Genomic DNA, 288,358 nt, shown 5'->3' with positions numbered 1-288,358 from the left:
ATCACACCCTGACGCTAGATGTCAGCAGATCCGCGGGTGTGCAGAATCGTGCGTGGGCTGTAGGGCTGGCATACCGAGGAGAAGCGCCTCTAATTTAGCCATTCTTTTTCATGATTTCTTGGGCCATATTTTCTTGCAGAAAGGTTATATGAGTGGCTAAATAGACAAATATTCAGAAGGTCGTCTGGTTTCCCTCAAGTGATTGTCCCGTGCTACATTTACTACCCTAATTTATGTGTTGTCCTTTCAATAGAGGAGGTGGTGCGGTGAACCGCCGATCATCCACGAAGGGAAGGCATGGATTATACCTGAGCTTCTTAATTAGCCGGCAGTATGTCGTCAAGTAAAAGGTCAAACATTAAAGAATATATAAGGCGGATACGAGATCAAAGGTAGTGGTTTCCTCTTCCAGTTGTTCATCAGACGTCAATCAGGTGTCAATCAATCGCAGAACTCGCAAGCGATGTACGAATTAAGCACCACTTTGTACACTTATGTGCAATACTGGTAGAACAACGTGGCTTTTTAATGCTCACGTTTAATTTTCATATACATGAAGGTCTCCTCAAAGCTTTTGTACCTTGGCGTTGCTTAACAATATCTTTTGCATTGTCTTTAACTAAGGAAATGACTCTGCCCTCACACCTACACCTGCGATAGGTACACAACCCACTCCATGTAGCTTGGGGCACATAGCCTGTTTCAGATTGAGATATCCCACTCGGTGGAATCTCGATCGACTGGCCATGAAATACAAAAAAACTACTTCTTAAATCGTTTCCGCTTCAACTTTCTTCGTTTCTCTATGTTTCCAGCCCCGGAGACACGAGCATGTTTTCTAACGTTGGCTACACATTGTGCTGATTCCACTGATATGTGTTGTACTCACTGTCCAACTCACTGTGCGTGCCATTGTGGTAAATGCTATTTTGCCCAGAAAAGTTATACTTGTTCAGGAAAAAATTGCGTGAATGCGGGACGCTCTCATAAAAGCGCCTTTTTCTGAATATAGTTAAACCTAGTTATAACAAAACGGGCTGACTTTGAAAAAAATACACTCATACATTTTGTGCCGCTTTTAAAACGCCTATAATGGTTCAGAGCGCTTGAATGCGAAATTTGTTGCAAGGCCGTAATTAATGTGCACTCTCTAACTTTCCCTACGCATTTCTATCGCTATTGAAGTCCACGAATTCCCGCATTCGCTCGAAACAAATTATAGGTGTGGAGGGGGTTGCGTTTACACACAATGTCATTTTTTTTGTCAGAATAACAATACAGACAGTGATAAAGAAAGCAAACAAGGCTTTAAAAACATATATTAAAACACGGAAAAGAGATTACTCAAAGAAAGGGAAGCAATAAATGCTGGCTTTCCTGTCATCGAGAGTAGATGCAAGCGTGAAATGGCTGCCTGCAAAGCAGATTGGTTGGAGTAATTGCGACCCTTACTCCCAACCATCTCAAAACCATCCACGGTGCGCCGGACATTGCCGGCCTGGTCACGCAACGTGGCGCCATCTATCGAAAGAGGCGGCGCAAAATCCACGCCGCAGAACTCACGGACCGCTCGCGCTGAGAAGAGCACAGAAAATCTCGTCCCAGCGACAAAAGATGACAATCAAGTATATGAGGCATATGAGGCCTTTTCAACGTCACTGTTAGAAATTCCCAATGGAACTTCAGCGTACTAGAAGTTAAAGCTTGAGTGATATTGTGAACAAACATAAGGAAGAAATCCGAAGCAATATTTTTTTTAACTTGTTTGGGCTGCAACTAGCGTATGTAGTGCGGTCTTGTACAAGTGGTTTGGGGCCAGAGGCCGCACTTTCCTAAATTTTGACCGGTTGCCCTTACGATCTGGTTTTGCCCTCGCAACGACAACCACCCATTCTTTATCGTTGGCGATTTTAACTGTGTGCTCGACCCCATGCGCGACACACGAGGGCGAAGACAAAACGCTTTAAATACGTACGCAACTGAATTATCTCGTATAGTGAAAGAATACAATTTATCGGATGCCTGGGTCCATATGCATGGCGGAAGTTTTGGCGCCACATGGCAGCAAAGGCAATCGCAATGTCGTCTAGATCGAATGTATTTCCTTCCTGAGTTAACAACGCAAATTCTCCAGTGCAGCATCCTCGATCTCCCCGCGGACGACGGGTACATTTCAGATCATCGCCCTTTCGCTGTCATATTGAACCTGGAAGGAAGGCCAGGTGAACGCACTGATGTGTGGAGACTAGACATTGCTTCTTTGCGTGACCAGGCGACTCTAACCGAACTAAAAGCATCAGTAGCTACAACAGTTTGCGGTTATGAATGCAATATCGAAGCGTGGGATACATTAAAGGAAAGGTGGAGGTCAGTATGCATAGCAGCTAGCACGAAACGAAAAAGAAAAGAGACCGAACAGCTTTGTGAGTGCCTGAGAAGGATAAGAATAGTACGAGACGGTGACTCCAAAACACAGTTAATGCGCGAATACCTAGATCATCAGCGTGAACGCTACCATAGACTTATGAGCTGGTACTCCCGCACCTCTGCAAAGGCGTGGATGACGAACAGGCCAATTTCTGACCCTGAGATACTGCGGCTGGCTCGTGCGTCCAGCAAGAGGCAAAATGGCAGCTCTTTCATTGAAAGGGTTATAATAGAAGATGGCACAGAGAGCGGTGCGAGGCGAGATAACGAAAAAATTTTTTGGAACTTGTTTTCAGATGCATTTTCATCGGAGAACATTTACAATGCAGAGCTTTTGAGTGAAGAAATTTCGGACTTTTGCGCTAACCTACTTCAAGTGGAAGATACAGAAGGCCAGAACTTATTGTCTCCAACAAATTTTCAAGAAGTTTTTGATGTTATACGATCTATGAACAGCGGATCAACACCCGGTCCAGATGGCTTACCAGTCGAATTTTACCAATCTTGCTGGGAGGAAGTAGGCACTGTCTTAGTGTCACTCCTTAACGGCATTCTTGCACGGGAAGGTATTCCTAAATCGTTTAATCGGGGCCGCGTAATGCTCTTGCCAAAGCCAGACTCAAACCTTGCAGAACCCTCATCCTCCATGGAGGCCTATAACGCTGCTCAACACAGACTATAAAATATTGACAACCCTTCTTGTAAATCGCATGAAAATATTATTGCCGAAAATAGTCAGTGTACATCAAACATGTTCCGTGCCGGGTCGGTGTATATTTTCGTCTCTCAACTTAACACGCGATATCATACAATACAAAACAGCGCGTCAAGCTTCACGAGTATTAGTTAGCTTGGACCAAGCCAAAGCGTTGGACCGCTTAGAACACCAGTACTTATTTGAGGTTTTACGATGCTATAACTTCCCTGAAGAGTTTGTAGACATCCTGCGGATGCTGTATTCGCGAACAACAGCTTAGCTACTGCTTAACAGCATTTTAACACCTAGATTTGATGTGACAAGGGGAGCGCGGCGGGGTTGTTCTTTGTCACCCATAATGTTTGTGCTTGCGATTGACCCGTTGTTAAGGCGGCTTAGCAAGAGCCCGCTCGTAAGAGGCCTTCCTATGCCGGGAACCGGGTGCATAAAGGTATCAGCGTATGCGGATGACATCACTTTGTTTTTACGGGATGGGGACAGTCTTGTAGAAGTATTTCGTATTTATAATCAATATGCTTCAATGTCAGGGGGCAAAAGAAATACGAGAAGATGTGAAGCATTAAATTTAGGCCCCGCCGAAATAACGCTACCAGGGGACAATAAACAGACCGAGCATATGCAAATACTAGGTATCAAATTTTGTGCAAGTGGTTTTCACCTCACACGTGGCGAGACATTGTCAGCTGCATTAAAGAACAGTCAGAAGCAGTGACTGCGTCGCCACTGCCGCTGGCAGAACTTCATTAAGAACGTATTGTGCAGTAAACTGTGGTTTGCTGCAAGGGTAGCTCTCCCGCCGTCACCAACAGTACGAGTAGTAAACTCGCTTATTTTCTCATGGTTCTGGCTAAACAAGTCGCAATACGTAGCGCAGCAATTTTTGTGTCTGCCGAAATCCAGCGGAGGATGGAGCTTGCCGTGCATAGTTACATTGGGTAGGCTTTTGTGCACTAAGAGTACATGTGATCTACTTGATGATGATGAGTACCCTGGTAGGCCATTGCTCCTTTATTGGCTGGGCCATTACCGTCGAACGCTAATGCCGCAGTGTACAGGCAACTTGCTTCCGATGGCGGTCACGCCAGCACCGCAGTATGCGGCTGTTGCGCGCTTGCAAAGCCAGCTTGTACAACTAAGAATTACAAAGTGGCGTGCGACACCAGTTTCCAGGCTTTGGGAAATGTTCTGTGAGACAGCTGTACCTCCACGGACAGCTACTACACAAACATGGACAGCCGTGCTTTCACCTGATTTGCCCTCTCAAGTGAAGGATTTTCATTGGCAATATCAGTGCGGCATTCTACCTACAATAGACAGGCTTGAACGCTGGCATATGGTAGCGAATGATAAATGCATATATTGCGCACAAACAGAGACCAACGCGCATGTAGTAAAGGACTGCGTTGTAGCACGCGCCTTCTGGAAGCGAGTTGCAAGAATGTCCGGAATATCCATCGTGCGGCCACCACAGCGCCGAAATCGGTGTGCGAGTTTCGTCTACTCCAGCGCTAGATAAGCTTTGTGGTGCTTCCGCAACATTGCAGAGGATCTCGGCAGTCAAATAGAGCAATGTACCCCAGAATGCGAAAACTACGAGTGATAATATGGGGTCATCTTGAAGAACAATTGTTCAAACTCGGTGTAGCCGAGTTTTTTCGCCGCTGGTCTACGCCGTACATAACCGTCTCCCGAGGCAAAGTCTTTCTACAGCCAGAATAATGCTCAATTCTGTTGCCCGAGTTCAGACTGTATCTGTTGTGCCCGGGTACCTTTCAAAAATTCGAGGCTGACAATAATGCTTTTGCGTGGACGCTGTAATGAGTTTTGTTGTTGTTGTTGTTGTTGTGTGTGGCAAAACCAGTGTCAAGCAGACACCATTTATTATTTAGTTTGCTAATCTGTTTTGTTTACATCAAGTATGATGTATTACATGTGCTGTACCTTATATTGTAGTTTTCGTTCATACTACAGTTGTAAAGCGTGCCTACGGGTGAATAAATTTTCTTGTCAGCAACGATGCATGGATTTTCTTGTCCCATTCTCGTCTTGAGTGCCCGGATAACGGCTCTGTATTTTGGCTCAAGGTATCTTGAAGGTCGTCGACAGCGGCAGCTAAAAGCACTTCATGCTCATTTTAACTTTCTTATACGAATTGCATTGTTTGTTCTTGTTACTGTATGTTTGTGTATATGCTCTGCATTGTCGTGCATTTAAATGTTCCGCTACCAGCCATCGACTGCTGACTATAGTGGGAATTTTACCAGATCACATTTCATTAGAAATGTGATCATTAGAAGCTCTCAAGCTTCAGATTGCACAGTTTAGCTATAAAAAATTGTTTGTACATTACGGAATACTGAATTCAACAATACCCACAAACTTCCATATAATTCAACCAAACATGAAAGGTGCGGCATTTTTCGTTCGTCAAACACATCCGGAAGACATACTACCTCGTATTACGCATGAAAGGAATGAAAAGAGAGAAACACACACACAGGGCGAAAGCACTGCGTGTGTGTTTTCTCTCTAGTCCGTCATCGTCTTCGCGCCTTTCGCATCAAATCGTGCTCAACCAACACGCCCGGCTATCCACCCTAACGCTGAATAGTCTAGGTGTTCTTTGGAAGTTTCTATAGTCTCAGTGCATATTCGATAAAAATTAGCGGTGCATCCATCCTTGGGAGAATATTGGCGATGTTCATCTTATCAGCAATTGATCCTATAATGCGTACGTATTAGGTGTAAATGGCGCGCTGCTTATGTACCACTATCAGTGGCACACACCTACTAATATATACCGAGTGGTAGCAAGAGTGTTAGGAAGCCACCTCTTTGGTAAAGGGCAAGGAGAACTCATAGGTACATTAGTTCGTAGTGACCCAAGTTGGCGTGAAAGAGGTTCATTTATCAGCATCGCATACCGAGTGGCACATACCCAATGACCCAATTGGTCCCGCGGTTAGTTTCTAACCGGGTTCCCTCAAAACAACAAGCCTGATGCTCTACCCATTAGACCATCGACGACTCAGTGACAATAATTGACGCGAGAAAAGTTAGCCGAGGACAAATATACAAGCACATATACCGAAAACTGGGTTAGGTTCCCAATATATGCTTACTGCACAAGCAAAAGTGACTAACGCTGCTGCCGAATCACTTCCGCTCTGCCACTTCAAATGACAGCAGCTCGTTCCCTCTTAGTTTTTAGAACGGCTACCTTTTATGGCGGCTTCCTGTATTATTCTTGGCTTGGCTAAGTTTTCACTGCGGTAACCATAAGCGCAATTTCAATCACGGTAAAAGAAGAATTTGCGCCATTAGCTGTGGCTGCGTTGGTTTGGTTCTGGTCACTATCATGGCTTTTTTTCGAAGTAACTATAAACAAACGTATGTGATGCAGAGCCTTTCCCAACAGTGCAGTGGAGACGAACAAATGTCAGTTAGGTGTTGCGCCAGTGAATGTCGGTGCCTCAAGCCCTCAGTTTCACTGTTCAACTCTACCTGTAAGCAGAGTCGCGGGCATGGCGCATGTCGCAGGTTTCTGCTCAGTACAAAGTTGAACTGCATTTCAGGATTACTGCAATGCAGTCACGCTTAAAGAATTGGCGCGTACGTCGCTTCCATTAAAATTGTTTTGAGGGGCTGTCTCCTTGAAGTCACCGGCTGGCACCCCTTGGAATCACCGTTACTCTAATTGCACTGCTATAATATTGTTATGAGCCATTTACCTAAAGTAAATGAAAGAGAGAGAAAAAACAATAATTAAAAGAAAGCGAAACCGCTGAGCCCTTCGACAAATCTTATTTTGTTATAGCGCAAGCTTGACATGGACAACAGAAGGCACATCTGACACACACACCTTCGACAAGCCCTGGGCATGGGTGACACTCGCCACCGATGACATGTGCAGCCCACGTTGGCCGAAGCAAAGGCCTGGGCTCGAACTTCACGCAGGTTCGCCAAAGCCAGGGTCAGAAGGTGAGCTTTACTAATGGGTCATGTGGCTGAAGTGAATGATGAATACATCGCCCGGTCGGACGTTGTGCTGCCTCAATTTTCTTTACCTGATTATGCAAATATTCTGTACATAAATCTTGCTTGACCATTCAAACAAATATAAAACGTAGAGCAGAGCCTTGCTATATATTTTCTTGCCGGTATGCTGCTGCGTCCAATTTAACTGTTGATAGTAACGCCAAAAGACGCTTAAAAAATATTTCGCATTGCTGCTTGAAGCAACGACGTAGGTTGCGCTAGATTTTTCTTTTTTTTTTCAGGAACAAGCACCATAGCACTGCTGCAATCCGCATCATAATTTTGTAGTCCATATGGTGTTCCTGCTACAGCCAGCGGGTTTAAGGAAATAGCTTAAACCTTTGTAGCCTATCCTAAGGAAGCAAGAGCGTAATAATATTCATGCAGGAAAAACTCAGGCGCACAGGCACACACGGTTATCTGTATACTGCAGCTCATACAAATGAGGCTCAAGCAACAGCCACAGTCTTCATCATCATCTTCTCGAGATGAAGAAGACTTCTCCGCTCTCTAGCAACAAAGAAATCTAGCAACGTGAACAGTATGACTGCTTATATCGGGAGGCATTGAAGACTCGCATTCTGTTGTAACCTTTCACGTCACATCAGAGTTGGCGCAAGTTTTGGTATGGACCAGAGTAACGCGATAGGAGTTTTTCGGACAATCCGATACAACGCGAAGTGCGCCCAGAGGAGCACTATAGCACCAGGGGAAAGATGGGCTTCTCGGTGGCGACCATCGTAACGGCACTTTTGAGAACATCACTAGAGAATAAGGCGTTCACGAGCGACTCGTCGGCACTGGGCGCCCAGGGAAATAGCATCATGAGCTTATATGCCGTTGGGAATTGTAATTCGTAGTGAATTAACGTGCCTATGGGCAATGCAGGGTCACGGCCAAACAAATGTAGAACGGCGAATATCCGGCAGTGTCGTACGATAGGTATTATAAGCGAAGGTGGTGTATATGGCATAGCGGCATCCCTTTCACGGTGATAGTCGGAAACGTACATGGCAAGCATTTGAGTTAGCGTGCAGTTGAGGCAGTCTGTGAGGCTAGTCGTTCGAGGATGGTACGCGGTAGCGACTTTGTGCTGGGCAGCACAGGAGTGGAGCCCATCATCGACGACCTTCGATGTAAAGTGACGGACGCGATCCATAAGTAACTGGCGTGGAGCGCCATGGCGCAGCATTACATCGTGAAGTAGAAAGTCAGCGTTATTTGCAGCGCCTCTGGTTGTAATTGCTCACGTGATGGCATATCTTGTTGCATAATCTGTTGCCACTGCAATCCAGTTGTTTCCTCTTGTCGAAATAGAAAGGGGCCAGGCCGGTCGATAAAACCACGTGAAGAAATGACCCCTTGTGGACGTCAATAGGTTCAAGGAAACCAGCAGGAAGTACTGCAGGCGCCTTCCGGCGCTGACGCAGACTGCAAGTCGCGACAAAACTGCACACCAAAGTGACAAATTCCAATCCAGAAGAAGAGGCGTTCTGACGCGGTTGTATGCATGAGTTACACTCTGGTGTCCAGCAGTAGTAGCGCCGCGTAGCTTCTCAAGCATGGCGAGGTGGAGGGGCCTTGTAACGACTAGCAGGAGCTCGGAACGTTCAAGGTGGACGCCTCGAGAATATAAAGCCCCATCATGCCGGCTATAAATCCGCTTGATTCACAGGATGACGGGACAGGCAGTCAGCGTCGTAATGCAGTCGTCTTGATTAATATAATATGGGGAAGTATATTCTTGCAGACGTAATGCCCAACGAGCGAGGGGTCTTGTGTCCTTGAAAAGGGGAAGCCGACAAAGGGTGTGGTGATCAGTTACAACGCAGAAACTGTGACCGAACAGGCATCGTCTAAATTTCATGACCGTCCATACGAGCAGTGGGCATTCACATTCAAAGATTGAGTAATTTCATTCGGGTGCAAAAAGAAGGCGGCTGACATAAGCGATGACGCATTCTTCACCCTGTTGACGCTGGCCGAGGATGGCGCCGATACTATCTCGCGTCTGCGCACACTTCTGTGGAAGCCGAGGGTTCAAAATGAGAAAGAATCGGTGAAGTTCTTAGTCGCTCAATAAGAGTAGAAAAAGCTTGGGCTTGCTGTGGTCCCCAAGAAAAAGGCGCATCTTTCTTGAGAAGGTTGGTGAGCGGACGAGCGATATCGGCAAGCCTTTAGCAAAGCGACAGAAATACGAGCATAATCCTATAAAATGTGGCCACGTTTTGCTTAACATGAAACAGGATAAATGCACCGAGCGCGAGCATTCTCCAGTCCAGTTTGTACTCCCTGTGCGTTTACGAGATGTCCGAGCCCAGTAACTTCGCAGTAGCAAAAATGACACTTGGAATGGTTAAGGTGAAGGCAAGCACCACGTAAGACAGTGACTCTTAAAGGTCGGGCAAAATTCAATCCCATCAAGATAACAAATACATTCTCGCCACCCCTTTAAGCCGCTAAGAAAATAGTTCATCATGCGCTAGAATGTGGCTGGAGCATCGCATAAATCAAAGAGCACAACTATGAATTGGTAAAGACCGTCTCTAGTGGTGAAGACGGTCTTCTCACGGTCAATATCATCTACACCAGTCTCCCTATAGCCCGAATGAAGCTCAATTGACGCAAAATGTTCTAATTCATGTAGACACTCGAGGACATCATCCATGTGAGGCTGTGGGCACACTGTTCTTTTTTTATCATGTTAAGGTGACAGTAGCCCATGCAGATTTCCAGTAGCCCACAGTTCTCCTTGTTTCTTTACCAACACAACTTTGGAGCAAGCTTTTCTGCAAGTTTATTGTTCATGTGAATTTTCCTGTATTCGGTTTGCTCTGTATGCTACTTATAAGTTCTCAAACTAGTCCATTTTCATTAACGTCCATTTCCATTAAACTAGTTCATTTTCATCAGACTTTTTGCACTTGTGACACAATTACAAAGCATTATCACTTCGTTTTGCAGAGGTCAGGCACAGAGGGCCGCTTCGAACTCCGTCGCAGCAACGTCAGCACAAGAGGCGGGCGCCAGGAAGATCCTAAACTTTTGAACTGCTCTTCAGCAAGGCCCACATCACATCGTGTATTGCTGTTCAGGAATACATTACTGTATGTTGCAACAGGAATAAAGGGCGTTCCTACTAGCGTCCTGATAATTTTAATTCTTGTAGGTCTTTCAACAAATGGCAATAGGCACCTCCTCACTACGTGTATTGTAATGCGAAGGAGGCTCCTGTTTCTAGATGCACAAGATCGATGTTTCTCGTTGCATCTATAATACCACGCCGCCCAGTGAAGCTTACACATAGGCGCCGGAACACTTCTAATCACAGTCTGAGGCTACCTGATTTTGTTTTGGGATTATGTAGGGAAATGCGCTGCTCAAGCCAAAACAAGCGAAGTATGCATCAAGACGTTTTTTCGCTATACAGACACTATTCGCGACTAAACTAGACATCTGGGATGGCGGATCCAAGGAAGTCCTGGCTTCAGCTGTCTTTGACCATTTCCTTGCAGTGTGACGTCAATTCGCGTTGCTTTTGCATGCAGTTGAACAGCATGTAGTTGCTGTTCATTTGTCTTCTTCGTGAACAATGCCAAGGCCAGTGCTCATATTCGTTGAAGTATGAAGCGTGTCGTGCCCAACGAAGGATAAATGTTTCATCGTTGTATCCTAATTAGCGTATGTGTAGAAAGTTACTTATGCATGCGTTCCAGAGTGTCCTATTTCTGTTATTCGCTCTTTCTCTCGAAGTACTAAAATGCACAAGACACCAACAACAACTTCGGTGAAATTCAAATGTTATGTGTGTTGTGTGCCAAAAGCTTGATTTTTCCAGCATAAATTAAAGCCTTGGAAAGAATTACTGAACCCTTAGTTTTTCTTTACTTTCATAAGTTACACCACGGCTGCAGCTGGCTACTCCGGAGTTCTCAGTAAACAAACAAAGTTTGTATTTCGCAAAGAGGCACAATATGGCTAATGAGTACGCACGCTTCGAAATGATTGGATTATTTACAGCGTTTGCAATACATTCCGTATGCAAGTGCTGCGAAGCATTATTAGTGTGTTATAGGAGCGGCGCGAAATTCAGCCTGCTGTTGCTTCATGCCTACATGTGCCACCAAAAAAAAAGCTTGTCAGAAAAATGCGGAACACTGTGGGAACAGCATGCGCGAAGATCAATGCGTGTTGATCAAGCACAGCTTACGTGGGAAAATGTTTTAAGAAATGCTCTGAGATTTCACGCTGGCAAGCTGCGTTTTCCAGTCTGCGGAAAGAACTCTGCGATAGAGAATCTCTATACTTGACAGAAATGGGGATATCGCAAATGCAATGGGTGCCGAAATTTTGAAATTACTGGCCTTATCAGGAGCGTTGCAAAAAAATCATAAACCATTGTTCTTACGGTATGTTCATGATATCATATGATGTTCGCTTGGTGTCCTGAGTGAACTGAAGCAGGTACCTTGTTTCTGTTTGGAGAAGATAAGGGCCATGTAATGGGGAATGTGTGGGCAAAATTCAATGTGAGTGGGTTCAATGAGGCGTTTGCAATGAATTACTTATGCAAGCACTCTGGAGCGTTATGAATGTACTTTGCGCGCGAAGCAAAATTTAGCTTGCTGCCCTGACATGGCTAAAATGCCACCAAAATCAAATTTAGCAATGATGTAACATAAACTACTCTACTGTGGGAAGCGAAATGCCCGCAGAATAAGCAGCCTATTATAAAAACATTCTTAAGCATGTGTAAAATCGCTATTCCAACTTTTTGCGCTATACTTCCCCAGTGTTTCCATAGTTTGCAAACAGTTTTATTTGCTGAAAGTATGGGGCACGTTATAGGTCAGGTCTATGCACAACTGATAGTGTTTCGCTTGAGAGCATCCTTGAAATAAATTGCCTAATCAAGTGCTCCATAGCACGTCAACATTTACGAGCGGCGCGAAAATATTTGACGGAGCCGTAGCCTACCTCCAAATGCCCACCAAAATTAAACCTACACCCACACCCTAAATTGGAAAATTTCCGCCAGGTTCCAATGCTGGGCGAGCCATCATGGCTGGTCGCTGCATGTGCGCTGTCTTCGCACGCAGTTAGTGCTTTAGGCCACGTAATTTCAAGTTCTTGGAGACGCGTCGAAAAAAAATTATGGGGTTTTACGTGCCAAAACCACTTTCTGATTAAGGCACGGCGTAGTGGGGCACTACGGAAATTTGGACCACCTGGGGGTTCTTTACCGTGCACCTAAGTCTAAGTACACGAAGGTTTTTGCATTTCGCCCCCCATAGAAATGCGGCCACCGTGGCCTGGACTCGATCCCGCGACCTCGTGCTTAACCGCGCAACGCCGTAGCCACTAAGCAACCACGGTGGGTGGGGAGGCGTTGAAGGAAGAAGCGTTCGCTTACGTCTGTTTGCGCTTTTCATCACGCCGGCATTGTGACAGCGAGTGTTCGTGGTACTCTGTTCTTGTTCTGTTCTTGTTTGCTTGTGCGGCCGTAACACATGCTTGATAATTTAAGTATTTAGCAGGAGAATGTTCACTGCAATTACTTCGGGCGATGACATTACAAACTTGATTTTGCGTAGCTATGTAATCTTTTTCTCTCGCAATCATTGCTTCATATTTTCAATGAAACTGCCTTTTTTTATACTGTGAACAGCAGTTCCCCATTCACGAACGTTTATTCTGCCTTGCTGAATGTACTGTGTGCGCTGTTTGTTCTTGCAGTGAGACCACATGTGATAGTCTATAGTGTGATAGTCCCCATTTAAGGAACAAAAAATCGCGTTCTTGCTATTAGCATGATTGTATGACAAGTTTTCATTGCTGATCATAATCATCATCAGCCTAAAATGCACACTGCAAGGTAAAGGCCTCCCCCAGCGATCTTCAATTCACCCTGTCGTGAGCTAGTTCTCCCCATGATATGCCTGCAAATTTTCTCTTGGCACCCATATCACTGACAACCGACCACCCAGACCACGTCCTACGCATTACGTGGCCTGCTCAGTAGATTATGTTTATATTCAGTCGTTATTAAACGCCTTTTATTGAGAGGCTCATTCTTCAGCACGAGCTGTTAACGTCTCCACGGCTACTTGTGTGCGGAGTGTTTGTGTCAACTTCAATCTCGCCATATTCTGTGTTTCCTTACAGTTAAAGAAATAAATGAGGGGTTTACGCGCAAATACCACGACCTGATTATGAGGCACGCAGTAGTGGAGGACTCCGGAAATTTGGACCACCTATAATTCTTTAAGGTGCACCTAAATCTAACTACACGGTGTTTTTTAATAATTACAATATGATTCTTAAGATCGAGATATTAGCGCCTTTAATTGTAGCCGGAAATATTTTTTTCACATTAAGACGCGCAATTAACAGGGTACACAGCTGAGAAAAAAGCAATCGCTTAAAAACACTAAAACTGAAATTCGACTCAGAAATATGAAGTTCAGCTACATAAGTAGACTAATGTTAAAGAAAGTCGATTGCCATAACTACACTAAAGTCACGGCACATAAGAAAACACGTAATAGGTTCACACTAAGGCACATGAATCCTAGCAGTTCATAGAAATTACACTAAACTAAGTAGCAGGATGTTTGAGAAAAGCGTGTCTAGTTTCTTGGAGAAGCGGAGTAATACAAGCGGAAGCTATGCCTCGTGAGCTCTCATATCAATACAGCGGAATCGAGAAATGGCTTTGTTCAGCATTCATTGCTCCTTCTTTTAAAACGTTCGTTCCGTTAAGAAAAAAAGTTGCGATCTATTGACATTGTCAGGTAGGATGGCTCCTTACGTTGTCCATTTCTTTACAAAAAAGAAATGGTCTTCATTCGACGCTGCGAAGGTGCTTTGACAGGGAAGCTGAAAACGACAACTAGAACGAGTACCCATTGCGACGTAGACTGAAATTATTGACATGGCTACATTCACACGTACTTGACCTAATAATTAGCCCTGCTTTATGCCCCTACGTACAAAGAGCGGACCAGAGAGAAGAGAAATTCATTGCGCCTCGTATGCACGCTGCTCTTCAGGAGTACTCACTACACGTGGCCTTCCCATAATATTGTTACAACATATATAAGTTGCTAGGCGGGTTCTTCCTTTACGTACGAAAGTGTAGTTACGTCACTCCCTGCTTCACATGCTATAGTGAAGCTTCTGTCGCTGTGGCAGCTTGCGCAACAGTAACCTTCACCAGGAAACGTATGCGGGGGCTGCTACGTGCTTCGCATTGCATGTAGGCGCAGGAATGCCTTGCAATCAATTATCTTGTTCGGATGCTTCTTTTGAGCTTGTTCCTTATTGAAAGGCATGCGGTTCTGTATGTTGTTTGCGCGATTCTAAAAAAATGTATGCATTGTTCGCTTCACTTTACCGAGTGCGTGTAGCCTCTGCCTTGCGGGGGTATGATTCATAGATGATGATGATAGCTTTCTCTCGACGTTACGCCACGAAGAAATTCAGAGATCGCAGCCATGGATAGGTTCTCTGTAAAAGTTCAAAATTTGGTAGTTTCTAAAATTCAAGCAGTCGTGTATGTTCTGTAGCTCAGCAATGCTAATTGCCATATCGCAATTCTGGAAACTGCTACTATCAGGATATTTCACGCGGACAAAATTGGTGTATCATTGACCCTCCCCAGACATGTCATATATTTGCGAGTAGGAATTTTAACTCCATACCGTTAAGGGCCCCGTGTTGCAGAAGATCCGGTGTCGGTGTCGGCGTCGGCGAAGTGTTCAGTGAGCGAAAATTTCCGTTTGTATCCAGGTTTACGTGTATCCAACGCTTTGCTATATGACATGCGGTATATGCGGCGTATATTGCCACACCATTCTACCATTAAAGTTGCTCATACGTTGTCTTAAATTCTCGAGTAAGACATTCCTCAGAATTTCGCGAATGACAGCCCAAAAACATACGTCATGAAGCGAAGCACCCACAGTACATGGCTTTTACCTGAAATCCTCTCAGAAATAAGATTAAAAGTGCGAAAGAATAACAGTAACCAGAAAATGATGTAAACTTGGGGCGCAGCTCTGCACAACCTCCGCAGTCGACCCGCGCAAGAGACCGTGCTTCTACCAGAAAGCTTGCCGCAGCGTTCCCGTAAACATTACGGTTACACAAGCTGCAGTGGCCGGGAAGCATGAGAAGCAATCAAGCATATTTCCATGGTATCGCCTTCCACTCTTAAAGAAGCAGGTATAGCGTCCAACAAGACCTCGAAAACATTGAAATTATTTCACGTGAGCTACAAAATGATATAGTAAGCTTCTTTACTTTAGATGCTTAGAAAACAGCCATTTTTGAAAACTGCCTGGTCTGGGGAAATTTTTCTAGAAAGTCAGATGCGCTAAGTGATAACTGCTTCTCTCTTTAACTAGAATATACCATTTTCACTCAGAGGCAACAAATTTATTTTAAATCAGAAAGCGATTGACGCATGAGGGAATCACTACGTTTTATATGTAGTATTCGAATAGGGAATAAGTTAACAGTTAATATAGTTAATATAACAGTTAATAAGTTAATAAGTTCGCAACGTGCGCTATAAGTTAACTGCGCACGTTGGGAACTTATTTTGTAGTGGTGAGGCCGTAACCCACAACAGTGTTCACATAACGGAGGAGCCAGCAGAAATGCAGGGAACACTTGGATGACTTCCATAGCGCACTGTGTAATCTGGATGGTTGGTTTAGGTATGTATGAAGTATACGCGTTCCAAAAAGTAGGACCTCGGCATGATTCGTGGATACGTTTATCAGCATATACCTCAATACAGCTTACTAAATAGGCTAAATATTGTTACGCGAAGGACGAGTCTGTAAGGCGAGCAACTACTTACAGGTTATATTTACAACGGTGGTTGCAGCGCTGACCGGTTAGATTCACAGCGCGAGCCCCAGTTCGTTCTTCCTCATCTTTTCTCGAGTGATCGCGCCCATGCGCCTCGTGCAATCAAATCTCACACGCGTGTGGCATAATCCCCCGGCGGCAGAAGCGACTTCCCGGAGCGTCTAAATGTCATCACTGCGAGGGTGATACTGCTTCAGTCGTGTAACGTGCACGATTAACTGGTCTGGGAAGCAGATGGGGCGTCAGGGGCGATCTCGTAGGTGACGAGAGCCATGGCACGAAGCATTCTGTACGGGTCCGTGTAACGCGACAGCTGTTTTTCTGACAGGCCGACCTGACGCGACGGAGACCATAGAGCGAGCGAGCGAGAGAGAGAGAGAGAGAGAAAGAGAGAGGAAGAAGGAAAGGCAGGGTGGTTAATCAGACTGAGTCTAGTTTGCTACCCTACACGTGGGGTGGGGAATGGGGAGTGAAAGAGAAAGAGAAACAGAACACGCGTCTATAGCGCACTTGTACATGCACTAAGTTAGGTGTAGTATGTCTATAGTCGAGCACTATAGTCTGTTGCCTTCACGTAGTGAAGAAGCGCTCGAACTTCTTTCTGGGCTAATCAACTGTCTGGCCAGGCTCCCAAGATCTTTGCTTCTGTAAATGGCGTGTCATACAGCCTATTCAAGGCATACTGCAGAGTCCGACGTCGCTTATCAAAGCGAGAACAGTGGTACAGAAGATGATTGATGGTCTCTTGACACTTGCACTTAGCGCACATTGGTGAGTCCGCCATTCCGATACGATAGCTGTAGGAGTTGGTGAATGCTACTCCTACCCACGGCCGACACAGCAGTGTTGCGTCACGTCGTCAAAGGTTTGCAGGTAATTTAAGTTTGAGTGATGGCTCGAGGCTGCATAAACGACACTTAGAATTGTGTGGTGTATGCCAGTAAGTTAACGTGATGGTACGAGCGAGATTGTGAAGCTCGCTTGCAGCGTTTACTCTCTATAAAGGTATAAGGAGTGTCGTTACGCCATCCTGGGCACGTCGGGCCGCGTCATCGGTGAAGTGATTACCAACGACGCCACAATGTCCCGGCAGCCACTGAAAGATGATGTCATGTCCTCGTTCAGAAGCGCAATGGCAAGTTTCGTTTATTTTAGGCACCAGCTGTTCATTATTGCCACGTCGTAAACCTCGGAAGCTCTGGAGGGCTGTTTTCAAATTACAAAATATTTGCCATTTGTTCGGCGGTTCTTTTTTAATGTATTCGACAGCTGTGTGAAGAGCGGCCAGTTCGGAACCTGTAGATGTCATTACGTCTGAAGTCTTAAAATTGATCACGACCGATTGAGATGGTATAACAATGGCGCCCGTCGAATTTTCCGAGACAGAAGCGTCCCTGTAAACATGGATTCGGCTAGCGTGTGAACAATGCAAAAGTGATCTGCTTGAATGCCGCGGTGGTCAGACTAGCTTTCTTCGCTATTCCTGGAACAGCAGTACACACGAGGAATTTTCAAGCACCCTAGAGGGGACGAAGTTTTTGTTGCGGGTGAGTGCCTCAATGACAGAGAGTGCCGGTTAGTCGCAACTGATCTGGAGGACGCTGCCTTGGGTCTTTTCTCAGGCAAGCGAGCGAGATGGTTGTCAGGGACTCTGGATATGTAGTGAACATGCGCCTGGAGTGCGTCGATAGCTATATAAGTCTGAATTTGGTGGTCTCTCGCAGTGGCAGTTCTTGCTACGGTTGAAGCACTTGGGAGGTAGCCCCAGACATGTTCGAAGGGCTTGGCCTTGAATGCTCGGTAGGACATGGATGTTAGTTTACTTAGCATTGGACAGCACTGGTGCGCTATATCACAAGTATTCTAGGAAGAGCGTCCTGTATAGTTCAAGCATTGATGCCCAACGTTTTACCGGCAAGAAACCTTAGTACTGTACATAGGCGATAGAAGTAAGCCTCTTCTCAAGTACGAGAAGGGGGACCCATGAAAGGTCTCTGTCGATAATAACGCCTAGGAATCGGTCAGAGTTTGCGTATGACATTGTTTGGTGGCCAATAGCAACGGGGTACCAGGTCATGGGCTTGTGGGTAGAAGCCACCAAGGCGCTCTTCTTGGTCGTAATGGTGAGGCTTTGAGCCTGCAGGTACGATGATGTTAAGGTTACTTCTTTTTGGAGCCGTTCACGCAGCTGGAGAAGTGTAACTGCCTAGGCTCATATGCATATGTCGTCAGCATATATAACAAGGTTTGCTGTATAGGGTAGAACGTCGGCAGGTCCAAGGATTGCAAGGTTGAACAAAGTGGGGCTAAGATGCCTACCCTGCGGCACGCCACGGCAAGTGTACTGGTCAGCGGTTCAGCCACCTGCACTGTGCACATAAAAGGATCTTTTGAATAGATAGCTCCGAATCTCCCGAAACATTCGTCCACCAGTTCCATTATCTTCCAGGGCATTTCCAGACCATAAAAGCACAAAAGAACCAGGCGGGAAGTGGACGTCTCGGTGTCGCCGGTTGTGCAAACGCCTTTGACTTTCTTGGACTTTCAGAAGGCGGTCACGGGCAATTTCCCTTCTGTGGGCACAGCGGGCGATGGCGTCAAGTGCCTATTCACTGGTCGGTGCCGCGTGAACAGGGAGGGTTGTGTCGCGGAGCAGTGCTGGTTCTCGGCTGAACACAAGGAAAAATGGGGAATAACTGGCAGTGTCGTTGCGCGAGGAATTATTAGCAAATGTGACAAACGGTAGGACGAGGCCCCATTCAGTGTGGTCTGAAGAGACATATGTCATGAGCATGTCTATAAGAGTGCGATTGAGACGCTCCGTGAGGTCATTTGTTTGCTGATTGTATGACGTGGACAGTTTGTGCCTCACGGCACAGGACTGCAGGATGTTCACGATAACTTTTGATAGGAATGTCCGGCCACGGTCGGTAAGAAGCTGTCGCGGAGCTCAATGTAATAAAATCACCTCGGGTAGAACAAAATCGTCGACATCTGTGGTGCTGCTTGTGGGAAGCGCTCGGGTGATGGTATAGCGCGTGGCGAAATCCGTGTCCACGGCGATCCACCTGTTCCCAGAGGAAGAAAGAGGAAAAGGGCTAAGCAAGTCCAAACCAAACCGAAAGAATAGTTCCGGGGGAATGTCGAGTAGTTGTAGGTACCCAGCAGGGAGCGCCGATGGTATCTTGCGTCGCTGGAATTTCTCATGCGCAGCTACGTATCTTCGAACGGAGCGAGCAAGCCCTGGCGAAAGGAAGCGTCGGCGGATCCAGGTGACCGGCGGTGGGCAGGTCGTGAAGTTCGTGGAGAACAACCGAGCGAAGGTGTTTAGGGATCACAAGGAGTAATGCAGGGCCGTCGGGGTGAACGTTATGGCGGTAGAGCACGCCATCTTGAAGTGTGAAAAAGCGAAGGGAACTGTCGGTAAGTGACGATTCCAGGCAGTCAATGATGATACGCAAGGACGGGTCACGGCACTGCTCGTCGCCGACACAGAGCAGTGTAAAAACAGAGAGAACACAGGCGTCGGTGTATGTATCAGACGTAGAAGTCACGTCTTCGAATGGGTAGCGAGGGAGGCAATCAGCGTCCTTGTGTCGGCGTCGCGACTGGTAAGTTACTGTGTAGGGATATTCTTGTAGTCGGAGGACCCAACGACCGAGCCGGCCAGTAGGATCCTTGAGCGACGAAAGCCAACAGAGCGCATGGTGGTCTCTAATTACTGAGAAGGGCTTGCCATATAAATATGGGCGGAACTTTGAAACAGCCCAGACGAGAGGAAGACTTTGCGCTCGGTAATCAAATAGTTACGCTCTGCAGTTGTCAGGAGCCGGCTAGCGTAGGCTATAACGCGGTCGGGTCCGTGTTGGCGCTGCGATAAGATGGCGCCAATCCCATAACCACTGGCATCGGTTTGGACCTCTGTAGGTGCGGACGGTTCAAAGTGGGCCAAGACCGGTGGATTGGTGAGAATCGCGGTAAGATGTGAAAGTGCGACAGCCTGAGGGGAACCCCACTTGAAAGGCACGTTTTTCTTCAGAAGTTATGTCAGTGGTCAAGCGATTTCTGCGAAATACTTCACGAACCGTCGGAAATAAGAACAGAGCCCCACAACACTCCGGACGTATTTGACAGACTGAGGTACAGGAAAAGCCATTACTGCTCGAACCTTCTCTGGGTCGGGTTCTACTCCTGAAGCATCGACGAGATGGCCTAGCACTGTAATCTGTCGGTGCCCCAAGTGGCACTTCGATGAGTTTAAGTTGAAGCCCAGCCTTGCGGAAGATGTCAAGGATAGCTGTGACGCGCTCTAGGCGTGTCTGAAATGTAGGAGAAAACACAAGGACGTCGTCGAGGTAACAAAGGCAAGTTGACCATATGAAACCTTGAGCGGAAAGTCGATCATCCGTTCGAACGTGGCGGCGGCATTGCATAAACCGAAAGGCATAATCTTCAATTGGTCGAGGCCATCTGGAGTAACGAAAGCGGTCTTTTCTTGGTCTTGCTCATCGACGGAAATCCGCCATTAACCAGATCGAAGGTCGATGGACGAAAACTATTTGGAACCGTGGAGACAATCAAGAGCGTCGTCGATTCGTGGTAAAGGGTAAACGACCTTTTTAGTAATTCGGTTGAAGTGGCGGTAATCAACGCGTAAACGCCACGAGTCATCTTTATTTTTGACGAGCACGATTGGCGACGCCCAAGAACTCGACTAGGGCTCATCAATACCTTTGGCGAGCATCTTGTTTACTTCCCTGCTGAATATTGTACCGCTCTGCCGTGGACACGCGATATGGTCGGCGGTGAAGGGGAACTGCATCAACAGTGTTTATACGATGCTTAACAAGGGACGTCTGACCAAGTGGTAGATTGTCAGTGTCCAATATGTCACGGTAGGAAAGCAAAAGGTGATATAGGGCTGCTGCTTGGTGAGGTGCGAGATCCGGAGCGTCCTTGGAACGAAATGGGCCGTCGATGTTCAAGGCATCCTGAGGGTAATCAGGAGGATAGGGAGAAGCGACCGCTGCAAAAGCAGTCACGTGGTCGTCTGTCAAAGACGGGAACGTGGCCACCGCTATGTCTTAGGTAACACTTGCTTCAGCAAACCAAAAATTGATAACGTGGAGGCACATGCGATTAGCGGCAATGGTTACGACTGAGTGTGGCACAGAGATGTCGCGCCAGGAGTACATCACGAAAAGGTGCGACGACATAGTCGCCATGAGGCACGGTTACCGTTGAGGCCAATTGGACGAAGGTTGGGGTTTTTGGAGGTAGGCGAACGAACGCTGTAGTGCAGAGGGTGTTCGGGGCAAACTTTTGAAAGAAGAGGAAGCTCGAGGTGCAACGTGCGGGTGGAACAGTCGATCAGGGTCGACTGCATCGTCAGAAAGTCGAGCCCGAAGATTAGGCCATGAGGGCAACTGGTTAATGGTTGGTTGGTGAGGGTTGGTTAATGGTGGGTTCAAGTGGGCGTTAATGGAACGGCGCAGGACTTCTAGCCTCGAGTTCGCGGTGAACAATACGTGTGACGTGCTCATTAAAACGTGGTGAAGCGGTAAGGTCAACGCAAGACGACGTCGCAGCCGTGTTAGGGAGCCGGGAGAAATGTGGAATGACGCGGCGGCTTTTGACGAGCTCAAAGCGGCGGCATTCCTTGACAATGACGTCGTTGGTGCACACATTGTTGAAGACCAACAAGTTGAAGGCGTCGTCCGCGATCCCTTTAAGTACGTGGCCGACTTTGTCAACCTCGGCCATTTTCTCGTCGACTTTCCAGCAAGGAGCGAGCACGTCTTGTATTTACCAGACATGCGATTTAGTAGAAGACTGAACTCCGGTAGCAAGGTCTTTTCTAGGAGCCAGCTGCCAACCGGTGGCATTTCCAAAGAGGTCAACGAGCATCTTGAAAGCATCCCAGCTAGAGATCTCGACACAGAACCAGACACGACGAATTCCGTCCAAGTAGAATAGGACATTGGCTAGCATAAGGGTAGGGTCCCAGTGGTTGTTTTCGCTAACACGCTCATACAGTTTGAGCCAGTCCTCACCGTCGACATTATCTTGGCCGGAGAATATGCCAGGATCGCGGGGATTGGTAACCGTAACATACGTCGTTGTGGGGGTAGCAGAAGTAGAAGGAGGCGCGGTGTCGTCACCGGGAGGCATGGCGGAAAGCAGGACGGTGCGGCCGCTGCAGAGCTCCATGGCGAGGACGGGGAACGGTACCCTTCACCACAATGTTACGCGAAGGACGAGTCAGTAAGACGAGCAACTGTTTACAGGTTGTATTTACAATGGCGGTTGCAGCGCTGGCCGGTTAGATTCACAGCGCGAGCCTCAGTTCGTTCTTTTTCCTCTTTTCTCGAGTGATGGCGCCCATGCGCCTCGTTCAAACAATCTAATACCACACGCATATAGCAGTATGCATGCAATTTGCTGCTTATTTGTGTTCATAGCTGTTATGCGCACATCGTTTTCTATATAAAGCTACACCTAACATGTGCTGATGTTAATCATCTTTTCTTAGATCTATCGCTTGGCTGCAATTTAAATTTTCTTTTCCTTAATACACACTGTATTTATCACTTTATTTTGGTTTTATTGCGTTGAAACTGCTTCCAATGCCTGTAGCTTTTATTTCTATCTTTTTCTCTTTATTCTACGTGCATGTGCAATTTCTGCGCCTTTAAGAATTCAACCTTTAGTGGGCCAAATATGTTGCTGGTCTAAGCACACGGAGTGTTTACAATTGTTTAACATTCTTATTCACAAGTATTTCTCTCTTGTTCCCAGAATACCTGCCACTGGCAAATGCACATTTGGTGAGTTTGAACTTTTTGAAATGATACAAGGCGAGTATTCACTGTGCTGCAGTTACTGCTGTACTGAGGTGTTTTGTAGTATGCTTGAGTTTCTCTCTCCCACTTTTAAAAATATTTTTGGCAAGCTACCCCCCTTCATGCATGTAGGCATTGTAGCAGCTGACAGTCTGTTTCCAGTTACATTATTTTTCACTTGCAGTCAATACAGCATAGACCAAATAATTAGCTGGTAGGTAGTTCAGTGATTGACGCTCAATCTTTAAAGAACACTATTTCGCACATAGCGTAAATTGTCTGCTTGCTCTTGCTATGGTGTTTGCTCTTTGTTGCCATGTTGCTCATCAAATGAATTTGAGCTCAACCGCACCACATTGTTCATTCTTATTGACACTAGTGTAATTTTAATAGTGGCAATCAACCAACAAGCCCTAATTCAACAGCTATCAAGAATTACTTTGGGTCTCTTTCCAAGTGTTGTTTCATACTATATATTTGGTCAGCACAGTGGGCACTCTTCTACTCACTCTGCTTGGTGCTGTTCAAGTCAAAATATCTTCAACCAGCAAGTCTAAATTATAAAGCTATCAGTAAGACTTCGATTACTGGGCAGATGAAAACATTTTATCTAATTTTAAATGTATTTTTGACGAAACTATTAGTGTCTATAACACGCATCATATGAAATGCAACTCTTATAATAAGTTTTTAAGTTGCTATTTAAATCTACAGCTAAGTATACCTGTGCATATACTTTCTACATATTAGCTAGGGCTTTACCCACACGAAACAGCCTATGTTGTGATTGCTGAAGTCAAATGTATGGTTCATGTACCTGCTTGTTTTTGTTGTCCACTTACTTCTATGGTCTCTTAAGCACTGTAGTCGTATGAAAGCTGAAGTATTGCAGCAATGTAGAAGCTAGTTTGCACCTACTATTTCTACACGATGCCAATAGATACCTATCACCGTATTTCCGCATTTTCTGATAACGAGCCGTTTTCACTAGGTGAAGCTTGTTGTGTCCTTATGAGTTTGCCGGTCTTTTCATATAACTTTTCAAGACAGAATTTACACAGGGAGGGAAGGGAGGCCATACAACATCACTGCTGCTAATAATTGTCTCTTTATTTTCACGGAAGGATTAAAAATAACAATTTCATTGGATGTGTGCTTATATTGTGCACAAGTTCTTTCAGAGGGATGGTATAAGTTGTGATATACAGGCGTAAGACCACGATAAACGGCACTCGCATAAAAGGAAAGTAAATATGTGCAGACAAATTTCTACTCCTTGTCATCTAGAGAGAATGCATTTCTTGCATTGATAATGAGGGCTGGCTCACACATGTCTTATTTTGTGGTACGCCTCAATGATTTATCTCGTCAATTTTTCTCCGTGGGTGACAACAGATGAACAATCTTAATTTAGGCTGAAGCCCTATCGCGGCAATGCACGGCCAAGTTCGACGAGCATACCGGTCTTTTGAGTGAAATATGGTGATTTCTTTGGCACATATTTGGCCCGTTTAGCTATGGTCAGTCTGCCCTGGGTACATCTGACCACATGCGAAAGAGATACAGTACACTGCCTCTCAGACACACTAGACAAATTTAGTGGTATCTTTGACCAAGCAAACCTTGCTTCCCTGCTCGCCTTTCTCAATTCACTTGTGGGCTGTTGTGCATGTGTATACATTTGTACATGTGCCCAAATGTGTATCCATAGCAGTCCACAAGCGAATTGAGAAAGGCAAGCAGGCAAGGAAGGCTTGCTTAGTTAGAGATACTGCCAAATTTTTCTTGTGTCCATTAGGGGTAGTGTAGTCCATTTCTTTGGCCATCTGTATATTTGGTCACATGTACATAGGGCCGACTGCCTGGTGCCTCAACATACACCCAGGAGAGCAACATAATTCACTCCAGGTACAACTATAACTCACTTGACAATGCATTGGCACGACTGATGCTGTGTGTCGCATTTAGATTGTTCATATGTTTTATTCACCTATGAAAACAGATTGACCAACAAGAACAGTGAGGAATACCCCATAAAAGAATGGAGGTGTCAGTCTGCTCTCATTATGATTACATGACAAAAAGAAACACTCTCTAAATGACATGGAATCGCAATCACTCTGTGCTTTTTTTATTCTATTTCTTACGCAAGTACCGTGTATCATGCTTTTGTACATTTGTATTGCCACTTTCGCCCTCATTCTGTAAGAATGTTTGTGCAGTACAAGTGCACATGCACTGTAAATATTTTCATTATTCCTTCCAATAAAGTTAACATGGAATTGTAAGCTTTTGTGCCCTGTGGTCTCGCTTCTGTCCCTTGTTGTGTCTCACTCAAGAGACGTCACTGCACCATATTATCACACATACATTCTTCTGCATTTTGACGATGAACATTTTTCACCATTAATGATGTGTCAATAAGAGCTTGACTAGCCTGTTGTGCTGTCCCGTTCCTTTTTTACGCGTTTTCGTGACGTGCAAGTACCCCAGAATGGCAATCACGATGCTGCCAATGCAAGCCGTCTGTGCTGAGTGAACAATGAATGCCTGAGCAAGGAGCTAACGTTTCCACCAGAAGACTTTTGTTCGCGGCAGCGGCTGGTTGCTTGAATTAAACTTGGCGAAGACTACAGCCCCCTCGATGAAACGTGCCCCACTGTGAGGCCTCTGGCCTTCCCCCACTGTTACCGAATTCAGCGCTGCATTTTCCTTGGACGACTAATTCATTTTGATACCTTCGAGGCAGCCACAAAAATCACTTCAAAATGAGTGGAGCTCTGTGATTCGCTTCTGTGACAAGTAGCAGGCTAGTAGTAATGCAACTGTGTGTACAAAAATGCGGAAATAGCTAACTCCCGTCAAGTAAGCACACTAGCGTCACGTTGTCTTGACTGTGAAGGATCACACCATGGCGACACTGTGAATCACACAACTAACTTTTGGGGGGGGGGGGCGAACCTGTGCCTACAATAACTAGTTACAGAACAGGAGAGAAGGAGAGTGACGAACACATGCGTCGATTGTCAAAAATTTGATCAGCGCGTCAAGTGCATCGACTATGTATACACGACGCGTCGAAGATTTCGGCGTAATCGCGGGCGCTCGAGTGCCTTCCAGGAAGTACAACACTATTCACATGGCGCGTACAATCTCATTGAAGAAGTTTGGGTGACAACACAGATAAAAGAAATAATCATAGATAAGATTGGAGAAAGTTCTCGTGGCTGCAAGGCGCGACTTGCACTGAGCGATAACATTAGGTTGTTAGCTGGTTAAAAGCCATCCGCGGAAAAAGTATGAAAATCTGTAAGCAATTCATGGGCGTAAAGAAGCGTACTGAATTCGAGGTCGAGAGATTCGAGGTTCCCAGCGGTCGGGTCATCGTACAGGGCATGCATAACTTCTCGCCGCCGTACTGAGTGCTGTTTTGGATTGCGCTCGCTGATATAGGTCATATATGTGGCCCCTATCACGAATGCTACTTGTAAGGTTCACTTGGCAACGTGTTAGCTTGGCAGGGCCAGCTAAATAGCACTTTCATTTTCAGAGATTAGCGCAACACAAAATATGTTTAATCGCTTTGAAGGCGTTCAAGCGTTTCCATAGACGTGAATAATTGAAAAAAAAAATACTATTGGTTACAGAGAAGAGATGCACGAGAAAAACGTAAAGTTCTTTTTTTCAATGCTTTCGTTGCGTGTACTGTCAGATTCAGAGTTGTAACGATACACCATCTTATTATAGTGCAAGTGGACATTGTTCCAGCACGCACTAATTGCAGAAAACACACCTTTGCGACGGCAGGCTAATACAACACCGTCATCAATTGGTTTCCCGAAAAGCAACATTGGTAAACTTGGCGGAAATCTTAGCAATGGGCAGCACTGCGTCAAGGGAATATAAATAGTAAGTGGAGTGCAAAAGAATACCTGCCCTGAACAGATTGTTATGGTACTGCAAAGCTACCCCACATGGTGAGGAAAGTTGGAAGTAGCGCTTTTTAGGAACAGTTCATGGTGAAATTAATGGGAAGATTTACGAGCGTTGCACCACAAAAGATGCAAGAGTTACGGCTTCGTGTTATTGGTGTTGTTAACGTTTTTAATTACCAGGAACAAACTAGCCCAACTCGCAGGTATAGTAAAAGCATGTTATATATTGAAAATTTAAATCATTGACTTGCACAACCAAAACTTACAGTTTGCCGCCATGTACATGGCTGGTTGTTATCACTCATTACTCACAATGTATATTTCTGCTGGTTGTATATCCGATTACTACGTCATTATAGAAGTGCTTGCCGTTAATTTCACTTTTAGCCGCCGCATGCACGACAAACTCCCTTAACACATAAGCAAGATTCAGAAGGGTATTGCATATTATCACAAGCTTACTTTTCTACGAATAAGCGTTTCGCAACGTAGCAGTTCCTTGAAAAGCGCTTCGCATTTCTTGTCTAGCCTTATAAGTGAAAAAAAAATTATTTCGGCCCCTTGGAGCAGTGAACCAATTCGATAAAGTAGCAGACCTATTGTCGTCCCACCATATGTCTTAAGTATTTCTGCCCACTATCTCTTGATGCTACCAACATCTCTTTGCGAATAGTATTCTTTTCTATTGTGGTTTTACGCTACCTTTGCTGCCGACCGCTTTTGATCACTGATAGTGACTCCCTTTCGGCCAGCTGTGCTTTCTGAACGCATTGTGGCCCATTTATGCTCTTCGTGCGCAGCTGTTAGTCTAGCCGAGACCACTCCATGTTCAAAGTGCAGACAAAAAATCCGCATGGTAAACACCATTTTCAAGGTCTTGGCAAAAAATACATATTTTTGTTGTTTGGACACCACTTCTTGTGGTTTAAAGCCTTATAGCCTCAGTTATTATTGTTATAGGTAAGTGTGCTTGCATATTTTCACAAAACCTGATATTTTCGGTTGCTTTTCGTTTCATCAGCATGCTGGGAATGTAGCGGGGTAATCGATGCCACGCTTTAAGTAAAGGTGCACCCCCAACTTCCAGAAAGATTCAAGTTCGCGTTCATGCTCCATTGTTCTTCTGTGAGCGGGAAGCACTAAGGTTTTCGTTATTGGGAAGTATTCGCGTTATATAGCCTTTGTATCCTCTTGTATGAAGGTGTAGCAGAAAGCGCCACAATATCTTCTAGTTTTATTTGCTACCAGAAGGTCGTCCATGTTTCTTGTCCTGAAGTTTACCGTAACGAGATCATCTGCGCATAGTCATTTGGAGAGCTCCTCCTTTAATGCTATGTAAATAGAACAATTGGTTATTTAATGCCGCAATTCTGTGCCTTTATTCTTACCGCTGCTACGAAAACAAGGGGGCTAGCGCTACACGACAGTTGTTTTCAAAGAGCCTCGTGAAATAATTTCATATCCTTCGTAGTTCATCTAACCAAACCGCTGCCTTTTTATCATTGAACGCTTGTCCTCTCTTGATTGTCATGCTTTTGCAGCCATGCTGGGGAAGTGTCTCCTTGTGTCTTTCCTGGCATTTGTGAATGCAATTCCGAGAAACAGAAGTGAGTACAACATATGTGAACATTAAAAGTCAAGCCAGTGTAAAAAACGGTCTGCGACAGGAAGCTTAACCTTTTGTTGTACGACAGATGCTTATGTGCCCCTTAGCAGACTCGTTGTCTGAGGTCCTAAGAAATGCCCATTGCAAGTCTTTGCTTTATGACAGATTGCGCTTTTTTTTCGTTCTTCGTTCTGTATAACGGGAAGCAGAAAACGTTGGTTTAGTTCTTCTTAGCACAACGGAATAAATTGTAGCTGTCAGAGGGTTGTTGGTGCCCCCTCTTCAGCGCCTGATTTTTTTTCGCTGCAAGTGCAAGAACTTATTGCCTTGTATCTTATACGTCCGCCCACCTCCCCTCCCCAGTTTATATAGCCAATTTCAATTTGTCGTAGGATAGTATGGCAGCTCGAGTGCCATTAGAGTAGGGTTACTCGAGGGTAAATGGGCAGTACGACACCGCACTGTTCTGTCTTCTGTTTTGAATGCCAGCTAACTTGATCCGTTTCCCTTAATGTCTGCCAGCTCATCGTCTCTGTATACCTTGACGTGGCCGTCCATTATACGATTGTCTATCTCGTTAGGTGGAAGTAGAAGCTCTAGCCGCAGATTCCGAAAACAGTCTTTCTGGCAATTTTTTTAAAGGATCGGTAGCCGATCACCTCTATGCCTCCCAGCGATGGATGTTGGCAGTAAGACAAGAAGAAACGAATGCAGCTCTTTGATTCGGCCTGCTTCCTGCGATCACATGAGATTTGTTTATGTTATCATTTATATTCAATGATGCCAGCCCCTTTCCGAGACAATAGCAGGTGGGCGTACAGATGAAATATGCAGGTGTAGTAATACATCAGCACCACACAGCAAAACAGAAAGAGGAATCCAATGCAGTGACACCCATTACAAACGTATAAAAGTTAAAGTTATACACAATTAATTTCCCTAATTATAGTTAGGGACGAATGCCGAGCTGAAATTTTATGAACAACACACTTCTAGCGCTTATAACCTATACAGACTGATAATATAAATAATATACAAAGCACATACTGTTACCTTTAGATAACACAAAGTAACCGACAGCAAAAGATAACAGAAATTATACGTGAAAAGGGGAGGTGCACAGGCAGATAACAGCAAACCTGAAAACACTCTGTAGCGAGCATTCGGCCACTAATACGCTTCCAGTGATGGCGAAATGTCTGTGGGGTTGAGAGCGTTATTGAATTAACAGATGATATCTTCTATTTTTGAGGCACAGTCGGATAATGAATTCGCATTAGTAATCGAGAGATCTAAACAATTCAATTCCCTGATAGCAATGCAAAAAAGAGTGCTTGAAAGTGCCATTGTGGTAAGAGTGTGTGTGAATGCTTTCAGTGTGCGTGAATGCTTTGAGTATGTGTGAATGCTTGTGCCGGATTACGCGTGATTCTGATGAACGGATGTATAATGATGCGTCAATTTTATAATAGTTGTGAAGCAGCTGAAAAAGAAATTTCAAGCGTGCTGGTTTTGCTCTGATCGCCAGTGTTGAGAGGCCAGAACCTGTTAACATATTTCTCGGAGAGTCAGTGCGCTTATATTTGTTACAGATGAATCTTGCAGCCTTTCTCTGTACATTTGCTACTGTTTTAATGTTAGTGACTGTATAAGCAAACCATGCTGTGTTAGCGTATTCCAATACCGATCTAACGTAGATAGTATAGGCTAAAAACTTGGTAGCTTCAGGCGCCAGCAGGAGACATCTGCGAAGCTAAAACAGCTTCCGCAGAACAATTGAAGTAATATTAAAAATGTGCGCATCCCATCTGAGGTTTGAAGCAATCGCGACGCCTAGAGATGTTTTTCATTCACTTTTTGAAGCCTAGTGACTTTAATGCTGTAATCATATTTGGTAGCTTCTTTCTTTCACGTTATCGTCATACATAGTTTCTTTTTTTTTGGGGGGGGGCGGGGTTATTCGACATTTACCACGGGTCGCACCAGTTCGAGAGATGGTTTAGCAATCAATTAGTGCAAGGTGATCTGAATGACTGTTAAGTTTTTTTAAATAATGCAGCCGTCGGCGAATAGCCTAATGATTGCAGAGTATTGTCTGTGATATCATTATTATTATAAGAAATAACAAAGGCCCCAGAACGGCGCTTTCTGGTACTCCTGACGTGACAGGCAGGGTTTTTGATGGTACTTGCTCAAACAGGACCTATCTTGAACGGTCAGTTAAAAAGTCTTCAACCCAACGTGTTAATAATCTATTTGCAATTATTTTTCCGAGCTTTGCAATTAACTTGTTTTGACATACTGAATCAAAGACCTCAGAAAAGTCTAGTAATATAATATCAGCTCGCGCGAAGTTGTTGTTAGACAGTGCTAAATCATGAACAACCTTTGTTAATTGCGTTGTAGTTGTTAATGCGCTACGGAATCCTTGCTGGCTAGATAATACCGTTCCGCTCCAAGGATGCGATTAAGTGTTTTAAGACTAAATGTTCGAATATTTTGCACGACGTGCTGGTTAACGATATCGGTCGGGAGTTTGAAGGGTCATCGCTATTTCCTGCTTTGGGGATTGGTCTTGTTTTAGCTTTTTTCCAATTGTCTGGAAGTTTTCATGCGGGGAGTGATTTGCGGAAAATGAAAGCAAGGTATTTGCTGCACTATTCTGCGTGTCGTTTAAGAAAAGGATTTGGTACGTCGTCTGGTCCTGAACATACTCTTGGGTCTAGTCTAATATTCCTTCATTACTTACATCCATTGGGTTGATTTCCGTAATATCGGGGGGTGTAAGCTTCGTGATTTTCCCGTTATATTTTGTGAAGACAGAGTGCAAAAAGTTGTAGATGTTGGACTTCACCCATATCAGTTCTAATGTTAGTTGAGGACTGCCTTATTTCGTAGGGCGGAAATGCTCCCAGAACCTCTGCCGGTTACCAGTAACGAATGATAGCAGCATGACCTTGAAGTAATGTTCTTTTGCTTACTCTGCTTTAGTCTTGAAGTTTGAAATGACTGTTTTTAGTTTTGATACATTCGCACTGCCGCACTTTTTTCTTTACCGATTTGCGTGCAGAATTTCTCATATTATCCAGGGGTTATTTCTTTGGGACTGTGTAATCCGTAGTGGAATAAAGTTATTCATACAATAATAAACAAGTTGCTTGAATCGAAGCCAGATGTCATTTGCAGTTGTGGTAGAATCATAGTTAAATTCCATGAACTCGCCATATTCATGAACTAAATAAGTTAGTACGCTGGCGTCGTCTGCTTTATTGAAGTTTGGAACATGAGTTACTATTCATTTAAAGTGTAAGCTGTGATGGAGTGTTAACCGGCAGATGGGCATGGTCCGAAATACCCTCAACAACATCAACTTCAGCGTTGCTAACGCTCACGTGACCACAAATGGGTATTAGATCTAATGTACTTGTAGCTGTTCCTTGAACGCGCGATGAGCGTGACACAATTCGTTGGAGGTTGATATTTACCATTAAATCGGATAAAGTCTCTTAACCCTGCGAGGTGTGCTCCATGCTACTTAAATTTATATTAACAAGGTTAAAATCACCCATTAGTATGACACCAGAACTACGAACATGTTGCTGAAGAAACTCGTGGGTGGAAACTGTGCATTCGGGACCAGAGGATGGGCTACGATAAAAACAATCTGCCACAATGCTTGTACCACGGCACGTTGTTTTGCAAAAAACCGTCTCTGTGTCCGGGACGTGAGGCAGCAGTATATATGAAAGAGAACGTCAAATTAACAATGCCACGCCTCCACCCCGAGATGGTCTGCCTTTTCAGATGACAGCGTAGTTAGGAGGAGGAAACTCCTTGTCGAGTACAGCTGATGAGAGTCAGGTTTCCATGCTTGCCACAATGCCTGCTTCATAAAATAGCAACAAGTCTTCAAGTGGGTGCACTTTATTGACGACACTTCTGGCTTTCACACTTAGTAATGTTATTCTTGTTCTGTGTGGTGCTCTGAGTGCTTGGACGACTTGGTATTTTGCAGTTTGTTTGTTTAGTGACATGCTTTCTTCTTTCTCGCCATCCCAAACAAGCACGCAGTCATTTATGAGCAGCTTATCGAAAGCCAACGCAACTTTCTTTTTTGTGTCGGTTTGGTTTCGCACCATCCGAAAACTTCGTTTTGATTTCGCGTGTTTTGTGACAAAAATTTGCACCGATAACGTAATTCGTACCCTTTAATTCGTGCCGCTTAAGATGCTTGCCATATGTTGTAAGAATTACTGTTCCTCAAGGCTGTTGGGTTGGGCTGTTGTAATATTTTTATGGTCGTGATCAAATGGCATCGGTGACGTCAGTGAGCGTGGCGACAAATTGTTAACGTGTCTTGCCCAGTCGCCATGTAGGCTTTGATTATGCTGTGATGTTGATTGGTGAGTTCTTTGTTATGATACAGCCACTTCCTCAGATCCTTGAGTCTTTTTACCGCAGTGTACCAATTATGAAACAGCTCTCTGAACAAGTGCTTACATAGGAGCACCATCTCATTGCAAAGGCTCCTCATTGTTATTTTCGAAATGTTTAGTTTTTCAGGCCCTTACCTTTGTGGTATGTCTGGGATGCCAAATTCATGTCGTTGCAAAACTTCTGCAGTGTAGCTTGTACGTTCTTCGCAGTCTCAGAGGCGATCTTAAGAATTCTTAAAAAATTTAATTATGGGATTTTACAGGCCAAAGCCAGGATATGATTGGGAGGCACCCTTCAGGGGGGGACTTCGGATTAACTTCGACCACCTGGGGTTCTTTAAGGTCCACTTAAATCTAAGTACACGGGTGCTTTTGCATTTCACCGCCATCGAAATGCGGCTGCCGAAGCCGGGATTTGATCCCTCGGCCTCCTACTTAGCAAGGCAACACCAAAACCACTACGCAACCATGGTGGGTTTAAGAATTGCGGCTACTGCGAAAGAGTAACTGATGTTCAGCAGAGCTCGGAATGAGGCTGCTTTGATAAGTGCAAATTTATGGTAGCCCTGAAAGCGTTGGATTTCCCCTGGCAGAAATTTCCTAACATGAATAACTGAAGTTAATAGGCCTGTTCTAGGAAGAGCTGGGATGTCTGGACGTAAGCATCAGTCACCAAAAAATGCCAAATCATTCAATGCGGAGGTTGAAAATTGCATATGAAGGGCGCCTTGATGGCGTCCATCACTTTCTCTTTTAGAGTACATTCATTACACAGCTGAAGTTCCAGTACTCAGAAGCGTTATATCTTCTTGGCTGCTAGCCAAGATTTGTTGTGAGAAATCCTTTTTGAAGCTTTTAACTGCGCTCTACGTAAAATACCTTCTATAATAAAGTTCTTCTGACTTTTTACGTCTATCAATACAGCAATGTAACCCCTTCTGTCGTCATCAAACACTCAAGTTCGGGAGAATAACAAAGTTACTTCTTTTTGTTTCTTTTCATCTGGCAACGTTTACGTTAGTCGCAGTCTGTGTCTTTGTTTTATTTCGTTTCCTCGAGCTCTCTGATCGGGGTTTTAGACGGTAGAGTCGCATAATCCGTGACCATCAAAACAGTTCATTTTCCTTTTACACTTCTTTGAGTGGGGTCCTGCAATGCGTAGATGAGACAGCGTCCCGCACGACCCATCTTCGCCGCGTTTTCTTTTAAAGGTAGCGAAGTGGCGCATGCCTCTGTGTCATGTTACGATGACTCGCAGAAGCACCTCCTCATCATTTTTGTATGTCGATAAAGCGCTGGTGTGCTCACGGTACCGGCCTGTTGGTGCTTTTCTAGGTTTTCTTAGGTTGTGTTTCGATGTTTTGTTTGTAATAGTTTTGTTTCGATGCAGTATTTTCCATGCGGATAGCAAGTTGCTTGAGTCTGCAATCCATCTTATCCAGTACTACTTACGACAGCTACAAGCAAAACATTGGAGATTTGCTGACTACCAGCTGAATTCTTTTGGGGTAACAGGCATTGTTACAGAAGAGTTCTAGTATCGTAAAAGGAGGTCCACTCTGCACTTGCCGCACTTTACAGCGACTACGATTCTCTCGCCTGCTGAATTGCACCCGAGTAAACGTTGTTACCTCAGATTGCCAGCATTTTAAACTCGCTGACCATTTTTTGTGATAGAGCTCTATGAATAATTTCACGCAGTATTGCAAAATAGGTTGGAACACCAATGGCTAGACCCCTCAGTCCAAGGATGGTAGCTCCAGTTGTTGGAGCAGTCTTCATGCGTCGGTGTACGAAAGTATTTTGGGCAGTTGGGCAGGGAGTTCAGCTTTTTGATGTTTTTAGTTTCCCAAGAATTCAATTTTCTTTAACTATATAATTTGCTGAGCCATTGCTATGGCATCTCCGTTCTATGGTTCACTCACTCGCAATCCTTTAATTGCAGCTGTAGTTTATCCATTCAGCATTGGCCTCAACAAGCAATATTTTTCTAACGAGAACAGTTCTTCCTTTTGAAGCAATACCTGTCTATAAATTTGTTAAATGCTTGATATGTTGTCAGCTATGGAAAGAAGAATGATGGGTGTAACGTTAAGGGATAACAAAAGAGCAGATTAGGGTGAGGGAACAAACGCGAGTTAAGGACATCTTAGTTGAAATCAAGAAAAAGAAATGGGGGGCATGGGCTGGGCATGTAATGAGGAGGGAAGAGAACAGATGGTCTTTAAGGGTTACGGACTGGATTCCAAGGGAAGGGAAGCGTAGCAGGGGACGGCAGAAAGTTAGGTGGGCGGATGAGATTAAGAAGTTTGCAGAAACGACATGGCCACAATTAGTACATGACCGGGGTTGTTGGAGAAGTATGGGAGAGGCCTTTGCTCTGCAGTGGATGTAACCAGGCTGATGATGATGATGATGTTGTCAGCTCATCATTCAAGGTCTTCAGCCACAGCTTCGGTGCCTTCTTGCCGTGATATCGGACTTAATCAGATGAAGGGTGCGTTTCTGTGAGCCACTCGTCGTTGTGGTTCCCGTCATGGCGATGATTATTATTTACTGAAGGAGAAACACGGTGTCACTTGCTTTATCGCCATACAGTACAGCTTCGGCGTAATCCTCTTCGTAGGCATCCTCCTGCACATGTTCTTCTAATTTACCGTTGATAGTTTTTGCTGACAGAGTATTTGCATTTGATTTCTTGCAAAAGGTGTCAGACGGCCTTATCGGTGCAACAATTTTCTTGTTAAACGTAATGTTCCCCTACACCTACAAACCCGCGGGCCTAGGCGCAAGCGAAACCTATTCCATGTCCACAGTAGCCGAAATGTTTGCCCAGTGTTGCCGCCGTTCTTGAAGTCGCCGTAGCAGCGGTTACCATCGTAGATGCCAATGTTCTCCATTTTAATGATTGCACAGAAAGAGGAAAAGAAAGCACTGGAAGCTGCTGCCGGCTAAGCATGTCTTTTCAAGCTGCTCGCTGGTGCTTCTTTAGCGATCGACTTTGATGAACAGATTGTGGAGCCTCTCTGCGAGAACATTTGCTTTGCATTTTTAGAAGGACACGAGCTCATTGCAACATTTCCGCACAGTCACTCGGCCGCGTGTTGTGAGAGTCAGATGACATCCCACATTTGGAAAATATGTCATTACAGTCGGAAAGCTTATAATTTTCACCGCCACCTGGCTGGTAACGTAGTTTCTACACGTGGCTTTATGTGGCGTGTTCTTGAGATACTACCAGGCATTTCAAAGGCTTCAACACAAAAAAATACTCCTTTAAAGTTATAACACCTACTTTCAAGACCCACATCTGAAACCGAAAGAGCCTTCGAGTCATATAAACAAGTAAAAAAATTGGGACCGAACCATTCATATGGTGGCGGATTAGCCAGCGTGGCTGTCAATGGCGGACCGATCAACGATGGCCAAACTCGGAGTCTAGAAACATTCCCATTAATTTGGAATTCGCCCCGGTGAAACTCGAAGGATGTAGCGACTCACGCTTCTGCCATTTGGACGTTGACTCGAACGACCTAGCTTGACGCTTCGAGCGGCCTCCAGTGCATGATCTTCATCAGTAGCTTGCGATCGACGCCGACGATTAGATTATCGCATCTCTCCTCGCCGACGTTCTTCCGAGGCAAAGTCACTAATCACAGCCTCCGCTTTCGCACGGGCTCTTTGTAGTTTCTTATAGTCGCGTCTGTGCTGTCAATGCCTCTCCTCATACTCGGCTTGTTCTTCAGCCGCGCGCACAATGCATGATCTTACAATTTTTCCCGTTTTTGTTGGAGTTGCAACTGTGGCAATGGTCTACCTCTGCAATGCACAGTCCGCTTGTTACACAGCGTAGCGGTTACCACGGCACACATCCCTCGTGTTTTCCCGCCACGACTGCCGCACCCTTGTATTGACGGCAGACGACAGCAAACGCAGCCGGTAGCGAAGGCGGCCTCCCCACTCCGTAGGTGCGGCGCGCCGTGAAATCACGTGTCCTTTCTTCTCCACCGTACTATCGTTCGTACTCCGCTATTGGGTGAACGCGCTTTCTTTTTTTTTGTTCACTTTATGGACGTTAGCCAGCCCACATAGCCACCCTACGAGACCATACGTACGGCTCATTCACACAAGTCCTCCAGGTAGGGAGCTTCGCTGTACAAAAATCCAAAAGACTGGGAATGTTTTTCCTGTTGAAATAGCCTTCAACAGTGGCCCTACATATTTTTCTATCTTTTGCATCTAGCGGATCCTCTTTGATGTATGCATGCTCATTTATCCAAGCTATTATACTGGAAAGGCCTAGAAGTAAGGATAAGTGGCAAATATTTCAATAACATTTGATTTGCAGATGACATTGTCCTGTACAGCCACAGTCAGGACGAGTTACAACAAATGATTAATGAGCAAAACGTGAACAAGGTGAATGCAGGAGCCGGCTCCTGCATTCAGGCTCCTGCATGCAGGCCTGAATGCAGGCTCCTGCCTTCACCTTGTTCACGTTTTGCTCATCGTCTTGAATTTCCATCTGCCGCATTCCCCGTCTTTTCAACAAATGATTGAGGAACTTAACAGTGGGGTTGAAGATTAATATGCAGAATACAAATATAATGATCAATAGCCGGTCAAGAAAACAACAGTTCAGGATCGCCAGTCAGCCTCTAGAGTCTGTGAAGGAATACGTTTATCTAGGTCAATTATTCAGAGGGGACCCTACTTATGAGAAGGAAAGTTACGGAAGAATAAAAATGAGTTGGAACGCATTCGGCAGACAGGGGTTATTGGAGATCCCAGGGAGAGGCCTTCGTCCTGCAGTGGACATAAAATAGGCTGATGCTGATGATAATTTCATTGCCATGCTCCGGGCCAACGCTTTCCAAGTATTCTTTGGGGGATTATGAGTTTAGAGATTTGATGTTGTATAGCCCAAAAACGAAAATTTCAGAAATTATGAAGGACGACTGCTCACTCACATTCGAATATTTAAACTCACTCGATGTTTGACTTATCTTTCCTTTTTCTCATAACGTGCCCACAGTCATGGTGTACTCGTTGTTAGAGTCCATGACATCTAGGGTTGAGGTCTCCAAGAAATCGATCTGTTCCGAGGTTTCATACACGAGTCGCCCTGAAAGGAGCGCTGAAGTAGAGAAACAACCAAGCTAGGTCAGGCGTTCTTGGTAGCACCCGCTTCCTCATTCTTGACTGAAGCGTCATCACACAGTGGGTAAAAACACAATTTATGCACAACAAAAAAATGACAACCCCAATGTATGGCTGAACATCGTATACTTCTATTTCTCCCCTGCTAATTCATTGAGTATTAGGAGTATAGCAGTATCAGAATCAACTTAAGTATTTCAGACAGCTCTATTTACGTGCGATGTTTAGCATAACTTTTGTAATGCAATGTGTGCGACCACATGATCCTTATGAGCGCATTTATGACTCTATGACTGCGTCGGCAACTTTCTGCTGGTAGTCGCGAGGTCTCGACCACGCGTGCTCGATTTCACTCCCCAAAAACCATATAAGTCAAGAGATATGGAGAGGAGCACATACAAAAGCACCCGTGTACTTAGATATATCTAGGAGCGCGATTGAGATTCGCAGGTGATAGGAATAGTTAGATTACTGCCTCAGCTTCCTTCAAGGCACCGTGCTTCGCGTTAGAGTGATAAACTCGTAAATTATTGAAACATAAACATACCTTCGTGAACGACACACGTTAGGCGCATACATATGCACAATGATTCTTCCGCTACGTTTTGTATACCAGTACACTAGTATTGTTGACCTGCCTGTGCATCAGCGCCACTATGCTCTTCGTTGATTTGGTGGAGCTCGTTCATTCGACTGAAACAGCTCGAAAGCTTGGACGTCTATAGCAATAGTGCTGTATCTTGGAATGTCGACACCTAAGAAAAAAAGAGAACTTCGTATCGTGCCTACTCTGCGACTGGACGTGGAGTGATATAAGAGCCACCCCTGACAAGTGTGCGGTTAAATTAGAGGTGCGGCGGAAAATATCAGAATTTGAATTCCCTTTCTTCACGGCCACTTGAATGTTTCGAAGAACTTTTACGAGAGAAATACGTGGCCTATTAGGTTCAAACATTGGAAGAACAGGGTTTCTACTTTAAACAGCATGCTTCCGAAATTTTATAGCTTTAGGGTTGATGAAGCAGCCACGATGAACGATTTCTATGGTTTTCTTAAAATTTCACAGTGCTGAAAACTGTTAAAAGAGAATTGAACGGATAGCGTGACCATGAATAAGCGTAATAATTTGGCACATAGTTACACTGTTAATTTCTAAGGTTGCATATGAATGTCAATATTTATTTATTTACTTCATTTTTTTCTTTTCTATAGATTTCCCACCATGCGAACAACGGATAAATGAGTGTCATAATGGTACAATACCCAACTGTCTGGTTCAAAACAGGGTGGAGCATCATTTCGTATGTTGTAAGCATCTGCAACCCATTTACAGCTCCCTACGCGCATCGCAGTTGTATGGAATCTGCAGGATTTAGTGTGCAGGGAAAATAATCAATTTTATGATATAAGTTCGCCGTTGTTGCTTTATTAGGGGGTGTTAAGGAATTGAATATGCCTAAATACAACAGTTTAATTGCACTGTGTTTGCGAAGAAATTGCGGGGTAATAATTTTTACGATTTTCCGAATGAAGAAAGGTTCTGATAGCGTAATTCTAGTAATTCTGGAATATTCAAAGAGGCGGGTATTAGTTGCATTTACGAATTCTATTAGGTGAGTTTGCAAGCCGAATCAACTTTGTAAAAATTTTGAGTATGAGGTTTCTAGTATGCGCCATCAAACTCGCGGTAAAAATGCACTGTTGTTCCACATCTTAATTCAAACGCGCTTCAAAAGGTTGAAGCACGAAAGCGTAGAATGCCCACGTATTGCGTTGCACATTTAAGAATGAATATCAACTGATGTCCTCCAAAAAACTGATTATATTGGACACGCATTGCAGGCTCTTTTCGTAAATTGCAGTATGTTCCGCAAAGCCAATAATGATGAAGATGATTAGTGAATTTCTGGTAAATTTCTTATGTGTTTCAGTTTCTGGTGCAAGTTTCTATCCACTTGAATATTACAGATCAAAGACTGAAAAGCATGCTATCGGGCATAGGCCATTTTTTTAAATTCTGTAACGCCTAAACATGGTTATCCTTTGTACCATTCTGTTTTTCCATTGGCCTTAGAGTTAACTTTTAACCTTCCGTGATGGATTTGATATCTTTATTACCTGAGCATGCCGCGGAGGGGCCAGAAACGAATCTTCATGCTATATCGCTCAACCAACCCGGCAAGATATGGCTTTACAAACATAAGCCGAATAACCTGCTGTCATTGCCGCCGATTTTCTATCGTAACGTATTTAATAATGTACATTTAGAACAAACAGCGTGTCCTGTTTCAAAGAAGCTATTGTCCTAATTTGTTTACAGTAGATTAACTCATGAGTGTGGTAATACCTAGCGTGTGGCTCGTTTTGGGCAAAGCTGCGCAGTGGTAACACCAAAATTCGAATGATTCCGGAATTATTCCACAGCCTTTAAACACCAAGAGCACAATGGGAAGGCAATGACGGCACCAGCCTGGCAGACGGAATGAAAATGAAATGGGAGCTCCACATTCTGGAAGGGGCTTGGAACAGAGTGGGCCCATAGTTCCGCATCACGAAATATTGATTTAAGACGAGACTACAAAACCAGTAAATTTTACGTTAGACTAAACTAGACCTGGATAATTTATTACATTCAGGGATTTTATACGACACTTTCTGTATTTACCTATATGTGACTTCCTCGGCCGTGGTAGCTTTAAAGAATACGGTAGTCAACATTTAACACATCGATAATTGGGCTATTTGGTGTAGGTTCATTGTTATTCCTTTATGTACAGCATACACTAGCGGGGACAAGATGAAGGCTGGCTGGGAACGAAGACACAAATTTACCTAAAGCAATTGGCATCGTCAGCCATGCGAAGACGTAAATACACCTCGGTAAATCTAAACAATAACAAGAGCATAGCAATGGGAGTGAAAGCCACAAGGCTGAGTGCTGCGCAACTTGGCATATGATCCACTGAGACGAAAATCAGCATAGGACACGTTGGAGTGCACAGGAGAAATGTTGGGCTAACTGTTTCGACAAAGTTCTTAGTTCGGAACCCGACCTCGGTACAGCGCCCTTGCGTATGCCTTTCTTTCGCTGGTTCTCGTCGTTGTAGAAAAAGTTGCAGTTTCGCCCGAAAGGAGAAGCCTCCATCGCAATAGCAAATTATTAGTAGATATACAATGTACGGATAGTAGCTTTATCGGCCGTATAAGCTTGTAAACGTTCGTCCGCCATCTAAATTAACGATCATGGTGTCACGAAACTTGATAGTTTCGTCTTCTGAAAATTTTCGATTTTTGCCAATTTTTAATAAAAATTTGACGACCTAACTCGAGAATTCGAAACCAACAGTCACTAGATTTTAAGTTTTTCTTTTAAATGCAACAAACTTCGTCAAATTTGGTGCAGTGGTGGCCGAGAAAAACTAATTATGCTTTTACATGGAATTTAGATATGAGCACCCGAGCTAAAGCTTCCTCTTAAGCTTCGCCTTTAAGAGTGGAACGCGACAACATCAAAAGATCCTCGACTGCTTCCCACGCATACCGGCAACTGGAGCGTATGTAAACGTAACGTTTGTTGAGAAACGCTGGCCGCAAACGTTATGCGCGAAGGCGGGCTTTCTGGTAGAAACGCGGCCTCTTGCGTGGGCTGCGATGCGAAGGATGCGAGCGCCAGTTGGAGGTATTACAAGAAGCCAAAGGCGCCGCTCCGTGGCCGAGACACCCGCGCTCCGGCACGCGCAAATGGCGGACACCGCGGCTGGTATGTGAATGTTAGAAACGCTGGACTAGGGGTTTCTTTGAGTTCTGGCGTAACAGAATTATGATTTCTCGGATATTCAAATTACAATACGAGAGCTATCATGTCTGTTGGTTGTATGTACGTCATAGTTTGGGATTTTAAAGCGAAAGCTATACTGGCCGCGTACTTACGATTTCGCCGTGGTGGTGCTCCGAGGAGGCACATGACGTCACAACGCTCGCCTCGCCTCGTTATTTCTTTCTTTCTCTCGCTCCCTAGTCAGTACTGCGCATACGACCCTAGTAGCCCCGAGCCACAGGTGTTCCGCCGCTGCGCAGCGCCACGCCTTCCGCCGCCGCCGTTTGGTATGACGTCACACCGCATTCCTCGTCGTTGCGCTCGCCTCCGCTCGCTTCGCCAGCTGCGTCGCATGCCTGATAACATGTCGGAGGATTGAAAAGGAGAGCTGGTGTGCGCCACAACCACAGTCGAGGTGGCAGTATGGACGGCGACAATTCTGATAAGCAGGAGGAGGCCTGGAATCGACATCGGAACGAGATGAAGAGGAAACGAATCGCCCAGGAAACAGGTGAACAGCGCGCCGAACGACTGGCTAAACGCTGCAACATAGCTGAACAACCAGACTAACCTGGACTCGCAATCAAGATTAACCAAGGCTAACCATGCTATGCCTTTGCTTTCGCTACGTATATCCTGGCATAGCCGAGTTAAGCCACTGCCAATTTTTTCCACGCATTTTAGCTCGAGAGATTCAATTAGTTCAGAGAACTCCTTGCGTCACATGGAGGGCCCGGGTATGGGTGGTTCAAAAATCTGTTCACTGAAACGACGTCCGACGCCGACGCCGGATTTTCTGCGACACGAGCTCCTAACGCTGTCGCATTAAAAGGCAGCACCATGCCGTGAACGACATAACACTGAAACACACTACTGGAACACACTATTTATGGAACACACTACCTCCTGCTATTAGGCAATGTAAATCATTTCAATTGAAACGAGAACTAAAAGGCCACATTTTATCATCTGCAAGAACTTAAGTCTATCTTTATCCTTTTCTCTCTTCGAAATGTACGTTTTGTTACGCTACACAAATGAAAGTTCCGTTGGTTATGTCTCATTATTCATTTACTTTCATAATGGCGCTATAGTTCTGTAATTATTCTAATGTAATAATCATTATTATACTTTTTACTAGCATGTCTATAGCTACAGCAACAGCAACCTACAGCAATACTACGTTTCCTATTTTTTAGCATTTTACCTTATTTGCTGCAACTGTTTATGTATTTACTTATACGCTGTACAGGAGGTCCCATTACAGTCTTTGACCTCGGGACCTCCTCCTGTATAAATATTCCCTTGTACTTTATCTTGTCTATTAATAATAAAGACTCATTCATTCATTTACAAAGCTCTGGCATGTGTACAAACATCGTGTACATTACCTATACATTATCGACGAGAGAAAGATTGCCGATTTTTGTGCTAGTACTCGACACTAAAAGGAATTCGTCCACCGAACTAGCCTCAGAAGCCTTCTCACTGGATGCAGGCAGCCAACCCGAACACACAAAACAAGTGCGCAGTTACGCGCCGAAAAAGTACAAAAAACATCTGCTTTTGCAAGTTTTATAGGATACCATCATCTCTGCTAGCACAGCACACAACAATCACGGTAAAATATTCATGCGCAAACGCGCAACAATTTTTATGTCTCGCTTCGTGTAACTGACTGAGCGGCTTTCGAGCGAAAGACCAAACTGCCAGCGCGCTATGACAGAAAGAGCGAGCTGCGAGAAAGCCATGAGTAGGAGAAGCCGGGCGAGCAGGAATGTCGCTACCATTTAGTTTTATCCAGGGACCTTACAGTTGCTGGAGTAGAACACCGCCCCCCCCCCTCCATCTCCTCCCCCGGTGGCTTGCGCGCGACGGAAGAAGGAGTGCTTCCTCCCCGATTTTCCTTCCTATAGCGCGCGCGACGAAGGAAAATAGTGTTCAACCTCGCACGATTTCACTCGCGCAAGCAGCACATGGCGCGCGGGGACGACGTTATCGCCTTGGGCGTTCCATTGTCACAGGCATAAAACTATTTACACAGTGTATTTACAAGGTGTATATAAACAGCAGCCGAGGATCCCGAGAGGCTGTTGCCACTTCGTCGTTTTCACCGTCGACGACCTTGTTCTCTTTTCCCACCGTGACACGACCCCCGGAAAAAAAGCACCGTCCCGATGCTTCAGATGGGGCCGTCGGTAAGGGCACAGTAGGGCTTAAGCCGGGAGACATGTACGACGTCAGGTGATGTGGAACCAGGTGGCATGACGGAGGTCTCGGGGATTATCTCGTAAGTGACATTGGTCACTTGACGTAGAACACGGTAAGGGCCTTTGTAGCACGGAAGGAATTTCTCGGAGAGCCCCACTCGGCGGCAAGGGGACAAAGGTAGCACAAGAGAGCCTGGTGAAAAATATGTGTCCTAATGGCGACGATTGTAAGCGCACTGTTGAGATTCCTGCGATGCCAACAGTACGGGCAAGCTGACGCGCATGTTCAGCGTGGGCGATGGCGACGCGGGCATACTCGGTCCTCGAATCCTGTATCAAGGGGAGCTAAGGGTCCAATTTTGTACAGAGTCACGACCGAAGAATAAGTAGAAAGGGGAATACCCAGCAGTATCGTGGCGTGATGTTATATAGGCGAACGAGACATAAGGGAGCGCCACATCCCAGTCCTTGTGGTCGGGTGAAACGTATTTCGATAACATGTCAGTAATGGTCCGATTAAGTCGCTCAGTAAGGCCGCTAACTGGGGATGATAGGTGGTAACCAGATTGTGCTTGGTAGAACATGAGCGTAGGATATCGGCGATGTCCTGGGAGAGGAAAGTGCGGGCGCGGTCAGTAAGGAGCTGTCGCGCGTCGCCAGGAACTAAAATCATATCCCGGAGCAGGAAATCTGTGACGTTGGTTGCGCAGCTCGTGGGTAGTGCCCGAGTGATTGCATAGCGCGTCGCGTAATCAGTAGCGAAAGCGATCCCCATGTTGCCTGAGCTGGACTCGGGGAAAGGGCCATGGACATCCAAACCTACGCGAAAGAATGGCTCAGGTGGAATGTCCATCGACTGTAAGTACCCGCAGGAAGCGTCGCTGGCTTTTTACGATGTTGACAGGGCTTGCAAGCAGCTACATAGCGCCGTAAGGAGCGCGCGAGGCCGGGCCAGTAGAAACAGCGGCGCACGCGGTCGTAAGTGCCAGCAAACCTAAGGTGTCCGGCAGTTGGGATGTCGTGAAGCTCCTGAAGCACGGTAGAGCGGTGGTGTTGAGAGACGACAAGGAGAAGGGCAGGACCGTCCGGATGAAAACTGCGTCGGTACAATATACCGTCGTTGAGACCGAACCACCGTAGCGACGGATCCGTAGGAGCAGATTCCATTCGGTCAATGAGGGCCCTCAAAGTAGCGTCATGGCGTTGCTCGTTGGCCATGTCCAAAAGCTGAGAAATGGAAAGAACACTTGCGGAAGCGTCCATGTCGGCGTTAGCTGGCGTGTGTACAGGGTGACGAGACAAGCAGTTGGCGTCCTTGTGTAGAAGACCAGACATATACACCACCGAATAGGAATACTCTTGTAGCCGCAAAGCCCATCGTCCAAGCCTCCAACAGCGGGCGTGGTGGTCCGTTAAAATAGAAAAGGGCCTGCCGTGTAAATAGGGGCGAAATTTCGCCCCTGCCCAGACAACTGCCAAACATTCGCGCTCGGTAATAGAGTAATTTCTCACCGCAAGTGAAAAGAGACGGCTAGCGTACGCGATGACACGTTCATGGCCGTGTTGTACTTGTGCCAAGATGGCACCGATTCAGTAGCCACTGGCATTGGTGCGCACCTCTGCAGGGGCTAAAGTAGCGAAGTGTCCTAGAATCTGTGGGGTGTTGAGCATGGCGGTAAGGCGAGAAAAGGCGGTGGCCTGAGAGAATCCCCATGAAAACGGCCCACTTTTCTTCCGCAGATCTGTGAGAGGGCGTGCGATGGTGGCAAAATTTTTAACAAAGCGGTGGAAGTAAGAGCAAAGGCCCACGAATCTCCGGACATCTCTTGCGGACCATGGAACAGGGAACTCTTTCACGGCGCGAATTTTCTCTGGGTCCGGTCGGATGCCAGTCGCATTGACGACATGTCCAAGTACAGTAATCTCAAAATAGTCGAAGTTACATTTTTTCGAGTTGAGCTGTAGACCGGTCTTGCGAAAGACGGCCAGTACGGCTGACAGGTGCTCAATGTGTGTGAACTTGTGGAAATGAAATGGGAGTACGATATTTCAGAATTGAGTTGGAATGAAATAGGTAGTAGTCCGGGAGCTGATATTGCTGATGCTAATTTCTATATTGCACATTGCTGAATTGCTCATGCAGGCCACAAGCACTCATGTTGCATACGGATGCACCCTGCCTGAGTTCACCGTGACTTTAAAGCGCGCCATATTTTTTTCTGGCAGACTGCCGAACATTCAGAAGGCGCGATAGCAGGCAGTCTGAGAGGAGCGCTGGAAGATTCCCTCTTCCACAATGCCAGTAAATATGAAACAACAACAAAAGGCAGCACACTTCTGTGATTCCTTCATCTCTGAGCTCATTTGCTGCGAGAGCAGCAATGTTTATAAAGACTACCATCTTAACCTTGCTTGCACATTTTTAACCGCGGGGCTATTATAAGTCGAGCCTTCGCCGTCCGGCGTCCAGTGTCACGCAGGAGGGCAAGTTAATGGCACAAAACCACTATGAGAGATAGGCCATAGAAGGGGGAAGGAGAGGGGTATAGGAGCCGATGTTTCGCTGCCGCGCGCCCTTTCACCTGTTGAATTGTGTTCGGCGCGAGCGGCAGTGGCAGCTCGCACGAAAGCGGAAGCCGACGTCGCGCAAACCACGAGCTTCGAAAGCGAGAAGTGCAAGCAAAGCGCCAGTGGAGTGGTGCCGCTACCGCTGAGGATCGAGAACGGGAAGCGCCAGCGAAGCGCAGGTGGAGGCAAGCCAATCCCCACTTTCAAGAGAAGGCAATCCAATCGAAGCGCCAGCAGAGACAAGCTAACCCCCTATGTCGAGAGTGGGAGGCCGAGCAGAGACGACGATGCAGGAAGATTCCTTCCGCGGAGGGTGCCGATTGACGGTTCAAGAGAGAATTCCTCGACCGGGAGTGCGGCACAGCTTCAAGCTGTGAGACGGACTGTTGTTTGATCATAACCTCACGCAGCTGAAGAGTGTGCACGATTCGGAACCGAAGGTCAAATCTACCAAAACGATGACAACGAGACAGAAGACTTTCATGAAAATCGCGCTTAACAGGAGTTCAAACTTCAGAAACCAGCACCAGCTTCGCTGTTTTGACCGCTTTTACTCCCTGAAACTGGCTTTACTATTTTCCTCTAATAATCGCGCTCATCTACTACGCGGGGCAAGGGAAGAGGATTTTATGCTTTTCTTTCATCGAATGATTATTCATTAGAGAGATTGCAGGCAAGGACGCTATCCTAAATAATAAGAGGCCACAAAGCACAAAAAAATAGTACGGAATATTTTTCTTACGTTACTAAGACTTCAAAATATGTTGTTTGTTGTTACTCAATATTCTAGCGTAAGTAGTAAATTATTACAGAGTAAGCATTTCACCTACTGCAATTGGAGGAATGGAAAGTACCAGCTCAGCCACTGCAGGAGTTGGAATGGTCCAACTGTCACCATTCTGAGGAGCTAAAAGAAGGGAAATTACGTGTACCTTCACTCTCTGGATTGGAGTGAGATTGGTATTTAGGGCGCTGCTCTGCAAATCTGGTTCTTCGACCATGCAACTATACGCAAGAACGTCAATAATTCTCGTTAGACACTTTTTGTACGATAACACTACGCAAATTAGGGGGCAGAAATAAAAAACTTAAGGCGCAGTCTGCTCATAAGTGTCAGTAGGAAGTCTTAAGTTCCTAAGTCTCCAACATTCACCGGTAAATTAAGCGTTTTTCTCAATCACGAGTGTTACTATTGTGCGCTAAATCTCAACACCCTTCGCGAGACACGTACACGGAAGTAACAGGGAATTCAAAGGCGTCTTAGAAAAAATTTTAAAGCTGTCTAGGAGCTGATCATGGAGTCAACTTCATTTAACTCCGGCATGTAGTGTGCTCATTCTGCAGTCCGCTAATACCATAGAGCGATATTAACATCATAGAAATGTCATGATTCATCAGGCATGGTCCTAAACCCAAGCTTACCTAATTGCTATACAGTTAAATTGCTCACAATAAACAAATTGTGACGGCATCGAATTCTCAGCCATTCGAAGACGTAAATTGAACTCGGTGACTCCAAACTGCAACAGGCACATATGAATGCGAGTGCAAGCTGCAAGCTTGCTAAGTGCTAGGCGCGTTGGTACATAATCAAGGTGAGACAAAAACCAACAAACGAAACGCCGGATTGCACAAAAATATAGTAGACTAACAACTGTTCTGAAAAGGTTGTTCAGCATTCGTCCTGCGTACTCCTTGTTTGTTGTATATGCCTTTATTTCACTTGTTTTCGTCCTGATTAAAAGTGCGAAATGCTAAATGCAAACAAAAGAGCAGTATATGTGTTGCTAGCTTCAGTTAGACTTACTTTTCTCGTGTAACGTAACGTGCAATTTTATGAAGAGCTACCGACGTCCCGTGATGCACTGTGCAACTTCATGTAGCCTCCTCCCCGGTGCTAATGCCGAGCTGATGCCTATTAATCCTGACAAATAAATGTGTTTGTTCACCTACCGATAACATCTCTTCTTCTGTAATGAAACGGGGTCACCGCAGAAAACACTGGCGACTAAAGCTTCACCCACAGCAGCTGAGGCTATGCACGGCTCCAGCTTTGACGTAACAAGTAGAAGGGGAAGCTACCACATTCGAGTTGACTCAGGATACGCGTGCACAATGATTAGCAACAAGACATTAAGCACTGTATGGTCGAACAATCCTCCTAAACTGCACCAGAATGACACGCACCTATACACCTGATAGGGTTGAGTGTTCCAAGTATTTCGGATAGGGAAGATGAATGGCACACACAAGCACAGAACCTTCCCTTTCCTAATTTTAGTATACCACGGTTCTTGCTGCAGTGTGCTTGACCGCAGTAATATCAACTGTCTGAAAACTCATACATATGGCATCAATCAGGCCACTGAGATCTGGACACTTCAGAGAGCCTACAAAAGTACCAGTGTATGTTTGTTCAGTACTCCAGTGAATCTTCTGTAGACCAATGAAGTCATGCCAAAGTTTATGAAGGCAACGCCTGTTGCTCTCGCACTTCATTTTGTTTTTCAAGCAGAAAATTGATTGTTTCCGAAAACAAAGCAGGCTGGAAAAAGCACCACCTCCCTCAATAGTTTCTTCGTTATTTTGGTACTCAAACCTGTCTTTCTTTTGGTACTCGAGAAAGACGGTGATCTACGCCTATACAGTGACTATCAGATAAATTTTAATTAAGCTACGAAGAAAGCTACTTACTGTCTTCCAACAACACAGGAAGCTTTAGTTTACCTGTGAGGTGGCGTGAAGCTCAGTACCTTACAACTAGCGCAAGCATATCAATAGCTTTGGATGAGGGAGCAGCTACGTCAGAAGTGCTTATAGTCAATACAGTAAACGCACTATAAATAATTAAAACGCTTCTCTTTGGTATGGCTGCAACTCCAACCACGTGCCAAGGTTCACAGAGACAAGGCTCAGTTGTCTACGTGGTGTGTGTGCTTATCTAGAGGAAAGTCTCATCAGTGGAGTCACACAAGGGCAGCATTCATACCGACTGTTTGCGGCCTGCAGTCGTGCAGTGACTTCACAGCGCCAATTTTCAACTAAGGAAATCCAAGTGTCACTTCGTCATCTCCGATGGTCAAATTCTGGGACGAAACATTCATGCCAAAGAAATACATACAACAGATGAGTACATCCGCGCTATTTTCAACGCTCCTCCACCGACAAGTAAGCATACTCCGCAGTTGGCCTTTCATGACCATTTTACAGACGAAAGATCCTTGGTCATATACACGCTCTAGGAGTTGCTTTAAAACGGTGCTTCATGGAACTGCAATGAGCCACACCAAAAGGCCTCTGAGTATCTCAAGGCGCTCGTCTTTAAACTATGAGGAGCAGCTTTTACTATGAAGGTCAACCCACTCGCCCTGCTTTACACTATGTTGCTGCCGTTACAAGAACTGTCTAGGCACGCTACGATCAGTACATGGAACTTCTGATTTCGTGCGATGTGTCACCTTACGGCGTTCGCACTGTTCTGGCACTTAGAGACAGTTTAGGATGGGAAGCACCAACAGAGTGGCCTTCACGCATGCTGGGCCCAGCAGAGCAAAACTATGCTTAACAAAACCGGGAAAGACTTGCCGTGGTGCTTGCGGCCATCTACTTCCACAATTGCATCACCTGCTATAAGGTGCCCTTTGTGACTTATCGTCCATCCTTGTTAGATATTATGGGACTGAGCAAGCTTGTGTCAAAGGTTCCCTCTCCCCACATGACTTGGCGGTGTTTGAAACTAGCAGCTTATCACAATGATCCGCAGAACAAAACCGAAAAGTTGCACCATAATCAGCAGATTGCTAGTTGTCACATTCATTGACAAACCTTATACATTCGGAGACTTTCTCATTTTCGAGGCTCTACCATGCCCTCTTCTTACAGCAGTAGTTGCGTCTTTAACAAACGAAGACGCTATTCTCATGAAATATTACAGGGCTGTATAAGAGGGCATTGTACAGTAGCAAAAGATTAATACTTGAACACTGAAGAGCCATAGAGTTCACAATGCACAGCGCATACGTGTATTATATATATATATATATATATATATATATATATATATATATATATATATATATATATATATATATATATATACTTTGCACATTGCACATTGTCACTGCCGCGTTTCAATGGGGCTGTCAATGAAGCAGCAGCATTATCAGCACCGCAATATATCGTGTGTAGCGCTTATACGTGCGCCCTTTGCATTGCAGGTGCATATTATTACACCATGTGGCACGCAATGTAGCGGCTGCACCAGTACCGGTGCCACCTCGATAGAGGAGCCTTGAGGAAGAAAAAGATTATGGAAGTGTATAAATATTGATGTGATGAAAAATATGTACGACATACCTGATTAATTCAAGCAAGCTAGTTGACTGTTTTTCACACTCCGTTTCAAAGGCAACGCCAATAAAACACCAGCATTATCATAACCGTGTTATTGTGTCATTTGACTTGCGCGCCACGTAGCGTCGATAAGTACAAACTTCTCATTGCAGTTCCGTTATATTCCACATGGTGTCCCGACATGTAGCAGTTGCATGTACCAGTTGCATGCTGCATGCAGCTGACCCTGGATGTAGCAAGCTAGGTGACTATTTGTCACCATCCCGTTTCGAAGGGAATACCTTCATTATTATCGCCATCATCAACAGCAACGCACCGTGCCACGTCTCAGGGGAGGTGACATGTGCGCCCCGTAGTCTGCATACCTGCGTTTATTCTTCGGTACACGTTATGACGCCTCCTCCCGAGAGACGAGCCTGAATAAGCGATTCGTAGAGCTACTCGCGTGACCGCCACCAGGCAGCATTGGGTCCAGCAGACCGCTGGCCGTCACTTCATGAAAATCGTGCTACACCTTCAGAACGCCGTCACAGCTTGACGCCAGATATCAGCAGATCCGTGGGTGTGCAGAATCGTAAGTGGGCTGTAGGGGCGGCAACCGAGGAGAAGCGCCTTTAATTTAGCCATTCTTTTTCGTTATTTCTTCAGCCGTAGCTTCTTGAAGAAAGGTTAAACGGGGGGCTAAATAGACAAATGTCCAGAAGGTCGTCTCATTTCCCTCAAGTTATTGTCCCATCTTCCGTTTACTACCATAATTGTTGTGTCGTCCCTTCAGTAGACGAGATGGTGTGGTGAACCGCCGATCATCCAGGAAGGGAAGGCGTGGATTATATCTGAGCTTGTACCTGAAATTATACCTGAGAAGTAAAAGGTGAGGCATCGAAGATTACATAAGGCCGATACGAGATCAAAGCTTGTTGTTTCCAGGGAATATCGCCGAACTCGTAAGCGCTGTACAAACTAAGCGCTATTTTGTGCCCTTATGTGCCATACTCGTCAAACAACGTGGCTTTTTAATGCTCACATTCAATTTTCATACACACGAAGGTCTTCTGCAAACTTTTGTGCATTGGCATTGCTTAACCATATCTTTTGCATTGTCTTTTACTACGAAAATGCCCTCGGTCTCGCACCTACACCTGCGTTAGGAACGCAACCTACTCCATATAGCCTTTGACACAGTGTCTTTCATATTGAGATATCCCACTCTGTGCAATATCGATCACCTGGCCATGAAATCCAAAAAAACTACTTCTTAACTCATTTACCTTCCAACTTTCATCGTTTTTCTGTTTTTAGCCCCGGCGAGACAACCATGTTTCGTACCATGGTCTAGACATTGTGAAAATTCCACTGATATGTGTTGCACTCACCATCCAACTCACTGTGAGTGCCATTGTGGTAAGTCCTACTTTGCCCACAAAAGTTACACTTATTCAGGAAAAATGGGGGGAATGCGGGACACTGTCATAAAAGCGAATTTTTCGTAATGTGGTTCAACCTAGTTATTTCCAGACGGGCTCAATTTGAAAAAAAAATGACCCCTTGTGGACGTCAATAGATTCACAGAAACCAGTGGGAGGTACTGCAGGCGTCTTCAGGCGCTGACAAAGACCGCAAGCAGCGACAAAACGGCCCACAGAGTGATAAATTCCACACCAGAAGAAGCGATGTCTGACGCAGTTGTATGCACGACTCAGGACACTCAGGTGTCTAGCGATCGTAGCGTCATGCAGCTTCTGAACCATGGCGAGTCCGAAGGACCTTGGAACGACTAGCAGGGTCTCGGGACCATCAGGGTGAACGCTACGACAATATAAAGCCCCATCATGTAGTTTCAACATCCGGTTGATTCACAGGATGGCGGGGCAGGCAGTCAGCGTCGTAATGCAGACGTCTCGATTTATACACTATGGGGAATGTATATTCTTGCAGGCGTAATGCCCAACGAGCGAGGCGTCCTGTTGTGTCCTTGAAAAGGGGGAGCCGACAAATTGCGCGGTGAACAGTTACAACGCAGAAACTGCAACCGAACAGGCATGGTCGAAATATCGCGACTCCCCAAACGAGCGTTAGGCATTCACACTCAATGATTGAGCAATTTCGTTCGTCTGCCAAAAGAAGGCGGCTGGCATAAGCGATGACGCAGTCTACACCCCGTTGATGCTGGCCGAGGATGGCGCCGATGCTATCTCGCGTTGGTGCGGACTTCAGTGGGAGCCGAGGGTTCAAAATGAGACAGAATCGGCGAAGTTGTTAGCCGCTCAATAAGGGTAGAAAAGGCTTGAGCTTGCTGTGGTCCCCAAGAAAAAGGCTCCTCTTTCTTGAGAAGGTCGGTGACCAGACGAGCGATATCGGCAAACCTTTTAACAGAGCGACAGAAATACGAGCACGATCCCATTAGACTTGGCCATCTTTTGCTGAACGCGGAAATGAAAAAATGCGCACAGCGCGAGCTTTCTCCAGGTCAGTATGTACTCCCGGTGCGTTTACGAGATGTCCGAGCACAGTTCGCAGTAGCCAAAACGGCAGTTGGATTAGTTCAGCTGAAGGCTTAACTAATCCATTTTGGCTAATATCCGCGAAAGGCAGAGAGGACGGTAGCGAGGCGCTGAAAGGGACTCTTAAATGTCGTGGAAAATGCAATCAGATCATCAAGCTAACAAAGGCGTTTTGACTCCCCCCCCCCCTTTAAGCCGCTCAGAACATAGTCCATCATGCGCTAAAATGTGGCTTGGGCATTGCTACACTCAAAGAGCATAACTATGAATTGGTAAAAACCGTATGTGGTGATGAAGACGGTATTCTTTTGGTCAATATCATCTACGTCAGTCTCCCAATAGCCCGAATGAAGGTAAATTGACGCAACATTTTCTGATTCGTGAAGACATTCTAGTACATCATCCATGCGAGTCTGTGGGCACATATTTTTTATCTTCTTAAGGCGACGGTAGCCAACGCAGAAGATCAAGAGGGGTTCTTTTTCTTTATCAACATAACCTTGGAGCTAACTTAAACAAGTTAATTGTTTATGTGAGTTTTTCTGTATTCATTTTGTACTGTATGCGACTTGTAAGTCCTCAAACTCGTTCATTTTTGTTAACGTTTCACAAATACTTTTTGCACTTGTGACACTATCACAGAGCATTATCACTTCGTTTTGCAGAGTTCAGGCACAGAGTGCCACTTCGAAGTCCGCCGCCACAACGTCTGCGCAAGAAGCGGATGCCAGGAAGATCCTAAACTTCTGAACTGCTCTTTAGCAATGCCCAGATCACATCGTGTACTGGTGTTCAAGAATACATTACCGTATGTTGCAACAGGAATAAAGGGCGCTCATACTAGCGTCCTAATAATTTTAAATCTTGTAGGTCTTCCGAAAAATGGCAATAGGGACCTCCTAACTACGTGCATTGTAATGCAAAGGAGGCTCCTGTCTCCAAGGGTACAAGATCGATGTGTCTCGTTGCGTCTATAACGTCATGCCGCCCAGTGAAGCTTTATACAGAGGCGCCGGAAAATTGCAATCGCAGTCTGAGGCTACATGATTTTGTTTTGGATGCGGGGAAACGCGCTGCTGAAGCAAAAACAAGCAAAGTATGCATCCAGATGTTTTGTCGCTATACAGACACTATTCGCAACTAAAACAGACTTCAGGGGCTGCGGTGAAGTCCAATGGGCAGCATGACGAATCCAATGAGGTCCCTGTTTCAGCTAGCTTTGATCATTTCCTTGCCGTGTGACGTCGATCTGCGTTGTTTTCTGGAAGGATAGCGTGTACTGGACGCCGAGCACATAATTTTTGACAATACAAAAGGTGCACTTGGCAATGATGCTGATGTGGTTGCGCTGCTGTACAAACCTCCTGCGCAACAGTATACTAGCACGAGACTCTTGTGCAAACAACCGATGTATTCTGGGCCCATTAGTCGTGGAGGCGAAGTGCCCCAGCACTTCGCCTCCGACGAGCACGAGAGTGGATGTGGGAAGACGGCTGTGCTTTACAGCTTTAAAACCGCACCTCGGGATAATGCAACTGTTTCTGTTCCTTTTCCAAAACTGTTTTATCGAATTCTATTTCTATAGAAATAGAATCGCAGAAAAGAATCGGTTACGATACGCCGACCCAGCTCACATCTTTTCGAACATAAAAGCCGGTAATAAACAAGATATAACTCCAAACCATGCTCGCAATAAGGAATATAAAAGCGAGTTTTACTCGTTGTCACGAGATCTAGCTTAGGCTGCGTGACGAGGCTGTGACGAGGCTGTGACGAAGCTTCTGCACTACTTTTGCTTTCGGAAAGTTTGTTATCAATTTTAGATTCCTGATACGCACATGGTGACTGCTACTTCGCTTAGCAATGACTAATTGTGGTAGGTTACTCACCGTTTCTCCCGAATAGAGCAGAAATTAAAAAAGTGAAAAGCGATGGAACTGCTTGCAGTAAAAACACACCATTACACAGCAGATGCAGGTTTGACTCATAGTGCATGGCTTGATCTCAAGTAATTTCTGGCCGGCCATCCTGCGCCACCTCTTCCGGCTGCTTTGTAAACCAGAGAAAGGGAAAATTTGCTTCTGTGCAAACTAATCATCGAATGATTATTCATTAGAGAGATTGCAGGCAAGGACGGTATCCTAAATAATAAGAGGCCACAAAGCACAAAAAATAGTACGGAATATTTTTCTTACGTTACTAAGACTTCAAAATATGTTGTTTGTTGTTACTCAATATTCTAGCGTAAGTAGTAAATTATTACAGAGTAAGCATTTCACCTACTGCAATTGGAGGAATGGAAAATACCAGCTCAGCCACTGCAGGAGTTGGAATGGTCCAACTGTCACCATTCTGAGGAGCTAAAAGAAGGGAAATTACGCGTACCTTCACTCTCTGGATTGAAGTGAGATTGGGATTTAGGGCCCTGCTCTGCAAATCTGGTTCTTTGACCATGCAACTATACGCAAGAACGTCAATAATTCTCGTTAGACACTTTTTGTACGATAACACTACGCAAATTAGGGGGCAGAAATAAAAAAATTAAGGCACAGTCTGCTCATAAGTGCCAGTAGGAAGCCTTAAGTTCCTAAGTCTCCAACATTCACCGGTAAATTAAGCGCTTTTCTCAATCACGAGTGTTACTATTGTGCGCTGAATCTCAACACCCTTCACGAGACACATACACGGAAATAACAGGGAATTCAAAGGCATCTTAGAAAAAATTTTAAACCTCTCTATGAGCTGATCATAGAGTCAACTTCATTTAACTCCGGCATGTAGTGTGCTCATTCTGCAGTCCGTTAATACCATAGAGCGATATTAACATCATAGAAATGTCATGTTTCATCAGGCATGGTCCTAAACCCAGGCTTACTTAATTGCTATACAGTTGAATTGCTCACAATAAACACATTGTGACGGCATCGAATTCTCAGCCATTTGAAGACGTAAATTGAACTCGGTGACTCCAAACCGCAACAGGCACATATGAATGCGAGTGCAAGCTGCAAGCTTGCTAAGTGCTAGGCGAGTTAGGCGAGTAAGTGCTAGGCGAGTACTTACCTCTTGCATGAATCTTAGTCAATTTTTTATGCCATGCATACTTGAAGCGTACTGCATCTTAACTGGCCAAAACTACTTTTGCCACTGAACTGCTGCCTTCCGTCAGACGCTAATATTATATGACATTGCTGCGATATTTACTCACTTTCAAATGAATGACTGTATTCAAATGAGCGCGCACTAGATTTCGCTAATTGTCGGGTAGCGTATTTAAGCCGTAAGGGAGGCGTACTGTTATGCCACCCAAGAGGTACTTTTTATGCCGGCAATTTGTACCAGTGCCTAAACAGAAATTTCCAGAAGTTACTCAAAAGCATGAGAACTCCTATGTTCCATTTTTTTATACATAACATATGCGGTGGCCCCAAGTTGGGCATCACATGTATCCCGCTATATCTCCCTTGTTCAAAGAAAGATTGAGTGCAGTGTAGACATTTTTGTGAAAGGTTAGAGACTTGTATTTCCGTCTGGCTAATAAGCAATGCAGAACCCTGCTAAATTGCTTGGCCGTGGGCAGTATCTTAGGTGGCGGCTCCATCGTTTTCTAAGCGCTCCCGAATGCAGTACTATGGTCACGGAGGCGCATCTGCTCCAACCTACCTACGACATTTTCCGCGCAGCCGCTAGGCGTCGCATGAATAACGCATTACCAGGGAGAAACTGAAGAACACGCGATTACAGGACCGTGATTCTCAACCATTTTTATTTGTAAAGTTGCGCATATACTGTGATTTTACATCTCAAGAACGTTGTATGCCAGCGACAACAACTTATATTAAAAAAATACATAATCCAAGAAATATATATTTGACAAAATGTGGGCATCATTAAGGGCAATAAGCACGCAAATTTCGTATGTTTGTGTAGAATAAAAGTTCTGGTTAAATTGGTATACACTTCATTTTGACCCATGTAAAAGTATTATATGAAACGCTTAAAAAACCCGCCGTGGTTGCTCACTGGCTATGGTGTTGGGCTGCTGAGCACGAGGTCGCGGGATCGAATCCCGGCCATGGCGGCCGCATTTCGATGGGGGCGAAATGCGAAAACACCCTTGTACTTAGATTTAGGTGCACGTTAAAGATCCCCAGGTGGTCGAAATTTCCGGAGTCCTCCATTACGGCGTGCCTCATAATCAGAAGGGGGTTTTGGCACGTAAAACCCCATAATTATTAAACGCTTAAAAAGCTTTCACTATTCTGCGGGTGGACCACAAACTGCACATATTTAAATCGCAGAGCTTTGAGGAAATGTGTGCCACTTTATGCATGGCGAGCACTGAAAGCTTCCAGTGTCTAGGGCAATTATGTGCTTTAATAATAAATACTAAATAGTCGTCTTCTACTGAAGTTTTACACCTTATACCCAGAATGTAGTTGCTGTTCCTTTGTCTTCTTGGTGAACAATGCCAAGGCCAGTGCTTATATTGGTTGAAGTATGAAGCGTGTCGTGCGCGACGAAGCATAAATGTTTCATCGTTGTATCCTAATGAGCGTATTTGTAGAAAGTTACTTATTCACGCGTTCCAGAGTGTCCTATTTCCGTTATTCGCTCTTTATCTCGAAGTACTAAAATGCACAAAACCCCAACCACAACTTGGGCGAAATTCAAATGTTAATTGTGTTGTGTGGCGAAACCTTGATTTTTCCAGCTTAAATTCAAAGCTTAGAAAGAGTTACTGAGCCCTTAGTTTTTCTTTATTTTGATACGTTACACAGGGGCTCCATTTAGCAATGGTGTTACAAAAACATCCCCTAGTGTGGGAAGTGAAATGCCTGTAGACTAAATAGAGCCTTTTATAAAACCATTCTTAAGCATGTGCTTAAAATCGCTGTTCCAACTTCTTGCGCTATAGTTCACAGTGTTTCCCTAGTTTGCAAGCAGTTTATATTTTGCCATAGTATGGGGCACGTTATAGGTCAGGTCTACGCACAACTGATATTATTTCGCGTGATTACGTTCTTGCAATCAATTGCGTAATAAGGTTCTCCATAGCACGTCAACTTTTACGAGCGGCGCGAAAATTTTTGAAGTTGAAGGAGCTGCAGCCTAGCTCCACATGCCCAACAAAATTAAACTTACATCCGCACCCTATCTTGGAAAATCACCGGCAGGTTCCAAGGCCTGACGAGCCGTGATGGCTGGTCGCTGCATGTGCGCTGTCTTCGCGGGCGGTTAGTGTTTTAGGCCACGTAATTTCAAGTTTTCGTGATGCGTTGAAGAAAGAAGCGTTCGCATACGGCTGCTTGCGCTTTTCATGACACCAGCATGTGACAGCAAGTGTTCGTAGTCATCTGTTCTTGTTCTGTTCTTGTTTGCCTGTGCTGGCGTGACACCTGCTTGATAATTTAAGTATTTAGAAGGGGAATGTTAACGGCTATCATTTGGGCGGATAAAATTACAAACTTGATTTTGTGCAGCTGTGCAATACTTTTCCTCTCGCAATCATTGCTTCGCGTTTTCGATGAAACTGACTTTCTCTTATATGGTGGACAGCAGTTCCTCATTCACGAAAGTTTAGTCTGCCTTGCTCAATGTGCTCTGTGCGCTCTTTGTTGCTGCGAGGAGACCACCGGTATTCTATAGTGGATAGTCCACATTTAAGGAACAAGAAAATCGCGTTCTTGCTATTAGCACGATTCTATGAAAAGTATTCATTGCTTATCATAATCATCATCAGCCTAATGTACACACTGCAAGATTAAGGCCTCTCCCAGCGATCTCCAATTAGCCCTGTTGGGAGCTAGCTCTCCCCTTGATTTGCCTGCAAATTTTCTCTCGGCACCCATTCTCTAACTCTAACAGATCACTGACAACCGACCACCGAGACCAAGTCCTACTCATTACATAGCCTGCCCAGTAGATCGTGTTTATATTCAGTCGTTATTAAACGCCTTGTATTGTGCATTGAGAGGCTCATTCTTCAGCACGAGCTATTAAGGTCTCCACGGCTACTTGTTGTGCGGACTGTTTTGCGTCAACTTAAACTTGCCATCTTCTCTGTTTCCTTATAATGAAAAAAAAATTATTGGTTTACGTGTCAAAACCACGACATGATTATGAAGCACGCCGTAGTGGAGGACTCCAGAAATTTGGGCCACCTGAGGTTCTTTAACATGGATCTAAATCTAAGTACACGGGGGTGTTTTTTTATAATTACTATATGATTCTTAGGAACGAGATGTTAGCGCCTTTTTTTCACATTAAGACACGCAAATAACGAAGTACACAGCTGTCAAAAAAGAATTCGCTTAAAAATACTAAAACTGAAAGTCAACTCCGAAATATAAACTTCTGTTACACGAGTGCACTAATGTAAAAATAAAGTCCATTCACATAACTACCCTAAAGTCCGGGCAAATAAGAAAACACGGAATAGGTTTACGCCATGGCACATGAATCCTAGCAGTTACTGCAAATTACACTAGACGAAGTAGCAGGGTGTTTGAGAAAAGCGTGTATAGTTTCTCGGAGAAGCGAAGTAATACAAGCGGAAACTTTACTTCGTGAGCTCTCATATAAGTACACAGGAATGGAGAAATGGCTTCGCTCAGCATTCATTGCCCCTTCTTTTAAAACGTTTGTTCCGTTAAGAAAGAAAGTTGCAATCTAGTGACAGTGTCAGATGGAATGTCTGTTTACGTTGTTGCTTTCTTTACAAAAATAATGGTCTCCATTCGACGCTGTGAAGGTGCTTCGACAGCGAAGCTGAAAACGACAACTATAACGAGTACCCATTGCGACGTAGACTGAAATTATTGACGTGGCCACATTCACATATACATGACCTAATTATTAGCCTCAGACATTTCGACGGCCTCCGACTTGGCTTGCGCCACTGCTTTGTGCACCTACGTACAAAGAGGGGACCAGAGCGAAGAGAAATTCAGCGCGCCTCGTATGCACGCTGCTCTTCAGGAGTGCTCACTACACGTGGCCTTCCCATAGCACTGTTACAACACATATTAGTTGCTAGGCGGGTTCTACTTTTACATAAGAAAGTGTAGTTACGTCACTCCCTGCTTCGCATGCTATAGTCAAGCTTCCGTCGCCGCGGCAGCAGGCCCAACAGTAAGCTTGACCAGAAAACGTATGCGTGGGCTGCTACGTGCTTCGCATTGCATGTAGGCGCAGGAGCGCCTTGCAATCAATTATCTTGTACGCATGGTTGTTTTGAGCTTGTTCCCTATTGAAACGTATGCGGTTCTCTATGTTGTATGCGCGATTCTAAAGAATATATGCATTGTTCGCTTGACTTTGCCGAGTGCGTGGAGCCGCTGCCTTGCGGGGGTATGATTCACAGATGATGACGATAGCTTTCCCTCTATGTTACGCCACGAAGAAATTCAGAGATCCTATTTGTAGAAGTCTAAAATTTGGCAATTTTCAAAATTCAAGCACTCATGTGTGTTCTGTAGCTTCATGACTAATACTAATTGCCATGTCGCAATTCTGAAAACTACTATCAGGATGTTTCAAGTGGACAAAATTGGTTTATTATTGACCCTTCTCAATGATGTCATGTATTTGCGAGTGGTAATTTTAACGCAATGGCCTTAAAGACCCCGTGTTGCAGAAAATCCGGCGTCGGTGTCGGCGAAGTGTTCAGTGAGTGAAAATTTGAGTTTGTATCTAGGTATAGGTATATGCAACGCTTTGCTATATGACATGCTGTATATACGGTTTATATCGCCACACCCTAGTACCACTTAAGTTGCTCATACCTTGTCTTACATTCTCGACTAAGGCATTCCTCGGAATCTTGAAAATGACAGCCCACAAACAAATTTTATGAAACGAAACACCGACACCACGTAGCTTTCACCTCAAATCTTCTCAGAAATAAGTATTAAAAGGGCGAAAAAATAACAGAAACTAGAAAATGATGCAAATTTCTTGCGTGGCTGTGCACGACCTCGGGAGTCGGCCCTCGCAAGAGACTGCGTTTCTACCAGAAAGCTTGCCTTGGTGCATAGCGTTCGCCGCCAGCCTTTCCGTAAACATTACGATTACACAAGCTGCAGTTGCCGGGAAGCGTGAGAAGCAATCAAGTACCTTTTAATGCTATCGCCTTCCACTCTTAAATACGAAGCTTTAGCGTCCTCCAAGATCTCGCAAACATTGAAATGCCTTCACGTGGGCTACAAAATTATATAGCAAGCTTCTCTACATGAGAGGCTTAGAAAACAGGCATTCTTAAAAACTGCCTAATCTGAGAAAATTTTTCTAGAAAGTACGTTGTGCTAAATCATAACTTTTTCTCGCTTTTACTCGAATATACCATTTTTCCTTCAGATGCGACAAGCTTGTTTCAAATAAATAAGCAGTTGACTCATGAGAGCATCACTACGTTGTTGAAATAGCATTCGAATTGGGAAAGCATAGTTGGCCTCGAGCTAAAAGTTATTTACACGGTTTAAACCCTGGGTTCTCGATGCTTGCAAAGTGCAGTGTGGCGATCCCTAAAATGCAATCAATAATGTTGAAAAACATAGGACGAGAAAATCAAACCTATTATAGTTGTGTTTCAGAATAGCATGTGCCTGTACTGATAGAAGACATAGATTCTCAAGGTAAAATGATTAAGTTGTGCAGAGCGCATAAGAAATATGGTCTGCTCGCTCTTGTGTACTTTTCGAGCTGCTAAGCGATCACTGTGAGTAAACGCTGGAGCTAAAGACTGCCATTTTTAGATGAAAGCAACGCGCTCCAACACGCCGCGGGGCAGGAGCACATGTTGGAATAAACAGTTGGAGAAATGGAAAAAAAATGGTGACTCCAGGCTCTCAGGCAGGGACGTTTTGGTTGTGGCGTGACCACTGGACACCTGTGTGATATAAGGTGCGCTCTTGAACGTCGGGTCTCATTTCTGGCCACTACTTGGACGGACAAACATGATCAAAACATCAAAAGGCCAGCGCCCGATATGTGCCGTACTTAAGTCAGAAAGAGGAGAGGAAATAGAAGGGAGAATTGCCGGCCGTAAAGATGACCTCACAACGAGATGCAACACTTGCGAGAGGACGTGAAGCGAAATATTAAGCAATGAAAGACGCCCGCACCTAAAATAATGTGGAGAAACATAGCTCGGACGCTATGTTGCACACAACTCTAAAAGACAGCTGATGCTCTTACACAGCACTCTTGCGAAGTGTTCGAGTGTCACTGCGAGGTCTTCGAGACGCTATACCCCAGATCCTCTTAACAGGGCATGGGGTCGTTGGTCACAAATAGGTGCGCTAGATTTTTTCTGTATTTGTTGACGCGTGCGGAACTCCTACGGAAAAGCTGTGTTATCGTGGACGGTATAATGCTGCCTCATAAGCTGCATCGTGCGCCTTGGAACTACCGCACGACGGCCAGCCAGTCACGTTTATGTGTTGGACAAAATATTTAAATTTGCTTCCCTTTCTTCCCGATCTGTTTCGGCAACCGCATGCCAAATGTGGCTGTTTTCCAGCCAGCGGTTATGCGTCAAACCGCTTTGTTTAAATTCTATTGTCAATGGGAACTTGAATGTCCGAATGTCACTTACAGCTACAGGAAGCCGTGCGCTCCGCAAGTACTTGGGTTTTCGAGACCACGCAAGCGAAAAGTAAGTCTAAACGTAAGTGGAAAAAACCTAGCTATGCCATACAAACAATGATTGTCGCTTTGCGTAAGATGTCTAGCTTATGCAACAATGTAGCAGCAGTTCGTAGTGGAGCACGCTAACAGTGCAACAAAAAGAGCAAACAAAATTTATGACGTGCCTTTTTTGTGTCGATAACATAATTCAAAACGCCGGCAACACAATCGCTTAATTTTCATAAACACAAATGTAACGACCAGAAAAGGAGCACGACTGATATTGTGAACGAGTGGAAAGAAGAGCGATAAGGGCAGAGAAGACGAACATCAATCGCTACGACTGTTAGAGGTGGCAGAATAAACGAAACCTTATTTTTTGGCGCACTCAAGGCATGTTGGGACAAGGCTACCATTTTTCCAAACATCGGGAAAGAGCAGCTGTCAACTACTACAAAAGAAAACGAGACTCTAGCAACTTGCCAACCCGAACCTACCTGAACCCCGGTGTCAACTAAGTCTTCAGTTGGCTTTCCGTCCATGGTCATTCGGGCATAGGGCAAACCTTGTGGTGACTAGTGAAACCCTACGACGTTACGGCGCAGATAAAAGGAAAACGGGCCTGGCTCGAAGAATTCAAAGCCGTTAAACTATTCCACGTGCCCGCCCATGGGAGCGTATTTGGAAATGGCGGATCTCGCCGCATACGCCGCAGTGACATCGGTTGCCGAGGGAATATCACGCCGGTCGTTCGGATGGTGCGCTCTGCGTTCTCAGCGGTGTTGCTCATGCGCTGGACAGCCGCATGCGCTGAAGAAACCACAGACACTTAACTGTACAAGCGGGTCAATCAATCAATCAAGTTTTATTTTCGCCGCAGACAGTATATTGTTACTGCGAAAATAGGGGGCCAGAGAAAAAAGCTGCATCTGTGCAGCTTGACTAAGCTCTAGCCACCCGTACAACAGCAGTGACACGACGATTTATTATCTTGATTCAGTTATATAAACATATCAGTAAATAAACGATCAGGCAGTCCGATCAGAAATGACAATTACGAGAACAATTAGAAGCATAAGCACTTTCAATAAAGTCAAACAAACAGGTGAAATAAGATTTTGTTAGTAAGGGCCAGAACGTTCACACCTTTCCGGTCTAGCTCATTTAGTGTAGTTGCCAGGGCGTAGTCAAGTTTTTCTTTCCCATAATGGGTGAGCGAGGAGGGAACGTAGTATGGCGGTTGATATCGGAATGGGTAGGAAATTGTACTTTTCCTGAGATTTGATAATTCTTGGAATAGTTCCGCCCTACCTAATGTGGCGTTTTTATAGGTTCTTAATAATTTGTATTTGTATATATCGTGGATTTTTAGAATTTTATGTTTGTGAAAGAGTGGTTCTGTGTGTTCTAAGAACGAGGAATTTTCTACTGATCTAAGTGCTTTTTTCTGAATAAGGAAGAGTTTTTGCAAGTTGAATGCTGTCGTGTTTCCCCATATTAGCATGCAGTAATGTAAGTGAGAGTTAAAGAGGGCAAAATATAACACCTTTTTAATGCTGCCTGGAAAAGTGCGACGGTTCTGGCTTAATACACCGGCGGCTCTACTTAATTTTGGTAATAAAGTTTTCACATGTTCATTCCAAGACATGTTTTCTGAAAAAATGACGCCTAGAATTTTAACAAACTTTTCTATTTTAATTTTGAATGGCCCGAGAGCAATATGGTCGTCTATATTTTCTAAGGTACCCGGGGTGCGAAATAACACACACTTAGTTTTTGACTCATTAAGAATGAGCCTATTGTTCAGGCACCAAATCAGCAAGCTGTGACAGAACGCACTTCCCTTTTGTCTTACAGTATCAATGTTTTTTCCCTTAACGAGCACCGAGCAATCATCGGCATAAATAACATATCTACAATCCTCATATATTTTTACAATGTCATTAATATAGAAAAGAAAGAGAATTGGTCCCAGTATACTACCCTGTGGAACTCCAAATTTAATAGACCGTAGGTGAGATTTATGCTTATTTAGTTCGACGTATTGATGGCGCGCACTCAAGTAAGATTTAATAAGTTGTAGTGTTGTGCCACGAAACCCATAATGCTCTAATTTATCTAACAATATCGGATGGTTGACTCGATCGAAGGCTTTGCTAAAGTCTAAGAGTATACCCAATGTCATTAACTTATTTTCAAAATTGTTTAATATTTCTTCCTTCTGAGCTAGAAGTGCTGTCTCGGTGCAGCGTCCCTTTCTAAAACCAAATTGGTAGTCCGTTAAGAGGTTATATTTTCTAGTAAATTTCTCAATGCGAGAATTAATCACTTTCTCGAGTCCCTTAGAGAATACAGGCAAGATTGACACAGGGCGATAATTACCTATACAATTTTTGTCACCATTCTTGTAGATTACTGAAACTCTTGCTACCTGCATGTTGTTTGGACTTTACCCGCACTCGCGCAATTTTCAGCCGCCGCGGCCATTGGCGTCTCTCATCACGGTGCATGGCCGTATTCTATATTATTTCTATCGCTTCCGCCTTGCGCCGGACTTGCGGTGTCCCTGCGGGGAAATGTGTGAGGATGCTGCGCATTTTTTCTACTAATGTGCACTCATAGCACACATCGTAAATAGGTTGAAATCGTCGGTAAGCAAGCGACTCATGCCAGAGAAGTACCCGCGCTTTTTAAGCCGTTGCTATGTGCGCTGCTCTTTGGAATAGTGGACACAATCACCGAGCGAACAGCGGATCAGTGTCGCATTGACCCGAGGCCAGACGCCTTTTGAGGCGCATGCAGTGATAAAGGGGAAGTGAGGAGAAGGGAGAAGAAAGCGCGGTAGTTCATCTTGCCGTTTGGGCCATGGTCCCTGGCTGAGCGGGGAGGTTGTACCGCTGTGACCTGCGTATCGATTGTGTCAGCAGCGCTGCGACGGATGACTCTGACCTGTTCTGAAAAGCGGTTCCAACTGCAGGTAGGCCAGGATCGCGGCACGTTTCCTCAGGGCCAGCCGCCACGATGATGGTACTGTTGCAAATGGGTCGCAAGCCCCAAGGGTAGCGTTGGCCTGGCGGCCTGGGGCACAGCTGGAAGCATCCGAAGGTCCTGGCAAAGGATGAGTCGATTGCTAACAGAACAACTTGTTTATTATAGCATCGCAAAAGAGCGGCCGGTCAGGTCGACCGAAGTGGAGAAACGGGAGAGCACGTTACTCGACGGAAGAATTCGAAGCCTCCCTCTTGGCGTCCGGGGGCAGTTGCTTTTATACTCTCGGAGTCCCTCGATAGAGGCGCACGTGACGGCGGCGCCCGGACACGTTGTGACTAGAAGTGGCGCATCCGCCGGGCCGGCGCCGGTCAGACCTCCTCGCTTCACAGTTGGGGAGCTCCTCTCCCCGTCTGCCGCGCTTTGACAAGCGTGGGCACCAACATGCACACACACACTCACACACACACACGAAGACACGTGGCATTGAAACATGCCTGGACGCGCTTGGCGGGAGGCGTTGCGGCAGCGCTGAACTGGCCAAAATGTCCGCCGCTTTGAACGAAGCCCCGGCGTCCGTTGCATCCGCGCCGGCTATACCGCACGTCGGAGGCGAAACGTAACAGTACCGTCAAGCCTGCCCTCCACAAAAATGGCACTCCTCCGCAGCGCCCCAGTCTCGCGGCGGGCCTCGATCAGCTGTCCCCGCTAGCGTTTTCTTGTAAGGCGGCAATGCACTGCCTCCTCCCGAAGCTAGTGAGCGTCTTGACTTTAGAGGTCGCTCCGACATTGATAGCGATTTATATCCTTCGGCATTCCAACATCATCTCATCCTCGAAAACTCACCATTCGCACCCACGCCTCACGAGCGAAGGCGACGCAAGGGCGACGTCAATCTAGCTGTCGGCGTACTTGTATGTGGGAGGCGGGGCCGCATTGCTGAGGATTACTAGGCAAGTTGCCACCGCGAACTCAATTAGACGCGTACCTCTCGTGTTTCCCGCGTGCTGACCCCACAGAGTGTGTTTTGCACTGAAATGACCCATAATTAACACTTTCTCTGACATACTCTTCTCAGTGCACTGAACAACAGATCGTCCATCACGTCGCTCGTTGGTGTTGACTGACGTCTAAGCGCATATCTACTCTGACCTATTCTGAAAAACAGCCATTGTTATCTTGGTCACGCCGGTATGATTGACGCCCTGCCTTATTTGACTATGAACCGGCATGTCCAGAAAACAATTCGCGACGAACAGTGCTGTGCCATAACCTAATGTGTAAAACGCCACGCAGAAGACCAAAAAAGGAAACTATTACTCAATAATAAGACACGAGAATAAGGAATGCTTTAGAAATGACATTTATGGAGCCTCCCATTATTTAGTCCCTCATGGTACCAGCGTTCCGCACACACCCTTTTCATCGGATCAAGCTCCCTGTGAGTTCTTTATTTATGTTTTAAAAAGTTGAAATTTGATATTGGAAGCAGATATATAATAGCCTGTACAAGGTGACACGAGTTCGCAAAGGCCTCCCGAAAGGATTAAGCTCGTAGAGCTGTAGAGTTCCTTTTATTGATTTCTGAGATACGAGGAACAGACAGGTTGGCATGGATATGCCATAAATTATGAAAAATGATAAAATGGAAAAAAACGGAAGAAATAAAGGTCAGGAAAATTGTTAATCGAAATCACAAGTTCAAATCTTTACGCCCCAAACTTCGTCTATGTGCACCTCATATCTTGCTGATAAACGTATCCATAGGTCTTTATCCCTTCTTCCTCTCGATGTATTTCACAGTGCTTGCGGCTCTAATTTACTTCATAAAAATGCAAACAGATGATTTTGCAGAATCGCTTTAAATGACCGCATGAGGGCATCAGGAAATGCGTCGCTCTACCTGATTCGATTAATAAACTTGCTTAAGCAATTTCACCACTTTACTGTGAATAAACATTTCTATTCGGTGCAGTTTATGAAAATGCGTTTGGCAAGTCGTGTCTAGTTTTCGAAACAAAATACATGCGAAAAGGGGAGTGGGCTCCAAGGAAAACTAAAGTGGCTTCATGGAGCTCTTAACATTTGTGTTAATGTTAGATGAGTTTTTCCTTCACGACAGAGCCACATTTCACATTGCTTTAGAAATGACATGGTATTTAGTGTCTCACTAAGAGGCCCGCATTCCGTACGTAGACTTTTCATCGAATCTACGTGCCTGCGATTTGTTACTTTATGTTTTTTAGCCTAAATTTGAGAACTGAAGGATGTATATAACATTGTCTACGAGGTTAGACAAGTTAGCGCATGGTCAAGTGTATTGTCTTTGTTAGACATTATATTGAAAGGAACTAGGTGTACGTATTTTTGGTTTTGTTTTTTCTTACACAAACTTTTTGAAGACAAGGCCTTGTTAGTCAACATCAGGTGAATTTGACGTATCTGCGTATCTTGTAACGACTTCTAGAAACTGCTGATTAGGTAACTTGTAAATGTATTATAAACATGACAAAATAATAAATTATACCTTGTCATGCCGAGAACACTTAGCAATAGTGATCAACTAAGGCTATAATCAAAAATGAATGTCAATAGCCACAAACGACCGGATGGGAGTGAGTCTCTGAGTCGCTGTCTCCTTCTGCAGTGCCGCTGCCAAGTGACACCTATCGTAACTTTCGATGGTGTGGAGTGCCCGAGTTCGATAGGGTGTCTCGCTGCGCGCTGGCCGCCACGCGCGGTGTTAGGGTGGGCTCGCGCATCTAGGCGCCCTAAAGTTCAGAGGGAGGAGAGCCGGGTCGGCGAAGCGAGTCTGAGTGCGCATGCGTGCTGTCATAGTTAAGCGTACGTGGAGGTGAAAGCGGCGTGGCGGCGCCGCTGATCTCTATACTCGCTGACCAGCCTTGTGGACGCCCCAGCGCGGCGCGATAACTGAGTGCGTGTCAGCGTAGCGCTTCCGTGCGGTGCAGTTCCACTACGCCGGCGAAAAGTGGACGCTCATATCTCCGATAGCCGAGCATCTGGGATTCATCCTGTTCGACGTATCCGACGATACTCCACCTCAGAAGCTGGTTGCAGCATTGTTACAGTGTACTAGAATGGTACACTGTAGCACTGTGGAAGCTGCACGAATTCTTAGCCAATAAGAAGGCCGAATGCCTCTCGAGATGGGCTCGTCCGCGCCGCGTCGTCTGCTCAGCGTCTGCTTTCCATCCTGTTACAAGCTTCATGGTTGGTCGATTGGCGCAAAAAAAATATTTTGACACCGCAAGCATCAGCTTCGTTTACACGCATGCGGCAGCAGGGCTTTGCTTTATCTGTGCGCTTTCCCTGCCGTTACCTTGCAGCCTCCTTAAGGCTCAACCACACGTACGCGTTCCGATGCGTCCGCACACGCCGCGCTGACTCGACGTCGCGTCGCGCCCGACGGAGGAAGAGGGCGCGCACCCAAACGATGCACGAGTTGCCGCGCGCATAGAGTTTCCTACTTGTAGGAAACTCTATGACCGCGCGTAGGCGCGCGTCTCGTCGCGGCGGCGCAGTGTTGCTAGCTTGCCATGTTCAAGGCAGTCTAGCCTTCGCTTAACGGCCACGTTAAGCAATGTGTTACATATTGCAATAAAACACAATAATTTTAGCTTAAAATTTGTTTTTATATTTCAGAAACATATTTTACGACTCCTTGTGGGTCATTCAGCTCAACTGCGACCTAATATGAGTATTGTGAGCCCGGCGAAACCTGCAGCAGCATCGGCATAGCATCACCAGGTACTGAAGCAGCTTGCCCGGACTTGCCTGAACTTCGCGCGAAGAGTCGTTCCGGAAGTGACGTTGGCTTGCCGTGGTCATGTGAGGTGCGTCATGCTACTGACGCGAGCGGCAGCTTCCGGCGCGGGCGCAAAAATCCTAGCTGTTGTAGGTCTCCACGCCGCCACGCGCCGACATGCGAAACAGCCCCCGCGCCTGACGCTGTACGCGCCCAGGCGTGGTGCGGCGCGTGCGGGCGCATTGGAACGCGTACGTCTGGTTGAGCCTTTAGAAAGTAGTACGGGCGAATGCCCTTACAATGCTCACCTGCACCACAGCCGCTGCTTAGCGCTTGCCCGCTACCGTCCCCATGTACCATGCTGCAGCGGGGTAGTAAATTAGGGATACAGTGATCAATCACTCTTTTATAGCGCTCCGCATGGTTAACGCATCACCATTGCTAATACTGTGGCGTCATCTGCTAACTAGTAATCAAACTAGTTTTACGGGTCGGTGCCGTGCCTGTATTCCAATTAGCGTGAAAAAAACAGTCGATCACAGTAATTACGGCAAAACATACATAATGATTTGACCTCAGCTTGACATAAGACTGAGCGATGACGTATTTTGCCGCTTGTTTCTTGCTGACAGGACGGAGAGCCAGCAACAACCGCGAATTCGGATCTAAGCGGGTGGCCGGCGCCCTATGGGTGCTGCCACGCTGCCACGGTTAGGGTGACTATTACGGTTACCGGCGGCAACTGCCACAGTAATTCTTAGTATACGACGTGCAGTGGCAAAAGTCCTAACACATGACATATCGCTTCACCGTATCATGTAGCAAGCAAAAATAAGACTCTCCAGTGTAGCCAATAATCAGCCAGTTACGCCCGGATCTATACACCGCTACGCAAGGACGTTTGGTCATAGAGAAAGAAATTCAACAAGAGGGGATTCTCGACGAAAACTGGCAACAGGAAACACGTCACGGCTAGTGTTAATCCCATCGGTTAGCTGACGCGAGCATCGAAAAAACAAAGAATGTGAAAGGAACTTACAGACAACGTTTTATTTTTTTTTATTCTTTCCCGCTAAACCTAAAACGTTTTGCGTATAAACGAACTTATACTTTTGCGACTTCATTTTCTTACGTGACCAAGCAAAAAGCTAACGGCACGCCAGGCGCGACAGATGCATGCGTCATGCGCCAGACAGGCCACCGAAGCCACCGAGGCCGGTTGCGCATGTGAAGTTCGCCTGTTCAACGACCCGTCTCTTTTGGATGCAGCGTGTTTGTTCGACTTCCGGCCTATTCTTGCGTTTCTTTTGCACTTCGACACGGTAGCACTACACTATTGGATAAAGGAAAGGTGGGGAATTCGGTTTACCACTCTGCGACGCATTTGGAGCAATTTTGGCTTTCACGACAAGGAACGGAGACTAGTGCCGTCGTTAGCGAAAAGCAGCTCGGCCGTCCTGGCGTAGTCAATTTGACTTAATGACTCGTACTGGGAGATGCTTGCGACATCTTTCTATGAGCCCTAAAATTATTATAACTTATTTCGGTGGTTTTGTGCACGCTCGCCGCACCGGGCTTTGCGACACAGCGAAAAGCACCTCGGCCATGTGACGCAGTTTCGCGCGCGCTGAATCTTACTGCTACAAGTTGTGGCGCTTTTTCCGACCCCAAACATTATTCTGACTAATTTAGTTACTTGTTGGGTTACTTTTTAAGCACAGTAAGCAGTTGCCGAAAAGCAACTCTGCTGTGTGCCACAGTTAGTTTCGCGTGTGCGGAATCTTACTGGGACACGTTCGTGACGCATTCTCTGAACCCAAAAATTATCGTCATTATTTTGTAACTTTTTGGGATACTTTTGAGCCACGCTCACCAGGCCTGGGTTTATGAAGCAGTCAGCAAAGAAGCAAGCCCGCCGTGGTGAGTTAGTTTGGCGTGTACTGAACATTCATGAGACAAGTTCGTGCCGCTTTCTACGGCCCCGCAACATACAGCTTCTTTCGGTACTCAAGCTTGTTGAAGACGCGATGACCGATTGCCAAGAGTGATAACACTGTAGTGTGTTGCTTGCGCCGGCATAACATGCAAAAGATAACGCCGAGGAGCTCAAAAACCAAGAACTCGAAAATTCTGACTTCTCAGCGATTGAAAACAGGCTTTGCACCCAAGCATTTGTCTTGAGTGCGAGTAGGCCTTGTGTGAGCGTCTACCATGGTCTGGCTGAGAGCCTGTGTTGTGGTCACATCAGTGTATGTACCGTACTTTCGCGTCGGCTGAGGCCAAATCGTTTTGTAAACGGGCAGTCGCCCGTGTATTTATGCCCTTAAAGTGCAGAAAATAATGCCCGGGAACGTGGCAATGCTTGGAAATCAGATCTTTCCTTCATAAATTATAGTATAGGTTGGAATGGGGAGTAGGGTATTTTTGAAGCCATGTATATAAAAGCGTACTGCATTTGTTTGTGATGTCGCCCATTGACCACTTTCGCACGTTTCCCCTCTATACGCAGTATTCGTATAAGGTCTAAACACAAAAATGACACATACTTTAATTTCTTCAGCTGATGCCGCCCGGTTCAGCTTCGTACGGGGATTACCGCAGCTTACTTGGTGCCACAACGGTGGATGAATGCACAGAAAGCCCGGAAGGAGGATTTATATAGAGCGAAATAAACATTTCCTCATTTACGAGGCTTTTTGCGTCTAGTTTATGAAATTGCAAGTGACACATATTCAATAGAGGCTTATAAAGATCGTTGGCAGTCAGTTTAATTAAATAAGCGATTCCGCACCAAGGCCGCGCCCGATTCAGCAGCACCAGAACAAAAAAAAAAAACGCGCCGAGTAGGACAGCCGCCGCAGCGCGTGCCAGCTGGCGTTCAAAACCCGCGCGCCCGGAACCGAAAGGGGTTAATCCCATCCGCTTGGTGCGCTACATTCAATTTGGCCGCTGGGCTCTATGGGACTGTCCGCTCTTGTTGAGTGTCTTTCTCTATGGTTTGGTTGACACGGTCCTTTCTACGGCGAAGCGTCATATGGCTAGCCGATTCGTCCGTCCGTCCGTCTGTCGGTCGCCTGCGCACCGAAAACACCTCTGGCGCAACCCCATGCGCATACGCGTAAAAAAGGGAAAGAGAGGCGCACGATTAGCCAACATCATCTACACTCTTAAGCAAAATTACACTCTTTCGGTCGTATCTTGCCACACAACGATAATCGTCATCTGTCTTGTCCGCATTTCCTTCCTTTAGCGCTGCGAGCCCGGTACTTCCAAGCCATGAGCGGCATGCATGCGTGTTATCAGCATGACAGAACATTCTCGACAGGAAAGTAGCGAGCGCAGCGTTTTCAAGAAGGGAAACTCAAGCAAGAAAGATGGCTATTATTGTTCTGTGACAAGATATGGCCCAAAGGGTGTCATTTGTTTAAGAGTGTAGATAGCATGAGGCCTGTTCACTGCAGCGATTCATAATGTCACGCTACCTGGCCCGAAATTTTCATTGACAAGGCTGGCGTAATGAACGCGATGACATCAAAATCACTGTAGCCTACTCGGGAGCATCCCCATTAAATTCTATGGCAGTCGGGCCAGGTAACACGACGTCACGGATCAGAGTGAAAAGGCCTTATGCTATCTAGGTGGTGTTTGATTAGCTGCGCCAGTAGTGACGGCGCTGCTCTGCGTCGCACCCGAGCGCGTGCGCAGCAGTTTCCCTCCGGCTCCGAAATAGGTAGGCCACGCGTCATCGTACTCCTTAGGAGCAGGCATCTTTCGATGAGCAACGCCGCGAGCAGAACTGGGAACGAGCTCGTTTACGCCGTGCCGATGCTGCAGCCCGGGCACAAGAACAGGCTCGTGCAGCCGAAGGCAAGTAGCAAATGCGCACCGAGGATCTGGTAGACTACCATGCCGTGGTTTAATGAACCATCGGGATTAACCCAGTGATAAACACCGGGGCCGCATGTTTCAGCTTTGGTGGTCAACCATCCGTAGGGGGTCCTTGGGCGGCGATTTCTTTTTTCTCTTTATTTTTTTTCTTGGTGGAGGGGGAGGGGGCGAGTGTCCCCTATCCACGTACTGAGTCTCTTGGCACAATGGGCTCACTACATATGTGAATGTTATCGTACTTTCATTGCGCCTTCTACCTTGCACACCGCTTCCAAAGTTAAATCCAAGAGTGATTTAACTTTCTTTGATATAAGACGCTACCATTATAAGTGATACCGTATGCTCAGTGCGCATACCCTTCTGAAACTGCGGAAGACAAATGTCGATATCAACGTTTTAGCATACCCTCAGGCGCACAATACTAAAGCATACAATTAAATAATGGCGCAGTAAATAATTACGCATTCAGAGCGCTGCCTCACCTATGCATCACTATTTCTTATAGTGCGGGCCCATCTCGTCGGCGAAAATTAAACCGCTTTCAGGACTCGGCCATGTCTCTAGGCCAATCAGCGTCATAACTGATAGTTGGTCTTAACAATAACTATAAAACATCACTAATGCTATGTTCTCAGCATGCGATCATACTAAGTTATGACTGATTTTACCATTTATCTGTTAGCATCACGGCAGATGAGTAGCAAAAGTGAATTGACGTCAATGTCGAAGCTGGCGGTATGGCCACTGCTGCGTGGTTGCACAATAAAGATAACCTGATGGGGTAATCGGATGTATCACACCCGCATGCTCAGTGGGCTCAACGTATCACGTGTCATGGTAACATATGGCGTATCACGCAAACCTCTAACATTGTATACTTTGAGAGTGAATCGCCCGACGCCTCCATTTAAAGCTATCGTTTTCGATCTCGACTTCACGCTATTTTTGCGCCTGTGATAGCCTTGTAGCTGTCACTGAGCCTCTTTCCGCCACCTGTGCTTTTTAGAGATATTGTAATAGCCCTGTTGTTGATTGCTCTGCACCTGCTATTCTCTCTCAAATGCCCTCCGCGTTTCTTACACGCACTTGTGACCACACTGCGGTAAGCCGCATGTTAAGCGAGGTTTTCTGGGTTTCGACACGCAAAAAAAAAAAAGAGAATAGCGTGTATTTATGTCGGGCGCACATCAAGAAACCAATCGTAGTTATAGTACCAAACAGCGTAGAGGTTATACCCACGAAACGAAAGGACAGAGAATATTCGGCTTGCGTTGAACGTGGTTTATATTTCTCAGGTGAGTGAAATATGCTACGGAAAAAATTGACTCGCCATCACGGCCCTGCAAAAATGGATGACTAGCGAAGCTGTTGGAAATCAGCACACCTGCTCAGGCGGGTATGCAATGCGTTATTGCTTTAGAGCGATGGCAGTTAAAGTAACTTGTAGTAAAGCGAGTAATGGTAATTTTGGCAGTACCCCACCGCTGGTCGTCTTGCCGTATATTTTTCCCTTTGCCATTCCTTGCGTTCACACTGCTCCTCGGTAGTTCTATGTGTTGCCTACTCAAAGCGGTGCTGCTGCTTGCTAGGCTGGGTTTTTTCTTTTTTATACACGAAGGGCTAGTGACGTCACCCCCCCCCCCCCCCCGGTCGCAAGCTGCCGTCAGCGCGGCAGCTTGCGCAAGAGTAATCTTTACCGGGAAACGTATGCTGGAAGCGCTACGTGCTTCGCGTTGTTATCAGGAGCGCCTTATCATCAATTATGCGGTTCAGATGTTCGCTTTGTGCTTGTTCTTTATTGAATAGAATGCTGTTCTGTGTGTTGTATGCGCTCTTCCAAAGAATGTATACAGTTTCTGGCTTCCTTTTGCTGAGTGCTTGAAGCCTGCTTAACTTTGCTGAGTTGGCGGACATTTTGAAAATGAATAACTCGGAACTGGTGCTGTGCAGAGAATTCGTTCCAAGAGGGTACGCCGTGCGAACTCAGCGGCTATAATTCGTAGATTAAAATGTGTGGCGTACTGTAATTAACTAAAACGTTAATTACCGTGATTAGGTTAATTATTCAACTGAACATTCTGATTTCTCGTAGAAGTAATGGCCGCCTCATCGAGTAATCTCGTTCAAGGTTTAGAATTGTGATATCTGCATACGCAATCTTTTAAAAAAATTGAGGTAGCTAAAGAAAAACAATGTGTATATATAAAACCGACAAAATAGGACGTAGAACTTACTTTTAAGCTCCAAGGCATCCCGTGATACGTAAACTTGGGAGAAGGCGATCGGCCAATAAACTACCGTATGCTACCTGAAGGCATCAAAGCTGCCGTGTTCGAGACCCTCGCTATGCAGTGAATCAGGATAAGGGGAACAGAGGGGCCCGATTTTTTAAAGTCATAGCCATATGAAGCCGACAAACAATGCAACCACGGGAAGCAGAGCGTTAATTACTTGTTTTAATTGAAATATAGAAATGATAACTAAAGGCAAATGAAAGTGGACGGGAAAAGAAAGCAACTGGCCGTATGTGGGCACGAACCTGTGTGTTCGTATCCCACCTGTCGATATAATTGTCGATATGTCGATGACAGATCGATATGAAGCCATGTCGACATACGAGTACCTGCTATCGCAATGCTATTCGGTCAAATTTTTGCAAACGCTAATTTTATGCAGTTAACACAATGTCAAAAAAACCGCATCGTTCTCGTAAAAATTTTTCCGCAAGATCGGCTGTGAACCATTACAAGCAAAGATATGCAAAATAATTTTTTTTTACTTTTTCTCACAACTTCAAGATCATGATGATTAGAGAAATACCGTCGACCACGCAACCAACTATTGTACCATTGTTTCTCAGCAGACGTGGGCCCATATTTCCCATTCGGATTTTTATCTCCACGGAACTGTTCACATAGAGCTATTTTTAACTTCATAGCTATGTGACGAAAACAGCCTGCCGCATAATGCTATCGCGTTAAATATTTCTTGCCCCACAGTTCTTGCCCGTCGAAGAAGCATGGCAAGGCTATCACTTTACGCCGACAGCTTCTTCTGTGGGGTTTCAATAACTTTTGTTCTTCTTAACGCCGGTGATGAAACTGTCGCCATAATATTCACCAGCACTAATGCTTTGCTTATTATATGTATTTGCAGCGATGCGAGGCATTTACCTGTTGATGTGTGTCATGCTAGTTGTGAACGCCACCCCTACAAATATACGTGAGTATAGAGCATACTTTTGTAATGCAATTTCAGCGCCGTTTGAAAGCTTGGGTAATGTGAAGTTTAGGCTTTTCTTGTACAAAAAAAAAGATAATAAGAACCGCTTCTTAAGCTCAACGCTAAGAAGACTCACCTAATCGACGAAGACAACAGAATTCAATTCAAAGTTTCTAACGTAGCTGCAATGTGTGATCTTTCTGTCCGCAATAACCGTCGTTCCCCGTATGCCTCACAGGTGCCAAGGGATGACCGCCTCTCGCATCTGATTTCCGGGAACTCACACTTTGCTCTCTCCTCGCTTCTATGCACTCGGCTAACAGGAAGCCTTTGTTTTGTTCCTCACTCGCACCCAGGCATGCGCTCTTGTTAGCGGCGTAACTTTTCACCGTTCGGCTCCGCGGTCCGTTTGTCGCACGAACGGAAATTAATGACCGGTTTTGTCCACTGTGTAAAAAACACTACTGGTCATCGAATTGTGCTACTGAAAGGGTAACTTGGCCACTGAAAACCGGATAGCTACATCTCGTTCGTAGAACACCGCCGCAATGCGCGCTGTTTTCCACATGTCTGCGACCGTGTAGTAATTGCGCACGATGACTAGCTCGTAGTCGATATTAAAACAGTGTTTTTTGGAGGAGTTGCAAATGAAACAGGTGTCTATAAGTGACCGCCTGTATTTCCAGTAACAATCGGTCTCGGAGGCATTGAAACCCAAATATTCCGATACCAATGGCAGCATAACTGTACCCGATTTCGCAAGCGGCGAGCTTTTGTAGCGGTAAGCCAGCCTGTAGATAAATGGGAAGTTTGCGCAAATTCACAGTCTCCTCTTGAGCTGCTTTCAATGGTCTGGCAAAATGTGCACACTAAAATGTTTGTGAAAATGACTGAGCTTATGCAAGTTACGGCAACTCGTGCTCATGAAATTTCATTTCAGTGGGTTACCGGTCATACCGGCATATCTGTGAAAGACCGAGCGGACGGATTGGAAAAACGTGCACGCGGACATGGCCAAGCATACACCACTCCGGTCATCCATTGTTGCATCTTGCATCAGAGAAATACCTTGATCATGGCCAATTATAGGTCTTGAAACAACGGCTTCAAATCAGTCAAAGACTTTGTTGAACTACAGACATGTGCTCGAAATACTACGGATAACTTCGTGCCTCGCCTTCATTGTTGATTTTCGTAAATTGTTTCTTTCACTATCGTGTGTGGATCGTTTGGTCGTCATAAAGTGCCTTTTTAAAGTCATTTTAGTTTATCTGGTTCTTTTAATCTTATTTATGTTTATTTTTTGCATAGGAGTAGAACACCGTAGCCTGAGGTCGCATTTCTAGCAACCTCTTAAGTTACATCTAATTTAGCCTTCCCTAACCCGAGCACGTGGGATCCGCATAATTTTTGATCGTTTTTTCAAGATTAGTGTTAGTTCATGAATAATGGCTTCATACCAGGCAAACGCTTAGAGAACAATACGTTTGTACTAACTCAGTTCACAGATACTTCAATAGCTAATAATAGATATCTTATGGAAAGCATATCTAGGTAGAATAGGAGCCTACGACCCCGCAGAGAGGGGATTGTTATGGGGATATTCACAAGCCCGAAGGCATACATGACGCTTTCGTGGATCCGCAAAGGGAAATATATAGAGACAACCAAATGCAAATTGTATGTGAAGGCCCGAAATGCACTGTAGTAGTGGAAATTCGGCAAGGAATGAAGCAAGGATGTCCCCTGTCTGCGTTGTTGTTCAAGCTTCGTTTGGAAAGAGTGAATTGGACATCTTACGTTCGTAATGGGCAGAGGTGTCAACAGAAGGTCCTTGGACTGATGTATACGAGTGACATTGTGCTAGTAGCGAACAAATCTAGGCCTTAGGTTTTTCACAAATAAATGAAGACAACTTCCATGAAGAGACGAGTAATTACGTGGTATCAATTCAGCAGCAAGCCATCTGTACCCGTAGTCAAGCAAAATAAATACATCGGAGTATGCAAAAACGAAGGAAAACAAGCACCCACCAAGGAATTCAGAAAATGAAGGACATGCGGGAATGCAGCAATATTGAAACCGAGTGTTTTCACCTGCAAGGAATATCAGGTGGTGCGTGGAAGCTGAAAAGGAGTAATGGTGCATGCGCTAACATTCGCAAATGCCATTCAGCGCTTCAAATTGGATATACTGAGAAGCGCAGATCCAGATTAGTTTGGAAGAAAGACTCAGGAAGCGGGATAAAAGTAAATGGGCGTCTAAAGTGCACAAGTATTTGTACCTGAACAAAGTATACACAGAATGGTGGAAGAGGCGAAGAAAGTTGGCAACCAAATACCGCATAACTGAAAGCGTAAGTATACAAAGGGGGTCATCAGATACAAAGTGAATGAAAGAGAGACAGTGAGTTGGATGCTAGTCATGGAAACAAAATGTTACAGTAGCGTTTCACTTCGTGAGCGCGGATGACGCGCAAGCGTATGTGTACTATCGTATGAAGCTGTCGGCCCTCGGTGCGCCTAGACGCCTACACTGTCCGTATCGCAGCCGCCGCGGTCGCTTAATGGCCGTGATGTTGGGCTGCTAAGCACGAGGTCGCGTGATGTAATCCTGGCGGCGGCGGCCGCATCTCAATGGGGGCGAAAGGCGAAAATACCCATGTACTTAGATTAGATGCACGTTAAAGAACCCCATGCAGAACAAAAATTTGGAGGACGTTAAAACTTCGCCTTTAAGAGTGGAACACGATAGCATTCAAAGATCCCCGACTGCTTCTCACACTTGCCGGCAACTGGAGCGTATGTAACCGCAATGTTTACCTGGAAACGCTTGCGGCGAACGCTATGCACGAACGCGAGTTTTGTGGTGGAACCACGGCCTCTTGCGTGGGCTGTGATGCGGCGGAGGCGAGCGCCAGCTGGAGTTAATTCAAGGTACCGGGCGCGCCGCTACGTGACCCCCAAGACACCCATCCCGCCGGCGCGCGCAAAATTGGGGACGCCGTGGCCGTTCTGTGAGTCCGCGGCCGGTTTCTGTGCGTGAAGGAGTTTCCTTGAATTTTCGCGTAACAGAATTATGTTTCCTCGTGTAGTCATATTACAAACCGAGAGCTATCATTTCAGTGGGTTGTGTGCAAGGCGTATTTTACGATTTTTCTGTGTGTTTTAGCTTGAGAAATTCAATTAGTTCAGGCAATTTCTTGCATAATATTGAAGGCCTGGGTATATGTTGTTCGAAGATGTGTTTGATGTCGACGTCCTACGCCAGACGCAGAACGCCATCGCCAAGTTTTCTGCGACATGGGCTCCCTAACGCTCTCGCGTTAAAAGCTACGAACAACATTGTGGAAGTCACTTCGCGAATGCGACTATAACTGCGTGAGAGTCTTTCGGGCGGCGTAGCGGCCGCGTACGCAGGAGCCTCGAAGGAACGATGTTTAATTGTCGGGGTTTGGTTCATGGCTGAATGTTTATTGTAGAAAAAACAGATCGCAGTGAAGAGAAAAGGAAACACAAAATCGAAGTTCTCCGTTGGTCGCACGGACGATTTCGTCCCTTTCGGAAGCGCCGGCGATTCGCACTCAGCAGGTGGTCCACCGAAAACACGGGGCACTGATGAGGTTGCGGGTCAAGGCCACGGCCGGCACGGTAGCCCAGCGGGCTCCCCTTGTCCGTTTGCCGGCTCCTTCTCGCTTGCGTCGTCGGGCCCCCAACGACGGCTGCAACAAACGTTCGGCGGTCGCATGCAATTCTCAGCAACCTACCCCGCAATGAGCGTCGGCTCATTGCATCCCTTGTTCAAGCGGGTAGAGTGTCTGCACCGGTCGCCTCAGCAGCTTTCGTTCTGGCAGAGAAATCCTGCATGCTCGCATTCGGCCGTTCCTTCCAGAATACGTTTCGACAACCCGGCACAGCTCGCACATCTGTCATGGAACATTCTCCTCCCCGAGTGGGACAATGTCCTCTTCCTTTATGCTTCTCTCTTTGCACTGAGCCGTAGCATGGGCAGAACGAAGTTCTAGTAGGTACTCCTGCCTCCATCTTCTCCCAAATGAATCCACTTGTGCTATACGGTGCTGCCTGCGTCTTGCGAGCGCAGCCCTCATAGATTAGGTGGAAGCAGTTTCTGCAATGTTAGGCAAACTTGATATTCGCCGCCCTTAAAGAAATCCAATGGCATTAGGGGCAAAAGCTCCACTGCGTCCAAGTGAAGGAACGTCAGTGGACGGCAATTCACAACGGCCTCGATCTGAGTGATGAGGATGGCCAAGCTGCCATAATGTAAGGCACTTCTTCCGAGGACGTTTCGCAGCACTGTCTTGACATTTGGCACCATGCGTTCCCAAAAAAACGCCCTACCACTGTGCTCTTTCGACGATGAACTTCCAGGCGATACAGTTGCCACCCAAGTAATAATGCATCTAACCTGCCTTTATAGCATAGAATAGCTTTTTTAAGTCCCTCGACGCCCGGTTGAACGTTAGAGTGTTGTCTGAATAAATTTTCCTGGGCATTCCTCGCCGCGTCACGAACCTCTTGAAAGACATAAGGAAAGATTGTGTTGTCAAGTCCTTGACGAGTTACAGATGCATAGTTCGCGTGGTGGGACATGTGAACGGAGCTATATTGGCTTTGTAGGAATTTCGAAACTCGGTATCAGATATGGGGCCTGCGAAGTCCACTCCAGTAATTTCGAATGGCTCTGATTCGCGGATACGGTGGGATGGTAGGGGTGCAAGCGGCTCAAAGGCGGGGTCGCTACTTTGTCTTTCACACGGAACACAACCGAAATTGATTTTCTTCATGGCTTGTCTTGGTCGCGGGATCCACAGTCTTTCGAAGTTGAGTCAGAGCGTCCCTTTCTCCAGCTTGTAAAAGCCGCCTATGCTGCCAGGCCACCAACAAGCGTCTGAACAGATGCACAGCTGACAAAATGACTGGGTGCCTTGTCACTTCTTTATGTGCGCTATTGTGCAGCCTGTCTAGAACTTTCAATAGGCCGTCGCTGTCAATGAATGGGTGCACACCCGCCATGGCGGACTTACGATTATGTGGCCCCAAGGCAATCGGAGAATGGATGCCATTCCCAAAGGTTTCTGTGTGTGGCACTTTCAGCCAGCAATTCTCGGCCTATGAGAGTTCTTCCGCTCACAGGCTTCCCCTTCACTTCTCTGCCGCGTTCTGGGCGTTATGAAGAAAGCACATACCCCAGGCGGTGACACGGAGTACCCCTGTCATTGAGCCCTTGTGCTCAATATGGACACCGTGAACACCAGCATCTCGATGTTCAGCACCTGAACTTTCCAGAGTTCTGCGGTGCAGCATTCAGCTTCACGGAAGTGTGAAGGCATCGCGTAATACGTTTGAGTGCATTTAGCCATTTAAATCCCGTCCAACGATTCTCGCTGACCACCAAAGCGGAGAGCAGTGATCTGCAGGATTTTCTATCCCCGGGCAACGCTTCGAAACAGCAAGATTGGTTACTGCTTGTATCTCCTGTACTGTGTTGCTCACAAATGGTTACCACATCAGTGCGGAGCTCTTAAGAGGAAGCTTTAGCTCGGGCCCCAACTCCAACGCGACCTATTCAAATAAATGTAAAACGCAAGAACGCTTTCGGGCAAATTTTGATGAAATTTGTTGCATTTGAAAGAGAAAGTTAAATTCTAGTGACTGTGGGTAGCGGAATTTCGATTTGGGGCCTGAATATTGTGAAAAAAATTTTCAAAAATTTTAAAGCCTCAAGAAAATAGAAGCACGAAGATTACAACAGCTTTGCATCAAAAACTGATACTGCGGTACCGTAAACGACATCTGTTTCATCATTGAAATTGGACAAATTCGACATGTCAACTTGCATATTACGTGAATTGGTTACGTTGTATACAAGGGTTCTGCAAAAGCTGTGTTTCCATATTAATAAATTTTTGAGATTCATTTGTGACGTATCAATATTGTCCACTTTAGATCTACTATTACATGCAATTCACAGAATTGTGATATCGCTTTTGATTGCTGAGTTAGAGTTGTGAACTTGATAGTATCGTTTTTTGAAAATTTGCCATGTTTGCCAATTTTTACTAAAATATTGAGGATCTAAATCAAAAATTCGAAAGAAACAGTCACTAGATTTTAAGTTTTTCTTTTAAATGCAAGAAATCTTGTCAAATTCCGTGCAGTGGTTGTCGAGAAAAACGAATACTCCTTTTACATGTATTTACATAGGAGCACCCGAGCTAAAGCTTCCTCTTAAGAGGAAGCTTTAGCTTAGGCCCAACTCCAACGCGGCCTATTCAAATACACGTACAACGCAAAAACGCTTTTCTCAGACAACCCCTGGACCGATTTGAATAAAATGTCTCGCACTTCAGAGAGAAAGTCAAATTCTAGGGAATGTTGGAAGCGGAAGTTCGATTTAGGGCCTGAATTTTATTTTAAAAAATCAAAAAGTCAAATGTTTGAAAAACACAGACTCACCAAGTTTATAAATTAATAGCTCCGCATACAATCAGATATCGCGGTTCTGTAAGCGGCATCCATAAGATCACTGAAAGCGAAACATTCGATATATCAATTTATATATTACGTCAATTTGTCACGTTATATACAAGCGTTCTGCAAAAAGCGTATTTACACCTTAGTAATTTTTTTTCAGATTCATGTGTAAGACATCACGCTTGTCCGCTTTATATGTACTACCAAATGCAATTCACAGAATTGTGACATCATTTGGCTTTGCTTAGTTAGAGAGCTGTACACTTGATAGTTGCGTTTTCAGAAAATTTTCCATTTTGACCAATTTTTAATAAAAATTTGACAATTTAAATAAAAATTGGAAAACAATAGTCACTAGATTTTAAGTTATTTTTAATGCAACAAACCTCGTCAAATTTGTAGAAGTGATTACCGAGAAAAACAAGTTCTCCTTTTACATGTATTTAGATAAGAGCACCCGAGCTAAAGCTTCCTCCTATTAAAGCTCAACGGGAGGCTAGAGTCGGACCAGCAGAGCACATGAATCGTTGGTATGCCTAGCCGTTCAATCCCGCAGCGGGCGAGGCATGCGCCGATCAAAGCAACCATGAGGTCCAGCCGTGGAAATAACAAACGTTTCTGTGGATCCGCTATTGATTTAGGCATCAGCAACACAATACGCATTCCCTAATTTGTCCTCGACTTAGTATAGGCAATGGCACCGTATGCTTTTGGACTCGCGTCGCGGAACAGATGTAATTCCAGCTCTGCGCTTTCGTTCTTTATGTCCTGACCCATTTTCGAGGAACGGAAGCTTTCCTTCAGTCAGGAAGCTCTTGACACCACGTGTTCCACGTTTCGAGGACGTCCGACGTACGTGGGTCATTTCATTGAGTAGCACGTTTCCATAGCCTTTGTTACATTATCTTAGTTGTGATAGAGATGGGCGCGAGGAATCCAGATGGTCCAAATATACAACTCGTCCCTTGTAGAAGGAATTTTTCTGTGTCCTGACGCTGTTTTAAAGAGTCAATCAGGGAACACATTTCGAACTTGAATTCATCTGTAGTTATCCCCACTCAACGCCAAGGATCCTAGTTACGACCTGTGCTGAAAGTCCGAGTTCATTCCCTAGCTCTTCTGGCCAATCTGCTGCAAGATTTGGGTCGCTGGACTTGCATTTTCTCATATTCATGCCTGCCATCTGAAGAATACATTCGGCCTCTTTGCATATGCACATTGCCTCCTCTAGAGTATCGGCACCTGTGACCAAGTCATCTAGATAAGTGTCGTTGCTTACCATGCTTGCTGTCTCCAGGAAAGAGCCCTTTGTTTGCTCTAAATGGTGCTTCAGCACCTCGACGAGAAGGAATGGACTGGATGTTGCGCCGAACGGGACCCTCGTCATCCAGTACTCTCCTAATGGAGGGAGTGATTGTCCCTCTTTCGGTGTACTTTCGTACCAGAGAAAACAAAGGGCGTCCCAGTCATCCATTTTAAGCTCTATGTGCAAGAATATCCTATCAAAGTCGGACGTGTTCCCCACGTTGCGTGTTAGAAATCAATTTAATATATGCGGCAGATTTGGGTTCAGATTCGGTCCTGCGAAAAGGACGTCATTTAGAGACAGTTTTCCCGGCGCTTTGGATGATGCATCAAAGACGACTGTTAATGTTGTGTTCTCACTGCAAACACGGACTACGTCGTGGTGAGGCATGTAATAAACGGGGACTCATGCATTCCGATGACCCCTTCTGTGTGTCCAGCAAGCGTGTAATTTCAAACCGCCTGGTCATAATCGCTCATAAGGTCATTGTTGACCATCAACTTTGTCGTTAACGACCTGAGCCTACTGAAAGCCGTGGCTTTAATTGTTGGCTGCCAAATCGGCCGGATTCTCTTTCCAGGGAAGGTTAACTTGATATCGACAGTTGTTCCTCGATACATTCTCCAGACATTCCCGCAAAACTCCATTGTCTTCCATGTCGGCCTCTTCGTTCACAATGCCACTGTGCTCGTTTTTCCAAAACGATTTAAGTTAAGCAACAGTGTCATCTTGGTTTTGCTCGCGGATGACAGCCACACGCAACACTCCCACCGTGGACACGTAATCGCATCCCAGCAGCAGTCCTATCTCTGCTCCATCTTGCGTACTGCGGCGAATTCGAGGCCTTGCTCTTCGAGGCAGTTGGTGGTTCAAGCTTCAGGTGCTGGCGCAATGTCGCAGCAGATTTGTGGAATCTCGAGCACTTAGACGCGGATCTTTCTTTTGCTGTGTTGACTGCACAGCCATAGCTCCACTCGGCGGCACTTCATTCCTGAAGACGGCTTATCGTGTCCCAATGTCATTATATTCAGAATCTCCTCTCCCAACACACGCAGTTTAATCTTCTGTGAAACCTCATCCTTGAAGAAGGTACGCTGACTTCCTCCGTCAATCATCAGCCTAATCATCGCTCGCGTCTCCGTGCCCTTCACCCACTGTTGAGCCGTCTGCAGAAGGATACGGGTGCTACTCTTGGTACTTTCGACTTCCATCGAAGAGTGCATGATCGTCTCAGTCAGTACAGTGTTGTTGTTCGACTTTTCGGCTGGTGGTAGTCAATTCAGCTTACACAGGACTGCATTAGGCAGGCCGGAACATCTCTTACACTTAAGCCATATTACTGTGCGCCATTCGTATGCTCGATGACCCGCCTTAGCGCGCCTAAAGCAGTCTTTTCCGCTGCACAACTGTCCTCTTTTCATCAGAAGTGAAATCAACTTCAAAATCCTAGGTTGGATGACTGCTCGCTTCGCAAGATTTGCACTGTATTTCAGCTTTCATGACGGCATGACGGCAGTTAAAACCGTCGAGGACACTTTTCAGAAATATGCTTGCGACTTGGCCGACTCAGCCTGTCCGTGCTCTACTACTCACGGTACCCACATTCGGCCCTCTCTCGACTTCCTACTTCGGTCTCGAGGAAATTGAGGAAATATTGAAAGAGATCTCCTGGCGCGACTGTAGATATTGTCTTTCGCCTGCAGTAACCGAGGCAAAGCTCATTCGGGATCTTCTTTCGGGAGACTATCAAAAAAAGCACTCCGTAAGCGTTCGACGTCACGCCCAATGCCTCTAGGCTCCAATACCCCGTCGGGACTTCATCATAAGGATCCGCAGCATTGCGGTGTCAGAATGTTATGGACAAGTCGGATCTTGAGCAACCTCGACATGTGCTATTCAATGATACCGTCGTCCTTTCCGAATCTTTCCACCAATGTCTTCACGGCAATTTCATAATTTCGGTCACTGGATGGTAGCCCGTCGATATCGGTTGCCTCTTTGCCCATGAAGTAGCTCGTCAAGTACTCAACCTTGTCAATTGGATGTGGAGCTGAATTCTTGTGGATGGTCGACTCGAATTGATTCCATAATCTCTGCCATGAGCGCAGGTTTTCGTCGAATTTGGCGATCTCCGCGCGGCCGCACAGACGCTTTCACCCCACTCGGAGGCACCGGCAATTCGCACTCGGCAGGAGGTCCGCCCAAAACGCGGGGCACGGATGAGGTTGCTGGTCGAGGCGCCAGCCGGAACGCTAGACCGGGGGGGGGGGGGGGGGCGCCCCTCTTCCGTTAGCCGACTCCCTCTTTATTGCGTCGTTGGGCCCACAACCATGGGTGCAACAAACGTGCGGCGGTCGCTTGCAATTCTCAACACCCCAAGTGGTCCAAATTATTCCGGAGCCCCCCACTACGGGGTGCCCCAGGATAAAATGATAGTTTGGCACATAAAACCCCATAATTTAACTGTGCGCCTCGCATGTTGTATTCAAGAAACGGCTCGCGCGGCGGCACCATACACAGCAGCTGCCAAAGTATAACCCCCTCCCCTCAATTAGGAAGACACCGTGCTTCCCCCGGCTTTCCTTCCTTACGCACGGGAGACTGAGCCACTATCGTCGACTTACTATCACAAGCTTTCACTCCACCCACAGCGTATGGGGCGCGAGGACGATGTTGCCACGAAATGAATCCCGGTACGTCTGTATCGCAAAAAAACCTGTAGCAACTGCCAGAGGAGGTCAACCCAGAGCGCCTCCGCCTACCTTCCTCCTCCTCGACACTTTGCCTCGTATCTCCTTCAACCCTGCACTCAAAGTCACCTAAACTTTCCTGTAGGTGGCGCTGATTTGGTGCGTATTCATCGCGATCCTTCGTACTTTCTCCGGCGCGCGATTCTCTGCATCTCCAAGGGCCTTCCTCCTTCGCAGATTTGAACGTACATTCGCTGATTGTGCTAGCTGGCCAGTTACGCTTGCGCGTAAAAACACCATGGACATTTACATTAATTTGTAGAAAAACATTAGAAACAACAATATGCACGATAATACAAAGAGCAGTGCCTTGAAGCTTGAGCTGGTTGTCTAAGGACAAAAACATGCCAGAGCAGATATGCGGAGCGAAAATTGGCATGTGTCTGGTCCAGTAAAATTCCCGAGACCACTAAGCACGTTCTAATGAAATGCCAAGGTATTCAGCTTTACATAACCTACTCCTTCCAGAAGCGCCTGGTTTTAAAGCGGACGGAAGCATCAGCCAGTCAGTAGTCGAGATAAGCAAGAGATGTTTAGCGTATTGGCGGGGAAAAATTTTTTAAAAAATTGATACGACCGGACCCGTTACAGGCATAGGTAGCAGTAAAAATTAGTGGAGTTTTGAGGGAGTTAAGGAAGGTTGAGGAGTTGTAAACTAAATTGCTACAATGAAAAGCACGTAATGCATACTTGATTAACTCAAGCAAGCTAGGTGACTACTTGTTACCACCCTATTTCAAAAGAGATTCTAATAAAGCATCATCGTCATCATCAATGTTATGTTCCTCTGCTGCTTTGCACGAGAATTTGGTCATAATTTCCGGCCACTGTTTCTGATTTTCATGGATGAAAAATGCAAAAGCGTATCCGCACTTGACTTTAGATCCAAGCAGGTTAGAGACCTTAGGTTCTCAAATTTAAACCATAGTCTGCCACTACAACATTTCGGAAAACCCGTTTTCACTTAGGGACATTTAAGCCACTCATCAATATAACTTGTCAATATACGCGTGCGAGTCATTTAGCTATGTGCCAGACATATTGCATTGCAGCTGCTGTAACACTGTCTACATGCGTGTACAGTGCGTATGAAGCATTTGTTAACACGACGAACCCGTTATTGGCCTAGATAATCTCTAAAACATTTACTTAAGCACCAAAAGTGGTACATTAAAGTATCTGCCGCTGTCCCAATCGCCAATACCCGTAGCATGCTGTGAATCGGAGGACGTGCAGACTGACATAAACTTTAGGTGTGTGAAAAGTTACGAGTGTAAGGTTTAGTTAGACGTCCTGCGGGAAATTATCAAGTTTGTTGCGAATTAAGTGTAGGAAAAGTTTATATGGTGTATCGGTTTGAAAGGTTTTAAGAATAAACTACCTAGGTTGAGAAATATGTCGTCAAAACTTGTATGTGAGACAGGTCATAGTTTCTGAAAGTCAAGTTTAAGGATGACAGAATGAGCCATGCTTGGCAGCTCTAGCAGTTCTCTGACGATTGCCTCATGTTGAATGTAGTTAGAAATATATGGAGGTTACGTGCTGAGAGAGAAACCTATTCGCTACAGCAGCATGACAGAAAATTGACCCGCTAGTTTACGAGGTCTCACAAGAATGCTTATCTTTACTTATTCTTTAGGTTACGTATCGTGTCAAACAAGGAGACGGGAGTGCGGAAAAGACCAGAGACCCAACTGCCTCATAAAAAACGGGCATCCTATTCCCTTCTTCAAATGCTGTAAGTATTTAGAATGCATTCAACGCGCATAATACGTGAATAAAATATGAGGCATTTCAACGCGCAGAAAATGCGATTACTTTCAGGATGAAATATTTTGTCCTTGTTACACCTCTTCAGTGAGTTTTGGAAACTGACGATGCTAAATAATATTCACAGCATAGTGATCGCGAAACCATTTTAAAAATGTTTCTCTTGAGCAAAATCACAAGTAACTTAATAGTTTAATTGATCCTATTCATGTGTTCATGCATGTGAACATGGCACTATGGCGCACAAGTATAAGTTTACGTACGGCCTTAACCACCCCAAAGAAATATGGCTGTTATCTATGGCTCAAGTTATACATCAATAGGTTGCGGCAATATTGCGGCAACTAGGAAAATATATTTCGAATAAAAGGCCTGTTTTATTGCCTGTTCCAAAGGTATTCAACTTATTGGTTTTACAGTACAGGCATTCGTTAGTATATCACGCTTTAGCCCGGTGCTAATTCTGGATCTAAGCAATTATTTACAACAAATAAAGCGATTTACGCACAACATATTTACGACAATATAAGCGGAAATTTAAGGGCCACAAGAGATAAAGCATATACTCGCAGTTAGCCACAAAAATCTAATTGGTGAGTCCGAAGTTCCTGATTTTGCACAACTTAACGTTCAACTCTCCGCTTTTCTCAAAGAACATATTTGCTTAGATGCACGCAATTTTAACGTCTTCGCATATCAAGCACAGGCAACGAATAATCCAATGATGAAGTCTTTGAAGAAACGTTTTGCCGACCGTTTTACCTCAGCTTATTAGCTGGCGCATCAGGTGTCGCATCGCATTCCACTGTTACGCGTAACATCAATTGGGAAGATAATGACGAAGGGAAGGTATGAGCTCAAGCTACGGCATGAAGTAGCAGTTCCCACGTAGTGGTTCCGCGCCATGCTGTTCGGAGCAAACAAGCAAGCAAGCAAGTAGCAGTGCAAAATATAGTGTTGTACTTGGATCTCGCCGTATAATTTTGGTGGCAGTGCTGAAGTACCTCGGTGAGTGACATAGGAAGAGAGACACTGTAACGGGGACAAAATCGCACCGAGGCGCTCCCCGTCCAGAGGCCTCTGCCTTGGTTGGAGTCCTGAGTTCCGAACCCCATGAGTTGTAACCACCCTGCGTGCTCTCTTAATCAGATCGGCTCGGGTTTGGGAGTTGACACTTCATAGCAAAGCTTCCCACTTTGGTACATTTCAGTGTCGGTTGCACTCTACTAAGTTTGCTGGCATGCCCGTGTGAAGTCGTAAGAAGTACAGACTGTTGGGCGTGTTGTTAATCCATACTCAAGGTAGAATGGCACAAACGAACAGAGGCATGATAGAAAACACGGATTGCGCTCGTCCTTCTTACCGTTACCCTTACAACCAGGTACAATTACTACCTGTCGTGAGGCTGTTGACTTCCGCGTCGCATGGCACTTTCCAACCCCGTCTGTCTGTTTTCATTTCATTTATCTTGAGGTTATATAAGCATTTGAAAGCATTGGTCACCGCAGTTTTTATCATATTACCATCGCCTATCGCTGTTTACTCCAGCCGGTGCCTGCAGTGCGTCTTCTATCTTTCAACAGAACTGAAGCCCACTAACTGGTATGAATATATCTTGACATACACGTTCCTGCAAAACAGCATCCCGTGAACTTAGTTGGTGCTGATGGTCCCATCTGGGCAGGTGTTTTAGGCGGAACCTGTTGCAAAAAAATCCGATTCCACTTGATTTTTTTATTGCCACTGAACATTAGCTTTACGGAGTTCTTCGGGTAGCTGCTATTGCTAACAGCGTTCAGCAAGTTCTTTTTCAGACTTCCTGAAGCGTGAATCAAACTTAGTTCACAGGTTAGCTTTAACGGCTTAGTCCACCACAAGCTACAAAGTTACAAGGTGACTGCTGCCTGTTTGGCAGCCCTGCAGCCTCTCTCCGGTGTGTGGGTTTGAGTGAAGTTTGAAAGGGTTGTCATGCGGAGTACTTTGTTTAAGGTACTTTTCCGGCCTTAGTTGCGTGACGAGAGTGCGCTACCACGAAGCATTCACACTTGCTTCAAATGCAGCATGCGCGTGTTGATCGCAAAGATATGTAGCCTGCCAGACGCGCTAAGCCACCATGATGCAGCCGGGGAAGCCTCTTTGATTAGAATTCGAGTAGCTGCCTCTCGTGCATCAACACCAAATACTGCGCCTGCTCCTTAATAAACCGAACTTCTACCTTGTAATAAGTTTACCTCCTGGTGTAATCCTAACAGTATCATATATCACACACGCATTGCGCACTATATGCGGGTGAGCGCGCTTGCTCACCCTAGGTTGAGCACCATAGTCTCAGGAAAACACAGGGACCCATTTATCACCACCCCCGCCGCGCTGCACCATCAGAGCGGTGGGTAAGTGAAGCTCATTCCTATGTATGGTTCATACAGGAGTTCTTAACGATAACAGAAGCATGTGAATAGGAGCTAATCATAAGAAATATAGAAAATAAAAGTATGTTAGAGCACGAGTATTGATGCTTACATAAAAACATCACCTGCGTGCCATTTCCACACTAAGGTTCTTCCTTCGTCCCCTGTTTTCAGCCGCGAAAAATAGGCCTTGCACTTACTCATGGTCTAAAGATTGCGAAGATTTCACTTACATGTATTGTACTCAGCGGGAAAACTACTGTGATTGCCGATGTGGTAAGTGGAATCTTTCCTTGAAAAGATACACTTATTCGAAAGAAGTTAGTATGCATGCTTGAAGCTCTTATGAGAGCGTGTTTTTCAGCATACAGTAAAATCTAGTTATAACAATGCAAGCTAAAACAAACTGATAGGTATAACGACGTATTCGTAATTCTCCTTGAAGTCCCACTGCAAGGTATAGGTTTAAAATCTACTTTTAAAGAAAGAAAACATCTTTTATGCGAATATATCCAACCTTGTTAAGTTAAAAACAAAGTTTCGTTTATCGCATTGCGACTATCAACCCAACAGTTGCGGTATGCGACGCTGGTCCATCGCTAGGATCAGTAGGTCAAAAGTCGCGCTAGTTAGTGGTTAGTAGGCAACACGTAAGACCGCCACCAGTGGTGCAGAGTCGCTGTCCACGCATGCACTATACCGCTGCCGCATGACACCGTACTCTGCCAATGCCACCGATTCCCCCACTCTTCTGTGTACTTACGCTAAGGACGGTGTGGATTGGGAAAAAAGTGATATGCAGCGAAAACAGGGGAGCACGTCACAAGGAAGAATGCTTCAGTGTACAGCGTCAGTACAGGGTTCCAGCAAATTTTAGTGAGAGCTTAAAAATATGTGAATGCCACGCAGCTGGGCAGATCCAAGGTTATGTTGTTTTCCGTCACTTGGAAATACTCAGATTACATTTTTCATCCCGTCTAATTAGATAATTAGTCTTAATTAAAATATTAGGACTAAATAATTCATTACCAGGTGCATGTTTCTATGGATGTTGTAGTTCTTTTGCAAGCAGAGAAAGGTGGGCGTCCGGCTTTCGTAAATCAAATCGGTCTCTCTCTATCTCTCTCTCCCTCTCTCTCCCTCTATATGCATAGCCATCCCACCACCCCCCACTCGTGAAATAGTTGGTACGCCACTAAGGACAAATTATTTCTGGGCTTACCTGTTGACAGGCAATCTGACCAACTGTGCCGGTGCATAAAACGTGTAGCTGATGTAACACTATGCCAAGCTTGCGTGTACGAGGATGTAGAAAAGCGGTGATTATCGCGCGCAACCATGACTCTCGATAATGTTCACACCGAAACGCCGAACATTGACGCTGGTCGGCGAAACATTGCGTCCATTCCTTCAACATGCTTACCCGGGTAGTCGGAGCATGTCGCTCGTTTAACGTGCGGCTTTTGCGGACGTCAGTCTCTCCCGCGAAGACATTGTCCAGCGTGGAAATCGGTTTACCCCCATTGTTGCAAGAAAAGGTGCGTCGCCGTAGTTTGCGTGGTGAAGATGCAAAAGCTGCTGGGTTCCATCAAGCTCCACATCACCGATTCACGAACGGGCAACTGTGAACGGGCTCGCGAATGGGCAACTGTCGGAGTTTAAGATAATCAGAGCTAAACTCGGCTTAAGAGTTCTATAGAGATTTATAACAGTACCAGTGGCACGCACGACGATAATGGAGGGAGAATAGTCTAGAGGAATTTCAATATCCCACAAGTAACGCCGGAAGAAGTAAAGAAAGCCTTGAGAGCAGTGCAAAGGGGGAAGGCAGTTGGGGAGGATCAGGTAACAGCAGATTTGTTGAAGGATGGTGGGGAGATTGTTCTAGCAAAACTCGCCACCCTGTATACGCAATGCCTCATGACTTCGAGCGTACCGGAATCTTGGAAGAACGCTAACATAATCCTAATCCATAAGAAAGGGGACGCCAAGACTTGAAAAATTATAGACCGATCAGCTTACTGTCCGTTACCTACAAAGTATTTACTAAGCTAATCGCAAATAGAATCAGGAACACCTTAGACTTCTGTCAACCAAAGCACCAGGCAGGATTCCGTAAAGGCTTCTCAACAATAGACCATATTCACACTATCAATCAGGTGAACGAGAAATGTGTGGAATATAACCAGCCCTCATATATAGCTTTCATTGATTACGAAAAAGCGTTTGATTCAGTCGAAACCTCAGCAGTCATGGAGGCATTACGGAATCAGGGCGTATGCGAGCCGTATGTAAAAATACTGAAAGATATCTATAGCGTCTCTACAGCCACCGTAGTCCTACATAAAGAAAGCAACAAAATCCCAATAAAGAAAGGCGCCAGGCAGGAAAATACGATCTCTCCAAAGCTATTCACAGCGTGTGTTTACAGGAGGTATTAAGAGACCTGGATTGGGAAGAATTCCGTATAAGAGTTAAGGGAGAATACCTCAGTAACTTGCGATTCGCTGATGATATTGCCTTGCTTAGTAACTCAGGATGGATGGATGGATGGAGTAATTTTATAGAGAGGTCCTGCGAGCTACGGGGCGCAAGGTCCCATAGAGCGGGCTACTCCCACGTTGGGACCGGGAGTTGTAACTTCCTGGCCGCATCGTGGGCTCGCTGGACGGCCCAGAGCTGCTCCGACAGGTCCGTGCTGCGTAATGCGTCTTGTAGCCTGGCGGAGTCTTGATCCTTGTTTGCGTGGGTCCGACCACAGGGCCAGAGCAAGTGATGTACGTCTAGTGTGCTATGGCAATTTTCACAATATGATGTTTTGTATAGGTCAGGCATGTAGTGGTGTAGTATGTTCTGCGTGGGGTACGTGTTTGTTTGAAGCATTCTGAACGTCAGGGCTTGAGGCCTAGTGAGCTTATTGTGAGGTGTGCTGTATATTCTGCGGTCTAGATAAAAGTGCTTTATGATCTCGTTATATGTGGAGGGAGGGTCCCGATTCTCGCTGGGATGGTCACAACCAGAATAGGGGGCGTCGCGGAAGGTTAGGTCTCGCGCGCTCCTGTGAGCCATCTCATTGAGATTGCGAGGGGCGTCCTCGATCTCTCCGAGGTGTGCCGGGAACCAGCAGATGGTGTGATGCTGCAGCGGTGCGGATCTATTGATTATTTGGAGTGCTTGTCTTGCAACTGCTCCTTTCTGAAAGGCTTTGACGGCCGAGCGTGAATCGCTGTAGACGTGGGTGGTGGTCGGGTCTGTGAGCGCGAGTGCGATGGCAACCTGTTCTGCTATCTCGGACTTGTGGGTCTTGACTGTGAGAGCGTTTCTCACTTGACCTTGCTTATTGATCGTGGTGGCAACGAAGGCTTTCCTGGTTGGGTACTGTGCCGCGTCAACGAAACAGGCGAGGATCTTCTTATCACGTATTTCGCGCAGGATGAACGATCCGCGTGCCAGCCTTCTGGGTTGATGGTGCGCGGGGTTAATGTTCCGCGGCAGTGGGCGAACCGTGTAAAAGTTGCGTGTGTCCGTCGGAACGCTTTGATATAGATTCTCGATTACTGTGGTGTCATGACCTAGTTTGGCTAGGATGTCTCTACCCGGTTTGGTTCCAGAGAGTCTTGTCCATTGAGCCCATTCTTGAGCTTCGGCGATTTCTTCAAGTGTGTTGTGTACCCCCAGTTGCAGCAGGAGCTCTGTCTCGGTGTTCTTGGGGATTCCCAGCGCTAGTTTGACTAGCTTCCTCAGTTGTACATTGAGTTTGTCCTTCTCCGCTACCTTCCATCTGTGCATGGCCGCCTCGTAGGTGAAGTGGCATAGCGCAAAGGCGTGTGTTAGCTTTAGAAGATTTTCTTCCTTAAGGTCGTGTTGTCTGTTGGCTACGCGTCGTATGAGGTTCAATGCATTATTCGACTTTGTCACGATCTTCTCCACTGTAGCGGCGTTAGAGCCGTTGCTCTCAATGAACATCCCAAGGACTCTGATTTTGCTGACGTGTGGAATGGTTCCTCCGTCTTTTGTTCTGAGAGTAATGACGTGTGTGTCTCTGATTTCGTTCTTTGGTTTGGGACCGCTCCTCGATGGTTTGTAGACGAGGAGCTCCGACTTCACAGGCGAACATCGCAGGCCGGTGGGAGCGAGGTATTCCTCGATCACGTCGATCGCTTCCTGCAGAGCGCTTTCAGTTGAACCCAGGCTACCTCCGGGGACCCAGAGCGTTACGTCATCGGCGTATATCGTGTATTTGACGTTCTCGATTTGATCCAGTTTCTTGCCAGGCCGGCTAGCGCAAGGTTAAAAAGCGTCGGAGAGATGACAGAACCTTGCGGGGTGCCCCTGCCTCCGAGTTTGTATTTCTGGGACTTGATTTCCCCTAGACGGAGGGTGGCCGTTCTGTCGCTCAGGAACGACTTTGTATAAGCGTAGAGTCTCGTGCCGAGGTCGAGGTTGGAGATCGTGTCGAGTATGTAGTCGTGTGATAAATTATCGAATGCCCTTTCGAGGTATAGCCCTAGGATTACTCTCGCGTCTCTCGTGTCTGCGTCAATGATCTGATGGTTGAGGAGCTTCATGGCGTCTTGGGTGGATAGCCCGGGTCTAAAGCCGATCATTGCTGCGGGGCAGAGATCTTTATCTTCGAGATGTTTCGAGAGCCTGTTTAGGACCGCGTGCTCGACTACCTTGCCGACGCAAGACGTCAGCCAGATAGGTCTGAGGTTATTGAAGTTGGGCGCCTTGCCAGGCTTTGGGATGAGCACGATAAGGGCCGTTTTCCAGTCTTCTGGTAGTGCTCCATTCCTCCAGATTTTGTTGATTTCCTCTGTGAGGGTTTCGATTGAGGTTTCGCCGAGGTTTCTAAGTGCCTTGTTAGTTACGCCATCCGGCCCCGGCGCTGACTTGCTGTTTAGGTTCTGAAGCGCTGTGCGTATCTATTCGGTTGAGAAGTCCCGATCAAGCGCTGGGTTGGCTTTGCCGCGATATGCATCGGCGGTCGTGCCTCTAGCATTTTTGGCCAGCGGGAGGTACTTGTCGGCAAGACGGTCAATGAGCTCATTTTCCGTAGTAATTTTGAGTTCCTCGTGCATGATCTTGTTCAGCGTACGACCCTGGTCCGCTTTGGTTTTGGTTCTATCTAAAAGATGTTTGAGCAGGTGCCACGTCGTCCCGCTGTTGATGCGGCCGTCCGCGGCGTCGCAAACCTCGTTCCATTGCTGGTTAGATAGTTGCGTGCAATATTCTGCAATCAGCCGGTTGAGGGAAGAAATTCTTTTCCTGAGCCGTCGATTGTGTCTTTGTTCTTTCCATCTCCTGGTGAGCGATTGTTTGGCTTCGAGCATGTGGGCCAGTCGGCTGTCCATGCTTTGAACGGGAAGATCTGTCTCTATTTCCTTCGTGGCCGCCTTAATGTCGGCCTTTATTTGCGACGTCCATTGTTCCATTGATTCTTTGCCTGTTCGGCGTTCGTGTCTGAACTCGCGGAACTTGTCCCAGTCGACGTACGTCATTTTTCTGGGTCCTCTGGATGGGGTGTCAATTGTTGCCTCAACAATGTGATGATCGCTGCCCAGATCCTCGAAGAGGTTGTTCCACTGATAGTTTGGAACGTTGCGGACGAAAGTGAGATCTGGCGTTGTGTCGCGGTTGACCGAGTTACCCGTTCTTGTGGGGTACTCGGCGTTCGTGATAAGCGTTAGGTCAAGTTCATCGGCGTCGTTTAGCACTCAGGGGACCTAATGCAATGCATGCTCACTGACCTGGAGAGGCAAAGCAGAAGGGTGGGTCTAAAAATTAGTCTGCAGAAAACTAAAGTAATGTTTAACAGTCTCGGAAGAGAACAGCAGTTTACGATAGGTAGCGAGGCACTGGAAGTGGTAAGGGAATACATCTACTTAGCGCAGGTAGGGTCTGCGGATCCGGGTCATGAGACTGAAATAATCTGAAGAATAAGAATGGGCAGGGGTGCGTTTGGCAGGCATTCTCAGGTCATGAACAGCAGGTTGCTATTATCCCTTAAGGGAAAAGTGTATAACAGCTGTGTCTTACCAGTACTCGCGTACGGGGCAGAAACCTGGAGGCTTACGAAAAGGGTTCTACTTAAATTGAGGACGACGCAACGAGCTATGGAAAGAAGAATGATAGGTGTAACGTTAAGGGATAAAAAAGAGCAGATTGGGTGAGGTAACAAGCGCGAGTGAATGACATCTTAGTTGAAATCAAGAAAAAGAAACGGGGGGGGGGTGGCATGGGCAAGACATGTAATGAGGAGGGATGATAACCGATGGTGATTAAAGGTTACGGACTGGATTCCAAGGGAAGGAAAGCGTAGCAGGGGGCGGCAGAAAGATAGGTGGGCGGATGAGACTAAGTTTGCAGGGACAACATGGCCACAATTAGTACATGACCGGGGTAGTTGCAGAAGTATGGGCGAGGCCTTTGCCCTGCAGTAGACGTAACCAGGATGATGATGATGATGATGATGATGATGATGATGATGATGATGATGATGATGATGATGATGATGAAGCTCGGGACCTTAATTTCTCCACCTGGCCATGTTTAAGTATTTCCCGGGCCGGCCGCGGCGGTTGGGCAAAGACGAGGTCTTGGGCTCTGGCAAGCAGCATTAGCATGTTCCTGGGACCCTCAAAGCAACTTTACAGTGGTGTGAGACGTGCACTGTCCAGATCTTGTGCACGTGGGGAGCATCAGCACACTCATCTTTTTGAGCGTATTACTGGCTCATCACACTTGCCGCCACATCTCACTGAAATCTGTAGCCTCAGGTCCATCACTCACGTTCACCTACGTTCTACATCTTGGCAACGACACTTAATTGCCGTGCATTCTAATAATATACTAAATCCTGCTTAATGCCCTTCGCGACCATTTGCAGTCGCAACATGCGTTTATATATGAATCTGTGTCATTATTAGAAGTATGCTCGTATTATAATTTCAATATTCCTCCTCGACATCCTTCTTGAACCTATTCGGTTAGAATTATGCTCCACGTACATTTCTTGTTGGGATTATCACCTGTGACATTGTTACGGGTATGTTGGAGTATAGAAAGACTGTATTCGCAATATTTATACAAAATGAGTCAGAGTAGTCAAGATGGCTGACCACCAACAGCATGCAGCAGTCAGCATCCCGCCAACCTCATTCTTCCTCTCTCCTCTTTTATCCTTCCGTAACAGACCCCCGGGTGGTGGAACACTGTCTCGGCGCAAGGTAGGCGAAGAATCGGGAGCGAAGTATGGCTTCAAACGCGAAACATGGACGTCAACAGGCGTCGGACTTAAGGATGCATCAAACTGTAGCGGCGAAATCTCGTAATTTACGTCGTTAACTTGACGTAGGACTTCTTAAGGCCTTGTGTGGACATAGCGAAGCTTCTGGGAGAGGCCAACCCGATGACATGGTGACCAAGGGAGCACCCACGCACCTGGCGCGAACTTAACATTGCAATGGCACCGGTCATAACGCTCTTTTTGTATATGCTGTGAAGCTAATAAACGAGATCGGGTGGCTTGACGCGCCATGTGAGCGCGATCAAAAATGACTTCACGAGCGTACAGCCGTCAGCACGCTTTACACAAACGCTCCGCAGCCTGGCCGGACCGGCTTGGACTGACGCCAGCGCCGTGAAGTGTTGTGCTCTGTTATCTCGGTATGTTTCCGGCGGCTTACGATAGCTGGAGCGCAGCTCGATTTGACTGTTCGTCTTGCTTTCGCTTGTGCCTGACCGGCGGCGAGAGTGCGCTCACTTGACATGTCCGTTTCACTCGTGGCTGCGGTCTCACGCTCATCCAGAAAACACGTTGCGGTTTGCTTATATCGGCAAAGCGAAATGGCGGGCGACAGCTCGCGCGTATTTTGGGTTTGGCCGCAAAGCCGGCGCTTTAAGGAAATGATAAATAGGAAAAGGAGAGCAAATGCAGGTTTGTGGCGTTTGTAAAGATTGGTCAATAAATAAATCTGCGAATCCGGTGGCATAGTTGTTCATGTTCTTCATTTTTTATATTCTCGCGCGCATCGGAGTGCTTTCTCGGAGTGCTCTGGCAGGTGCCATTCGCACCAAAATTGTGACGCAACCTTTCGTCCTACAACGTTCCGGGAGATGACATACACGTGTGTCTGTGTGCGTGCGTAGTGCTTAAAATTCGAGAAAGACTAACCACCTGAAAAAGAAGGCAGATCCCATGCCCTGTTGGAATCGATGTTATGCGAAGCAGTGCGCGGGGAGCCTACCAAGTTAACCAAACGACCATGAGAGCACCAAGACGCAGGCGGCTAGCTAGCTATAGCTAGATAGACGGAAACATGGATAAATAGATAGATAGATAGATAGATAGATAGATAGATAGATAGATAGATAGATAGATAGATAGATAGATAGATAGATAGATAGATAGATAGATAGATAGATAGATAGATAGATAGATAGATAGATAGATAGGTAGATAGATAGATAGATAGATAGATAGATAGATAGATAGATAGATAGATAGATAGATAGATAGATAGATAGATAGATATACATAGATAGATGTAGATATAATATATATACATAGATAGATGTAGATATAGATAGATATTATCGAAGTGGCAAATGTTCGCCAAGAAATGCATCGCATTTAGTAAACTAAATTCGCAAACCGCAACCAAACCTCTGTCTTCCCTAAATGAGATGTTTTCGCATACCCAGACGTAAGCAGTTTTGACTGCCTGTGCCGAATCTTTTTCCACAAGAACATACAGCCATTTCAAATATTGACTGCAGTTTGCAGTTTTGAAAACTAGAGAAAAAACCATAGAGGATACGCGCATTGCAAAGTGTCAAGCATGATACTGTGAATAAGATCGGGAAACCGCTGTTTGAGTAACCAAGTTGCGATGGGGGCGTCCAGTTATCTTATCTGCAGTTATAAGCTATAAGATGCTACCTTTTGGTACACTGCTTCTATGGCCAGAGTCTTTCTGGTTACCTAAAAAGCAGTTTCTTATCCGACGAGATGCCACTTAGCGCTTTTCGCCAATAACTAGACATTAAAAGTTTAGTGTGAATCGCATCTAGTCGTCTTTCTTCCTCAGGACACGCGCAGCTCTTACGCCCTGACACCGGATCTTCAGTGCATCGTCGACTAAACAGGAAGCAAGACACTAACCTGCGAGAGCACTCCAATGCACGCAAGAATATAAGGAATGAAGAACGGGAATAACTATACCACCGGATTCGCATATTTATTTATTGACCAACCTTTACAAACGCCACAAACCTGCGTTTCCTCTCCTTTTCCTATTTATCATTTCCTTAAGGCGCCACATTTGCGGCCAAACCCAAAATACGCGCGAGCGGTCGCCCACGATTTCGTTTTGCATATAAGCAAACCGCAACGTGTTTTCTGGACGCGCGTGAGACCGCAGCCACGAGCGAAACGGACATGTCAAGTGAGCGCGCACTCATCGCCGGTCAGGCACAAGCGAAAGACAAGACGAGCAGTCAAATCGAGCTGCGCTCCAGCTATCGTAAGCGCCCACAAACACACCGAGATAACAGAGCACAACACTTCGCGGCGATGGCGTCAGTCCAAGCCGGTCTGACCACGCTGCGGAGCGTTCGTGTTAAGGGTGCTGACGGCTGTACTCATTGCCACAAGTGGCACAGAAGGGAGGATGGTGTCAAATGGCAGTGTGGTGTCGCGACCATGCAAAAGATAAAGGTGTGAATATCCTGCGGTGTCATGTCGGGATACGTTATTCGCGAACGTCACGTAGGCCAGCGTAGCGTCCCTGTCACGGCGATCATTGGAGACAGCATCTGTGTGATTGTTCGGTTAAGACGTTCAGTAAGACCGTTCGTTTTTGGGTGGTAGGCGGTGGACAGCTTGCTCAGACGCAAAAGAGCGGAGGAGGTCGTCGACAAATCGAGACAAGAACGAGCGGCCGCGGTCTGTAAGTAACTGCCGAGGTGCGCCGTGGTGGGGAACGACGTCGTGGAGGAGAAAATCGGCAACGTCTTTTGCGCAACTAATGGCCAACTCCTTTGTCATTGCGTAGCGTGTCGCGTAATCAGTAGCAACGGCAATCCACTTATTCCCTCGAATCGTGGTCGGAAAATGACCACGCAGGTCAAGGCCTACGCGAAAGAGCAGTTCAGACGGAACTTCAATTGGAGGAGTCGTCCGACAGGTGCCAGGGGAGGTTTCTTCCGGCGCTGACACAATTCGCAAATTGCGACATAACGTCGCATGGAGTGGTAGAGACACGGCCAGAAGCACCGGCGTCGTACGCGATCGTATGAACGCAAGATTCCAAGGTGTCCCGCCGTTGGTGCATCGTGAAATTGTTCGAGAGCGACGGATCGCAGATCATGAGGAAGGACAAGGAGCGACTCAGGTCCGTCAGGGCTGATATTGCGGCGGTAGAGGACGCCGTTGGGCAGCACAAACATGAGGCACGTGGCGTCAGTGCTGCGAGATTGCACTCCAGCGATGATGCACTGCAAGGATTTGTAGCGTTGTTGTTCAGCGCGCATGTCAGTCATGTCAGTGAAAGCCATCACGCAGGTCACCGGATCATGCGCAGCAGGATCAGGGAGATCCACGGGTTGACGAGAGAGGCAGTCAGCGTCCTTGTGGAGGTGTCCAGTTTTGTAATTTAAAAAAATGAAAATTTCCTTAGCCGCAACGCCCAGCGACCAAGCCATCCCGTCGGGTCCCGGAGGGAGGACAGCCAGCAGAGTCCGTGGTGGTCTGTAAGGACCGGAAACGTGCGGCCGTACAAATATGGCCGGAACTTGGCAACAGCGAAAACTAAAGCCAAGCACTGCCACTCGGGGATGAATTTCTCTCGGCAGGTGACAGCAGGCCACTCGCGTAAGCTATTACGCACTCTGTACCATTCTGTTGTTGGGTGAGAACAGCGCCGATGCCATGGCTGCTGGCGTCAGTGTGGACTTCGGTCGGTGCAGATGGATCAAAGTGGGCAAGTATGGGAGGCTTGGTGAGAACTCCGATGAGAGCGGCGAACGTGTGAGCCTGCTCCGGGCCCATGAGAATGGCGTGTGCTTCTTTAGAAGAACTGTCAAAGGCCGAGCAACGTCGGCGAAGTTCTTGCCGAAACGGCTAAAGTAAAACACAGGACGACAGAGCAGCGCACGTGAGAAGCAGAACGTGGGACAGGGAAACTGCGTACGGCGCGCAATTTTAAGGATCTGGTTGTACGTCGGATGCGTCAATGAGCTGTCCCAAAACGGTAATCTGAAGGCGTCCGAGTTGACAGTTTCTGGAGTTCAGTTGGAGACCGGCTTTTAGGAAGACCGCAAGAATTGCAGCGAGTCGGGTAACGTGGCTGCAGAACGTGGGAGAAAAAACAATAACGTCGTCAAGGTATCAGAGACAGGTGGTCCATTTGTAGCCTCGGAGAAGAGAGTCCATCATACGTTCAAATGTCGGAGGAGCATTGCATACACCAAGGGGCATGACTTCGAACTGATATAAGCCATCCGGCGTGATGAAGGCCGTCTTCTCGCGGTCCATTTCATAAACGGAAATCTGCCAGTATCCGGATCGAAGATTGATGGACGAGACGTATTTAGCTCCATACGAGCAGGCCAAGGCGTCATCGATGTGTGGTAGTGGGTAGACGTCTTTTCGCGTAATCTTGTTTAAGTGGCGATAACCGCCGCAAAAACGCCAGGTACCATATTTTTTTTCACAAGGACGACGGGCGAAGCCCAAAGACTGGCTGATGGTTCGATGACCCCTTTGCGGAGCATTTTTACCGCTTCTTGTTGGATGAGTCGACGTTTACCATGTGGTACACGATAGGGACGCCAACGAATAGGATTTGTATCTCCAGTGTTTATACGGTGGTGAACTACAGATGATTGGCCTAAAGGCCTGTCGCCGAAATCAAAGATTGTTACTGTACTATTCAAGCAGAAGACGTATGTCCGTGGCCTGTGCAGAGGTGAGGTCAGGTGCAATAACTTTCGCGAAGTCATCTGTTAAGGAACCAGAGCTGTGAGCGGCAATTGGCCCTAATAAACCACTCTCGGCATTCAGACTCTCAATGTCAAATTCGGAACCGCTAGGAACACTGGCCAAGAACGTGCCGGCCGAAATCACTTGAGGCCACACAGGCTGAAATTCAGAAGCGGTAGAACGACGTTGTTATTAATAGCCGTGATCAGCGTATGCGGAACAGCAACGTTGCGGTTCAAAATCACGTTGGTGATGGGGCGAAGCACATATTGACCGTCAGGAACCTGTGGCTGGGCGGTCAAAGTGACGCAAGTAACTGCCTCGAGCGACAGACGCCCATCGTGAAGCAAGCACCAGTGCGGTGGGGTGGCGCTCGGAGCATCGGCGACTTGAGGTAGTTCCAACTGAAGAACGCCGGTCGCGCAGTCGATGAGAGCACAATGAGTGGATAAAAAGTCCAATCCAAGAATAACGTAGTGAGGGCAGTTGTCGATCACAGCAAAGCGAAGAGAAGTAGGGCGGCCGGCTATACTTCAAGACGCAATACACATTTCAAGAACAACCAACACGCCATGGTCGGCCACACGAAGCACTCGGGCAGCTGCTGGGATGAGGACCTTTTTTATACGTCTACGTAGGCTTGCACTCATCACAGAGACGTGGGCTCCACAGTCGATGAGAGCTTGGACAGGCACGCCGTCTATTTTAATGTCAATTACACTTCTGCTTTTGGGCACAGACAGCATTTGCTGCAGTAGTAGGCAATGCAGCACTACCTCCAAGGGCTACATTTCGTAGTTTTCCGAAAGGGTACGGCCGAAAGCCACAGCGGACGAAAGGCGCCGTGGCTGCGGTGAAGGGGATGATGGGCGACGTGTTGGCGGTGAACGAGACTAGTGTCCGCGCGGCCATGTTGAGCGGCTGTACCAGGTGTCCCTAGCAGAGTTGTTGGCGCTGTTAGACTCGGCGGTGGGCGAAACATTGCGGGCATTTCCATCAAAACGACTCACGTTGGTCAGCGTGCGAGATACTGAGGGCCACGAGTTGGGACAGTATCGGGCTACGTGACCAATGCGGCGACCGGTAAAACATATCGGCTGGCCATCCGCAGTTTTCCACTCAGATTACGATAACGCGGAGAGAAGCGTCGGGGTGGAGCGAAAATAGAAGGGCGTTCGTTAGCTCGGAGATTGGCGACAGCACACATAATGTAAACCAATGTATTTAAGTTCCTGGCGAACGATGGGTTGTACGAGGGGAACTGAAAATGTGGTAGCATCAGGACTACGCGATCAGAAAGCTGCGGGCGCCAAAGCATCCAGTTCACGTCGAACGATTCGCAGCACGTCCTCTGATGGCGATTCATGCTGCTGCGCGGTTTGACCTTCACACGTCGACGTTGTGGCAGTATTGGGAAGTCTGGCGAATAGTTGCAAGACGCATCGGCTTTTGGCCTGCTGGAATTCTCGGCACTCTTTAATGATAGCATCAATTGTAGAGCAACCTTTCCACATGAGCAGATTAAACGCGCCGTCAGCAATGCCCTTAAGCACGTACCTTACCTTCTCAGCTTCTGTCATGTCGTGATCGGCTTTAAGACAAAGTGCCAGCACGTTCTGGATGTACGAGACATAGGGCGCCGTGGGGCGTTGGGCACGGGAGGCCAATTCATGCTTTGCGGATATTTTAAGGCTGGCTGGTTTGCGAAACAACTCTGTCAATTTCTATTTTCATTGGTCCCAGCTGGTTATCTCCTCTTCGTGGTTTTCGTACCACACCTTTGCCGTGCCTCTTAGGTCGAACAACATGTTAGCTAGCATAAGTCTAGGGTCCAATCACTCACACGTTCGTACATGGCCACGCACTCTTCAACGTTGGCGCCATCGGTGCCGCAAGAAGTTGCAGGATCCTTGAATTGCGCAAGGACAACCGAAGGTGACAGCGACGTAGCTGGCGACGGTGACGTAGGAGGCGGCAACGACGTTGATCCCGCGTGCTCACCGTCATTCATGGTGCGGACGGTGATGCGACGTCCATTGCGGAGCTCCGTTTCGAGCCATGGTACCCCGCACCTCTCACCAATATGTTACGGGGATGTTGGGAGTATAGAAAGACTGTATTTACAATATATATACAAAATGAGTCAGAGTAGTTAAGATGGCTGACCACCAACAACATGCAGCAGCCAGCGTCCCGCAATCTTCTTCTTCCTCTCTATTCTTTCATCCTTCCGTAACAATGTATTGTTATTCAGCTGCTTCTGCTTTATTATGCAGCACTTTGTATGTCTTCTGATGGACAGTACGCTGATATCACAGTGTCTTATAGCGTTTTGCACGTTTTAGTCAGCGGCCACCATCGTTTTTAGCTGAAGATTAACAGCCATCGTAATTATGATAAATTTATTTCTTGATTTTATTCATACTAGGCTTATGCCTATATAGATTACGCGCTAAGCAAACAATTATAAAAATAAAATAGGTATTTCGCTCCTCTGTGAACAGTATCGCAAAAGGAGAACGCAACTGATGAAAATAAGAAAATTATGTGAAGAAATCTCCATTATGGAATAAATCTTTTACTCTACACAGACCCCGTACTTAAGATTATGCATTTATTTTGCCTGTCATTTATTTACTTATTTATTTATTTATTTATTTATTTATTTATTTATTTATTTATTTATTTATTTATTTATTTATTTATTTATTGAAATGCTCACCTCTCCAGACACTGGGGTAAGCTCAGCACAGGCTCCTGCTAACACCTCTAAACAGGAACAAGAAGCCGTATTTGGCAAGCATTTAGCTTAACTCTTTGCTAGTCACATTCGCGCAATGTAGCAACCGATAAAGACGAAGAAAGCGTCATCAGCAGGATCAGGAGCGAAATTTTGTTTACCCCTGCAGGAAAAAGGCCTCCCTCAGATTGCTCAATATATCCCTGTCTTACGCCACCTAATTCCATCATGTGACTGGAAATTTCTTAACTTCGTCATACCTCCTGATTACCTGCCGTTCTTGGATGCACTTACCTTCCCTTTCTACTCATTCTGTAACTCAAGTATACTCAATGGGAGTACGGTAGCGCGATTAAAAGACGGGACAAAGAAGACATAGTGACACACACATAGCGCTGTGTGTGTCCCTATGTGTCTTCTTTTGTCCCGTCTTTTAATCGCGCTACCATACTCCCCTTGAAGATGCATTACCAACAAGCCCACATTGCAACCCTCGTGAACTTTATTTCAAGTATACTACCGCTAATCTGCTTTACGCATTACATGGCGGGCCCAGTTCCATTACTGCATCGCAATGTAGTGTAGAAGATCAGCTGCTCCTTTTGCTCTCTAATCCACATCACTGTGTTCTACTCTCTTAACGTTACGATATTCTATTGCTATACGTATGTTCTTGTCATACTTGAGCACTCTATACTTTCTCGTTTGCTTATTGTAGCCATTGTCATCTAGCTGTCATATTTAATGTTTCGTTTGTCTTTACTGGCCTTATTCCTATCTTCAACTTTTTTTCTATTATCTCCTTCTGAAACAGTAGGTAGGCCTTGACCCTTCGCAAAGAAAGTCATCAGCTTGACCTCCCCCTACTTCTCTCTGTGTCCATTGTATGTGCGTTTTATATCGAATAATAATACGGTCAACATTCTTCCTCCCTAAAGTCGTCGCGCCACTTATATACCTTTCAAGTTTCAAGACTAGCCTCTAAATTTCTCCCTCGTAAGCTAGCGTCGGTATAATGCAATGTTTGTAGGCTTTTTTTTCAATGATAGCGGTAAGCTGACGGTGAAGGTTTGGTAGCGCCTGCCGTGTGCGCTTTAATCCCTTCTTATTCTTCTGTAAGTACCTTAATAGGATTCATGTGCTGGTGAGTGTGTTGACCTAAATAAACATACTCTTGCAGAGTTAAGCTAGCACTAGAGTCTTTATATACATTAGTTAATATATTCACATATGCTATTTGTACTGCTTGGCAACGCGATGACTCTATGACTGCTCGTGTCTCTACTGAATCAAATGCCTTTTCAAAATATAATAAGGCAACATAAAGAGATTCGTTGTACTCTGCAGATTTCTCAACTACCTAAATATGACGTGGTTGTGATTCATTATAAAATGCTACTTCCTGAATCTAGGTTATTCTAGCGCTCAATTGAAGTGTTTCTCCAAGTATATTTGAAAAGCCATGGCAAATATTTTGAACTATGCTGAAAGTAAGCCCCCTTAAGCATTATTCCATTTTTCAGGTCTATTTTCTTGTAAACTGTATAATGTTGACATTTTTTCAACTCTTTGGTATGTTTTTTTTTAATAGAGCTCGTATTTCATCTTCTCCTGCCGCTTTTTCGAAGAACATGCCTTTCAGATCATTGTCTACCAAATATTCAGTTACTCATGAAGCTTCTGTATCCTTTATTTATCCTTCTAATAAGATTCGCAAGAAAGCATACGTAATGTCAATTATGGTTCTGAATTTTTTACGCAACGCTAAGGCGCAGGATCCGTCACAGCTTTTTATTGACGAAAGCGCCATTGAACTGCTACAATACATATTATCAATATTCTGAATTTTACGGTGTCACTGCGACATCGAGCGTAATTAGGGAAAGAACTTACACCTTTACAACTCCATGTAAGGGAGCTAGAAGAAAGAAATTTCCATACTGCTAAGCTCCCTAGAAAAGCATAGTTTGTACAAATTTTCCTGTGTTTGATACAATTTTCCTATTGTAAGAATGGGGCTTTGAAACAATATTTATAAAGTCTTTTCCGCCCTATAAAAGCTCTACTAAAGGGCATTTTCCTTGTGTTTTGCAGACGTCTCGGCCAAATCGTCGCCTTCATACGAGCATCGACAACAACATAAGCAGCGTATAAAGCGTTTGCCATCGCAGAAAAGGCCTTAAGCGTCTGGGCAGCTTTCCTGTTGCGCAATGTGCGTGGTGGGCTGGAGTTCCGAAATAGCCCGCTCTACCAGCAAGCAATAAAGCGTGATTCTCACGCATTCCACATGAAGCATTGAAGTCCCTGTTATAACGACCACTACCCACAGCAACACATGCTTATACAAACGAACACGGATATCCCATGTCATAGCTTAAACGCTCTAAGTATATCAATACCGCTATTATACCGCATAAATGTGTGTGTTGTGTGTCTGTTGTGCATGTGCATGTGCGTTATAAAAATGTAGACGCACTTTTCTGTTGTACATATTCTAATTTTATTTCAAACGTTGCTACATCTTTACGCTAACATTTATTTCAAAAAGGCGAATCAGCAGCGGTTGACATTGTAGAGAGCCAAGACCTTCTTGAGCGCAATAGTGCAACTTGTGGTTTGTTTAGAGTTCACTACCTTCGCGATTAGCCCTAATCAAAGATTTCAATATCCCCGGGATCGGCCCATATTTGTCGTTAAGCAATGCCAGACGTCCGGTTCCATTTTTAGTCGTGTGTTGTTTAAACCAGCGCACTTTCGTTTCATTCCAGCCTGTTTTGCCTAATTATGCATTATTTCTGCTCCTCACGCAGCTCTACCAGGGTTTGTTTCGGATAGCCGTGTTGCACATCAACAGCAGAAAGAATGGCAATGGCAATAGCCCAAAATTACCGAGTCACAACTCTTATGACAGTGGAAGCGCTCAGAGCACACAGCAGGGACATTGCCCGAGCCCCTTACCAGCACCTCGCCGCCATGCCAGCAGACCGGGTCCCGCGCTTCCTTTGCCAGGAAATATTCGCGTACCGTCACTGCCTCCATAGAGATTATACACATGCCTAGAGGCTGCTGGCACCGCCTTGGTAATTGGCTCACCCACCAGGAATTCGAACAAAAGCAGAATTCCCAACGCCAGGGATCAGGCAGCTATCTGTACTCATGCTGCACGAGACCTACAAGGACTTTAGACTGATGATTCGACAACTCTGTATGGATCTGCAGCAGTTGCTCTGGCTCCCTATAAAGTCATGACCATTTAGTTTTAAATAACTCACCTGACAACGTCGACTACTGCATAGCTTGCGGCACTTCATGAAGATCTACCAAGAAAATGGAGCCTATTTACCGATTCCAAGGCAGCTGCGCAATGCCTGTTATCCGTTCTGTGTCGTGAACCGCAAGGCCAACTAGGGCTCGAAATAAGACAGCTATGTCTCCAACTAGCACAGAAAGGACATTACATCACTTTTCAGTGACTTTCAGGCCACTGTGGCATCATAGGCAACTAACAGGCCAATGAAGCTGCTAGGAAGGCTCACGAAGATGCTGTGAAGGAAATCATCCCGCTATCAAGAACCGATGCAGCAGCAAAGCTTCGCATACATGCAAATCTTGCCACACAATCCATGTGGATCCCAGGTCGCCGGCATACTCGTCTGCACCACCTGGACCTATCCTTCCGACCGGGGATTCCACCTGGTCTATCCCGAATCGACACAACTGTTCTCTGCCGGCTGTGGCTTGGAATATCGTTTACGAATGCATTGCTTGCCGCATCGGAATGGCTGACAGTGTTTCCTGCGACAAGTGCGACAGCGAGAAAACATTCGAACATGTCCTCTGTTATTGTATACGCTACAGTTTCAAGAGACAGTCGCTCGTGACGGAGTTGGCACGCCTCAACGACCGGCCGTTCTCTGAACAGATGATCTTGAAGTGCCTTCTGATGCGGTCATTCCACCAGAAAATGAAGAAGGCGCTACGCAAGTTTCTCCAGTCAAGCGACCTGTTTGAAGGACTGTCCCACTTCCGCCTTTTTCGTCTATTGTTTCACAGCGAAGCTGTTTATAGCTAGGGTTACGCGCATTTTTCATGTCCGTCAACATAATTATCTCTGTGAGCGAGAACTATCAACATCACCAATAGCTCGCGCCGCTGCTCGCGTGTTCGTCGTCGTGTTCTACCACAGCTCGCTCATGGGCACCCCTCGGCGTAACCGCGCGAACGTGCTCTTGCCACTGCTCGCGCGTTCATCGTCGTCGTCGTCTTCCACAGCTGCCCCCATTGCCGCTCATCATCGTTCCCATACTACCCCTCCTTCTGTGAAGGCGCTGACGGCACTGGCCCCCTGCCAGTCGGTGTGGTCATTCCGGTCTCGAATTTTTTGCCTCAATATATCGCGAAATGAAGACACGAATGTATATATAAAATGTATCACACGAATGAACACGGATATATAGAAATAAATGTTTGTGCCTACCTTTCGTGATGATTACCACCCATCAAGAGAATAAATTTGTTCATACCTTTGTTCAAAAATCTGTGTCCCTTCTGTCTCGTGCGATATAAAGCTTTGCTAGTCATGCACCTTCACAGAGTTGCATGGTTCATAATTTTTTTTAATTTTCCTTTTTTGTGCATGTGTTTTCTTTATCTTTCTTTCTTGGGTAACCTCTTCTCCAGTGCAGCATGACCAACTGGATATCTATCCTCCGGTTAACATTCCTGCCTTTCGCATCTCATCTCATCTCTGTCTCTCTCTCACTCTCTCTGTAACTCTATGCTAAGTTGATGCTGCTTTTTTTTGTTCCGATCTGCCCTTTGACCTCTCTTTCTTTGTGCTAAAATACCTCGATAGTATAATTTTACTACACAAAATTGTGCAGATACCAAAATCCGACGAATCTCAAAGTTATCTGAAGTCTCCAGAGAAGACCCGGTGTTAAAAAAGCCGTGCCTTAGATGACATTAGAGTGCTTCACAAAATGTGTCACGTCACTGCTCATTGCCAGTACACTGGTCGCCCATTGTGAAAGTTTGCATTGCTTTTAACTTAAACTCAATTTGTGCCGTTGTTATTGTAGCTACTCTAATCATATACAAAATGATACGTTTGGCTTCTTTACTTAGACGGCTCAGCCAGTGCTGTGCTTTTCCCATTATCATCAATGAAAATTGTAGTAAAAATTTCACATCTCGAGATGTCGGCAAGTTCTTCGCTGTTAGCGCTTTAGCGGTCTTGAGTCCAATGACCGAGGCCAGGCAAAGTAATCCACCAAATTTTCTGACTCAAAACCAGCCTTACCATATTATAGTTAACTTTTCGACAGGGCTGTAAATACCAAACGCAGCAGGCTGATCATTAAAATCCTGGCCGCCGCGTAAAAAACTGAGGCCACGAAATTATCTTTCAGGGGTAGCCTGCCCATTGTTTCGTAACTGAAAAATTATTAGGCGTATCGAAGGAGGTTTTAAAATAAAATTTCTTGAGTGTAGATGACGTCTTCAAAGTGAACCCGGGCCGCCGCCATCCTACCATAGACACGAGGCAACGTTAGCGAATAGCGAAGAAGATACGAAGCACTTTGTTCCCACCCCGTGCCATCTGAGAAAGTTAGTTTTGCCGTACCGCGGATACTGTTCCATGGCTTTATTTCTGCTACGAGTATAAGAAGGATGCCTCAACTCTCTTCTAAGATTTTACGGCATATCATCACTTAGTACGCAGCCAAAGGTAATACTTTGGCCAGAAACTGCGAGATTTTATTTTCCATTTAGCCTATCATTGATAAGTTACCAAAAGTAAGTGAGCTGCCAGCGGATTTCAACTGTCGCGTCCCTCTTTCAGATAACAAGTAATGGCAAACTCTGGCTTCACCTGTGCTGGTAAAAAACAACGGCGGCTGTCATTCCAGCAATCTTATTTAACCTCCTTGGGGGTATCGAACCCCTGAAACAAAACATTAGGAGGGTTGCTGTGTTCCTATCCTTTCTTTAATAATTGACGTTGCCAAACAACCCGAACTATACATACCTATATATATATATATATATATATATATATATATATATATATATATATATATACACCCCGTGTGCCCCAGCTGATGTGGGCCAAGCTGTTCACAAAACAAATAAATTTTGATTATGTAAGAAAAAATTATAAAACCAAAAGTTGCTCGTTCGTCAGAGGTTTGACGACGGAACACTACAGGTGTTAAATATTATGGAATTTTACGAGCCAAAAGCACGATTTCATTATGATGCACGCCGTAGTGGGGGATCCCGAATAATTTGGACCACATTCAGTTCTTTAGCGTGCATCCAAACTTAAATACACAGTGTTTTCACATTTCGCCCATCGAAGTGCAGCCGCCGTGGCCGGGATTCGTTGCCGCGACTTCTTGCTTACCAGCGCAACACCGTATGTCAAGGATAGGTAGCGCAACACCATATGTAAAGGTTGTGCTGTCGGCTTTTACTCCTTTTTAAACATTCAGCAATGACTTTTATGTATAATTACAGCACACGCGTCATGGTGTGCTGTAAACAGGCTAGCCCTAAGGTTAAATTTCGCATCACAAATTCTATCTAACGTTCAGCAATCACACATAGGTCATATGCGGCTTCCTTCAGGGGCAGACGTGGGCGTCAGGGTTGGTGCTTGCTCCTGCGTTTGATGCAAAAATATGGCTAGCAGCAAGCACCGTCTCTGCTCAATTATGAGCAATATACACACATCATTCCGTCAGAAGCTGACGCTGAGCACAGGGAGCGCGAGTGTTTCCCTGTACGGACACGACGATTTAGCTGCAGCCGAATTCTGAGCACTGCATGTGCGATGCGCCTAGTTATACGGGCTTGTTGATAGCCCAACTTATAATTTGTTGTAGCGCAAGCACAACGGTACCGACATAGAACGCACATGAGGCAACACACAGTGCTGAAAGAGTGGATGTGAACAGCGGCAGATGACTGCCATGTCTCCTTGAAGTAAACTTCAAGAACCCCCGTAGGGCACTGCAAAGCAAACTTAAGCTTCCAAGCGTTCTTCAATTACAAAGAGCGCGTACGATTCGCCACTATTATAGACCGGTCAATAAAAAAATTTCAACAGAGACAGTTATGACTGCTGACGTGTGGGAATGTAAACGCATTATAGTCACTTTAGTGAAATGTGTTTTTTTTTTCGCGTTCCTTGTCCGTGCAAGCTCACGCCTGCGTTTTAAGCGCGCCTCGGGAAGGCCAAACACAAACGCGCGAAGCGTGTCAGCGTGCTCGCTTGCCCACGAGGAGTTCATAACTCGAAGTACAGCTCAGCGTTATCCAATTGGATATTTACGCATTTTATTTTATGCAGCCGTTTTATACACTCATGACCTGCCGCTACCTTCTGTGCACGCACTAGGCCACACATTTAGTCACTTATACCCGTGGAGCTTCGTGACGTGGGGGAAGCTTGCTCGTCTCGCTCCCCGGAGATCCGCGTTCGATTCCGAATTTTCCGAAAATTACCGAATTTTCTTTTCAAAGGCATTAATTTACTTTGTTTGAGGGACTTCCTGAGAACTTCGACTTCAATTCGAATACCTTTTGACGTAGCTTTACCCTTTGCCATCGGCCATTAATGTTACCATCATTAGTTTACGCCACCGACTACAACGTTGGATTTTCGCGTGACGGGGCATATAATGCTTTCGCATTTACATCATAACCCTCAGACTTTTAAATGCGGATCTGTTTAAGCATTTAGTTCCACCTTGGAACGTTACCAGAAAACTGATCCAATCTGTGCGCTGCCTCACGTTGCCTAGCAACCACCTGCGAGAGCGCCGAGCGACGTAACCTCCTCGCACATCACGCGCGTAGGGCGGTGTCGTAACGTCACAGGCGAGTAAAAGCTCGAATCAGCCGGCGCGGCGACACGCCTCTCGCCTCCTCTACTCTGTTCGTACGTGCTGCTGCCATGGGAAGACTGAAGAAAGACCGAAGAAAGTCCGGGCACCCGAAGAAGAAGCGGCTTACCAGGAAGAACGCCGTACTGAAAGCGGGAAGCGATGCGTCGTCGCCGAGCTGATCCGGAACCCCGCGCCGATGCTGCGGCTGAGAAAAGGCGGCGAAGGAGGATCCCGAGTATCTGTCCAGTGAACGCGAGAGTCGGCGACTGAACGCTCGACAAGAAAGCGATCCCGACCTGCGACTGCTCGAAAACTTATTTTCTTCTCCTTACTTGCGTCACAAAATTCACCCGGAAATATACCCTAACTAAGCCTGCAAGTTTTGTCTTGCTAGCAGAGTGGACCTTAACCACATTATGTGGCAATGCAAGAACCACTCCCTTCCCCCTAATCTTGGTAGTGTTCTAAGTGATAGGGAGCTGTGGGAGGCTGCCTTGCGCAGCTACAACCCCGAACTTCAGGAAGCTATCCTGAGATGGGTTGAGGTGGTAGAGGTGGCCTACCCCGAGTAGGATAACCTCCCTCGCCTTCTTCTCGCAGCCACTTTCACTATAAGATGGGATAAATAAAGTTGTATCTATCTATCTATCTATCTATCTATCTATCTATCTATCTATCTATCTATCTATCTATCTATCTATCTATCTATCTATCTATCTATCTATCTATCTATCTATCTATCTATCTATCTATCTATCTATCTATCTATCTATCTATCTATCTATCTATCTATCTATCTATCTATCTATCTATCTATCTATCTATCTATCTATCTATCTATCTATCTATCTATATTCAGCCTCAAGCCGACTGGGATATGGGGGGAGTGCGAACGCCCGATTCCAGCACAAATTTCTGGGCATAGAGTTTGGGCACAGCTGTCGCGTCTGTGAACGGCCTTGATTCTACGTGAACTTGTTTAACATGAACTCTGTGCGTGACTTTAAACAGCAAAGTTTGGACTTACAAGTGCTTCTCGAAACCTTCCCCGACGCTACCGACCACGACGAGATGAAGGTGTGTAAGACTTGCCATCACTCGATTCTCAAAGGCAACTTACCACAATTTAGCACTACTAATGGCTTTTTATACCCGGATAATTAAGCCATAATCCACGCCTCCCCTTAAATAGCATGGAAGATCTTGACGAGGATCTCCCATTTGCTCCTCCCCGATCGCACGGCGAGGAAGATCGCCCATATAACAATCATGGCTGCTACTGAAGGAGGTTCTACATAAAGCATTATAAATACTTCAGCTTCCCCTCACTTAGCTTCACTAGGTATGGGAAAGCACCCGGTGGGAAGCGCCCGGCGCCCCCATACCGTGACAGCTGTGATGTGGGGGAGACCAACTGGAACGGAAATGAGACTTAGCCCAGCCACGCATAACTTAGCCAAGCCTAAATACAACATGCAAAACCTAGCATAACCTCGCAATACCTAGAAACGACTTAGCCAAGCTTACCAACATCTTAGAAAAACCTTGCACAACATCGCAATACTTAAAAGAAAACTTACACAAGCTACACAAAAGCTAGGTGATCACAAGCTCCGCTGTTGAAAATTAAATTACGGGGTTTTACGTACCAAACCACTTTCTGATTCATGCCGTAGTGGAGGACTCCGTAAATTTCGACCACCCGGGGTTCTTCAACGTGCACCTAAGTACACGGGTGCTTTCGCCCCCACCGGAATGCGACGGCTCTATGGCGGGTAAGCTCCGCTGTTGACTTCAGCCTCGCACCACTAATGCAAGCTGCGTACGTTTTTTTTTCATAACATTTAAAAAATTATGTCGCGTATGCCACAAAACCTGGCAGCTCAAGCAGCCCTGGACTAGCACCAGCCTAAAAGTTCAAATCGCGGTCATGTGAAATGAGCCTTCTAAAAATCGCACTCCTACGCGTGTGATTGCGCCAACATTTTTTTCGCTCCCATCGACGCATGTGAAACAGCCGTTATAAAATGAACGCTTGGCAATCTTTCCGTGTATCAGTAAGAAAGCTTCGGCTTTAGACTGGAACGCGATAGCATTGATTGTTTCTGAGTGTTTCTCACGCTTACCAGCAACTGCAGCTTATGTAACCGTAATGTTCACCGGGAAACGCTGGCGGCGAACGCTATACACGAAGGCGAGCTTTGTGGTTCTTTTTTTGATGGTGTGCAAGGAGGGTGCCGTGCCGCTGCTACTAAGGCAGACCTCAAACGGCAATTGGAATATTGCGTTAAAAGGGGTTTGTGTTTGAGTTTCCGCGTAACTCCTTTGTTGTAAATCGTTATGTTTCTCGTGTATTCAAATTACAATCTGACGCAATCGTTCTTTGCAATTGTATTACGTATGTTAACTTGAGAAATTCAATTAAGGAACTTCCTTGCGCCGCATGGAGGGCCTGCGTGGTTGGGTATGTGTGGTTCGAACTTCTTTTTGTCGAAGCGATGGCGGACGCTGACGCCGGATTTTCTGCGACACGGAGCCCTTAACGCTGTGGCGTTAAAAAAAACTCACACGGTGGTTACGAAGGTGTATGCGAATATTTCAGCTGTAGCTGCGGCGCGTGCTAGGCCCTTCTGCTCTCGATATCAACCTAGTTCACTCACTTGTAGGTCGAGGAGGTCTTGCTTCTTTAATGACATTTCAGTGTGAAAGATGTTTTCTAGCGTTCTCGTTTAACTAAATTACTGCGCTCCTCTCCGTAGCTCGAGCGCTCGACCACTTTTCGAGTATAAATTGTCGCAGCCGACCGCGATATTACGACGATAATGTGACGACAGTGGGAGGACGATGATAATATGCTGACGAAAGTACGACGACGACAGTGTGTTGGCTATAGCATGAAAACAACAAGGTGACGACGGCTTTGTATCGATGATGGCGTAACGGCGTCAGCATGACGAGAATTGTATGACGACGATGCAACAACCACGCCGGCTGCACGACGGCAGCATCCTAACGACGGTAAGCCGAGTGCATGACAACGACCCAACGGCGTCAATGGCATTATAATGGCGTCATTATTACGATGATATCTGAAGGCGGACTGAGGCAAACGGCACGACGGAAATGGAATGACGATTTTGAAAAGATGACGACGGTTAAACGACGACAGCCTGACGATGGTGGCATGAGAACGATGGGATGACCAAGGATCTATGGGGACCATAGTGTGACGAAGATAGTGCGACAATGATAGCGTGACGACGAAGGCGTAACGAGCATCGGATGACAAAGATGGAATGACGACGATTGAACGGCCACAACAACATCACGACTATTGTATGCCAAAGAATACATGACAACTGTGTGACGACGGTGTAATGACGATTCTGAAGTAATGATTATGGTTTAACGACGACGTCATGACGACGGCATATAGGGACAATAGGATGGCGACCATTGTGTGACGACGATTATGTTAGGGCGACAGCGTGAGGAAAATTACAAAATGATGAAAAGGTCATTATGGTGTTGCAGCGACGGCATCACCATGGCGTATGACAACGAATGCATGCCAATGAGTATACGACGACTATGACAATGACGTAATGAGGACGATGGCATGACAACGGCGTCTTAATCGCGATTTAACAAATAGAGTATGAATGCGATGTAATAGCGAAGGAGGGAATCGGTCGATAAAGCGACTAAGGTGGCACGACGACCACGGTATAATGACAACAGGATGACGATGAGCGCATGATAGCAACAATGGACACAATTAGGTGATTATGGTCGCCCACGATGCTTTGCACGTGTTCCATTATCGAATGGTGTTCCAGGAAACTGAACTTTAACTGTAATCAAGGTTTTATCTCTCATTGATGGCAATGTACGCGTGATTGTGGGCGTATCTACCAAAACATGCACGAAAGAGAGAGAGAGAGTGAGCGTGTGACCATAGAGAGGAAGAGTAGCCCTTCCCACAGTGCGAGAGGACAGTACGGTCACGGTGACTCAAAGCTCGCTTACCTAAAGCACCACCTTCTGGCGCGCTGCCAAGGTCTGTGCCAGCAAACAGCACCAATGGCGTGAAACAAACGGACCAAACTGTGCGAAATTGAGCAATGAGCTAAGTTCCGTACAATTAACAACCTAACGCTTAAGAAATCGTCGTTAAATTTCGCCTGGAGACGATGCATTGAAGATGATGGCCAGCGGCGCTGAAGGTGGCGCCTCTTGGTGGTAGATGTAATGACGCCGCAGGGAAACCATCGGATTACATAAATTTAACTTGGTGCTCGCACAGTAGGGTATGCAAACGGCCGTTCAACAGAAACAGCATTGCCGTTTAGCAATGAGCATGCGCACAGCGGCCTTGCCTGCAATTGAAGCCAGTATGTAACATTCGCTCCGGCAGAGACGATTCAGCGGAGCGTTACTCTGCGTCTATTTCGCGTCGTCACTTTCGTAGCCAAGGGTGCATCACGTTTATGGAGGCCTTCTAGTCCTCCACGCGCAAGCCGCGCATGGGTTGGCGATAGCAACACGGAGCACGAAAACGGTGATGCCAACGCCGACGGCGCAATTGCACCTCGAGCGCCCGTATCGTGAAATACATTACATTAAAAACACGAACGTTCTGCATAAACGCGGAGTGACGGGCGAGTCTACATCGGAGACGGCGGAAGGCGTTAAAGAGTGCCCTTGTAAACCTGTTAAATCGCATTTCAGTTTGTTAAAAGCAGACTATAGACATGATAGATCGCTGTGAGTGCGAACAAGCGCTGCTTAACCGGCGCTGCTGTCGCTGGTAAAAAACTGGGCGCAAGTGTTGTTGCGTAAATGTATTTAGTTACTTCTTTTTTGTTTGTCCTATTTGGCTGCTCGACAATAGGTATATTCTGCTTACGTCGACAAGTGCTCGCCTTCTACAGCAGCGCTGTGCTTGCCATTCTTGTTCAATGCTATTTCAAAAGATGCATCATCTGCCCCATAGCTAGCCATTCTTAAGTTTTCAGCAGAGAGCATGAAACGTTGCCCACTGTCTTTGAGCAACGTGCGCTGCCTACATCGGCAAACGCACGCCACATTTCGTTTCATTTTATTCTATTGTTTCCGGCACATTACACGTCCGAGGAGGGTACTGCTAAAGCCATAAATGACTGCCTGACAATATGCCCTACAGCCCTGGCACTGTTAAGTGGAAGCGTGAATATTCTATATGAAATGGTACAGTAGATAGCGAATGCACTGTAAGCATTTAGTCCTTCTCAGCCACAGTTAAAACTAGCAGTACGGGAGCCACCCTTACATTGACCAATACACCAACGTATGTGTTCTTTGGTTGTAGAAACGGACCCCTGAGCAGATGTCTAAAAGTAAGTGAAAAGACATGTCCTTACCCTGTCTGTACATTATGTGAAATGCCTTGGTGACGTTGCCATGTAAAAGAAGGGAATTTTGAAACTTCTCAAAAGCGCTAAGGAGTACAAAAGACGCACCTTGTGCATTGTCTGTAGCGCTTTCAACATTACTCACAAGGACCAACTCGCCCCATTTCCACAATATTAAACGCAGTGAAACATGGGGAACATTTGAAGTTGAACCGATCCCAACAGAAGCTCATAGTTACCTGTCAATGTTAACTCTGGTTTGTTAGCTTTCGTTTCTCGCTTTCTCGCAATATGTGTTTCTGGCGGTTGTGGTCACAAAAATAGGTGATAAGGTACGTAGCTGCATGCTTTCACGTCTTCGATCTCAAACGTGGTCGCCTAAGCGCATCAGAAAGTGTGTCACTAATAAAATTTGACTTCTCGGAAACGAGCTTACACAATATCGCCATGTTAGATTACTAGTCGTTAGACCCTCCCCTTAGTACAATTTATCGGAATGTGCTTGGCGTTTCGGCATCCGTTTTTGAGGAATTCGACTTCTTCACGCAGCAGACCCAGTTGGTATAGTGTCATGTCTCGTGTTCTCAATCAAGTGCTGATGAATCTCGCTACACCTCTCCATTGATGGTAAATTTTCCCGAGGCATTTTTCAACGCAATCTGACGGTCTGACTAGTAGGCTTCCATGTCGTGAGATATGTTTTTCGAAAGATATGCTTTCTTATCGATATCTTCACCCGCTTGTTGTGCCTTTGCCATGCGTCTCTCTGTATCGCTCAAGTTTCCTCCCCATTTTTCGCATCAGTAACAAGATGCCTAAGTTGCCCAAGTGACAGCGTAAGTTACGGTCTGAAATTAATTCCAGGTATTTAACCGCAAGTGTTCATTAAAACTACACAAAGGTTCATTTGCACGTTTCCATACACATTGATCAGTCCGATTCTCGCTTTTAGCGTTCCGCTCACACTACCTGCACTCACTATCCTACCATATCTATAACCTTGCGTGATGCTAGAGCAAAAAAATATATACAATTGTTACTGTGCAGGAGCTTTGCAGTCATTCCAAAGAATTCTTGTAGTAGAGTTGTCACTCAAATACAGTGAATGACTGACTGCTTGGTGAAGTTATGATGCTTGTTTGAAGTATAAAAATCTTGCCCCTTCTTGTGATAAAAACATCCCTCACACATACGTTGCTTATTCTAATATTTCGCCACCACACCGGCTATGAACCGATCCTTAAATATCACAGACAGCCATATTAATATTTTACAATTCTGCAAAAGCATGCTGTACAGAATTTTATTGAAGTTTTACCGCAGTTTATTAAAGCGTGGTAGTAATAAGATTAAACGTTTCTAAAATTGATAAAATTTTGTTAGTGTCAAAAATCAAATTTTAGGGGGCCTGTTTTCTTACTTGATGTTTTTCGGAACGATTATTATCGCTGGTCAAGTCCCTGTAAACACTTTCAGTTTTATTTTCTTTCTTTTTTGGCTCGTATTTTGATGACTAAAGGTAAAATGCTAAAACCGATAAGAGGATAAATCTATTTTATCACACTCTAAAAAGCCCGTACCGTCCATTCATTTCCCTACCGCAACACTCTACATGCAAATAAATTTTTTTTTTGAAAGCGCAGCTCTTAACGCGGGCGTTCCTGGATTGGGCGTCGGCGTATCCGCGCGTGTGCGCGAGTGCCACTACTCACGCCTTCGTCTTAGTCTTTTTCCGCAGCTGGCTCCGATGCCGCTCATCATGCTAGCGTTGCTATACTAGCTGCCCGTCCCCCTGTGAAGCCGCTGACCGCACTGACCCACTGCCAGTAGGTGCGGTGATTCTGGTCTGAAATTCTTTGCTTCAATATATCAGGAAATGAAAGCACGTGCAAAGCTCCGCTCAAATTTCGCGTCAGAGAGTATCGTAATCGTCGGACTTTTCTTGCCGTACCCGCCTTCATTTTTTATACAGTGCCTGTAAAGTCTTGACACCTTGAAAAAATAAAAACTGATTTCCTGCTGTAGGTTTATGAGATTAGCTCGCATAACTTATGCTTACAAACGCGCTAATTACTTTACAACTTGTGGTTGAGTTCATGCTAAAAAAAATTAATACAATCTTTGTCGTAAAAGTTCCAGGATAAACGTAGTAAAAATAAAATAGAAAATTGCACTTACCAACTAATGATCCCAGCTCCTATGAAAGTAGTTCCCATGCGCTCTGTATACACAATTGCCACGATTCTCAAGGACTTGGAAGAAAGCAGGCAATTCTGTAACTGCGAAGCTTGCAAGCTCAATTGTCACAACCCATTGGAAGTCTGCGATAACTTGATGAAGCTTTACTTTCAGTCGCCTTTTCACTCGCGGAAGCAAGACAAAATCACACGGTGAGAAGTCGAGCGAATATGGTTGATCTGGGATGTCAATAACAGAATGTTTGGTCAAATGCTCGTTAACAGATAAAGCTCTATAGGGTCTTGCATTGCCATGCAATAAGAAGCAGCCCTGAGAATGCCACAAATGGTGGTGGTGACGCCGAATTGCTTCTCACAAACATTTCAAGGCTTTGATGTAAAGAGTTTAGTTCACTGTTTCATCTGGGGGAACATACTTATAGTGAAGCAATCCTTTACTATCAAAGAATGCGATCAACATTGTCTTGGTTCTCGAAGGTTATGGTTCGACTTTTTCCGAGACTGGCGATCGATGACTCCGCCATTCAGCACTTTGATGCTTCATGTAAGGATCATACTGGTCGCACTAACTTTCATACCCTGCAAGAATCTTTGACACAAATCTGGGATCACGTCTGGCTCTATCAAATAGTTCAGCGCAAATTCGTCGTCTGTCCTCTTTCTTTTCGTCTGTTAGTGAGTGAGGGATGATTTTTGAATTAAGTTTCCGTTCCCCTAAATATTCGTGAAAAATCTTATGACACACGCCACGATTCAAATTCATTTCTTCTGATACCATGAACACAGTTACACGACGGTCTTCTTGTAATACCTGCCTTAGATGCTTCTCGTTTGCATCAGCATGGGCTGCAGACGGGCAACCAGCTCTGGGATTGTCTTGCACTAAATCTCTGCCTTCATGAAACCTCCTGTGCCACTCACCAACACGACTTCTTGGAAGTGCCTCCCCCGCATATGCTTGCCTAATCATGCTCTACGTTTCAATAGCGCTTTTCCCGAGCTTCTTTTTTTTAATTATGGGGTTTTACGTGCCAAAACCACTTTCTGATTTTGAGGCACGCCGTAGTGGAGGACTCCGGAAATTTCGACCACCTGGGGTTCTTTAACGTGCGCCTAAATCTAAGTACACGGGTGTTTTCGCATTTCGCCTCCATCGAAATGCGGCCGCCGTGGCCGGGATTCGATCCCGCGACTTTGTGCTCAGCAGCTTAACACCATAGCCACTGAGCAACCACGGCGCCTTTCCCGAGCTTAACGCAGAAGATAAAGAGACCCTGAAACGATTTCGACGATATTTTGCAAACGTACTGGGTCGTTAGAGTAGGTCCTTCCTATCATTAATTGACCCACCTAAGTGGTCCGCGTAAAGCGCGTAATTTATTATAAGGTTTTAAAAATGTACTTCACTACCGATCGCAGCACACTGCTTGGTTGAATTTTCTATTGCCCCTACCCATTTGACGTAAATTGTCCTAATGACGTCAGTAGGGCGAGTTATCCGATTGGCTATTCAGGGCGTGTCATCGATAATTTTTCCAACTTTATGGTAGAAAAATATTGTTCGTAATAGTTGAAATGTTAGTTAATTTGTTGCTATGAAAAGAAAGCAACAGAAAGAGAATGCACAAGAACATTTTCTCAGTACACTTAAAGGGACACTAAAGTGAAAAATGATTTTTTCTGCATCAGTAAATTACAGTTCTACAACACCAAAAACACCACACTTACAACGATAAGACGTTCTGTAAGCCAGAAAAAGCGTAAGAACGAAATACGGGTGGCGACGCCTACTTAGGCTCCCGCACCTGGGGGCTGTGACGTCTTGGATTTTGATGGCATCTTCTAGGGCCTACTAATTATATATAGCGGTACAGATTGACTATATTGTGTTCTAAAGGAACCAAATATTAAGCATGGCAAGTTTCGGGAACTTTTATTCAGCCAACGCGGCCCAAATTCGAAAACACAATTTGGAATTCCTGACATCACGCTGACGTACCGGCGCTGGGGCTTCGGCGCGAAATTCAAATACTGATACTTAGACCTTCATTTACTCATCTAATAATCAAACTATTTTTTTTAAATGACTGCCTGCAGGGTTTTCAAACAATGCTTCATTAGTCTAAACTGATTTATTGTTTCGCTTTAGTGTCCCATTAAGCACTTCCGGCACACAGCAGGTGTCGTCTGCTTGTGTTACAACGTGCTCCGTCTTGACGAAAGGTCCGTGGCCAGTGTCATCTGTCTTTTCGTCAGCACCATGAATCACCTTTGTTGCGTCGTGGGCTGCAAACACAGCGACGGCCAATATGTCAATCTACCACATCGTGTCCCTTTGCAAGGCAGCAGACAAGCGGAGTGGCTGCAGCGCATCGGGCTATCCGATCGGCGCCAAGATTTGCGCGTTTGCGGCCGTCGCTTTACGCCGGAGGATTACTACCACAATAGCGTTTCGGGAGTCCGGTATGAGGGTAAACGCAAGCGCAAGAAGACAGGGCCTGGCGGTTTCACCGTTTCGTTTCATGGGATGAGCAGAAGCGCAAATGTGAATAGTATGCACGGTGCAGCCACCTGGTGGCATAGAGCTCAAACAAGCATAGTAGCGGTAATGGCGTGTATTCTTTTTTTCTGCTGGTGTAAAGTTTTCGCAGGAGCGTAATCGTTAACATCCTGTTTTTGCAAATGTTTAAAATGCTTTACGCTTCGTTAGAGCAATATTAGCTCTTTGTTTGGCTGGTTAAGCTCTGCGCCAACAGGTGGCTGGATAGTGCAGACCAATCACGCCGCTCACGTACGTCTACGCTAATGTTGCTTCATCAGCTTGAGTTTATGCCTCCACCCATCCGTCGAAACGCCCAGCTCGCCTGTGGTTACCAGAATACCAGACACGTTCGGCGCTGCAACAGAATGTTCGCAATGCAAGCTACTTCGATAGCTCTCGCTTGGGGTCGACTGCCAAGCAGCTGCAGGAGAGGTTGGAGAGGCTTCGCCCGCTCGCTCCTAGACAACCGGAAGTAGAGGACACGACTTGCCATAATGACGCAGAGCCAGTGAAGTCGGAGCTTAGTCCCGATGACTAGGCGAACTTGTTGAAGAGAGATGGCTTTCGAGGAGGGTAACTTGTAATCGTCCGTAGCTCTCTTAATATGAGACGCTTCACACAAATTGTGGTGCGAATGATTAACTTTAGCTTTGCCCTACGCGTCTACAAAATTTGTCCGAACCGTTTCAGGCGCCCTTTAATGTTCACTCTTTGCTCACAATCAGCATCCACTGTGTCACCTTAACTAATACGACAACAACCCGAACAATGTGTTGCTAAGCACAGCTTTGCCACCTAGTGAGTTGGCCAAGCTCATGTCAAGTAAGAACACATACTAGGTAACATAAAAACAACATTTGTTGCTGTTTGGTATTGCAAACTCAGAAATAAAAGTAATTGTCCTTGAACTTTTTGACAAAGGTTTTAATTTGCTCAACCGAAAACTACCGCTTTAAAACATTGTCGTTAAAAAGACATAACAGAATACACCACATAAACTGATGGAGCTATTTGTCGGCAGACAATGGCCTAGGTTTAAAGACTCCGATTTTTTCCTCTAAGCGTCATCTCAAATAAGTCTTTCAAAAACACGCAACCATTTATCTACAAAGCTACAACTTTTATTGCGATTGCATTTCAAATTAATGAGCCAACCATCTTTTACCGTTAGACAATCACGGCGGGAAGGGCCTGTACATTAGTTGCTTCTTGAACCTGTTGTTAAAGAATACTGTTTATTGTACTTGGCAAAATTATTCTGTACATGCGCTTTTTTATATTATTTTCAGCCATTCTATGGGAGTGCTTTTTTATGTTCTTCTTATTACTTGTGGATGCCGCCACGAGAAATGCAGGTGAGTAGGTAAATCTCGAGAACGGCTGACAAAGTTATGCAGATATATAATAATTACTATTGCCGCCGACTTTATCGTTCTGACAGCTGTCTTAAAGAAAGCAGCGATATTATATGTCATATGTGACTTTTTGTGGTCGCTGCGACAATAATTTTATTAATGTTATGTACTAAAACTGTGCGTGCTTCCAGCGTAACTTATTCAGAAAAGGGAAGCAGACGGCCATAAAATGTTTGTCCAGCTGCTACAAACAGTATAAAGTGGATCCGTATGCTATTTAGTAATTACATTTTCTATATGTTTATTGTACTGTTCCGTAGGAATGTAATGAAACTCATCTAAAATATAAATGCACCGGCTGATTTCCTCTAATGGCAACAATCTCTTTTACGTAGGAATAAACCGATGCCCGAGGGCACTTTTGCCACAACACGTCCATTCAGCACCACATTCAAACACTAGGTATACAACTAGTCAGCGGTTTTAGGTCACCAATTGATAAACATCTGCTAAAAATATATTTCAATATTATATTAAGACCCTTGAGGCAACAACCCTATTTCGCCTGACAGCCGCAAGACGTTAATCTTCGTTATCTTGAAAGTGCCCTTTGTTGCTGAAAAATTCGCCGACAATAATTTACATTGTTTAGTTTCGATTCCGCAAAAGAGTGCATACACCACGCCGGAAGCATTGTCCATGCTATTCTACGACGCGCGGTCACCGGAAAATGAGCTTCGCAGACAAGAGGCCAGTGTGGCGGTGAAGACAAGAGGCGTTGAATACGGAACGGCTTTGATATTTCATAATAGTCTTTTGTGGACAGCAGTTCAAGTTTTTAAGGAAGCCTTGAATAGAATACAAATAGTAAGTACTGATTATCGAATCGTCAAACTCCAGTGTATATATTTGCAGTAGGAATATTCATTTCGGTAGAATTAAGTACTACACCAGTACTGGCTAGTACAAAAACACAGCTAATTACCAGGCACAAAAGAACATTTCAAAACAAAACCTCACCAAATGTCACTAAAATTAGGGCACAAATATCCTCACAACATCTGTATAGACAAGCTGCAAACAAATTTTTCATGAATTAGTGGCTACTATATGGCAAGCTTTCCATAAACGCCTAGTAAGTGATTACATAAAGAAGTTCGGAAGGAGGGTAGGGGGGTACGGGGGTGGGAAGCAAGATGCTGAAGGACTTTCATGCCGTAAATACAAGTAAAAGGGTATATTGCGCGGTAAACATCACTGATTGTAAGACAAAAGATGAAACTAGTTCTGGACTAGAAAGAGAGAGAGAGAGAAAACAAGGGTAGGAAAGGCAGGGAGGTCAACCAGAACAGCATCCGGTTTGCTACCCTACACAGAAGGTGGGGGAAAGGGGAATAGAAAGAGGAAGAAAAGGGAGAGAGTAAGCACTGAGTACGTGTGGGAGGGACACCATACACAAGGACACTATAAACGGTCTGTTAAGCCCGCGCACTTCAAGTACCGCACTAGTGCACGAATCGCTTTTCGAGCCAGTGACGTCCGAGTATCTTTGACTCGGTGAACGGTCTCGAGTCCAGTCTGCGTAAAGTTGCCCGCAGAGAGAGGCGTTGGACATCGTAGCGAGGGCAGGTACACAATAGGTGCTCGATGGTCTCCTCGCACCCACAGGAGTCCCACATCGGGCTCTCGGCCATTCCCATACGGTAGGAGTATGCGTTCGTGAACGCCACTCCCAGCCACAAGCGACACAAGGTTGCTTCGCCGCGGGAAAGGCTAGATGGCAGTTGTAGCCGTAGCGTGGGGTCCAGTTTACGTAATCTGCCATTGAAGCCACTTGAAATCCAGAGATCTTGGATTTCAAGATCTCTGGATTGCGCATTAAAGAACCCCAGGTGGTTGAAATTAGGCCGGAGTCCCCGAATAGTCACATAGCCTCATAGTGAAATGCTACTTATGGCATGTGAAACCCAGAATATAATTTTATTACTTAGTTTTAATACTGGACTAGAGTGCCAAAAACACTCTATGACATGACAACGAGAGAAAATCACAGGTGGTCATGTTGGCTTTCTCCGCCAAACCGAATAGAACGATTGCATAACGATTTTGTTTATGCAATGCTTAGCAAACTGTTGTAACTCTCCCTCCTAATAATCCGTGGTACTTTGTTTTGGAGACGGAGAACAGTAACAAGACTAAGAGTCGCTTGTGGCGCAATATATCGTGTTTCGATATCCGCCCGCCGTGGTTGTTTAGTGGCTATGGTGTTGAGCTGTTAAGCACAAAATCGAGGGATGAATTCCCTATCACGACGGCCTCATTTCGATGGGTCGGAATGAAGAAATCCCCGTACCGCACTTTGGTTGCACATTAAAGAACCCCAGGGGGTTGAAATTAGGCCGGAGTCTCCGAATAGTCACATAGCCTCATAGTCAAATGATACTTATGGCATGTGAAACCCAGAATAAAATTTTAATACTTAGTTTTGATATTCAAAAGTACCAAATAGTTTATTTTCGATTACGAATGCAAATAGTTGGTACGAAATATTGGATTTGTATTCGAAACTTCGAATATTCGCCCACCGTTACTGGTTAGCTGAAACAAGTTAGGCGCGCATTTCCTTCCGCCCTGTTTCGGAGGTGATGCCACATAAAAATCATCCTCATCGCCTCCTTACTCAAAGAAACTAAACTAGACGTGAATCGTTGTGTGGGCAGTACGTGATACACCTCCTGCGCCCAGGCGAATTCTTGTAGATGAAGATAGTAACAATGTACATGCCTTTCAATGCCTTCCGCGGCAATTTATTTTTATAGGAACCGACCGTACTTTCGTAATTCTTTTGCATACAATGTATCTAACGAGTTCTTGAAAATGTGTGGTCCGTGGAATGTGGGTATGTGGCGACTTTGGTCTCGAAAATTAAACTATTTCACTTCTTCCGGCGCATGTCATACAATGAAAAAAGCGTTAAAATGAACCTTAGAATGAAAAGGACACATCAGGTTCGCGTAGATCTATAGACCGAGCAGTAATAATGTGTAATTTGCCTACAAAAGACGTACTAAAGCCGATATGCACTCGTTCAAACGGCGCGCATCAAAAACCAGAACCGGAAGTGTGCTTTACTCAACAACAACAAAAAAATGTCGGTCGATCCCGCAGATTGTGCACTCAAAGCATGATGGTCGATCCCAAAGTTAGTCCAGGCTGAAAAGAAAGAGTGAAACAGAGTAAAGGGCGAAAGTAGTTAACCAGAAAGGAAAATTCGGTTGCTACTCTAAGCCGGGTTCTAGTGGAGGGGAAGTAAAGGGGTAAGAAAGAGAGAAAAAGGGACCACAGACACACAATTACTGCCCTCCTGGCATCACTGCCCCCCTCCTGCATGGGGCCCTCTTGGAAAAATACCATTGCAACATAGTATGTAAAAGCAAGTTAATTAAGCATAATGCACTATCGTTAAGTGACGGGTGCTCTACTAAACTTCCTATAAGGGGGTCTCCCAACTATCATGCACAAGATGTCAATATATGCAAATGCCACGTAGCTGAACAGAACCAAGGCAATGTTGTTTGCCGTCGCTTGGAGATACATTATAATTTGCATTCCGCCTCACAACATATTTAGTGCGAATTAATTATTTAACTTCTGAAATGTTATAATTACTTCAAAAGTGTCAATGATAACATTGTAGAGCAACATGATAAACTCCCGATACAGATTTCCATGGCTCAATACATGCTACGTACAAGTGTTTTTTTTTTTTTTTCGAGTGTGATATAAGCCCGCGAATACACGCAAACTGCCTCGAGTGTCCAGTCGCGTAGCGATTTTTTGTGTATTCACGAGGCTTCTTTCACGCTCGGAAAAAAACCCTTTATATAGCACGTATTGATCAACGGAAAACTGTATCGGCAGTTTTTCATGTTGCTCTACAATTTTCTCTTTGACACTTTTCATCTAATTATAACATTTGATAAGTTAATTAATCAAGACTATGTAATTATGCAAGACATGATCTGAATATCTCCAAACGACGGCAAAAATTACTTTGGTTCTTACTTTGGTACGCAGTGGGCTACATTACTTCAGTACTAATCGCACTAACGACGACAGCCATACTAGCTGAGATACTTTCTGTCGGATGTTCTTTTTTTTCCTAGCGCGTTCGAACCTGAATATCAATCAAATCAATCAAAGTTTATTTCACCAGGAAATTCTGTTTGGTGTTCAGGGCTAAAAGCTGCTTTAGGCAGCTTGACTGAGTCCCTGAAGACCCTTACATCGGTTACATCGGCAGCATACGACGTTCACAGCACATATATGCATATCGGATCATAATTATAACATATGTGAGTAATACGGTAACAAAGTTTACGTAAGGATAACGCGAAGTTAACATACATAGTTAGAGTAGGATTCGCATCAAATATTTAATACAGCATAAACATAATCGTATCAAGGCTTTCAAGTGCATAAAATAAATAAAAACAAATAAATATAAAATTCTGCTATTTTAACAGGTTTCACAGACAATAAAGAGTAAAAATAGCACTGATAAAAGACATCGCGCAACGATGACAAGATCAAAACAGAATGTAATAAGTACAGGATAGGCAAAAGCCACGCAAAGAAGACACATGCACGCCATTCAAACGATAATTATGCGACAGCTATTTACAACATTGATGTGAAGAACTGACATAAGTGCCGTTGTCTAGCAGTAGTTAGTTCAGGAAATTCATTCGGAATGGATGCTAAATTGAAGAGGAGTACCTGTGAGTTTTAGGTGGTCCGGTAACGATGAACAGACCATGTTAAAGTATGTCGCGTACGCCTATTAGGGTAATTAGGTGTTCGGGTAATTAGGTAATTAGGGTACAGCACTTATACAAATTTGTATAAGTGCTGTACCCGTATGATACCGTGTTCCTGAACCATCGTTTCAGTTGAAGCCCGGTAGGAAATGCTCGCAACATGGCAAAGAACCTTTTTTTTTTTTAAGTTCTGTTTAGTTGTGGTAGCCCAGACTAGACTACTGTAGTTAATTTAGGATGCGAATAGTGCATAATACACTTGAAGTTTTACCTTCGAGGGAATTAAGCGTTAACATCGTGATAATGCTCCAGTAGTTGATGACAGTTTCCTACATATCTCTTCCACATGCGAGTTCCAACTAAGGCGAGCAGAAAACGTGACGCCAAGTATCTTGTGTTTCTTTACTACAGTGATGTTTCGACCTTCATATAAAATAGCGCTTAATCATAGAAATACTTTACTCCTTGCACGAAATATATTAATTTTAGTTTTTCGAGGATTAATATTTATTTCGTTAAGGCTTCACCACGTAGATAGCGTTCAAAATTTGTTATTACATTGAAATACTAGATCATTTATGTTTGGCTCCGAACATAGTATGCTACTGTCAACGGCATATGCGTCAAATTTTGCTGATTTTTCGATATTGACGAGGTCCAATCTGCAAGTTAGTGAGCTTTCTCTTTTTCGCCTTTCTCAGCGTTATATCACGTTTCGCGCGTGATTTAAACTCAACAACAATGTTTGTCTTATCAGTATTTCTTGTCGGCACACGATAGCAGGATTAGATATCGGAAAGTACTATTGGTTCACCAATAGCAGTGCCATTCTTTGAAACAATGTCGATGACCTGTTCGTTCTGTCGTCTTTCGACACCTTGAATTTCAACATTGCAATTTCTCGAGTACTGTTCTTCATTCGTGACACGTCTTCTAAGCTGACAAGCACGCTTTTCAAGGGTTGTACACCTGGTTTGCAAAGCATGATTCCCGCCTTTTAACTTAGCATTTTTGACAATTTCTGCCTCCAGGCTCTTCCTCAATTCCATCACAATACCGTATGGCAATTCAAGGCTTTCGGTCATGTTTCTTTGTTCATTGTGGAGCTCACGAATTTCAATTCGCAAGTCTCTCTCCAATGATTCTCTCGACGTCTTAAGTTCATTTTTGCGTTCATTGTTTCTGCCTTAAAATCTTCTTACAACATGGCCATTTCCTTGGCCATTTCACTCATACAACGCTATAGCAGCAAACCGAAGAGTATAAACGAAGTCTGTTTACAAAAACACACAAACAACAAACTATGGCAGTGGCAACAATGGGTACGTCTAAGAAGAACCGGAAGATACTGCAAGTTTACCGCGCACTAACCTGCAGTGCGCACTAACCTAAGATGCAGTGCCGTCGTCACCACTGCCAAGTGTGGCCGGTAGCAGCTCTTGCAAGTCCTTAAATGCGCTTTCTTCAGGTTTATAAACGCCGCCGCTAGTTTCGCAGATTCCAAGCACTGCTGACTGTTCAACTTCCGTGCAGATGCTAGTTCAGACGTCGCTGGAAGGCAGCAAATAGTGATGCGCAGATGGTGATGCGCAGAAACGGAAGGACGTAGTGCAGCTGAACGATCGGAGACGTGCACTAAGAACCGACAGCAATTAGGCGAGATGCAGTGCCGTCATCACCACTGCCAAGTGATCGGTTCAGAAAGCTCCAGAACGGTTCGAACCATTGTAACGTTAGCCTGGTTGCTCATATGAACCTAAAAGAGTGACCCGAACCCGAAGCGCAGATGAAAAAAAATGCTGGTAACACACCTAGTTGGCAGAAGTTTGAAGGACCTTGGTGGTGATGCCTGTTGCTCAAGGCTGTTTGAAGCGGTTTAAGTATGAGCCCGCTTCTCGAAAAGCTTGGAGCGAAACTGCCTTGACATTTTCCAGGTTTGCAGAAGACTCTTGTTCTTTCTCTTTAGGTTACAGGTCATGTCGAGGCCGCCAACGCGAATGCCCTAATGACAGGAGACCCAACTGCCTCGAAAAAAACCACCAGCCTTATTTTCAATGCTGTAAGTACTTTTAATATATTTTACTGCTACAGTTTCTCAGTGCTCGAAACTGAGTTTGCATTGTTCGTCTGTTTTCACCCATTTGTCGAATCTGTGACCATTTGTGGCCCTCCATACTGTCGTTAGGATGGATCTTTGGGCTTGTTGGTTAAGCATGATCTGAATTGAGGCGCGACAGCGACGGCAATACGAAACAAGCAATACTGTAGAGGACGAGGATTATGTTATGAAGTATCACATAGAAATTGTCCTCAACAAGGTTGCGGTGTTGTCGCATGCAGTTCTTTGTTGTCATGCTCGTGAAACAACGTGGGGGCCACTAAAGTGGTAATGATATGCTTCAAACGTGACATATACCCGCCATAGAAAATGTTCCGACAGTAAAGTTGTTGGTGGAGAACAGTGACAAAAGTATCGACAATGCCAATGCCAGCAACGACATCGCAGCGACAGCGCCATATAGTTTAGATAAAAGCTCACAGTATTTACAAGCGGCGATGTGATAGTACTGCAAATCTATACAAAACATGAAGTCGATTAAATATAATAAACGGATATGTGTCGTTTCGTTCATTGCATCCCTTTCAGCAGATTTTGCATCAGTGTATCTGAAGGTCCTAGGCGGACCTTCAAAGCTAGTCGTCGAACTGCAAAAGCACGAAGACTTTTACATAGCAACTGCCTCCTCCTCGGCGGCCTAAATATTGGTTTACACAAAAATTGAATTTAAATAAATTGTGCAAATCCCTCGCACTGTGGGAATCCATGTTATGGGAAGGATCTTTAGGGTACTTGGTTAGGCAGCATTGTTGGTTAACCTCCCTGTCCTTCTCTCTCTCTCTGTCTCTCTTTCTATGGGGGTGAGCAAACAGTTACAAAGCGTACCAACGTTTTTGTGTAAATTGAGTAGTTGTGTATCCGAGTCGCGAGCGTACTTGTGTGTGACGACAGCAGCACGACGAAAGCCATGTCGAAGACGATCCTATGGCAGCAAACACATGATATCTACGCTGGCCGTTCGGCGCGAACTTACAGTATGACAATTGTTCGGTTTTACATGGATAGTGGACCAGCCTATGAGAGAATACGAATCAGAATTATCTGTACTATGCATACGTACATGGTTACAAGTACATGGTATGTACGGGAGGAGGTCCCAAAGTCAGAAACTGAAGGGGGGATTGCCTATAGCATGTCATTTAATTGCTTATTTAGTGCAGCGTCTGTGGTCAAAGTAACAAGAAAAAAGAAGGCGTCAATGCTGCTTAACATATACAAAATTGCGCAAGTTGAAGAAAATCGCGAAAGTAGTGTTTAAACACGCTAATATTGCAGAGTTGCTTAGGGGTCGGTGGTAATAAATTCCAAATGTAAGTAGCAGAAAACTGTGAGCATCAGAAGTAGAGAAATGCGGATTGTGACGTCATCAACTGCGTGTTTGACAATCGTACGAGCCTATGGCTACGTTGTGTGTTGTAGGTTAAAACGACGATGACACTTTTACACCAGCGAAGGAATTCTAAAACATTAACATGAGTGATCATTAATTTCGTACAATGTTGCACCGTTTCTACGTAGCGTAAACTGCTACGAGGAATGTCCTGGGGAAAGTCAGCTGGTCCCGTAGATAGTGCAGTCTAGCATGGCTTCTCAAAGCGCGAGCGTTCATGAGGAAAGAAGACGTCATAGAGAGAGAAACATTTATTAGTACCAGAGGAACTAAAGCTGCAATACGGGCCTCCTGGTAGGCTCATGCCTCTTAGCCCCTGACTTTCTTGACGTTGTGCACTAGAAGCGGCCACCATAGTTTCTCAAACACTGGTGAGGGAGTGGTCTGTTCCTCCCAGATGTCGGGACGGTGGTCATGTGGTAGCTGAGAAAGTGTAGTCTTTCTGAAGGTAGTGTTCGCAGGGAACTCCCACAAAGTGTTGATTTGATGGATAGGCCCCGCACTGTTTGCCAGTGGGGAGACCTAGGTCCCTGGTAATATAATGCGTATAGTGCGGAGGGAGTAATGTGTGAGTTTGTGCATTTTCTATGATCGGAGGTGTCCTCTCTAGAATGTGCACAAAAATGGTGTCTTGAGAAGTGTTGATGCTTATCGGCGAGACTTCAAAATATGTATCCTTCCATTCCGCTTTATCTTCCGTTTATTTCTGGTTTTGTAAGTGTCCTCCATACGCCAAAGGATTGGAGGTCCTGGATTTTCTGCGTGGGAGAGCTGGTGTGCTCTTAAATTTCCTCGCATTCCTTGATGGATTGGAACCCATTGTATACGTACGAGTAGAAGGGGATGAGAATATATGTACATGTGGAACTTTTTGCGTATGTATAAATGCAGGTCATCATTTCGAATATCTCTGCAAGCGCCTTGACTGTCTGTTCGGATTGTAATCGTGTCAGATGTATGTGTCATTTCCGTTATGACAAGCATTATGGACAGAAATTCCGCGTCTTCAGTCGTTGGAACTCTCAAGCAGCTTCTCACAATCGCTGAGTCAAGGCCCACTACTGCTGTTTTGCTGCTTTTGGGGTTATGACTGGTATCTGTATGGGGAACCAGCGCTGTCCAGGAGGTGCTACGACAGTTTCAGTGTGCTACAAACATATGCTGACACCATCCGGTAGAGAGCTTAGGCAGATGGCACAACATATTTAACGAAAACAAACGCGCGCCTATATCAACGTTTGTTTAGCCCGATGCGCCCAGCCAAGCTATACGCGTTGCGCTGAGCGCATGCGCTGGTACGTCCTAGCTCCTGGGTTTCCTTTCATGGGAGGAGCCGTCAAAAGTGTGACTCAAGATGATTGGCGAATTGCTGACACGAATTTACAGTATGTGCTACTGAAAACTGTGTTCACCGTTTGCTAGGCTGTGTGTTACGGTAGTGCAGTTCTCCTAGGCCCGGGATCTAGAAATTCGTCAACCGAGCCTTGTCACCCGTACACTACATGTTCCATCAGCGTTCCTCATGGTCAGTGAATTGAGTTCACCGGCCATTCCGAACTTCGACGGCGAGGAGGAGATGTTGGATACGGACCCTTTTCCTGGAATCACTCAAGTTCCCCCACCACATCCAATTGCCATCGCATTAGTATTATGGTGCACAGGCGCGCGTCTACCACGTTGCTGGACCCGTCACACAGGTTGGCGACTCCCACCTCGTGCGCCGCATGTCGACACCCCCCCCCCCCTGCTTGACTCTTCTCGAAAGTGCAACGCGAGGCTGGCACGGTTCCAGGTAGTTGATTTTAGTCTCGATAAAAGCTGTTTGGTGGCTCTGAAAGGTCGTTCGAGAAGAACCCGTCTCCTCCAGCTGAGCGCTCGCATGCAAGCAGGCAACGCCGGTGGCAAGTCACCCATCGGACCATGGAGCCCTTGGAGCGACCCCATGGGCCAAATGTGACGACTTTTGCACGGACGCCTACCGTTGGATGAAAATGACGACACCTGAGCTGACTCGACGATTGACCGAAAATGACGTGACCCAGAGAGACCGAAGGGGTTAAAAGCGAGAGACAGGGAGAAGATTCCTTCGTTCATTTTTCGTTCTTCTCCCCGCGGGTCTCAGCATCCGATTTGCTGCCGGCCGTCGATGACTTTATGACAATTCATTACTTTGTGGTATTACTGTAAAAAATGTAAATAAATCTTCCGTTCTGAAAATCATCCTCAATGTCGGCCAACTCCCACAGTCAACCACAAAATCTAATACCGTACTCCGCCGTAATCTAATAGGGGACGATCGTCGCATTTGATTGCGAAAAAGGCATGTGGAAATGCTGCAGCTAGCTCCTCTGCATTTTTATGCTGGAGCATTTAAAATTTAATTAACGCCTGTCTTGGTTCTGCTGGCTTAGAAGGGTCCTCCTTATTTGCCATGCCTTCGGGGTATGCCGCTATCTGTTCAGCTGATCACAGATTTGAAGCCAGTTCTCGGTTGCTAATTCCTGGGGATAATTTCGCGCGTTTATTGTGATTCTTTGAATTCTTTCGTATAATCCTGTACTTGAGTCATGATTTTTGTATTTATTGAATAACCTGTACCGCTGCTGCCAGAGATTTAAGAGATGGGAGTCAGCCATAGGGGTGATATTCACCTATTTCAATTTCCTCAGTGTTCTTCTTGTACACAGGCTTGATATATTCTACCCAAGTATCTATGTCGTCCCCTGGGTCTCTCTATAATAATTCAGTCGCATCTCATCCCGCTTAGTAATCTTTCTCATCCTAATATTTCGGTCACTGGTTCGTCCTTTTTTCAATATAAGCTGCATTGTAAGGACATAATGGTCGCTACCCAAGTTTTCTAGGTTGTTCTCCCATGTAGCAATCATGGGTTGTCTGAACTATGTTCATTCCGGGTTTGTATCTTTCTGGACGCTGTTGCCAGTTCTAGTAGCAATCGTGGTATCGTTGAATAGAGTAACCACTGCGTTTTTAATAACGCATTCTAACTTTCTGCTATTCGGTGCTGCCCATGCCATACCCGAAGCTTTACTTGGAATGTTCGTCTCCTGCTCAGAAAATAGGGTACTTTTTCAGGCCCTTTGTGTGTATTTCGAGCCACTAAATGCTATTATTTGACTTGTTTGGAAGCCAGAAAGCATTTATGACAATTATTTCGTGCGTGCTTTCCCGGATTCTGCACTTTATCGCAACGTGCTCTTGCTCTTTTGTATTGCCTCCAGCCGTGTCGACCTGTACCACAGCTAAGTAAGTCTTAACGTAAGTTACAGTCATGCATGGTGCGTTATTGTTAATTGTCTCCTTCCTACATTTCCTTTTCATAATAGGTTGCTGAAATATGTAGTATCCTAAAATGGCTGTTCGCCCATTCGATTCCTACGTCATGATTATATCAGGGAGAGTAGATTCCGGCCTGATTCGCTGCTACAGTAGCGACTTTTCTTTCTGAAACCTCCACAGTTTCATTGGCAGAATATTATTTTATTTGAAGTCGGAGAACTTCTTCTATATCTGATCCTGCTATTCATGTTCGGTGTCATGTTGGCTCGGGATATTCTTGTTCTCTGAGTCTAGATTATTACCTTGTTAGGTGTTTCACTTCCGGAGTAACGCGAGAGCATTTGAGTGTGAATTCTCGACATGTTAAGAATTGTCTCGAAGTGGTTAATTGTCCATTATGTTTGGTCTTGGCTTCCTGTAATTAGGGCAGCACGTTCTGCTAATTTTTCTATGAGATCATCCCTTTTCAGCGTTTCTGCTTGCATGCTCAAAATGTAGTCCTGCAATTTAGTTATTACAACAACGACTTGATCTAGTCTCGTTAAGACCTCTGCTATTTCTGTCGCATTGAAATGTTGCGTGCTTTGTCCCCCTCTTTCTCTTTAATGCTCGCTGGTAGTTGTCTAATTACGTTCCTCTAAAATTTCGATGTCTTAGCTGCTTTCATTGCCTGACTGTAGGAAGGGTGGGAATTAGCGGTTTGCTGTGAGGGCGAACAATTGGCAGCTTGTGAAAGGTGCGAACGGCTCACCCTCGAACGTCGCTCTTCTCGGGTACGTCTTTTGCATTTCAGTGGTCCTGGAGTGCTCCTTTTCATCTTCGTCGCCTCTTCATTTCCGGTAAAGCCATGGTATCCTTCTGCCATATTCCTTGTTAGCTACGGTGGCCTTGCACTGGTCGTTGTCTCTTCTGCGGTTGGCGCTCCAGCAAGGTTGCTTTTCTGGGCTACTATGTTTTTCGAAGCGGTTTATAGTTGGCAGCTCAGGCCAGCTGAGTCCACTGCGGCTCCTGCTGCGGATGCCGGGCTTGTCCTTTGCGTTCACTGATTGTTTGGCGATCTCGTACTGCTGCTCCTCTTCCATAGCCTTTAAGTAGTGTTGCTTCCGGTTTCTTGCAGCTTCTCTTCTTGCTTCGTCAGCTTCTTGGCCTGCTGAACAATCGGGGTAATTTGCTCCATGCTCTTCAATGCGATTTCGGTTGCGTAGCTCACAACCTTCAGGAATTTCTTCATTCGGTCCAAGAGGTAACTTATTTCTACATTTTATGCAGGCCACAAATTTGTTATTATGGAGACGGACGTCAGCGAGGTGTCCAATTTGAAGGCATGAATTGCATAGCATATGCGGAGACTATACTGGTACATTCGGACGAGAAGTCGGCAGTAGAGAGCATATCATTGTAAATATGTTTCCTTGAAAGTTATAAGGGTTGTTTTCGATGAACCTATGCATCTTCTTTGAAGGATTTTAGCTCCTTGCACTTCTACCTCTCTTTTATGTGCTTCGTGTGTCACAGAACGCTCTATACCTTGAATTACACCTTTGACTGTGTCCGTGCCATTCACCTGGTATGTAAGGACTGGGTGCTGCGTTCCCATTATCGAAACTTGACGTATGCGAAGAAGCTTCTCTGCTGCTGTTGGGCCGTAGCTGTCAACTGCTATTATGTTTTAGACAGTCCTAACTTTCACGTAGGTATTTCGTTTCGTATTTTTCAAGCCGGCTGCATAGACAACAGTGGGTCCAACGCAGTCTTGTATGAGTTCTCCTAGTGCGGTAACGTCAGTGACGTTCATGATTACGGTGATGTGCTCTTGAAGACGCCGACTAGCGTCTCTAACCGTTAGCTGTTAGACAGTCTTGGTCGGGGCGTCCTTCGGTATCTTGCGTTTTCATCATCCTGGGCACGTGCCAGTGGCTCTGGCCGCTGCGAAGCGGGCAGCGCACGGGCGCAAGCGTTTGGACCAGTGCAGCTAGGGTTAGCGTGGTGAGACCAACGGCTAAGGCACAAAACAGTTCACGGTTCGATGGGAGTACAGTGTTAAAGTTGCTTTTCATGTTCCAGAAGAACTGAAGATGGCGACGTACCTCTGGTACTAGGATGACGAGGTTCCGGTGCACGAAACTGTGAAATTGTTGGAGATTCTCGGGCGCTCGAAGCGAGCACGTCCGGATTACCGAGAGTGAGTTGTGCCCCTATGGCGCCCCCAAAAGAAGGCGAGAAAGTGGCACGTGGGGCACGGTCCAAGTGTTTCAAAGTGCTGGCTGTCTTTGGAACGAGAGAATTATGCATGCGATAAGAGACCTCTCCTGTTTATGGTGCGCTCGCATGGATGGGTTTCAGTGAAACCCTGATATGCACCCAAGTGCACTTGCTTTTTCGCGAAACCTTGCTAATCTTGCGGACGTGATAAAGGCGAAAATATGTTCCTGATCAGCTGCAAAGGATAGAATCCCTGAAAGCCCTAATAGAGTTCTAAAATGACAAAGTCAACCAAGATTTGGCTAATCGCATGTATTCAGTGTCCTTCATGTGTGTGCGGATGACAAAAGTGTGGTAGTGCTTGTGGTAACGTCGGGATTCGGAAAATGAAAAAAATGCGATCGTGGCCGAGTGGTTAGAGAACCAAGCTGCTGTCCTCCACGGCAGAGGCCCGATTCCACCATCGGTGAAGCAATATGTTTCTTTCTTAAAGCGAGGTGACACGATGGTATGACGAGGAGCGGTTTACGAATCTGGAGTGACGACGATGGAAGGTTCACGACGACAGTATGACAAGGAATGCATAAAGACTGTACGATGGCGATGGTGCGACGATGACATTGCGAAAGTCGGACGACGAAACCGGAATGACGACAATGCAATAACCACGCTGCCATCAAAACCACGACCACATGCCTAGTGGCCCAAAGTATTCGACAGCTCGGTCCACTGAGTCAGCGTAGAAGGCTTGGCAGCGACGGCGTGAAGAGAATGAGATGGCGTTGCTGGAATGAGAACAATAAAACGAGCACGATGACATCACGAGCACATATTTCGTGGCCCAAGCTTGTAGACAGCTTGGGCCACTGGGTCGGGTGGGGTAAGAGGCTATATATTTGCTAGGTAGATAGAGGGACTCAAAACATTTGAAGTAGGCAAATAAGGATAATCGCACTAAGTAGTTTACACTCTATTTCAAATGACGCCTAAGCGTGGGGGTGTTACGTTGGTGCATGACGCGCAAGAGAAACCAGCTGCTCATCTTCTACATTCATATCGTGAAGCCGCAGACTGTGTTGACACTGTTACGTTCTCTAAAGGAGGGCTAGAAACCCAGTGTCCACATAATTACAATAAAGTTCCGTGTCAGACTTGCCACTTTATAGTTGTCCAAATTTCTTTTGCATGTAGCGCGAAGTATGAACGTTCTGGCGTGTTCTGTGAATGTGTCTTCATGTAGAAGGCTGAGTTTTGTAACTTGTACTGCGTGTCATGTAAGAGTAAAGGCCACGATTTATTATTTTTAACATTTGGAAAAGAAGTTTAGATATCAATTTAGACTGTCAATTTGCAGCTTATTTGCATAACACCAAACAAGTGTTTAAATCTAATAAAACGCCGACAAATTAAATGAACGAATCTTGCGACTGTCTAGAAAAATTTAGGGAATTTGTGCCTCCGTAGTAAACAAAAACTGGCTTTGAGTTTGGCAGTTCTGCTAATAGCGAACAACCCAATCGTGACTAATGGTTGTCATGGTCGGTGTTATCGTGCCGTCGTAGTGCCCTCATTTTTGTCGAGCAGCCGCAGTCGCGCTGTACAATCGTTAGTGTAAATGTGGCCATCGTCACTGCTATGGTACTGTGAGACTGCTGTCGCCGTTAGCGTTGGAACGGCTACGAGAGATTGCAGAAGGATGCAGCTACCTTGTACCAAGTTTGGAGTATTTGGAAGAGGAGGGGAGTATTTTCACGTGGTCACGGTCACTAAGTTCACAGCCAGAGGAACTGCTGCAGACTGCTGATTCTTTATTAACTCATAGAGCCTCTCGAATTCAGTTTCAAGTATAACCACTTCCCACAAGTATATGCACAGATTTCCCTGCACTGTTCCCTACACAGTAATCGAATTATGGGGTTTTGCATGCCAAAAACATGATTTAATTATGAGGCACGCAGTAGTGCGGGAATGCGGGTTAATTTGGACTACCAGAGCATTTTTAAAGTGCCCCCAAGGCACTGGACACGGGTATTCTTGCATTTCTCCCCCATCGAAATCCGGGACCCCGCGACCTCGTGTTTACCCACGCCACGCCATAGCCGCTAAGCCACTGCGGTGAGTTTTGTTGCACAGTCAGTTTTTTCGCTTAGGTGGGCGCACTTTTCATGAACAAGACGAGTGAGCGAATCGATAATAAGCAAACATATCGAAATAACTATTTTAGTTTTAGGAATTAATGAATACGGTTATATTAGGCATTTCTAAACAATCGTATTCTAAGCCAACTTTTTTTGTTTGTTTCAACTAAAGCGTTTGTGTTCCTTAAATTCATCATCACATTTAATACTCAGTACGCTAATTTCGCATTCACAAGCAGGAATCTCGGCAGAAAAGTTAGCCACCCCCCCCCCCCTTCCTTATGCAGCGGACGGCGAGAAAGGCTCAAGCCAGTCTTGTTTTTCCCAGCCGAGATCATTGGCGCCGCTGTTATCAGTTGCGCCTGGCGTTCTAGACACGCGTGCGATACGAAATGAGTAAATTCGCATAAGACTCTTTGCTTTATGTTGGGAATGCAGTCCATGAATGCGAAAGTCGCCTACTTTGTGTCGAATTTGGGTGTTACCGTTTAGAGCGCTCGGGTCCCAAGTGTTATAGAATAATCAAAAATGCACTTGGCCTCGAATTCAATTATCATTAACAGTTCATTAACAAACTGTTTACGAAGCTTCCTTCCACCCAACCGCATAAAACGCAAGTGCGAATGACATTTCCGTAGCTCACAAAGTGTTTGTATTTAAATTGCAGATACTTTAGCTTTCAAGGCGCCGTAAGTACGGCATTCAGACAAGAATGCGTACGAGATGTTCATTGGAAGACATTGGCGCGTAAGATTATAAGTGGGTGCCATTTTATTGTCGTATCACTCTGAAGATCGCGTTTCAAGGAATTGGAGAAACCATAAAGGGTTCCAGTACTTCTTGGTGCATCCTGCTCTTCTTGGCAGTAATAAGGTTTGGTTAAGCAACGTCATATATGAACTCGTTTACCGAAGAATGAACAGGTCAAAGTTTTAGCTACTGCTTCTGGACACGCCCCCCGTATGTTCTCAATTACAACATAATATGCATCCAAGCACCCCAAGACAAATGTGATTGCCAAACAACCCTTGTTTCCGCATAGCCGAGGCACCGCTCACCGCGCAAATGCAGCGCCTCTCTACCACCAAGAAGGGCCGCAGTATACTGACGTCCCTGGGTTAAAACCCCCAAGCTCCCAGCCGGCAACTGTGCGAGATCACAGATGAGGCGCGGACCCACATTTACGTGAACCCCATCCCGAAGAACATGCACCCAGAGTAGAACCAAGAACGGCGGCAGGCGCGGGCCAAAGCCCTCACCGAACAACACGCCCAAGACCCGCACACCCGGTACATGGACGCAGCGGGATACAAGCGGGAAGGCTTCGCGGCAGTGGTCGTTGCGGCGGCTACCGGCACCAAGACAACGGCAGCGAGCGTGTGGTGCACGAACGCCACAGACGCTGAGGAGGTTGCCATCGCTCTGGCGATCACCGAGGCTGAGTGTCGCACCGTGCTCAGCGACTCGAGGAATGCCGTGCGCAACTTTGCCAAGGGGCGAATATGCACGCCTGCGGCCGCCATCATCAGCAAGCTCCAACTTCAAGATCACGGCAGCACCATCCGTGTCAAGCGGTTCCCGGCGCACGCCGGCGAGTGTGCATCCTCACCGAACCACAACGAGACGACCCATTCGCCGGCGCGAGCGCTTACCTTCCATGCCCCCGAGAGTGACCGTTCCATGTGGTTGTTGGAAACCAAGGACAGATTGACCAGTTATGCCGAAGTAACCAAGTGTTATCGCTTAGCTCGACGGACAATGCCGCCTCCCCACCCGGCTCTCATTCGGGAGGAGGCCGTAATCCTAAGGCAAATACAAACCGCGTCATTGCTCGCCCCCGCAATGCGGCACGTGCTTCACCCAGAGCTCTATCCGAGTGGGCTGTGCGGTGTTTCTGCAGCGGGTCTGGCGGACCAATGGCACATCATGTGGGACTGTGCCAGGTTCCCGACGGCAGCTACCTACAGGACCTACCCGCCCCAACTTCAAGGTGCACTGCAGTCTGCAGACAAGGACTCACAACTACGGGCCGTCCAGCAGGCCCGGGGTGCGCTCGCAAAGCACAAGCCTCCTGACCCACTACAAACGGGCCCAACTGGGGTACTGCGGAGTAGGGTATAATCCCGGGTCGACGCTTGGTCAGCGTCACAACGCGTTAAACCGTCGGTTGCCGGCACTTTCTTATAGTTATTCCTATCCTATCCGCATTCCTGTCGTTGTTCAGAGCAAAATCAGTGACATGTGAAAAGTTAATCAGCTTAGCTCAAAAGATGCTGTATATTAAGCCGCTAATTGTAATCTCCATTGCTTCTTAATACTCGAGTTTATTTTAGCAATCAATGTTAAGACGCTCAACCGGCAATCTTGTACACGTCTCGTGAACGCTTTTCTATGCGGTTCATCAACGTACTTTATGGTGATTTCAACCAAGAAAATGTTTATCGCCTTGCTTCTTTAGCCCCAATAAGTATAGAAACAAGTTCAAACTTTTCCGACAGACCAAGGAAATAGCAATGCCCCCCATATTCTACATAACGTTTCTAATCGACGTAATAGACATAACTCTAGTCGACGTATTCATTACAAATATAAATCCAGATTCAGTTAAAGCTGGCGTATTTGTGTCGGATTTGAACGACCATATGCCAATATTTCTATGTTACAAGGGTCATCTAGAGAATAAGGAATCACAGTCGACACACCTTATTCAACCAACAACTGAACAAAATCTTTTTACGTTTCGTACCAATATCCTGAAAACAGCCTGGCATACTGTATTTGAATCTAAAGATGCAAATGACGCTTATGAATCTTTTTTTAGCCTCCTAAAACCAATATACGACGCTTGTTTTCCGTTGAAGTGCGTAAAACACAAAAATAAAATACATAAGCCATGGATCACCCCTGAGTTATCTGTTCGAACACGCAAAAAGAATGCTTCATATGCTGACTTCATAAAAACCAAAGATCTAGAACTTTTCCGCCGTTTTAAGAAAATTCGGAATCGTCTAGATAAAGTCGTAAAAAAGGCGAGGCGCAAGCATTGTTTCAATACCTTTCGTTCTTCGAATTCATCTTCGGATGTTACGTGGAAAAACCTGCAATATCTGCTAAATTACAATGTTCATGCTGAACAGATGCATAGTTTGAAAATAAATGGTACTGAGGTAAAAGACAAAGCACTTACAGATGCTTTTAACAAATATTTTGTAAACATTGGAGCACACTGCGCACCGATCAATGATCTTGACTACATTTCTCAAAATTCCAGTTCTATATTCCTTTATCCAGTACACGAGGGGGAAATAACTACTACAATTCTCAGACTAAAGAACAGTAGTGCCAGGGATATTGACAGCCTTCAAATTAAACCTATAAGATACGTTGCTGATCTTATATCTCAGTACATTACTTATGTCGTTAACCCCTGTTTAAACGAAGGTACCTTTCCTCATAGGATGCAGATAGCGCGCGTCATTGCACTCTTAAGAAAGGTGATGAGAAAGATCTGGGAAATTACCGGCCATTATCAACACTTCCTGTGTTTTCAAAGGTTTTCGAAAAAGTTATATGAAGGCGACTAACTGAATTTGAGCAAAAATATAATCTGCCAACTGACAGTCAGTATGGTTTCCGTAAGGGGATGGACACTCAACTCGCTTTGCTAGCAGAAAAAGAACCCCTACTACAGCATTTGGAGGAAGGCAAACTTGTTCTGGGCATCTTCATTGGCCTATCAAAGGCATTTAATTGCATTATTCACAATCTTATAATTCAAAAACTTGAACGCTATGACTTTCGTGGCAATGTCGCTTCTCTTATACGTTGTTGTCTAGAATACCGCCAACAAATAGTTGTCATAAATGGCTATCACTCAGATCCACTACCTATCTCCTCAGGCATCCCACAGGGTAGTATCCTAGGGCCTTTTTATTTAATATGTATGTGAATGACATTGTTAAAATTAATGAAAGTGTGAAATTTATCATGTACGCTAACGACACCAGCATATTGATAGGTGGTAAAGATATTGATGACCTTGTCAACGACGCTAATTTCACGTTAGCAAAATTGGATGAATGGACACGCAGGAATAGCCTCCTGATAAATGAGAATAAAACAAAAGTTGTAATATTTCGAGCTAAAACAAACATATATCAATCAACAAACTTATCTCAATAAATGCAACACCTATTCAGATTACTTCCAGTATTAAAACATTAGGTGTCACTTTTCATGAACATATGTCATGGCATGCTCATGTGGATAGCGTGGCAAGTAAACTTGCGCAAGTAATAGGTTTAACATACAGAATTCGCCATATACTTCCACCGCAAGCTATGATGTTAATCTATGAATTATTGTTTTCCAGCAGAATAAACTACTGCTATCTAATATGGTCTGACACAACACAGGGAAACTTAAACAGGCTTCATAGGTTGCAGAAAAAGCTCTTTAGAATTGTTGAGGGATTGCCCTATCACTCGCACACACATCATCTTTTTGACAAGTACAACGTAATCCCAGTTGCCAAATTGTTCGACTACATCTTAGGCAAAACATTTAAAAACAAAAAAAAATAATAGCTCCTTTTTACAAGGTTTAGCTAACCTACAGGAGAACACTTCTGCCCGCCTGACACGTAATACTATGCCCTGGAAAGTGAGAACTTATAAAACAACGTATGGGCTAAAGACACTACAGAACAAATTACCCAGGTTACTTATTAGATTAAATAATGAACACGTTAAACTTGAAGATATAACATTCAAAGAACTTCGACAGCATTTTAACAAATTCTAGGCTGTTACTTTCGTAAATTTTTGTTTCTGCAAACCAAGTTTTTCTTTGCCCCGTTATCCCTAACAGTGTGCAGGGTGAGGGAATGGTTCCGTTTTCCCTCTTTCAATTTACAATGTGTGATTTATCTGTTTTGTTTCTCTTTACCATCATTGTGTATGTATTACTGTTATTTCTTGCGGATAATTGAAACTGCATTTGTCATTTCTTTTGTGACTACTCCATCGTTGACTGTGATGTTACATGAGTGAACTTGCAATTTGTATTTCCATCTTGCCTTATTTTTTGTGTACGTTACATTGTACGCTCGAATTGTGTAATTTCAAATGTGACCATGTATTATGTGCCTTTTTTGTTGTTATATAACTGCCCCGTGTATGGGTGGCCTACGGCTCTGTCAAGCTGTCATTCATGACAGCTTTTACTGCAGGTCTCCCGTGTCGTGTACATTTATTTGACACAAATGAAGATATTATTATTATTATTATTATTATTATTATTATTATTATTATTATTATTATTATTATTATTATTATTATTATTATTATTATTATTATTATTATTATTATTATTATTATTATTATTATTACTCTGCTAGAAAATATAATTCAAGAACTTTTTGTGTTAGGTCCAAACTAAAGGATCTTTTTTTTGCCTATCTGCCCCCAGCACCTCGTAATCAGTCTTGTGAATATGCATGGCTAGGAACGTGTGGAGCCCCAATTCTCTTTATGTGCGTGAATGGTGGCAGTTACTGCGATTGCCGTTGTGGTGAGTGTACAATTTTCTTCTAGGAAAATACATCTAAAGGACTGCCCAAAATTTTCTGCATGCACTGTATTCAAGTACGCCGAAGATTTTTTGCGCTATCTAAATATTATCACTAAAACTAACGAGGGTCCTAACCTCTAACCCTATTCCCTAGCCTAATCTTTATTTAGCGCTTCTTCGTGGGCATTCCCAGTAAGTATTTGATAGATTGGCATAGAAATTTTGCACTAGTGAATAAAACGGTTCCAAAAGATCGTTACAGTGAAAAAGTGCTCCTTTTTTCGCACAGATGATACATAGGCCAGTGCGTTGCGAAGGCACAAAGTATCTGCAAAGAACTTGTCAGGAGTAGTCTCTAGTAACTACATTTTTGCATTTCCGACGCAGCTACAAACATCTGCTTTATTTAGCCATATTCGATCCGGCTTATGCTGAGTGATTTAGCCTGTAAATGCGTTGATGCTTATAACTTAGGCTATTATCAGCTTCTTTAACGTCTCACTCACTGATGATCCCCTGATGACCAGGAACCAAACGTAGCTTCTTTTAAACCACATATGTCCTTTATTGTCCCCATTTTGATAGTCGTACACTGTATTTCTTTTAATTTTCCCTTAGTACTGCCAACTGAGCTCCATACAGCACGATAAATGAAGCCATCATATTAAAGCTTTATAGCCACGATACTACCTAAAAATTTCCATCACCACAACACCGCTTTTCTCCTAAAGTGGACCCTCAAAGAAGTGCGAGCCAAATGTGCTCACTCATTGCCGTGATGCTTCCAAGGAGACGAACCTCTTTTAACATCAATATCTATCGGAAGCTGCATTTAGGGGCGCTTTAGACGTATTGTATTCTTAGGTTCTTACCGAGCATAACTGAATCTGCGACTTATAGCACATACCAAGTTCAGTAACTCACATTACGGTTCACAACAGTGAGCGATAGACGGAGAGAAAGTGATAAATTCTTGTTTTTGCTAAGTTTATCTTTTTCAGTTTTCTTTTCTTAGTGACTCCACAAGAGGCTGTTACTCAACGGTTGGTAGCATAGAGAAGAAGCAAACATATTGCTACGTAGTTTCAGTTTGTACAGCTTAAAAGTTGCCCTAATATATTTTGAGCAAACACTAATGGACAGGTAATGGCGAAGATATTGTCAGTAGCGTCGTTACATTTTTTGGCAGCACGTGGAAAGAAGAATGTTGAAAGGGAATAGGAATCCTGCAGTCGGAGATCGATGAGACCATGTACGTAGGCCAGGGGCATAATATTAGGGACGTTTTTAATCAAGGAACAGTAAAACTTTAAAAGAGACAGTATGGCTTATGCGGCAAAAGTGTTTGAAAGCATAGAGTTTCATACAATTACTAGAGGAAACTATGGCGCCAGTGTCTACGGGCGCTGCAAGCAGGGCAGTTCAGGCGGCATAGCAATGATGGGTAGTTCATAGATTTGCCTAAATTTTGCCCTTCTGGCTTTAAATGGTTTCGTGACATTGCAACGTGATCATTATTAAGAAAGTGCTTCGTTTACGCAAATAAAGAAACATTAATAAAATTCACCAATGGCAGAATTTGATCACAGGACCGCTAGCGCAATACCCCATGATAAATCCATTACGCAACGGACGCATGGACAAGCAATTGATTAGCAGCGATTGTGCCTGTTTGTAGAGTCTTAGCACCTTCTGCATTAAAAAAAACAAGTTGCTTTGAAATTTAGGCCAACATAAACCGTATTAAACAAAGACACAAGAACGTCTGAATACACAAGCACGAATATCAGACAAATCCACGTACTACCCATCATTGCCTTGGTGGTTGAACAATCGCAGTGCCAGAATTCCTTCTAATAAGTATATGAACCTGTTTAGTTGGAAGGTGTACATTGTCCTGAACCCTACTGTACTACGAAGCTTTAAAAAAACATCCCATACTGGTTTCTCAGAAAGAACAATTCGTAGTGGAAGAAAGTTGTCTTGGCTTTCGATTCCAACCTGAGAATAGCGCCTTACTTAGGTGGCCTTCTACCCACTGGGCTAATTTTTAGGTTCGGAATTTTGTAACTTCGCACTACAGTCGAGTGGATGACAATATTTTCTTTGCATTACTTTCTCTCCGCCTTGAGCCTTACTGCAGAACTGATTTACCATATTGAATGCCTCAGTAGTTCAGATTGGTGAATAATTCGTTCTCGCTCTTTAATCTGCTGATTCCTGCTTTACTTAGATAACGGAGCAGCCACCCCAGTTTTGCATTGGCCCCTGGTTTGAATCGCGGACCAAAACGAATCTTTCTTCAGCTACTAAATTTTCTTTGTGAGAAACCCGTACGGGTTTCATTTATGGCTTTTCACTACAGTTGGGTGGATAAATATTTCCCTTTCGTGCACTTTCGTCCACTATAGAGGTATCCACTTAACTGATTTGCCAGCGGTTGTAAGCCAGATTCTGTTTTTGAAGCTGAAATGCTGGTGTCACATAAAGTACAGTTCCGCGCGTTGAACAGAACATCATAAAACCGGGCGGATAATGTTCCGAATAACTAGAGTTTCGTTAAATGAGAGATGTGTGCAGAGGTGCAGCCCTATATGTCATACGGGCCTGAAGCCACCTTCCTTCTCGGTTCATCCTCTCACGCTTTCCCTCTTATCTACAGCACATGGCGCCACGGGGTAGGACAGGATCTTATTGAACTTGGAAACTGTGCGGAACACCATTGTGGCGGCGACAGCTACGCGGTGGAAATCCGCCGGGAGTGTACCTATAACTGAAGAAACGGAGAACACAGCCCCAGGGCACATCGGATGTTACATGGACGAGATTTGAAGAGTGCTTGTTGAGAACTACTGATTAAGGACAATTTGTCAAGATTTATTTAATACAGCTAATACATTTAGGTCTAGCTTTAATTGGGATAAATTTAGCATTTGTCCCTGACGGAGTGCTTTGTCAAACCCTTTAGCATATCGAAGGAAAACAGATCAGTCCGTAGGTTAGCGCCGAGTTTACAGGCAAGTCATGAAAAAATATGGCTAGTTGTCTATCGCATGAAAAGTTTTAACGCATCCCATGCTGAGACGTGTGAGCCAAGGTATTTTAATAGAGAAAATTCATGATTTCTTAGTTGATGACATTGTGCTTCAGTTTGCGCGAAAAACTTGTTACTGATAGGAATCGGTATACTAATGACAAATATTTGTAACGGTATTTGGAGACAAGAATGACTTTCCCCAACTCCTGCTGCTTGGCATTTGACCTGCAGACAGGAACTGTGGAAACAAAAGGTATAAATAAGCAGTAATGGTATGTCAAGCATTCTTTAACAACTTGGAATTAAGTTCACCGATACCATGTTCACCGATAATGAAAGAAACTACCATAAGGATAGTTTCTTTCATTTTTTTTTCTTGTCAAGGATGAAGTTCCATTCAGAGAACTTTTGACTGCAGTCATCTTTAAAACAATCATACTAGTAAGTATAAGCGCGAACAGAGAAGATTTATCTGCACAAACTAAACAGAACGCGTGGGTAAATATGTCAGCCCATTCAGTGTGTGGGACTGTCTCACGCAGGTCGGTAGTCAGGGAAACAGTGCGCAGTAAAGCTGGGTTAATGACTTGTTAGAAATATATTCTGTTGTTTAACTTCTTTGGCAAAACGGAGATAAGAACGCGTATTTTGCGTATTTCGGAGCAGTCAGATTAGCGCCGTCAGACCGAGTCGAATATTGCTTTGAGTAATGGCGCATTTTTTAATGCGATAGCAATTATAACGACACTCCTGGTGAATCACTGCCGACATCGTCTGCGTAGCACTAACCGCGCAGTCCCTTATGAAGTCTCACTGCGATATGATCCTATCGCGCCCAGCAGCGCCAGATGGTGTAGATTTAACGGACAGCGTGAGGGTCGCAACCAATACTTCGCCTTGCGAGCGAAACTACGTCTTTTCCTTATCTAATCTTCTTTACGTCTTCGTGCACCATGGCTTTGTCGATTTTCACAGAATGTAGTTTTGGGGAATAATTTAACAATTCAGTGCAGAATTTTGTGCTCCAGTTTTATGATCAGGCCTGCAAGGAAAATTGACTTTGAATATCGGGGAAACGTGGCTGAGTTCATTGTTGATCTCATCATTTACTTTATCGTAATGAGAAATTGTCTTCCCGTGTTGTTTGCGACCTTATGGGCTAGAGGAAACTGAACATAATTTTTGTAGCTAATCTCTTGGAGGCACGTAAGAGATTATAGGCGGCTGGAATGCTAAGCTTATCTTAAGTATAAAGTATTAGCGGTGCCTCTTGAAACGCCAGTAGATTGTTTAATGAGTTAAGGAAGGCAAAGGGCGAAACAAACATTTGTAAGATCTCTCGATTCTGCGTGATGAACAAGTAAAGTAGGGTGGTTCTGCCAGTCAAGTCACGAAAAATTGAAATGACTCATGCGAAGAATATGAGCATTTGGGTGCGCAGCAACGCCTCATTGAAGATATCATTCAGATTAGAACAAGAAGTACCTATAGCATGCGATGGCCTTTACCATACGTCCAAGAGAACAATTTGGAGTGAAGCACAAAAGAAGCATAAACATTATCTCAAGGTCAGAGGCTACGTCCCTAGCTGAGCATGATAAGCCGGGGCTACAGCAATCAGGACGGCATCTCCACGAGTGGTTTCTGGCTGTTCTTGTACCAGCGAGCACTTCTGCGTCGGTGACGTTACCTCTAAGCCACGCTTCGGTTAGTATCAATATAGTGCTTTTTGATGAAGCTATAAGGTTACAGATGCGTTCCCACTTTAGTAGAAAAATTATGAGGATCCACCCATATGGTGCAATCTGATAAGCTTTCTTGAAGCGCGTAAAGACATGCGATGCAACTACAGTAGACTCCCTTTAAGTCGAACTCGAAGGGACCATGATAATTTGATCGTCTTATCACAAGTTCGTCTTATCAGAAGAATTGGCACCGTTACCACGTGCATCGAAATATCCTACTTAAAAACGGTAAATGAAGTAGACTTAAAAAGGGGGTAAAATGACATTACAAGCATTTATTTAGCTGAACTCAATAGAACACTGCTTTCAAGCGGTACTCGTGATTGGTGCAAACCGGCGAGCAGTCACAAACAATGTCATCTCACCTAATAACCTTAAAAATCCTTCTGTGCCTTCGTGCTGCAGGAAAAACTTCACTTAGGACTTAAAGCAGGCATCTGCCATCTCAGAGGTCATCGGTGCTGGCTCCCAGCCAGCCAAAGTATGAAGCAACGCGCGGAGCGCCCAGCAAGGCAACGCAACCTAGAGGAAAGTCTAGGTGACGTTGAGCGAAGTGGGATAGGCTAAACGAGACGAAGCGTCGCGGAGGAGGAAGGTTCGCGACGGCGCGCAGGCTCGACCTCCTCTGGCAGTTGCTACATGTTTCGTTTACTATACGGACGTGCCGGGTTCGTCTCGTGATAACATAGTCCTCGTGAGCTCTGTGTGCGAGTGAAAGCGTGCGATGGTGAGCCGACGATGGTGACTCAATCTCGCGCGTTCAAAGGGGGGAGGGGGGAGCGCGCCATCTTCCATCACGCGCATGGCACTGGGAAGCGAAGGGCGGGGTTGTTGTACTTCGGCCGTGTGCGGTCGCGCGGTCTTTTATTTAAAACGCGATCTGCTTTGTGGGCACAGTCTAGGTGCGCCGATGGCTCGTAGTTTTGCTCCCGCTGTGTCCTCGCCGCTCAGTTTCCACTGAAGCGATAGACAACGCGAAGGCCACTTCGCTCACTGCTGCTGCTGCGATTCCTCACGCCGGCGTTTCGGCAGCGAGCATCCGCGGTCATCGAGTATGCTGTGTTCATGTTGGCCTGTGCGCCCTGACGTCATGCTGGGCAGTTTAGTTAGTATGCGAATGTTTAGAAGAGGGCGTTCTAATCAGGAGGCTGCTGCGTATGGCGCGACCACACGAGCTCTCTTGAATACTATCTTCGATGTGCCCAGTCTAGGCGCACAGAGGGTCGATAGCTTCTTATGCGCAATAGCACCCATTCGCTGGCAAGTCACCCGTGTTCACGAAGTGAAACGTCACTGTCGCTTTTTGCTTCCTCCTCCTGCTTTCGACTCTGACCACGGGCGATGTGCGCCGTAGGCCTCCAGTAGGTTGCCTTGATGCGTGCGCCCCCACGCGTGGCTCATCGAGGCACCCTAGCCTCCAGGATAGGTATCGGTGGCGGTCACTTCCAATGTTTGTATTAACCGAAAGCTCGTCTGAGGAGGTTCGTCTTAAGGGGATTTTTTTGCATTGAGTCTATGGAGAACCAAACAAACGTTCACATGCTCCACATAAAAATTTTTGCCACATCGATTACGTGTCTGCTAGTGAAAACGGCACGACGCGGAAACCACCACGACGTGACCCAGGCGACCATGCTTTGCACTCTCTTCGCGACTGGTCCACTTTGCTGTTACAGTGTATCGAGGATCAGTATGCCGACTAGAGCGGACCAATCAGGGAGAGGGTCCAAGTGTGCACCCTTTCCCTGATGTGCCAAATCCGCCAAATGCGCCAAATCCAAAGCCCTGGACAGTAGGCATAGCAAGGTTTGCTTTAATAATGCAATTGTCCCCTTGATGGGCGTAATTCTTGCAGTAAGGATATTTAGGTAACATTCGTTTTATGATGCGCAATTTCCTAGAAACAAAGGTGAGCAGCCAGGACACCTGTATGTGTAGTAAATATGGTATGCCGTTCTGCGCATAATTTATTCAGCGAAAGAGAAGCAGCCATGGCCCAGAAAGTCAGGGAGGGTTCATGAATTCACTTTTAAAGCTTGTTGTCTTGGTGAAGATAATGAAATGATAAATATTTTTTTTGTATGGTCGGAAAATAGTTAATCGCTTTCTTTTAGTGGGTCGATTGATAAGCAAACATTTTTACGGGTTGTGATAGATTATCGAATACCTAGGGTTTTAGTCGCACTTTCTAGATTTTCATGGGCTCTACCCCTTTCTTCTTCTTTTTCGGGGGGAAGGCGGGGGAGGGGGACACCCTGGTTGCGGCGAGCAAGCCGAATTGCGCGAGTGAAATCTTTAGTAATATTGTAATTTCTACCTTTTAGCTTCCGCGTACTTTACAGTACGACCACTTCAGTATAATAAAATTAACCCAATGTTATTATTACTCGAGGGTGGTCAGTCAAGGGACGTCCAACTCGATAGACGCGTTATATCTCTTCCGGGTCAAAATTTATGTTTAATCTATTGTGGCAGTGCAGCATGATAAGCTGTTTGGTTTGAGCATACGCTTCGGATGCTGTAAGATCAGGCAAAATGTAGAACAGAAAATTTTTCCTTCGTGAGCGGTTGTCGCGCTCCTACCGAGCACGCTTGTAATTTTGAGCACAGTCGGGCTGCTTGGGTGATATCGGTTCGTATGGCTCGTAAATCTGTTTTGTGGAATAACAGGCTTTGATGTGGGTTATTTAGTGCGTTCATGCGTTTATCAAGTCAAATATTGCACTGGCGGTGCTTAGTAGCTGCCATTTTACATATTTGGCCTCGTCAATAAGCTTCGCCTAAGCAGTGAAAAGATTTTGTAGTTTAATGTGAATCTCTTCCATACCACGGCGGCATCAAACCAGCACTGTATCATGTGTCCAGCAAGCAAGAGCAGTATGGAGAACAAATCATTAATCAGCATACGTGTACACTCGAGAACATAGTTGGCTGTAGTTTAGACAGGATTATATGTACGCAGTCAAGTATTCTTGATGCTGAATGGTGGACGATGTAAGCCATCCAGAGTCTGTAGGTAAGAGCCGCCAGGACATATCTCGTAGTGTGGAGCTGTTGAATTACATGTTAAGTCACAGTCGATTCCCGGGCAGTCGCCGTTGTGACGCCAGATGTTGCTTAAATGAGCAGCATTGTCAGTGACTCCTTACCAAGGGCGAAGTAATTTATTCGGTCACGAAAAAAGAGTCTCTTAATTGCAAGGTCATTAGGCAAATTTTATCATTTTTTTTGTGGCTAGTCCTTCGACGGCATGACCACGTACTTTGTTGGCCCGTGTTTCCGTGGTGGCTGGCTGGTCGCGTCCGTCAATGGGCTCTTTTTCTACAGGAATTCGAGATTCGAAAAAAGCAGCGATCGCGGCGCACATATTTTCAAGCATATACCCTCTCCTGAGCAGCCAATAAATTCAGTCTAGTGTCACGATCCACGGCCCACTTTCTCATGGTTACTATCACGATGTCAGACATTTCTTCTGCACAAAATAAGCCTTCCTGGATCGCATCTCTTCCAGCTAATGCCTCCTCCGCCCCTTAATTGCTGCATAACCTGTACTCTACTGCCCTACGTCGCGCTAAAAGGGCTACACTAGGCGCAGTTACGTGCAGCTGCACTTATTTATTGGACAGTCGTAAATCGCTACTTCTCATACGCAACCATATACGCGGGAATATGTGTGCTTATTGTCACGTTTACGCACTGAACACATTGAAGCTGTTTCACCTGCGCCACTACTAGAGTGGCATGTCAGCCTTGTCAGTAAGCGTATTCGGTCTTGTCCTGCGCGACAACGACGGAAGACGTTTCATCACACACCAGGTCTGCTGCAGCTTTTACAATGTCGCGCGTGCCCTCCTCACATGTTCAAATCGACCTGTACAGACAATGGCTGGATAACTCTCTCATTCCTTTGAGTCGCAGGTTTGACTCCTCTTTGGCGCAGGGATTCCTTCATTTGAGTAAACAAGTCGACGAGGAAGCAGCACTGGAGCCCTGCTATCGACACAGGGCGCGAGCGTTGATCTCGAGTAATAAGTAAAATTTACGTACTGAATAACGCCGTTCTTAGGCAGTCTTCCCCTATTGAGGGATTACCTCGCTGCTCGCGCTCGTTATGGCTAATCAGTGAGAATTCTCCATAATGGGTATTACACCGGCTTCTGTGACAGTGCCGTATATTGTAAGCCACGTCTCACCCACTTTAACGAAGATTACTGAAATTCAGTAATGAGCGCGAGAAGGATATTGCGTCAGAAGGCCGATAAAGCGGGGCTTGCATCAACACTGGCTGCTAGACGACTATCCCTGCGCTAGAAGACAGTCTTTAACGGGTACAATTACCTAAAAGTGAGCAAAAGCCACGTGTTTTACAAGATTTTTTCACCTTCGTTGTTGAAATTCTTTAGCAGAAGTTGAGCACATCCGGTGCTAAAATTGATGACAGCGTTGGCACCGTAAATGCGGTGGTGCTGTGCACGCGTTCACTGCTGTATTCGGCGGGTCATGTCACACTACTTAAGAGTAAGCTTTCTCTTGGTATCTCTTATGTAAATACAGGGGAAAAAAGAAGTTGTTTTTCTCGGCAACCATTGCATCAAAGTTGAATAGATTTCCTGCAATTAAAACAAAAACTTAATATGTGTTGACTAGTGGTAGCGAATTTTTATTTAGGTCGTCAATATCTTCATAAAAATTGTTGAAAATTGCAAATTTACAGAAAACTAAGCTATAACGTTTACAACTATGTGACTCAGCAATGAATAAGAATATCACAATTCTGTAAATTGTATGTAATTGTATGTCCAAAGCTGACAATATTGATCCATTATATAGGGTCTCAAATAGACTACTAATATGTGAGTAAGACGTTTGCGAAACCTTTGCAAACAATGTAAACGATTCATGCAAGATGCAAATTGATAAATCAGCTTTGTCTGCATTGAGTGGTATTGCAGTTAACAGCATTGTGATATCTGTTCTTAGCGCCCACCTACGAATTTCTAAACTTTCGGCTTTCATTTTTTCACGCTTACCAATTTTTGAAAGCTCCTTTTGAAAAATTCGGGTTTGAAATGAATATTCTGGTTCCAGCAGTAACTAGAATGTAGGCGTTTCTCTCAAATGCGACAAATTTCATTAAAATTGGCCAAGTGGTTATCTCAGAAAAGCGTTTCTGTGTTTTACTTGTATTTTAACAGGCGGCACCAGAGTTGGCCTGAGCTAAAGCTTCCTCTAAGGTGCCGCAGGCTACCTGTACAAGGAAACAGATTCCCGAAAGAACTGTCATGTCATCACTAACCATACATGAGCGCGGGCGCTTGGGGGGGAAATCGTAGCATAGTAGGGCCTGCAGCCACTCGCTAGAGGGATAATTAGTAGATAATTAAGCGGCTTGCTACTGGTGGCGCTTCGCTTTGAAGTGCAATGGTTAGCCCAGGAGCCATAGTGAGATTTCTGCAGATTTCTTTACGGCAACTGCAACCTGTCAAGTAAACACAACAAAACGGATTAGCTGGTGTGACTGTCTAAGGCTACGCAATGTTTACTCTTTCCTTGAGTTTTTTGTGCACTAAAAGGGTTTCCGGTGACAGTTTTCTTCTGGTACCTGCTGCATATCTCCATGCCACACATAAACACCTTATGGTCACATAAGCGGATACACGAAGTGTCAATCTTTCTGCGAGCCACATCCAATGCCAAGCAATAGCAGGACACAATATGTTTTGTTGTAATCCCATCAACCCTCCTATCCCTTGCGCCCTGGCTGCAGCTTCCTTGAGATCCATCAAGCGGTGGTGCTCGACGCGCATATACTTGTTGCATATCAGCGGCTATAAACATATTATTTCTATGGCTTCATGCCACTTGCGTCGTTTTGCTGCACCCATTACGGAAGATTCGCCTAGAAACAACTAGCCTATACTATGTGCTGAAGTTCTCTATTCGGTCACACACCCCGTGTGTGCCCGAAATCCTCACGTGGCTGGTGAACTGTACGCGTTGTAAATAACTACTGAACCCTAGTTCGTTTATATTTGGAGAAAATAAACGATGCGCTATAGGCAATGTTCAATAAATGTGTGTTCAAAGTATGCACGAAGGCGAATGTGTGTGCATCAAGTACAGCTGTCAGAAAAAAAAACTTTCTGAAGTTAAGAAGTGTCATACGGCCGTTATCAGCTATGGTTCCCAATGTACCGAGGTGACGCTCGGTTGCATCAATGTTATAATTGATGAAACTGGGGCGGTATGTGGCGGTAAATACAGTATGTGGCGAAACTTTCACGTTCCTGGCATAATTATAGTTGTGTCCAGTAATTACGGAAGTATAGTCTTTTTCTATATTTTATGTATTTTACGTAATTCGTATAATATGTTTCGCCGGCGTCCTCACTACTACATTGACGACACCGGCAAAAAAAAAAGTTGTGGTTCTTTCGTTGCAAATTAAAAGTAGTATCCCAACCCGTTAAGTTACGCGCGTGTTTAACTTGCACTAGACCAATGTTAGAATACGTGGCCACATGAACCGCTCCTGTCAGGATTAATAAGCAAAATGGAGAAAATACCAAGGAAAGCCGCAAGGCTTGTTCTTCAACGCTATTCTCTGACTTTATTTCTGAAATGCAACGATTGCTTGAGTGACTTGCACTAGCACAATGACCGAAACTAAGTAGATTTAAATTCATTTTTTTTTTTGCTGTCAGAAGGCTACTTTAATATTAAAGCAACACCCTAACTCGTTTCCATGTAAGCTAGAAATACCAGGTCAAGGAATCACTGTATGTTTGTGATTCCGCGCGCTTTTCATTATGTGTACGTGTGTTCATTTTTTTAATGGAATGAAACTATTTACCATTATCTGTTGTACATTCTAGTAGTATTAAAACCAGTGATAACGCTTTTATGAAATTTGTAAGTACATCTTCAAGGGGTCTACGGTAGTGCGATTAAAAGACGGGACAAAAGACGACACACAGGGACACACGAAGCGCTACATTTCTAAACTGCAAAAAAAGACATTCGCATAATTTTAGAATGTATCCTGCAGTGCTTTTATCACAAATGTTTAGCACATTATCATTCTAAAAGTGTGGCACGTATTTATGTTATGTGAAATGGTGTCAAACTATTTATATTCCTTTGTCCACGTCCTCATCACTCTTACTTTATTTTCAATGTTGCGTTGAAAGTTGCTGTGCCCACCCTGCTACGGCCAAGACAGGCAAGCGTATCTGGAAATAAAAACAAAAATTCAGAAAGAAGCAAGGCACCTTGACTATATTTGTCTAAAATTAGGGGCAGACCAGAAGTAATGTGTACAGGAAGGTCCAAGCACGTGGACTAATTACGGCCTTAGCAGTAAATTACGCATGCAAACGATCTGCAGCATTATACATGCGTTTCGAACCTGCGCAGAACTTATGTCGTGGCCCTTGGCGAACTGTGACTGTAACGAAAATCAAATTCACTGCAAACTAAGCAGGGGGTGGGGGCGGTGAAGGAGGGAACTATGGTCACATCTTGCCACAAAGGAAAATTGTGTGCCGATTATTTGTTTTGTCAAAAAAATCCTTCACAGGTGTTCGAAAACGCTATGTGGGGTGAAGGTTTCCAACGGTCCAACCATATATGGCAACAACGTTTAGAGTATGTGACTCAATTAGCGAGAACTGAACTTCTTATTTCAGCTGCTAGAATGTGACGCATTCGCTGCAGATTGGATTGCGATTCTGCAAAGTAGCAAAACTATACTGGCGATCTCATTCTTTTCTTCTTTTTTTTCCTTGAATGCGGAAAAAAGGGCCCTGAGAGAAGGAGTACACCGCAAGTAAATAAAGCTTATGTGTCCTCGAATGTGCTCTAATCATAATGTTGGCATACGTGGGATAACAATACTAAATTAAATGTCCATTAGTCAGCAGGATGTTATGGCGAGCAACACAAAAATACTGGGTATATCTTTAGGTTACGTCTAATAACACGGAATTGGTTTGATGCGCACAGAAGGCCCGAGTTTTTAAAACTTAGTTTATGATAGGAGTTACACTTTCTGTAATGTACCAATTTAGCGCGTTTGTGCTTTATTTTACAGACGTTCCGCCAAATGGACAATCAAGATATAGAGAGCCAAAAAGACGCGGGTGACATCGGAGGGAGCTCCTCGCATCTCTCTCTGCGCCCACTGCGCGCATTGTGACCATAGTGACATTTGAGAAGAGCAATAAAAAGCCTGCCTACTGTAGTATTTTCGTACTTCGAATTTACTTTATCTTCGAATGAAGGTAAGAGAGGCTCTATCATTGTAACCCATAGTCAATAATGGAGAGAGTGTTTCTATAAAATGACCTAATGGTCATTTGATTGTACTTGTATAAAATACGCTACCGTTAGCCAAAGAGTCAGCCCCCAAGCACTGCGTACAGATGATCAACCAGCGAAGCTGAAACGTGTGGCCTCAGTTTTTATCACTGGGTTAATCCCGATGGTTCATTGAATGGCCGGTTGGTAGACTGCCGGATCCTGGGTATGCAGTTGCTGCTTGCGCTCAGCTGCACGAGCTCTTTCTTGTGCCCGGGCTGCAGCATCGGCACGGTGTAGACGAGCTCGTTCCCAATTCTGCACGTGGCGGTGCTGATTGAAAGCTGCCTGCTCCTCAGGAGTACGTATGACGCGTGGCCTAACTATATCGGAGCCGGGGAGAAACGATGTCACTAGTGGCGCAGCCAAACACGCGTCTCTTTTTCTCCTTTATTATTTTTTTTTCGCATGTGCATGGGGATGCGCCGGAGGAGTTTTCGGCGTACAGACAACAGGCGGACAAATGAATTGGCTAGTCATATACAGCTTCGATGAAAAATTTCCAATTCCCCTGTAGAAGTTCGCTTCTTGTAGCACAAAAAGGCGAAAGCCTACTTCACATTTGACAATGCATTAAGTTATCTATCGGAGTTATACTTCTTTTTAGACATACTGGCAACGGATTAGGTTACACAGTCTGGGGTAGACTTTTTGTAAGACGCATTGGTAATGCATTAAGTTATGAAATTGGAGTTAGACTTCTTTGTAAGACATATTCGTAATGTATTAAGTTATACAATAGGCGTTAGACTTCTGGCGAAACATAACGAGTCGCAATGCGAAGTACACGGGTGGCACTAAGGCACAACCCGCAGTGGCTATGGTGTTGGGCTGCTGAGCACGAGGTCGCGGGATCGAATCCCGGCCATGGCGGCCGCATTTCGATGCGGGCGAAATGCGAAAACACCCGTGTACTTAGATTTAGGTGCACGTTAAAGAACCCGAGGTGGTCGAAATTTTCGGAGTCCTCCACTGCGGCGTGCCTCATAATTACAAAGTGGTTTTGGCACGTAAAACCCCATAATTTAATTAACTAAGGCACAGCGTCCCGCGCTTCTTCCGTAATGGCCTACACGCGTAGTCCTTCTAGCGAGCCGCAAGAGCGTGCGCACTCCTCCATCACTCGCCGCCGACAACGTACACCGCCGCCGCCGCTCTGACTGTGACGTGAGTGCGCAGAGCACGCGCGCTCGCTTTTCTGCGCAAGAACACCAGGTGCTAGAGCAATTACTAAACTTAAAATTCGGCAGACACTTAAGACAGCTCACATGTGAGAATGCGAAAACATTATACCGTTTTTAGACCTCGGACCGTCCTTACCGCACTCATTGTATACGCTCATAACGTGGCGACGCCCACTCCGCAACGTTACGTGCGCCTCCCAATGACGCACGCACTAGTCAACGAGACGGCAGCTACGTGGTGTGTGCAATCAGGCACGCACTAGGCACACCTTTAGTAAGCCAGAACGGTGGAACAGCCAAGGCTTCAGGGAGGCGCGCTAGTCTCGCACTCCGGAGGCCCAGGTTTTATTCCCACCCAGACCCACCCAGACAATCAAGACGTGTAAAGCCAAACCTTCGCACGCCTCCGGTTCCATTGAGTTAGCTACAGTCATTCTTGAATTATCATCACTGGGGCGGTAACTCATGGACGTTCAATAGAGTACGAGCCACATCACCTCATTCTTGGTGAGTAGAGTTTAAGCGCGAAAATTACAGAAGGTACAGAGAAGCAAACATAGACAAGCACATGTCTGTTTATGGTTCCCTGCCCCCTGTGTCAATTTCGCGCTTGAACTTTGCTCCCATACTGCCAACTTGACTCCACCCAAGCCTTGCCTTCTTTGATTTGTTTATCCTTCCCCCTAGTACATAACCAACGCACGGTAACAGTATTGTGGCAGTGAAACAGCCTTCATTCAGTGTTCAAGTCACGTGCCGAAGCTACGTGAAGGCCTAACACAAAATGCGTTATTGCAAGCGCTTGCCGTGGCGAAATACAAATAAGTGTGGTCGAAGAGGTGTAGTAAGCGGTTCAATTATTTTCTTGAGTTTGGTTGTGCCGGCCGTCACTACAATAAATTTTGGTCACTCTTCCTTGGACTCTCTAACTATGATCACTATGGTACAAATACAACTGCTCACTTGAAATATTTGCGACGAAATCTTGTCGCCATACGATTTCCAATTGGGTTTCAAAATTCAATGGAACAAAACCAAGCGATATGACCGGGCTGCTGATATTGACGCCACCTAATAATTAATCAAAGTCAGTGCAGTGAATTCTTCACGGCATTAAGTGCTCGTGATTGGTAGACAATTTTCTTAAAACTTGTTCAAGGAAATTAGGCCGGTCACAGTATTCCATCTCGCCAAAATGGTTTTTATTGCAAAATTGAAGAACGCAGTTCGGCCGATAAGTACATTCCTCCAGGTACGTACAAGTGCGGTTGTAATGGATACGAAATATTACTTGTGCTAACCTTGTGCGCAGTTCAATGTGTACGTACAGCAAACAGCCTACATGAAAGCTCCCACTCTATAGTAACAGAGTGAAAAAACAAGAACGAATAAACCAATAGTATTTATCCGTGCTGTAAAGTCAAGCAATACCAGTGACTGAAAAAAATTGGGTTGCGAAAAAAGGAAATCATAGTGCAAACAAGCAACAAAATGAATGTAAAATAGCCGTTCGCGTTAGTGAACAATGAACACAACAATGTTTTTATCTGATGAATAAAGATGGACGTCCAGCGATCTCACACGCAGTCTTACACAAAGCCAGCCACCGCTTCTGCAGAGCCATCTCGATCAGTTCATCGGAGACGTCCTTTATACAGTGGCTTATAGTGGTCTAGTACCATCCAATGTACCGTTCTAAGCCGATTACTTCCTGGAAACGCCGGCTCCCGTAGGATTGGGAGGCGATCCTACGGCTGTCAATCTTGCTCTTCGAGTCTGAGTGAATGATGCCCACGACGCAGTTCCCGCTGTCGTGGGTCGTCCCCTAGCTCGTCGCACAGCCAGCGCACCGACATTTTCGACAGGTGCGCCAGGTAAAAATGACGCTGAAACTTTTTCGTGGCTACTACTGATTCTCGCCGCTGCTCGGAGTGATGGCACAAGCTGCTGGTGCAGCGGCATTGGCAGTGACGAGTTCAATTCGGGGGCTTTCACCATTCACGAGGCAACGCCCCGCGCGTAGCATGTACTTGTCTGCATACACGCTACGGTTGGACCAGGCCTAACGTGCTTGCTAGCTACAGCAAAGCAGTGCATAGATGCACCAACATTCTTGATCCTCGAAACATAAGAGCTACGACACACACATTGTCATTGCTAGTTAATGTGAGCGCCACTGTCGAAAACAGATAAAGCGTCGACTGTAGTTGGCTTCTGTATCTCTCGGATTACAATGACATCGCGACACTGGAACCAGTATCGTTACCACGTAGCACAAACAAAAGAAAAGCTGTCAGCACTTCACTGCCGCTGCATGCGAAGCTTTAGCCATGGTCGACGACAATATCCAACAGCAACTCGTCACAGCTGTCAGCTGGGATGGTTGTCTTCTCATCGGTGATCAATCTGAGCAGCAATAACGCAGACAGATTAAACGTAGGCAAACACTCGCTTCTTTAGACCCAACGCGACGGCAGTTTTCATTTTTCGTCAAACAAACACTCCACTCTAAACAGCAGCGGCACCTTCCTTTGTTCGAAGACTCATAATACTGCTGTAGGCAAGGGCCCTTATTTACAAAAATGCCATAGCTGTAGTACACGTCGGCAATCGTTGTTTGCCGCAGCTGAAGATTCAGCAAGTGCCTTGGACAATGCCTACAAATACTGCGTATGTGCGCACAGAAGCACCTACACTTCTTTCGACCTAGAAGATGCAAACAGACGCAAAATTTCATAATGCACCACTATTTTATAGCGAAAAAAGAAGCAGAAAAGTCTATTGGACTAAGAACGTCACAGACATTAGCGCAATGCTTTTGTGCGGCGTCACGAAACACGAGCGCAGGATGAACCTATCTGGGAGTATCTATCCGCCATCGAGTCGGGAGTACAGTAGCTCAGAAATATACGGAGATACATGCAGATAGAAACAAATGGAGCAAAGTGCATCCTCCTCCATAATTAATAATCGTTGGCAGATTTCTAGGAACAAAAGCCTCAAGATTTCTCTCTCGTGATTCACGCATGCGCACAAGACTCGACCAGGAGCAAGAAAGAAGGTCTCGTAGAGTTCCATACAATAGTTGGCTAGGCGGCAGTAGCGGCGGCCTCCGGCTTAGGCGCCTATGGTCAGCAGCCATGATGCGAAGCGGTTTTGCATTCACGTCAGGAGCTAGTTGGCGTTGGCACAATATGTTCCGCACCACTTCTTGGCCAATTTCTTACGATAATCTGAATGGAGATCATCCTCAGCGATCATGTGGGTATGGCGCGATCATTTCAGCGAGCTAGCTGCCCTTGGCACTGTAGAATACACCTGCGATTTTGGCCTCCGTAGGGGCAGGGCGGATGAGAACCTGCTAATAGGCTCCGTATGGAACATACATATGCAGAAGCTCCGTTTAAACCTATATTGGGATGGTCAAGCCACCACGCAAGACTATCGGTGGTTGCCTTCCTTCAGAGTCCTTAGATCAAATCCCTCGCAAGCCCAATGCAGCAGAAGGCGTCACTCGGATGTACACAGAGCTACTTTGTGTCGGACGCTACCTAAGAGAGAAGTCATAGTTTCAAGTCCCATTCGAGCTACGAGATGCAACAGCGAAGCGGAAGGCCTACAACATGCCGAGGTACAAGAAGCTTTGGCTGAAGAAGGAGCTGTACAAAACGCTTGACGCTAGTGTCCTACGCCCCACTACACCTTCTTTTATTTATTTATTTATTTTATTTATTTGGCTTCTCCGATCCTGATTGCGCCTTAAGAGGATGGAACATTTCGTCTGTGTACCGACTACAGGCCGATAAACAAACAGACCAACCTATTCCGGCTTCCTATGCCACATATAGATGAAATAATGAATGAGACGAAAGGTGCGACCGTATTTTCTTCACTCGAACATTGCAAGGGCTTCTGACAAATGCCTCTGTGAGAAGAAACGAAAAAGTACTTAACATTCATACCCAAATCTGATGTTTGTGAATACAATAGACTATCATTTGGCTGGAAAAATTCTCCAGCCTGGTTTCAGAAGATGATGAACGCTGTTTTGAAGCCACACCTATAATTCCTCTGCAACGTTTACATTGGCGATATTCTAGTGTACTCACGAGAGGAACGCTCCGAACACCTGGGGAAAGTTTTGCAAGCGCTCAGTGATGCAGATCTCAAGGTAAATGAGAATAAAAGCGAGTTCTTTAAGTCAAATGCAGGTTTCCTTGGAAGAGTGTTCGACGCAGCTACCAAGAGCACTAAACAGGAGTCCGTACAATTGATCCCGAAACTTGCAAATTTCCATGACATTCACTCCATCAGGGTCTTTCTGGGATTCGCAGGTCACTTCAGGAGCTTCATTAAAGATTTCGCCAGCGTAACCAAATGCTTGACGGAGCTCACAAAGAAAGATGTACGGTTTGTGTTGACCAAAGAGTGCGAACGAGACTTATGTGGTACAACGTATATCCTCTGACCCTATTCTCACCCTACCGGACCATAATCTATATTTGGATATGAACACGGATGCATCAAATTATGGTACAGGGGCGGTTCTTTACTCAAGAGATTTCAGATGTTATCGCATTCAGCACCTGTGAGTTAAAGAAACTACTCCTAAACATTCAACCCTACCCAGCTGAATTATTCGACAAGTTAGAAAGAGGCACTAACCGTTTTAATGAATCTGCGTTACTTCCATTCATGCATCGATGGAAGAAAGCTAATATCGTACACTGATCCCCAAGCACTAACCCATCTTTTAACTATGTCCGAGCCAAGAGGGAAGCTGGCCCATTCAATCAATGAACTCCAGTAATACGACTTCGAAGTCTTTCACCGTGCAGGCAGTTATCTCAAGGATCCAGATGCCCTATCTTGATTACCAAGGGAGGTGCCATGTGGAATGGCCAACTTGACAAAATTATGGGAAGGGTACAAGTTCCTGCACTTCGATAATGGAAGATTCGCTGTACCAGAGATGGTGGTACTTCAAAAAAAAAGTACTTCACTTATATTATGACAGCCCTGAATCTGACATGACAGCCCTGGCGCGTGTATAGTAACCTTCTTCAGAGGTTCACATGAAAAAAATGTGAAAAAGGTCATCGAACACTGCGTCAACGCGTGCCATTAGTGCCAGGTTAACTAGGCCAAGTACTGGCCGCGACCCGACGAACTAGTCATGCTATATCTTGCCAAGAAACCTTTTGAAGTTGTGCACGTAGACATTGCTGAAATGAAAATGAAAATGAAGAGTACTGCTGTTCGCAAAACACAAATTTCTCTGGTCGCAATGGCAGCAGCGTGCCCTGGAGGAGAAGGCGCTAAGAGAGTTATGTCCCTTCTGGATCGAGCAATGGTTTCACAATTAAATGTTGCGATATAAGACAATGGACCTATATTCGTAAGCAAGACGCTGTGGTAGTGGGCGGAGAGCCGTGGTGTTACGCTACGACGTTGTACGAAATATCACCCGCAGGCAAATGGAATGGTCGGTAGAGTAATTTCTCACCTTAAGCAGTTCATCTCCGTGTACCCAACTTTACAAGAGGGTGGAAATGCTGTTTAGAAGCGGCTGTGGCTCACCACAACAGGACACACACAATTTTCACTATTTCCAGCATGCTTCAAATGAACAACTACATCCTCACTGCAGATCGAAAAATTCTGATGAAAAATGGTCCACGGTGTTTTCCGCATTAGCACTTCATGATTAGGCACTCTGACCGGCTAGCTTTCCAATGCACTAAAAAACTGGGTCCCAGGAAAATTGATTATCAGTCCCGTTAAACGGAAGGTTTAGCTCGGGGCCTCCTAGCTAAATACAAGAGAAAGAAAAACACGTATTCTTTTTTCGGCAACGACTGCACCAAATTTAATGAGGTCTGTTGAATTTAAAAGGAAAATTGTCGTGATTGTAGTCCTCATTTTGCTGCTTATGGAAAAGTACCGATGCTGCCAGCTGACAAAGAACTTGGAATTGAAGACAACATGCGCCTGTTCAAGTGCCGTAAGAGTGAACAGGAGCAAACCAGATACCTGGACTGATATTCCATTGAACAATCTTGTTCTTGTACGGAAGGGGCTATGCGGCCGTAATACACTAAACCTTGGCCCTCTGAAGGTTGTGCAGACATCGGTACAACAAGGTGTGCTTAAGAGGTGGCTTTAGCTTGGGCCCAACTCCGACGCCGCCTATTCAAGTACATGTAAAACGCAGAAACGCTTTTCTGAGGTAACGCTTGGACCGATTTTAATGAAACTTCTTACATTTGACTGACTGAATAAACTTTATTGAAACCTGCAAGAGATGGTGGCTGGGCCTAGGCCTCCCACGTGGGGACGTCGAGGTGTTGCCTCTTCGCCGCCTCGCAGGCCTGCTGGGTTTCTTGCATTTGAGAGAGAAAGTTAAATCGTAGTGACTTCTGGCAGCGGAATTGTGATTTAGGTCATCAATTTTGTTTAAACATTTTCAGGAATCCGGAAGTTCGAAAAAATATAGAAGCACAAAGTTTACAAATTAATAGCTCTGCACAAAAAAGTCATATATCGCCTTCTGTAAATTGCGTCCCTCATATCATCCAAAGCAGACAAATATGATAAGTCAATTTATATGTTACGTGAAATTGTTGCATTGTTTACAAGGTTTTTGCAAAAAAAGTTGCTCACAAATGAGTGCTCTATATGCTAGCCTTGTATATTACATCAATTTTGTCCGCTTTAGCTGTACTAATAGGCGCCATTTCTAGAATTGTGACATTCTTTTTAATTTAGGAGTTAAAGAGCTGTAAACTTCGTAGTTCCGTTTTCAGAAAACTTGCGATTTTCGACAGTTTTTATTTAAAATTGACGACCTAAATTTAGCTAGGAGGCCCCGAGCTAAAGCTTCCTTTTAAAGGGACTGATCAAGAATTTTCTTGGGACCCATTTTTTTTTTAGTGCGTTGGAAAGCTAACCGGTCAGAGTGTCTAATCATGAAGTGCTAATGCGGAAAACACTGTGGACCATCTTTCATCAGAATTTTTCAATCTGCAGTTAGGATGTAGTTGTTCAGTTGAAGATTGCTGGAAATTGTGATAGGTGAGCGGGATAGCGATTATACGCCGGCATTAGTAGGAGGCAAACGACAAGTGTGGCCATGTTGTAACCAAGCGTGGTTTTGTTTACAAAGTTGATGTTCCTGCGAATAATGGTTTCCGAATTGTTAAATGATTTTTGCGATAATATCTGTGTGTTCTCATGGGTTGCCTCCGGTGGCGTATCACGACCAGGAAACAACTGGTCCCTCCAAACTCGCGGGGTACCAGTCTATAACAGGCAAGGCGGAGAAACCAAACGTCACCACACTGGTCAAGCGAGCGCACACAGCTATCGAGCACGACACCAAAATCAGAGACATCGAAAACGCTCTCGTAGAATTAATTCCACCACGCAAGACTCGCAACAGCATCTTCGTACTCAACGTCTACAGCAGTCCCAGATGCCGCCAGCACCGCTTCCATGTCCTCTTCAAACGGGCAATCGACATCGCCAAGGGGCAACAACTGTTCATTGGGGGGGACTTTAACGCGGCGCACACGGCGTGGGGTTACAAGCACGATCACCCTAAAGGCACCCATCTATGGGCAACGGCGCAATACGCCGGACTCGAGCTGGTCACCGACGCCGCGGCACCAACAAGGCCGGGCAACAGCGTAATCACTGACACGACGCCGGACCTTACTTTCACGTGCAACACACGCAAAGTCACTTGGACAAACACCATGCAAGACTTGGGGAGCGATCACTACATTATTTCCATAGAAGCAGAAGGCGGTCCGCAGGAACACAATGCAGGTCGTCAAATGAAGATCACCAACTGGAATCGGCTACGCAAACATCGTGATGAGCAACAGATGGAAGACATCGAAGATATAGAACAATGGACCGACCAACTGCGGTGGGATATCGAGCGCATGACGCAAACGATCCCGTCGACAGCTGGGCTCGAGACAATAGACTCCCGGTTGCTGCACATGTGGGAAGCCAAAACTCACCTGCAGCACCGACGGAAAAAACAGACACAACAGGAGACTGCGTAAACGGATAGCACAGCCCAACAAAGAAATAGAAAAGCACGCGCTTAACCTGCACCATCAACAATGGGAAGAGAAATGCGCAGAGATGGATGGTCAACTCACCACGCGTTGCACGTGGCAGATACTGCGGTACCTGATCGATCCCGCCAACACCAAGACCACACACATGCAAGGCATATACAAAATCATACACGCTTACGGGGGAACGGAAGAACAATTCCTACGGGATGCGGAACGCCTTTACATATCCCAACCGCCGCCGTAAATATATCCAGACTACTCAGGAGAAAGCAACGCCACCCTAGACGAGGAATTCTCCGTTGCCGAAATCCAGGCGGCCCTCGTAAAGCTGAACACCAAGTCGGCCCCCGGCCCCGATCGAATACCCAATAGGGCACTACGCAATCTCGATTACGGGTCCATCGAGAAACTAACAAAATACATTAACGAGTGTTGGGCGCACGGCAAGCTACCCCGGCAATGGAAAGAAGCAAATATCACACTAATACCAAAACCCGGCAAGAAATTACAGCTGGAGAACCTGCGCCCCATCTCCCTGACGTCCTGCGTGGGCAAGTTAATGGAGCACGCGTTTCTCAATAGACTCACGGATTACCTCGAGGACAACGACTTATTTCTACACGCCATGACTGGGTTCAGAAGACATCTCTCCACGCAAGACGCCCTTCTGCAACTAAAACACCAAATCATAGACAATCCGGGGCGTTCGACGAGAGCCATCCTCGGGCTGGACCTGAAGAGGGCCTTCGATAACGTTCGCCACGATGCCATATTGCGACAAATAGACAAGCTAAATCTCAGCCTGCGCACGTACAACTACGTCCGAGACTTCCTCACGGGAAGAACCGCTCGCATGCGAGTGGGGCAACTACAGTCAGAGCAAATCAACATCGGCAGCTCGGGCACCCCGCAGGGCTCGGTGATCTCGCCAATGCTCTTCAACCTCGTCCAGCTGCGGTTGCCCGACCGATTGTTTCAAATCGAAGGACTGCATCACACGCTGTACGCGGATGATATTATGATCTGGACGACAACGGGCAACGACGGAGCGATCGAGCAACGTTTACAACAGGCCATCCAATGCGTAGAAAACTACCTCTTGGGCACGGGACTCGCCTGCTCAGCCGAAAAATCCGAAATGCTGCTATATAGACCAATCAGAAAGGGGCGCCCACCTATATGCTACAACCCCCTGGGAAAGCAAAAGATCCAATTAACGGCATCAAATGGCCTACCCATCCCGATAGTAGAGAAAATCCGGGTACTAGGAATGATGATAGAGCATAAGGGTGGCAATGGCGAAGCACTTCGCAAGATAACGGCAAAGGCCACCAGCACGATGCAGCTCATTCGACGCATCACCAACAAACACGCGGGCATACGCGAAGGCAGCGTCATCCGACTCATACAAGCCTTCGTCATTTCTCCGATAAGGTACACGGCAGCGTTTCACAACTGGACGGTTGCGGAAAAAACAAGCTCAACGCGCTCATACGCAAGGCGTACAAATGTGCGTTGGGACTTGCGCCTGGAGTTAGCACCACCAAGCTCTTAGAACTAGGCCTACACAATACGCTCGAAGAACTCGTGGAGGCGCAACAAGTGTCCCAACTTGAACGCCTATCCAAGACCCGCCCGGGCAGACACGTACTTGAATATCTCGGCATCACATACCACTCGCAACACGGCGTCAAAGTAGACATTCCAAGACCCATACGCGAGCAACTATACGTACCCCTATTGCCTCGCAACATGCACCCCCAACACCACACGGGGAGGCGTAAAGCCAGGGCACAACAAATGAACAAAAGTTACTCTAACGACAAGGAGGCGGTCTTCACCGACGCAGCCCGCTATCGAGACAGGAAGAGTTTCGTGGCGGCAGTTACTAGCCACTGAGGCAACCACCTCACGAGCGTCACCGTGAACACGGCACATGCCGAAGCGGCAGAGGAAGCGGCCATAGCACTGGCCCTCACACAAACCAAAGCTACATACGTGATCTGCGACTCGCAAACGGCAATTCGCAATTTTGCAAATGGGCGCATCTCGCAAGAGGCGTATCAGATACTCCAGCGACATCCCATACACAAGGGAGAGGCCGACGTTGATGACCGGAGGCATTTGCTATGGATCCCGGCACACACTGGAATGAGCACCCCCAACGAAGCGGCTCACGGCGTTGCTCGAGGCCTGACTCACCGAGCAGCAACGGAGGAAGAGCCTCCGCGGGGTACTGCAAACGTCTGGGCATGAGAGGATCGTATGACCAGTTTTCACGACATCACGGCACACTACCAATTACAAAGACGCATATACCCATTCCCTCACGCTAGGTTAGACAGGACGCAAGCAGTACACATCAGACAATTACAAACAAACTCTTACAGAAACCCTAGACTCGTTCACGCCATGTATCCAGACATGTACACTGCAAACAGATGCACATCGTGTGGCGAGGTTGCCACACTAAATCACATGTTATGGGAGTGTCGGGACCTAACAAACAAGTCGGGCAGTGCTGACCCCTCCGTCTCTTCCACCGCCAGCCTCCAGTCACGCTGGATGACCGCACTGCTCAGCTCTGACCTGACAGCACAACTCTGGGCCGTCCAGCGAGCCGAGGAAGCCGCGCTTCGTGACAAGGTCTCGGAACCGCATCCGCGGCGGGTGCCCAGACCCACTAAAAGGGCGCCGGACTCAAATCTTGTTGATTTGAAATAAAAGTTTCCGCTCTCTCTCATGGGTTCCTGTCCAACTGCTTAAGTATTTAACCAGTCAAAATAAGACTAATTGTATCGAAAACGCAACGACGCCTTTACACGTGAAACGCAATTCAGCGTGTTACCGTAGCCACAGGTGCATTTTAGATTTCCGAAGCATAAACTAATGCGCGAATGTCTAATAATATACCATCTGCAATTCTAAGCCACAATTATGATGTACTTATTCACAGCCAACTTACGTTCAGTAATACTGCTACATGCATGTGGCATTTGATTGTTTGAACGAGACGTGTAGGCGCCATCACTCGAGAAAAGAGAAGGAAGGTCGAACTGGGCTCGCGCGGTGAATCTAACCGGTCAGCGCTGCGACCGCTTTTGTATATATAACCTGTAAGTAGTTACTCGCCTTACTGACTCGTCCTTCGCGTAAATTTTGGTGGAGGTGGAACGTTCCACGTCCTAGCCACGGAGCTCCGAAGCAGCCGCACCTTCATCTTAGCCATAGCTTCCGATGAAACCATCCCGCCGCCATCTACACCTGAGGCGCCAACCACAACGTACGTTACGGTTCCTAGTCTCCGGGATCCTGGGACATTCTCCGTCCAAAATGGCACTGGCGTCGACCACTGGCTCAGCATGTATGAGCGTGTTAGCCAAAGCGACCATTGGCACGCTACCATCATGCTGAAAAGAGAAGGAAGAACGAACTGGGCCCGCGCTGTGAATCTAACCGGTCAGCGCAGCAACCCCTTTTGTAAATATAGCCTGTAAATAGTTGATCGCCTTACTGACTCGTCCTTCGGGTAACAATATCATAGAATACATCCGAAGTACCAAGGTTTCACTGCCAGGTCTCGCCACTTACTGGTTTTTGAAACTTTCTTTGCCAATTTAAGAGTATATTTCCTTCTTAAATCGTGAACAGTGTGCTGGATTCTATCGCTGTAAATCATGGTCATTTGATTTCAATCAACGTCTCACAACACGTTCTGGGCAGCTGTCAGTCCCTTCAAGACGATCGGTACCTCAATAACAGACAGCTAGTGTGGGCTGCCGTAAGCAATGTTCTCGGCTATCACCCCAGGACCGGTGTACAAGAAAAACGGGGGGAGTGTAAGGTGGACGAGAAAGAATATGACGCAGGATGACGACATTAGAAAAGTGAGGAGGAAGAAGTAAGAATAGACAGTAATGGCGACCGCATGGCTAACTATTCTTGTTGTCATTACATTAAAGAATAATAAATATGGGTTATAGCGCATAGGGCAGGCATTACCAGATCCTGATTAAGAGCTTACCACTGTCAGTGGAAAAAGTTCAGAATAATTGCATTCTACCAGTGCTAACATAGAGCGCAGGAGCTGTCAGAGACTGTCTGCGGTCTCACTTGAAAGCACCATGACCTTCTCCTATTCTCCTGGCTCCTTTCGTCTGCTCGTAGCAATCGTAGATTGCACCATTACTCAGCGAATTCATTATCGTGGCCTTTGATATGGTGCAGCCTCGGTGGCCACGTTCTGACACAACCATAACGCTTGCATAGTGCAGTAACAGCCCGAGCGCATAGAACGCGCTCGCAAAGTGCACTTTACGTCGCATTCTGACTCTTCATGTCACTTCACCGCTGCAATTAAGCTCTCTCATCGCCTGCGAAATTGAAGCAGAGTTCTCAAATGAGCGTAAGCAAAATGGCAGTATTACCTCGTCACTGTTCACAGAGAAAGCGCCCGCCAGTATCTTTAAAGCTAGTGATACCGTCTACGAAAGGCCGGATGCGAGTCTCGAGCAGAGCGCACATACAGTGTCTTCTCATTGTGCACGTCAAAGAGCAACCGCTCGAACTCCACAGCAAGAAGTACGAACATATATCAGCAGCCATCGGCGAAGCTCCAATTTTATACCAGCCCAGCGGCAAGGAACATCCACATGCAACAAGTCATGCTTCCTCGCACACCCCTTTTACTCACATGAAAGGTGAAATACACCTCTTTACTACACATATATCAATAAGCATGGCAGAAACGCATATCAAGAAAAGCAAGCATGTGCGCCTGATTGCTTTGCTTGTGTATTAAAAAAGCGAAGTATAAAGCTGCAGTATTACGCGGCTGATAAAAAGCTCGCATGATGAGTGTACGATATTTATCGTCTGTAATGCGCCAAGTACGCAGAAGCACGCGGAATCTTTCTTAACATGGCAGCAGGCGCCGGGCGCATCTTTTTCGGACAGCCGTCGTCGGCTTGCTGCTTCCAATTATTCAGCAAAAAATCTGAAGATAGCTCAGACAGTCCGCGAGAGTCCGCGAGCAGTCCGGAACATCCGGCAACCGGAAGAAACGAAAGCGCTTCTGATAACTCTCGCACTAGTGAACGGCGCAGCTTCTGAAGCTTTTCAGGCAAGGTTGAATGCTCCACAGCAGTCTGAAGCAGTCCAGAAACGCCAGAAACTGATAATCATAGAGGCCCGTTGTCTCTTGGCTTTATATCATTGTGATTACCATAAACCAATCCCTTCAGTTTCTCTTCTCTCGTTCTTTCATAACGAGGCTCTCGAATCTGGCATCCTTGACGTCAATAGGTAGCATACGAGGGCTTATTAGCGACGCGTCCACTCTCCAAAATTCATGTGTTACGTGACGCCATCAGACAAAACAGAACGTTCCACATTCGTCCGCCATCGCTCTAGGTTGCACTGGCTAACACTTCCAGAGCTATACCAGTGCAGATAAATACTCAAAACAGAGAGTGGATTGATAGCCGCACCGCAGCCCAATTAAGCAGTGCAACTCAAGCGTAATACGAAGGTTGATGGCTCAGCTCCTACTAGTGGCAAGTTTCCTTTTCATCCACATTCCCAATCATCTTTACTTTCTACATTTTAATTTCAACCACAGTTCCCTTCACCTTATGCTTTCACGGACTTCATTCTCTGATGACTTTATATGATCGTGAGTAACAAAAATCGGCCCCTCTATTTCCTTTCTTTCGTTCAAAGGAAGAATAGTTCTTTTTCAATTGGTCTCATCAATCTTCTCCTGAACCAAAAGGCAAAATCGCAGTCATTGTAGCATTGATTTATCGTTCTTATAACCTTGAACGGACATTGAATTATATCTAAGATAATCGGTCTCTGGAGCAATATTATTCAAGGACACGTTCTCGGCACCTCCAGCGGCATTCGCCTTCAGTTCTAACTTAAGGCCGGCTTTCAAGTAACATTGCTCGCACTAGACGCGAAACTGGCCCTACGTAAGCAAAGTGTACCCAGCAGCAAAACTGCCATCTGTCTTACCGAGATTTCGTAGTATGTGCGTGAGCAAACGCATAACACCTGCGTCGTTTTTCTTTGTATAAACTAGTATGACAAAATCAGCGAAACGAGCGCGCCTATTCTTTCATGGCTGTCAGAAAGAACTCTCTTACACTTGGAAAGGATTATTACAGGACAAGGCTTTTTTTTATTGACGATATTATTTTTTTGGAGTAGTAAGTCGCTCCAAGCACTTTCATGCATATACTGAAGCACTGAACGCGTGAGTTCTTTTTGAAGGAGGCTGTCGAAACAGGCAAAGCCGAGGGCAAGCTGTGAAGTAAGTGGAAACAACGTGTGCCCTTTAAGCGACACGCGTAATGGTTACACTCCAGAAAATATCTCATTTATATAGCGATGTAAATGTGGTTAATATTAGGGATTGCATGTGTTCACGTGAATCTATCAACAGCTAACACTTTACCAACGATACTATATTGCTTATTTTTGCATAGATCGTATGTGACACTTGTGTTTCAGTTATGTGATGATACAGCAATTACAAGTCCTTCCTTTTTCTTTAGTTTTGCTTAAATATGGTGCAACTTCTGCAATGATTAACTTTTTGGTAACGACTTATTTCACCAGATTATCACTATTTTTAAAGTATTGCTATTGCAATAGGCGCGTTTGCTGCATCGGTATCTTCGTAAACGTTGTCGCCAAATCAATAACGATATCAGCCAATCGTCACTAAACCCTACGCAAAGATAGAAAGCTTCTAGTCCTTTATGAAATGGAATGCAATAAAGCGGATGGCTCAAGAATGCGCAATGAGAAGCGCATATATAACTACCGCACTCAAGTAGCGTAATTCTTTTGGATGATGCCCCTCGCATTTGCCATTGCTGTTATCACCCAAGTGGTGCTCTCCTTTCAAGGGCGCCCAATAAACTTCAAATTGAAAAAAATTCGCTGCCGTTCCACTCGGTCAAGGTGGATGACCAGCGAAGCTGTGCATGTGGGCCCCTTAATGGCGAACAGTTCATTGCCGTGCGTCGAACGCCATATGCACATAAATGGAAGGCGAGGCGCGACTAGTTCTTCCTCCACGATGTTGTGCCTCAAAAGATTATGACGCACTGGGGATTATACATACGCATGTATTCTAGGGAAACGTGGCACGACACCTTTTACTAACGAATGCCCGGCAGGTTGAACAGACGCACCTTACCGCACTCTGAGCGTACGAGGTGTGACACAAAAGAAAGGAGGCTGGTCCAATAACTTATTGTACTTACTGAATCAGTTCTCTGTGACATTATCACCTACAAAGCAGTCCCCTTCAGCATTCACACACTTCTGCATTCGGTGCTGCCATTGCCGGTAACAGTTCTGGAACGAGGTTTTTGGAAGGCCCTTCAGGAGATGCTCCGTTTTTGCCTGAACCTCTTCAATCGAGATAAAATGGGTTACCTTTAAGCTAAATTTACCTTTAGGAAGTAAAACAAAGTCGCATGGAGCCAAATCAGGTGAATAAGGAGGATGCACCATCACAGTAATGTTTTTGCTGGTCAAAAACTGCTTGACAGATAAGGCCGTGTGAGCGGGTGCATTGTCCTGGTGCAACTGCCATCCATCACTCCACAACTGTGACCTTTTTTTCCTCATTTTTTCACGTAGTCCTTTTAGTACTTCAATGTAGTAGTGTTGATTAACAGTCTGACCACTGGGAACCCACTCAATCATTACAATTCCATTAATGTCGAAGAAGACGATTAACATTGCCTTGAATTTTGATTTTGACATGCGTGCTTTTTTGGGTCTTGGGGATCCTGGAGACTTCCACTGCATTGACTTGCGCTTACTTTCTGGGTCATAGGTAAAAATACATGTCTCATCATCACATGTTACAACAGATTCCAACAAATTTGGCTCGTTTGCAATGCGTTCTAACATGTCCGCACACACGTCGTTACGGCGCTGGTTTTGGTCAACGGACACAACTTTCGGAACAACCTTCGCTCAAATCTTCGTCATGTGCAATTCATCCATTAAAATGCGTCGAACAGCTTCCCAATCCAAGTGAACCAACTCCACCACTGCAGGAACACTTAATTTTCGGTTACCACTGCTCACATCACGAACTTTGGCAAAGTCTTGGTCTGTAATCACTGACTTCGGGCACCCAGCACGTTCATCATCTTTAACACTGTCCCTTCCCCCTGAAAACCGCGTATGCCATTCAAACACACGTGCACGAGACAAGGTTACATCTTCATAAGCCTCGGTTATTATTTCAAATGTTTTCGTGGCTGATTTCTTAAGTTTCACGCGAAACTTGATGTTATTCGCTGTTCCGTTTTTACATCAGACATTCTTCCGGCAGAATGCAGTTGCACATGTTCACTCAATGACGCACCACTCCCAACTGGCGTGATCGGTTCCGTCGAAACTGGAGGCCTGAATAGAGCAGGCGTGTGGGATTACGTCAGCAAAACAGTTGTTGCCCACTCCTCTCTTTTTTCAAGCTACACAGTTAGTCTCGTTTCTTTTGTGTCACGTTTCGTACAGTAATTGCTCCGCACGAAATTTTTTCCGGAACCGTAGCCGAGGCGATCATGCGTTCGTCAGCGTCCTGCAGTGCAGTAATAGTTGTGAGGTCACTTGAAAACCATAAGTGGTCACACACAACACAGACAACACAAGATTGGTTCCCCCCAAACTCCCACTGAAATCTGGTCGTTGCTCCGGTGAAACGTTTTAGGTTTGCGGGATTGGGGCCACATGAACGGGTTGCATTTTTTTCCGCCTCGCGGTACTGGCCGGCAGCACGCCACGCGTACGGGACCACCACCACGGGAGAGCGGAAGGAAAACATAAACGAAGAGCTTGGAACGCCGACAAAGAGAGGGCGCTGCGAACGTAGTCATGGCCCACGCGGTTCAAAGTATATTGTATGTTCTTATTAGCATGAAATCTGATACGGTTTGTATTTGGACCCAGATATTAAACTTTTTTTTGCAAGTTGGCGGAGTGGTTAAAGCCTGTTTTGCCTCCACCGAGGGTCAGCCCGGCATTGCACAATCTTGGTGGTCGCCCACATATGGGAAGAAATTCCCGATTATAGGGCTCGATAGACGCACAAAGTTCTTTTCCAAAACCTTGCTATATACAGCTTCACTGTAAAAAAAAATATGTGCAAATCCCACGCACTATTGGAAACGGTTTATGGGTAGCTTCCATTAGCCAGCAAGGCGCATTACGACAATATACGCGCTTTAGATTTCAGTGACTCACGCGTTCCTCAGGCACTTTGGTGGTCTTTGCAGAGCACGGGGTAGTTTCATTAAGAATTAAAACGCGTTTAATCACAAGAAACTACCCGCTCAGCCTTGTATAAACATGGCAAAGCACGATGAGATATGCGCCGTGAAATTTCGTGAAGGACACGCGCCGTAACGTCTATCTTCATCGTCAGCTAGAATACGAGTGCCCTCACTTTACTTGCGAAGGTTTCTTTGCCTTTTCCTTCGACTTTCCCGCCGCTCCCGCCGCCGCCGCCGTCGTGGCCGTCGTCGTCGTCTCACCGAATAACTTTAGCCAAATACGTGGGTCATACTGAAAGTAATGTCGTCACAACGCCTTTGTCGACATTCAGTTGTCAACCTTGCTGGCTCCTGGCTCCTGTCTTGGATGATTGGCCGGTACCGGACATAGTACACACACCGTATGTAGTGTAAAACGAAGTATCTCTTGCCGAACGCGTGCTTCATGCTGAAAGTGATTTCGCCATCACACCGTCATCGTCACACCATTGTGATCCCTACAGGCTCATAGCTAGCCTTAGACAATTGTCCATTACCGGACATAGTGCGACCAAATACCGGATATAGCACGAGTGTATGCAGCCCGCAGCGTCTTGTGATGCACGTCAGCGCGTACGTGGGCCATCACACCGAAACGCCGTCGTCGTCGTAGCGTCGATAGAAGTGACGAACTTGAACACTGCCGCGCAAGAGTTCAATCCTTTAATTTGCGTCATTGTGATTGTGAATTGCCAAGCTCCTACAACTATGAGACTTCATCACGCCGCTCAAGCGAAAGTCAGCATGCAAGACAAAAAAAAAGAGCCTACACTCCTCGCTGAACTGTAGCTGATATCGCATGCTCTCCTTTTAGAATTGTGACACTGGTTTGGACTTCATGATGTGGATAAAGAAGCGCTGCGCTATTTTAGCCCACATCTCTCGGGCACAGGGGTCATTGTCTGAATAGAGACGTTTTACTGCTACTCTAGCCGGTTTCTTTCGGGGAAGTGTCTCAACACCGCGACATTTCAAACTAGCCGATATTTAAGAAATCAGTTTTACTATAGCACAATCTGCTCTTGACGAAATTTCACTTCCTTACACATATGTTTATTAAGCTCCACGATTGTTGTTGTCTTTAATCATGTAAACATTTGCAAACATATTGAGAATACAAACAAACATGCAGTCCAGCCCCTTGGGGCAGCAGAGCTGTTCCGTATTGCCCCAGCACCTTTGCTTCTAGCGTCTGCAGTCTCCACCTGCATGTGAAACTTGTATCGCCTCTCTATTGTAGGCAGCCTTGTTTGTTGACGCTTTCTATGCTCTGCGTTCCCTCCTTATCTGTTAGTGTTACTACCAGCCAGTCTCTTTTTGGACGGCTGTATTCTGTGTGACGCTGTTGCTGCGCCCCAGTGTGTGTCATCCAAATTTCTTCCCCATCCCACTCGCGTCCTTCAGACAATACCCAACCGCTGCCGAAAGTAACTTAAGGCAATCTTTGCCACGTTGCTCCATGTGTTGCTCCACATGGTGAGCTACTATCAACCTCTTCCCACCCCCACCTTTCTTTTAGGATTCAGCATCTTTAACTTCAGATACTTTAGGGGCCACGCCGTCTTCCAGTGTCAGCTGTTAAGCACTCATCAACGCCCGACTGCGTCTTTTGTTCGCATAATTCTGTTGGATGCGCATAGCATGTCTTTGATGTTCCACTTCCGGGCGCTACGGCAGGTTATGTTCTTGAATGTATTTACAAAGAGCCATCGTAGACAGCACTGTGGTTTTCAGCGTACTATACGGCACCTTCTTTGCAATGTAGTACCTACAATTGCTCTCCTAATTATTGCGAGCGTTGTTTTTTCTTCTACACTCTATTATACGTGTAAGGTTCCTGACTCCTGCGGACAGCTACACTAAAAGTTTAGCAGTTCGCTTCCTAATACTTCGCGCTATAACTTTATCTACGATGAAGTGTTCTATTTTGATTCGTAAGCATCCTCTAGTGAAGGGCCAACACACAGGCCCCAAGGCGTTTCGCCAACACCGGTTCAACTTCGCGAGGCTCCTTATTGCAACATCCTACTTTTAAAGATAGCCTGAAAACCACCAAACAAAGTAGCGAGGGCGAATAAGAGAAGCATCGTCAGCGTTTAGGTAGCATAATTTCTCGTCGTTAGTTGAGTTTTAACTCAAGCTGGGAAAAATCTTCCTGTGGAAATTCGGACATTCACTCATTCAATCAAAGCTAGTACTCCCTTATATGCCCACTGATTTTCACATTCACAGAATTCACAGTCACAAATTCACAGTCCATCATTCACAGAATGATGGACGTAATGTCCATCATTCTGTGAATTTCTTCAACCTGTTGGATTTCTAAACAGAGGAGTGTTTTGATGACTTGTTGCCCATTCATCCTTGATCTTAGGCCTGTATTTCCAAATATTTCCGTTACCTACTGTACTAAGTTTTTCTATCTATACTTATTTATTTCATGTAATTAAAATCTGTCTTCATTATTCTTTCTTTCTTAGCAGCCATGGCTACCCAGAAACATCTGTTATTGAGTGTCATGCTGGTTATGATCGTCACCGCCAGAATTTCAGGCAAGCACACCACCTCTGAATGGCAAGGAGAGAGTGACGATAAAGAATTTCTGAACTAGATAATTCCAAGTGTTGCCATTGCCAGCTTCGTGCAGGCATTTCCTGTGAACACCGTGAAAAGTATAATACGTATAAAGAACTTCAAAAGAAAAGCAGAAAATTAATTATAATGAAACAAGTCAGACAAGAAAGGACGACGTCTTCAATACTGCTCACTACATGCTGAGAAGTATTTATATAAGACTTTGAAGGCTTTGGAATGAAAATCAATAGCTAATATCTTAACAACCTTCGCTTTGCAGATCATATGGTGCTGTTCAGCAACACTGGGAATTCAGTAATTGAGGGCTCCAAACGAGAAAGTGCAAGAGTATATTTGAAGGTGAATATGCAGAAAACAAACGTAACGTCAGGTAGCCTAATAAGAAAACAGGTATTCATGATCGTCAGTTAGCCTCTAGAGTCTGTGCAAGAGTACGTTTATATGTATATATCAATTACTGCACGAGACTTTGATTATGGGAAGGAAATTTACAAAAGAATGAAAGTGGGTTAGAGTGTATACGGCAGGCATTACCAAACCCTGACTGGGAGCTTAACAATATCGTTGAAAAAGAAAAGTACAATCATTGCATTTTACAGGTGCTAACATAAGAAGCAGAAAGTTAAATCTCAACACAAAAGCTCAAGAACAAGTAAAGGAGCTAGCAAAGAGCAGTGGGACGAAAAATGTTAGGCGTATCCTTAAGAAATAGGAAGAGAGCGGTATGGGTGAGAGATGAAACAGGGATAGCCGATATTCTAGTTGACATTAAGAGAAAAAAATGGAGCTGCCCACGCCATGTAATGCGTAGGGTAGATAAGTGGCGGACCATTAAAGTTACAGAATTGGTGCTAAGGGAAGGGAAGCGCAGTCGACGACGCCAAAAAAAAAAAACAAGGCGAACTACTGAAATTTGGGAACATCGAAGGCGCAAGTTCAAATCAGCCAGCGCAAGACAGGTATAATTGAGATTCCTGGAAGAGGGCTTCGTCCTGTAGTGTACATAAAAATAAGCTGATGATGATAATGATCATCATCATCCTATAGTTTTCAGTGACAATATGGGGCAGTAGCACAGCATTCCATATGAAGCTTTTATGCTTAAAATATTAAAGCCAGCTTGCAAATTAGGCTTCTACTCGATTGCTGAAGCAGAGCGAGACACTAAGTTCATGCACCCGCTCGGAACATGGCGCCTGTCGTGAATGCATTCACTGCCGACTTGGGCCGGACGTTATTTTGCAAGAAATGTGACAGCCAGAAGGGCATCTCTAGCGTAAGAAATCATCGTATGTGATTATGGAAAGCATTATTATACCAGGTGTTTTATGCAATTGTTTTAAGTGAGTTTTTAAAGATCACTCAGTATGGTTTGGGTGCGAGCTAGTTGGAGCATATTTTGGTGTATATAGTTGGTGTATATATTTGCGCAGGCTTCAATAAAGTTGTTGTTGGAAGTCAGCGCTCGCCCTGTGTCCTCCCTTGTTCGTGTTTCTTGGCGCTGTTTTAAATGTGAATTAAAAGATCACTTCTAGCAGACAGCGCTATTGTAATCCTTTCGCTAGATTGCTCAAACAGTCGTACATTACTAGCACGAGAAGTCGATATGTAAAATTGACTAATTACCTTTATTCGGTAATTACGTACATTGTTAATTATCTTACGCCACATGTTGCAGTCTACAAATTGTTGCCGGAGAGTTACGATCCAATTGGAAGAAATTCTCAGGATGACAGCAGTTTGGAAATATGACTTCCCGAATATTGTGAAGAAATATGGTGGTGGTTCAGTTATCAATCAATCAATGAAACTTTATTTTCAAGGAAACAAAAATGTATACAAAAATATTTGAACCGATAGCCCAGTGTCGCTAGTGGCAGCTCCAATACAATATACATAATACTGTGCGCATGTCATCAAAAGGGGGGGGGGGAACAAAACAAAAGATATATACGTACACATATTACATCCGCAAATACATACACACATCATGCATCAACACCAAATATATGTAACATAAAATGAACATCAACCATATCTCCCAACATGCGCACAAGTTCACCGGTCTTGGATGGACAAAAGGAACAACTTGCATGCTAGTCCGAATTTATGGGCCCTTTTTATCTCAAGTAGGATCATGTCCAAACTTTTGTGCCACTAAATTCCATTAGTGTTTCAACATATACATTACCACATTTTTGTAAGTTAAGGTTCCCGTTTGACGCCATATGGCGTATATGAAAGGAAGGAAGGTATATGAAAGGAAGGAAACGGAAGATGGCAGTCTCTAATATAAATTTATGCCGTTGACTGAAACAGCAATCGTCGCCCAACATTGGAAATGAAAGAACACGTCGTGATTTTAAAAAATGCAATCTATCGGTTCCCCCACCGCGGCTTATAACTCGCAATACTGGCTTTCGGCGTAGTTCTAGAGGTTGTAGAAACCAATATGCGTTACACCCCACGAATCCAGGTAGTAACTTATGTGACAGTGACGTAATGAAAAGTACAGTGTACGAAGTATCGCTTTTGGAAAATAACGGTGAGCCTTTATTAGCAATGGCACCTCTGATGCGTTTCCTTCGTTGTCAGGATTTATAACCTGAATTTAGTGAAAAGAAAGACAGGCTGGCTCATCACTCATAACTTTCGATTTTATAAACAGTGCACTTCTATACTGAAACGCGCGAGGCGCACAGTTAAGCTCAGTGCATGAGGCGGAACACTTGCCCAGTGATAATCTATCCTCCTTACCATTTTTTTTCCTATACAAGGTCGCTTTACATGTTGCGGACGGGAACGTCAGTGCGGTAGAGGTATGAGGCCCAACTGCTTGGAGAAAAACAAGCAGCCCTACATGCAGTGCAGTAAGCATTTTCTACACTCTTAGCTTTGTTGTGCTTTGTAGGTGCATGCATGTTGCAAGATCTTATATTGTGCAGAGTTTCTCGTATTTAGTACAAAATATGTTTTGCACTCTACCTAGCCGGTATGTTTGTTGCTACATAACGTTTATCCCTTTGTATATCTAAGAAAAAACATTTAACTATTTGCAGTTTTAGAAAACCATGCTATAATTTATATGTAAAATACAGTGAAGTGTTATGAGATACGCAATGGGAGCCCCTAAAATTATTGTGCCAGCAAAATGATTGTACCAGGCCGCAACAATCACTTTTTGTCCATTGCTTGCAAGCGTCACCTTGCGAGCGGTCACCGCATGTTAGTTCATATTGTAAAGAAAAATACGAAGTATTAATTTTTTTAGTGTGGTAACTGTTTTGTAGCTTTGTGTCAGTTATGAAGCCTTATTGCTCACTTGTGGCGGCGAATAAAAATTACGCCAATCCAACGTACATGTTGGAATCCGTGCAAAGCGAAGCATTAATGAAGCCCATAATTTAACAATATCCAACTAACGTCTATGAATCCAACTGATCTTGTGCAACATGTAATCTCATAAAACGCTTATGTTCATCCACAAGAAACGTTACAACTTAAATGTAACTTGCGGAATTATTGTACTCAGCAAATTTCTAAATTATCAAATTGATGACATGGATTACATGGAGTAAATCAACATGTAGCGGATTGTAGGCAATATCCTTTAATAATATGTTTTTTTTCTATTTTGATGCCAAAAAACGTGCGCAGGTTCCATTAGTGGTGCAAGAGTGGAGTCAACAGCGGCGCTTGCGATCACCTAGCTTTTACATGGCTTGCCTAAGTTGTTTGTAGGTTTTGCGAGGTTATACTAGCTTTAGCTAAGTTGATGGTAAGCTTGGCTAAGTCCTTTCTAGGTTTTGCGAGGTTATGGTAGGCTTGGCTAAGTTGTTTCTAGGTTTTGTGAAGTTACGCTTGGTTTGGGGGGGGGGAAGGGCTAAGTTGTCACGTCGGGCTTGGCGCTGGATGTTTTCGAGCAGTCGCAGGCCGGGATCGCTTTCTCGGCGACGTCGAGTGTTGAGACGCCGACTCTTGTTTTCCTTGAAATGAAACTCGGCATCGTCGATTCAGCGTCGCCTCTTCTCAGCCGCAGCTTCGGCGCGGTGTTCCGGATCAGCTCGGCGGCGACGCATCGCTTCTCGTTTGCAGTACGGCGCTCTTCTTGGTAAGCCGCTTCTTCTTCGGGCGTCCGGACTTTCTTCCGTCTTCCAACGGCATCAGCACGTGCGCAGGGAGTAGAGGAGGCGAGACGCGTGTCACCGCGCTGACTGTTCCGAGCTTTTACTCGCCTGTGACGTCACGACTCCGCCCGACCAACACCCCCTAGAGAACTTAAAGGGACCCTGAAACGATCTTGGCGATTTTCTGCAAAAGTACTGAGTCGTTAGATTAGGTCCTTCTGGTAATTAATTGACACATCCAAGTGCTCCGCGTAAAGCGTGTAACTTATTATAAGGTTTTAAAAATGCACATCGCTGCCGATCGCAGCACACTGCTTGGCGGAATTTTAAGCCGCCCCTACCCATATGACGGAAATCACCCATATGACGTCAGTGGGGCGAGCTACCCGATTGGCTGACCAGGGCGCGTGATCGATAATTTTTCCAACTTTATTGTAAACAAATTATGCTCGTAATAGTTGGAATGTTAGTTTGTTTTCATAAAAAGAAAGCAGCATGAAGGGAATGCACAAGAAAAATGTTTCAGTACACTTAAGCCCTTCGGGCACACAGCAAGTGTCGTCTGCTTATGTCACAACGTGCTCCGTCTTTGACGAGGGCTCCGCCGTCAGTGTCGGTCTGTCATTTCGCGAGCGCTATGTTTCGATTTTGTTGCATTATGGACTGCAAACGTAGCGACTGGCAATATGTCAAGCTGCGACATCGTGTCCCTCTGCAAGCCGGTAGACGAGCGGACTGGCTGCAGCGCATTGGACAGCCGCTATCCGATGGACGCCAGGATTTGCGCGATTGCGGCCGTCACTTTACACCGGAAGATGACTAACGCAATAGCGTTTCGAGAGCCCAGTATTAGGGTAAACGCAAGCGCAAGGGGACAGGGCCTGGCCGTGTCCCCTTGCGTGTCGTTTCAGAGGATGAACAGAAGGGCAAAGCTGAATGGTCTACACGGTGCAGCCATCTGGTGCCATAGAGCTCAACCACACACAGTACCAGTAACAATATGTATTCTTTGCTGCTGGTGTAAATTTTTCGCAGGAGTGTAATCGTTAACACGTTGTTTTTGTAAATGTTTAAAATGTTTTACACTTGGTTAGAACAATATTAGCTCTTTCTTTGGCTGGTTAAGCTCTGCGCCAACGGGTGGCTGGACCATGGAGACCGATCAGGCAGCTCACGTCCGTCTACGCTAAAGTTCCTTCATCAGCTTGAGTTTATGCCTTCACCGTTCCGTCGAAACGTTCTGCTAGTGTGTGATTACCGGAATACCAGACACGTTCGGCGCTACGACAGAATGCTCGCAACGCACGCTGCTTCAATAGCTCTAGCTTGGGGTTGACGGCCAAGCCGCTAGCGGAGACGTTTCGCATGGGCGGGGGCGGGCTCCAAAATAAACGGAAGTGGACGATGTGACGTCGCATCGTGACGTAGAACCAGTGAAGGCGGAGCTTAGCCAACACCCGCTAGAGAACTCTAGGAGGTGTTGGCCCTACACGCGCGGGGTGCGAGGAGGTTACGTGGCTCTTTACTCTCGCAGGTGCGCTAGGCAACGCGAGGCGGCGCGCATCTAGGCAGAGTCTTCTGGTATCGCTCCACGGCGGAACTAAAAGTTTAAACAGCTCCGCTGTTAAAATACTTCTGAAAAGACCTTACCGAAAGAAGAATTAGAAGAGCTTGGCATGTGGTGTCCCTCAATACTACCTCCCACTCAAAAGAAATTCGCTTGGTTTGACATATATCTTCATATCTACTTCAAAAAAGCTTTGAAGTTTCTAAAGGATACTTTTTTTACAGTGTCGATTGTTGCTTTATATCTTATTTTTGTTCTTCAATATTTTGAATATTTGCGGAAATAGAATTTTTATCTTTTTTCTGGCCGTGCATTTCATTACACATAAGTTTTCTTGTTCATCGTATTCCATATTTGCAATCTTTTTGAATACTAACATAGTTGCCGAATACGCATGCTAAACTCACAATACGGGGATGAAATCCGTCCTAATGAAACCCGAATGAAAGAACAGATTTTAAGAAAATTGTTATGCGGCCCGGCATGAACAACAACAACCTCAGCTAGCGTACACGAGGGCAAGCGCTATGAAGATATACTGTTATCTCGTTCAGTTACTCAAAAGCAAACGAAAATATTTGCAGAGTAAATGCCAGGAAGGATGATGCAAACCAATTACGAGTTAATAATGTTGGTAATTCAGTTTCTTTGCAATGTACGATTGGTTATGCAAAACCGAGCACATAAACGTGATTTATCGAAACAAATTGTTTTTGCTTAAAGTACAAATACTATTTCTGCAAATAATATTTTTTTCTATGAGATATTACTGAATCACTGTAATGAACTTAGTTAACTTACAGAACTAAAACATCATTTTAATAGAGGATTTCCTTGTCAAATTGCTCTTGTGCTGGAGTGACAATACTGAACATTTTATTTTAAAACCAATTACGATGTCAGTGGCATTGTTTCAATACAGACAAAAGTTCACATCGCCTACAATGTTTTTCATTAGTATCAACGCTTTACATTCAGCAATTTTTTGTTCCTTTATCGAAGTGCAAAATGCAGATAACTTTTTAGGTTCAACCTACCAAAACATGTTTTTAAATAAATTTTGGTATGGATAGAACAGTGGATATCTTAACCACACACGAATTATTTGAGTTTTCCAATTAGACATAGCTGCAAAAAGCACAAAAATCTCTAACGTCCCATATGGGCCTACCATCCCCCCGGTGTAGTGAACTTCTTACCAAGGTACTGTTCACAAACGCTTTGGTCAAATTTCCTTAAACAATCAGGGTGCTTGCGGAGGTTCTGAAAATAGGGAATCGGCAGCAATGAGAAGACAAAACTCTGCTTCATTGCAGGCAAGCCTTCGCATCATCGTCTGTTAAGTGCAGTACAGTTGTGCATATGAGCCAATAGCGGAGCCTGTTGGCTCGTGCTGTCGCGCGAGAGCTTCGGGAGGATCTGAACGGTTCTACTCTATTGTGGACGGCTCGGAAAAAACAGCCCACCTCTTCTCCCATCCCCCCATCCCCATGTGGGTACCGAAGTTGGATCCTCATCCACTACAGATCCACTGCTTAACGGTTTCGTTCTCGTTGGAATTAGGCAATAAATAATAGATTACCTGAATAACCTCGCTGCCACAATTGTACGCCTTCAATTGCATCGTTCCTTTATAAAGTGAATAGCTTTCTAGAATTTTTCACCTATTCGCTTACATTCAAAATATTCGGCGATGGTCTTCTGAGCTTTCTCCATCCGTAAAGTGTGTTACTTCTGCTACTCTCCGACACGTCGTCTCGTTGGTCACCCACTGTTTGAGCCTATCAGACAAGCTGGCACAGCCAGTCTTGCTCACATAAGCGAAATGAATGCAAAATGTCCGTTCTCCCGCCTCCACACGTCATTGGCTTCCAAAAGAACACCCAATTATTACGTCCTAGAAAATTTTCAGATTTGACTGTCGCGCTACACGACGCCTGCTGCGTAACTATGCGATGGTGGTCTTGTTCTCGTTTACCTGCGCCACTCGCTACTCCGGGGGTTACCGCTAGCGCAATAGGTAAAGTGGCCATATTTATCCGCCCACAATTTACAAAAATTTTCCGATGATAGGTGCGTTGTAGTACAAAGAAAGTGGAGGTATTCTGAGGCGACACGCCCTATGGGAATCCTGCAGCTCTTCGACGATGAGTCTTAAACGTGCCAGTACACTGCAACTCATTCTTGGTGAGATACTTTTATAGATCTGGATGTATAGAGGTATATCTCATTGCTTGGTTGTAAAGCTTTTACACCAGTATTCCTCACAAAACAGGTAGGATACACGTAGAAAAAACATTTATTGCATACGAAAACGTCTAATGTTACTTGAAATCTGTAAAAAAACCAACACTTCCATACACCGCAATCATGGAAATCTTCAAAACAGAATATAGACAAACTTAATAATACATAAATTTAAAAAGACCTGAATGTTTAAAGCGAGTGAGCAACAGTGCACACAGGTTACATAATTCTGTTCTATTACTGATGGAAAATGACACCTCATTCTTGAAACACTCAGCATAACGAACAACTCAACAAATATTAGTAGCATGTATGTGAAAACAATTTATAGCAAGAGCGCGATCCCTACTTTCCTTTTATTAAGTGTGCTAGAGGTCATTACGCTACTTCGACAAATTATTCGATCGGATATTTTCAGTACACTTCGCAGTATAGCATACTAATAAGTTACTCGTGCGTTCCTTTACACACGCCGTCACCTCTTCGAACTTTTAGCGCATTTTACCTACTTTCGCTCGTGTACGGCATTGTTTCATCCATGCAGAAGAAGAGAAAAGTATCCGCACACCCCTGTGCTCACATGGAATGTGGGCCTCAGTGACACGTCAACTTCACACGCGACAGGTTCACAACCAACACGTGGTGCGAGGAGCTTTTTCTTCAACTGATGCTTCTAGTATACGAAAACAAAGGTCACATGCACTGTGAGAAATTAATAGGAATAGCCGTACCAAGTGTCATGCATTCATTAACGCTGCCATCGAGAAATCCTTTGGAACCACGTGAGCTTATTTCGCTGATCTCCTTCATCAAGTGGGGACGTTAGATTCTTGCACGCAAACCTGGCAAGCTGTCTAGGAGCTATTTTCTTAGTAAGCCCTTGAAATTACCCGTCGATTTTTTTAATATACTAAATGTGCAGCGCATCTTACATGAAGCATTTGACTAAATATTCATTATGCACATTGTACTTGACGTATTGCCAATTTTTGCTTGGATTATTGCATTCAGTGCTTATCACCAACAAAAGCACCTTCATCCCCCCTCCCTTCTAAGTGCTGGTTTTTGCTGTTGTTTTTCTTTCTTTTCTGGCGTAAGTGGCAATCCTATCTCTCGATCGGCCCCCAACTGTCGCTCATTTCCTCGTAGTGCCTAGTTGTATGTAAATGATGTCCGACATTGCACCGAATTCGAGATTGGTCCAGTTAATGAAACAGCTTGTAACGTCTCTTCGTCTGCCTGAGTACAAAAACTGTCAGCTTTCATGCCATCGCTATCATTCCCATCTAGCTGCGGTTGCCACAAATAAAATTATTCAGTTTGCATAAGCACAGGGGCCATCTTGTGACGTTTTGCAGAACTCTGTAAGGCGCTGGATGACCAGCCACCTGGGAAATGCTTAGCATAGGGTCAATTCCCACATGGCTTGAAATCTGCATAACTTTTTCTGTATAAACATTATGTCATTATCACTTATATAGGCCACTTATCTTTCTCCAAACGCAAAATGTACATACTACAGAGCAGTAAAGCTAAATTTATCATTACCAGTCAAGAACGCGTTGCGAATTAGGAGCGCATACCAGATTTGGTGGGTCGCATGTGTTCCAAGGAGCGCGGCGAATTTTGAAACATGTTTGATATATTGGGGCGCCGCTCTTAGGCGCCATTTCCTGCGGCGAGCGTCGGTGTCCCTAGTAGCCGAGCGAACGAGCACAGCGAAGGATGAAAGAGCGAATGTGGAGAGCAGCGGGGGGTGAAGCTGGACGATAGCGGAAAGAGCGCGAGGAGAAAAGCTGACCAGAAGTGTGCAGCGGAACCATGAGGCGGAAAGCGGAGGAGGAGGATATGCCGAAAGCGCGAGAAGAAAAGCGTAATGTCGCTCAAGACGATCTGCCAATAATACTCTGCCATTGATCAAACGTTTTCGGGCTGCGCCCACTTCGCCTCTCTATCACGCGGCGTCACAAAACCGCGAAACCTCATAGCATCAATGTGAAGTGTACGTGTTAAAGACGCATTAATATGCCAAACAAAACTGATTTTTTAAGAGCCCGAAGCCGCCCCGTTCCGAAAGGAATCGATGATGGCTGCCCGCCGATTGCTTTAGCACTAGCTAGTGGGAGCGGCAGCAAAGCACGGTTTTTGCGTATAATCAACATTTTTCCGTGACACTATAACGTTCTCGAGCCCTTTCGGCCCATATACAACATCACTTTGCCAACTCTTCTTTGCTGAGGATCCGTTCTGGCCCCATTTTTAACGTTCTGTTGCACGCCGCCGTGATTTCGAGCATCCACCACAAGGAAGAAAAGGGGAAGCGGATCAATCGCAGACGCCGACACCAGCCTCTTCAGCGGGTTATCCACTTTCGCTGTTCTCACTCAGCCCCATTGAATGCCACTCAACTTTAGCGTGCTCCGCGCCTGTTGTCAGCTAATTAGATGAGAAAATCTGCCGAATGTAGGCAATGCAATTAGCTTTGTAAGCAAAAACGTGACCTCCTATAGACGAAGAGCGCGTCTCATTGGGCTTTTCAAACAACGCTGCGGGTTACCGTCCGATTCTTGCGTCACTGGTTACGTAACATTGACGTCAGGAGATTGTAATAAACGCAGATTGAAGTAATCTTACGTTATAGGGCCCTAGATGCGCGTTATCTTTGTGCCCCAAAGTTGAAAGCAAATACTTTGTGTTCCTATTCCTCAATTTTCCTTTTTTGTCTTTTCAGCAATGAAGGCACAATCTTGTCGAGAGGCTTGGCGACCCAATTGCAAAGCACGCTACTCCCTCACATGCTATGATAGATTTACCTACTGTGATTGTCAATGTGGTGAGTGCGTCTGGGATTTTACACCTTTTAAGCAAAAACTTTCATACAGCCCCTATGAAAATACCGTGATCTGGTTATATTCAGCCACTATGTATGTTCTATGACTGCCACCGGTTATCGCTAGCAGTCCCATGAACGACAATGTAGCTTGATTTTAGGCCATCTTCTCGCCGTTACCTGCATATTACGTTGTAAAGAACGTGTGCATATCATTTATCTTTCTCTTCTACTTTTAAAATCTTAGTAGCCGTGTGACATAGGCAAGCTATGCCATCAAGTACTCGATCACCGCAGCCGACGACGCGTTCTTCCCATGCAACAACAGCCAGGTCTACCCAACCTCGTCATAAGCCGTCCTGTTCCGTCAGTGTGACCGAAGCAAATCCTTTGAGATTATTATAGTTGACAACTTTGACGCCATACTCCGCTTGCCAACCTATCTGCTCTAGGCGGGACTTGCCTACAGTGCACGAGGTCATTTCACTGGCATGGAAACTCGCAAAGGTACATTTAGCAGTCGAGAAAGGGATTAGATGCTATATATATATATATATATATATATATATGTGTGTATGTGTGTGTGTGCGTGCGTGTGTGTGTGTGTGTGTGTGTGTGTGTGTGTGTGTGTGTGTGTGTGTGTGTGTGTGTATCAGACAAGCAACATATTTTCAAAAACATGCCTTTGTTGCGTGGTAATGTGCAGGAGGAGGCTACAAGGTTACAAATCAGTGACAAGACCTCCCGCAGTATTACACTAAAATGGATGAACAGACAGTCGAGTCTTGAAGCAAGAAATTAACCGTTACAAAAATGTTACTAAACAATTTGTATAAAAAGTGCTGTAGGGATATGCACCAGGGGAATATCACTAGGAACAATAATTATTCAATAATAGAAACAAATTCATAGTAATTAGCAACTCAACATCTATTATATAGTAACAGACAAATAATCCCTACAAAGGGCGATACAGCCGTAAGTCCTTTACATGCACAATGTCTTCTTGAAACTCTAACTCTATGTGCACAAGGAATGAATGAGAAAGATCCTTAAGCATTCAACTTTGTGTTGCACCAAGCATTCGCTGAAAATTGGGGACATCTGATGAGTAATGATTCTTCCAACTTGAACGTTTGTGAATTAATTAGGAACACTGCAAATAATTACTGAACCCTCATATTTTTATTTTTGTGCCCTGAACGAGTCTTGTAGTAGATTTTCCCAGAGCCCTCGGTGAACTAAATAACGCAGCTTCGGTATATTTGGTTAACATTAGAAACACATTAGAGGTGACGTGCTGGCGAAGTTCTAACCTTGAGAGTTATATACGTCTTTAGCCGTAAGCTACGTACCTAGTGCTCCGCCGAAATGTAAGTGTACTCTTCGAACGGTGCAGGATGTAGACCACTGACCTGAGAGAACTACAATGGGTACCGAGATCAAATTATGACCCATGTGCGCGATAAGCACCATGTGTCTCGATGAATTACAGCATTCGTAACAAATACGTTAAGCAACTACTTAAAAGCAGATTTTTTACACCTTTTGAGCTTCCTTATAAACAATATAGTGGGGCAGGGCTACAATAATAATGATGCAAGAACAAAATATGGTAATACCAAATCCATAATAAATTATATAGAAAAATTGTTGGAAAAATCAGAATAGAACTTAAGGAAAACAAGATTATGAGAAAAACAAATACAAAATGCAGTAGTAAAAAAGATTAATAAGAAAAAATTGATGTAAACATTCTTGTGCAATCAAACAAATAGGCATGCAGAACAACGGAAGTGCAAAACAACCTTTCTTCAGAGACGATACTTTTATGTAATTCTAGCTACGTGATCATCGCTAGCTAAACCGGTTTACGCTAGCGATGTTTACTGAGTCGGCAGGCAAATGATTCTATCGCAGCGCTTTTTTTTACATAAGCTAATTGAAATGAGTGACGGTTTTTTATGGTGTATACCAGCCTTTGTAGCAAATCCACAAGATGCGATTTGTAAGGAACCCATGCTTTCCTCAGTGACCTATGATTACGTATTTGGTAATATAATTGATGAAATATGCTCCACCACGATATTATCCTGCGAGCAGTCAAAGGGAGGAGGTCTAGAGTAACCTTTATGTTAATAACATTGGCAAAGAAATCATAATTACCTACAATAAATTGCGCTGACCAACTGTGAATTGAAAGGTCGACTAGCACGGTGTTCCTCGGTTTTCGGTCCGTGTTAGGAATCTCGCAAAAATGTTACTGGTCCTTCAGTTCCATGTACCTGGACCTGTAACAGGCAGACATGGGCAATCTAATGAAGGTGTCCTCAACCTCACGTGGTAAGGTGGGGGCGAAGTAAGGAACGGTTTTTAAATGTGGATGAGGGTGAGGGTCAAGAAGAGCGGACGGTGTGAGGTGATGGTGAGGGAGGTGACCGGGAAGATGTGAAGCTTAATGAGGAAGGTGAGATTCATATTGCTGAAGTGCAGAAAGGTCGCTTAGATCGTATGCGTGATGCGTTTCAGGTCTGAAGTTCCGCAGTGCACCGCAGGAAGTCCCCCGGGCATCATATGCACATGGAAGCCCACTCGTAACTGGCATGAGTCATAAATGGCTGTTGAATTTTTTTCCACTATGTCCCCAACTGAAATGTAGCTGCATATGCATAAATTGAAGACGCGGCCTCATGCCCGGTAGCAGAAACATTAGTTAATGAGCCACCATGGCTCCCGTGGGCACAGACAAAATTCAACCTTGCTAATATGTTCACTTCTTAAGTGGCATTCTGTGTTTCTGCAAATCTGGCATTGCTATCATGATTTACCGCTAACATATATAAAAAAGAACAATCATACTTGTAACCAAAGCACACGGGACGAAAAATATGCGGATCCCACGTATTCTGGGAATTGATGTAAGCGATGGATTCTACGCAGTTTGTTTTGATTGACGACAATTAGCGGTGATCTCGACGGCGAAGGTGCAATTTCTTCAGCGCTTAGTGAGAGCGGTAAGTTAATGCTAAATGTTACTTTGCGTGCGACATGCTGTTCGTCTGCGTAGTACACAGAACACACAAGAAAATCTATTTACTTGAAGCGTTGTTGTACGCCATTGTTCATAATCTCTGAGAGGCTTCTGAGAGGCTCACCCATGTGAGGCATTATCATTGCCTCACATGGCACATCGCATCGTGGCAAAAGTGTTAAACCTTAATTGAATTATAGGCCTGTATATGCCGAAACCACGATCGAGTTATGAAGCAGGCAATAGGGGTGAAGTCCAGATCAATTTTGACGCTCTGGTGTTCTTTAACGTGCCCTTAAATCTAAGCGCACTAGCGTTCTTGTACTTCGCTCCCTTTGAAATACGGCTACCATTGTCGGGATTGAACCCGCGACCTCGAGCAATGCCAAGCCGCCAAGCTAGCGCGGCGGGCGCATAAGTTTTGATTTGACGTGCAGCCACTTCCGTAATGTCGCCTAGACCCTACGGTGTTTTAATGCGGCTGTGCATCTGCACGTCCTGCGCCAGTTGTCCGCTTGACAAAATTACAGGGTATTTATTTTTCAGAAGTAGCAGAAGCGTGCCTTGAATTTGCGCACACCCGCTGTTTCCTTGCCTTATCCCATGCTCTATTCCCTTTCCCGTCCTCTCCCCCTGTATGGGAACTGCTGGAGTGGCAAGGCTGTTATTCGCTCATTTCGCGACTGCGTTGGTTCTACCCATCGTCTGCCTTCACTCCTCCCTCCTCTCTACAGTTCTATCTACATCCCCTTTGTATGTGCCCGTTAGTAGAAAGGTAAACGATGCAGTCTCTGCAATGCTTTTGAGCAGGATCACTTATAATTACGGCTGTCAAGAGGCTAAGCTGGTGGTCCCCAGGAAGCTCAAGAGCGCATTGTGCTCATCCAACGGAATGTAAAGGTCCAAACGAGTTTCTCGCCTCGTCTTTCCTCTCTGCCATGCTGAAATAACTCCCAACGCGTCGTTTAAAAGAGCAGCAGCGGCACCAAAGCCGAAGAGCAAGACAAAGAAAGCTCCGCTTTATTAAATCGATTATTTGAAATTTTGCCAAACCAAAAGTGTGAGATTGATGGTTTCCATATGAGGAAGAGGGCGAGAGGACGCGAACATCTTGTCCTGAGTGTGAAGATGAGAGATAACATGGAAGATTTTACGTGTGGGTGAGGGAGCGCGGGCCAATTCTGCAACGTGATGGTGAGGGTGATTTGAAGGCGTAGCTTGCGTCATCAGGATGAGGGAGAAAAACAGAAAATTACCGCATTTTCCCACCTCTGGTTGCAGAGAGTACCCAGGCCATATGCTGAAGTGCCTGCGTAAAGTGCTCTAAAGTATTCCATGCGGTATTTAGCTAAGCATTTATAGCAACAAAGGGGATCCTTGATTCTCATGAAGGCTACTTATTATGAACGATCCCTGGTCCACTCGGATGTCATTTTGAGAAGATCTTAAAGAGGCGCTCTTTTTTTTGTCACTTGGGGGAGGAATTTCTCAAAGTGGTTCATCATCCCCCAAATTTCAGGCACTTCGACTACATCTCTTTGTGCAGGCAGGGACTCGAGAGCCTGAACACTTTGGAGATCGGTACGAATACCTCGATGGCCTGATAACACTTCCTAGAAAAAGTGACTTTGTTTATGCCAAAAACACACATCTTGAGCAGTTTCGGGTAACACCTGAAAAATTGAATCCCTTGAGCGTCACACCGAGGTTCTAACAATGATCTGCTTCATCGCAGCCAACCATAATAATATTATGCATGAACTTGACAACTGTAATGGTCCACTCAGTTCCAGGCATGCGTTCTTGAAAGTACGTGTTTGCAGATGTCATGCCAAAAAGGAGCCTTGTAACAAAGAAACTATCAATCGGCGCAAAAAATATAGTCAGCTTCCGGAACGCCACTGAGAGACAAGTTCAGTGAATGCCTAAGCTAGCATCAATTCCACAAGAGGCCGTTCACTGATCTAAAGTGCAAATGTTTGCTCCACTAACAGTTGAGGAAATGTTTCCCAGAGCACTGATGAATTGAGGTAAGCAAAGCCCGCGTATACTTGAACTCCTCCAGATGGCTTCGCGACTGGAATAAGTTCGGTGCATAAGTCCGTAGGTCCTCCGACGGAACGGATGATGTCTTTTTCCAACATTTGTGTTTCTTGCTTTACCTATTCCCTCAATTGCTCGAGAATCCATCATGCTACGGTCAAGGAATACCGACAACAGCGGGGTCCGAATATGTTGTGTACTGGCCCGGCAAATGGCCAAGTCAGCTCAAATGTTAGAGGAAGCGTTCTTCGAAGAGAAAATTCACAGTGGTCAGACTTTGTGTACCAAGTAAGCCAATGGTGATAGCTAGATGTTTCACTAGGTAAATTGCTTGCTTTGAGTCTCTTGACGTTCATGACACAGTTTCAGTAAACTTTAGGGTTTCTGGCTGGAACCCTTGTGAAACCCCGGCAACAGTCGCAGGGACAACAGTCGCTTGCACCACTGCGTCAATCTTCGCAGCTAATGGTATGCCATCGATGTCTACGTCCCCAGCTTGATGTCGATAATAATAATAATAATATTTGGGGTTTTACGTGCCAAAACCACTTTCTGATTATGAGGCACGCCGTAGTGGAGGACTCCGGAAATTTTGACCGCCTGGGGTTCTTTAACGTGCACCTAAATCTAAGCACACGGGGGTTTTCGCATTTCGCCCCCATCGAAATGCGGCCGCCGTGGCCGGGATTCGATCCCGCGACCTCGTGCTCAACAGCCCAACACCATAGCCACTGAGCAACCACGGCGGGTAGCTTGATGTCGAATTGAGCCTGAGCTTGTTCAGGGATGGCACGAAAAGTGCTTCAATTTCCTGCTCCAGAGTCGAGGTGCAGCGTCTAGGTGTGTGTTCTTTGATAGTAACTTTCTGCAGACACGAGCATACCATCTTTTGTCCTGCACTTTGTGCACTTGAAGACTTTTGCTTGACAGGAAGAATGATACAGAGGAGTTTCACTGCAGCAGCCGGAAGAGCGGTCGCTTACCTTCTTTGATATAGATGATCACTTGCAACTGCACCTTTTGTCACGTTTCGTGTGAGCGACTAAGAAAAATGTTCTCTATTTTTCTATTTTGTCAAGGCTAGCGTCACCCGTGTACATAGACTTAGGTGCACGTTAAAGAACCCCAGGTGGTCGAAATTTCCGGAGTCCTTCAATACGGCGTGCCTCATAATCAGAAAGTGGTTTTGACACGTTAAACCCCATAATTTAATTTTTTAAGGCAAGCCTTGGCCGCTAGAAGCAACTTTTGTTGACGATACACCAACTTTTTCGTTGAGCCTTCGTTCTTGAGAGAGTGTGGATAGGTCAAAATTGTAAATAAAGAAAATGAAAGGTTTTGAACAGGCAAGCTATATGCATGCGAAGTTTTAGACTGTTTAGTTTAATTTCACGCAAGAGCAATTCTTATTAGAACCACTCGAATGAAACAGCTTCGCTGGAAATTTACCCGTAAAACAAGTATGTTGTCCTTTTTTGCATTTATATAAGCTATTATGCATGTTATTTTGCAGACCTTTCACCAAACTTGAAGCCAGCAGCTGGTCGGCTTCCTAAACGTTGGTGATATCGAACAAGATTTTGAACAGCTCCAATGGCTTCCGGTAGAGTCCGTGGTTCTGCATGGCATGCTGGGCACTTCGGCTGTCCTCAGTGAACATGCGAGTATGTAATAAAGAAGTTTTATACTGATGTGCTCCTGATCCATGTACATTCAAGTAAAGCGATGGAAACGGTAACGCATGAACATTGAAGAGGGGCGTTACTTAAGGCGTGACATAACTAGTGCATGGCGCCAGCATGGCACTGCCTAAGTACGGATTTTCAATTCAGCCTTTCAATTTAGGCATAATATGGTCATGGTTTTCGGGGCATCGGCATTGAATATATATATTGCCACCTGGTGTTTTGAGCCATCGTTGCGTGCCCAGCAAAAACGGCGATGAAGACGACGAAGTGAAAGATCACGCGCCAGCTGGAGAACCGTCCCCTTTGTGTCTGACATTTTCGTGTCTGGCTGCTGATACTGCTGCTTGCTCTTGCCTTAGCACATGACAAACTGGTGGAGGTGCTGGGTTATCTAATCTATGCACCAAACCCTTCCGAGCAGCAGGAGCTCCAGCCCCGTACCGGTGGTTACGCGTGTACACCGCGCCAGCAGAAGGATCCGTGGACAAGCCCCTGAGTTTGAACTCCTCCCAGAGAAAATGGCAGCTCCGACCACCCCAACCACTATGGAAGGCACAACGCCGATTCCTTGTACGCTACTCAATCCGCGAACGCCAAATCCCTTCCATGGCGCCGTACATGAGGATGTTGAAGATTGGCTGGTGCACTATGAACGTGTGGCCGCGTTCAACAAGTGGGATGACGCAGACAAACTGAAAAACCTATATTTCAGCCTTAACGATGGCGCACGTGTTTGGTATGAGAATGGTGCAGATGCCCTAACTTCATGGGCAGAATTCAAACGACGGATGCTTGAGACGTATGCGAGCCCTGATCGCCGAGAGCAAGCTGAGCGTGAGCTCCAGTCCCGTATACAAATGCCGAACGAGGGTGTCGCAATGTATGTCGAGGACATGGCGCGTCTCTTTCGATGAGCCGGCATGTCGGAAGAAAAGAAGGTGCGGTACCTGATGCGCGGAGTGAAAGAGCAGCTGTTCGGCGGTCTCGTGCGCAGTCTTCCCAAGACTCTGTGAGAATTTCTTTCCGAGGCCATCACCATGGAACTGACTCTTTGGCAGCGGACACCATCATACGAATGCCAAGTGAACACTGCCTCACCTACGGACTTCTTCGGAGCTCTCCGCGGCCACGTAGATTTCTTTCGAAAGCTCATTCGTTCCGTAACCCGCGAAGAACGCCAGAAACTGTCGGTACCCTCACAGCCGACGCTGAGCTCCTTGTCCAGCGTTCTCCATGACGATGTCCAGCATGCGCTAAGAGAACCACCCTTCAACACAGAAGCTCGACCGCTAAGAAATGACAGCCACCGTATGTCATATTCGCAAGCATTTAGGTAACCTGCCCCACCTCCCTCTTCGCTTCGCGCCACGCGCCCAGCCATGCTAGAGCCCGTCCAAGCTTCCTCGTATTACCAGGACCACCGACAGGCCCCAAGGAAATTAGACGTGTGGCGGGCACCTGATCGCCGTCCCCTTTGCTTTCACTGTGGCGAAGCTGGCCATGTCTACCGACAGTGCTCCTATCGAGAGCTCGGACTACACGGATTCTCAGCTAACTCGCCGCGACCTAGGCTCGGCCAGCGTCCTCCTGAAATTGAAGAATACGTTGCCCAGCAGCGTGGTTCTCCATCAGCTCTACTCCAATCACGCTCCCCTTCGCCGCGGCGGTTTTCTCCGACTTGCCGTACGTGTTCGAGCGTGGAGCGGGGTCGGTCGCCCAGCCCACGCCGGGAAAACTAACCACAGCGACCTTTGGGGGCAAGGCTGCTCAGTCTAGACATGCTCAAGGACCCTTACTGACGCGTACGCGGACCAACGATACATCGACGACGACAGTACCTGCTGATTACGGAAGAATTTCTTTGGACATTCCTGTGCTACTCGACGGTCGTGAATTGACTGCTTTAGTGTACACCGGAGCGGATTATTCGATAATCAGCGAAAACCTGGCCACCCTTCTGAAGAAAGTGACCACGTCTTGGAATCAAACACCAGTTCGTGCAGCTGGCGGGCACATCGTCCCACCACTCGGCCTGTGCACGGCACGAATACAGATTCGCGGCTCTACGTTTGTTGCCAGTTTGAGCATTTTCCCTCAGTGTTCTCGAGACCTAATCATCGGCATGAATTTTCTCAGGGAGCACGGAGCTATCATCAACATTCGACAACGCCTCGTCACTTTCTCGACAGAGCGCCACAGCGACGACCAAAACCATCCACCCTCGAGCATCTGTTCGTGTAATCGATGACGCTGTCACGTTACCACCGCGTGCAAGTGTCGTGGTTCAAGTGGCATGTGAAAGGCGCGTACACGGTGAAGCGGTCGCAGAAAGCAATCGCTCTCTCCTGCTTTCTCATGGTGTTTTCATCGCAAGAAGTCTTGTCGATCTCCATGATGACCACTGTGAGGTTCTTGTCACGAACTTCAGCTACGAACACCGGCGCCTTTTCCACGGTACTGTCATCGCCTACGCCGACCCGATCGCCAATGTCACTGAGTGTTTCGTTTCCGAGGCAATCGGCACTGCTGAAGCACCTCTACGCAACGTCGACATTAGTCCAACGCTTCCTGAAGAGAACAAATAACCTCTGCGCGAGCTGTTGCTTGAGTTCCGCTCTTGCTTTGCACGGTTGTCGAAGATACGTCAAACATCGATTACGAAACACCTATGACGACGGGCCCCCCATACGGGAACAGACTTATTGGGTTTTCCGAACCGAACGACATGCGATTCAAACGCATGTGAAGGAAATGCTTCAAGACGGCGTAATCCAGCCTTCATGCAGTCCCTGGTCATCGCCAGTCGTTCTTGTTAAAAAGAAAGATGGCACGCTTTGATTTTGTGTTCACTACGGGAAGCTAAACAACGTCACAAATAAAGACGTGTACCAGTTGCCTCATGTCGACGAATCTCTGGACAGGCTGAGGCGCGTGAAGTATTTCTACTCTATCGATCTGAAAAGTGGCTAGTGGCAAATTGAAGTAGATGAGCGTGACTGCGAGAAAACTGCTTTCGTGACTCCGGACGGCCTTTACGAATTTAGAGTACTCCATTTCGGCCTCTGTTCCGCTCCAGCCACAATCCAGCGAATGATGGATATCGTTCTCGCTGACCTCAAATGGACAAGCTGCCTCGTCTATCTCGATGATGTCGTTGTCTTTTCGGAAACTTTCGACGACCACCTTCGACGCCTTCGGAATGTACTCGAAGCCATTCGATCGGCTGACCTTACACTCAAGCCAGAGAAATGCCATTTCGGTTACGAGAGACTGAAGTTCCTTGGTCACGTCGTAAGTGCGGCAGGTGTTCGGCCCGAGAAGACTGCTGCCGTAGCAGCTTCTCCCGCTCCAACCGACAAGAAAAGTGTCCGACGATTTGTGGACTTGTGCGCATATTATCGACGCTTCATTGAAAATTTTTCGAAGACTGCAGAGCCACTATATCGCCTTACGCGTGACGACACTCCATTCCCCTGGACTGATGAATAACAGAGTGCCTTTGCGGAGCTACAACGTCGATTGTCTTCTCCTCTCATTCTCGGTCATTTTGATGAGGATGCTGACACAGAACTACGCACTGACGCCAACAATATCGTTCTCAGAGCTATCCTAGTGCAACGGCAAGACGGGGCTGAACGAGTTATCGGCTACGCAAGCCGCACTCTTTCACGCGCCGATTCCAATTATTCCACCACAGAGAAGGACTGCCTCGTGGTTATTTGGGCTACCACAAAGTTTAGGCCGTATCTCTACGGACGGCCATTTAAAGTTGTGACCGACCATCACGCTTTGTGCTGGTTGACCAACTTCCGCGACCCTTCTGGACGATTTGCACGTTGGAGTCTGCGACTCCAGGAATTTAACATCACCATCGTATATAAGTCAGGCAGAAAACATGAAGATGCTCACACGTTATCATGAGCAACTGTTGAATCTCAGAATCCTGACGAGGAAGACGACACCGCCTATCTGGGAGCCCACAGCGGCCCAGATCTGCTCGCTAAACAGCGATCGGACGCTGAGTTAAGACCCATCATCGATCACTTAGAAGGTGGCATCGCTTCAATTCCTCGCCCAATTTCGCGACGGTTGTCGTCATTTTGCCTACGAGGGGGCATCTTAAACAAAAGAGACACAGGCTCCGGCGACAAGCCACATCTTCTAGTAGTACCTCAATCCCTTCGCGACGACATCCTATTAGCCTGCCACGACGAGCCGACATCTGGTCACTTGGGGTACCTAAGGACTCTGGACAGAGTACCGCATCTGTACTACTGGTCTAGACTGACTGCTTGCGTCAAACGCTACGTGAAAGGATGCCGTGAATGCCAGCGCCGCAAGTCACCACCCTTCAAGCCTGCAGGCCTTCTAAAACCCATCGACCCTCCGCATACACCGTTTGATCAAGTTGGAATGGACCTTCTTGGACCATTTTCCTTGTCTTCTTCCGGCAATAAGTGGATCATTGTCGCAACTGATTACTTGATGCGTTACGCTGAGACGAAGGCACTACCACGTGGGACAACATCTGAAGTTGCCCAGTTTTTTATGCATCACATTGTGCTTCGGCATGGCGCACCGTCATTCATCATCACTGTCCGAGGGACGGCATTTACGGCGAAGCTTCCGAACGACATCTTCAAGCTGAGTTACACGAGTCATCAAAAGGCCATTGCATACCACCCTCAGACTAACGGCTTGACAGAAAGACTAAATAAAACACTGGCAGACATGATCTCTATGTACGTGGATGTGCAGCACAAAATGTGGGACGAAATCCTGCCGTACTTAACATTTGCGTACAGCACTGCCACGCAGGAAACTACACGCTTCACGCCATTCCGCCTCCTTTATGGTTAAATGTTCAAACTATGTTAGACGCCGTGATTCCATATGAAGATACCAACCTGCTCAACCAGTTAACAGCTCCTGACGCCTAGGAGTACATTCAGCGCGCCGAGGAAGCACGTTAACTGGCCCATGTGCACCTAAGACAACAGCAGTGTACAGACGCAATAAGGTACAATCTCCACCATCGACAAGTTACGTATGAGCCTGGTGACCAAGTTTAGGTTGGGACACCCATTAGACGGCGAGGCTTCAGCGAGAAACTCCTCAGCAAGTGCTTCGAACCATACACAGTACTAAGGCGTGTAAGCGACGTGAACTATGAAGTGATTCCAGACGGAGACCTGCCATCGCCCGAGCGCCGTTTACCGCGCGCAGAGTCTGTACATGTCGTCCGCCTCAAGCCGTATTTTACACGGTGATGTGAAACGTAATAGTGAAACAACCTATTTATTTCTGCTGTCGTCGCGTCGTCCTCCAAAGAACTGCGAAGCGTTCTTTTTTTTTCCCCCGACCACAAAACACATTTTTCCGTGTGAATTTCCATGTGTGCTAGCACGTTTCCTTTTTTTTTCGTCTTACCTAATTTCTGTACTTTCCATGTACGTTCAGTGTCTGAGCATCGAGTCGATGCTCCTTTGGGAGGGGGAATAATGCCACCTGGTATTTTGAGCCAGCGTTGCGTACCCAGCAAAACAGCGATGAAGACGACGAAGTGAAAGATCACGCGCCAGCTGGAGAATTGTCCCTTTTGTGTCTGGCATTTTCGTGTCTGGCTGCTGATACTGCTGCTTGCTCTTGCCTTAGCGCGCGACAATATATATATATATATATATATATATATATATATATATATATATATATATATATATATATATATATATATATATATATATATATATATATATATATATAGGGGTTTTCTTCAAAGTTCAGCACGCAGGACCCGACGTAACATACGCAGGAAAGAGACGACGAACTTTTTGGGAGACTTCTTTTACTTAACGTTTTCGGCTGGTGGACCAGCCTTCTGTTAGACTGTACTCTGACGAAAGCTGGGGTCCACCAGCCGAAAACGTTAAGTAAAAGAAGTCTCCCAAAAAGTTCGTCGTCTCTTTCCTGCGTATATATATATATATATATATGGGGGGCCAGGCTTGCGACTGCTGCCCGTTCGCCTGTGTCCGTTGCTAATAAATCTCTTACCAAGTGGCGAAGGTTCTGGGTTTCGACCACCCTGGAACTTCGGAGTCGCACTCTACCCCCATCATGGCCTACGAAGCTTGTACTCCTTGAACTCCTCCTACGGTGCCGCCCACCCTGGTTTGTGCCGGTGGCGTGCGTCAGCAACATCGATGACAAGGACGCTGAAGACTGGATCTCATTTTACGAGCGAGTGAGCGCCCATAAACAGTCGGGCGATGTTACCAAAGAACGGCACATTAGGCAAGTTGGTAGTTTTTCACAATGTTTAAAAAGCAGTGCTAAAAGCGTACATATGACAATAGAATAGAGGATAGAGGATTCACATCGATCATGCGCGCATGTCTGATGTAGGGCTTTAAAGAGCCATCGTGTTTTTTCCAACAAACGCAGTTGTAAATCAGCGCCGTGTGTGTCCCTTCCTCTATTCCATTGTCCTAAGTGCCTTTCTAGCGCTATTTCTTTAAACATGATGTTACCAAGTTGAGAAACATCGCATGTTGTCTCTCGGATGTCGCGAAGCTATAGTTTCTAAACCATGATGCCGACCTCACTTCGTGGTTCGTCTTCAAGACCAGCTTTACCCAAGTTTCCGGTCGGCCAGAAGTACGAATGTTTCGCGCAGAACAACGTTTGCCTAGACAATCCCAAGAGATCAGAGTGACGTTCATGAGCTATATTGAGGACATTGTTGACCTTTGCAAATAGGAGAACGCATCGATGTTGGAGGAGAAGATCAAACATATAACGAAGGGTATTGAGGACGACGCGTTCCAAGTGTTATCGAGGAGTCCTCACACTGTCGTCGAAGTGATAGAATTGCGTCAGAGTTGCGAAGAGTTGTGCAGGCAATGGTTTCACAACCGACGTCGCACTACGCCCGCCGACTCTCTATCAAGCCTTGGAGTTGGCGACAACCATGCTACTCTGTTCCTAAAAACTCAGGAGTTCATTCGCGCAGAGGTCGCTCGCCAGCTATCTTTGTTGTATTGTGTCCTGGAACCACCACCCACCTTGCCAACTACGATCCGCGAATTCACTCAAGGGCAAGTTCCTCAAGCCGTTCTTCCAGCCCTGGAACAGGCACCAGTCACTGCACCTCTCACATACGCTGAAGCTGTTTGCCGATCTCGTCCACAAGCTCTCTTACCGCCCTCTATGCATCGACCGCCGACATTTTTGCCGCCATCTATGCCACTTCCAAACCGACAGCATTTTCCTCGTATGCCGCTACCAGACTGACAGCACTTTCAACATCTCAACCACGACTTGGATATTATCCCCAGCAGTGCCTGAACATCTAATACCTAATACATACGGAGCACGAATGTCATGTAACAAAAAATTTTATAGCCAGGCAACGATTCTGCAGCGCACGCATATATTTTAGAATTTTCGCCCAACCTATGGGCATGTGCTGTATGTGGCAAAGACGCGGCAAAATTTGGCAAGGCATGCACACATCCATAGCGCATTCCCCAGTGCATGCATTATATACTAGAGCAATGTATGCTTCACGAAAACAGGGTAGTTGCCAACCAGGCTCACTAGTTCACTGCCACAAGCAGATAATCACCGAGCCAAGTGTATTGTAATGGTTACTTCAGCTTTTTTTTTAAATAAACATTGTCATTCGCTTGCGTCAGCAAAGCTCCAAATGCGTGCCGCTGAACAGCTGTGCTCGGGGAATGGATTACCGCATTGAGTTGAGACAAAAGGGACGAGGGAAAGGCGTGAAGAATGCTTGAAAACCTGACTTGTTTTTTCTTTTTCGCAGTAAAGGCCAGTACGGGGGGGGGGGGGGTGGATACACGCTGCTGCGCAAGGTTAAAGGGGCATTTCTTAGCCATAATATTATTCTTTCTTTTTACCCACACTGTAGCTCTAAAGAAATGTGTATTGGAAGCTTTCACAATGGGCCGACAGAAAAGATATTAGGCTTATGAGCTTACATAAATTTCCAGCCACATACAGTAGCACTAGTACTGGCAAACACGCATTTCAGACGGCTCTTCATAGTCGCGCACCTGTTTTTGGTTTGTTCTTTCGTTTATTTCTTTGTTTGTTTGTGTTTTGTTTGGTTCTTTGTTTTTTTTTTCTTTCACTAGCTCAGATGCTCCGCCGCAGGCGGTATGTGCTCCTGAAGGCCAAGCTGAAACAGGTGGCCATCGCACTGAAGAGTTCCATTTGCCCTTTCGCGTATTTTCGCCGTATTGCACTCTTTCACACGAGAAGAAAGGGGGTTAACCGAGGGGCCCGATTATTATTAGTCATATCATGAGAAGCCAACAAACACTGACACCAAGGACAACATAGGGGAAATTGCTTGTGCTTAATAAATGTAATGAAGAAACGATAAATTAATGGAAATTAAAGTGGATGAAAAAAACAACTTGCCGCAGGTGGGAACCGAACCCACAACCTTCGCATTTCGCGTGCGATGCTCTACCAGTTCAGCTACCACGGCACTGTTTCCCCATCCACATTCTTGGGTATTTATCTGTACTAGTAGAACCCTGGGAGTGTTAGCCAGCGCCATCACTCACAGACCTAGTCCACCTAGTGGATTGTCCGTTTCAACCATCGCTTATTGGCTGGGGCCGCTCGTCTCCGCCTCGCTCGCACATCTCCATCCAATCAGCACATCAGCAGCGGCCGAAGTGGGCAGTCCACTAGGTGGACTCTTACAGAATACCCCTGCAGGACTCGGGGCGTTGCTTCTCGTCGCTGCGAGCTGCTGCTCAGCGACTTCGTCGCCGCTACGCCGCCAGCGTCGACGCTAGGATGAGCGTCGCGCCCCTGGCCACGGGTCTATTTTCGGTGGTTTCTCGGAAACAGAGCGATCCACCCCAGACAAGTTGGTATCTTCGGGTTCCTCTTTACCTTAGGAAGATGATAGACACATTCATGGGAAGTTCCACTTGAATTTTTCTTACAGAGACACCAAAGCGTAGGAGCTCCCCCCCCCCAATCTGAGCGCGTCCTCACTTAAAGACCAAGGCAATCACAACTCTAACCCAATCGAAACGTGCCAAGCGTCTCAACGCGCTGATTTGCCCGCGAGAGCATCACAAGCGCGTTCTAAGCCGCTTGTCGACGCATGCGTCTGTGATGTAATGATTTAGATATTGGGTTATTGCATTAGAGGTCATGTGCTCGACTCCTTTCATCGGAAAGTTTTAATGATGTTTATTTAATAATTTATTACAGAGTACATTGTTGAAAAAGACGGGTTTACAAAGTCACATAGCAGCTTGAAGCACGAAGGATGAAGTTTAGGCAAGTCATTGTACTCCCCATAATTCACATGCTGGCTGAACCGCCCCGATCGCTGATCCCGTAGACACTAGCGCCAGAGTTCCCTCTAGTAATTATGGCAGGAAACTCCTTGAAATTAGCATGGTGTCTTATCTTTCCGCTCGCTACGCCTGGTGTCAGCACACGCCTTGGTAGTTTGCTTTGCCTTCTCGTAGAGTGCGTGAGAGTTTTGGGGCACGGACATTGAAAAATCTATGAGAGGGTAGCCATATTGTAGGCAAGCTGCAACTTTGAGAAAGCTGGCGCCGCCGTTGGCTTGACGTCGTATGAGGGATCACGGGGGCACAGCGACCGCGTCGTCAGCTTCGGAAACGCGGAAGCAAGCTGAAAATCAACTAAGCTGCACCTGCGCAGTGGTTCTGAATAAGTGGAGAGGCTTTCTTGCTTCGGGTGTCTGCTCGACAACACTTCAAAGCACTAAGGTAATGGCTGCCTTTAAAGGCGTCCAGCATGGTAGGCTACTTCTTCCTGCCGCAGTGTTGGACGCACGTACGCAAGGGAGCCCAGTGTAAGCGTTCACAGGCACCCTCAGGATAAGACGCTGAGCGAAGTTCGAAATGTATAACTGGCAAGCGACCATCGGCCACAACTCAGCTGTGCAGCAAGTACTTCTGCGAGGAAGATATGAACTTGTTGATTCTAGATACTCGCAAGTTCACTGAAATAGAAAGGGAGCGGTAAGAAACAAATTAAAAGAAGGCACGGCATATTAATATTTGTGCTAGCCCTAAATAGCTAATATACTGAATTAAGGAAAAGAAACAACGGGAAACTGCTCACTGAGAAGACCGATAAACGTACAGTTCGACGCAATTTGAGAAATAATGATATTGCAACGTCCAGGAATTTCGAAAAAAAAAACCCATCGCAGTTCCATCCGAAAACGGTGTCCTCCGCCGCGGCGCCACCAGTCAGCACTGTGTGTTTGGGATCGGCATAGAAAATATGTTCAGCAACGGACTTGCAACGTTGTCGTCCAACGAATCCTGCCCCCTCCATCCTCGCAAGTAGTGCCGTTCAGCCCAGCCAAGCGACCGCGAATGCAACTACCGTTGTGTCGTTCAGTCCCATCGCAGCCGGCCCGACGCGGCAGGCGGAACGTTGTATTGCAATCGCAATTATAAGCATATTCAGGCGCATTTCTGGAGGGGGGAGGTATTCTGTAAGAGTCCACCTAGTGGACTGTCCATTTTGGCCACTGCTAATTGGATGCCGCTGTACGAGAGAGGAGGAGACGAGCGGCCCTAGCCAGTCAGCAGCGGCCGAAATGGACGGTCCGCTAGGTGGACCTTTACAGAACCCCTCCCTCCCCCCCCCGCCTTCGCTTCTGGCGTCGCCGTCACCGTGAGGTTTCGTATGAGTGAAAACGTATGAGGGTGGGTCGGCGCACGCGGTTCATTCTCGCGCGTGCGAGCGAGGAACGCCGACCGGATGCATGCCCTCTCCTGTGGCGCGCGAGGTAGGAGGTCAGGCGTTCTTCTCTGGCGGCTGCTAGGGTGCCTCGATGTCCTCCTCGATCGCGGCACCGTACAGAGTGGAGAAAACCGCGGCGTCTACTACGGCGTTAGCCACGAGAATCACGGACACCGTAGCAGACGCCATTGGCGGACGCCGTAGTAAACTCCTTTGGCGGACGCCTTAGGAACGCGTTGGCGGCGCTCGTGTGTCTTGAAAGCGGTCTGTGACATGGGAAAAGTGCACGCCCGCGTGTGCGGAACGCCGAGGAGGAGCCGAGCAACGCGGTTGGCTCTGCATGGGGCTCCGCGATTTTCTATCTTTTGACCAGTTTTTCCTACGATGGTGCTCAAGTTCGTGTATAATACGTGACTCGGGAACATCTAAGGACTCTGCACACACCAGCGTTAGTGGTGAGCCCTTCATCTTTTCGTAAATACGGGCCCGGACGGACCCGCCACCCTTCTGCGGATTGCTAACACACTAACTACGGCGGCGGCGTCGGCTGCTGCGCGGGAGACGCCGTGCGCGCTGCCGCAACAGATGGCTACGCCGGCTGCGGCTGCAGCTGCGACACCCACGGGGTTGACAAACGGTACGACGAGCACGCCGAAACCAAACTACATTGAAGCTTCAAGCTCGCAGGAACCACTAAATGTACGAGTGACGCTCTCGGACCTGGACTGGGAACAAATGGAGTACCAAGACTCCGACGAAGGGGATAGTATCATCCTACAAGACACCGATAGCCCGTCACACGCGTCGGGAAGGAGGAGGACAAATAAGAAGACTGGCAAACGGTGTTAACTGTTTGCCAGAAGAAAGCTCTCGCAAGAGTTGGAAGAAAAACCATGGGAGCAGTGGGTGCCTGCGACTCGTCGAGCTAACACCTCCGACCAGCCAAGAAACCACCGATGCAAAAAAAGCCACGAGCCAACAGACTACCTCCGTTGCCGCAGGAAGACTTCAAAATAATAGTCCGACCACATCAAGGGCTACCAATTAAAGACTTGACGGCACCGCAGATTTCCGAAGCGGTCATCATGGCCACACAAAGGAAGGTGAGAAGGGAACACTTCCTTTCACGACTAAAGCCAGGATCGAACATCTTTATCCTATCGACCCCCAAACAAGAGGTAGCGGATACAGTCAGGAAGATAACGACGCTCGTTATCAACAGCAAGGAACACGCAGTAAACGCTTACGTGACGGCCGGAGAAGACACAAAAAAAGGTGTAGTGCACGGATTGGCACCGCACGCGAGTCCGGAAATACTCCAAGCCAACTTTGCATCTGAATGCAAGGAGTGGACATACTACGAGCGCACATGCTTGGGGAAACAAAGATAGCGGTCATTACTTTCTATGGCCCCATGATACCACGCTTCGTCTACTACATGGGAGGAGAAATTCCCGTTACCCATTTAAGAACACCGTACAATTCTGCAACGCCTGCATACAAACAAGCCATTGGACGGTCGTGTGCCCTCAACCTCATACCTCAGTATGTAGAAAATGCGGCACTAAGCAGCCAGATCCGGAGCACGAATGTAAACCCACCTGCTCCACTTGTCGAGAGGAGCATCTTGCCGGTTCGAAGGACTGCAAGAAACGGTACAAACAGCCACGGCAGAACAACAAAACGCCTAGGAAGTCTTCATCCAGGCTACCCAAAGCTCCGATCAAGAAGTCTGTACGAAGGCCACGGTGGTGCGACACGGATGAAACGGACGACGACGGATGATCATCATTAAAGCTACAAGAAGACCTACCAGCGGTGTCGCCACGGCGACAGCGATCCCGATCAAGAGAGCGACGAAGGTGACATAAGGACTCTGACTCTTCAGACCACCCCACTTCCAACCGCCAGCCCATTCTTACAGGGTCCACGCAAAGATCTCCTACTCCAACAAGGAAGAAGGAACCCACCGACAACAAGGTGAGCTAGGCGGGGATAGTTCGGATCACGGCTCCCATAACCTCGAACCCAGAATACTAAAAATTTTATTAGAAAACAGGCCACTCAAGCGAAGCTTAGATGAATTTACGCTGGAGATCACCACACTCAAAAGCGAACTCACAGATAAGGCGGAACAAGCAAAACCCACACATGCGGCACAACAAGAACGCACGGAAGCAACACCCTCTACCGAGAAAACGCTAAAACTCCTAGTGCAACAGATGCAAAGCATCCAAAACTTCCAAGAACAACTATACGCTTATTTACAGAGACTTAAAGGATATGTAGAAGAAACGCTAGCCCGACAAAAGCCACTGCGTAAAAGAGCGAATAACAACCCCAGCGCACCGTCGGCTAGAAAAGCCAAGAATGGCATAATCTCGGAATCCACGGGCGTCGAAAGCGTGATGAACAATGGCCAGTAAAACTCCCAGAACTGCAGACACCGCTGAGATATGGCACTGGAACGGCCGCTCTTTTCAAAGAAGAGCGGCAGCGCTACACACATACATCGATTCGGCCATCAGCAAACCTGATATTATATGCCTCCAAGAAGTAGGAAAGGGTAGAGTCAAGCTAAGGGATTACTACACCGTTAAGAATTAGCAGTACCGGCAGGTTGCTACATTAGTGCATAAAGGAATAGCGGTGAGCTCACACTATGTCGCTCAATGCGCGACCTAGCACCAAATAATTGAAATAAACACATCGAAGAAATGGAGAGGAAATACATTTGTTTGCAATATATACAGCCCTCCCAAGGAACGTCGACCGGACTTTGCAGCAATTATTGAATACGCATTAGGCCACCTGGGAGGAAAAGACAAATTCGTACTGCTAGGTAAGTTCAACGCTCCCCACACCAACTGGGGATACCGACGAGATATCCCCAAAGGCAGAAGCCTGGTAGAAATTAGGCAAATATGATCTAGAACTACTAACTCTCCCACTAACACCCACTATATTAGGAAATAGCGTGTCCGCGGACACCTACCCCGACCTAAGCTTCACTCGAACATAGCGGATAGACAATGGAGGAATTTAGACGAAAATCTTGGAATTGACCAGTGACCACTATGTTATTAGCTATTCAATGACCACACCACGGCTCAAACTTCCATCAAAGCAGGCCAGAATTACAAATTGGACGGCGTACAGGAAATATCCAATGTCCACAACACCCCCCAGCACAGCTGAGGACTGGGCAAATGAATCCATTGTCGCGCACGATGCCACAACACGAAACATATACATTAAGGCGAAAACACCTGCAGTCGACCCACACCTGCTGCACCTGTGGGAGGGACGGCGCAGCTTAACCAAGCGCTGGAAAAATCAGACTGAACAGAAAACTTAGGGCAAGAATAGCAACGTTAACGGAACAAGCAAATGCGTATGCCAGACAGGTGCAAGCGGCAAATTAGTTCCAGTTTTGCGATTCACTGAGAGGGACATTATCTACCGCTATGACATGGGCTATCTTACGTAGCATGATAGACCCGGACTCTACAAAGACGGCAACAGCGAGAACGATACGCACCCTAGTAGGTGAATACAAAGGTGACACCGATAAACTGATCCAAGCGCTCAGGGACAAATACATCAAAACAGGGGGCGATAGCGTCGAATCTTTCTGTTGCAAAGGGCCGACAAACAAGCCTCTAGATGAGCCCGTTACGGTTGTGGAACTGTACGCAACGACACAGGACATCAGACGAAACACAGCAGCTGGAGGAGACGGCATCATCAACGCAATGCTACGTAACCTCAGTAATGAGCAACTCGGACGACTAGTCGGCTACTTCAACAAGGGCATATGGGAAACTGGTACCATTCCACAGCAGTGGAAGGAAGCCACCACAGTCCAAATCCCTAAACCGAGAAAACAGAAAACTATTCAGAATTTGAGACCCATCTTACTTACGTCATGTCTCGGGAAGCTGTTTGAAAAAGTGATACTGACGAAGTTAACTGATTACATCGAAAGTCACAACCTCCTATCGGTGTGCATGTAGGGTTTCGGCAAACATTTTTCAACACGGGATGTTTTCCTTAGGCCTAGACGAAGTAATAACAATGTGGCGACTGGAGAAGAAAACATAGTGGTGGCGTTGTACATAAACAGCGCATTCGACACTATGTCCCATAAGCTCGTCATGGACGAACTAGAAGAAATGGGATGCGGAAAGATAATTTTTGGCTACGTCAAATCCTTCTTAACTGGTAGGACTGCCACGATAGGTTTAGAAGATATACGATCATCCAAGCACAACCTCCCGAACAAAGGAACTCCACAGAGAGCTATACTCTCGCCACTCTTGTTTAACATTAGCATGAACAATTTGGCAAGAAGGTTGCATCAAATTCAAGATCTCAAATTTGCGCTCTATGCGGACGATATCACCTTATGGATGCACAAAGGATCGTCCGGCCACAAAGAACGCACCCTACAAGAAGCCATCAACACCGCCCAACACTTCGTGGCAGAACACTGCATGGTCTGTGGACCAGAGAAGTCCGAATGGATCAGAGTCCATGGACCAAACTACCGTAACATGCGAAATCTACACTTCCAACTAGAGAACCGCATGCTTCTCGAAAATACCAAGGTTCGTGTCTTGGGCCTCTGGATCCAAAGCAACAAGCGAGCGGATCACACTATCGCGACCCTGAATGCGACAACGAAGCAAATAGCAAGACTAATAGGAAGAATCACAAAGAAAGGGAGAAGCCTATACGAAAGCGAAACAATACGACTCGTTCAAGCTTTGTCATCAGCCGGATAACATACGCTCTACCCTATCAAAATTTAAATCGCACGGAAATCAAGATGGTGGAACAGATCATACGGTGCGCGTACAAGGTGGCGCGAGGATTACTGGTGAACACCGGAAATGAAAGACTACATGACACAGCAGTTTACAACACCTTTGAAGAGCTCAAGGCAGCGGTTATAATAAATCAGACAGAGCGCCTGTGTCTCATAGAAGCCGGACAACAACTGACTGATCTAAGATATTCGGTAAAACCGCAATATTGCAGTGACCGAATCCACCAGATACCATTCCTCATCAGGAAGCAAATACAAGCCACACCGATACCAAAGTACATGAATCCCGAATACTAAAAAGGCCGGAGACAAGCCTGAGACAAGCAACTTATCAAAAACTTTGGGAATAATCAAGAAGTGCAATACACGGACGCCACCCTGACTGCTAGAGGACACCTCATAGTAGCAGTTCGCAACACGCAGAGGAAAAGAGCCGAAATAACGGCCTCAATGAACACAACATGCACAGCCACTGCCGAAGCTTCAGCAATCACGATGGAAATCAATTACAGCGACTGCAACGGGCACTCGGCACTAGTTATCTCCGATCCTCAAGCAGCATTCAGAATGCATATGCAAGGCAGATTTGCATGAATCGCGCTGAGAATCTTAGGTGACGCACTCAAAGAAGAACATGCAATCATGTGGTGTCCATGAAAGGAGGACATCCCAGGCAATGAGAGGGCACACTCCTTAGCTCGAGAACGAGCGGGGAACAACAGCCCTTTCCCAGGTAGTCCACTAACAACCCGAGACATCCCCGAACACCAACATCGCACGAGAGAGCGCCTTGCCCCTCCGCATCGGCAACTGGGTGTACAAGAAGCCCGCGCATACACAAGAATACAAACACGCACCTATCCCTACTTGGGGAAGAGCACGTCACATGAATCCCACACTACATGCCGGCGCTTGTCCATGGTGCGGTGCGTGGCCGTCGCTGCCACATGTGACGTGGGAATGTACAAAAGGACCACAAGAAGCGAACTCGTCTGAGATGCTTACCTACAATAGGGAGCCGGGGGAGATCCTCCTCGATCGGCCGGGGCTGGAGGCCCAAAGGGGCCTCTTGGACCAGGCGGATAGAGTAGCCAGGATCGCTGGTGTCCTGGAATAGGGATCCACTCAACTGCTTCCCTCCCACCCTACCCCTTTCCTTATTCCCTTTTTCTCTCTCAATAATTATTTATAATAAAGTTTTTCTTCCTCCTCCCGCGTGGGCCTCATCTTCAAAGCGATCTGCGATGTCTGCAGAGTGCGCATAGTGTCGGTAGGTTAGCACGCGCTGTGCTTTCGACGTTTCGTTCACGTTGATGCGACAGATGCACGGAGGTCAATTGGCTCGCGGCTGCTGCCGCAATGCCTAACTCGAGCGTTTTCACAGACAGTTTCCGCTGTCATCGAGCGAGATGTGTTCATGTTTACCTGCGCGCGCGTGGACCCATGCTGATTAATTTAGTTAAAACACGTTGACGGGCTAGTTGGTTTGAATCCATGATAGAATGTGTAAGCGGGACTGAACAACGACGTAGAAAGAAGCGTACACAAAGACAGCGCTGTCTATGTGTCTGTTTCTTTCTACGTCCTCGTTGAGCCACGCCTACATATTCGATCATGGTCAATTTAGTCAGTAGGAAAATGATGACAAGTTTATAAGGCCGATAAAACTGCTATTCTTACATCGTACAGCTATCTGGTAATTTGCTATCGCGATCACTGCTTGACCTTTCGGGCGGAACTGGGAATTATTTTTTAACAGCGGAGCTGTTTAAGCTTTTAGTTCCGCCGTGGAGCGTTGCCAGAAGACTCAGCCCAGCAGTGCACTGCGTCTCGTTGCCTAGCAACCACCTGCCAGAGCACGGAGCCACGTAACCTCCTCGCACCCCACGAGCCTAGGGCGGAGTCGTGACATCACAGGCGAGTAAAAGCTCGGAACAGCCGGCCCAGCGATACACCTTTCTCCTCCTCTGCTCCGTGCGACGTCCTGCTGCCGTGGGAAGACCGAAGAAAGTCCGGACCCTCGAAGAAGAAGCGGCTTACCAGGAAGAGCGCGGTTCTGCCAAGTGCGAAGTGATGTGTCGCCACCGAGCTGATCCGGAACACCGTGCCAAAGCTGCGGCTGATAAGAGGCGACGCCGAGTCGAGGATCCAGAGTTTCAGTCCATGGAACGTGAGAGTCGGCGCCTCAACGCTGGACGTCACTGAGAAAGCAATCCGGGCCTGCGACTGTTCGAAAACTTCCAGCGTCCAGCCCACCGAGACAACAACTTAGCGAAACCTAGTTTAACTTAGCCTAGCCTACAATAACCTCGCAGTACCTAGAAACTACTTAGTCAAGCTTAGCAACAACTTATCGAAACCTAGCAGAACCTCGCAAAACCTACAAACAACTTAGGCAAGCGACGTAAAAGCTAGGTGATCCCGAGCTCCGCTGTTGACTCCAGCCTTGCACCACTAGTGCAAGCTGTGCACGTTTTTTTTTTATCCAGCGCCCGTGGGCCTGCGGAGAGATTCTGTAGGAGTTCACTTAGGGGACTGTCCATTTCGGCCTGTGCTGATTGGCTGGGGCCGCTCATATCCTCCTGGCTCCTACAGCGGCATCCAATCAGCTGCGGCCGAATTGGACAGTCCACTAGGTGGAGACTTACAGAATATCTCCTCATAACATCCATTCGTAAGCTTGATGGCGCAACCCACCGCCACGTTCCAAAGGGGACGCTCATAACATACATACATAGATACATACATACATACATACATACATACATACATACATACATACATACATACATACATACATACATACATACATACATACATACATACATACATACATACATACATACATACATACATACATCCTGGTATGCACTGAAAAAAAATAATATGGACTTTTAATGCTATAAGCATCATGGGCCCTATGTCGCAGATAATCGAGTGACGACGTCGGTGCCAGGCTCCGCGACGATGAAAATTATCCCGAACCTAGCATATTTTATACGGCACTAAAGTTGTTATTGTGTTACTAAAGTTGCTCAGATCATGTCTTAAGTTCTTTACAAAGTTATTCCACGGAACCTTGAAACAGCAGATCACAAACAAATGTCACTAAAAAAAGTGGTAGTTGCGCCCGAGAGGCGAAGCACCGATTGCGATAGCAAATTAGTAGATAGCTGTACCAATTAATGATCGTACTTTTATCGGTCCTATAAACTTGTAAACATTCGCTTACGAACTAAATTAACTGCGATAGACTATGTAAGCGTGAATGAACGAGGACATAGAAAGACAAATACACAGAAACAATGCTGTCTTTGTGTGTCTGCTTCTTTCTACGTATTCCGTATTCTTCTTTCCGTATTCAAATACGGAAAGCCATCAAAATCGCCATGGGGCTACCATCTACGGCTTCGACTACGAGACTTCTCAAGATGGGCGTACACAACACCTGGCAAGAGCTAGCTGAAGCTCACAAAGTCAGTCAATTAGAACGACTGAAGCTCACGCACACCGGAAGATCACTGCTGCAACGGCTGAGCTACGGTGAAACCTTTATAGCCACCACGGACCGAAAAGAAAGAATTCCTTCAACCCTCCGCGAATCCCTGTGCATAGCCCCAATTCCACGCAACATGCACCTCACGCACCACATGGAAAGAAGACAAGCCCGCGTGGATGCTCTACGGCGAAGACACAGGCAAGATCCGGACGCCAGGTACACCGACGCAGCCAAATACCCGCAAAGAAACACTTACGCCCTGAGCGTCGTAGATTCTCAGGGCAGAGAGCTAGCGTCTGCCACAGTCCGTGCACAAAACCCCGAGACTGCAGAAGAGACGGCGATCGCCCTAGCAACTACCACGTGCATGGACGCAGCTGTCATCTCCGATTCTCAAGCAGCCGTCACAAACTACGCTAAGAATCGCGTGTAGACAGAAGCACTGAAGCTATTGAAGCACCGCAGTACTCCGATCCCCTACACCTGTGTGACATGAGTTCCTGGGCATGAGGAGCTGGAGGGGAATGAAGCGGCACACGCCGGGGCCTGAGGCCACACCTGCCGGGCCAACCCTTCCTACTCTCGAGACGCCCGGTCTGCCCCAGCGGAGGCAGAGACCGTACCCATTACGTACTCGGGGATCCTTCAACATCACAGGCTGGAACGCAGGGTGTACCCACCACCTCACCCAAAGCTCAACAAAGAAGAAAGCACTACACTCAGAAGACTGCAAAGTAATACTTATATCCACGGAATCATCATGCATACACTGTACCCAACGCTACAAGCATACCACTGCCCAATGTGCGGCGTACCGGACACCTTAGCGCACCTGATCCTCGAATGTCCATGGCATCTAGACAAAGACGCATTGCCTTCACTGAGAGACTGTTGCAAACGCCAGACAAAGCGAAGATCTCATAGAAACGTGGGAGGCCAAGCTCGTCTCCGAGGACCTGGAACAACAACGACGTCTCGTCGCCATGGCCAGGAAAGCAGCGAAGGCCAGAGGGTTCCCGGAATAAGGAGACCTCCCACAGAGAGTAGAACCGGGGCTTACCCCGGAATACTGTTTCCAAAATAAAAGTTAAACCTGCTCTTCTTCATGTTCTTCTTGGCGATATCAACACGTCACCGCGGGAAGTTTGAAAAAGGTAAAGGTGAGTACGCCACGTGGTGGCGCTCAAGCGAACTAAACCCTCGTGTCCAGGACAGCTGGATACGCGGTGCATAGATTGATCCCTACGGTTCGATTGGAAGGAAGCTCGATGTGCCTAGTGTGTATAGGCGCTCCAAACACAACACTTTCATATAGTTGAGCTACACTGAATCATTCGTTTAACAACAGCGGCCCAAGTAATCGCCATAATGACAGGCTTCAGTATCTCCTTCTGGCCACCTTGGTTCTAAACTTTCGAAGCACTCGTTGATTATCCAGAAACACATGTTGCAGTTAGCGTAAGTTGCCTGAGCCATTGCAATGCCTTATGTGGTCAACCCGGGTGTGGAGTCCGATGAAGTATCAAAACGATACAGGCCAAAAAAAGTGTTAGTTCATGTTTTCACGTCACTTACCGCCAATCGCTAATTGTGAGGGCACTATTCATAATACTGCCGTAGTTCCACGGTAATGAATTAGCGTATTGTAAGTTCAAAAGTAAAGACAAGCCCACCATTACCGTCACCGGTCAGGGGTACCGCCAGTCCCTTTGTCAGACAGGGCCTTTGCGAGTTCTTCGCGTCGCCCTGATAAATCCCCTGCATTGAAAACATCCGGCACGCTGTGTATAGGCTTGAAATCAGCGGTGATGGAATGTCGTCGTGCCAGGATTACGAAATAATGGTAATTTATTATTATTAGTTCTTCTGAATGGTCACGTAGTGATGCCGTGTACAGCGAAAAAAAAAGAGCGACGAGAACAGTGGTGCGCTTTTTATGGCGCAACCACAACATGTCATCTCACCGCAATGTCCGACTGGACCGCCGGGTATCGGTGTGTCAGAGTAATATGTTCAACGAGCTGTTCATTTCGAAAAACGAAAGCGACACTGGAATTTGCTTCTTGTCACCTCTTCACACGCATTTAGCACCTCCAACCGCTCTGCTTATCTTCAAGCAACACCAACGCAACAACCGAAGCTCCCATTGGAAGCGCCATTTTCTCGAATTAGACTATAGATTGGATCGGAACGAGTGACTCCGTAGGCGCAGCCGTGGTTTGGATCCAATCCAATCAAGCATACGTGCCATGCGAAGCCAGTCTCGTAGCGACCGCCTGGCCACTCGAGCTGCACACCTCTCTTCGCGTTCTGCTGCTCGCAGACGATGCGCTCGGTTTCAAAATGATTGACAGGAGCGTGTCCTCATTTTGACGTCACCCAAAATGTGGTCGTGCCCCGCAACTGACGATGTCAACCGCGCGAGGCAAAGCCGAATACGAGCTCGAAACAACGATGTCCGATCGCGCCCCCGGTGTCTGCAGAAACAACCTCTGCAACTATTTACCAGAAAAAAAAAAAAACAAGCAGTTTGGTGTGTTGGGTATGCAAGCCGCTTGCGTCCCCAAATATAAAGCTATTTACTTTGTGCAATCTAGAAATTCTTTCTCTGCGCACCAATTTCCACATTATAAAAATAAATGCTGCCCAAAATTTTCATTCATGACATTCGTGCTCACACGCGTGTGCACATTTGACGACAACGCTGTATGTTTTCATGCGCGTAACGTTTAAGCTGTTCCCTTGGTTCCTCTCACTGATACAAGTATTATGAAAAGTGCAGCAACATATTTTGAAACAAGGAATACGTGTACGAAGCAGAAAAGACCGGTGCGGTGGCACTTGTCTATAGGAGTACTACTTAAGAAAACGCAATCGGCGACACATATTCACAGTTCGCTTCTGAGCACACGCACATTGAGCAAGACGACAACATTTGCGCCTAGTACTGCTGCGACACATCGCACGTGCATATCATGCTGCGTATCTTGCGAACACACTTTGTAACACACACGCGTGCGCTCGGACGTCGCCGCCACTACGCCGCATCGCAGCCGGCAAAACGGCTCACATGCAGTATAGCACACGCGCAATGACAGCGACAACTGTGCAATAGAACTTCTCGCTACTGATCAGATCACCTCTCCTGAAAGTTGTAAAGGACTGCATGGCGTTCACCACTTCGCGGCAACGAACCACATAGAGAAAACACATGCAAGTCTCGGATGCTAGGTGCGGCACTCGCACACCTTTCATCTCGCCTCGACCTCAGCATGCGTCGTGCTCAGAATTCACTGGACTTCTTGTTTGCAACGCACACGTGGAGCACGGAACAAGATATCACGAAGTCGACGGCTTTAAATATTTCTTCCGACGCTCGCGGAAACGCAGCACACATGCTGCGCAGCGTCTGTTTCTGTCAGCGATCGCACGCACTGATGAGACCAGTAAAGGTACACAGGTTTGCTGCCTTTAATGACTGTCTTCGTGAGTGCTGGATAACTCTAGTAAAAGTCGCGAGATAGAGAAAAATAGACTGTTTCTGACACGGCTGTAGCACGTGTCGCCGTCGCCGCTTCGCTTCTAGCAAACCCCATTTTTGCTGCGATGACGTTTCCTCATCCGCCTCTGACGAACCAATGAGAGACGAGCAGGCATGTAGATGGCAAAGTTGGGAACATTCGTCAAGACGACCACACAGCGATCCGCAAGGTGGGGCGGAGCAACAAGGAGGAATGCGGAATGGCAAGCGGATTGAGCTAGTACGGGCCCGAAGTGCGTCATGTGTTTTGTGAGGACAGGGGGCAAGGACGCGCCGCCGCGCCGCCACGTCGCCCTAGCCCTCGCTCTCGGAAGCCTGTGTTATACCCGCAAGCTCTCGCCTGCGTTCTAAATGTGCCTCGGTAAGGCCAAATCAAAACGTGCCAAGCGCCTCAATGATCTCCCTTCACCACGAGGAAGTCATAACTTCAAGTAGCGCTCATCGGCGTTCAACTGAACATTACCGCTTTCGCATTCACAAGTCATAACAAGTGCTTAGGTGTCTTAGTTTTTCCCCCCTTTCCTTTTCTTCTTTTTCCGTGTATACGACGGTTTACTTCTATTTGATTACTCTGACAGTTAAGCTAGCAGAAGGTTTATTATTTCAATGACGCATAACACGCATATTTAGCTTATGTGTACGATCGAAAACTTGTCATACCCATGTATTTCAAGGTGTACTCATAGATGACGTCCATCTGTAATGCCATTAGCCCCCATAACATAAAAAATAAAAAAATATGAATGTCCTCAAGAAATGATGTGTTTACAGGGATGTACAATTATTCCATTATGAATAAAAGACTTTCTATATCAATTGAATTGGTGATAGATTCTGGGACGCACTATCACGTCGTGCGGCGATCTGCGAAGCAGTGGGGCTGGGTTCTCTCCTGGCATCGACCTCCTCTAATTTACTTATGCGTTCACTGATTGCACCTAAGCCCATTTTTGGGCGCGCAATAGCTTCCTGAACTTTTGCTAAGCTAGCCTGTATGCTGGTGAAGGCATTCTTGAGTTCCTAGAGCAATTTTATAGTCTCGTCTTCCCGTCTGTTCTCTACCGCTCGATACTTGGGCGCGCGGGGCCCGTGGGATGTCTCGGACGCACCCATGGTGACAGGAGCCAAGGCGGGTTGCAGCGAGGAGGGTGAAAGCGCGAGCTTCCTAATCTCTGCCATCTCCGCAGCTAGCCTGCTCATTTCTCGCTTAACCTGCGCGTTTTCTTTCCTCGACTGCTCGTTACCTCGTCGCAACTCCTCAAGCTCGTGTGCGTGGGGCGAATCGCGAAGCGGGTCGTCACCTCTTGGACCCTCACGTCGCCCTCGAACCTTGTCGGCCCAGGAGAACGCGAACTTCTTGCTTCTAAAGGCGGTGGGCGTGCGCGAGCGGGACCTAGTCCCCCTCGACGTGCCGTGCCCCGGCCTGGAGCTGGAGCGAGGCCGAGAACCGGATCGTCCCCGGGAACAGGCCCGTCCTCTGGACCCACGGCAGGAGCCGCAACGTGCCCTGGAGGCTGAGTGGCCCCTGGATACGGAATGGGCTCTCGAGCGGCCCCTGGAACGGGAGCGTCCTCTGCGCTGAACACCCAGAGTGGACGAAGCCTCGACGAGTTCCGCAGTGTCCGAGAGCCGCTGAGGGGATAGCGACGCGGCACCGGCCATCTTGGCGCGCTTACTGTGACGACGACGCACGATGTATGGGATCTTGAACCTTTGAGCACAGTCTTTATTAGCCGTGAGATGCTGGCCACCACAGAGTTTACACTTGGGGGTACACTGATGCTGCTCATTGGGACTAGGGGCACAACAGCCACGGCAAATAGCGTCACCGGGATTGGGACACACGTCGGTGCGATGACCGAGGCGGCCGTACGTATAGCACACGTCGATTTGCTTCCGGTAGAGCGAGCACTGCATGAGTAACGGTCCATACCTAACAAAGTTCGGTACACGATGCCCGTCGAACGCGACAATGACCGTGTCGCTTTGGGCTACTCTCTTCGCTGCTAAGGCGAGTGGATTATTGGCGTTGACAATCTTGGTATCGATGACATCAGGGTCGTCTTGAAGAGGGATGTTGCGGATCACCCCCTTGCACGTGGAGTGCAGGGCCATCTCGTAGGCACTCAGCAAATATACCTTGCCCGAGATGAGCATCTGCCTCATCCGGACGTAGCGGTTCGCATTCTCGCGCTTGGGAGTACTGGCAAACGTAATATTTTGCAGTAGATTCGGGCATAGAGTATCTTGGCATAGTTCTTCCTGAGTGATGCCAGCGGTGGCGAGTATTGCGTCAGCCACCGTAACAACGCCAATCGTGAAGATATTGAGTCCACCTCGCGGCCTGATCGCAATCTTGATATCATCTCGAGGAAGTGAGGACATTCGTCCCGCTCGTATCGCTTTGGATTTTAGCGCAGCACTGCCTGATTCGTCACGGAGCGCTCCCGGCTGGGGCGTTGACGCATTATTGTCAGCCGTGCGCGTTTTGGCGCCAACTCTTCTGGCCCCCGCAGGCTGCCAGCCTTGACCTTGAGCAACCTCTTCCAGGGAAATATCCTCCCCCTCCACTTGATATTCCATCTTGAGTAAGAATTTAAGCGTTCCTCGCTTTGAAAGGGCTGGTACGCGGCGGGCAGGTGGTTCACGAGGCGAAAAGCTAGGTCTAGAAGCTCGGGCACGGGCAGGAGGCTCGTGGGTGATGTCTCGGGGAGCAAAGCTTGGCAGTCCTCCGCAGGCTTAGCTCGGCAGCCGCCGCCTTGCTGCTGTCGAAGTGAGCTAATCTGTAAACATGCGGTGCGGATGGTCTCTCTGAATGCCGCTTCTCGAGCTGCGTCGAATGATGCAGACGTTCTGGCGCTTCCAGGCGGCTGTCCGCAGGAAGTTCAGGTTGAGTCGGAAGCTAATGTGGAACAAGTCTCCTGAGTTAGCCCCCTTGCGGTCAGACTCATGGGTCATGAAAGACGAGCGCACGGGAAGCATAGTGAAGGAGGAGGCGTAGTGGAAACGCACTGCGCATGCGCCGAGTTTCCGGTGGTCAAGGCATCCGCAGCAGCTTGGGCAATCTTATCTGCGCTTCCGAGGGGGGGGGGGGGCTGTGTGGCGTGAGGTGGGGAGGGCTACGCTCGTCCGCGGCGTCAGCTGCTGAGGTGATTCCGCGGTACCAGCGTGTGTTACGGACCCGTGCTCCTGCAAGGGGTGATGGTGAGAGGCTACAAGTAATGCTCGATGTTACGGTCCCTTGGGTGTTGTCGCCGCTGACAGTGCTGGCCCCCCGCGACGGAGGACCGCTCTCGTCGTTGGTGGAAAGCGTAGCGCCGCGCAAGAAGGGCTGTCAAAGTAGCGCGCGTCGTTTGTATGAAAACAAAGCGCGCTACTCACGACGTTCTCTTCCTAATTTAAACCGTGTACCTATAATCATAATACTCAAATTTAGCATTTATTGAGTATCCGCATCACCGGTGTATTTTATTACACCAGATAGAACGCCATGTAGCAGATGCACAGGCAGCGCTACAAGGCAGTTACAGAATATTTGAGGAAGAAAAGGAAGTTTAGGAGATGTATAAACGAGTGCTAGAAACTATATATATATATATATATATATATATATATATATATATATATATATATATATGTTTTGTACCTGATTAAATCAAGCTGGCTAGGTGACTATCAAGGTGGTTAGTGGTTAGGCGAAATGGAGTGCCTGGCTGTCGTTTGGAGCGTAGATGCGTAGTTTCGTCACTACTTGTTTGACGGACAATTAATGGTTGTAGCGGATAATTCCACTGTTGCGTGGATGCTTCAAAAACAATACATCAAACACAAGTTTGGGCGATGGATCGTTCGGCTACAATATTACACTTACGACATCCGTCACCATGCTGGAGCCCAAAACCAGGTTGCGGAGGCTGTATCGCGTAACCCAACCGGGGAAGGCACCCCACGAAACCGACAAGGCTGAATCATGTTCTCCCAGCAAAAACACGGAGAAGGCGGAAAATTCAAGGCGATGAGCAAAGTGAACTTAAACTACACATCTTACAGTCAAATTTCCGTTTTGAACGAGAAAGAAAATACACAGAATCATACCTTATTCATAAGTTCAAGACATTGCAACCAATGGGCCTAAGCGTTTCAAAGGGAGCTTTAGAATCTATTCGCTATGCTAAATTTCAAGCTACAGGCAACAACACTAAGTATGGTTTCGTAGCGGTTATTTTCTTTCTTTTTTCCCTGCTGCTTCTTTCTGTTTTCCCCCTTTATTTATTTATTTATTTATTTATACCGTTTCAGTGACACGATAGCCTACGACCACCAGTTTAACAGTTAATAGAAGGCTGCTGTGCACGCCGTTGACCCCAGGCGTTGACATGTGATTGACAGATGGCCGGGTCCCTGGCCTTGTGCACAGCTCTCCTTTTTCTCAATTCGACACGCTAAAACACATTCGCTTGTTGCCGTGCCTTACCCACCCACCTTACGCCATCTCCCCTTCAGAAGAACCCCACCTATATATACTGTGGTGAGAAAAGCATATGGTCGCCTTGAAGAAGACAAGTCCACTTCTCGAAACGTTGGCTCCTGCTTTCACCTTGTTCTCCCTTTGCTCATCATTCTCCCAGCGAGACATTTCGAATGCCCAACGCTTCGACAGGGATTTCTTGTTGCCTATGAATTTCCTTACAAATACGGGGCGTATAGCCAAGTCTGTTTTACGCGGCGGTATGTTGGGCCGTCCCCACTGGGCGAATAAGCAAGACGAAGGCCTGGTCATACCTACCGCTGAAGTATTTTGCGTGCCATCCACGACACACCCAAAGGAGGCCACGTCGGCCATGGAGCTACCTTGTGCAAGGCACAAGAGCGCTTTTTGTGGCCGATAATGGATAAGAATGTGCGTTCGCGTGTCGCCATTTGTGACGTATGCCAATAATACAAATGGCGTCCCGGCTGTCAACCTGACTTCCTCACACCCATTACGCCTCCTGAGGCAATTTTCCACCCTATTTGGATAGATCACCTCGGGCCTTTACCAACAATGGCATTGGGGAACCATACAGTCGCTGTGGACTACTAGTCCAAGATTATAGAGGTCACTGCCGTGCCTTCGCTTGCCGCAAGCTGCTTCATAAGATTTCTACGGGACCGCTTAGAAAGGAGACACGACCCCCCTAAGAAGCTCATGGCCGACAGGTCGACCATTTTCCGCAGCCGAGAGCTCCGTACTTATATACGATCAGCAAGAGTTGAGCATCACTTCGTGTCAGCCTACCAACCACAAGCGAACGGTCTGATGTCGAACCAGGCCATCCAACCTCAACTGGCACCGTATTGCAAAAGCAACAAGCCCGGTGAAGCCGATGTGGATTGGCGTCTTCAAGTGGCTGCATAGGCAGTTAATACGGCGTTGCAGACCTCTACAGAACCATCCCCATACGCGAAATCGTACCGCCAACTACTAAAACTAGGCACTACATTCGGCTTGGACACGCCTGTAAATGTTGGACGCCCCACTGCACGACAGACGTTTCTCCGCAACCTACGAACAGAAACGCGCAAGAGAATTGTAATGCACAACAGGCACCAAAACATTCCTTTCATTTTTTCATTTTATTTTCACCCATTGAAGTGGTATTACATAAGGGGTGGGTACATACATGAAAAATTCAAAGCCATATTTTTATTACGGTGCAAGGTAATTTGTTACGGTGCTCATTGATGTGGAAGGACAGGCTATGACTGGGATGTCATCAGAAAGGCCGTTCCAGTTTGGTGCCGCACGAAAAAAAGAATGAAGACGGAAAAGAGGTACTACAGCCACCGCTACCGTTTGGCACCGCAATAAAATATCGGCGACGAGGTGTGGGTGTAAAGAGGCACACTGTCTCCTCTTCGAACAAATTCTGCGGAAAAATGAGGTACCCTTGATTAACGTGATAGCGTTATGCACCCCGTGTCGCGGAAAATCTGGCGTCGGCAAAAGAAATTTCTAACGACGCATGACCAACCGCGCAGGCCCTCCATGTGGCTCAAGGGTATTACTGAAGTATTGGATTTCTCAAGGTAAAATACGTAGAAAAATCGTAAAGTGCCACTTGCCCAGATCCTGCGGACGTGATAGCCTCGGATTTTAATTTGAATATGCGAGAAGACATAATTCTATTACGCGGAAACTCAAGCACAAGGCCCTTTTAACACGATACCGTTATCCAGCTGCCGTTTGAGGTCTATCTTAGTGGTAGCGGCGTGACTCCCCGATTCCTTGCCCATCATCAAAAAAAGAACCACAAAGCTCACCATCTCGCATAGCGTTCGCCGCCAGCATTTCCCAGTGAACATTACGGTTACATCAGCTGCAGTCGCCGGGAAGTGTGAGAAGCGCTCAGGGATATTTGAAGGCTATCGTGTTCCACTCTTAAGGGTGAAGCCGAAGCGTCCTCCAAATTTTTATTACTGAATGCCTGGGAGAGAGCACATGCCGTGCACGGTCTTCGGCTTCTGACCCTCGCACAGACAAAAGAAAGTGGGATAACTTTGCGTGAATGTGTCGCGTATTAAGAATGCGTCCGTCAACAAATCTATAGTGGCGCCATGTATTTATCCTTCAGTGGTGCACCAGTCATAGCATGGCCGAGTGTAATGACGCAGAGAGGCAACGGAGCTCGGGCGCTGGTGCTGGGTGTGCGCCAGTGCCCGAGCTCCCGAGGGCTCAGAATTGTAGATCAACCCAATAACGAGTGTTGGTTCTGTTCTATTGCTTACATCACAGACGCTGTCAACGCCTGTTGAATATGCACGCCTTTAAAGCGAATAGCTTTCTTGGCTACTTTCAGCCGTTTGCACACGTCGTTGGTTGTTCATAGGTGGTCGGACTGGGTTAGGAACACGTCTGTTCGTTCTGTCTACTTCTCTGGCTCATTCTCCCGTTCTCTCTCTCTCTCTCTCTCTCTCTCTCTCTCTCTCTCTCTCTCTCTCTCTCTATATATATATATATATATATATATATATATATATATATATATATATATATATATATATATATAGGGGTTTTCTTCAAAGTTCAGCACGCAGGACCCGACGTAAAATACGCAGGAAAGAGACGACGAACTTTTTGGGAGACTTCTTTTACTTAACGTTTTCGGCTGGTGGACCAGCCTTCGTCAGAGTACAGTCAGAGTACAGTACACTGTACTCTGACGAAGGCTGGTCCACCAGCCGAAAACGTTAAGTAAGAGAAGTCTCCCAAAAAGTTCGTCGTCTCTTTCCTGCGTATATATATATATATATATATATATATATATATATATATAGTAAGAGAGAGAGAGAGCTGGCTCTGTCGCTTTCACACTTTCTCCTATTTTTTTTTCCTTCATTCTATCGTTGATGCGTGCGTGTAAAACCATCGACAATCCTCGTCGATGGTTTCTGCACAATTGTTTTTCTAACGTCGGGATCCATAGGGCGATGTTGAAGATTTAGCTCATGTCCCTGTTTCATGTAGCGTTTGATTTCAGCAGTGTACTTCCGCACACGTTAGAATCCGGGTTAAGGAGGCCACCAGCGATGCAAATGCAGCCAACACGGACATCAAAAGTGCGCGAAACGTGGTGCTTGCGCGCTTTTGCCAGCATGGCGCTGAGGCAGGTGGAGGCATTTTCATCACCTTGATGTGAACACTTGATCACTTTCGTGGGGACAAAACCATCTTAAAGAGCGCAACATACGCTGTGAACACGTGTTGAGGTGATCACCATTCTCCCTTCCGATGGATCAGTGCGATGTTAGCATTCTTCCAGCTATCTCATACACTTGAAGCCGTGGGGCATTGAACATAAAGAGCTGCAAGCATTTCAAGCGTAACATCTCCACCATCTTTGAATAAATCGACTGTTATTTCATGTTCTTCTGCCACTTTTCCCCGTGGCATGTTTTACGAGGCCCTACTAACTTCGTAGCTAGTTACAGAAGGAACTTCTGTATTCCGTTCATCATTACTTCCAATGAAGACGGTGTGGCTGTTCTGTGTGCTATAACAATAAGTACCGAATTCTTCTGCTGCTTTTACTATATCATCAAAATTCCGGATGACATTACCGTGCTTAATTTTCACTGCATACATGTTGGCTTGTCCCATTCCAAGGTTTGTTTCTCACTGATTGCATGCTGTGCGTACCACGTGGGCTCCGACCTTCAATACCAATCCAAGTGGCACGCCTTGGTCAAGGGCTGGAATTTCACGAACCAACTGCAGGCCGTCCCGCGACGCCGCGGAGAGTCACCACCTCCCTGTCCCGTCGTGGGCGGAGCCACCAATTGATTGGGAAGCCTTCAGTTCCCCCCTATCAGATTACTCAGGCCACTCCAATAAATTTCTTGCCACTGTCACTGATTTCATGCTGTCCCCTATCTTTTGCGGCTTTCTCGATATTGCTGAGGTTCTGATACTTCTGATATCTCAAACTTTCTACTTGTTTATCAGCCTTGACAGTTCAGTGACTTCTGTCTGATCTCTTCAGTTAGACACTTTCATGCCTTTTCGTTGCTTTATTAGTTCCTTCGTTACTTTGGAGAGCTTACCTACATGCAATATTCAACTATGTAACTACGCGCACAAGTCCTGCTAAGTGAGCGCTTGAGGCCTACTTCTGAACGAGCGATGTTTGCGCGATCTCCTTACTTCTTTCTCATAGCGACCCTACCATTCATATACCAAGGAATCACGAAGACGGAACGTTTCGTCCGTTCCTTGTGTTCCCGCAGGATATCGCCGCAATGTTTCGCCATGTATTCTTGTTGAGACATTGCTGTTAGGAAGCTTTACGGCACGGTTTCCCGCCATCTACTTGCCTATGTTTTCCTAGTACACATATTGAACGATAACATCTGGTGTTCTTTTTTTTTTCTGCTTCAAGGTAACCGATGAATCGCATCTGTGTCCCTCAGAACGAGACCATTACGACGTAAGTGTAACATAAGTGCTAAATGACTTAAAGCGAATACTCGCGTAGCGCGTTCCGGCCGAGAAGTCATGTAATGGCCTTGATAGCAATTTAAATAGAAAATAAAACAAATACATTCCCTCCTGCAACCTGCGCCATGAGCGACTGGTCAGACCGTTCGCTAACCATATCTTCCGAAATCATCGGTGCATGACTTATTTAAAGGTGGATTCGTTTGAAGTTTATCTTTACAAACATAACACAGGCTCCTATCTCACCTGCACTCCGAGCATAAAAGTCGGTAATAGTATATGTAGCTATCTTCACCGCGACATATTTCCAACTATCTTTCTGCTGGGGAAAGCCAAGCTGCTTAAGGCCCTTATTTTAACACTGCTGCGGAAGGTCACACACAGTAGGAAAAATATTTAAGCTTGAGCTGTTTTCGCGGCTATTTCGGAGAATATTTCGCATTCCTTTTGTGACTGAAAGTTCTGTCAGTTGGACACAATTTGAGGCCGTGATTTTTTCCAAGGAAATTTATTTTTGCTCGTTTCTTTCGCCTGGCGCATTCTATAAGCGACAATAACAAACTTGTATATTTGTTCGCGCATTGTGTCCTGCCATTCTTGAGGTTGTTTTTCTGCACTTTGACACTTTCGCTTGAATTATTGGAATGAACCTAGCCTCGCCATAACCTGTTGCATACAGGTCCTGTAGTGCAAGAACAAAAAAATATATATATGCAGGATATTGTATTTCCACCTTTCCCCTAGGAGCAGTTGCACTGCTTTCGTCGAATTCCTAAACATGCGAATTCTGCAGCAAGTGTAGCAACTCTTGTTGTAGCGATCCAAGACCTTCGGGCAACAATGCAGCATAAATGAATATTCTTTTTTTACTTGTTCTGAAAAACGAGGGATAATACGCCGAGGAAAGGTTTTTGGTCATGCATTCGTTCATTTTATTAGCTTTCTTAATTTCAAACTTTAGACGAATTCCTAACTATTTATGCATAAGAATTGAAAAGCTAGCGAGTGGAGCCTAACCACTCGTGGGCACCGCACATAAAAATGAAACGCGAGAAAGAATGCAGGACAAGCGCTGGACACCAGCGCTTTTCCTCTATTCTTTCTCGTGTTTCGTTTTTATGTGAGCTGCGCCCCCCCCCCCCAAGACTGGAACTATTGCGATAATCTTCTGCCTGATATGCTGCTACACGCAGACATCACTTGAGCTTTACATCTGAGCGAACGAGAGGCGTATGTTACGTTGCCCGCTAATTTGTGAATAAAACTACGTACAGAAGTGAGAAAGTTTGTCCACCTGCATGATTGCAGCAGTGTTTCTAAAACCAGGCACCGGCAGGCTGTAGTGCTGAGATTTGTCTGTACCACTGATTAGTCATCATCTTTCGTGGTGCTGCACACACAAAAAAATTCGGCAAAACCAGAACCCATCTCACGATGACTGCCGACGGTAATGCGTTCAGCATTGCATCAACGCGACGTATTGTCGAAAGGAATTATTCACTCGGCTCCGCATCTACAGTGACCAATGTCGTCGGGAGAGAGAAGTTCATTAAAGAACGGCAACGGCACATATGTTCCCTCAGCATAGCACCCCGATGTGCTACCCATTTGACCATGGACTACCCAGCGACCCAGGTAAGCGAGAAAAGAGATATAAACAGACATGCATCTGCATAAACATGACATGCATAAACAGACCCTGGATGCACTACAGTTTTGTGTGACTCTAGAACGGCAGTGAAGAACTACGCCAAGGGTAGGGTATGTAGTGGGGCTGCGCGCATACTGCGCAAGGCCGAAGACATCGGACGCAAAAGCGCTGTGGTGATCAAGTGGTTTCCGGCCCACATGGGCAGTGACGTGTCGGAACGCGGGAACGGGAACCACAACGAGACGGCCAACTCGGCTGCGCGAGGACTAACCAACCTCCCAGCTGCAAGCACGGCCGACTCGGAGTGTTGGTCGCGGTGCAGTGCCAAGGACAAGATGACCACCTTCAACGAAATAGTGAAGTGGTGCAGACTTAACAGACAGACTATGCCGCCACCTCACCCGGGGCTTACCCGGAAGGAGGCAGTGTTATACAGGCAAATACAGACGGGGTCCCTGCTCGCCCCGGTGCTAGCTAAGCACGTGTGTCCGAGGCGTGTACGCGAGTGACGTGTGTAGAGTGTGCGCTAAGGAGAGAGCCACCGCGGCTCACATCCTTTCGGGCTGTAGTATAAATCCAGGAGAAGCCAGCGAGAAGACGACGATCCTGCCGCAGCTAGAGGCTGCAACGAGGAGCTATGACCAAGATACACAACTCAAGGCCATCCAGCAGGTCTCGGCAGCTCTAGAGAGGCAGCGACTTCGCGAAACCGAGGAGAAGGGGTCAGCACCCCTAGGAAGGGGGGCGGCCCTCTCGGATCCGCGGAAGTAGCGAGGAACCAAGACCTCGAGATGCACAATGCACGAGACTGACGTAGTGGCCGCGTCGCGGTAAAAGCTTGTCCTCCCTGCGTGGAGGGAGCCTAACCGACTTTGCAGGCATTTTCACTAAAGTTGTTCTCTCTCTTTCTCTCTCTCTCTCTCTCCCCTCGCAGTAGGCCGTCACCGCAACTTTTGTGCTGACCAGCGACCACCTTCCCTCAGGAACGATATGGGTCGAATTTCACCGCCACGGGTGTTTCAGTCTCACGCATGCGCTCACACAAATCCTGCGTGGCCAGATGGGACCGCTGCTTCATACTTGCAGCTTATGGGAGTTACTCTATATGTGACCAGTACCTAAAGTGTGAAATCTCAGCCTTAATTATGTGCTTTCAATATAATCACCTAATGATGGCCCTCATCTAGTTTTTGCGCTTTACACGAGCATTGTAGTAGCTTTTCCTGAAGCTCCTCAATGATATAGGCGAGGCATAATTGTATCATTGCGATAGCAATTATATTGCCACTCCAAGTGCATTTATGCCGTCGCCGTCGTCGTGAGGATCCGTATAAAGTGCAAGCGCGATAACACCTTCGCCGCACGCCTAACGCTGTATATGTAAGTGAAGGCGAGCGAGGGGAGCGGACGATCGCGACTCAATAGAGAGTTATAGCTCAGCGATCCAGCGGGCCAGCGCAGACGCAAGTGCATGTACCGCGCATGCGCACTGGCGTCTACGCTGGCCCGCTGGGCCCGCTGGCTCGCTGAGCTGTAACTCTCTAATCTCGCCCTCGCGAGAGATATGAAAGCGGGCAAGAAGCGCGCAGTCTCCCGTCGTAAGCGAGGCACCCAACGTTGCGAGGCACCGGTGGAAAGGGAGAGAGAGGGGACGGTGTTCTACTCCGGCTGCAACTGCGCAAGTGCCGGCTGCGCGCGGTCGCCCGGCCGTATGTTGAGAGCGATCTGCGTTGGGGGCCGAATCAAGGTGCGTCGGCGGCTAGTAGCTTTGTGCGTGCTGCGTGTTTTCGGCGCTAAATGGCCGTTTATAGTCCGACGTAACGCCCGCGCGCGCACGTTACGTCACGTCGGTGAAAACGAACCGCTCTATAGTTGGGCGCACCGGCGCAGCCAACGTAACCGGCGGCTTCCGACGCGCCCCGACGGGCCCGGCGCCGATATGGCTCCTCAGCCATTCGCGCGTCGGAGTCGGCGGAACTCTCGAAACATACGCACCACAATGCATTGCGCGCGAAGAAAAAGGCGCCAACGCCACTCCGCAGACGGCTTTTGCGCACGGCGCGCGACTTGGTGAACGTTCTGCGCATACTCCGAAGATAGCAGCCGAAGCCTTCACTCGTTGAAGTATAGAGGGTATGGCATCTCGCCTGGCGCAGCGCAACCGACGTAGCGTGACTGACCGCGAATGGCGCTCGCCCGCGCGCCCAAAACGTCGGACTATAAACGTGACTTAACTTGTCGTTGAAGCGATAGCCATAACGAATGTCACTTCACTCGCTGCTGCCTCCGCGTTTCCTCGCGCCAGTGTTTTCACGGCGAGTTTCCGCGCTAATCGAGTCAGATATGTTCACGTTAACTTGTTAGTGTGCCTATTTTTACAAGTCTATACGGCCGATAAAACTAATATCCTTACTTCGTATAGCTGGCCACTAATTTGCTATCGCGATCGATTCTTCGCCTGTCAGGCGAAGCTGCGACTTTTTTTTATTGAGGAAGGAACCTAATTACACCATTTAAGTAAGCTAATTACACCATTTGCAGACAGTTACTTATTCAACCGTTCCATATTTTCGTACCAACGGTTCCCGCAATATTTCCCAGAGTTCTGAAACAACTGTTGCGAGACATGAATTTCAAGTGTAAAATAAAGCAAATTTTAAGTTTAATACGTGGCGAAAATTTCGTGTTGCCGGCGTAATTAATACATCGCAAACAATTACTGAACACTCATTTTGTTTTTAGCTATGTTCATGCCGCATAAAGGGTTCGTAGTTAATCTCTGCGGTGCGCTCAGCGAATGAAACTAGGCACATTGTTTATGCTTTACAAAATGAGGCTCATCTTATCGGTAATGCGTGGTAAAAAATTTGAAGTGTGTGGGTTTATTGCGGCCTTTGCAATAAATAACATATACAAGCGCTCCGGAGCGTTATCCGTGCATTTTACGAGCGACGCATTGAGCCCGCTGCCCTGGCGAAACTATAAGTCCCCTTAAGATCCCATTAACCGAACGCGAGGAGAAGCCTATGGTAATTTCTTTGTACTAAGTTAACTACCTGTTAATTGTATTAAGCCTTCGTAAAAATGCTTTACCAAGGGCTCTAAAGCATTATATTGCCACATCCAGTACGCGGTACGTAGAGGAAGGCGAAGATCTCGCGCATTGCGGAAGAGAAGAAGACGTCCCTTAGCGATAGTTTTTCATTTGGCCTGTAATTAAAGTGTCTTGCCCTTTTTTTATCAGTTCCTGCTACTGATGAATCGTGACAGTGGTGGAGGCGCTGGGCAAATGTTTGGGACGCCTGTCAAAACCCCTACATCAAGCCCACGACGTTTTCCGCGTGTCGAAACACCCGTTAACCGCGCCAGCCGTCGCCTACTAGGCCTATGCCCAGAAGTTGGTCCCCTAACAGGAAGTCTGTCTGTTACTACGAATGCCCAAGCCATGGCAGACCCAGGCCCTGCACAGGTGACTTTTTTGACTCCTCGATCTCCCATGAGCTTCCACAGCAACGCCTACGAGGATGCAGAAGACTGGCTCGAGGAATACGAGTCCGTAGCCAAGTATAATGAGCGGCATGCTGGAGAGAAGCTATCCAATGTGTATTTCTCTCTTGAAGACGGAGCCCACACGTAGTTCGTGAATCACGAGGCAATCTGGCCAAGCTGGGATGAGTTCCGCCGCCAGTTTCTCTATACATTCGGGAGCACCGAAAGGCGAGATCACGCGCGGCGTCTTCTCGAACGACGAATTCAAAAGCCGAATCCAACTGTAGCCATGTTTGATTGTAGCCAGGCAAAAAAGTCACCCACCTACGTGCCGCGTGAAGGAGCAGCAGAACCCGCCGACGAGCGTCGATAAACTTATTAAATAATAGACGGACATTGAGCTCGCGTTACACCTACGCAGCCGCCAGTATGATCACCTGACCAGCGCTCAACCGGCAAGCGCCGCAGCGGTAACGGTCACAGACGAGGGTTCCTTGCGCCGGCTGATGTGCGAAATTGTTCAGGAAGAAACTAAGAAGCTCACTGGCCACGCCAAAGGAATGCACAGCTGCGTCAGTGGCTAAAGTAGTGCGCTAAGAAATAAAGCAGGCGCTTGCGGCTCCCGATCCAAATTCCCAGACGTGTCAACTCAGCTACGCAGATGTTGTACGTCGACCGCCACCTCCGATGCCGACGCCGCAGTATCACCAGCAGCCAGCACATACATCACCTTGATACCATAGGGAACAACCGACGCGACCACCGCTTCGCAGAACCGACATTTGGCACACAGCTGACTACAGGCCCTTGTGCTTCCACTGTGGGGAAGCGGGCCACATCTGCCATCATTGCCCTTATCGCGTCGAAGGTACCAAGCGTTCCCATCCACGGCTTCTCGTCGTGCTTTTGACGGCAGCCGAGTGAACATCGACGCGAATTCGACCAGCTGGCAAGCCGATTCTCCCGGTTACCGGTCGTGCTCCCTTTCTCCGGGACAGCTGCAAGACGCAGTCCCACCGACGCGGCCCGAGGGAGGTCTCCCAGGCAACGCCGGGAAAACTGAAGGCCGCGACCTCCGGGAGGAAGGTTGCCACACGTCTAAGTGCTGAAAATCACCCATTGCCGTCGAACGAGAAGGCAATACAGCCGGATGATTTGATGACAGACGAGACTGCTAGCGCCGATGTTACTGTATCAATTGACGGCCACGAAGTGACAGCACTAGTAGACACTGGCGCGGACTTTTCAATCGTAATTGGAAAACAGGCGGACAGACTTCACAAAGTGAAAATGGAATGGTCAGGGCCGTACATTAGAGGTGCTGGAGGCCAGCTACTGACACCTACTGGCAAGTGTACTGCAAGGGTCAACATAGGAGATTCGTCATTCGTCGCAAATTTTTTTATTCTCCCCGACTGCTGCAAAGATGTAATCGTAGGTATGGACTTCTTACGCGAGTACGGTGCCGTAATCAACATACCAGAAGGGATACCAAGCTTTTCTGGGGACGAAAGTGCACAACTACAACACAAGTCTTTGCGCATCATAGACGACATAACCTTACCACCTTTATCTTGCCATCTTGTTTCCGTCAGGTGCAACAGAGTACGATGGGGAACGTATTGCCGAACAAATAATTACGCTTCTGCTCACCCAAGGTATTGCCACGCCGAGAAGTCTCGTCGACGTAGTGCATGGGCAAACAGAACTACTGCTGACAAACATCACCAAGCAACGACGACACATAGCAAAAGGCGCAGCAGTTGCTTACCTCGACGAGATTGTGGGATTCGGCGAATGCTTTCCATTACAACAAGGAGAGCAAGACGCTTCGGCACCGTTGCCTGTTCCTGATGTGAGCGCGAGCTTATCAGCAGCGGAAAGGCAGCGCCTTCTGGACCTGCTTGACCAGTTTCGTGATTGCTTCTCGTCGAAATCCAGAGTTGGTCAGACGCCGCTGTCGAAGAACCAGATTATCACGGAGGAGACAGCGAGACCAATCCGACAAATCCCGTACCGTGTAGCACCAAAATAACGTGGAGCAATCCTAGAGCAAGTGAAGAAAATTCTCGACGACAACGTTATCCTCCATCAAAAAGCCCGTGGGCATCGCCGGTAGGGATGGTCAGAAAGAAAGACGGCAGTCTACGTTTTTGTGTCTACTACCGTAAGCTGAACCGGGTGACAAAGAAAGACGTATACCCATTACCTCGTATCGACGATTCTCTCGACAGGCTGAGGCATGACCACTACTTCTCGTCGATGGACCTCAAAACTGGCTATTGGCAAATCGAAGTCGGCGAGAGAGACAGAAAAAAGACGGCTTTCGTAACGCCTGATCGGCTTTATGAATTCAAGTTCCTGCCTTTCGATTTATGCTCAGCTCTAGCAACTTTTCAGCGACTCATGGATATGGTTCCGTCAGGCTTGAAGTGGTATACATACCTAGTATACCTCGACGACGTTATAGTTTTTTTTCCGGAAACGTTCAAGGAACAGCTCAGACGGCTGCTGGTGGTTCTACAAACGATCCGGTCCGCCGGCTTGACACTGAAAGCAGAAAAGTGTCACACTGGTTTTGAGGAACTTCAGTTCTTAGGTCATGTTGTAAGTCATCAAGGCGTTCCTGACCCCGACAAGATCACAGCCGTCGCAATGTTTCCAGCGCCAATGCATAAGAAGGCAGTGAGGAGTTTCCTACGTCTCTGCTCGTATTACCGAATATTTATAGACATTTTTTCACATATTGTTTCACCGTTAACGCGCCTTACAAGAGAATATGTTGCCTTCGTATGGGGCGAAGAAGAACAAGCAGCGTTTAAGGATCTCCGACAGCGCCGGCAAACGCCTCCTGTACTGGCTCACTTTGACGAGGACGCTCCTACCACGACTCATACGGACGCTAGCAACGTAGGCTTAGGCGCTGGGCTTCTGCAGTGGCAAGACTCAGCCAAGGGAGTGATTGCATACGCAAACAGGATGCTCTCACGTGCTGAGTCTAATTAACCCCAGAAAAGTAATGCCTTGCAGTGGTATGGGCAGTTATGAAGCTTCGCCCGTATCTCATGGCCATTCCTTCAGTGTTGTCAGCGATCATCACTCACTTTGCTGGCTGACAAACTTGAAGGATCCGTCCGCTCGACTAGCGCGTTAAAGCCTAAGGCTTCAATAATTCCATATGACAACGGTGTACAAGGTGACAATAGTGACAACGGCGGACAATGGTGTAACGATGTTCTTCACAAGAAGAACTTCTCTGCAAGAGGAAGCAGCCGCTTACTTGTCCCAACGTGCCTCCGTCATGAGGTCTTGCCAGCCTGCCACGATGAACCGACATCTGGCCACCTCGGCTACACACGAACACTGGCCCTTGTCGAAGATAAATGTTACTGGCCAAGTATTGCCACCTTTGTGAAACATTACGTGCGCACCTGCCTCGATTGTAACCGACGCAAACCACCATATATGAAACCAGCTGGGCTACTACAACCAGTCCAAGTGCCCACGACTTCAGTTATCCAAATTGCGATGGACCTTCTCGGACCATTCCCGACTTCCTATACTCGCAATAAGTGGGTAATAGTTACCACCGATTACCTGACACGCTATGCAGAAACTAAGGCCCTTCCAACTGGCACCGCAGTCAAAGTAGCCCGATTTTTTTATTGAAAGCCTGGTTCTGAGGCACGGTGCACCAGTGGTAATAATAACGGACAGAGTGTCTGCCTGTACGGCTACACTTCTCAGGACAGTGCTTAGCCTCAGTGGCACGGCTGACCGAAAGACCACAGCCTACCACCCGCAAACTAACGGCCTAAGAGAAGGCTTGAGCAAGACTATCGCCTACATTACGAGTATGTACGTAAACGTGGAGCACAACAATTGGGATGACATCCTACCGTACATCACATTCGCTTACAACACTGCTTAGCAGGAAACAACGCGAAAGACACGAGTTAGCTTTCTTCATGGCCGTGAAGTGACGACGATGCTCGATGCTATGTTGCCACATGACTGCGGTGATATAGACAGGGACGCTGAAGCTTTCACTCAACATGCTGAAGAAGCGAGACAACTCGCCCGCGCCAGAATCGCCCGACAACAGGACTACGACGCTCGACGCTACAAACTACGGCTCCGCTACATCACACATCAGCCAGGCGACAAAGTGTGGGTTTGGAGTCCCAACCGTCGGCGAGGGCTTTCAGAAAAGCTACTCAGGCGGCATTTTGGCCCGTACAAGGTTTTACGGTGCCTCAACGACCTGAGCTATGAGGTCATCTCTGACAGTCTTGATTCCTCCAGGGCGAAGCAACGTCCGCCAGAAGTTGTGCACATTGTGCGCATGAAGCCCCATTGTTCGGAATGAAGTGCCCGCACCTCGTCTCACACATCTTCCTGCCGCTAGGTGAGCGTCGAGACGATGCTCTCTCTGGAGGCAGGCAAATGCACCATCCAGTGCGCGGAACGTAGAGCAAGACGAAGATCTCGCTCATTGCGGAAGCGAAGAGGTCCCTGCGCGATCGTTTTTCAGTTGGCCTGCAATTAAAGTGTCCGGCCCTTTTTCATCAGTTCCTGCTGCTTGTGAATCGCGAAAATATGATGCTTTCTTTTATTTCTTTATGTTTCGCAATGTCGCGAGGGAACTCCATGTTACGCAAACTTCATATTTGGCAACAACAAAGAGAACGTTGTTGGTTGTGGCTAGGCGAAATGCAAATACTTGCGAGTAATCACAGCCTGTATCATAAATTATTTATTTAGCCACTCCTAAGCGTATATCATTCACTATTACGAGTGGTACGAAATCTAGCACGCTTCCCTGCAATAACTGCAAATGTCACAAAGATCACATTTAGTAAAAATATGGGTGCACTTATAGCACATTTCTGTGCGCAATCAAATGTGTCGAGGTCAAACACTGTGTTCGCCGAATAATTCTTAATCAATTGTTTCAAGCTTTTGTAGTGCCACCGTGCGTAACATTTTGCGGATTCCTTAAAAAAACTATACAAGGCACCAACTTTAATTTCAGCGACTCTAGGGGCAATCTGATGTTTAATATGTGCCGGTACTTTAGCGTTCCTGGCTTAAGTTGAAGGGCTGAGAATAAGAACATTTATTCCTGAACTGTCATTTTTCCGGCTATCGTCTTAAGAGGCTCACAGTTGGTTTCACCGGGCGCCTTGGTGAACTAAACAACATACTTTGATTACATTTAGAGAAAGTAAGGGTCATGGTGGTAAGCAACGCGTAGGCAAAGGTCAAAGTGTTCAATGTGACTTATTGCAGCCTTCGTAATAAAATACCTATGCAAGTGCTCCTGACCACTAGAAATTGCAGTTACTAGCAGTGGCATGTTCTTTTTGGGGGCATACCTAACAAGGCCACCAAAATTACACGCGAGAAAATGGTGATGATCCCTCTGGCATATCTGTGTGGAATTCGAACGTCCATGGATCAAAGGCAGCGTTTGTTAATATTGCTTGAGCAAGATTTCGAAAGTCGCATGCCATAGTTATTTCCCAATTTCCCGAGAAAACGCTGCTTTGCATAAAGTTTGTATTGATTTAAAAATTGGGCCATCCTAAGTGCAACACGTTACGGAATGGCCTCAGTGAAATTAATAAATCACCTTGCTTAGATATCTTTTTTATTATAAGCAGCTTATGGGTAATGTGTAGGCGAGGTTGCAAATGTGCGGATTATTTACTGCTTTAGCAGTAACTTACCTGTGCAAGTGATCCGGAGCACTGTAGTTGTATTTTAAGAGCAACCAGACTTTATCCCTCTGACCTAGTAAAATTATAAAAGAAATCGAGATCAAATTTCGCGGGAAAAAAGAGAGACTCATGGACTCTAGCGCCAATGGTCTGGCGAAGTAAAATGTCTATGAATGAGTTACTGCTTTTGTAAAAAAATTTAGGTGGTCGAAAGTGTTAAATGCGCCCAAAGTTTCCAACGGACCAGTTACATGCGGGTAACATTGGAAACTGCGTTTAGTTACAGGAACTGAAATTCTTATCGCAACTGTACAAGCACAACAGCGGAAATTTAGTTGGGATTTTGAAAGGTCTCACAAGTGTGCTGCAGTGTTTTTTTTTTCCTTTGCGCTTCATTTCTGCTAATCGCAGGAGTGTTTTCCATTTCGCCACAGGTAAGCCTTGCAGCTGCATTATTAGCTAACATATAAAGAACAACTTGATTGACCAATAGAAGTAAATTCTTAGCCCTGCGAAATGAAAACGACGGTCGCAAGCACGGTAGCCTAAACGGAGAAATGGCACGACCTTTGTGATGACACAAGGGCTGTGACGACGTGGTTTGAGGAAGCAGCGCTTACGAAAGTGGTGCAACATATTTCGGCAGCTGCTCTCATACACCTCGACTGCTCCGCTCACACAAACTGAAATTAGGTAGATCAAGTTGGCAAACTTTTCTGAAGGAGTTTTCCAGAGACATGCACTCATCGACATGCAGTTAAAGCTGTGTCGTATGAGTTTCCTTAGCGGTCAATCCTCGTGGCATATTTTAACCAATTGTTTGACCAGTAACAATCACTTTCTCTGAGCGTTCACTTATTGGCTGAATAAAAATATAAGCAGATGCCAGGTCTATAGGCACTATAGCACCTATACTCTGGTAAAGTATTCGTAAGACATTTATCATCGGCCTGATCGGTTCGGTAACGCGACCAGATTGCTTTACGAAACCAGCCTGCTTGAGTTTCCTCGACGTAAAACAAGTTAATTGACCTACCGAGAGAGAGAGACTCAGCGTTTCCGTTACTAGTGGTGGCAAGTCCGCGTTTTGTGGCGATACTTGAAACAGTGGACAAATCCGCTTTATCTTGAAGATTTTTTGTGTGCGCGTGTGTGTGCTCGTGTGCGTGCGCGTGTGTGTGTGTGTGTGTGTGTGTGTGTGTGTGTGTGTGTGTGTGTGTGTGTGTGTGTGTGTGTGTGTGTGTGTGTGTGTGTGTGTGTGTGTGTGTGTGTGTGTGTGTGTGTGTGTGTGTGTGTGTGTGTGTGTGTGTGTGTGTGTGTGTGTGTGCGTGTGTGCATGCGTGCGTGCGTGCGTGCATGTGCATGCGTGCGTGCGTGCATGTATGTGTGGGGGGCGGTATCGTCGTTGCTAAAGTGAGACGTACCCAACGCGTCGGCTTCCATGCAGTTGTAGCGAGTCCATATACCGCGTCAAGACCAGTACTTCCAGCGGCAAGACCCGCCTTGCCCGCAGACTTTTCGTCAGGGACCATTAACCCTAGAGTGAATGGACCCAACTTCCATGTAGTTGTGACAAGTTCGTGTACCGAAGTGATTCTACAGCGAGCGGCATGAGGCTCATTGTGTTGCACTGTCTTTGTGTTGAAAAGCGTCGCTCTTCAGATTGTCCGAACACGTCTGTTTTTACGACTGGTGATTCAGAATACCGATCAACAGCTAGAAGACCAATTACGCACCAGCCTTTCCTCTTGGCATTGCCCTGCACGGAATGACGCGTTCTTGACCGAGCGGAGAGGAGCAACTTGCGTGTAATTGTCATCGCGGACTGAAGGCGAACCGAACCTACTCCTTGAAGACCATCCATCAGGAAGTGACCCGCTGATTCTTCCCGGTCATGCACGAGATCCTATTTAAGGTCTTAAGGTGCAATGTTAGAAGCACAGACTTATGCGACTTTGTAAAGAGACTGCACAAATGGCCAGCTTGTAAATATGTTGAGAATAATTTTCTTACTTTCTTCCTATCTCAATGCCCGCCTTTCTCGTAGCCTCCTTTCTCCTGTGGGGAAGCTCAACTCCCTCAGCCGACGTTCTGTCAACACAGAGAGAATGTGCAAATCACCCATGATCATAAGGAATGCTCAAAAATTTCGGGGACATAATCGCTTTTCAGGTCCATTAACATTACCGACTGGTGTATTACCCACGGGAAAACCCATTTTTAGTTTGGTCACCACAGTTAAATGTGGTCCTGCGTATACGAGGACAATGTATCCTCCTCATGTTCCATTTCACTTTCATTGCTTAAACCCAGAGATAAAAATGTAACATTCTGACATGTATTGTCAAGTTGGCGCTCCGTCCTAGATTTGCTTGACATCTTGTATTTGTAACGCAATTCATGATATTTTACATCGTATCGCTGACACAAAAGCCTGCATCAAATTATTATCAATTTTCTCAAAGGCTCGCAGTGAGAATATCACTTTGCCACTTCCACGCAGTTCCACATACACATCAAATTATATCAGTGTCGATAAGTTACGTAACCGCTTTCATGCACCAGGGCGAGTTAAAAAGTCTCTGCCTGTATTTTTAGCCACATTATTGCTGTAAATGCGCAGCCAACATATTCCAACATATATTCTCCGCAGTGGACCCTTCTTGGAGCGGCCCGGCCTTCTCTGTCGGTAGCTCTGTGGCACGGTGCTACTGTCAGTTGTTGAAGATGACGGTAGTGCTTCACACGACCACGGCGTGCGAGCAACGAAGTCTGATATGATTTCTATGAAGCAAGGAACGAACGCCCATTCAAATCCGCACGGAAATGCAGCCCATTGTTAGATATGGACCACTATTCACCATCGGTCAAGTTCTCCGCGCGCTACCCCTCGCCGAAGCATTCTAGTTATGGTGCGCAAGTGGGAGTCGACCATGCTACCGCAACCGCCAGACAGGCTGGCTATTGCTCCCTCACCTGTCGCGCGTGGAGCTTTTGTCTCCCCCTCTGTGTCACGCTTCCCGAAAGTGTACATGCAGGTCGGCACATTTCGAGGTAGCTGACCTTAGTCCCGTGAAAAGCTGCTTTGCAGCCCTGGAAGGTCGTTCAAGGACGACCAGGGGAGTAGGCAACGCAGGACAGATGCGGCCATCAGAGCGTAGAGCACAGGGAGTGTCCCCATTGGCCGAACATGACGCCACTTGCACGGGCCATACAATTGGATGAAAACGATGATACGTGCACAGGCTCGGCGAATGGCTGTAAATGACGTCACCCCGAGGGATCGATAGGGCTATAAGCCAGAGAACTATAGAAAAGGAGAAGCGTTCTTCTTGCCACGAGCCGCAGCGTACAATTAGCTGCCGGCCGTCGATGACTTCTTACTGTTATTTTATTCATTCCCAAGTCCTGTACATAATGTAAATAAACCTGCCTTTCTCCAAGTCCCCCTCAACGTGTGGCAGCTCCCGCACTCAAAGGCAAGGTCCAATAACTGGTGACAGCGATAAGGATGGACCTTCGACCAAAGGCGTCCTCGCGAACTGCTAACAGCGAAGAACAATGACCTTTCGACCCAGGAAGTCCTGAGCAACAAGGAACAGTGATAAGCATAAGCCTTCAACCAAAGCAGTCCGGAGAAACATTGAAAGGCCTATAATAACGAGCGCGTGTATTCGTTAACTTCGTTTTAGAAGTAGTTTTGAAGTTTTCTTTTTGGGTTAAGAGCAATGTTTTTCAGTAAGTACGTCTTTTGCACTAAGAAGTGTTGGTACGTTTCCATCAGCGCGTTCCTGTGTGGACGGAAGGAGCCAGAATGCAACATGTTCGCTCGTGTGTGCTGATGGTGGCAGCGTTCTGTGTTTTCGATTAAGAGTGCGTGGGAATAGTTAATAGCAGACGCGGTTTTTTTTAAAAAAAGGTTCTTGTGACTGGGTAAGTTCCGCATGTTTAATTTTGTGGTTAATTTACGGTGTGTCCTGTATGGACAAAGGGAAGAAACGTGAGTAAACGTTAGCAAACGCCTGCGTAAGATGCAAGTAATTCGTTGTGAATAGTTACTGCGAAATTGGCGCGATTTTGGGTATGTACCCGCAGAGTTGACGCGGCTGTTCAGTGGTACCGGCGGATGTGATGAGTAGTCCACTGTAATAGACTATGAGCAGGCTCTTCATGAAGTGAGGCTGCCTAAGGTGCTTTGAAGCATTGGTTATATTGAGCCCGTTGTTTCTATAAACCAACGTATTACCTTGCTTCCTTTCAATAACGAGGTATGTACTTAATTATGAGTTGGAAGTCATCCTCGTAGCTTCAAAACATTGGATGTACATGATTATAATGATTGGTTTCATTAATTGTTTAGTTTTCTCATAATTCTCTTGCAAAGGCAATATCACTCTGGCCTTGCCGGCATTCGAGAAGGTACGGAAAGCTGCGTAGAAAGGTGGCTGGATCTGCTTTATCAAAATTTAGAAAGAAAAAAATGCACAGGGTTGAGTTGATATATATTAAGAGTGCTGGCGAGTCAGAGATCAAGAGCCTGCGCTTGCACATCGGGCAGCGCTATGTTGTTTCCTTTGTTTGACGTACGTTGTCCATTGCGCAGGAGCCAGAAATCCGTCACAGGAAGCTCCTCGCCGGTGCACTACAAGCGACATCAGCATTCTATATGACCACCGAATTGAGTTCACTAGCCATTCCGAACTTCCGGGACGAGCTGGGGCTGCTATATACGGACCATTAATCCGCATCCGTAAAGTTCTCCGAGTACAACCCCTCGCCGATGCATTCCAATAACTGCATGGCAGGGATGGGATACAAGACGCTACCCTAAAGAGCCAATACCACGTATGGGGAAAAGTGTCTCGCTTTGAGAAATGTGAGGTGGTGGTGTTGTGAGTTCACTAACGGCTATCAAACCAAGATGGCAGTCCGACGGTGGTTCCACAGTCAGCCGGACGAATTCTACCACAACGCCATCTGAAATTTAGTGTAGCGAAGGGGTTGGGGGGGGGGGGGGCTGAACCGGTGTAGGGAATATGCGAAAAAATAGTGTAAGATACGTAGAATAGTACGCCATACTTGCAATTACCTGCATGTGCCTTATTTTGGCTTATAAAAAATAGGGGCACAGAGTTTCTGATTCGTCCTCGTATAATTTTGAGGGATTGAAGAAAATGTACGGTACATTCTATAAGGTGTCCCGAAAGCCTATTGTCCCGTTGTAGTGACACTGAAGAATTGCTCTGCCAAAACCATGAGCCAATTCCTTACCGCCACACCTCAATGAGAACGAAAACGCCGAGCGCCGCCGTCCATCGTGAAATTCTGAACCCGTGAGTCCGATCCATCGGGTATGATACATATATCAAGGTAAATTCCAGAATAATCAATTGGGCTCGCCTACATTCGAGAAGGTGCAACAGAACTTACGCCACGCTCAAAATCAAATTAGAGAAGACACTTTCGCTACAATATCTGCAATATCAAAGACTTTTTGGATACACTATGTGCGTCTTGCGAAAAGCGACACAGTTTTAGTACTGCGTACGTTGCGTACGTAACGACGTTGCGTACGCAAGATCGCTACGTCTTAAAAAGTGCGCATGTGCAGAACGCAACACGAGCGGTGCGTGATGAGTATGCGTCCCCTGCGTACGCACGCATGCGATTCTTGCGTGCGCACGTGGAGAGCCTTGCGTGCTGCTCTCGCGGTTCTCGTTTGTTCGGGAATGCAAGAGACAAAAGAGTTTCGTAAAATGGCAGCGTCGAAGGCGACCAACGGAAGAAGCCTGTACTTAAGAAGGGCCTATGATTTGGCTTTGCTGCGCGAAGTGAACACACCGAAGCTATTCCCGGATCCTGCACGGTGGGGATGCATAGCAAAAAAATATGAACTTTGGTTTTGAGAAAGTGTTCAGTGTACGCTGTTCGCGCGAAAGGCTCGACCTCCTGTTGGCGCTGTTCGTCGAAAACGACCGTGCCAGCCTCAGAAAGCGAGTACTCGGTTTTTATTTTTCTCGATATGATTCGTGTGTTGCAGGCGTATTAAAAGTAGAGTCTCTTAAAAGCCTAAATATACTTCTACGTTGCATGAACGAACTCACGCGTAACATCACATTGGGGAGATCAACAGCGTCTATAGTTCGATCGATGGTTCGACGTGCTGGCGGACGCGGCCAACGCGTTCCGACGCGCACGGCGTCTAACAACGCTCGCCCGCTTACGAACGTAGGAATTTCGCAGTACTAGAAGCCCTGACGTGACACGCGCTCCTACGTTTCGCAAAGCGCTTGTGTGCTGCGTACGTATCGTCATGACGCAGTACTAAAACTGTCTAATAACAGCGACGATGCGGTGAAACATACTCACCGTCAGAAATCTAAACAATGCACGAGGGATAGACGATCTCTGTAGACGATGAACTATTAATCTCGCTCCCGTGTTTAAAGCAAGCGCGCTTGATCTTGACTCCAGCAGACAACTGTGCGCAAAGCCTGCACTGAGCAGCCAATTGGATGACGAGGCAGCTGACTAAAAAGCCAGCAAGAGCGAATTTTGCCGACAAGCATGCGATAAGAACAGGCAGGGAGTTATCGCGGTTGTTCTTTCGTTTTCACCAGTCCCCGCAGTCCCCGGCAGAAGTTGGCTACCCACTAGAAGCACTGCAAATTCTGATCTATAGTTTTCATGTGACGTCACCGACGCAGCTTGTCGTAGCACTAGTACCCAAACATGGCGTCCATGATGACGTAACCGCACCTCATCATCACGCCTTCATTGTTTCGTGTTCTTGTTTTTGCTTTGTTTTTTTGCAGCGAATGTTTTCGCCAAATTATCCCTCCTATAGATTTGTCACTCAGTGCAAAACACCCCTTTCGTGCTATCGTGCTGTCATATTTCATGTTTACGCAGCTTCTCGATGTGCTAGTACTTTAACGTGGCGGCCACAATGACGTCAATGAAAACCGTCTATAGAAGGCAAGAGTGCCTGAATTCGAAATGGCCTTTCCATTGCCATAGTGTGAATGTATGATTTTCGAAAAAAAAGAACGTGTTGCTTCCTGCGAGATGTAGTTCTATTGCAGTCACATAAAAAAATTTGTATCACTGGTAGGCCGTTACTGACCGCATTTAGACCTTCCTTTTGCTACCCATGTGAATGGGTACTGCAACAACATTGGCGATTTGGTATTTCGATGGTAAGAGGACACCTCTCGAAAAGTTATGGAGGCAGATATCGTTATGCCACTGGGTGATGGATCAGACTAGCTAGGGTGCCTACTATTCAATAGTCTATATTATAGTTTGTCTGCGATGAAACCATAATTTACTTTTGCAAAAAAAATAGTCTTCTGCTTTCGCAGTGCCATGGAATTTTAAGTTCTTTCGCGGCAGTGCCCATTTCAAGTCTGCAATTAAGGGTGTCATTTAGATGAAGTTCTTCAGATCCTCCTTTCTTTTTTACAGAACAAGTTACTGTCCGTTCACTTTCTTAGCCGGAATCTGCCGCAGGAATAAAATATGAAATCGAAATTGATATGAAATAAGCTGCAATTGAATAAAATATGAAAGAAACAATCGCAATGACGTGGGGAAATTATAAACCAGGCCGATAGCTTCCCAGTCGGAGATTCTACCTAAAAGCCACACTGCCGATGCTGAGGCAGAGAATGCTGCACATGGAGAACATGTCCGCTTGTTCTTAAGTGTTCGGTAGAATGTTCAACACACACCACCCTCTGAAACGTCTCTAAACCAGCATCGGAATGAAATAATTTGAATAAACCAGAGGCGTTAATATAAGTGCAGGATAGAAAATAGAAGAAACCAAATGTGTTTCTCCTCTTCTACTCCACCAGGGGTCGCTACCTTCAACGAAGACTACTTGGAAATGAGTCAGTGAATAAAGCTTTCTTGTTCTTGAGACGAGATTGCTCGCACGCTTCTGAGAGTGTTTGCTTCCACAGAAACCGCACAAAGCAATACATGACTCATAGGGCCTAATATTGTATCAACAATCGTATTCACTCCTTTGCATATTGGGCGAAACGTAAATTTATTTTCCAGCTTGTCAAGACGGGCTTTTCGTTGTTTAGTTCTTTTTTTGGCGTACACCAGGAAGCCTGACTCGCTTGAGAGAAAGGGAAGTGATCTTGCATTGTGTTCCATCTGTCGCGGAAAAACAAGCAAGGGAGCTCTGTTTATTGCTGGTATATAAGAAGCATTCTTCGAAACTACTCATTGTATTCCAGCTCGTCTTTTTCGCCCTAAAGATAAACACTTCCGTGCCTTTCTCAGATATACTCTATTAGCGGTGAGTACGGTTTCTGAACTTCATAAACAAATACCAGCTGCAATACGCGAAACCATGCTAAGAAACGACAGGAAAGAAAAGAGCGTCGCTGTCCTGCCATTTTAACAAACCGTATCGCTTTTTTATACCATAACCAAGCACGGAGGAACTAACCCTGTAACAAGAAATGAAACTAAATGCTATATCTGATGCTGTTCAAGCTGGCGTTTTTCTCACGAATGCTCCTGCATACACAGCAGCGCGACATTTTTAGACATCTACAACAAAGCATAAAGGTTATCGAAGTGTAAAACGGGCTGGTTGGTGGCAGTAGCACTTTGTGGAGACGAAATAATAACAAGCACTTGCACAAAAAAAATTGTAATGACGTTTCACTATGTGAACGCGGGTAATGCGCCATTACGCGCAAGCGTATGGGGGATATTCCCTTTTTGTGTATTTGCGTGTAGAACGTTTAAGAAATGCTTTGATTGTTACTAAGTGTTGCCGTTTTGTAAGGCTCATTGATGCGATAGCATCAAATGGACCGTTATGCGATAAAGCTGGCGGAGCCAGTAGCAGCGAAATGGCACCTAAATTCCCGTTGGCTGCGACCCCACGACTCGAGCGCCCCTTGACGGTACAGAGCGGCTGAAGCGGAACAGTTGCTGCCGCAACAGCGCGCCAGGAGATGCGCGAGGGAAAGGGGCATCGCCGCGACGCTACATCACTAGCGCGCCTCGATGGAACCGATACTCCGATGCGACGCCCTATGCGGCATTGGCACCGCAGACTGCTGCTGTTTGCTGGCTCGTGCCGCAACGGTACATTACTCGCCGCACAAAACTCGAAAGACCGCCCAGTGGCATTCAATACGGACAATAATGCTTTCGCATTCACAACTCATAAAAAAGTGCTTAGGTGCTCTCGGATTTAATACTTTAAATTTGTTTGTTCCATGTCCGTTTTTAGATATTTACTATGTGTCAAGTGTCATTGCGAAAGATGGTAAGCCATTGTAAGGATCCCCTGGGAACTCTTAGCACACGCCTTCTCCCGACCTTGTTGAGCCCGTGCCCGGCGCTTGCCGACGACTTCGGGATCGCTCGACTAGCGCTCGGCCTGCCGCCGCTTGCGTTGCTGCACCGTCTTTGTCGCTCGGCGCTCGGCCTCTCGATTGCCGGATTAAACCGGTGCACCCATAGCGCACAGAGAGCTGTACCAACTGCCGGAGGAGGTGAACCCAGCGCACGTCTCCCTGCCGTCCTCTTCCGCGGCCCTCCGCCTCGTTCCTCCCCCCTCCTCCCCCGACGCTCGCTTGGCGGACACCGGCTTAGCCACGCCGATTTCACAAACGGGGTATGTACGCTTGCGCGTAAAAATACACGCGGCCATGCTCACCTAGAGCGCGGATGCGTGATGCTGCGGCTGCTGCTACAGAATGAGAAGAGACGCCCATAGGGTTTCAACAAAAGTTACTAGAGCAATTTGTGGCGCTAGTGTTTATAACAGCTGAAATCATGGTAATTCAGATAGCATATAATACGGATAAGGGGACATTGCACTAGCGCGTCAAAACGGACGCGGACAGGAACGTGAAAAAGACACACCGAACGCAGAAAAAGACTCATTAGTGTTGGGTGTGTCTTTTTTATGTTGCTTTCCGTGTACTTTTTTTACGCGATAGTGCAATGTCCCCTTATACGGATAACCATCAACTAGCCCAGCTTCCTGCCCTAAACAAATAAAGAAATATATAATAAGGGTAAGATACGAAATTTCCTGAACTTAGTCCTGACTTCGAACGTCTCCACGGCCTTGCAAATCGATCCACTTAAGTAAAATATTGCGATATAAAGACAAGAAAGAGCTGTGTAATTACGTATGTGCGCCGGGAAATAACGCCTTGCTGTTGTTTGGAAACTGTGCATGCTTTGAAATTCAGAAAGGTAAAGCATAAGTACCGCCGGAAGAACGTCTGCCACCAGAAGCGCAAATATTAGACAAAGTCATGTAGCACCCCTCATTCCCATGGTAGCTGAACAATTGCAGCGCCAGAGTTCCCTCGAGTAATTCTTGTATGAAATTCTACGGAGACGCCCGCTGTGAAGAGTGCACTGTTATGCCTGCTGATGGCCAGGGAACCTTCATGTGTGTACACTGCGGCGTTAGTGTTCATGCAAGTTGAAGTTGTATTTAATTCATCAGTACTACACATGGAATACTACACAGGTGGAATATAAATGCACAATCGGTGGTCCCGAAGTAAGAACTGTCGGGGACCTCCTAACAGGAAAGAAATGGGGGTTAGCACAATTGGCACCGGTAGCAGGCTATACCATACAAAAGTTGCTTTCATCAGCAATAAACGAGAGAGAAAGATAAAAGAAAAAGATAACAGAGCTTTGAGTACAAGACTAGGGGGTGGTAACACGTGGAACAAGCACTGCGGAAGTCTTCATCGGGAAGAAAAAGAACAGCGTTTTATTACAAAACTATGCTCGCGTACAACTTCCTGTGGCAATGAACGGAAAGCTACGGGGGCATAGCTTCTGCATAGGTGTTACCGCGCCATGTAGTCCGCCAGCGTTTGACAGTGCCTTTGGTTGCTCGTAACAGACGCTGAATCGACGCTTTCGCGTTTGCCCAGACGCGGAAGAGAAAAGCCGCAAAATAAGTAAACTTTTGCATTCAGTGGTGTGTTTCGTCGTATTTGAGTGTTGCTAATAAAAAGTTTACGTTTTCTCTACCCGAGCTTAAACTAACGGGGATGAAAACACGGGATGCTCTTCAGAAGCGCTCTCTCTTGCGCGCGATTTGCCTCCATAGCTTTCCCTTCATTGTCACAGAAAGTTGCCCGGAAGTATAGCTAATGTATGCATCCCCCGCATGCACTCCTGAGGGGGGGCGGGGAAGTACCTTGGCCAGCTTACATCCATATGGGCGACAGGAATGTGTGCCCCGATCACGGGGATAGTGCTATACCGGGCATGCGTTCCTAGGAGGTTGGCCTGGCCGGCTTTCGTTCGTATCAAGGCGCGTGGACGGGAATGCGTGGGCCGATCCTGGAGATTGTGCAAAAGCACGCTTGCCCTCGGAAAAGGTGAAGCAAGCTTCAAGGACTCCGCCAGCTTGCAAAAGTAAGCTTAAGATATTTTGGTGTGAACCAGAACCTAATAAATTCGGCATTGCAAGAAAAACACTATATATATATATATATATATATATATATATATATATATATATATATATATATATATATATATATATATATATATATATATATATATATATATATATATATATATATATATATATATATATATATACATATATATATAGGAGGTATGCAGGAGGGTTACCCAAAACTCACATAAGCCAGTGCGTTTGTTCAATATGGTTAGTTCGTGTAGGCCATGTTAAGTCTGGTGCGGTGAAGGCATATTTTTTCTTGCCTAATGAAGTAACCACTGTGGTCAGTACCTTGCACTGGCGTAGCACCACCAGATTTACAGCCTTAGATGTCGTTCTCAGCGAACTCCAAGAAACGGCCATATTTTCTCTCCCTAGTTCTAAAGTAGCTATATTTCCTTGGTTGTAATGCCTTCCTCAGGTGTTGGCTAATATAGAATTTTTTCTTTCTTTTTCAGCGATGGCTGGGAAGTGTTTCTTGATGTTCATAATACTGCTCATTACGCTGTTTCTCAGAATATCACTATCAGGCAAGTACAACAAACTATTACGGCAATAATTGCAGTAACTCTACCAAACTGTGTTCTTTGAAGTTAGTTATAATAGGGGCTCGCTTAGTGGCAGATGAACCTGTAGATGTTACAAAAACATTTTCTGGAAATTCAAGCAGAGCTCATTTAACGATTATAGTCGACATTAATGCGATGAGCGTTGTTTCTTACAATGAATCACTATAGGAATCATCAACATAACATATAACGTTGATTAGCAGAAACACGACCATTAAAAAAGTACGCTAATGACATTTACGTCAACCATCATCGTGAAGTGGGCTCTGCCTGAATTTTTAGAAGCAGATTGAAGTCGACGTGATGTACACGCACATAGAGAAGGCGGAGCAACGACCACAAGCGACGAGGGCGGAGCGAACACGTAACGAAGTAACAGCACGAAGCAGCAACCACTAATCAAACGCCACAATCGGCTCAAGTTTATTATATATTCATGACAAGTAAGTACCCGCATCCAGAGCAGAGTGTGAGACCCAAATTAGGCTCTATATTAGAAAGCGCGAGTGAGTGAAGAGGCTAGAAGGTTTAATCGCTCGCGGCGTACTGCAAGCGATTTAATAATCACTCGTACATTAAATGACCTTGGTGAGTGGCGATCGCCGGTTATGCTGTGTGGCTTGGTGTTTGACAAACTCATCGGCACAGTCGCAGGCGTTCTTACCGTGCCCTGTAGCCGTAAAAAGCAATTTGGTCGCTCAAGCTCACAGCATTGCAACTCGTGCAGTCCAAAGTGATTCTTCAAATGAGGGGCCGCTGCATTGCTTGGAGCAACTTGGAGCAGAATCCTCAATGTGCTCCTTGATTTTTCTCAGGGCCAAGTAACCCCATTTATTTAACACGCGCAGTGGTAATTGTGTTTCTTTCGTTGATTCGGCTATATGCTACATACTCGGATATCGTCCCACTTTGCTATTTCACTCGATTGCCAAGGTCACCCACGAGCATGGAGGCATGGAGACGACTGTATGACGCCGATGCAGTTACAACGGAATGACGCAGCTACGATGGAAAGCCCGTTCTGCGACATACAAAGCTTACATGTCGGCCAGCGACTTGTTCAGAAGTTCCGTTAGGCCATTCGTCTGCGGGTGGTAGGCAATGCTCCTGCGGTGACTTGTCTGGCTATACTGCAGCATGGGTTGAGTAAGCTCAGCTGTGAAAGCCATTCAGTAATGAGGACTTTTGGAGCACCATGTTGTAGCAGGATATTCTCGACGAAAATTAGGCTACTTCCATACACAACCCTTGGGCAAGGCTTTCGTTTCGGCATAGCGGGTCAGATAGTTGGTGGATACGACGATCCACTTATTTCAAGATTTTGACGTCGGAAAGGGTCGCAACAAATCCATCCCGATCTGCTGACCTTGTCAGTGGCGTGTTGGGTCGCTGGCAGACATGGGACGCCTTGACGTAGTGGGCGACGTTGGCGGTAAGACACCGCCAAAAGTACTTTTCTTGTATTCTTGCGATCGTACGGGAAAAGCCAATGTGCCCGGCTGTCTGATTATCGTGCAGTCGTGCAGGGCGTGCGAAATTTTTGCCCGGAGTGCTGCTGGCACAACGAGAAGGTAGCTTCCGTGAGCTGGGGAGTTGTTTTTTACGAGTACGTCGTTGCGCAAGCAAAACGAAGATAGTCCACGCCGAAGTACCCTAGGGACAACGTCGGTCTTGCCTTCTAAGTACTCTACAAGGCTTCGTAACTCAGAGTCTAGTCGTTGCTGTTCGGCGAAGTCGTCTGTAGCTATTGTTCCTAGGAAGGCGTCGTCATGCAGTTCTTGCGGTGGCGGGTCAATAGGGACGCGCGACAGGCAGTCGGCGTAAGAATGCTTTCTCCCGTGCTTATACACGCCGCTGATTCAAATTCACAGAGTTTGCAACTCGATCGGGCTAGGCGACCTGAAGGATCCTTTAAGTTTGCCAGCCAACACGAGGGGTGGTGGTCGCTTACCACTTTGAAGTGCCTGCCGTATAAGTAAACCCCAAATTTCGCCGCAGCCCGGATGATCCCAAGGCACTCTTTCTCCATCGTAGAATAATTCGCTGTCGCTTTTGACAATGACCGGTTAGTGCAAGTTATTACGCTTTAAACTCCGTACTTCCTTTGAACTAGCACGGTACCGAAGCCTACGCTTCTTGGGTCGGTGTGAATTTCCGTCTCGGTTTCCCTGGTGGCGACTGCAGCTATCATTTCAGCTTCTCAAATGCGTCGTCCTACCGTAACTCCCATTTAAATCCGACGTCAGCTTTCGCGAGATGCGTTAAAGGTTCCACAATTCTTGAACAGCCTTTTACAAAGCACCTGTAACAGACACACAGGCCAACGAATCTGCGAACTGCCTTCTTGTCGACGGGCCACCGGAGCATAGCGAGGGCAGCTATCTTCAGTGAGTCAGTATGGACTCCAGATTTACTGATGGCATTGCCTAGGAAAAAAAATTCTTCGTACGTAAACCTGCACTTATCCGGCTTCAGGGTGATCCCAGATGACTCGATCGTCTCGTAGTGTCTGAAGCCGTCTCAAGGTCATCTTCGAAATTCGTGACTTTGTAGAACCTAGCCAGTTTGCTCGCCGCCGAAGACACTAGCGTGACGCCATTCCTAACGGCAACCCCTTTAGGATTATGAAACAGGCCATGCAGATACGGCATCACTACGACCTTTATAGTTTAAAATAAATTATGGGGTTTTTACGCGCAAGAAAAAAAAACACTTTCCGATTATGTGGCACGCCATGCTGCTTAACTCCAGAAATTTGGACCACTTGGGGTTCTTTAACGTGCACCTGAATCTTAGTACACGAGTGCTTTGGTCCCCATCGAAATGCGGTCGCCGTGGAGAGAATTTGATCCCCCGACTTCACGCTTAGCAGCCCAACACCATAGCCACTAATCAACCACGGTGGGCACCCTTACTGTGTTTGAGGATTCATTGTCGTCCGCAGTTTTCACCGAGCAAACTGGCTAGGTTGTAGAAAAGCATTACAGGATAGAAGAAAGATGCGAGTAGTGGCTTTGGAAAACGGCAACCACTGTATTTCACGAAAATTCTGCATCTTCGGTCATGTATCACATACCTCTCACATGCGGATGGTCCTACGTTGGCAAGATAGGCCGTTGCATGAATGAGTGCATGCGTGAGCACCGCTACTTGATTGCTACAGGTATAAGAAGAAACTTACCCTTGCATTGCAAAAAAAAAAAAAACACGAATGCCGACCAGTTTTTAATTGTGTACCGATTGCAGGGAGAGGGTGCAGTAAACTAGAAACATAAAAGATAAAAGTATAAAGAGAGGTGGAAGTAAGGGGGCCTATTCTTCCACATGAAAAAGCTGGGTGCGCATGTATGTGTGAGTGAGCCTTCGGTCCATCTCACTGTGAAGGAACTTGAATTTTTAAATTTATCATGTTAATCCAAATGTTGTGGCTCCTATCGGAAGGGGATGTGGCTACGTTTATTCACGTTTTTTTTGTTGTTGTTTTTGTTGTTGTTGACCTTTGAATATAAACCTTGATATTTTTATTAGTCTCCTACGCATGCGTGGGGGAGACTTGTCAATGTATCTGCAATAAACCTAAGTTGTAACTGCAGTGTTGTCCTTTCCGTTCCTTTGACTTATACTCGCGTCTGTAGTCTGTACTTGATGGAACCCTCTATGCTCAAACAAGTGTTTTGACAGCGAGTGCCCGCGCTAATCGAGTGTGATGTGTTCATGTTGGCTTGTGCGCGCCAACACCATGCTTGTTAATTCAGTTAGTAAGTGAATGTTTCCAGGTTTGTACGCAAGGTAAACCAACTATCGTCACTTCGTATAGCTGTCAACTAATTTGCTATCGCAATCGATGCTTCGTCTTTCGGGAGAAACTGCGACTTTTTTTATAGAACTGCGAAGACTGCAAGAGTGCGCCCCTGAGTGGCTGTAGAGAGTAGAGCCCTCGACAACCGTCATGGAATTTGAAACTGTAACGCCGGCCCAACTAAACTGAGGGTTAAAACTAATGATTTGGTATTGTTTGCTGTGTATATTTATTGTATTTTTGTTAACTTGCGTTTTGCTGTAACCGGCACTAATATAAGAAATAAAGGAAGTGACCTTCGCCTTGTGGTTAGAGCACGGGGCTTCTCTGCTCGACGGCAGAGCTTCGATTCCACCACTGGTCACGCAAAACTTTCTTTACATGAGCGCGAGGCGAGACAGGAACCCACCTTTGTTGGCCAAATTTCCAACAATGAGGCAAAGAATGCTTCGCAATAAAAAAAAAAGCGCTACGATATCTGGAATCAACCTACCGTGGTGGCGTAGTGTCTTTGGTGCTGCGCTGCTAAGTCTCAGTTTGCAACATCGAATCCCGGCCGCGGTGGCCCCGTTTCGACGGGGGTGAAATTCAAGAACTCCCGTGTACCGTGCATAGGGTGCACGTTAAGGTATCTGAGGTGGTCAATGTTAACCCGGAGTCCCCTACTACGACATACTCCTAATCGGATGGGGGTTCTGGCACGTAAAACCACAGATTTTAATTTTTAATATGTGGAATCAAACCCGCCCTTTTTGAGCGGGAGGCAGACCGTACTAATGCGCTGAAGTCTAACTCAACATGAGGCTTTCTGGCGAGCGCCTTGACCCGTGGTAAGGAACTCTCAACTGTCTTCGCAACGACTTTTGTTTTTCGGATCTCAGCTTGTAAGGACATTTCCTTAGTCCGCAAATTATTCCTTCAAGCTTGCTGCGCTTAGCTGAAACATTGTTTGTGCATTTGGACACTTCACCTGGAAGATTTGTCTTTGGAGTGGCATACTTATTCTCGCTAGTCAGGTTTGTCCGTTTGCTAGCAACGTCAGCACCAGATATACAGAGAAGCTTAAAATAGTTATTTCTGTACTACCATATAATCATTTTAGCCTTTCGCTTGTGAAACGATGCATACCATGCGCGCAACACTGGTACCTGCAGTAAACAGGGTTAAAAAGTATAGTTTCAAATGGCAAAATGAACCCATTGCATTTGGTGACCACCTCGGCGACGAGTTACTCTGGCGATTGCTACAAAAATAATCAATTCGTTAATACATTCCGTACTGTACCTGTAAAAAGCGCCATAGGAATACGAGGCACGTCGTAGTGCGGACTCATGATTAACTTGGACCACCTGAGATTCTCTTAACATGCAGCTCAATCGATTACAGCAGTTTTCTGAGGGCGGATCATGTTACGCCTTGCTTCAAGCGCTATCACGACGACGAAATACACAGACGAAACCAAGTGCCGACTCCAGCAAGTGACTCGTCAAACCTTTGCATCCATCGCACGAGATGACAAACCCAGTTCCCAAAATGGCACTACCGGAGCGCCCGACAGTCCCCTCGACGCATAAAAAGCCTTCGGTTAAGAGCGCCACGGTGTGGAGGAGCCGACTCGCCCACCACTGAACTGTCCGTGCGCTCTCCGTGCCAATCAGACGGACGGACGGAGCAAAACCTGCCAGCGCGCGCATTCTCGAATGCAATGTGCAGACATACATTCACTGCACTAACCATACAGCAGTTTTAGCCATGTAATAACGCTCGGGGAAAAACAGTGCGAGAAAAGTGGCAACAGCAAATGCGCCGCCATGTTTCTAGGATTCAAATTTGGAAAGCTAAATATATTCAAAATATTATGCAAAGACAAGCATTACCATGTAGGTATGCAGAACATGCAAATATCATTCCGTATATTACGAAAGATTGAGTGACCATTCAGAAAATATTGATGTTATATTTACGGTGCATGAAAGGATGCGTTTGCCCATGCCTGAGCTAGACGGCGCGGCCGTACTGAAGGAGGCGTGTAATCGGGCTGATTGCACCTCTTGTCTGAGTAGCACCTCGTGTCACCTGCGGCTGCGCAACCTTCACAGACTAGTAACACGGTGGTGCCCTTGCGGTTGGCGATTTCAGCGAATAGGCGTTATGACGAGCTTTTCTTCTAGAGTTGTTTATGTTAGTTCTATGGCTTTAGCATGATGATGTTAGTGACGATGATTTATTTGCATTCCCTTTTAAACGGGGCGGGAGCAAATCGTCGTCTAGCCTCCCTCAGTTATTCCGGTACGTTGTCATTGCTTTTCCTACTAGCATTCTCGTATGCATCTTGCAACACCGCCTATGCCTGTAATGGATCCGGTCGTATCAGCCTCGTCTCTGCTCTTTTTCCACCAATACTCTTAACATCTGTTGCTTATTTTGACTGCTGCCCCGCTGATACTTCCGTCTACTTTAAATCCAAACGCTTCTGGCAGTTGTATGTTACTTACTGGTCTCGCTGAGTGAATTCCTTCACATGCCATTAGGATGTGCTCAGTGGTCTCCGGATTTTTGCTGCAGCATAGACATGCCTCGTCTAATTGTCGACAATATTTGCTCCAGTATGTTATTATCCTTAGGCAACCAGCTCGAGCCTCAAATATCAAGACCCGCCGTGGTTGCTCAGTGGCTATGGTGTTAAGCTGCTGCGCACGAGGTCGCGGGATCGAATCCCGGCCACGGCGGCCGCATTTCGATGGGGGCGAAATGCGCAAGCACCCGTGTACTTAGATTTAGGTGCACGTTAAAGAACCGCAGGTGGTCGAAATTTCCGGAGTCCCCCACTACGGCGTGCCTCATAATCAGAAAGTGGTTTTGGCACGTAAAACCCCATAATTTAGTTAATTTTAATCAAATGTCAAGGCACTTCCCTTCGTGTTATCGTACAGATTTCACTTGCTAATTTCATTGTTTTCGTTCTTGTAAATCTCCATGGTCTTATTCTTTTACAATCTTTGCACGCAATTCGCTGTCTCTATTCCTCTCACTTACTTTCTGATTACTCCTGGTTGTCTATCTACACATCCAACTATCCTGTACTTGGTTGCCAACTTTCTCGACCTCATGCTCAATTCTGCGTCCACACTATTTAGATAGGTACTTGTGTACTCTCTGACCTCCAAAGAGGCCCAACCCATGTCCCTGTGCACGGCCTCCTTTGTGGGTTTGTCGTGGGCTCCCAAAGCCAACCCACCCGGTCTTTGGTTAACTTCCAACGTGACAATAGATCTGATTTTAGGCATAGAATGGCCTTTGCAAACGTGAGTGCCGCCTCTATGACTCCTTTCCATATTCCATGCACCACCTCATACTTTTGTGGCCACAAAGTGCCCAATGTTTTATTATTGCGACATTCCGTTCCTTTTTATTTTCAGATTATCTTGGTGGGCGCTTGCGTAACTCTTTCCTTCGTTTATGTATAGTGCGTTCTACTTATTTTGCCTGACTATGGGTATGAATTGCTGTTGAATCAACACCGCGGAGTTACTCTTCACTTCATGAAAGATCATAATTCCCGATTTCGTTGTGATAAATTTAGGGCCTAGATTTGGCGTTGCGTTGCCACACATATTGGCGATTGTCAGTAAACCTCTTGCATTGCCAACTCATAGCGCTATATCGTCCGCATACACCTGTGCAGAAACCTTCTGTTTCACATTTTTTCATTACGCGTGTATGATAAATTAAATCCTAATCCACTGTTTTCCAGTTGTCTTTCTTTGTCTTTAGCATAAACCATGAACAACAATAGAGACAGAGAGCATCCTTGCTTCAGTCCTTTGGGAATTTTCGCCATTTCATTATTATTTCGGCCTTCCCATGCGGTTTTACTAGGTTCTTTCTATATATCTCCCTCAGCAGCTCCACTAACTCCTCAATGCCTTCGTGCTTGAGAATACCTAATAACTCCCTATCTTCTCTTATTATCTAAAAACGTCTATTCTGAGCTAGTGAAACCTCTCTGCACTGAATTAGAACGAAAATATCTTCTAATCGGCTACGTGGTCTGAACCAATTCTGCAGTCCCCCCTCCCCCCCCCCCACTCCCCGTATGTCGTTTGTTTTCGCCCATCGGGACATTTCTAATTTTATGGCTTGCATTTCCAAGCTATATAGCACCGACGTTACTGTAAGAGTCCTGTACGAGCTTGTCCTATCCTTATCACCTTTGCCTTTCTACATGAGGTTCATCTTGCATTCATGCCATCCAATTGCAATTTACTTCGTTTTAATCACTTGTTCAGTGGCATTGGTGGGCAGTGCCTTGCTTTTTGGATCGAAGTTCTTGACAGGCTGTATTGGGATTTCATCGGCTACTGCGGCGGTGTTATTAGGGACATTTTCTTCAGCTTTTTCCAATAAAGGATTTCTATGGTAAATTTCGATCTCTCAGGCATATTTGTTGATGGCTGATCTGTTTCGGTCTGAAATATGCTTTCTTTTGTGTCAAAGTTAGGCCTAATAGCACGTGTGATGTACCACAGGTCATCGTATACTTCGAAGATATTACCGTTTTCATCCGTTACTAGCAGCGAGAACTTGGAGTGGCGCCCTCTCGCGAGTGACGTCACGGCCAGGACGCCGCTCGCTCCGGCTCGCTCGGCTGCCGCGCGTGCCTGTTCCCGTCGTGTATGCTTGGGGTATGAGTGGCTCGAGTCATACTTATTGAAGGATATGTCGGCTTCTTTCTTCTGCCATGTGTGAACCCCAGCTCCTTCTTGAAAAGTACGTGAGTCGAGAAAATGTGTGGTTTGTATATCGCAAGCTATGTAGCGTTCAATTGGTCTAGTGGTTTTGCATGCAAATATGCGCCGTGTCTGTCCACAAATTTTGCGTAAAAAGAACGTCTGCAAATTCAACACGCGAAGTTGTGTATGATGCTTTGCTAAACACTTAACATTCCCTTAGTGCTTAGCTATGAGAGACATCGCATTTTACAAGGTAGAGAAATCTTAGCATTTGGTGCCAACATGTTGTCCGTGTTAGAAACACACTGCCCATCGAAGCTGTCGTCATCATTCTTATTCCAAAAGGACAGAAGCTTGGGCGAGTTGGAACGGTAACATGATCTTGGACTGTAGCGCGAAGTGACACGGACAGAGACTAGAAGCAGCAGGACGAGCGCTGTCCTGTCTGCTTCTAGTCTCTGTCCGTGTCACTTCGCGCTACCAATCCAAGATCATGATTCTCAATACTCTGGTGACTTGTCCTAGTCAAATGTGGCCACTCATTAATGAGTAAAAGAAAAAGTTAGGCGCGCATTTCGTATGAAAAACTTTGCTGCTACTTTCGCCGCTCTCTTAAACAGGCCCCCTAAAACGAGTTGTTAATGACTGCAAATGACTCCAGTACAAGAAAGAGAACCTCGCAAACCTTCGTAAGGGAGACATCACGAGCCTTAAACATTTTGCTTGATTTTCGACCCTCCACTGGTGAATAATGATATCTTCAATATGTCCCACGCTACTAATGAATGACGCTCCGGCTTCTTTCTAACTGCACTTATACGGTTCAAACAGCATCTTTCACTTAAACATTTGGGCCGAGAAGCCTCTGTCACTTCGCCAAATATATTCGTCATGCATACTCCTCAAGCAACAAACACGAGTAAATTGCTCAAGTGAGTTGAACGTGTAGTACGAAAAAGAGAATGTATATGTTCCTTTCCTTTTCGTATTCTGCAAACAAGTACGTGTAAGCCTCAATTAGCCTTATTTCAAATTACCGCCACTTAAAACCGTGAAGAGCCGCCTAATTTTGAGAATGAGTTAAAGAAGCAAGTGGGGCTGGTTGTTTCCAGCCCGTTCAACAAGGTTACACAGAGAGTGGTATGTAATGAACATCTGGCCCTGGCGCTGAGGAACGACCGCATAAAGCAAAAGCAGCATCTAGTTCGTCCAGAAAAGAAGGGCACTCCATACGGGGATCACATCGGGAGCCTGAGTTCCAGTGAACTTGCTTCACCGGCAATCCTCCTACAGCAGGATTCTGCAACTTCAATATTTTTGCATTACAGGTAAATAGCAGTGAATTAAATGGGGGATGCTGTGCAGGGGTTGCACGGAGGCCACCAACAGTTCTGCATATAAGAGACAAAGGCTTTCGGGTATCCAGAGACTCGCAGAAAGACATCCATCGTTCTAAAGCCCAGCTTACTCATACGACGCTGAAATTTCTTCTGTGTGCGTCTGCTCAATTACAAATCATGAATGGACGTTGTACGCCTATACCTTCGTTCCGCACGGTGAAGGGCCCGAAGTTTCTCTAACGCTGTGTCAAATACGGTGCGTGCAGGGCTTTTCAAAATCAAATCTGTGGCACTCCTGCTATTGCGTCCCCTAGGCTAGGTGGTATGTCTTCTCGACAGCAGTCGTCAAGGGTTAATTTAAATTTCGGCTAGTCGACGCATTTGACGGCTCCGCTGAACTTGGCGCTAGTCAACCCTTTAGTCGTGAGATAACTTGAGATGTAGTCACTTCCTCGCGTTTCCAAGTCTCAAAACCATTCAGCCCTTCTGTTAAAGGAGCGCGAAATAAGGCTACGCTTGAGGCAGATACTATACTCTGTTCCTCGCAGATAGGCTGGGTTTCCGTCATTTAACGAACAAATTCTCGTTCAGATGCACTGGACACAAATATTCTGCGCCTCGAGTTAACCTTGAAGCTTCCCCAGAGATAACGGTGGGCAATGACATCTTAAGTGATCACCCACGGCTGTGCAGTCGTTGTCAAAATTCCCCGTAAGCGCTCGCAGTTTAAACGACTTGATGGTGATAAGTAGGCTCCCAGAATTGTGACAGAGACCTTCTCTTCACAGTCAAACACACGTACTGACGTACTGGTTTTTATTGTTTGATGACACTGGGGGATGAACATTCGCCAAGTCATGGCATATTTAAACAATAATCTTGCTTATTGTCCGTGGGTGAGGGACATAATGCTCTCATAGAAGGACAGTCTGATGGGAGAGCACAGGTTCAGCTCACAAATAACAATAATGGGAAACTGATTCACGAACACCAACTGTCGAAAGTTGAACATACGCGACTTAGATCCTGTGGCGTTCCATTGAAAGACAAATTAATTCTGGACCACCTCTCGAAAGGATGGCATCTGACGGAGCATCGCTTTACCCTAGAGCCGCAAGCACTGGACCCAAGGTTTCCAGCACCTGCAGCACGCTCTGCGCCGGGGGGGGGGGGGGGGTTCATGTTGCTGAGTAGAACACACATAGCATTCATCAGTGACCACAACATTATTATAAACATTCAATCATCAGGTGACGTTATATCAGTGGTTCGTAAGGGTTTCCACGGCGGCGGTATTCAAGGTGTCTCCGTGGCAGGTAGTGCGCTAGGAAGTACGGGCCGCCCTGCAGGATAATCGAGCCTTGCCACTTTCTTTGTTTTCGGGAAATCTTTCATGGTCACGCTCCGCGTTGATGCGGCAGCCGCTTTGGCCGAAGACGGTGTGTTCCATGTTGCTGCGCTTCGTTGCGCTCTTCGGTGGTGATACTGTCGCCGCCTAATTGTAATCGCAGTCTCGGTGTAAGGAATAGTCACGAACCATGCGCTTTAAAACCGCGAATTCCTTACAGACCCGCGGGCAGTCCTTCAATGAGGCTTCGTGGAAACCATGCCAATTAGGGCACCTCAGGGCAGACGTGCGGCAGGTGTTTTATGAATGAGATTGAGCGCACCACGAGCACACATCGTTGTTCCCACAGACGATTTTTCCATGGCTAATCTTGAATCACTTGTGACTTTGAAGGAATTTCGGTGTGTAAGGTGCAAGTGCATGGCGGCCAGCTTTGACGTAAAAGAAAAGGTGGTCTCCTTGAAACACAAGCTTCACGCAGCGTGTGTTTCCGAGTCTGGTGAGATGCATGATGACAGTGCCTTCTGTTGCTGGCTTTCTTAATATTCGCAAGTCGTCGGCCGGAATAGACACGTGGACGTCATAAATGACGCCAACACTGCCGTTACCGCCTGTATAGGGATCATTGATCGCACTTTTACTTTGTCGATTTGCGCTACGATATAAAACGTCTACAGTCAAGACATTTTTCCGTGAGTTTATTCCTACGTCTTTAATCTCATTAGGTGCGATGGCCTCGAGTAACGAAAATAAACCTGCCATTCAGGAGCCGCAAATTGGTCATAGGGTCCACCGGCAAGAACAGGACACTGTGCGGCCAGCGCTGTGGTATATATTTCACGGTTGAAACACTTGACCGCGCTGACGCCCGCAGGAGTCTTCTTTTTCCCGTTCGTCTCATGACAACTTTGAAGTCGTAGTCCTAGAAGTTGCAGTTGTCCGAGTGCAACTCGATGGCTTCGCTTTCAGTGTCGGTCGACTCGCTCCCACGCTTCCTGGACGTAAGGCGACCGGGCGGCTGCGTGCCAGGAAGGCCCTCGGAAGTGTCTTGCTTCCATGGTCGCAACGAGGGAGTGGCAGCTCCCAGAATTTCCAAAAATATAAAGCGAAAATATAGAGACAACAATGCCAGCGTTTAACTAAAAGATAACTTCGTCGTCAGCACGTAGATATCAATTAGAGACAATGGGCATATTCTAAGCACGCGAATAACGCAGTCTATTTTCGGCATGCCTGAGAAAGATACTAAGCAGTAAAGTAGTACATGAAATACCTTTGCCAATTTCGTTGCCCTAACAGAACTATACCGCGTCTGTTTGATGCTATTCATAAATGTAGATCTCGCTTCGCCTCTCGTGCACTTTGTCGATGCTTTTTCTTTTTTAACACCCAAAAAGTGGGTCGCTATATTGTATTTGTGATACAAAGCAACACAACCTCAGGTAGAATTACTGTGTACTAGAAGTGCCGAAGGCAGTATTCGTATCCTTTTTTCAGCTGAAGCTTGTAGAACATTTTACCACACCATGCGGTATTATTGAGCGGAGCCCTTACAATGCCGTTCCCTCACTATTCTTTATCAGCGTGAGCACGGACTCGCGGTCTTTAATTATTTCTGTTTATTTCAGATGACACATGCGACGGACAAGCAAAACCATGCCATCCAGTCGACCGACCCAACTGCCTGCGAAAGCACACTGCCAACACACACTTCTCCTGTAGTAAGAATTTTCACCGTTCCTGCTACTGTTAACACGCCGCATGATATTGCGATCTTTAATAAATTTATTGTGTCCCCAGATTTATCTATTTTAGTGTAAGGTTTCTGCGATAACTTTTAGCTTCCGTACTTCTTATTTATCTGTATAGCTTTTAATGCAGCAAATATTGTAATTACGGATCTACAGTAAAAAAACGCTAACATTTCTTGTAATTACCACGTAGCACATGTACAGCTGACTCGTGCGTATAACATCTGGTCCCGCCTCGGTAGGAAAAAGCCTCAAGAAAGCTTCGTTGGCTGACACTATGATATCAAAGTCGTGCACATTGCCTCACATGTTCTGCATCCCCCAAAAGGCCTAACGTATCAAATTAAGCTTCGGTTTCACAACAACAAAGAAATATGCCAAGGCTACATGAGCCCCACCTCGGCCGCTTCCCTCAAAATGCCTTCTGAAGCCCCTGACAGTTGATTTGAAACATATCCCACGCCATCGCAATTAGTATCATTTGCTGGGACTCCCAGGACTGGGTTTAGTACAGGGGGACAACCGTAATCACTGTAGCTGTGACCGAACCCCTCACGTTGAGGAGGGTTATGGGTTCGGCTCTCGCCGGGGGCAAGCTTTTCTTTCTCCTACTTTAGTTTTCCCTTACATCATTATTTATACATGTCAAAAAGAATAGTTATATCCCCTGTGAAATCGCATGACGCACCGGGAAAGTTGCGAAATTTAACAGGTTTTTAGTTACCTTAGCGACAATTGTGCATTTCTGGGAATTTAGTGTCCTTTAGTGTCATTTTGAGGGCTCTCTAGCGTTTCCGGCAGCACTGCCAGAAGAACTGTTTCTCGGTTGATCGAAGAAGGCAACTGCAAGTGCAGCTAAATTCTGATAGTTCTTGTGAGCGCACACTAGTCTGTTAGAGGCAGCAATGAGGATTTTTACATTTTACTGTGAAATTATTTGATCTGTTATTCTTAATATTTGACTAGTGTTAAAACATAGCATTGCGCGTACACTACATACAATTGTCGATAAACTCACATGGGTACTCGAGAACTTTATTGCTGTCGTCATTATTCTATTTGAAATGCTTCATTTTATCCTGTATGTACAGTCGGAATGAAAAAAAAATACGCGGCCCATAGCTCCGGGCGCAGGAGCGGCTGCGGGACCACACCGCGGCGCTGCCAACTCCATGGGGCGCCTGCTTTGAGGGTGTACCTAGTGACGCCAATCTTCGCCCTCACTCTCGTGCGACCAAGTCACGCGCTTGATAAATTTCAAGTGCGACGTTTGGCTGTTTCGCAGCTGACGGTCAGTTGGAAAGAGGACTCGTCAGTGAGCCCTTGCCTTCCTCCCCGCGCCAGCTCGCGTTCGGCCGTTCGGCTAAGCGCAGGGAACGCGTGCCTGGCAGTGTCCGATTTGGTTTCACGCTACATGTTTACGTGCCCTTCGCGCCCGTGTGTGCCCCTTCCGTGCCTGCCGTTTGGACAGACGACGCACGTGCATGCAGGCTCTCAACAAAAGACGCCATGGCAAGTCATCGGTGCATACGAGTAGCAAGCAAAAAGCCATCACTTTGTTGGTGTCAGCGCCCGTCCTGACTAATGTTCCATTCTCGTTTAAGGCGAAAGCGTTACTAAGCTCACATTGCAGAAACCGTCCGAACCTGCCAGCCGTGCCTGGCAGTCGTCCGCCGCCGCCTTGCCAAGAAAAACGGCAGCACGGCAAACGAAGCAAGATGGAAGCGCCCTCCTGTGCACTGACCACCAGCTGCCAAACAGCCAAAGGCCGTACTTGAAATTTATCAAGCGCGTGACTTCGTCGCACGAGAGTGAGGGCGAAGATCGGCGTCACCCGGTGCACCCTCAAAGCAGGCTCCCGATGTAGATAGAAACGCCTCGGTGTGGTCCCGCAGCCGCTCTTACGGCCGGAGCCGTAGGCCGAGTATGTTTTATTGTGACTGTACCTCCAAGGCATACTGGAAAGCTCATTAGTAACATCTGAGTGAACAAACGCTGCTTCTCTAGTCAAAGCAATATCTTAATTATCATGCCGCTTTACAAAATCGAAGGCGATTTTGCCTTCTTACATTCCGATCACTGATTCTCAACCAGGTGGTGTAACAACACAACGTATTTCTGATTTACTTAACATGTGTAGGGCTCATACTGAGACCCGTTGCTTCGCCTCTATGCGACATACCCCGGCATCGCTCCACTTGGCGATGGGACTCGCTGTCCAAGGTCGTCCGAGAGCATGGCGGCATGACGACGACTGCATAGCGCCAAAGCAATGACGACAATAAGGTGGTGAGTCTTACATGAGGATGATGTCACAACGATGACAGCATGAGGACGACATGGCCATAATGTGATGACGCACAGTGTAGATGACAACAGGATTAGAAAACCTGAATGGCGACGATGGTACGAGCACGATGGCATGACGACGATAGTATGAAAACGAATGCATAATAGCGATTGCTTCTCGATGACGCAGTGCCAACGATGGCATGAAAACAGCCAATAATCACGATTCAATGACAAATGCACCATTTTATAGAATGATGAAGAAGAAATGACGTCGATGGATCGACGAAGGCGGTATGGCAACGATGGCATGAGGACAACGCGACGACTACATTAAGATGATGACAATGACAAAACGACAGCATGACGACACCCCCGTAACAATAGTTATTGAATTTTTTCGATTCTTTGATGGCGTACGAGGTCAGAACAATGGCTCGGAAACTTTACTAGTCACTTTTTATTTTGCTACTGACTCATGCACTCGAGAATTTTGCTCACATAACGCAAAGTAATATACGGGCAAGGCCGCCAGGACGACTTACATTAGGAGTCGTAAACATCCCAAACTCGAGAACCTCGGAGTGGCCATCGTGACGAAGGCACAGTAGATCGGCACGTGTATAGACAGTGGCTTCAAGGGCTAGGCTTACAACACGGGGTAGCCGCAGGAATTCGACGTCCTGGCCCTGCGAGCCTTAAGGTCGTCGTCGATGTGAATATCTGCATGGTGGACAGGTAGATATACCGTTGGCTGCTCCAATGGCTGGGCTGAGATGTGCTTCGCGTATCTCCATGAAGATCCCAGTTTCGCGAACTTCGGGCTGTCGTGCTGAAGGGCAAGGTCAGAATGGAGCCGAAGTACACGTAAGGGCATTCCGCCTCGCGAAGCTCCCGACGATGCCTGATGCCGCGTCACTGAAGAGGCTAGTAGTCTCGGTCACAGTTCCCACTACAGTCGCAATCGCGGATTTCGGTACCGAATCTAAGTTACCGAAACCTACGTCACGGCTGCCCCGATTATACTACTTTAATGAAACCACTACTCAAATATACGATTTACGTGTGCGGGACGTGGCCGTCGTCATCTTTTATATTCGAGAAATGGCATGATGACAGCTGCGTGGTGACGATGGCGGGACGACGACCGCATAATGAGAGTCGGATGAAGACGTTATGATGACGACGATGGGAAACCCGCGATGCCATCAAGACGAAGGTATCACAACAAATACATCGCGATGGCCGAATGACGACGTCACATCAGCCTGAGCACCATAGGAAGAGGAGTGTATGACGACCATGGCTTTACCATTGTATCAGGACACTTGTATGACAACGATGGCGTGATGATAGCGGCATGAGGAAAGTCGGAGGATGAAGCTGGAGAAAGGACAATGGTACGACCCCAACGGCATGAAGACGACGGTATGACTACAAATGCAAGTTAGCGTCTGCCTGACGACGATGCAATGACAATGATCGCATGACAACGGCAGCATAATGACAATTGATTGACGACAGCATAATTATGCTAGAATGACTGAAGAGGATTGACGTCAATGTAACCATAATGTAATGCGGTACGACGCCGACGGAATGACGATGGAATGACGTCACTGGGGTGAAGACAATGGTAAAACTACATGGTAAACACGAAGGGCATGAGGACAATGATATAACAATTTTGTGAAGACGATGGCATGATGACGGCAGTGCAAGTCGGATGACGAAGTTACGATGACGGTGACTCAATGACCCAGAAAGCATCGTAACGACGGTATGACAGCAATTGCAAGGAGACGTATCAGTCAACTCGACCGAAGTTTCCGCAACGTTTACGAACTTGGGCTCGTTCTATGATTTTACTATTGTTGCCTCATGTTCTACGAAAAATGAATTCCTTTTCGAACAATGTTTGACAGGTTTGGTGGATGAAGAAACTTGCAGAAGAAGGCATGCAAAAAAGGATTAATATGGCACTTGCGCCGTCTTCTTGAGACAGTGAGAACATCGTATACTAACTATAGCGGTACTTGCTTTGATCCAGTTGATTCAGAATAGTTCCTGAAGCAGATGAAATTGGCAACAGCAAATTCCCTGGGAATGTTGATGCGATCTCAAGACAGTGACTTGATTGTCAGCCTCTGCGGTGAAAAGCTTGCTGGCGCTTGAGTTTTGCATCTGAAGTTAAATCAATAATAAAGCGCGTATACGCACTGCAAGAAAATGTAGTGCTCAGGGCAAAGTTCTTAAACATGCGTGCCATACTCTCCCTTCCCTTCCTATTCAGGGGATTCTTAGGAATTTTAAAGCTCGCAGGTTGGCAGGTACGATGGAGATGACGACGCAATGACAACGCTGGCATGAGAACAGTATGAGGGCGATGGGATGACGACGATCCTATGATGACAATGGAGTGACGATGGCTGCATCATGAAGCCCGTGTGACGACGGTGGCGTCACGAGTGTGGGATGACGAAGCTTGAGTGATGGTGATGGAACGACCACAGAGGTATCACAACAGTGGTTAGACAACGAATGCATGACAGCTGTATGACGGCGATGGCATGACTACAACGCATGACGAGAGTTGGATGGCAAGCTGGAATGACGACGATGCAAATAACGAACGCGACTACATTATTACAGCGATCACATACCTAGCGACCTAAGCTTTTACACAATTGGGACACTGCGTCGGCGTCGAAGGCGTGATGACGGCGGCATTACGAGCATCAGATCACGAATCCGGAATGACCACGACAGCATCACGAGCACATACCTTGCAGCCAAAGCTGGTAGACAACTTGGTGTACTGGGTCGGCGTAAGAGGACGGACGGACGGACGGACGGACGGACGGACGGACGGACGGACGGACGGACGGGCGGGCGGGCGGATGGATGGATGGATGGATGGATGGATGGATGGATGGATGGATGGATGGATGGATGGATGGATGGGTGGGTGGACCAACTCGAAATGGCTGAAGTAGGCAAAGAATGCTAAACACAATAAAAAGTGGTAGTCTCACCCGTAGGGCGAGGCATTCCCAGCGTCAGCAAGTTTTAGCGTTCCCCTCAGACTCGTTTGGTGACTTTACTCCGGGATTCGCCATGTTTCAATTGCAGTCCAGGAATTTATTATGGAGTTCAAGCGGATGGTCCTGTTAAATTTGTTCTATTTTTGTACGCTTTTACCATAATGATTATTGATTCTTTCTATAATAATTGGTTTCTTTTTAACATGTATTTTTCACCTTTCAACAGCACGTCCTTTAATGACAATCCCCACAGTTTTGTTGTGGTTTATAACGTGGTATAATTCACCTATTTCTTCACCAATGCCCCATAATGGATATTAGCCACGAGTTCAATATGGAACAAGAAGGACCCTTTGAATGGGGTTCAGACCTTCAATTATTAATTATTCATTCCTTCTACTGTTACTACATTATGTTAACATGTAATTTCTGCTTTCAACAGCGTTTACTTTAATCCCCTCTTCTGACTTACCCTTCATATTTATCTCTTGCTTAACTCACTTTCCTCTGATAATTAAAAGCCGAGCTCAAATGTTTGCCATTCTGTCACGACTTCTAAAATCAAGCTGCAATCTCTGAAAAGTGGTCGACTCATTCTGGGAAAAAAGACTTCCCGGACATACATTCGCAAAGTGGCTGGAATTGTGTAAAAACTGCATTGCTACGCACTAGAACTATTTCAAGATTGACAGTCAATACACATACAAAAAATATTTTTCTCATAACAGAAGTAGTCTCGAAACATTTTCATGCCACGGCCTATGTATGCTTCTTCATGTTTATGGTTCTTTTGATATTCCTAGCCATGACTGCGGACCCTTGTAGTAAACACTGGGCAAGTGAGTGCAATACGCCCTACAGCCTCCAGTGTCACCGACAACTTTGATTGCAACTGCCGCTGTAGTGAGTGCATCTCTCTTTTTGAAACATGCGCTTTCTGAACAAGTATCTGCATGCTGCTTTAATAAAAGCATCTTGCTCAAGTTCTTTTTTCTTTCTTTTGCGATTGTGATAACGTGTAGTTGCCCAGAATATATCCTTCATCATGTCGTTTGGGGTAAGCTATCTAGAGGGAAAATTGGCATATAATTTGTCTAGGATGGATGGATGGATGGATGGATGGATGGATGGATGGATGGATGGATGGATGGATGGATGGATGGATGGATGGATGGATGGAGGGATGAATGGATGGATGTGATGGATGGATGGATGGATGGATGGATGTGATGGATGGATGGATGGATGGATGGACGGATGGATGGATGGATGGATGGATGGATGGATGGATGGATGGATGGATGGATGGATGGATGGATGGATGGATGGATGGATGGATGGAGGGACGGACGGACGGACGGACGGCTGAGTGGGTGGGTGGATGCATGGGCGCAAGACGGCTGAATTAAGCAAAGAATGCTATTCGCACTAAGATTTCCCTTCAGTTTGACCAATACATCTTGTACACCGCTGCGTACAATTCTGCAGTGAGCAGCATTTGGTGATGAGATCCGTGGAAGGTATGTTTGATCATACTACCATGGTACGTTTCGTCTACTCTCTCGTACAGAAATTTGGTAATCGGCTTGGGGTTCTTAATTGTCTGTCATAGACGAAAAATCTCGAAACCTTTGCCACGGCTGAGTCCACCCTCACTCCTGAGTGTGTAAGATCCTCCGAAAGGTAGTAATTTGCTTGTTCTTGTTTGATTAAGGAGTGTACAGCTAGGAGTTCAGCCATTGACAAGCGATCTTTAGGCGGTCTATCAGCTTCCTTGCTAAAACGTAGTATCCATCTGGCTATTTTGAGGAGCTTGTTTCGGCTGCTGCAGTTCTCAATACATATTGGATGTACATGCGAAAAGTGTGCAATTATAAAATCAACAACAGTTGCTGGTGAGAAATCGTGAGCCTGCAAAATATCTTGTGACCAAACAACTTCCCGTCACCGAAGCCAAAAGGGTCCTTGCCACCAAACTGTGCTGTTTAAAATTGCTTTAGCTTAACTGTGGCCAGTCAGCCGGTCTGCTGGATTCGCTTCTCCTGGGCAGTACCTCCACTGTTTAGTATCGACGATTTCTAGAATTTGAGAAGTCTATTTCCAACGAATGTTTCCAATTTCTTGTGTTACATAATCCAACATGGTTGCATCTACTGCTTCCATATAAGTTCAAGTTATGGTATTTCTAACTTCTTGAAAGGTGCAACACTGGACTTAGCAGCGAAAAATTTCTCAAATAGTGGCACCTTCTTTTTCAAGCGAGCATTGACAACAACACCGTAGGAATTATAACTCGTATCACAGAAGATGTGCAGCTCGAATTTCTATTGCTGGTGTTCAGTTGTCAAAAATAAGAAGCGGTATAGCGCTAACCTCCTTGAAGTTCTGCAGGTGGCAAGTCCAATTGACCCATTTTATTTCTTGTTGCTGTGTATATAGGTTTCCATCAAAATCTGTTGATCCACATTTGCTGAAAAACCAATTTTCTTATTGCGTCAAAGGGGCAAATTAGTCCCAAGGGATCGTAGATTTTAGAAACGATTTGAAGAACGGAACCTTTCATAGGCACCTTAAGCTCAGAATGGAAATTCGCAAGTAAGCTGTTATCTTCACCCCATGTCATGCGAAATATTACCCGTTTTAAGCGGCAGTATTAAATCTTGGTTGAAGACATTTGCTTGCCCTTTCTAGCTTTTATTAACACTTTCTTGCAAGCAGAAAAATCCGGAGATTTTTTTTACAGTCCTTCCAGCGTCAGACATGATTGCGTTAGCTGGTTTGAATAGTTATCCAAAGCATTTTCTTTACAGTCTAAGCCAGTAAACAAATGTTCTACTTTAAACGAGGATGCCAGCTCATCTGGGATCATCTTGTCGTCTCTGAAGATCTTATCCAGCCGATGTTAAATAGTAGCTGACTGGAGAAACGGAATTCACGTGACTCCAAATGGGACACGAGTCATGCGTCACGATTACAGCCGATCATACTCAAATTTGGTAGGCATGTTCGAGCACCAAAGGAAATGGAAGCCATCACTCATATTTTTTTGAACCCCAACTTGCAGACACCCTTTTATACATCAGCATCTAATCGTATACGATTGCACTGAAATATTACAAAAAGCTCTAGAACTTCAGCGCTCAAGTTTACACATCAGTGCAGGCCCTAAGTTAGTGAAACAAACCTGAAAACTGAAAAAGAAGCGCCAAAAAAATTTCGAAGTTTTCTTCTTTGGTTGGTCTTCTTTCAGCACTTCTCTGTGCAGCACATAATAGAGAGGATGCTTGCGCCGATTATTCTCAGGAATGACTTCAACGTTTCCATCTACAATATACTGCTTTATTGCCGTGTCTTATCTATGCAAGAATTCCGGCTTCTTAAAAGGCCATTGCAAAACGAGTTTATTCCTCGGAAAACTTAACTGTTCGTTGTCTTTCAATGAGTCAATGCGATCTCGTTTACACCCTTCCATGATCTTGTTTCTTCGTAACGGTCATACTTATCAAAGACCTCATGATGGGATAGATGTGAACATTTGTAAAATATTCCTTACTTAATCTAGATTGTTCTCTGGCTATTCAAGTCAAGTACTTCCCCGAATCAATTCAATATGTTCTCAATAAATATACTCTATAATTCTAAAAACAAGGTAATAGGTTTCGCTAGAATAGCAGCGTGGGCTTGTTGGTTTTCCATCCTAGTGTTAACAGCGCAAAACGTGGACGAGACACGAGACGAGAGGGCGACTTCACAAGCGCTGACTTTCAACAAAGTTGTTGAGAGTCAGCGCGTATGGTGTCGCCCTCTCGTCTCGGGTCTCCTTTATGTTTTGCGCTGTTAACTCCAGGAAGGTCATGAGACGATAATTTCCAAATTATTTCATGTTTCACTACTAATGGTTTTATAAGACTCAAGTAGATGTGGAGTCATGAGGTATTGTGGTATAGGGTCACGACCTTTCGCGCAAAATATCCCCGTCAATATTTAACCGATCGACTGTCACGCCATATTCTCCTATTGCCTTTCAACTGGAACTATCTTCCAAGGCTCTTCTGACATCGTCCGTATTCATATTTATGATCTCTTTTCTTCTTCGCAACTACGTCATATTCGGTTAAGTGCCTCTTACAGTACGATTCAATACACTATTCCTCTTTTGTTCATATTAAACCATCAAAACACATAAATAAATGTCGACTTTACCCTGCCCGTCTCTGACTTCCTACACCTCGCTTCTGCCAATGTCATGAATCCTTCTTTCTAAACTCATATCCCTTTGTTATTCACTAATTCATCAACCTTTCTAATGTCATCATTTCAAATTACATCAATTTTCCTCTTGTCTAACAATTCTTACCATTCAATTATTTCAATCTCACCTGCAGGTATTGGCAGTCACGATCCTTCGTTTCTTTATTTGTTAGTTACTTTGTTATTTAGATGAGCTTACATGTTAGATCTCTTGGTGTCTTATAAACAAAATTGATTGTTGCGTAGGAAATTATTTTACATAGGTTATGCATCATTCATTACACCTGTCCTATCATCATCGTTCTAAAACTTCGCTATTGTTCACAAGTACTAGCCTATTATTTTCCCCTTTTGTCCTGTATTCTACTAGGTTGGCCTGTTCAGGACCAATTGATACCCTTTCCATTTTCAAAATGTGTGGAATCGTGAGCCTAGCTATCACGTTATAACTCCTTTCATCACACCTGCGATAACTGCCCTTTATCCTATGGAAACGTCTATGGAAACGTCCTACCCAACACTAGAGTCGCCATAGAATGTGAAATCTGTTTCAGTGCTGTATCGCTGATAGACCTTTTCTTTTTGATCCCCTTCTCATTATAACGCTTCCTGAAGAGGATACTCGCTATTCGCAATCGATTTCTTTCCACGAGCTCAACCAACATATCTCCTCTTTTGCTCATAGAATACCCATCCATCCTAGGCAGTGCATGAGCAAACATTTTGTCAACCACCCTGACTAGCGGACAGTGATGTTTGCCACTCCCACCATTTCCGGCTCAATATTTTGTTTGCCAAAGGACTGTGGCTTGAATTTTCCCCCATTACGGTTTTGATAGTTCACAACTCTAGCGAAATACATTTTAAAAATGCGCTCCAGGCGGTACCCAAAACGCTAATTGCAAGAATGAAGGCCCGGTTTTGCCACCCTTGACAAGGGAAAACGCCACCAACCACTGCATCACTACTTTCACGTCTACAGACATCAATTAACTGAAGGTGACAGCCAAATACATTGATGCACGGAGGTTGCATCGGTTAAGCGCTCCTTCACTCTCGCAGCCGTAAATTCTTGGTGGTGGTAGTTGATAACCGAGCACATGGTGTTAAAAACCCTTAGTACCATTATTTTACTGTAAATCTTTCAAGCTTCATGAAGTGCAGTCACAGCCGCCAAAGCTATAAACGTCATGTAAAGCTTTTCTTGTTCGATGAAACTATCGCTCAGTGCAATTTAGATTTTCACCTGACTAATTTCAAATTTTGTGGCCCCATAAACGTCAAGCAAGGTTGCTTAATTTTTCGATTCAACTGTAGCCTCAAATATCTGTGCAATGAATGTATTGACATGCTCATTAGTTCTCGGTTAGCATGCATGCTGTCACTTGTGGTGGTTGTAGCCGTAGAGATCTGATTTCATCTGATCAGTAGCATTCTCTGTTGTAGTTCACTGCAGCTTCCAGTATACCAGTGCAACCATAGCACACTGTAAGCTGCAGTGAAGAGCGCCTATCACTCACACTTCCTCTATCATTTGAGACGACCAGGGCAACAGGTATACTCATGATAGAGAAAGTGTGAGTAAAAGGTGCTCGTCATAGTGCCTGCTTAACTAGAACCCACAGCAATTTCTTGCAACTGTAAACTCAGCTTTTGAAGCACTCATGCTGCAGCACAGGTTCTCTTTATTCAGGCTAGTTAGTGGTGCACATTCATAATCAAATATGTAAGAGGAAGTCTGAGAGCGTAAAGCTTTATGGGGACTTCCCGTCTATAAAAGAAAGGAGTAGTAAATATAATAGCGAGCAAAATAAGAAACACAATACTAACACTAAACACTAGTATTGGAAGTGTCTGTAATTACAATAAAATAATAACTAAAAATACCGGCTAAATATTAGATATGTCGATGATTAGGCAACTCGTAATAATACTTAAAATAAGGGTCACACACATAAACATGAATATGGCAAAAGCAAGTCGAATATAATTCAGCATATATCACAAGTTAGCTACCCAACAGAAATAAAAATGATACGTGTTTAAAAGCAATCAACGATGCCGACAAATTAATGTATCAAAGAAGGTTATAGTAAAATTATAATGGGTATGTTTTCCTTAATTCTCTGGTATCATTAGTACAAGGAAATTGTTAGGAGCAGGGAATCTAGTACAATTTTTGTTAACGAGAAATGACTTGTATAAAATGTTTACGGGAAAGTTATTGTTAAAGCTACACTAAAGGAAAATATTAAGTCAAGCTAAATTGATGGGTTAGTGCTCTAGAATCTCTAAGGCGTCAATATTATCATGAACAAAGCCCAATAATCGAGAAATTGAGGTAAATTCAGGACATGATTAGACACTCCCCCGAGACATTCAAGGACTCGCCCGATGACGAAAGCACTCCTCAGTTAAATTATGTCACTGGTACTCAACCACTCATTGCACAAAACATCCTTGCATTGTATTATAATACGAAATAAGATGCAACTTGTCCAGTTCTATTTCATCTTTAGAAAAAAATAACTGATTGAAATGACTCTTGACAACGACACATGTGGTCAAAAGATATGTCAGTACCAGTTTAAAATATTCTGTAAATCAATGTTTATTTTGTACTCAAAACAATCTATAGCCCAGTTGGTAGCAAGGATTGTGGAGCCTTCGGCGTACAAAGAAGTTTCAGCTCCAGTAAGGCAGTTACGGAGGTTATTTATGTCAAATAACAATAACACATGGCCCAGTATTGAGCCTTGAGGCTTTCTTTGTTAGTTGTAATGAACTCAGAGTGTGCTGGAATAACATAGACGGCTTGTTGCCTGTTAGATAAATAGCCGGTAAAGAGTGACAAGGCGGGGCCGATAATGCCAGTTGCAGACAATAGGCCTAATAAGATACTTTGGCTGATCGAGTAGAATGCTTTATAAAGGTCAATGAAAACGGATCCACTATGCTTGCCTTCGTCAATATCATCATTAGTTTTGTCGGCAAAACAAAGCAATGAGATCAGTATCGAGCATCCCATCGATAAACCAAATTGATTAGGGGATGAGCCGTTAAATTTGGTGAAGTATTTCATTAGGCACTTCTAAATGCATTTTCTATTCAATATTTAGAATAGGTACTATTGCTATTTGAAGGTACTTCGCAATACTGATATTGTTTACCATTTTAAATACAGGAATAATTTTAGCTGTTTTAAGTTGTGTGGCGAACGTTCCTATTTGAAACAATTAGTTTATATTGTGAGACAGAGGCACAGCAATGTGATGAGCAGTTAGTTTTATATTTACTGAATGCATACCATCGAGACCGGGCCTGGATGCCTCCAAATATCATATCAATTTATCATATTGCTACGGACCAGTAGATGAAGAAGAGGCTAACGGTGTAAAGTCGACGACGAAGATTAGAGGCTAGCGCAGGCTGTTGCCTTTTGGCCAAGAACAGCGCATTCACTTGTAAATATACTTGTATATAGATTCTGGCATACGTCTTCCCATGTAACATATTCGGTGGAGGTCCATGTTTCCTGTCCTCGTCACGGAGCTTCGCAGTAGGTGGTACGTTGAGCATTATATCGTGGCTCCCGGAGACAATAGATCGAATCAACTGGCTCTCACACCTTCTGCCGCTCCGATGACCTACCTCGCACCCTCCACTCCGCGTGAACCCGGCGTATTCTTGGGGAAAGATGAGGAAGATGTGGAGGTCTGGATCAGCCTGTAGGATTGCGTCAGCACCAATAATCGGTGGTACCCTACTGTCATACTAGAGAACGTATTATATTACGTCAATGGCACACCTCGAGTAATGTTTAGAACACATGAAAATTACGTCACCCATTGTCATACGCTTAAATAAAAGCTGCAGTACTCGTTCGGCTACCCCTGCGGTCAGCAACCTGCCGCGAAGAACGAGTTATCCAGCCGCGCGCAAACGTCAACAGAGCCTTAAGTCGCAAACATTCAAGATGTCTTGTCTCTGTGCCGCAAAGTCGACGCACACATGAGTGACCAATACAAGGTTTCTTATAGTCTTGCTCATCTTGAACAACGCGACCACGGTGGACACAGTTTTCAATGACTGTCGCCACCTGGAATTCTCAAAAAGCCAACCAATCTACCAACAGTTTGCCCGTCTGCCAAACACCGCGGCAACATCTTCCTGGGCCAATGCTCCCCGCCCCAACATTGGCGATGTTACCCGGGTTTTCCGGCGAAAAATTGAGGTCACCTCCCCGGCTGCTTTCAAATATAGCTCCTCCGACACACCTGCAGTCACGGTTTCCCTGATTCAGGCAGTTGTCCAACAATAGTTTGTCAACATGGGTCTTCCCTCCGTCTGCTCGACCCATCACCCTGACGCCCCACCGGATCCTTCCCCCCGTCCTACACCTTATTACCCACTACTTTTCCTTAAGCCATCTGAATGGCACACTGCTGGCGACAAGCCATTTATTTTCACTGCCTACGGATCTGGTACAATTCTCGCCACTGTCCAACTCGCTGGAGTTCGCCGCCCTATACCACATATATTGGCTACTCTTGCCCAAGCGGCGCTTCCCGTCCTTACGTTGCACGGTTTGATAATACCGCCACTGAATCTCCTGCACCGAACAGCCCCTATTCACGGTCGCCTTCACCCCTACGCTGACAATCTCGCCGGCCCCAGCCCCGTCGCCTCTATTCCCCGCCCACCTACGGGCTCTCCCAGCAGGAAAACTAGACGATACAGTGCCTCCAGGTGACGCTGCATTGCTCCCTACGCCGCCACAAAATCGGAATAATGTGACCGGAGCGTCTCTGAAGAGAGTGACGCTCCGGCTACATTCGAGCACGTGATGGGGTCCCTTCTTCGTGGCTTCAAATGGTCCACATCCCTGTGCTTCTTAGACGACGTTATCCTATTCTCCCCAACATTCTCGACGCTCCTATAACGCCTCTCAGGAATCCTGAACCTTTTTCGTCGAGCCGGTCTGAAACTCAGCGGATCAGAGTGTCACTTTGGCTGTCGCTAGATTACGGCGCGTGGACATCTCGTTTATGCGAATGGAGTGCAACCGGACCTAGGCAAAATCCATGCCGTTACGCACTTCCCTTTTCCGAAGTGTGTCAAGGATGTGCACAGCTTCATCGGCCTTTGCTTGTACTTCCGCCGCTTCGTGAAAAATTTCTCGGCGATGGCACAACCACTAACAGAGCTTTTGAATAAAGACGCCCCTTTGAAGTGGTGCGATAACGAGGCTTCGGCGTTCTCGCATAAAATACTAGCACAACGCCAGCACGGCAACGCCTGTGTTATCGCTCAGGCCACCTGGCCCTTCTCAAGCTCCGAGTGCAACTACTCCATCACTGAGCGTGAGTGTCTGGCCCTAGTTTGGGCGATTGCGAAGTTCCGTCCATACTTATATGGCCGATTCTTTTCGGTCGTTACAAACCATCACGGGCTTTGCTGGTTGTGGTCACCTAAAGACCCTGTAGGACGACTTCGTCGCTGACTATTACGCCTACAAGAATATTCGTATTTTGTCATTTAAAAAATCTGGCGGTCTACACAAGGATGCTGATTGTAGGTTTCGCTACCCCGTCAACGAGCCTGAGGAAGCCGACCGTAGCACCGCCAACGGCATTTTCTCTCTCTGCCTTTGCTAACATCGCCGACGAACAGTACTGGGGCCTCTCGCTGTGAGTACTCATCGAGAGTTACCGACCTAGTCACTATTCACTACCAATGCCTCTGTTCGCCGATATATCCTATATGGTGGCAGTCACCACAGAAAGAACTTCCTCCCTGGCGGTTCTGATCTGCTTGTAGTGCCAAAAGATCTACGACGGACTGCGACCTTTGAGCTCCATGATACATCGACCGAAAGACATCTTCGGGTATCTCGCTCGTACGAACGCGTCCACCACCGCTTCTCGGCAAGCCCGGTCTCGCTTGCTCCGTCAGACGCCATGTTGCTGCCTGTGACTCCTGCCAGCATCGGAAAACGCCTGAGGTGCTACCTGCCGGTCATGGCCAGCCGATCACCTGTCATGGTCAGCCGTTCCAGTGAAACCATTCTTCCCTGTTGAATTAGATCTTCTCGGCCCCTTTCCCACGTCAGTCTATGGGAATAAATTGGTTGCCGTTGCAACCAATTACGCCACCCGATACGCCATCACACGGGCTCTCCCAACCAATTGCGCCACTGACTTCGCAAACTTTCTCTTGTATGACATTATATTGCTTCATGGCGCACTGCGACAGCTGCTTACTTATCATGGTCGTAACTTTTTGTTGAAAGTTATCGCCGGCATTCTGCGTTCCTGTTTCACTCAACACAAGCTGACCACCTCATACCATCCCTCAAACCAATGGACTGACGGAGTCGTTGAACCATACCCTCACAAATATGCTATCCATGTACATATTGAAGGACCACCATGACTTGGACGCTGCACTTCCTACTGCGACCTCAACAAGCGAGTACTCGTGTGACGCTGTCGCCCTGGCCGACCACGCACAGCAACTTGACCATGCTCTACTGACGGCATCGCAAACCATTAAGCCGTGTCTATACAACGCCCACAACCATGACGCACAGTTATTGCCTGGTGCGCTCGTGCTCCTGTGGTCATCCCCTTGTCATGTCCGACTTTCAGGGGAGCTCCTTTCCCGATACACGGGACCCTGCCGTATGCTCCGCCAGGCGATGCTAGTTACGTACGAAACTGCTCCCGTCAGTTCTACGTCACCTTACTCGGTCATCCATTGATGTCGTCCATATCCGTAGGCTTAAGGCCCACTGCACTGCTTCCGTGCCCGGCTTTTAGTTGTACCGGGACGGCGCGTTTACCGCCGGGGTATTCTACGGACCAGTAGTTACGATGAAGAAGCCCATGGTGTAAAGACGAAGGTGGAGATTACAGGCTAGCGCGGGCTGTTGCATTTTGGCGAAGCGCTGTGTATTCACTTGTAAATATACTTGTATATAGCTTCGGCTGTGCGTCTTCCCACGTAACTACATTATATTAATAACATCCCCAGATGGCAAAACATATAGTGACTGTTAAGAACACTGAAAAGGTTGTTCGGCAGGGACCAGAGGACATGAGCTTTTAAAGCAACAGAATTCGTTAAGAGTGGTAACAATGTATAGGCGTTTATTATGTATGACTTCATAGGATCTTAGTTCCTTAACAGGTGGACACACAATAACTATGTTTAGGAACGAGTTAATAATTTTATATTGCTTCTTTGAGCCACTACCAACTTCAGAAGGTTTTGACTCATATTTCCGCTTGGTATCCCTAAGCATTATTTTTAAGTATGGTAGAGTACACTCTAGCGAGCGTTTAGTATAACATCAAGAGGCCACTATTTGATTTTTTTGCATTGATTACCCTTACTGCATTGACTTTTCTGTGAAGGACGTTTTCATACATGCTCTTCAAAAGACTGTTCGTTAACCAGAAATTATGTGAGGCAGGAATGTTTCTTCTGCATTTCACGATGCATGTAGACTCGACAATAGATTTGTGTTGAAGAGACGTATTTATGAAAAGCAATGTAAGCGTCGCTTTGTGAATCTACTCTGGAACAATCTAAATCGGCAATGCGGGTAATGACCTCCTCCTTGATAATTGTACTTTATAGCATTCTTAAGCGGCTGTTTGCTGGTGGTAGGGAATTCGATGAAAAAGGCGTTAGTGTTCAATAACCTTAGCTCTTAAGGTACTACACTGCGGATGAAACCGTTGACTCAGAAATATAGGTATGGCCGATTAGTTTGCCGTTAGATCCAGGAGTAGATGTGATTGGAAGAGTGATGATCGATTCAAAGCAAAAACAAAGGAGACAATTGGCGATATCTATAGAATGTGTATTGTTATGGTCTAGTATGTTTATGTTTCTGTTGCCAATTATAACAACGTCCTTTTTTTTTAAAGAAATGGTACTAAGGACGCTGTTCACGTTGTCACAAAATACTGGTTCTTCTGCCAATGGTGATAGATAAATACAGCCTGTACATAGCATGTTGCAATAATGACGTATCATCCTAATTCAATGCGCACTGAATAATATTTTTGCACGCAGATGTTTATATCATATGTTCGTTTTTACAATAATTTAACGACGCCATGATAAGGACGCCAACATAGCTTTGGGCTGTCGAAAACCTTAATCAGACAAATACGACAGAATCTCGTACAAATCCCAATCGTTTGGAGATAGCCAAGTCTCGCAAAAGCAGCTATGAGAGAAATGGTGTTTAAGTGATGATAGCAGACTAGATTTCATTATGACTTTTTCTTACACTCTGAGCATTAACGTGAATGGCATATAGGCGTGGGTCACTCACAATGCTCTTGAATTTGTTGACGGAAAAATAGAAAGACTTGGTAAACCAGATTCAAACTTGCACTACTGAAAGGTTTCTGTAGACTAACGGAACACTGATAGGCCCCCTCGCAGAATAAGCTGAACACGGAGCCTTCAGTTGTCTTTCCTGCTTTCATCTGGTAGTTATTCGTTTATAGCAATCGCCTACATTTCTCCTTTATTAACTACAAGGCCTCAGCGAGCAGCTTCTTATTCTAAGCATTTAAGTGGTCATTCACATAGACTGGCTTCGGAAGGACTCCAGAAAGGCCAAGAGCTTTCAGTTGAAATGTAATTTTTGTGCTTTGCTTAGACATTCTTGTTTGTTTGACCTGCAGCAAAAACAAGCCATTATGTTCTTGCTAGTTCCACACTTCGTTGGAACAAGATACAATGCTACAATGTCATCTCCAACGCGGCAAGTTACTTTATCCCTTACATTTTCATGATGGCTGAACAAGTGTCGCCGTGGGAACAGGAACTTCCCTTAAGTCTGAAGTTATTTATTCTTGAATATTGTTTCAGGTATCCTACCCCCTTTTACAGTGCCTCACTTTGACTTTTCAGTTCTTTGTTGGCAGTACTTAGACTGACATTTTCGGCTCTAAATTCCTACACAAAACACCTAAGCATATCAAAACTCATGATGATGGCTTCGACTTCCGCTTTCATTGTCGAGATAACTGGCTGAGACGACGACAATTTCATTCACCATTTTTTCGCAATCACTTTGCGATGACCCTTTTACAAGCCTTCTATCTGTCAATCCAACTAGCTAGTTCTACACTGGTAGGCATTTTTATTAGACAAGGCAAGCGTCAAGCGCTTAATTACAATAAGGCATGGGCAGCAGGCGGGGCATTCGATATTCTAGGAAACCTTAGAAATACTAACTAACCTGCAAAGTCAACAAGATGCTTCACAATTCGGCGTTTGATCCTTGGGTATAAGATGTGTTGTATTGTATTGTATCGTATTGTATTGTATTGTATTGTATTGTATTGTATTGAACAGACACCTTTCTAATGCTCAAAACCGTTTTCTTTTTTTCATGTACCAGCTTTCAACGCACTCCTTGAGTGATATACAAGGCACTGTGCGAATGCATTTGGATTCACGGACGTTCCGTCTAATCTATGGTCATGACTTTGTCAGCATTTCGGAAACTGGCGGTGTCAAAGAGGACTCTCCAAGATGGGCAAAGTTGTTTCATTTTTAATGACGCTTAATCTGTCTCTGCACTGATTTACATGGTGCCCACTTTTTATGCTGTTGGCGACTTCTAGAATTACCTCACTTTACGTCTCAGCATGCAATAAAACTGTTTGCAAGCTAAGTTTTCCGTGCCTCTTCCTTCAACTTTTCTGCTGCCGCAGTTGTTGTTGTTGTTGTTGTTGGTGTTGTCGTCGTCGTCGTCGTCGTCGTCGTCTTTCCGAAAAGTGCCGCACAGAACACCACTCCCAGCTTTATTACTTCAAGAGGTGAGTTGGCTGCTCACCTGGTTTTCTGGAGATTTACGCAGTTACAGAACAAATAGTATACCTAAGTAGTATCAGTTCAGATGGTGTCACCCTAAAAACAATACCTCATCAAGTACAGAATTTTTTTATTATAGCAAATATTCCTATGCCTGCTTTCCTGGAGTTTAGCGCGTCCACTTCGTTTGTCTCTCCCTGAATAGAATGTAGTTTAGTATTGCACTACCTCCAGCATCCACCAACTCTTTAGATAGCCTCATAGCAAAATTGGCTGATCCCGGAGACCGTGGAATGCGCGGTCACGTGGTACACTTCACGGTCCGCGTCTTGTCGTCTTGTCGAAGGAGTGGGGGGTGAGGGGAGGCACATAATCGCTGTTGTGTAATACATTGTGCACAATATGATCGGTTGCATAGCGTTTCATTAACTGCTTCACAAAAGCATCTTTTCGCAAAGATTCTACCAAATTGGTTAGATCTGATTCATTATTGTACAGAATTTATAATCATTCATATTTTGCACGTGCTACTCAAAAGGGCGGCAGGTGCTGTGCCTAAGCGCGGATGTGTATTCCCACGCAAACACGCCGTCGTTTTCATGCCATCGTCGCTGTTACGTCGTAGTTGTTCATCCCTCCTTTCTCTTATGATCATTCCTTCGTCATCATATCATCTTCATTGTTCTGCCGTCTTTATTATATCGTCATCATTGCGTTGTCATTCCGTCATCACTCGGCCGTCATCACATCGCCGCCATTACTTACCATCATGCTATAATCACGCGGCCGTAATCATACTGTCGCAATTTTATTGTCATCGTTCCACCATGGCCGTTTGTGTTTCGCCGTCATACAGTCATCGTCATACCGTCGGCGTGACGCCATTATTGTCGTTTTATCATCGTCATTCCAGCTTTGTGATTCGATTGTCGTCGTGCCGTCATCGTCACGCTGTTATAGTCATAATATCGACATCTATTCAAAATCGTCATGCCATTGTCCACATGTCACCCTCGCCATCCAATCATCCTCATTGCGTCGTTGTCAGGCAGTTTTGATCATGCAATCGTGGTCGGTCTTGTCATTGCAGTGTCGTCACACCGTCATTGTCATGCCGTGGATGTAATGCCATCTTTGTTACGGTGTCGCCCTCGCGAAATCGTGGTCATGTCAGGCCGTTGTATTTCTTCCATCATCGTCACACCTGCACCTCCATCCAATTTACACCACACCGTGGCCGTCATACTGTTGTCGTCATCCATTTCTCACCCTGTCGTTGTCGTCGCTCAATTTTTTCCATTACTTATTTGCGATTCCATCGTTGCCATACAGTCATCGTTGCCGTCGTGGTCATTCAGTCGTCTTCATTTTTTCGTAGTCATCGCAATGTCGTCCTGCCATCGCCGTCGCGCTACCATCATGATACCATCGTCGTTAATGCGTCGCCATCATACAGTCTTCGGCATGCCCCCGTCATCATATCGTGGTTAGGATGCAGTCCTGTTCATTTTATCACCGTCATTCCAGCTTCGTCATTCGATTGTTGTCATGGCATTGTCTTCAAGCCACCGTCGTCATACCATCGTCATCATGTCGCAATTGTCATCTGATTGTAGACATGCCATCGTCGCAGTTCTACTGCCGTCATACTGTCGTCGTCAAGCTGTCACGGTCGTTCAGCCGTTACCATTCAGTTGTCGTTTGGGTGTCACCATGCCATCGTTGTCTTGCCGTCATCTTCAGACAATCGTTGCGATGCCGTCGTGCCCGTTCCAATGTCATTCCATTGTCTTCATCCCGTCATCGTCATTCTTTTGTCGTCATGCGTAATCGAAGCGTTTCGCCTTTAAAATACTTGGTTGAACTTGGTCGTGTGCTTTTACTGGAAAATAGTCGCTAAATAAGAACAGCCTTCGGAAACATCAGTAAAAGCTTCGCTTACACCGATTCCAAAAGCGTGTAGGATCTGCAGTTTTTTATAATCTAAGGCGACGCCCCTCCCCCCCCCCCCCCCGATTCTAGTCAATTTAAAATTTTCAATTTACTAGTCGAATGCTACGTGCACAAGAGTAAATATGCTGCACTGCATCGGTCCTCAAAAGCTGTATTTGTACGCGCTGATCTTGCCAGTAAGTACAGCGCTTTCATATGCCCTG

General features: G+C 46.0%; 3 protein-coding genes, 2 long non-coding RNA genes and 1 pseudogene across 15 annotated transcripts; all 6 read left to right on the top strand.

Annotated features, from left to right (window-relative positions):
- The first annotated feature begins 27,559 nt into the window (after positions 1–27,559).
- On the top strand, positions 27,560–55,983 carry LOC142579684 (uncharacterized). Its single transcript, XR_012827432.1, has 5 exons — positions 27,560–27,800; positions 28,382–28,447; positions 39,255–39,350; positions 52,290–52,391; positions 54,157–55,983. It is a non-coding gene; the product is annotated as an uncharacterized LOC142579684 (long non-coding RNA).
- An 18,859-nt stretch (positions 55,984–74,842) lies between these two features.
- On the top strand, positions 74,843–108,725 carry LOC142577911 (uncharacterized). Of its 4 annotated transcripts, none has more exons than XM_075687347.1 (5): positions 74,843–74,865; positions 76,920–76,985; positions 89,178–89,276; positions 91,891–91,992; positions 108,537–108,725. In XM_075687347.1, exons 2-5 carry the CDS (start codon positions 76,922–76,924, stop codon positions 108,623–108,625), a joined length of 354 nt encoding a protein of 117 aa, XP_075543462.1. In that variant the 5' UTR covers positions 74,843–74,865; positions 76,920–76,921; the 3' UTR covers positions 108,626–108,725. The 4 variants fall into 4 exon arrangements, with proteins under 4 accessions (XP_075543462.1, XP_075543459.1, XP_075543458.1 ...); XM_075687344.1 differs by lacking the exon at positions 74,843–74,865 and adding an exon at positions 74,895–75,155; XM_075687343.1 differs by lacking the exon at positions 74,843–74,865 and adding an exon at positions 74,899–75,058.
- A 10,703-nt stretch (positions 108,726–119,428) lies between these two features.
- LOC142579682 (uncharacterized) lies at positions 119,429–160,392 on the top strand. Of its 3 annotated transcripts, XM_075690135.1 has the most exons (5): positions 119,450–119,715; positions 125,760–125,825; positions 132,612–132,704; positions 147,264–147,365; positions 160,240–160,392. In XM_075690135.1, the coding sequence occupies exons 1-5, from the start codon at positions 119,706–119,708 to the stop codon at positions 160,290–160,292; spliced, it is 324 nt and encodes a 107-aa protein (XP_075546250.1). In that variant the 5' UTR covers positions 119,450–119,705; the 3' UTR covers positions 160,293–160,392. The 3 variants fall into 3 exon arrangements, with proteins under 3 accessions (XP_075546252.1, XP_075546250.1, XP_075546253.1); XM_075690137.1 differs by lacking the exon at positions 147,264–147,365 and having other exon boundaries at positions 119,429–119,715; XM_075690138.1 differs by lacking the exons at positions 119,450–119,715; positions 147,264–147,365 and adding an exon at positions 119,920–120,062.
- Positions 160,393–175,982: 15,590 nt separating this feature from the next.
- Positions 175,983–199,256, top strand: LOC142579683 (uncharacterized). 6 transcript variants are annotated; one of them, XM_075690139.1, is made up of 5 exons: positions 175,996–176,098; positions 181,607–181,678; positions 184,499–184,591; positions 192,394–192,495; positions 199,080–199,256. In XM_075690139.1, the coding sequence occupies exons 2-5, from the start codon at positions 181,612–181,614 to the stop codon at positions 199,130–199,132; spliced, it is 315 nt and encodes a 104-aa protein (XP_075546254.1). In that variant the 5' UTR covers positions 175,996–176,098; positions 181,607–181,611; the 3' UTR covers positions 199,133–199,256. The 6 variants fall into 6 exon arrangements, with proteins under 6 accessions (XP_075546258.1, XP_075546256.1, XP_075546257.1 ...); XM_075690144.1 differs by lacking the exon at positions 181,607–181,678 and adding an exon at positions 181,981–182,060 and having other exon boundaries at positions 176,005–176,098; XM_075690140.1 differs by having other exon boundaries at positions 176,009–176,098; positions 181,610–181,678.
- LOC142580626 (U2 spliceosomal RNA) lies at positions 178,690–178,867 on the top strand (annotated as a pseudogene).
- Positions 199,257–266,669: 67,413 nt separating the features above from the next.
- Positions 266,670–286,051, top strand: LOC142577910 (uncharacterized). Its single transcript, XR_012827102.1, has 3 exons — positions 266,670–266,742; positions 272,909–273,008; positions 285,787–286,051. It is a non-coding gene; the product is annotated as an uncharacterized LOC142577910 (long non-coding RNA).
- The last annotated feature ends 2,307 nt before the right edge of the window (positions 286,052–288,358 follow it).

Source organism: Dermacentor variabilis, chromosome 4, assembly GCF_050947875.1.
Source record: "Dermacentor variabilis isolate Ectoservices chromosome 4, ASM5094787v1, whole genome shotgun sequence".
In the NCBI taxonomy this organism is placed as follows: domain Eukaryota; kingdom Metazoa; phylum Arthropoda; class Arachnida; order Ixodida; family Ixodidae; genus Dermacentor; species Dermacentor variabilis.
Note: the sequence above shows the minus strand (reverse complement) of the source record. Positions and strands in the feature narration are given on the sequence as shown.

Bases quoted from the DNA above. Each gene is read 5' to 3' on its own strand.
- LOC142577911 (XM_075687344.1), top strand. From the start codon at position 75,116: ATGACTAGCGAAGCTGTTGGAAATCAGCACACCTGCTCAG. The intron at 89,277-91,890 runs GTAAGTATTTAG...CCCTGTTTTCAG, and splicing joins TATTCCCTTCTTCAAATGCT to CCGCGAAAAATAGGCCTTGC. The intron at 91,993-108,536 runs GTAAGTGGAATC...TGTGTTTTGCAG, and splicing joins CTACTGTGATTGCCGATGTG to ACGTCTCGGCCAAATCGTCG.
- LOC142579682 (XM_075690135.1), top strand. The intron at 132,705-147,263 runs GTAAGTACTTTT...ATCTGCCCCCAG, and splicing joins CCAGCCTTATTTTCAATGCT to CACCTCGTAATCAGTCTTGT. The intron at 147,366-160,239 runs GTGAGTGTACAA...TTTATTTTACAG, and splicing joins TTACTGCGATTGCCGTTGTG to ACGTTCCGCCAAATGGACAA.
- LOC142579683 (XM_075690139.1), top strand. From the start codon at position 181,612: ATGGCTACCCAGAAACATCTGTTATTGAGTGTCATGCTGGTTATGATC. The intron at 181,679-184,498 runs GCAAGCACACCA...TTCCTATACAAG, and splicing joins CGTCACCGCCAGAATTTCAG to GTCGCTTTACATGTTGCGGA. The intron at 192,496-199,079 runs GTGAGTGCGTCT...GTTATTTTGCAG, and splicing joins CTACTGTGATTGTCAATGTG to ACCTTTCACCAAACTTGAAG.